General features: G+C 42.6%; 4 protein-coding genes across 7 annotated transcripts; 2 read left to right on the top strand and 2 right to left on the bottom strand.

Moving 5' to 3' along the window:
* The first annotated feature begins 17055 nt into the window (after positions 1 to 17055).
* Positions 17056 to 47287, top strand: LOC142383653 (C-signal-like). Its single transcript, XM_075469279.1, has 7 exons — positions 17056 to 17395; positions 19917 to 19971; positions 22080 to 22276; positions 36811 to 36868; positions 43526 to 43644; positions 44092 to 44202; positions 47051 to 47287. The coding sequence occupies exons 1-7, from the start codon at positions 17249 to 17251 to the stop codon at positions 47162 to 47164; spliced, it is 801 nt and encodes a 266-aa protein (XP_075325394.1). The 5' UTR covers positions 17056 to 17248; the 3' UTR covers positions 47165 to 47287.
* Positions 47288 to 48554: 1267 nt separating this feature from the next.
* bcar1 (BCAR1 scaffold protein, Cas family member) lies at positions 48555 to 136316 on the bottom strand. 3 transcript variants are annotated; one of them, XM_075469274.1, is made up of 9 exons: positions 135796 to 136316; positions 111184 to 111231; positions 80829 to 81554; positions 60213 to 60362; positions 58853 to 58948; positions 54041 to 54430; positions 52761 to 53633; positions 51287 to 51376; positions 48555 to 50125 (listed from the first exon to the last, which is right to left on the bottom strand). In XM_075469274.1, exons 1-9 carry the CDS (start codon positions 135805 to 135807, stop codon positions 49580 to 49582), a joined length of 2931 nt encoding a protein of 976 aa, XP_075325389.1. In that variant the 5' UTR covers positions 135808 to 136316; the 3' UTR covers positions 48555 to 49579. The 3 variants fall into 3 exon arrangements, with proteins under 3 accessions (XP_075325389.1, XP_075325390.1, XP_075325391.1); XM_075469275.1 differs by lacking the exon at positions 111184 to 111231 and having other exon boundaries at positions 135796 to 136315; XM_075469276.1 differs by lacking the exons at positions 111184 to 111231; positions 135796 to 136316 and adding an exon at positions 99417 to 99756.
* Positions 136317 to 139628: 3312 nt separating this feature from the next.
* cfdp1 (craniofacial development protein 1) lies at positions 139629 to 156955 on the bottom strand. Of its 2 annotated transcripts, XM_075469278.1 has the most exons (8): positions 156864 to 156955; positions 156629 to 156711; positions 153661 to 153787; positions 152000 to 152195; positions 151762 to 151871; positions 149562 to 149693; positions 142199 to 142357; positions 139629 to 141250 (listed from the first exon to the last, which is right to left on the bottom strand). In XM_075469278.1, exons 2-8 carry the CDS (start codon positions 156693 to 156695, stop codon positions 141160 to 141162), a joined length of 882 nt encoding a protein of 293 aa, XP_075325393.1. In that variant the 5' UTR covers positions 156696 to 156711; positions 156864 to 156955; the 3' UTR covers positions 139629 to 141159. The 2 variants fall into 2 exon arrangements, with proteins under 2 accessions (XP_075325393.1, XP_075325392.1); XM_075469277.1 differs by having other exon boundaries at positions 156629 to 156945.
* A 2229-nt stretch (positions 156956 to 159184) lies between these two features.
* On the top strand, positions 159185 to 191221 carry LOC142383650 (mixed lineage kinase domain-like protein). Its single transcript, XM_075469273.1, has 11 exons — positions 159185 to 159267; positions 165289 to 165742; positions 167687 to 167764; positions 173066 to 173249; positions 174476 to 174576; positions 174662 to 174797; positions 181185 to 181269; positions 181347 to 181492; positions 181709 to 181758; positions 188383 to 188523; positions 188659 to 191221. Exons 2-11 carry the CDS (start codon positions 165295 to 165297, stop codon positions 188706 to 188708), a joined length of 1419 nt encoding a protein of 472 aa, XP_075325388.1. The 5' UTR covers positions 159185 to 159267; positions 165289 to 165294; the 3' UTR covers positions 188709 to 191221.
* The last annotated feature ends 28195 nt before the right edge of the window (positions 191222 to 219416 follow it).

Here is a 219416-nt window from a genome sequence, read left to right as displayed (position 1 = left end):
TCCGAGCTCCCCAACTCTGCTTCCTCATCGGAAGGCGTGTCGGTAGGATTGAGGAGGCCCTCGAAGTATTCCCCCCACCGACTCACGACGTCCCTAGTTGAAGTCAGCAGAGCCCCGCCCTCACCATACACGGTGTTGACGGTGCATCGCTTCCCCCCTCTGAGCCGCCGGATGGTGGACCAGAATCTCCTCGAGGCCGTCCGGAAGTCGTTCTCCATGGCCTCCCCGAACTCCTCCCAAGCCCGAGTTTTTGCCTCAGCAACCACCGAGGCTGCGTTCCGCTTGGTCTGTCGGTACCCATCAGCTGCTTCCAGAGTCCCACTGGCCAAAAAGGCCCGATAGGACTCTTTCTTCAGCTTGACGGCCTCCCTCACCACTGGGGTCCACCAGCGGGTTCGGGGATTGCCGCCACGACAGGCACCGACCACCTTACGGCCACAGCTCCGGTTGGCCGCCTCAACAATGGAGGCACGGAACATGGCCCATTCGGGCTCAATCTCCCCCACCTTCCCCGGGACATGGTTGAAGCTCTGCCAGAGGTGGGAGTTGAAACTCCTCCTTACAGGGGATTCCGCCAGCCGTTCCCAACAGACCCTCACAATACGTTTGGGCCTGCCAGGTCTGACCGGCTTCCTCCCCCACCAGCGGAGCCAACTCACCACCAGGTGGTGATCAGTTGACAGCTCCGCCCCTCTCTTCACCCGAGTGTCCAGGACATACGGCCGCAAGTCCGACGATACGACTACAAAGTCGATCATCGAGCTGCGGCATAGGGTGTCCTGGTGCCAAGTGCACATATGGACACCCTTATGCCTGAAGATGGTGTTCGTTATGGACAGTCCGTGACGAGCACAGAAGTCCAACAACAAAACACCACTCTGATTCAGATCGGGGGGGCCGTTCCTCCCAATCACGCCCCTCCAGGTCTCACTGTCATTGCCCACGTGAGCATTGAAGTCCCCCAGCAGGACGAGGGAGTCTCCCGGAGGAGCACTCTCCAGTGCCTCCTCCAGGGACTCCAAAAAGGGTGGGTACTCTGAACTGCCGTTCGGTGCATAAGCACAAACAACAGTCAGGACCCGTCCCCCCCCCTAAGGCGGAGGGAGGCTACCCTCTCGTCTACCGGGGTAAACCCCAATGTACAGGCGCACAGCCGGGGGGCAATAAGTATGCCCACACCTGCTCTACGCCTCTCACCGCGGGCAACTCCAGAGTGGAAGAGAGTCCAACCCCTCTCGAGGAGGCTGGTTCCGGAGCCCAAGCCATGCGTCGAGGTGAGTCCGACTATATCTAGCCGGAACCGCTCAGCCTCGCGCATCAGCTCAGGCTCCTTCCCCAGCAGAGAGGTGACGTTCCACGTCCCAAGAGCCAGCTTCAGTAGCCGAGGATCAGACCGCCAAGGTCCCTGCCTTCGGCTGCCGCCCAGCTCACACTGCACCCGACCCCCATGGCCCCTCCCACAGGTGGTGAGCCTGTCGGAAGGGGGACCCGTGTCGTTCCTTCGGGCTGTGCCCGAGCGAGCCCCACGGGCACAGACTCGGCCACCAGGCGCTCGCCGGCGGGCCCCACCCCTGGGCCTGGCTCCAGGGGGAGGCCCCGGTGACCCACGTCCGGACAAGGGAACACGGTGTCCAATTTCTTTGATCATCATAGGGGTCTTGTGAGCTGTTCTTTGTCTGGTCCCTCATCTAGGATCTGTTTGCCGTGGGTGACCCTACCAGGGGCTTAAAGCCCCAGACAACATAGCTCCCAGACTCATTGGGGCACGCAAACCCCCCCACCACGGTAAGGTGACAGCTCAAGGGGGATTGTAATTAATGATCACAAATGTTTCAATAATGATAGTGGGTATAGTTAAATGTTTTAACAATATGTTCTAGGCAGTGGAATAAATATTGGTTTCCATTTGTGGCGACCGCTGACTGAGATAAGGAATGAGATTAAGGCTGCGGCTACACGGAAACGTTTTTCACTGTAAACGATACTTTTTCTTATCGTTTCGCTGTCGCGGCCACACGGAGCCGGCGTTCCCACTACCCCAAAACGATAGTTTTTGAAAACGGGTTCCAGAGTGGGAAAGTTTGAAAACGGCCTCGTTTCGTTTCCATTGTTACAGCTAAAACGTTTTTGCGTCAGTCACACGTTGACGCTGTGAGCCAATTTTAACACTTCTCTATTGTCTCACAGCGTGGCGTGACACTTTTGTGCAACTGGATCACGGATAAGTTGATCCAGGATAGCCAACATATCCCCGCTTAATCCCTTATCCTACTTTTGTGCAACGGGCCCCAGCTCCTTAAACTTTTTGTTTACACTGCACGACACAATGTTTCTCATACGTGATTGAACGAGAGCTTATGCGAGCCGTTAAGCTCCACCAATCATATGCGTATACGTCATCACACGGAATACTCGCGAGACAACCTCCCGTCCTTTTGCTATTTAATGTTGTCTGACCACAGCTGGCAATTTGCACTGTTTTGACACAAAAATGGACTCTGCAAGGACAAAGAAAAGACCTCGGCGATATTGTGACCATTGTGACGCCGAATTAAGCCATACACAATAAAACACTGAGCGCACTACTGCACATTATGTATACAGGCCAGATTTCTATATTTTTATTTCTATATTTCTATTTTATTTAAGAAACCTTTTAGAATATTGTTGTTGCATGCTTATTTTATCTTTATCTTATCTTTATTATTATACATTTGGACATCCAGTGCGGGCAACAAAGAAAAGAATTTCATTGTTCAGGGAAACACGTTTCTAACTGCTCATATGACAATAAACCTTTGAATCCTTGAATCCTTGAATTTTGCCCACAAAAAGCGGTATTACAAAAGAGGTGTTTGGGAGAAAAAAAAACAGATATGCATCACCACCAGACAGCGTGCACCTCTTCTTTTTCAAGACAACACAGCAACAAACTTGGCTGGAGTTGGAGGTGATGGTGAACGTGTAGAAACAGGCCTGCCCACCCCCCACCTCACCTCACCCCACTTGAAAATGACTGTGGCAGCTCCCGACCTGATCACTGGCATTTACATATTAAAGGCTCTCCTAAGTAGGGGAGGGGAGGGGGGCATGGGGGAGCAGTTGCCAGGTCAATTTGCGACAACTTGGGCCAAGTTTTCACTTTTACCACCGCAAATGCAGGGGCTCAACGTATGCGGACATGTAAGGGGCCACATACATCCAGAAATCCCTCTTTTCATGCAGTGCATGCATCAGAAAGTGGAAATTGTGGACACCCAAAAACAAAAACCAAACACTGTTGTTGATTACAACCATTTCAAATGCGGCGTTGATATCATGGACCAGAAATTACGCATCTACTCGGTGCGTGCAGGAACACGGAGATGGCCCATGGCTGTGTTTTACAACCTGCTTGACAGGGCTGTCACAAACGCACATGTCTTGGACACAGCATGTACAGGATCCAAAGATCCAATTGTTCATGCTGGAGTTTGCAGAGGAACTTTAAAACAGGCTTTTGCAGGAAAAGGCACAAGGGGACGAACACAAACAGCAGCGTCGTGAGATGAGAGTTTCTCAGAAGAAAAAGACACAGTGCCAGGTCCGCATACTCTGCAATAATAACAGAAGCACCGAACTTTGTGTACACTGCCGCAAATACACTTGTAGCAAATGTAGGAAAGACTCCCCAGATAGCAAACGGACTCCAGACCGGATCCGTTCCGGATTAAGGGTAGGCTCAGGAACGGATCCGCAAAACAGACTCGGATCGGAGTCCACTTGCACACCGGAACGGATCCGGAACAGATCCACAGACCCTATCCGGATCTACACATTAAGTGCAACATCTGGCCCGGATCCGTTTTGGATCTGTTCATAGAACACATCACCCGGCCTGGAGCCGTTTTGGCAAATCAACATGATGATCACAGATCAACTCATTCACTAACAGAGACTTGGAAAGGAGATATCTGATATTCAGCAAACCACATTTAATGGTTTGATGTTTTTGTTATTATTATTGATTTGTTTAATTTGGGTGATGTGGGAGCAAGCAGTCATTATGGAGTTATGGGGGGTAGCGTCTAATCGCGTCTTTGCATTGACTTTGTATGTAATCGCGTCGCCCGACCGCGTCTGGTGTGAAAGCACCGTTATTCTAACTGTAGTTGCGTAAACGTATCAAGCTAATTTCTGTATTAGCTCGGTGGCTGAAGCGACGGCTCTGCTCCAGCTCCCAGCTCGTAGAGCCCCTCCCTTACCCGAGACACTCGCCAACTCGCTGCTCTGCACGATTCAGGACACGATTCAGGACTCATGATTCATTCCTCACTCGCAGTTCACAGGCAGCTCACTCGCTCCCTCTCCCTCCCGGCTTCATTTTGAAGGAAGCGTGAGTTCATTCATTCTGTACATAATTTTATTCTAATGGTACACTGATGAATGTTAAAATATTATTATTTTTGCACTATTGTTTAGGTTATTTAAATGTTCTATTGGTGGAGTGGTCGGTGGCGTAGTGGGTTAAGCAGCCGCCCCATGTACAGAGGCTACAGTCCTCGCTGCAGCGGGCCCCGGTTCGAGTCCCACACGGTCTTTCCCCTCTCTCTGCCCCCTGCTTCCTGTCTCTCTCAAACTGTCCTATCATTAAAGGCATAAAAAGCCCCAAAAAATACTTAAAAAAAGTTCTATTGGTGCAGTTTCATACATTTTATTATAATTTTGCACTGTTTGGGTTATTAGCTTTTATTTAGAGAAAAAGAAAGAAAAATAAATGTTTTGCCTTGGAGACTTCTTGATTTTTAGCCTTTTTCACAATGATTTGGGGACTGGAGTGGTTTGGAACTTGTTTGTACATTCCATGGAGCACACTCTGGGTGACTGACTCATGTGACTCGAAAACCCGATTCACTTTAGTGAGTGACTCATACAAACTCAAGTCAGTAAAAGGAATCGAGTATCCCATCACTACAATTCTGCATCCTGGTCTTTTCAGTTTAAACCTTTGGCCCCATTCTGGTAGGAGGGGTGGGGCTTTGGATGACATTAGTGTGGAATTAGTGTAGCAGTGGGTATTTTAAAGCATGTATAATTTGTGTGGCATGAACATTTTGTGTGGATATCATATTTCATGATGTGTTTTGGATGTTTTGCATGCATTTGGAATTCTAATGCTGGACTTTCACTGAATAATTAAGACAGCATTGATTTAACCACACCCTCACCTCTTTCCACTGGCTTGTGGAGACGGGTAAAGCAGGGGCCTGACGCCGGCTGCGCGATTCCGAGCCGGGGCTTTATTCCAGGACGGAAGCAAAACCTGTTGGAAGTGGGCAAAGGGAAGTGCTTCCTTTTTGTCTGTCGTTTGAGTGTTCACCATATTTTTTAAAGGCCTACAGAAAGCTGACACTACACCCAATACATAATGATAATACATACACAGAGGAACAATAATGATCATTGGACTCTACACCAAAACATTTCATAAACGCATGAAATTTGCAATTTTGAATTTGCCGCTTGGAAATCCTTCCTGGAATTCCAAACTGGGGGCGGGGCTTCCGTGTGACGTCACAGGTGCCATGGGTTTTCCTGGCTGCCGCTGTTAGTATGATTGTTGAGTGGTGAAGGCAATAAAACGTTGGGTTCAGTGCAGTTTTTATTGCGAGTAGATGTACGAAGTGCTGTGGGTGCGTGTGTTGCCCTCAGCAGCTCACACCACCGGGGACAGAGGAAGCAGAGAGACCCGCGGTCTTGTGTCTGTGTCTCCCTGTTTGCCTGCCTCCTCTCTGGTGAAATCAGCCGGTGCCATCCCGCCGTGTTCAGCTGCCTGCGGTGCGGACACTCAGGGGGAATCCACCTGGCGGAGAGCGGACACACCACGGGATGGTTGCCCTGAAATCAGCCGGCAGAGCGATCGCTCTGCCGAGATTTCCACTCTCCACCTGGCGGAGAGTGTGTCCGCTCTCCGCCAGGTGGATTCCTGTCCGCACCGCAGGGAGCTGAACACGGCGGGATGGCTCCGGCTGATTTCACCAGAGAGGAGGCAGGCGAACAGGGAGACACAGACACAAGACCGCGGGTCTCTCTGCTTCTACTGTCCCCGGTGGTGTGAGCTGCTGCTGCTGAGGGCAACACACGCACTTCGCACATCTACTCGCAATAAAAATTGCACTGAACCCAACGTTTTATATTTCCAAGCGACGTCCCGCGGCACACATCGAAATGTGCCGTGAAGAAGCTGTCCAGGTCTGGCAAACTGCTGGCTTCGCTACTAGAACTACTGGGGGTTGTTCCAGCAGCTGGCACTCGCAACGTCACGCACCTGTCGTTCCAGTTTGCCAAATTCGAGTCAAATGTGGTGATAGTTTATTGGGCCTAATCAGGACTATCCAGGGGCCTAAAATTATTTTAAAATCATAAAAAAATTCCATGGTATATAAGGAATCGATCTGCTATTTCAGTTTTGTGCAAAAAATCACCTTTCTGTAGGCCTTTAAATATTTTAATTGTTCCCTAGAACTGAGAGAACAAGAAGCAGACTTTGTGTTGGGCGCACTAGGTGGGGAGGCCAAACGAGAACTCCTGCTGGTCCAACCACAAGATAAGAACACTTAAAAAAAAAAGTCCTTGACCTCCTCCAAAGACTGTGTGCCAAACCCGCTACCAAGTCACATCCAGTTTTTTAACTGTAAACAGCAGGCCGACGAATCTGTAAGTGCTTTAATTTTAAGACTGAGAGAACTGTTTTTCAGATGGCAAGAACGTGATGAGGAGGGAACAAGGGAAGCAAATCTCTTACTGGACCATCTGATGGTAGGCCTTTGCGCAGGGCCCATCAAACAAGAATTGACTCGACAGAATGAAGACACAACTTTTGAGTCGGCATGCAAAGAAGCTCGCTCATTGGAGCAGGAGCTGTATGAGCACGACAACATTGTTCTGTTGCGAAGGATAAGTGTCCCCCCCATCGAAGCCCAGCGCCAGCGATCTAGACAAGCTGAAGAACCAACTGCGTACTGAACTGCAACAGGAGCTGATGGGAGAAATGAAAGCGGTCCTGGAACAAATGAAGGCCCTCCCCGCAAGCTTGGTGGCAGAGGTGAAATCTCACTTGTCTGTACATGATGCAGTTAATACTCCTAATGCGCTCACAGGTGGGTGGAACACTGCTGTGCGAACCCCTCAGAAGAGACAACAGCCTACCAGACCACCTTTCAAATGGGATGCCGAGGGTCGGCCTATTTGTCGAAACTGCCGCAGGGCATGTCCAAAGGCGATGCCCTCAAAGACCATTTCGGCAACAGGATTTTTGACACCCCCTGCAGTGGGGGTAGCCTGCGGGAACAACGAGCCCACCTCACAACAGAAGTCTGAGTGCCCTGATGTAATGGTTGTGATGAATGGATGTTCTCTTCCTTTTATGATTAATACAGGGTCTCAAGTGACACTGATCAGTCAAAGCCTGTTTAGAAGATACCTGGAGGGGGTGGAGGTAGCAAGTATGAATAGTACACCCTGGCTTACCCTGCACGCTGCCAATGGCCTCAAGATCCCATATATTGGTTATGCCCTTGTTGACTGTAAAGTAGGGAGTGTCTGTGTCAGGAAAAGGGGTCATCATTGTAGAAGACGAGTGTTTGGGTTCTGACGAGGGCATACTTGGCATGATTATTGTTCAGCCACTATGGACTGCTCTCACCCAAGGGAGCCACCCAGGGCTCTCGGCATTCCAAACAACCATGCCATTACATGAAGGAAAGACCTGGGATCAGGCTTTAGCAGAGTGTCAGCGAGTAGCCACAAGAGCCCCCCCCACGTTGCTGAGCCACACCCTGCTTTATCTTTACAGGGAGAGTACTGACTTTCGCACAACAGGAGAAGATGACTGCTCTACTACAGAGGTGGTTGAAGGTGTTTGCCAGTCATGAGGAAGATTTTGGCTGCACAGGTGTGGTCAAACACCAGATACCGACACGAGCAGCGCCTCCAAGCCGAAAAAGGTATTGGCCTGTTTCCCCCCAAACTCTACACAGAGTTGCGCTGTCTCTTGAAGAACATGCTTGAGTCTGGGGTGGAACAATTAAGGGCAAGTCCGTGGGCAGCTCCAATCGTGCTGGTGAAGAAAAAGGATGGCAGTTGGAGATTCTGCATGGATTGTCACTCGCTGAATGCTCTCACCCATAAGGATGCATACCCTTTACCCCGTATTGAGGAGTCCTTAACTGGACTAAAAGCGGCCAAGTGGTATTTCACCCTGGACATGGCTAATGGCTACTGGCAGGTAGAAATGGACTATGCAGACCACGAGAAGACCGAATTTACGACACCCTTTGGCCTGTATGAGTTTGATTGGTTGATGCAACGCTTTCAGGCTGTATGTTGATGCTAGCTTGCATGGGCTGGGTGCTGTACTGACACAGGTACAAGCAGGCAAAGAGTCATTGCCTATGCAAGCCGTAGTCTAGTGAAATGACCAGAACTACAGCTTCTTCAAGTTGGAATTGTTGGGTCTCAAGTGGGCAGTGATTGAAAAATTCAAAGACTACTTGTATAACTCAGAGTTTACTGTCTTTACTGACAACAATCCCTTGGTGCACCTAGAAGGTGGGTCGCTCAGCTTGCAAACTTTAAGTACATCATCAAGTACCAACCTGGGGTGCAGAATAAAAATGCTGATGCCCTGTCCAGGTTGCCTTGGCAAGAACAACCAGCCCTTGCTCAGGCAGAGTAGTTGCGGGACGCATGCCCTGGGAGAAGCGCCAGGACAGCAGTTGGCCCGACCAGCTCTGGGTGAGTTTGATTCTCAGTATTTGAAGCACCTGGCTAGAGAGTGGGACCAACTGGTGTTACGGGATGGGGTGTTGGGGAGGCGGGGTCAAGAGGTATTCCAGGTCATAATCCCAAGTCAAGAAGCTAGAAACATATGGACATCATATTTTTGGGTTCTTTTGGTTGTATTTCTTTTTATTATTAGTCATAGCACCCATGCACTGCAATACAGTCAGACTGAACTATTAAAACTCTATCACGGTGCACAGTACCTGCTTATCGGACATTACTCCATCCCTCCGGAGATCATCAGACCACCAACCGGGACACCCGCAGCAGTGAGCCGGAGGAGGAAGCGCTGTGAGTGGGGGCAAAAGAGAGGCAAGCGGGTGGGCGTCTGGGCAAGGCTAAGAGCTAAAGCCGTTCAGACCACCGCTTCCTACCATCTTCCTCTCCAATGTGCGGTCAATCCGGAATAAGATGGACGAGATTCGACTGCAATTGTCCACGCTGAAAGCTTTGAACAACTGCTGCTGCATGATCTTTTTGGAAACCTGGTTAGACAGCTCCACTCCAGATGCCGCTATCGAGCTAGCGGGCCGTACCGTCTACCGAGCCGACAGGACAGCGGACCCCGGTAAGAAAACTGGCGGGGGCCTGAGCACCTACATTACCAACTCCTGGTGCACCAACATTACGGTAGTGGATAAACTGTGTTGTCCAGACGCAGAACTTTTGCTGCTAAAATGCACCGTACTATCTCCCTCGTGAGTTTACTGCTGTGTGAATCTGTGCTGTTTACATTCCACCGGACGCTAACGCTAAGTACACAGTAGCATCAGCAACTGCCTCATAGCACACCCAGACAGTGTTTTTATTGCAGCTGGGGACTTCAATCATGCAGACATAAAATCTGTCCTGAAAAAATTCCATCGAAATGTCAAGTGTGCTACCAGAGGGAGTAGAACCTTGGACCAGGTGTATACTAATGTAGCAGATGCTTACAGAACCCAGGCTTACCCCCACCTGGGTCTGTCAGACCACCTCTCCCTTCTACTGCATCCTCAGTATACACCCAAGATCAAGAGTGCTGAGACTACTGTCCGAATGGTGAGAATTTGGCCAGTTGTTCCTTTGCTCCAGGACTGTTTCCACCACACAGATTGGGATGTATTCAGAGAGCAGGGCACAGCAACTCGGGAGTTACTGGACAATTACACCAGCTCTGTTTTAGACTACATCTGCTTCTGTGTGGACAATGTCATAACAAGGAGACAAACCCGTGTGTTTCCTAACACTCCACCATGGATGACACACGGGGTACAGCAGCTCATCAGAGCTAGGAACAGTGTTTTTAGGTTTGGTGACCAGGAGGCATACAGCAGGGCCCGGACTGCGCTGAGGAGGGGCATCAACTCTGCCAAGCAACAACACAGGAGGCGTATCGAAGCCAGATTCGCTGACACAGCAAATCCTTGGCAGGTGTGGGAGGGCATCAGGGCCATAACTGACTACAAAAAGAAAATACCATCTACCCCAGCCAATTGTTCCACCCTGGCGGAGGATTTAAATGTCTTTTATGCCCGCTTCGACAGGGAGAACACCGCCCCCTCCCTCTCCTCCACAGCTCCAGCCCCAGTCCTGACCACACATGAGGTGAGGTGCGCTCTCCGCAGCATCAACACAAGGAAAGCACCCGGGCTGGACGGAGTGCCGGGCCGAGTGCTCAAGGACTGCGCTGCAGAGCTCACACACATCTTCACCTCCATCTACAACATCTCACTGTCCACCTCATGGGTCCCAGCCTGCTTCAAAGCCGCCACAATGGTCCCCCTCCCCAAACAGTCCCATGTCACAGGTCTGAACGACTACAGGCCTGTGGCACTGACTCCCATCCCCACCAAGTGCATGGAGAGACTGGTCCTAAAACACATCAAAGCTGCAACCCCACCATCACATGACGCACATCAGTTTGCCTACAGGGAAAACCGCTCCACTGAGGATGCCATCGCCATCGTGCTCCACACATTACTGGAGCATCTGGAGCGCAAAGACACCTACGCTCGTCTCCTCTTTGTGGACTACAGTTCGGCATTCAACACCATCCGGCCCTACAGACTCCGCCACAAACTCCACCAACTGGGACTTAACACCACCCTGTGCAACTGGACTGTGGACTTACTTACCAATCGTACACAGAGGGTCAGAGTGGGAAACAACATCTCCTCCACTCTTTCCATTAACACCGGTGCGCCCCAGGGGTGTGCGTTAAGTCCCCTGCTCTACACCCTGTTCACTCATGACTGCTCTGCCTCTTCCCCCTCCAACCTCATCGTTAAGTTCGCAGACGACACCATCGTCCTCGGCCTCATTACTAACAACGATGAGAGGGACTTGAGGACAGAGGTGCAACATCTGGCCTCATGGTGTGACAGCAACAACCTTGCCCTTAACAACAAAAAGACCAAAGAAATGATAGTGGACTTTCGAAAAAAACAACCTGAAAACCACAGACCCCTCACCATTGGTTCAGAGGCAGTGGAGAGGGTCAGCAGTTTTAAATTCCTAGGGGTGACCATAGCGGAGGACCTGTCCTGGAGCACTCACATTGCCTCAGCAACCGGAAAGGCCCAACAACGCCTTTTCTACCTGAGGAAGCTGAGGAGCTACGACATCCCCAGACCACTGCTGGTGAACTTCTACAACTGTGCCATCAGCAATGTTCTGACTTATGGGTTCCTGGTGTGGTTCTCTAGCTCCTCCAAAGCAGACCAGCATGCACTCCAGCACGTGGTGAAAACAGCGGGGAAAATCACTGGAACGCCTCTCCCAGAGCTCAGTACCATCTACACCACGCGCTGTCTACGTAGAGTGCAGAACATCCTGCGTGACTGCCACCATCCTGCTCATCACCTTTTCCAACTGCTGCCCTCAGGTAGAAGGTACAGGTCCCTACAGACTCGGACTAAAAGACTGGCCAACAGTCTATACCTTCAGGCCATAAGACTTTGGAACCAATCACTCCTGCCTAAACGTTTAACTCTTTATTTATACTGAGGCTGGAAGGTTGTTGTTTATTTATATAGATGTATGGGTGTGTGTGTGTGAGGGGGGCGGGTAGCAAGCACCTAAAACTCAGTTGCACTTTGTTGTAAGCGGGATGGGGGAAGGAGGGAATCAAGCACTGGTGTCACTTTTGTCTTTGATGCACTTTGTCACTTTGGATCTACTACTACTGTGTTTGTACTCCAAACTAAATTTCGTTGGCTTTTTTTGACAATGAAAATAAACTCTTGAATCTTGAATATCACTGTGACATGGGGCACTCAAGCAGTGAAAGAACTTTGGCAATCCTGACAGCAGATGTCAAAGATTGGACCAGTACTTGCCCACAGAACGTCTGCAACAAAGCTGGACCCGAGGTGAGTGTTTTCCTGTGGTTCCAATTAGAGGCCTGCGCGGGACAGAATTTACAGTCCCGCTCCCGCATTGTGCACTCCCGCTCCCGCCCGCTCCCGCAAAAAGATAGGATTTTTTTGTCCCGCTCCCGCCCGCAATTCCCGTATGATTCAGACATTCGCGTTACTTCTCACGGAAGTTCTTGCCATTGGCTTGAGGAAAGAAACATGATCTTAGCTGCGCACACCACTGTCCGATCCTTCACGTGGGGCACATAGTGCAGGAGCGCATTAGATGGCACGAGCAGCTGAGGCTTTACAGCAATAAGCCTACCCAACATACCTACCAAAATCTACTGTGAATATTAAGAATAATACATTGTACATATGTTATATGCCACTCCTCACATTTCCATTCTTGGAAGTAAAAGTATATATTTTTAGTTAATATGATTTTAAACACAGCGTGATGGAGCCCCGCCCCCTACTTTGAGTGGATTTGAGCATACATATCTAAGCCTACAGCTCACGTTACATTGATTTAAATGCAAACAAGTGGAATGAAAACAATATGTGTTATTAATTACCCTACCTTTTCTAAACCCAGAATGTTGAAAATGTAACATGTAATCCAATTATTTAAGTAGGTTGCCCTGCCCCTCGTCGTTGTGCAATGCGCATCTCCTGAATAAAAGGAGAGATGGATCGCGCTTTTGAACTTCTTTTAGTTAGGCTATTTTTCTTCTCAGTTTCTCAGTTTCCTCTCACGTTTTTAGTTAGCGGGACTGCAGCTTATCACCGCTCCCGCCCGCTCCCGCCCGCTCCCGCCCGCTCCCGCACGCTCCCGCACGCTCCCGCACGCTCCCGCACGCTCCCGCACGCTCCCGCACTAGGCACTCCCCCTCCCGCCCGCGCCCTCAATGAGCTTTCAAAATGTGTCCCGCGCCGCAGTGCTTTGCGTTGGGTCCCGCGGGAGTGCAGGGCTCTAGTTCCAATAGAGACTCCCTATCCTTTTGAAAAAGTTGGCATGGATTATTTGTCCCTGGGTCGACCTGCTGATCGCTATCCCTACATATTGGTAATTACTGACCTGTTCTCAAAATATGCTATTGCACTTCCGACCAGAGACCAGACCAACTACCACAGATTGGGCACTGTGTGAGGGTTTCATCCAGATCTTTGGCTGCCCTGAAAGGATTCTGATGGACCGGGTGGGGGTTTTTGAGTCAGTAATGTTTAAAGAATTGTACCAACTGTATTGCTGCCAGAAAAGCCGAACAACAATGGTACATGGAACAAGGTAATGGTGCATGTGAGTGCTTCAATCTGACACTTTCGGGGTTATTAAATTCCGTAGCTGAATCTGACCAAGCCCAGATAGCAGTGGACTCCGGGGCGGATCCGCCCTCAAGCCGGGGAGGTCCGCCGTCCTGATCAACCGCTCGCCACACAGTGTTATATCTCATCAGTGGACCCGTTGCGGACAAAGGTGGATCCGCACATTGTACACGCTGTTTTTAAACCTCGGCTTCAGCTGCATTCGGAGTTGGGCAGCGACACCCCCCGCCACCAAACAATGTACTGTGAAATAGCGGAAGCGCTGCACACTTAGGCGGATCCGCACCATTCTTTGTTACAGCGTCATTCGAAGTTGGAAGTTGGAAAGCAACAGTGAAACAGCGAAACGTGTCCTTCGGCAGATCCTACACTGTAAGTAAACTGTTAATATGTGCTTGTTTATGCAGATGGAAAGCGGGTGAATCCGTCTCTATGATTTAACTTTTAACTTTGTAATATACCATAGCGATATAGCATATCATAGCGTTATACCATATATAGCATAGCGAGCGTGGTTAGCTAGCTCACATAGCATATTGCCGGTAGGTAATGTAGATTTGAGTTAACCCTGGTAGTTTTGGTCACTATATCATTCACTCATTACTCATTCATCTAAGTTGACTACACAGGTTATTTTTGTTAGTCTTAAACTGCATTCCTATTTTTAGAAATTCTATGTCTGAAGTATGTGACAGATTGTCTATTTTGGAGTGCATTACTATGTGTATCCTGTCACATTACAAATTGTGATTATGCTGGCGGATGATGATAACTTAATTGAAAATCTCCTTTTGTGATTACAGATTCTGTCAGAAAAAATCCTGTCGCTCATGCTTCCACTGAACATGATCTCTGCAAGCATGCCATCCGGTGGTTCAACTTGCCAGCAGACGGGAACCTCAAGGAGACGCAGTAAACACGAGGTTCACCCTGCTGACAGTGTCTAAGCACAGCACATCACATGTTATGCCAGTTCTTGTTTATTTTTTTTTATTGTTCATTTAAAAGAGTGTGTGAGTATTAATAAATACATTTAAGAATTTCCATCACATTTTTTCATGTTTTTTTTGTGTCCATTATCTTACTAGCCACTTGTAGTGATGTGTTGGTCAATCTGGTGTTTGTGCCAGCTCTTTTAAGTGAACTCAATTCCACTTAATTGGTTGTATCCAACCAATCATATGATCACAAGGATCATACTCTAATGTCCCATATATCTCCAGGGAGGTTGGTGGAGGTCACTGTCCTGGTATGGAGGATGAGGGAGGCAGGGAGAGCAGTACAGCACAATGGATAGCAGATGAGATGAAGTACCCAGAGAGAACCCATGCATGTACAGGGAGAACATGCAAACCACATACAGAAAGACCCCTGGCTGGATTCCAACACCTGCAACAGTGCTACCAACTGCACCACTGTGCAACCTCAAAACTGTAAATTTACTCGTAATAATAACCCAATTTTAGGTCTTTTGCAGCTTCACAATAAATCATTTTCAGGTGTATAAGGCTAAGCTGGTGCGGTTTTTATGGAGTCATTTCTAGTTGGTAAGCAAGTTTTTATCTGTATCTACTTTTGTTAATAAATTCATAATAAATAAAGGTTCTGGACCAAATGGGTCCACCTCCATTATAAGTATCATACACAGATCCGAAACGGCTCCGGGCCGGATGATGTGTTCTGTGAACGGATCCGGGCCGGATGATGTGTTCTGTGAACGGATCCGAAACGGCTCCGGGGCCGGATGTGGCACTTAATGTGTGGATCCGTGATCTGGATCCGGTCCAGAATCCGTTTGCTATCTGGGAGGCCAGTGGCGCTGCAGGCACTAGTTCAAGCATACAATAACACCATCCATAGCACGACTAGAATGACCCCTCATTATGTTGTGTTCGGCCGGCATGCCAGGTTGCCTGTAGACCTAGAGACTGATTTGAAGCCTGTTGTGGGGTCCCAAATACTGCAAGGCTGGGTGGGAGGGCATCACAAGGCACTGAGTCGAGCTTACCAAGCTGTGAAAAAACAGGCCCAACGTAAGCAGATGATCATATTTGCAGCCACTCTACAGATAGTCATTAAATATTTTAATGTGAAGATCCATGTTTATCAGATATTGGATATGTAAAGCAAACAATTGTGTTAAAAATCTGGCACAAGAAATGTTAACTTACTTCTGTTTCATAGTGTATTGCAGCCACAGAGAGGCTGAAGTCTCTGGCTCGAGGTAAATACGACACGTCTTCACTTAAGAGTTAGAGCAAGGTAGATACACAATATATAAGGAAAATATCTGGCTTTTAAGCTGCTCCGCTCTGTTCACCGGCTGCCCTTGAACTATGTCAGTGAGTAGTTTGTGCTGGACAGGTACAGTGATATTACCAGTTGTGCACTGAGAACAACTGTGTGCTGTTGATGAGATAAGAGCAGACACTGAATCAGCATCACTGTTGTCAACCGTAAACCTCTCAAGAGGCTGGAAATGTCATGTTATGGGGTTGTAGAGTTGGACCCAAATGCAGACAACGTCAGAGGTGGTGAGTAGATTTTGAAGATTTAATGAAAGTAATGATGATTAAAAAAAAACAAGGAACACAGGGAGTCAGAGCACAGGAACAAAACCAAGAGCAGACTAGGGAATGTAAGGAACTAGACGGTGGTGGTAACGGGAAGTAAGACAAGGATCCCGGCAAGGAGTGGTGGAACTAAAATGATATATATACTGGAGAGGTTGATTACTGAACAAGGTGTGAGTGAAGAGGGCAGAGGGCAGAAGACAGACTGAGGAGAGAGAGATGACACAGGGGGCGAGGAAGAGCACACGAACTAGGAAAATGAATCTAAGGCAAAGGGAAAACATACTAGAATCATAACGGAGAAATAATCTAACTAACACAAAGAACACACAAGGAGTAATTAAACATAACTGAATACTAGGAGAAACAGAGCTAAGGTGAAACAAAAACTGATCTAATAAAGAAAGAACTAAGAGCACCGAATAAAAATAATAGAACCAATAACTAAGAAGTCCAAAAACACCACTAAACACACCCAGATCCTAACAGGAAAGCTTTGTAGGTCTAGGTACACAGTGTCATTTGGCTATTCACACAATTTTTTTCTATGTGCTGTGTATAAAAAAAACACTTTTCAAATATATTGCTTTTAAACTACTGTGTCTATTGAGTTTGAATCTGCAACAGCCAAACTTTTGGACTGACACAATGACGCTCTTTCTTCATCAGATGTACATTGTCTTCAGCACTTCTTTAAAGTCTGGTTGCATGTCCACATTCAAAATACCAACCCTGAAAACAAGTTAAGCTTTTCTTCAGTTAATGATAATGTGGAAACTTCCTCATTCTGGAGCTGTGCTTAACCACACACTTTCCACATGTTCTGGACTTTGACTTCATGAGAGACTTACTAATTATCAAACTGCACTCTTTGTTGACCAATGGTGTGTTGTGCACCCTGACTCACCACAGATCAGTAATAATCCTAATTGTGCAGTGTCAATGTAAAAAGAAAAAAAATATTTTTACACAAGAAATGAAGGTGCGGCAAAAGCAGTCTGAAACTTTGACCTGAAATCTTAATTTACCAGGTGAGAAAATATGCCGACACAGAGTGTGAAAAGGCTTGCTCGGGCTTCCTTTACAACATACACCTATATCAAGAGCATGACGCACACTGGACTTTGTGTGCTCTCACATGTGTTCACTCACTGTCAGACAGCAGCCTGAGCTTGAACTGTGAACATGTCAGTGAAACTGGAAGGCAACATTTTAGTGACTGGGACCAACAGAGGTATTGGTTTGGAGCTGGTCAAACAGCTTGCTGAGAAGACAGCGAAAGAGGTTCACATCTACGCCTGCTGCAGAGAGCCTGGAGGAGCCAGAGCTGAGGTAAGGCAGCTCCATAGATTCTTGTCATAGTTTTCAAATCCACAGCTAACACATACCAATACTGCTTCTAAAGGGGAAGCCTGGGGGCTGTTTATGGTTTCTCACTGTGGAATAGAATCTTTACCCTGGTTATTTACACACACTCACTGACATAAGTTATCCACGTGGGGCTGAGGGGAATCATGCTACAATCGTGATTCAAGCTCTGAGAGATCTTTTCATATGCTCCTGTTCAAAGATTCTTCAAATTTATGAGAGAGTCCTAAATCCTATCTCTACACACAATAAATCCTGCGTTTTAAGAAAAGCTGTATTATTAAATTATGGAATGTGATCTACTCTAATGCTCTGAACTACTCTACAACCCTGAATAAAATGTTAATCTTGGTTTAGTATATTTGTGAAACAATGTCTCATGGCTTCAACTTTCATCATCATGATATCTTTGTATACATTTTTTCATTTTTTACATTTCTTGTTTGGCATTAACTAACCTGCCAAAGTGTAATGAAGACCGTAGTTATAGTTAAATTCTTGCTAAAATGATACTGTTGTTATTCATGAAACACAGCATGGTATCAGACCAGAATGACTCTTTTGGAGCTTTGCACATAATCAACAACTTTTTAATAGGATGTATTTTCTATTGGATGTAAGTTGTACCCTACACAGGGGTTAAATTTATATGGAGGGTCAGAATTACCACCACACGTTTGCACGTGTGTACTGAGAACCTTTTGCTCATGACGTGTGCAGTATAACTATCAGTTGAGGGAGTGGGGGTGGTCAACTACCACTGAAGGGGTGGCCATGGTTCAGCTGTTAGACTTGGTCTACTTCTAACCAGAAGGTTAGTGGTTTGATCCCAAATATGCCCACATGCCAAAACATCCTTGGGTAAGACACTGAACCCCACATTGTCCCTGATATGTTCATATGTGATTGTAGAAGAAAAAAGTGCAAATACTGTATATAAATGGTGTATATAACAATACATTATATTATAAAATATATTGACAGTACTAAAATACATTGACAGTACTAAGTAAGTTAGGTCCCATTACAAATGATATGTATTTTCATACCATAACAGGGGTTAATGTGGGTGTGCATGTATATATGTCTGCATTTGTGTGATTGTGTGTATGACCCATGAAAATATTTTTTTCACTCTCACAAAAATGTCTTTTTCAATTGTCACAGTTGAGAAAACTAAAAACTAACAGTAACACAATATAACTATAATTTTATTTATAGTTCTGATGTATAGAAGAACATAATACTACCATGTATATTCTAGATAACCTAACTGATTTGCACTCAAACACATAATTAAGAACTGTCATAGAGAAGAGTGGCCACTTGTCAGACCACATTTCGAACCCCGGGATACTCACTCATTGTGGCTCATTGCCAGTTATCGTAATTGTTCTTGGTCACAAAAATGCTGAAAACCACATCACACATTCATAACAATTTAAGTCCATAGAAAAACCAACTGCAGTGACAATTACTGCTCTACTAATGACTTTGATGAAAAATGTTTGTTTCTATGAGCCTTTGCACTTGCCAGCATGAAACAGTCCATGCTCAAAGCCACCTCCTCTGCTGTTGCTGAAACACATTTCAGGCCAAAAGGAAGGCAGATCAGTCATGTTACATGATGTGCTGACACTTTTGTTCAGAATACCTGTGAGACGCAAATCTTTTTGATTCTATTTAGATCATGGTGGAAGGGTTTCCTGGGGTTGTACACTTAAGTCTGCCAGATATCATTCAATGGCAGTGGTTCAGTTAGACGCCCTTTTATGGCAGAAAAGAGTATTACAAACATAAACTCTAAAAATTTTGACTTCACTTTGTTTTTGTTTATCTTTCATGGCTCCTTGAATCAAAAGAAAAGATTTCAGCAGACTTTCCTGTCCTCTCAACCCCCAGCTGGTCGAGGAGGATGAGCCTGGTTCTGCCAGAGGTTTCTTCCTGTTCAAAGGGAGTCGTTTCTCTCCACAGTCGCCTCAGGCACTCTCAGGACGGGAGATTGGACGGAAGACAAGTTTCGGTGCAATCTGTTGGTTTCCTTACCTGGGAAACTGTTTTTGAATTGGCTCTATATGAATAAATTGGATTATTTTTTAATCTAATTAATTGTATATGATTACAATGAATTGAACTCTAATTGACTCAAATTGGACTGTATCTTTGAAGTGCCTTGAGATGACATTTGTTGTGTTTGGCGCTTTATAAATAAACTGAATTGAACTTAGAAAACAGATCACCAGAAGTTTTTTTTTTTTACTGCCTGCCTCTCATGGCTCTTAAAGTGAGAAAATTAAGCTAACTGAATTGGGTCAGACTTAGAAAATGAATGCAAAGAAATCTTTTTTTTTTTTCGCTTGCCTCCTGGGGCTTCCGTTCAAACCCCTGAATGCTGCAACATTTAGAAGTGCGTTACCTTCTCTGGCTCTTTCTGAACATCCATCTATCTGTCTTTTCATTTATCCTTCGTCTGTGTTCCCCGCAGGCACTGAAGGAGCTCACCTCTCAATATCCTGGAAAGATCATCGTAATCAAACTAGGTAAACACAGAACACCCTCGTACAATATACGGTAACCTCGTGGATACTCGAATACACACTTACACCATTTAAATGAATTAACCAAAAATTCAATATGTTAAATTTTAGGCACATTTTATCACTTTGATTCACCAGAGAAATCCTTTCCAGGCACTTTAATAGGAAAGTATCAAGTTCAGTACAGTCCAATTCAATCAAATTAATTTTAATCAAACAATTTGACTCATGTAGTATTTTAGAATAGCTTCTCAGCTGCATATGGTGTGTTAAGTACATGGCCAAAGTCCCCTTACAGCCAAACACCATCACTGGAGTTCTAAAGCAAATGCAAGAGAATACATGACAACTTGACTCAGGGCAAGGATTAGTGTTCTAGGCTGTGATCAACTGGTTTAACATATCAATACATAGATGCCAGATACGTTTTGTCCACATGGGGATGTCCCAGTCCATTTCTTGGGCAATTTTTAGAGAGTCTGACACGTCAAAACACGTCTTATTGGGTTGAAACATGGATGCTTTGTGCTCCCAAACCTGTCTAGGCTACTATCATTAATGCTACCATTTCATCAATTTACTGAAAGTGTTATGTTTTATTGGCATAATAGTAATATAATTCTATAATAATCTAGATCTTAACTCTAATAATCCCAGGGAAGTTCTGCTGTTAAATGAGGTTGCCACAGCTAGGCAGAGGCACTGAATAGATGGATACACTCAGAGAAAGCTGAGCACCCAAGGGTCCTTAAAAGCAAATTCAATTTGACCCAGTAACACTGCACATGTACAGAACAGTAATGTCAAATTTCGAGCAGTTAACTGCTGTGGTTTCAGTTATGGGCATAAGTGTGATGTAAGATCAAAACCAAGACATGCTCTCTCAGTGGCACAACACTTTTCTCCCTTCCCTTGGGTTTAGGCAATAACATTACTTCGGTACAATTACAAAACAGTCTTTTTACAAAACTGCTGTGGTTGCCATTTTACAGGTTTGACGTCTGGATGTAAACACAACATGTTATGATGAAACTATGTAATTTCCTGATTAACTTTGGGCGTTAACATCACTTGGCTAGGATTAGAAATGGAACATGGTTATGACCAAAAAGCCATAATTTTTTACAGAGTGAAATAGATTAGATGCCATTTTTACTCTTCACATGCAATTACTTTATCAACCACTAGATGTCGCCTGCCTGCCTGGACATAAGCTACATGGGCACGTTTTAAGTTTTGTGGACGAGGACACTCTCTACAAAACAAAAACGGAATAAAACATCAAACCGTATATGGATTGTATTTCTAGTGTGCTCTTCTAGTCAAGCTGAACACTACAAGCCACATCCACACATTCATACACACATAAATTGATGGAAGGCCACTTTCTTCAAAATATTTTATTAAAAAAAGACAAAAGGTAAGGCAGAGATTGGTCTAGACATAATTAACTGGATATGTAGAGTCGTGATTTGTGTCCTTGTGGCAAAGCAGATGTCTTTTTGGAATCTATGAACTTTATTTATGATCAATTGTTTCTTCTTTTACTCTCTACTTTTCTATCTAGACTTGGTCTGTAGCCCTACAGTGTTATATTTAGTGTCAGTTCACATGAGAGTGGGCTCATGGTGTAAAATGAATGAGCCCACATCCTTGTCAGGTCTCACAGCAAAGTTTGAAAACATTCTCAGCAGGCAGTCTGTTCTTTGTATGTACATCTTTATTCCATTTGTATTCTTGCTACATTTTAGATCTCAACCACCACTGACACAGTTGGATTTATATCCCTCTGTTACCCCTGTAGTTTAACGCAGTCTCAGATGTTGAAATCTTTGCTGCAGCTTTCCACAAAATGCGTGTCAGCAATTTGTTGCATGTGATTGTTAATGTGAGCTATGTTAATCAGACTTATTGAATATGCAAAGTGGTGTTTAAGCAATCCTAGAATTCTTTAGACATAATATCAAAGTTGGATAAGGACAAAAGATGCCATATGCCTGAAAATATCAACATGAATATCCAAGAACTCTTATCATCACAATTTATTTAACTTAACTTATTGTTGTACTTTACTGTGTGGTAATGCTAAATATCTGCATGTCCACCTGCAGACGTGGCAGATGAGGACAGTATCTCAGCTGCAGTGCAGGCTGTGAGGCAGCACATCGGGACTGGTGGTTTGAACCTTCTAATCAACAACGCTGCCATCAACAAACCAGCTCCGCCAGCACCATTAATGGCCACTGCAAAAAAGGACATGATGGAGGTGTACGAAACTAATGTCGTTGGACCATTTATTCTTACAAAGGTGTGTTTGTCTTTTTTTCTGTCCAGTTCATTTTTTTATTTACATAGAGGCAATTCACTGCAAAAAGGCATCTCAGGGGACTCTACATAAAGAAACCCAACATATTCTTACCATTGTCCATTTCTTTCTATTTTTCTCAAAGGCATATTGTAATTGTAAAAAAAAATCATAACCTTTCTACTGCTGAAAGGACAGAACCTACAGCTGTTGTATATAACGATCAGGGGTTTATATGACAAATGAGGTACTTTTAATCAAATAATATAACAGAAATGAATGATAGTAAAATATAAAATTTCTAAAGGAATGGAAGACTAAACCAATTAGATGTACAAAATTAGCTTACTCATTGAAGAGTTTCTTCAACATTCTTATACACATAAATAACAGATTTAGGTTTATATCATGAAAAAACATGCAAAAAATCTAAGTGTATCTAGAATTTTTGAAGGAGTTTCCTTTTACAGTAGATTTGTTGTTGGTTGCTTTTCTTTCACTCTGCAGTCCAACTCTCCCAAGCTGTCACAGCTTGCTTTGCTTTTGTTCCATTGTGCCTCTTGGTAAATAGTAGTCTAAGATGTTCTGAAATAATAAACATGATATTGCTTAGATGTGATCTAGGCAAGGCAAGGCAAGGCAATTTTATTTATAGAGCACAATTCATACACAGGGCAATTCAAAGTGCTTCACAGCTACATAAAATCACAAGAAGGCAATAAAATCATTAAAAAGAAATAAAAAATAAAATAAAAATAATATAAATATAATAAAAACCCATTAAAATAATCATTAATTAATTAAAAAGTGAAGAGTGCAGATAAAATACTTTCAGGTGTCATATGCACAGCTAAATAGAACTGTTTTCAGCCTGGATTTAAACATTGTCAGAGTTGAGGCCTGTCTCACATCTTCTGGAAGACTGTTCCAGATTTTAGGAGCACAAAACTGAAACACAGCCTCAGCTTGTTTAGTCCTGACTCTGGGCACCAGCAGGAGACCCCTCCCTGAGGTTCTCAGAGCCCGAGTTGGTTCATATGGCTTTAACATGTCAGAGATGTACTTTGGCGCTTGACCATGAAGAGACTTGTACACAAGCAGAGCTGTTTTAAAGTCTATTCTCTGAGCGACAGGAAGCCAGTGCAGAGACCTGAGCACTGGACTAATATGGTCGTATTTCCTGGTTCTAGTCAGGACTCGACAGGGCCGGGGTGGGCCATTTTCTCAGTCCGGGAATTTAATTAAAATACAGGCCACTCTGATATTTATTTAATTGTGGTTGTGTTAAATGATTTGCATGATTTAGTCTACCACCCTACCACCTCGTGGTATGGAAAACTGGAATGTAAAGCAAGTGTTCGGTTCGTTTACACACAGCAAGCACGGGACATGAACGTGTCTGCATCTGCATTCGTGTTCAGTTCGAAATGGATAGAAATCAACAAGAAAACAGATTCTCCCTTTCACATCAAAGTGTCGTGCCCGCGCGGTGTCCGGATAAGTGCTCATTGCAACTTGAAAATAGAACAGTCTATTCCCTGCACAGGCGTGAGCGGGCTCAGCTCACATTATAATAAATGGGAGGGGAAGGCTTGAACATGAAACATGATGCTGATTCCCGCGGATAGAACGTGCGTGCAGACTCTCCAGTAATTAAAAAAGGCAACTAAACACCCCAACGTGCTCGCGCTGCCCCTGACCTGCCATACTGCCCCTGTCCCTGCGCACGCGAACCATGTACAATATTTGCATACAGCCCTTCTAAATAATTATATTTATTTTAATTGCATGTTTGAGATGCATTTAATAACAAATATCAAACAACAAATGTGATCGCCCCTATTTAATATTGCGTAACCACATGTGCGCGCCTGTGGGAATGCAGGCTACAGTTGATGAGGAGATAAAGCGTTGAGCAATTGTTCATTAGAACTGGAATGTAAAGAAAGTGTTCGGTTCTTCTTCGAATATAGGAATACACTTCTAAATCATATAAATTGTGAGATTTTACATATTTAACAACAAAAGCTGTCAGATGACAGTTGAGTTGACATTGCAAACGTTCGCCACGTTATAGCCTATTTGATCAAATTCACAACCAGGCCTATTATCCATATCTATCAGTAACCTACCAGCTTGTCTTGAGAAGATATCTGTCAATTTGGCACATTTGGCTGCCACCTCCTGTCTTTTTTTTAGCTTAGCCCTCTCTGTTCCACCTGGCCTCTTTCTCGCTCTGTGTCGCGCCATTGTTATTTAAAAGACAAGCCATGGGCCAAACCATCTGAAACATTTGGGAGGAGAGAATTCCCTTACATGGTAGAACCTATTTAATCTGCTGTGATGCAGCAGGCGGCTGCGCTGCAATGGTGAATTTATGCAGACTACAGTTGAATTGATATTAATGCAAGAATAAGATAAGTGACAAAAATTAGTTACAACTATTTTCCCCATGGGCCAAGCAGCCCAGGTTTGGGCCGGGATAGGTCCCGGATAATACCATTGCCAAACCGGCATTGGGACTCGAGCAGCAGCGTTCTGGATGTACTGCAGCTGTCTTACAGCCCGTTTAGAGAGCCCAGTGAGCAGGCCGTTACAGTAGTCTAACCTGCTGGAGACAAACGCATGGATCAGTCTTTCTAAGTCTGGTTTAGACACTATTCCTTTGATTCTAGCAATGTTTTTTAGCTGGTAAAAAGCTGCTGATGTTACAGATTTAATGTGGCTGTTAAAGTTCAGGTCTGAGTCCAATATTAACCCGAGATTTCTAACTTGATAGTTAGGTTTTAGAGAGAGAGTCTCAAGGTGACTGATAACACTTTCTCTTTGTTTCTGTGGGCCACAGACAATGATTTCAGTTTTGTCTGAGTTTAGCTGGAGGAAATTGTTTTGCATCCACACACTGATCTGTTCGATGCAGCGACACAGTGTATCTACAGGCCCGTGTTCTCCTGCCGTCAGTGACACGTAGATCTGAGTGTCATCTGCATAGTTGTGGTAGGACACATTATAGCTGCGTATTAGCTGGCCTAGTGGAAGCATGTACAGATTGAACAATACGGGTCCTAGGATTGACCCCTGGGGAACCCCACAGGTCATTGCCATTTGGTCTGAGACACCAATTTCAACAAAATATTTCCTGTCCTCCAGATAGGACTTGAACCAGTTTAAAGCAGGACCAGAGATTCCCACCCAGTCTTCTAACCTCTGTAATAAGGTCGCATGGTCAACTGTGTCAAAGTCAGCACTCAGGTCCAGCAGAACTAAGACTGAGACTTTGCCTGCGTCTGTGTTCAGGCGGGTATCGTTTGTCACCTTGATCAGAGCTGTCTCAGTGCTGTGGTGGGGCCTAAAGCCTGATTGGAAAGTATCAAAAGCATTGTTAGACAGGAGAAAGTCACTAAGCTGTTGTTATACAACTTTTTCTAGGACTTTCCCTAAGAATGGCAGGTTTGATATGGGCCGGTAGTTGTTCAATACTGTGGCATCAAGATTGCTCTTCTTTAGAAGAGGCTTAATGACAGCAGTTTTTAAGGCCTTTGGAAATGTTCCAGTCTGGAGTGAGATGTTGACTAGATGAGGGAGTTGTGGTAACAAACTGCTCAGCACAGACTTTAGGAATCTAGTGGGCAACTCATCAAGGCAGCACGTTGATGAACTCAGACTGCAGATGGTCTCTTCGACTGTTTTGTCAGTAACAGGTGTGAAATGTGTCAGCTCTAGGTGTCTAGCTGGCTGCAGAGTAGTTATTTGTGTTGTGGAAATTATTGCATTTTTAATGCCTTGAACTTTGTCATTAAAGAATATTGCAAACTCATTACACTTAGATGTAGAAATGAGTTCTAAAGGCAGTGAAACTGGAGGGTTTGTTAATCTGTTTACTGTAGCAAACAGGACACGAGAGTTGTTACTGCAGTTTTTGATGATTTCAGAAAAATAACTCTCCCTTGTTCTACGCAAAGTCTGGTTGAACAGACCTAGCTTTTCTTTGTAAGCCTTATAATGAACCTGGAGCTTTGACTCGGCTCTCCGGCACTCCCTTTTCTGTGCCCTGACCGACTCTTCTTTCCTCCATGGCGCCCTTTGCCTACTTTTAACCATTCTAACCTTGACAGGAGCAATGGTATCCAGAACATTTAAGAGACTTGATGTGTAAGAGTTCAACAGATCATCAACATCAGAACACAGGGTGTTCTCAAACCTAATCATTTCCATAAACTGTGTCCCTGTTCTGTCATTTATGAGTCTTCCCCGAACAACTGCAGACCCAACTGCTGATTTGGGTAAAGTAGATAGGTCGAAGAAAACACAAAAATGATCAGATAAAGCAACATCGACGACATTCACGTTTGAAATAACAACACCCTTGAAATGAGCACATCTAGAGTGTGCCCTCTGTTGTGGGTGGGCTCAGTCACATGCTGAGTTAGACCAAACATTTCAAGGACAGCAGTGAGCTCTTTAGCTTCCTTGTTATGCGCTACGTCCACATGCACATTCAAGTCCCCTGTTATGACTAAACAGTCAAAAGCAGTGCACACAATTGAAAGTAGTTCAGTAAAATCATCAATAAAACAATTCTGTGGTGGTTTATAAATGGTGATATAAAGTATGGAAGATTATTTTATCTCCATTTTGAATGACACATACTCAAATGATGAAAAAAACCCAAATGACAACTTGTGGGTGGGTATATTGTCCCTGAACATGGCACAAACACCCCCACCCCTCTGGTTTTCTCGTGTTTCAGACACAAAATTGAAGTGAGGTGGACTAGACTCAATCAGGACTACATTTGCTGTGTTTTTGTCGAGCCACGTCTCAGTTAAAAACATAAAATCAAGATTGTGAGAGGAAATAAAACTATTAATTAAGAATGATTTGTTACTTAAAGATCTGACATTGAGTACTGTGTGTTTGAGATTAGTTATAGTTGAACTGGACGCTGTGTTCTTGCAAGGGATATGGATAAGATTTCTCTGATTGGACAGTCTGATTGTCCCTCTCTTCACTCCATCCTTGGACCTCTGGTTGAGATGGTGTTTACCAACACAGAGGCCCTTAGCGTCCTAGACAACAGCATTGACGCTGTTGGAAATGACAGCTGTGGGCACCGGTGGTGGGGGCCAAGCTGGGGGGGCTTTGGTCGATGGAGTAGGCTGGGGAGGGAGAGGGGCTCGATGCTTCTTTGAGGAAAGAATTCTTGATCTTGCCATGTTTGGCGTGAGAGGAACCATTTTAATCCCCGATTTCACCAAGCTTTCAAGGTGATCAGGAAATCTCCTGGGTGACGGTGGAGAAGAGAACGATGGTGAAACATCTCTGGAGGGTGTAGATGCAGCAGGTGGGTCCCAGGCCTGTGGTGAGGCCCGTGGTGAAGGCGATGGTGGAGCTGCTGAATCCTGTGTTCGGGATGCTGGAGGTGCTGCTGTGGCTGCTGTGGCTGCTGTGGCTGAATCCTTTGCTGGGTCCTTGGGTGGTGAGGCAGGAGCTCTTCTCTGGCTCGTCTTCTCTCTCGGCGGCAGCACAGGACCCGGTCCTGGTCCTGGTCCTGGCCCTGGCCCCTTCTGATGCCTCAGAGCGTGGAGAAGATTATCCGTCAGTCGTCTCACTCCACCTCTGTTCAGGTGTGGGCCTTTTCTTTGAAACAGATCATCTCTTTGCCAGAAAAGATTAAAGTTCTCGATGAAATGAGGTCCTCTGGACTCACAGACTTTGGACAGCCATGTGTTCAACTGAAGCAGCCGGCTGAATTTGTTGATCCTCCTGTCGATGTTTGGGAGAGGTCCACTTATGAATGTTGGTATTGTCACTTTATCAAGACTCTCAAACAGTTTCTCAAAGTCTTTTTTTAAGATTTCAGACTGATTCTCTCTGATGTCCACTGCACCAACGTGCACAATCAGCTGTTTCACCCCTTGGTGTTTTGCCAGTACCTCTGGTAGTAATCTTGTGATGTCAGAGACAGCGGCACTTGGATAGCTGCATGTAACCATTCTGTTTATGTTTATATTAGATATGGCTCTGTCTCCAAGCACAAGAGTATCTTTGACCTTGACACTCGGCACAGTTTCTCTGTCCATCTGCTGCTTTGTACCGTCTCTCTGTCTGTTACACTCAGTCACATTTGGCTCTGACAGTGGTAAAAATCTGTTTGTTAACTTTATTCCGGGTGATGTTACATATCCTCTGTTGATACCAACAGTTTGACGATTCTTCGGCTTAGCACCAAGTCCGTCATACGTGTCTTGGAAAAGACACAGTATCATTTAATCTAAACAGTTGCTTTTAAACTTTGTTCCCAAAGTACACCACAGGCCAAGTTAAAATGCCATGGCATATATATTGAAATTTGTGTAAAATAAGTACTGATCGAGCTCCTCAAATCAAGACATAGTGCAGCTGTAGCTCAGGAGGAAAAGAGTTGATGGTTTAATCCCTGGCTTCCCTGGACCACATGTTTAAATATCTAGACTAGATTAGAAAAGTGCCACATAAATATATTTATTGTACAATTTATTTACATACATACAGGGCAGTCATGTCCACATTCTGTACAGATTGGACAGCTTCCCACCATTTTAAAATAAAGAGGCATTTCGAGTGAGAGATGAAGCATCTATGTCATTATTTAGAGAACAAAAAGTAAGACTAAATGAAAAACAGTGTGTGAAAAAACAAGTGAACCTTTACTGCTTCCACCATAGTGTGAGTGTGAGCACCTCTATAAAAGCAGAAGTTCTGTCAGCATTCAGGTGTGTGTTAACACGATGCCAAGGAGGAAAGACATCAGCAATGATCAAAGAGAAGCAATTGTTGCTGCCCATCAATCTTGGAAGCGTTATAAGGCCAACTATTTGGAATCCATCATTCTACAGAGAGAAAGATTATTCACAAGTGGAAAACATTCAGGACAGCTGTCAATCTTCCCAGGAGTGGACGTCCCAGCAAGGTCACCCCAAGGTGCCATGTTTGAAAAAAGAGAATTGAGTACAGCACAAGTGTATGCGTCATTATTATGAAATCTTCCTACGTTTACTGTATCAGAGCAGTGATCTCGGCTCTGAGATTTTGACTCCAAAAATTTAGCCTGATGCCGTTCATGTAGAGGAGGTGGCTGATGGTTGCTCCACTTCAGGTTATATGAGCTTGGTTTCCATTCTTGGATGATATGAATGATGATGTATGTCCCCAGACCTGTAGACATGGCTCCCTCTTGTCATAGTATTTTTTAAGCAGCTCATCAATTTAAAATTGTGGTTAATGCATCCTGTGCATATGCTGCATCTGGCTTTAGCTCATGTCTTTCACACATGTAAGAACTGTGGTAGCTGCTGGCTTGTCTGAATTGGTATTTGAACCACTGATCTTCTGTTCCAAATTTGGCAACATCATCGTGCTCTTTCAGTTTCTCATTTGCCCACTGACACTCCCTGCCCTAATGGAGACAAAGCATGTTTCTCAGACATTAATGTGAAGTCCTCGACATCCTGTGCACTAACAGGGTATCCATCACTTATGTTTACAGATATGTGGACTGTAGCAATATCTTTAAGAAAGTCTCAATAAATCCATAAAACTTATTGGTACTTATTGCCGTTGAACTGAAGAAGCCTCTGACTGAAGACAACCTACTGTTTAATCGACAATGATGATGTTGTCCATTATGTTGATTAGCCCAAACAGATGCTGCAAAGCAGATTGCACTCTCCACTACAGACTTTTCAGAATCAGAAACAGTTTTATTGCCAAATAGGTTTACACATAGGGAATTTGTTGTGGTGTGCTGGTGCTTTGTTTTCCAGATAATTAAATAAAAACAACAAATAAGAACAGTAAGTAAAATTGAAAGTGAAAGAATTGAACAAGTATGTACTGGTATAGGTACAGGTATTGTGTAGAGGGGAAGAAACTGTTCTTGTGGAGTGAGGTTTTGGTCCTTATGGACCACAGCCTCCTGCCGGAGGGGAGTGGGTCAAACAGTTAGTGTCCGGGATGGGAGGGGTCAGCTGCCATCTTTCCTGCACGTCTCAGGGTCCTGGAGGAATACAGGTCCTGGAGACTTGGGAGGCTGCAGCCAATCACCTTCTCAGCAAAGTGAATGATACGCTGCAGTCTGGCCTTGTCCCTGGCCGTGGTAGCAGCGTACCAGACGGTGATGGAGAAGGTGAGGATGGATTCGATGATGGCAGAGTAGAAGTGCATCATGGCCTTTGGCAGGTTGAATTTCTAAAGCTGCCTCAGGAAGTACATCCTCTACATTCTCTGCTGGGTTTTTTTGATGAGGGAGCTGTTGTTCAGCTCCCAATTCAGGTCCTGGCTGATGATGGAGCCCAGAAAGTGGAAAGACTGCACAATGTTCACTGGGGATTCACAGAGGGTGATGGGGGCAGGTGGGGTTGCGCTCTTCCTAAAATCCACAACCATCTCCACTGTCTTTAGAGCATTGAGCTCCCGATTGTTCTCCCTGCACCAGGTCTCCAGATCAGTCTCCCACCTGTAAGCGGACTCGTCCCCGCTAGAGACGAGTCCGATGAGGGGTGGGTCATGCGTGAACTTCAGGAGCTTGACAGACTGGTGAGTGGAGGGACAGCTGTTGGTGTACAGGGAGCAGAGTAGAGGAGAAGGAACACAGCCCTGAGGGGAACCAGTGCTGATGAGCTGTGAGTCAGAGACGTGTTTTCCCAGCCTCACGTGCTGCCTCCTGTCAGACAGGAAGTCTGTGATCCACCTGCAGGGGGAGTCAGGCACACTCAGCTGGGAGAGCTGCTCCTGAAGCAGAGCCGGGATGTTTGTGGTAAATGCAGAGCTGAAATCCACAAACAGGATCCAGACGTAGGTACCTGCGGAGTCCAGGTGCTGGAGGACGTAGTGGAGGGCCATGTTGATGGCGTCTACTACAGATCTGTTGGCTCTGTAGGCAAACTGCGGGGGGTCCAGGAGTGGATCTTCTGCAGCGCACAACCTCGCCACAGGGGTCCCCCAAGGTTCAGTACTGGGGCCTCTTCTCTTTGCCATATACACCACCTCACTGGGCCAGATCATCCGATCACACGGCTCATACCAATGTTATGCTGACGATCAGGGTGCGATTTGCCGGGGGGGATGGGGGGGATTATCCCCCCCTCTGGTTTTTATCTCTGCTGGAAAAAAGATCCTGCTAACAACAAAATAAACCAACAAAAATGTTGACATGACAGGCAGTTGTGACAGTTTTCTATAGTCTACATAGGCTACTCACTTTCAAAATGGCCCGACGTGGCTGCAGCTTTGGGTTAGCTTTGATGTTCACGAAGGTCCGCAGCAAATTGTATACAATAACAAAGATCATGTACGCAGTGCGCATACAGTACGCTGTGGCCCGTACCTTCTCCTCATTCTTCTTCCTCCACAGACTCGCGCTTACATTATTGGCCGTTTCAAATGCAGTATCACGTCTCTTTTGGAGAATTTCGAGGCATTTGATGTGTGAATGGCATTTTCCATGCTTGTTAACTTTATCATTCAGCTTTTTAGCTGAGCTGATTTTAATGCCGTTCACAAATGCTGGATCAATGTGAAGACGCTCTTCTGTGTTGGGGCCTAAAGATTTCACTTCAGCGCAAGCTGCACATTTTACTCACCCATCAGTTGAAACGGAGTTCAAGGAGAAAATCTCCTCAACTTGCTTTCTGTCATCTCCACGCTTCCCGTCTCAACAGCAGAGTGTGAACGTGGATTTAGCGCAATATGAATAACATCCTTACTGATGCGCGCAATAGAATGAACGTATCCACACTGAACAGCCTCCTTTTCCTCGCTGTCAATGGCCCAGATGTGCGTTCTTTTCCTGCTGAGAAATTCGCAGAAATGTGGATTAAAGAAGGGCGAAACGCGGCGGATAGCGCACCGACGGGAAAACAGAGAAGGCCACATGAACTGCGCCATCAGAGCAAACTGTTTATTTAGGATTCAGGCATTTTAGTGATTTCCATCCAAAGGGAGAGAAATATCACAAGCAATTGATGCAAACTTTTTGTGTAAGTGTTCATATTTAGTTAGAGAGATAGATGAATTAGGCTACTTTCTCTGTGTTCATTCTCTTGTTAAGCGTTCATTTTCATCATTTGATATCGTCGGATATTATTTAGCTGTTTCATAATTTTAAAAAACAAAACAAAAACACCAAGTGTTATTCATTTGATATCATCCAATATTGAGCTGTTAGCTGTGTTACCTTCATTTTGTGACATGATTAAAAAAAACAAAAACAAAAAAAAACATCCCCCCCTCTGGTTTTTTGACAAATCGCACCCTGCTGACGATCCCCAGCTCTATCTGTCATTCCCACCTGACGACCACACTGTCTCAGCACGAATCTCAGACTGTCTCTCTGACATATCGAAATGAATGAAAGCCCATCACCTCCAACTGAACCTCTCTAAAACCGAATTGCTTGTCTTTCCAGCCAAACCAACCATACACCCCAGCTTCTGCATCCAAACTGAATCCCTGTCTCTTGCTCCATCAAAGGTAGCTAGAAACTTGGGTGTCATGATTGATGACCAACTAACCTTTAAAGATCATGTTGCCTCCATCGCTTGATCGCACCGCTTTGCATTGCTAAACATAAGAAAGATCAGGCCATACCTAACCCAACATGGCACCCAGCTCCTGGTGCAGACTATAGTCATCTCCTGCCTTGACTACTGCAACGCTCTCCTAACTGGTCTCCCAGCCTGTGCTGTTAAACGCGGTGGCGTGTCTGGTCTTTGATCAGCCGAAAAGAGCACACGTCACCCCTCTGTTCATTGAGCTCCACTGGCTACCCTTAGCCGCCCGCATCAAATTCAGGTCACTGATGTTAGCCTACATAGTGCTTAATGTAACTGCTCCCATCTACTTGAATGCTCTCACAAAGGCTTATGTCCCAACTCGGTCACTCCGGTCGTCACAGTATTGTCGCCTAGCAGTGCCTACACCACACTTAAGACAATCCAGACTCTTTTCATGTGTCGGTCCACGATGGCGGAATACCTACCGAGTGCTACAAGAAGTTTTTACTCTTTCTATCTTCAAGAAACTCTTGAAGACCCAGCTCTTCAGAGAGCATCTCCTATCCTAGCACTTACCCTATACTTCACTACCCCTTCTACTGCACTTCTCTTTCTGTACTTCCCTCTATCTCTGCACTGTCACCTCTGTCACCTCTGACAGAGTCTGACTAGTGGTTTTCCTTCTATGTAGCTTATTGTTAGCTTTGACGTAAGCTGTAATATTATTGTCACACCCAGAGAATGGAGGACGCAGATGCAGGAGGTTTAATTCCAAGATTTTTATTGGAGGACAGCAGATCAACCAGTTCCTCGTGAGAGAAGCTAAATGGGCTATGAAATATTAATCTAAGAATATACTTTCCAAAAGTGGAAACGTACATCTGTAAAAATTATCAAACTCAAAATCACTCCACTAGCGGAGGAGAAAACAAAAGACCATGAAACTTTACTTTTAACTAAATGTCACTCCTACTGAGGAGGAAAACCAAAGAGCCTCTCCTAAAAATTGGAGGAAATATACTGTGAAAGATTTACAAACAAAAAGCCACTCCACCTAGGAGGGAAAACAAAAAGGCTATAAACAAAATTAACACTGTATCTCTTACAGGTTCAATAATATCAAACTTACTCTGGGAAAACAAAAATCACTCTTACGAGGATAAATATCACTGGGAACTCGGAAACGGGCTTGGCAAAAACGCTAGGATGATGCACTATACGGAGACAGAAACAACACACTGGCACAAGACAGGGGGAGACACAGACTCTTAAGCACACAGGGGTAATGGGGAACAGGTGGAATCATTCATACCACAATCAGACTGGAGCACAAGAGGAAGAGCAAGTGACCTGGAACGAGAGGGAAGTTAATTTTTCAAAATAAAACAGGAAACGACGAAACAATACATGAAACGACACAAAAACCCAACTTAACCTCACCACGGTGTGACAATTATATCCTCATTTGTAAGTCGCTTTGGATAAAAGCGTCTGCTAAATGCATAAACATAACAACATAAACAGAACAAATAGAATTTGGTTTATTCCTGGTCCTTCTAAAATCCCTAATCATCCCAATGGATTTTGTATGTAAGGCAAGTTTATTTGTATAGCACAATTCAACTACAAGGTGATTCAAAGTGCTTTACAGATACATTAAAACAGTGGAAATAAAAATTTTAAACAAAAAAGAAAGAAATAAGAACAATAGATAAAATAAGTAGTTAAAATGTGATTAAGTTTTGAAACTCAAGCTTCAAATTTGGAGCTTTATTCAAATTTGGAGCTTTATTCAAATGCAGCTAAAAATAGGTGTGTCTTGTTGTGTTTCAACAACGAGGCTTTCTTGGAGTTTGTTCCAGACATGTGGAGCTTAGAAGCTGAATGCAGCTTCTCAATGTCTGGTTCTGACTCTGGGAACTGATACAAGACCGGATCCAGATGACCTGAGGGGTCTGGAAGGTTCATACTGGGGTCAGGAGGTCACTGATGTATTTTGGTCCTAGACCATTCAGAGCTTTATAGACCAGCATCAGAACTTTAAAGTCTATCCTCTGATGGACAGGCAGCCAGTGTAAAGACCTCAGAGCTGGACTGATGTGCTCCACTTTTTTGGTCTTAGTGAGGACTCGAGCAGCAGAGTTCTGAATAAGCTGCAGTTGTCTAACTGACTTTTTAGGTAGACCTGTAAAGATGCTGTTACAATAATCAAGCCTACTGAAGATGAATGCATGGACTAGTTTTTCCAGGTCCTGCTGACACATCAGATCTTTTAACCTTGATAAATTCTTAAGGTGATAGTAGGCTGACTTTGTTATTGCATTAATGTGTTTTTCCAAATTTAGGTCTGAGTCCATCACTACACCCAGATTTCTGGCCTGGTTGGTAGGTGTATAGATTGGAGGTCTGTGGTGACCTGTAATAGTTTCTCCTTGGCTCCAAAGACAATTACCTCCGTTTTGTTTTTGTTGTACTCTCAAAGAAAACACAGGAATGATCAGACAGGCCCCTATCAGACACAGTAACCATTGAAATGCTCAGACCCTCAGAGATCAGTAACTTTAGAGTGTGCCCCTTATTGTGCGTGGCCTCTGTTACACTCTGAGGCTCTGTTTACATTAATTCATTTCACCATTTCTTCGTGTCGGCGTCTTGCAAACTATTTACATTTACACACAAACGGGGATCGGCTGATTCGCTAGTCACATGACTAATCAGCCATCACATCACATGATCGCCCTTGCTTTATTATTTATTCTTCGGCGACAACAACTTGGTCCACGAAATTGTCCCACCATGCGCTGCTTCTTCCCGGTCTAACCCAAAAGCGGCGCTCCATGTACGGCTTGCGTTGCTGCATTGGCTGGGTTCTCATCATAAAAGCTTGTTGAATCTGGCGCCTCCTTGCCACGTATTGTTGTGCACAGCGTACTACCAGCAGCAGGACATGGAGCAGGCTCCCATGCTGATCGTGGTTGTCCATGATTTCCATATTCTTCTCGATGACACGAATAGAAAGGAAGTGTGTAACTGAAGTGAAGCACGCCTGTTTGTTTTTAGTTTCCCAGCACTCAAGTCACATGACCAACGATACCAGCCGAGCGAATCAGGGAGGAGTACGTCCGCAGTAGCTAGAGCTCAGCACTGCGGATCCTCGTTTCTCACCGTTTACATCTGCTAAAATCAGCATCGTATGCGAATGCTTACATGGGCTCCGGCGTCTTTGAATCCTTCCACCTATGAAGTCGTATTCCAGTATTTTAATGTAAATGGACAGTGCATCCGCGATAGAAACGATATAGAAACAGATTAGTATAAATGGCACCTGAGTCAGCCCAAAGTTGTCCAGAGTGTTACTCGGGTCTTTAGTCCCTTTGTCCTGAGGGTTGTCCACATTGATGTTAAAATCACCAACAACAATTACACAGTCAAAATCAACACAGATCATAGACAGCAGTTCACTGAGGTAAGACACTGACTCCTCATTATCACTTCAGACAACCCCACTTTAAAACAAGCAAAATGTCCTTTGAAAAGGTCAGTTGTATCCATCTGAATAGCTTCCAACTTGCAATTAAGGAGGTAAGAAATTCTAGCAGGTAACTGCTGACAAAGCTTACCTATGCTCACGTTTCTTTGATCTTATGACACTCGTTAACATCTAGCCTATACTGTGAATAGCTTACAAATGGGGCTCATTGTATGATCTTAAAATAAGCAACATCATTTTTCAGTCTACAACTATTTGTACACCAGATTATTCAGTTTGTATAATTTCATAGTTTTAATGTCTTCAGTCTAATTTAACATTGTAACATATGATAATAACAAATACATCCATTACTCTACAGATATAGGGTACATTAACATCCTGGATATTTGATGTGTTATTTTGGTGCAATTGGTAAATCCATACATTCACTTCATAAACAGTATCAACTATGTAATAACACACTCGCAGAGTTATGTAAAGTATTACTAATAAACTGTCCAACTTTTCAGATGATTCTTCCACTCCTGCAGAGAGCAGCAGAAAGGTATTCTACTGACAAGGAAAATGGTAAATATCTTTTATATTTGAGTATACCAGAATTTGTATATTAGATAGTCATAAAGGAGGAAATGGAAGGAATAGAGTCAGAGCGTCATACCTAATTATGATCTACTATTCTACATAGGACATTTGGTCAAAATAACATGACTTAATTTTTTATGGTATTTTTGTTGTGCAATAGTTAGCACCATCTGCTCAAATAAGGATGGTTCCTGGTTCAAAACTCAGCTTTCAGAGTTTGTATGTGTGCTTTTAGAAACAAGTGTGCATGGATGTCTCTCTCTGTCTCTCTCTCTCTGTCTCTGGACCAGTGATCTGTCCAGGCTTTACCTCCCCACTTATTTCACTGCAGTGGGCATGGAGGAGAAATCGATGGACTTATATTTAAAATGATAGTTTTTGTATCAACAACATGTAGCACTAACATCTGGGACATGCCCGAAGTGTTGACATTCGGCCGAATGTCAACTCTGTGGATGAAGCCCCTCAGGAACAGTGGGAAGCATCTGAATCTTACAAAATAACACACACAGACAACAGTGTGCTCCCTGGCTTCAGGGTGCACAGGACAGCATGTCAGGAGAAAAATCTTAATTTAGTGAAAGCTCCAAAAGATGGAAACAGAGTGTGCTCTCAGGGACATAATGGCTCACTTAAAGATTATATAACAATATTTGAGAAGTTCACTCAATTTGAATGTGATTCTGCTGAGCTAGAGCTCCAGCATCTAGTGGTTACGTAATTAGTATCGGGTTGTGTCAGGGTAGGGTGGTGATGTAGGACACGGATGCGGACTTATAAAGGAAAACTTGGCTTATTAACAAAAAACAATAACAAAGTTCAAACTAAAAGCGCGGCTGAGCCGGATTCAAAAAACATAACTGAGAAAAACAAACAAAAGACTTTCATGGCATGGAATAAATAAATACTTAACTTTGGTCAGAACAGGTTGTGGCGTGGCATGGCATGAAGGGCAGGTGACAAACATGGCAGGCAGGGAAGACAAGCAAAGAACCAACAAACTGAGAGGGGAGGCGGGAAACTAAATAGGGAGTGAGTGATTGGGGACAAGGTGCAGCTGGTGGGGAATAACACAGGTGAAGTGAGTGAACTAATTAACAGAGTGCAGGGAAACTAAGGCATGACTAAACTTAAAACTAAACATGGACTGAAACTCAAAACCGTGACCTAAAACATGAAACTAAAAACATAAGTCCGTGGGCGTGATCTTTCTGCTTAATCTTTGGATGAAGCAGCCAAAAGCTCCAGAAAATAGAAGTGGATGCCTCCACAACCACCAGGATTATTGACTACCTGACAAACAGAACACAGTTTGTGAGACTACAAACTTAAGAGTTGCGAGTCTGAGAAGGTGGTCAGCTGCACAGGAGCACCACAGGGGACTGTACTCTTCCTGTCTCTCTTCCCTCTGTACACTTCCAGAACAACTCAGAGTCGTGTCATCTCCAGAAATACTCAGACGACTCTGCAGTTGTTGGGTGATGGACAAGAGGCTGAGTACAGGGAACTGGTTGACCACTTTGTGCTATGGTGTGAGATTATCACCTCATCTTGAACACAAACAGTTCATATGATATGATAACTATCTGTTCCGATAAGTGCTGCAACAATCTAATTTCCATTATACGAAAACGTCAACTCACTGTATGCCATTCACTCCAACATAAGAGACGAGATTCTGTGAGTTAATGTGGAAGTCCTCTGTATTTATGCTAACTCATCATTTAGGCTCAGAGCTAATTTGTTTTTAATGATTACAAACATAACTCACAGAAAGAAGGTTCCTGGTTCTAATCTTGACTGGGCTCTATCTGTGTGAAGTTTTCATGTTCTCTTTGTGCATGTGCGGGTTCTTTAGGGCTTCTCCAGCTCCCTCTCACCATCCAAAAACATGCTTGTCAGGTTAATTGATTGATTCTGAATTTTCCCTAGGAGTGAATCTGAGTATGCATGGTTGTGTGTCTGGTTTGTCTCTTTGTGGCCCTGTGATGGACTGGCGTCCTGTCCAGGGTGCACCCTGCCTCTCACCCAATGACCGCTGGGATAGGCTCCAGGCCCCTGCAACCCTGAACTGGTTTCAGTGGGTATAAAAAATAAATATTCTATTCTGACTATTCATCGCTCTTTCATCAGTTTGTCTGGTGAAGAATGGCAATCCTGTTAAAATTTTCTGTGGAAGTAGCAAAAACTAGCTCACAAAAAATGAGTCCAGACTTTAAAGATATGTCATAGACTGCTTTGTGATTTCCCACATACTACTGCAAAAACTAGAAATCAAGAACTTAGAACAAGTGACTGAGAAAAAAACAGGGACTTTTCTTCTTCTGCTGTTTTGTGCTTTACGGAGACGTGGCTGTGTGGATTAAAGGCAGTGGCGGCTCCTGACATTTTTTTTAGGTAGTGTAATTTCCCCCCGTTATGTCCATAAGTACCATAAAAGTCCATAGGACTGAGGTATCTTTGTCTAGGTAGCAAGACCATTTCCCTAACTTGTTTGTGCCTATAAATTCAGATATCAGATGTCAATTTTAGGCAATATCTCTTTTGTCCACCGGATGGCAACACTGAACTAGTTAAAAGTGTCAAACTAGGGAAATTGTGAAACCTTCAAAGCAAAACATTTGCCAGTTAATAATTTGCAAATCAGTTAATATTACACCTTAACCATTATTTATTTATTTTCCTCATATTGTTCCAGGATTCTATGAAATAAGTAAACACATAAGCTCTTAATGATAAGATTCATTCAATTTTCATTCTAAAGAATGTAATTAAAATGACAGCATATAAATCCAAGTCAAGTGTTTATAGAAGTTTTGGAAAATATGACTTAGAAAAGCATAACCAGTTGTCAAACATGGTTAAGTGCAGCTTACTTATGTGAGATTTCTCTCTTTTTTAATATAATACTGCACCATTAACAATGTGTCATTATACATTCTGCTAATATTGTCAACATTATGTAAAAGATTTAAATGACTGAGCACAAAAGGTTAAGTTATTTAGCTACATCAAATACTACCTCGAAAAATACCAGGGTTGGTGGAGCCCTGGGTTTCATCTTTGCCTCGCAAGGCTAGCTCGAAAATCCCGCAAAATTATTCCAAACTTCCTTCTCCGCATTAGTACGACGACTAAAGGGTACTTCTGTCAGAGACAGTACCGTATTGTTACACTCGCCACTCGCCATCTTCTTAGTGGAATGTTCATGGTCCCGCGCAACAGACATATGACGAAAGCCCGTCGTTTATGCGAGCACATAAACCCTCATAGAAAATGTATTGGGAGCATGATTTTTGAAAACTGACATACCATTAATGTCAATGGGAGATTGCTGGTGCAAATTCGACCCTGACAGAAATCGCCCCAAATGGGCGTGGCAACACCAGGCGCGACCTTAATCTGATTGGACAATGACATATACAACCAGTTTGCCTACAGTAGATCAGTCCCGCCTTGGCAACTAGATTAAAAAAAAAAAATGTAATTTTTTTTTTGTTTGTTTAAAACTCCGTGTTTGGTAGTGCGTCGCACAAATCGCCCCTATGAAGGAACCGCCGCTGATTAAAGGAATAGTTCGCCTCTTTTGACATGAAGCTGTATGACATCCCATATTAGCAACATCATTTATGAACATTGACTTACCTCCCGCTGTGTCCTGTGAGCCGAGTTCCAGCCTCGTTTTGGTGTTGACGAAGGTAGTCCGGCTAGTTGGCTGGGGCTAAAAAAATAAAGCGTCTTGCTTCTCAAAACAATATGCGTTCAAAAGAGTAATACATTTGCATCACAAAATCGTTGTTCAGGAAAAAGTCAGACCTCACATCGCTTGCCGCTATTTTTGCCTCCCTTGATATCAATGCGTCCAATGTAAACTGTGCAGACCGAAGAGCAGACCGAGCACTCCCCTGCTTCCGAGCAGTAAACACCGTAACAGGTGCGGCTATCGCTAGGTGGCTGAACGCATTGTCTACATTTGGTGAAAGTTTAATCTCCACTGGCAGTTTGTTGTTCCACTTGTTTGCAGCATAACAGCTAAATGCTGCTTCTCCATGTTTAGTCTGGACTCTGGACTGGACCAGCTGACCTGAGTCCTTGGATCTAAGAGCTCTGCTGGGTTTATATTCTCTGAACAGTCAGTGGGGTCACATGGCACTGAAAGGATCAGATTATTGGCTAAATTACAATAAGAATGAGTTGAGCAAGGGTAATTCTCCTTGGATATATGGTGGTGAATGAATGGGATCAGAGGCACAAAGCATGTCATACCCCGGTATGATAGGTGGCGCTGTACCCATTCCAGCTGTTGCTAATAGAGCCACTTCCTGTTGACCTCTTCACCAACAACAACAACAACAAACTCAGGCATTGGAGAAAGATGGAGAACGCAGAGCAAGATGAAGCTACGTCCCTCTACATTTGGTCTGTGATGAGCTGCTTGTTGCACAAACTCGATGCCCAACGGAGCATTCTCCATCGCGTTGTTTGTTTCTTTCTGACGGCGACAACAACAGGAATATCGTCTCCTTTGACTTCCGGTTCCCGACCCCGGGAAAAAAATCTTGAGCATGAGCAGAACCTCAAAGTCTAATTCACCACGTGCTTCAGCGTCTACAAGCAGGTTTAGTGTGACTTTCAATCCAGTTATCTTGGGGTCTTAATCCGATCACGAGTAACTCGATTCGACCCAATTTCTTGTCAGATTAAGGTGTCTACATGAACTTAATAACTCAGTCTTATTGTAATTTAGCCAATAATCCGATCCTTTCAGTGCCATGTGACCCCACTGAGTGACGACTCTTTCCATCCATGAGAGACATGTAAAAAAACTCTTCAGGAGACAGAACCCCCGGAAAGCTGCTGGACCAGATTCTGTCTCTCCATCCAACTTGAAGCACTGCGCTGATCAGCTGTCTCCAGTGTTCAGACATCTTCAACACCTCACTGGAGACATGTCATGTGCCAGCCCGCTTCAAGACCTCCACTATCATTCCTGTTCCCAAGAAGCCAAGGTCCACAGGACTCAATGACTTACGACCTGTCGCCCTGACCTCTGTGGTGATGAAGTCCTCTGAGTGCCTTGTGCTCTCACACCTGAAAGAGATCACGGACCCCCTCCTGGACCCCCTGCAGTTTGCCTACAGAGCCAACAGGTCTGTAGACGATGCAGTCAACGTGGCCCTCCACTACGTCCTCCAGCACCTGGACTCCGCAGGTACCTACGCCAGGATCCTGTTTGTGGATTTCAGCTCTGCTTTTACCACAATCATCCCGGCTCTGCTTCAGGAGCAGCTCTCCCAGCTGAGTGTGCCTGACTCCCCCTGCAGGTGGATCACAGACTTCCTGTCTGACAGGAAGCAGCACGTGAGGCTGGGAAAACACATCTCCGACTCACAGCTCATCAGCACTGGTTCCCCTCAGGGCTGTGTTCCTTCTCCTCTGCCCTGCTCCCTGTACACCAAAAGCTGTCCCTCCACTCACCAGGAACACCACTCTCATCGGACTCGTCTCTGATGGCGACGAGTCCGCCTTCAAGTGGGAGGCTGACCATCTGGCCACCTGGTGCAGGGAGAACAACCTGGAGCTCAACGCTCTAAAGACAGTGGAGATGGTTGTAGACTTCAGGAGGAACTCAGCCTCACCTACCCCCATCACCCTCTGTGACTCCACAATTGACACTGTGGAGTCTTTCTGCTTCCTGGGAACCATCATCTCCCAGGACCTCAAGGTGGAGCTGAACATCAGCTTGTCTGCAACCTTCCGTCTCTCCAGGACCTGTACGCCTCCAGGACTCTGTGGCAGGGAAGATTGTGGCTGATCCCTCGCACCCCAGTCACAAACTCTTTGAGACACTCCCCTCTGGCAGGAGGCTGCGGTCCATCAGGACCAAAACCTCACGCCACAAGAACACTTTCTTCCCATCCGCTACTAGCCTTATCAACAAGGCCCGGAGCCCCCCCCCCGACTTTCTCCCTCTCCCCTTCCAGACCTACAAGCTACATTAACGTAGCATCTTCAGACCTTCTGCGTTACAGTAACACACAGTCTCTATTTGTATATATATCTAGATTCTGTATTTATATCTATATTGTCTGCACCAACTACACCAAGTCAAAGTCCCTGTAAGTGCAAACCTACTTAGCAATAAACCTGATTCTGATTTGACATGATTCCTACTTTAAAGTCACCGTGGCTTGTTCCTCTTCAACACTTGCTACACAGAGAGCACATGTGTAATCATGTGCTGTAAAGACCGCTCATTTCACATAATGCTTGTCCACCGTCACAGCTCTGACGTGCAACACAATGTAGTTAGTTGTTAAAGTGCCCTGGACAAAAATTCCAATGATATATAGACTTGATAGATAGTAAACTTCATGCTCATATGAGCTTGAGGTCTGTTCTGCTTTAAGAAAACTCCTGAGAGCAAAGGCCTGGTAGATAGTGTGTAACTCATGACTTCACCTGGAAAGATAAATCTGAATCCAGTCATTCACAAGTTGTAATTGTTTAACTTTACACAGCTTTATACAGTGCTAAATGTTGCAAATTCCAACATGTGGTGTTATAGTGCTATAGTCATACGATAGTTTTTTGTAATATCTACCTCTTGATGCAAGTCTCTCTTTGTGTGTTGTGTATCAGGTGATGAAATGTCCTGCAGGAGGTCAGCCATCATCAACATGTCCACTCTCATTTCATCCATAGAGAAGTGTCCAGAAACCTTTTCAGGGGCACAGATGTACCCTTATCGGACCAGTAAGGTACTGCTGACTTAACCAAGATCTGCCTGAGTATTTTGTTTAGGGAGGACTTGCACTTCACTTCAAGTTGTCTGCTTATGGCATGGTTCACAGGTTAATCTTTTAAAGTCTGAAAGATGATCGTTAAATAACAGGTTCTCCAAATAAAAATATAGTTCACGATGAAAGTCTCTGTCGTTACTGAATTAACATGATATTACAGTAAATTCTCCAGCTCTAAACGTTTTCACTTCTTTGGTCTGTTGGTATGTGTCAGTTTAGTTTATTCAAACTGAACTCCAAACATCCTGACTGTCGTCAGCTTTTAGGGTTAGTGAGTTTGGAGTTTGGTATGCAGGTACCATCTTCAGATACTGCTTTTGCAAATGATCTCAGAGTATAGAATCTTACAGAGTATAAAATCCTTCTACATCACAATGAATTAAGCGACATTCCTGTCGTCACCAGGCAGCACTGAACATGCTGACTCGTTGCCAATCTGAGGACTTCAAGATCAACAACATACTGGTGACAGCCATCCACCCAGGCTGGGTCCGCACTGAGATGGGAGGAGAGCAGGTGAGGAAAGGGGGAGTTTAGAGAGCTTTAAATCAGTTCATTCACTGAGAGTTTGACATTCCCTTATATGCTTTTCCAGTTGAACAAATGCAATTTTCCATGCAGTAGCAGCTCAGAACTACCGAGCACAAGTACTAAAATGCAGAAATTAGAGGTATGCACATTTAGATATACATGTTTTGTTTGAGTTATAACTAGTTTATAAAGTGTGATGTATTTGTGTTCAATGCTCCACTTACCTTTTTATGAAGTAGGCGAGGTAGGCTCCAGTGACATTTGAATGTTCCAGCACAGAAATGACAGTCCAACAATATAACATGTTTTACTCACAAGAGACTAATTGGTTTCTCTTTCATTTGTTACATCAACTGTGTTTTTCTACTTTACTTTTGCCACGGTCTCTGGCTTTCTGTGTTCTCTTTGTGTCTCAAGTTCACTTTAGGTTCCTGTTTCAACTGTTGGAACTTTGATTATCACGCTCATCAGGCTCGTTTAAACAAATCAATCATAAAACACATCAAATCTTCAGGGGAACTCTGTGGAACATCACAAACGTAGTTGCTACATATCTATACTCCGTCAGTGTATTGTTATGAGATCTTATGGTATTAAATGTATTTTTATCAATGGTTTCAGTGATTTGATTGAAATGTGTTAGTTAAATGTGTTAGCTCGATTCTTTCAATGGAAGCTCAAGAACAAGCCGGAGGAATCTCAAGTTAAATAAAGTGTTTATTGGTAGTCACACGTCAAGCATATCAGCGCTGGGCTCAGTGGAACAGAGCTCCCGCAGGAAATCCGTCAGACTGAGCCTCGATTTCCGGGTCTCATTTGCATTTATAGCCTCATAGGTTGGACTCACACTCGACCGAGTATGATTGGACATGAGTAGGTTCAACATGCTTGGTCATATTCTCTGGATCAGCCAAACAATGTGTGTGTGTGAATCTTGCACCTGCTTTCCCAGGCTAATTGTTTTGTCTCACTATGCCTGGAACACTTAAGGTCATCGTGGAAAAGTACAGAGACTATTTCATTCATAATGTCTAAGAACAAAGCCAATTTTAACAAATGTGAATATTTAAAATATTGTAGTTTCTTCAGTGAGCACGTGATGTGAGCAGATTGATAGATGTTAGCGTCATGCATGGTTTCACATACTGGGCTTGTTTTCCCATTATGTTCACATCCACTCATGTGTTGTTTTACTTAACTTTATATCAGGTTAGCACAGCTGTGGCACCAGCAGTGCAGCAGGTTGTTTAATAAGCCCTCTTAAAAAGATTTGAAATGAGTCCATTTTGAAATCAAAGAGAAACTGGAGCCACTGTGACAATTACAATCAAAATCAAGTATCTGCTCATCACAACATGCACATAGGATATGGAGAGGCTAAGTTACTTAACACAACATCCATGTCTCAATTTAAACCAGTGGCTCCATCCATACCCTTTAGAATCCATGAAGCTACTTCTATCAACAATCAAATAATGAATATACTGACTGAATAATGTTCAGCCATGACCTTGAGATTAACTCATTGTTTTGTTCTTCCCAATGAAAAATACTTTTGTTGTTTAGTTGTCTAGTTGTAGTTATATATCCCTGTTCTAGTCTGGTTGACCACTCACGCGCTTACACGCGTGCGTACGCACGCACACACACACACACACACGCAAACACACACATGTGCACGCACACACGCACGCACACACACACACACGTGCACGCACACACACACACACACATGCACGCACACACACACACACGCAAACACACACATGTGCACGCACACACACGCACACACACACACACACACATGCACACACACACACGCACACACACACACACACGCACGCACACACACACACACACACACACACACACACACACACACACATGCACGCACACACACACACACACACACACGCACACACACATGATTGTTTGATTGTTCCAAGTTTTGTTTTGTGAGTTTAAATTTTTTGTATTCCGGCTTTGCCATGCTTTTTGTTGTTCCTTTGGAATAAATCAAGTTTTTATTGATATATCTGCACCCGGGTCCTATCTCCTCACCACCACGCCACACCTTGTTGACACTCTACAGTCTGTTAGGCCAAAAATCTCAACTCCTGAATGGGCTATAAAGTTGCTATAAAACTTTGTTCAGGCACCTGTGGTTCCTGGAGGATTAAGCTGAATAACTTTGGTGTTCTTCTGTTTTTCTGAGGCCCCCGTAAAGTTAATATTATATTTTTTTCTTTTCCCAAGTTAAACCCTTCAAATTTAATTGTTCTTTCCCATGGCATATATCCCTGTCTGGGAGTCGTGTTTGTGACTGTCCTGTCATCTCAACCCCAAACCTCCAAGCCAGATTCAGCTGGAGTTCTCCTTCTGTCAGAAGAAAGTCTTCCTCCTCACAGGCTTAGGAATGGGAATTGAATCAAAGTGCAGATTCCATATGATCTGCTGGTTTCCTTAGCTCGGCTACTTTTTCTGACCTGGTATTCTAGAAAAACTGTTGTACTGAATTAGTGTATAGAACTGGACTGAATTAAATAGAATGTATAAGGGCGGTACTGATTTGGACTGGAACTGAACTGTTTACAGTGGCCTGAGATTACCTGTGTTGTAGATTGGCACAATGTAAATAAACTGAATTGGCTCACACATACAGAGGCGTATTTTCCATCTCATTTGAAGTTTCTTGGCCTTCATCATGTTGGTGACCACGATAGTTTGTTCAGCTGGTTTCCAGAATTCTTAACGAAGTAAATAAATAAAAACAATTTTCCTTCCTTTTCATCTCTTCTGAGCATCTTTGTTCTTTGGTGCATTTTCTTCACAGGCTCCTCTGAGCACCCAGGACAGTGTGGGGGCCGTACTCAATGTGATCTCGTCACTGAGCAACAAAGACAGCGGGATGCTTCTGGACTTGCAGGGCAACAGGATCCCCTGGTAGCAGTCACCATGAAAACCACACCAGGCCAAACGGACAAATGATATCAACATAAAAACACAAAGGAGACTTTTTGGAGTCGGCTTCATCTTTCTTGATCATCTGAAATAAAGTGAATGATATCATAACCAGTGGTGCAGCATCATACTGTTAGAAATCTAGCTAAATCAAAAGCTGTTATCATGATTCATTTTCAGAAGTTCCAAGCTTAGCTCTGGAATTCAGGTAGTGAAACAGTGTATTCTTTCACTTCTGTGGTTGTTAGTAGCCCCTGGAGGCAGCTCCTTAGTGTGAAACTAATTGTTGGCCCAACAAAGATGCAACCAGAGCCCCTCAGCTCATTGCTTTGATTACGTCACTGCCTTCAACCTCATTTTCCATCAGCAGCAACAGAGTAAACATGTTGCAGTCAGCGCTGCATCAGGCAAACAAATGCCAGCCAAAAATATCTCTCACAGTCAATAAACATGCATGTTATCTTAACTGGTCACTCTAAGTTGACCCTAGTGGAAGCGAGTGTGTGTGTACACGGTTGTTTGTCTCATTAGTCCCTGTGTTGGCCCGCTTTTCAACTGATGGCATCTGGGATAGGCTCAAGCTCCACCTGCGACCCTGAACTGGATTTTGCATGTATAGAATACGGATGGATAGATTTATTGACAAAGAAAGTGCCTTGTCATTGCAAATGTGGGTGGTGGGTAGCACCAAGTCCCTGACCTACAAGTGACAGATTCCTGGATCAAATCTCATTCTCCACAACGTTTTGCTTCATTCTTTCACTTTTCTACCTCAACTACCGAGCAGGAATGAGAAATAACTGCTAATAGTAGATTAATAGTCTGAACCTCCTTCAGCGTCAGAACATAGAGAGAATAAAAATCCAATAAAAACACTGTTCATTTAAGGTTGATCCTGTGAAGTGAAAACATTCCCACGCCAGTAAGCACAGTGCAAGTTCACTGCTGAAGGAAGAAAATGCCAGAGATTTTTAGTCTTCTGCTTTCATTGTTTTTCTATTTCTATTTATTTGCTGAGGCTGGGCTGTGTGTTGTGCGTGCTTTCCTGTCACCGCAGCACCATGAGCTCCCGTTCTCTAGCATTCAAGACATCCTCGCACACTGTGTCAGATGATGACAGCTGTGGGAATATATTTCTTACGCTTTTCCTTTCTTTTCTCCACAACAGAAAAGTGACTAACCTGTTGGTTGTAAGCACCCTGTCAGATCTTTGAGCACCACTCATCTCTACATTGCACTCCTCTATAAGCAAACAAGCCATTTATATGCACATAAAACAGGAAAATGCCCTGCTCAGCAAATCAAACTGGAAACACAGCAGCAGACTCCTGTGGAGACACAACTTTATCTATAAAGGACAGCACAATGTCATCATGTCAGGGACAAACAGAAACACGGCTTTAATTGCATTTGTTTCTTTAACCTTTTACACTTTTCTGTAATACATGCCTCTTTCAAAACAACATAGATACAGTTTTCCAAAAATGCATCTGAGATGGCACTGTTATCACGTCCGACTGCACCTGCAGGGCTGCAGGTGGACAGATGTGGGGACATTTTTGGCAGTAGTGTTGCCTGCTTGGATGAAGTCACTGTGAGCAACTTGAGGAATATACTGACAGAACACAGTCGTTGTAAAAACGCCAGGTGATCTTTGAAGGTGTTTGTGTGCTCCAGTGTGTTTTTTGGAAAGTGTGCCTTTATCGAGGATGGAGCTCAGACTTACTACAATATAGATTCATACATATCTTACATATCATCTGGAGTTTAGACATCCATAATAATGATACAAGGATCAAGAGTCAGAGCCATAATTATACTCAATAGCAATATTAATAACACTTACTGATATAGTCTAAAAGCTACACTTAATGTTTTTACTTTTCTCTCTTAAAAAAACCATTCTGTTTTATTCATATAGTGTAATTTCTTTAGTCTGTTTTTCTGTTTATTTTATTAAACAGGTAACTTAAATATTTACAGTGATTACTTTACAGCCATCGGCCCAGCCCATCAAAGATATAATGCTCCTTTTAGTTGCTCTGGAGTAACAGAGGAGGGAGGGATGCAACAGGAATGACCCCAGTGAAAGGAGGTGGGAGTAGGATGTAGGTGTGGGGTTGATGCCCCTGGTCCCAGAGAGGGTCTCAGGCTGCCAGCTTTCAGGAGGGTTTCATGCAATATGTCAGGAGTAAAGGGATGGAAACCCTCCCTCTGTTGATGTCTGCAGGTTCTCCGACCTGGAGCCGGGGAAATGTGCATGGATTCCCCTGCCCTGTGCTGCTGGGGCGCACACGCCTGCTGTCCGTCGCATGTTACCGGAGGATATACTGCCCCCCGTTTCTGGGACATTGCATTTGTGTCTGTGTTTGGTTTGCTTCCCTCCTTCCCCCCCTGACCCCTACATAACCATCAGCTGTCCCAGCACCATCCTGAACTGCTGTGTGCACCCAGCCAGCTCCTTCACCCTCTCAGTCATCTCTCTGGCTGCTCCAGGGGAAGGATACTGAAGTGCTGCTGTCTTCGTACTGATTACAATGTCTTTGAGTTTTTCACACAGGTTGTTGCTGTTCTGGGCCACCCGGGCCCTCACATCAGAACACTTGGCCTGGCGTGACAGCGTGTCGCCTATGAACACCAGCTTATGTGCGCTAAGGATGACAAATTTGCTGTGTGCCACAAATATCTTTGGTGGCTGGTTGGAGTTTACAGCAGTGAAGAAGGCATCGATGGCGTTGGTAACCGTGGTGATGTTCTGCTCGCATTGCTCATGGTAGAAAAGAAGGAGTTGTCGGTCACCCTGGCACAGCTTGGAGGAAGCAGGGTCTCCAGCACTGTTCTTGGCCAGCTGGTTGGCCAGAGGGTGGTTTGGAGAAGGGACCCAGCCCGTAATGTCATTGTTGATTGGGCGGCTGACTTCCTGCTCCAGCCGTTCAAACTGTTTAATCTTGACAAGGAAGAGAATTCAGAGGACAATCAATATCAACCAATACATGCAAATCATTAGCCAGTTAGTCCATCATTTTAAAACTAGGTACAAATTTAGACAATCTGTTTTTATTTCCCAAACAAAATGTTCTTCAGTTCCATCTTTTTAGATGCTAACATTTGTAACTTTCTACAACCCTAAACTGAAAGATTTAGTGGCAGACTAAACAGGGGAGTGAGCAGTGGGCTGGGATACTCGCATCTTTCACCGTTATTAACCATTTACGGAGTAAATAATGAAGTAATTCTATAAAAAAGAAGAATTAATTCAAGTAATTGATAATAAACTGCAGCCCCTCGTACTTGTGCTTGAGTTGGTATTTATATAGTTCACAAATCCAACTGAAATTCTGAGACGCATTAATAAATGTCAAACTTTCCCACTCCTGATTGTTTTGGTCAGGCAAGTTCCGACAATATCATTCGTAATGTCTAACAGCTCTTGATAATAGTTACTGAATAAAGGCAAGAGTGTCATTTCTAGAAGAGATGGAAGCATCTGTCCACCCCGCCGTTTGAAAATCTTGGTTTAAGCCTCTGCTATCACTGATGTGTCCTCTGGAAGTTCAGCTTCCAAATTCCAGACTATTAATCAAAGACGAGGCAACAGAGAAAGAAGACTTTCTATTTTTCTTTTTATCTATTAACAGTAATGTCACAGAGGTCTTTTTCAGGTGAACACATGTAACGTACTTATCACAAAGCCGTTTGACAACAGGAGAACCAGAGGAATAAGCTACTGTACTGGCCCGAAGAGAAAAGTATGCATGCAAACACACGGAAGTGAACCTGCATAGCTGTCAAGATTCTCTGGACAGCTACTGGGGTGTAGAATGGGCTCCAATCGGTTTTATCAATGTATTTGAGAAAAACAGTTGAACCTGCAGCAGAACCAGCAGTGAGGATAATTACATAACAACACTGTTGACTTTACAAAGAAGACCAGCAATAACTGGTGTTTATCATCTCTGCTTAATATCTTCTTGTGTATGTATTATTCTTCCTCTAGGCTTAAGAGACCATGTCCTTTTTCTGTCAGTCAAACAAAGAGAAGAACAAATAACAAGCAGAACAAAACAGGAACACACACACACACACACACACACACACACACAGATACCTGTTGCTGTTCCAGTTGTGTCTTGTTGTGTCTGATAATGTTGCCTTTCTCCAGCAGCTGTCTTTGGTTCTTCTCAAACTCTTCCTTTCCCTGACAGATCAACACACAGTAGTTACACTTCTTGCACACACCTTCATAGGAACTCTTCCTCCCACACCTTCCTTGGCTGTGCTGACAGACGGACAGACATACATGCATACAGACTTGAGAGATTTGAAAGCACATGTGCTCAGTTTTCATGAGCAGGACAGGTGTGTGTAAGAAAGAGTGACTGTGTAAGGGCCATCCTCATCCGCAGCTCATATTGTTTTTGAAATACAAACACAGAGACACACACAGACAATATCAACAACGTTTCCTTCATGAACACTCTCTGGAAAAGCTTACCGATTAATAAAATGACTCAATATAATCCCGTCTTTTAACCAACACCAACAGACGTGTGCACATCACTCCTGTTCTTAACTCCCTCCATTGGCTTCCTGTCCTTTATAGAACTGATTTTAAACTTTTAATGTTTGTTTTTAAAGCTCTTAACGGCCTCACCCCATCGCCCTTGCTTCAGCTCCGCTGTCGAAGGGAAAGATACAGGAAATCTTTCCTGTCACTCTGTATAATAATAGTTAATCATTGTTCTGCACTAATTATGGTCATTATTGTCATCTCAATTTCGCACAACTGCATTTGTTGCACATTTTGCTGTACATATATATATATATATATTTTTTTTTTACTTGTCTGTATGCTGCAACTGCAAAGTAATTTCCCAGCAGGGATGAATAAAGTACTTATATTCTATTCCATTCTATCTGAGCTTTTAACAGTCCTGGTAGAGCTCTGAGGTCAACAGATCAGTTTCTGCTGGAAGTGCCCAGGTCAGAATACAAATCCTGGGGTGACCGAGCCTTCTCCCAAAGCTGCCCCCAGGCTCTGGAATAAGCCCCCCGTCCAGCTGCGTCTTATTTCTGACCTGGGCCTCTTCAAATCTAGGCTGAAAACCTACTTATTTAGGCTGGCTTTTAATACCCAGTAGTATGATGACACTTTTATCCTATTTTATCTTATTTGATTTTGTTGTATTTTATTGCTTTCACTGTTCTTTTATTGTTTTTATTTGTTTTTACTTCTTCTTCTCTTTATTTATTACCTGCTGTAAAGCACTTTGGTACACCATAAGGATTGTCTGTAAAGGGCTGCATAAATAAAGTACATTTACATTTACAATATGAGCTCCTATATCAATAATTACTACTTAAGAGTAAATCAAAATCAGTCCAGGTACATATCTCGTTGACACTGATAAGCCCAAACATTAAAAACACAGATCAAAGGAATAACACTGGTCACATGTCAATGACTTTGGCATATGACAGAGAAAGTGAACAGTTCTTCTTCACTGTTCCCCGGCTCCATGTAACACACAGGCATTCGTGTTGCAGTGAGGGGTTTACATGTTGTGGGATTGTGTGTGTACCTGTAAATGTACGTAGTCATAGTCTTCCATCCAGCCTTCCTCTGTGGTCTCATACGGCCTGTCCACACCTTCCTCTTCCTCTGCAGCTGTGAACTTTGGGGGAGAGGGGAGGGGCCGGGACTGAATATGCACTTTTTCCCCTCCCTGGTAGCTTCCACTTCCTGATCCTGTTCCTTGACTGCTGATGTCCCCTGGGATTGCAGGAAGGGGCAGCTGCTGTAGCTGCCGGTTGGTCCTTTTGAAAAGCAGCGAGGCGTTGCCATGGAGAAAAGAGGCAAGTTGCTTGGCATCATCAGGGATGCCTCTCGCAGTCATAATTAGTCGATCCAAGTCATCCCCTCCTGGTGGTGGAGCTGAGAGTGCTGTGTGTGACCACGAAATGCTGTCTAATCCCTGACTGTGTCGAATCAAACTCTGAAAGACTTCCTCCATCTTTCCCACCTGACGGCCCAGTTTGGTCTGCAGCGAGCGGTCTGTGGCCTGCGCAGCATTCGCAACAGCACCCCGAGCAAATTCTAGAAAGTCTCGAACAGTGGCACGCAATCGGTCAGCAGCCTGATGGATGGCAGGCAGATTCCCCTCCAGCTGAGCAGGGCCTCTCCAGTTGCCTGTGATGAATGACATCATAAGGGAAACGCTGGACTCCACAGCTTGCTGGAGGCGAGACAGGCGCTCCATGGCCTGATCGAGGTCCAAGATGAGGGGTTTCCCTGGAATGGAGCCAGGACCAGGAAGTGAGCAGGTGTCACGGACGGGGACCAGGTCCAGCGATGAAGAAGAGTGGTTACTCCGTGTGCTTCCTGTGCTCGAAGCAGACAGCCGCTTGAAAGACATGGTGAGCTCCTCACTTGTGGACTGGGCATCCCGTACAACCTGCAAAACACATTACCACTGAAATAATGCCGAGACTCAGGCAGAGCAAACAGCAAACAGGCAGAAGATGACATCAGGATCATGATGGAGAAACCGTCGGTCAGTAAACTGAGTCAAACTGTAAAGGACAGAAGGTGGAACATTAACATTCCTGCAAAGCCTTCTTCTTTCCCAGCAAACTGCAGATTAATGCTGGAGGAACAAACTTTAGACTCATATATAGTCCCACCGAGAGCAAACCCACCCAGTCATTCAAGACGACGCATATACCTTCATGTTGAGAGCTATATGACATGACAAGGAGTTACGGATTCAAACGGCAGACTTGGTAATGACAGCTGGATCAGCTGAGATGGATCGACCGACTTGTTACTGAAAATGTAAAAGCAGCCCCCAAGCTGTCTTACCTGTGGTGGGACATCGTAGACGTACTGTTCTCCCCTCTCTCCCCCTCTCTCCTCTCTTTCTCGTGGGAAGTCGTAGACATCCTGGGTGGGGTGACCCCCAGGACGCAGGTTGGCTGGGATGTCATAGATCTCCTGCAGGGCCTGGCTGACCGCACCTCCATCTCCTTGATGATGCTTGTCAGTCAGGATAGGGGGCGGGACATCATATACATCCTCTGGAATTGGTGGCTCATCGTCATCATCGCTGACATTGTTGTGCAGGTACTTGCCAGAAGTGACAGGGACTTGGGGTTTCATTTTGGCAAAGTGGGGTGGTACATCATAGGTCTCCTCCCTGACTGGGTAAGCATCAGGAACATCTTTGCTGACAGATGGGGGGAAGTCATAAACCTTAAGAGAGAGAGAGAGAGACATTTGTTCACAAATGGTGAATGTGGGACGGCGGCTTATTTTCAGTTGGCTTTTCAATTACGTTTTAGCTGGGCTCAAGATGGACTCATGGAAAGATTTATTTACTGCGGTACATACATTATACAGATACACTATATTTTGCCAAAAGTATTGACTCACCCATCCAAATAACTAAATTCAGCAGTTCCAATCACTTCCATGGCCACAGGTTTATTAATTAGAGCACCTGGGCATGCAGACTGCTTCTACAAACATCTGTGAAAGAACGGCTCGCTCTCAGGAGCTCAGTGAATTCCAGCATGGTACCATGATAGGATGCCACCTGTGCAACAAGTCCATTCGGGAAAGTTCCTCTCTACTAAATATTCCACAGTCAACTGTCAGTGGTATTATAACAAAGTGGAACTGATTGGGAACGACAGCAGCTCAGCCACGAAGTGGTCGGCCACGTAAAATGACAGAGCGGGGTCAGAGGATGCTGAGGTGCATAGTGCTCAGAGGTCGCCAACTTTCTGCAGTCAGTCGCTACAGACCTCCAAACTTCATGTGGCCTTCAGATTAGCTCAAGAACAGTGCGTAGAGAGCTTCATGGAATGTGTTTCCATGGCCGAGCAGCTGCATCCAAGCCATACATCACCAAGTGCAATGCAAAGCGTCGGATGCAGCGGTGTAAAGCACGCCGCCACTGGACTCAGAGCAGTGGAGACGCCTTCTCTGGAGGGACCAATCACGCTTCTCCATCTGGCATCTGATGGAGGAGTCTGGGTTTGGCGGTTGCCAGGGGAACGGTACTTTTCTGACTGCATTGTGCCAAGTCTAAAGTTTGGTGGAGGGGGGATTATGGTGTGGGGTTGTTCTTCAGGAGCTGGGCTTGGCCCCTTAGTTCCAGTGAAAGGAACTCTGAATGCTTCAGCATACCAAGAGATTTTGGACCATTTCATGCTCCCAACTTTGTGGAAACAGTTTGGGGATGGCCCCTTCCTGTTCCAACATGACTGCGCACCAGTGCACAAAGCAAGGTCCATAAAGACATGGATGAGTGTGGTGTGGAAGTCCTGACCTCAACCCGATAGAACACCTTTGGATGAATTAGAGCGGAGACTGTGAGCCAGGCCTTCTGTGCAACATCAGTGTCTGACCTCACAAATGCACTTCTGGAAGAATGGTCAAAAATTCCCATAAACACTCCTAAACCTTGTGTTATAGCTGCAAAGGGTGGGCCGACGTCATATTAAACCCTCTGGATTAAGAATAGGAGGTCACTTAAGTTCATCTGCGTGTAAAGGCAGATGAGCCAAAACTTTTGGCAGTATAGTGTGTATATATATATGCACAGCAGACAGCCTGTACTTTATGCAGTATCTAAAACCTTTTTTTTTTAGTACTCTGTGCATCAGTAGAAATAAAAATGTGTGACCTTTCTGACTTCTATAGAGAACAGAGTGTTGGGGTATGAATGGACTGGGCCTTCGTAACAAACACTGACAAGAGAACTCGTCTGTCTGCAAGAAGAAAAAAACAGTTCTGGGAAGAATATCTCTGAATGGAGACCACAGAGCGTCCAAATACAAAGAGCCACAGCTACTAAAGTGACTGCACAGTCGAACCAACATCGAGCAACCCAGTTCCCCCCAAAATAGTTTATCAAGAGCTAATAAAAATGCCATACCTCTTCTTTTTAATGTTACTGAACAGTGTAACACACACAAAATGGTGCACAGACCATGAGAGGTGGACAATGGACCAGAGGAAGAATGCAATCTTCTCTGACAAATCATGTTAACGCTTCAAGTAAGGGGGATGCCAAAAGAAGCCTTTAATCTCAGTTGCCTGAATCCAACTATGAAGCACTGGAGGTGCTTCTCTGGTGGGTTCTGAAGCTCTATCACAGAATTCTCTCAGTGCTTTACACTGCATGATGAGGTCACTTTTAAGTATTTGTCAATTTTGGGAGACCAACTGTTTCCCCAGGGTGGTGCCATATTCTACGATGATAATGCTCAGATTCACAGAAGTGGCATGAGGAGCAGAGCAGTCAAACACTTGGACTGGCCCCTCAGTCAGCAGATCTTAAAATAATCTCCAGTGTGTTCTGGAGCAGCAGAAAAAGGAATAGCTTCCGCTCTTCATCTTTTCTGAAGGAGTTGAATCAGATTCCACTTGAAGAATGGATTTAAATTCTACTAACCACCGTCCACAACTTCTTTGACGCTATCCCTTGAAATACCGAAATATGTACTGCTGCCAACCTGTTCAATTCTAACATTGTAAATTAACACAACGTTTCAGTTATTCTGTCCAACCTTTGAATATACATTTTGCACATGTCATTCGAAGTTGTAGAAAAAACTAACAAACGATACTTTGATCAAGAGTGAATATCTGAATAACTACTGGATAAACTGAATTGAATTTTTTTTTAATTAATTAATTTATTTTAAATATTTTTTGGGGCTTTTTATGCCTTTATTATAGGACAGTGAAGAGAGACAGGAAGCAGGGAGCAGAGAGAGGGGGAATAACACGCAGCAAAGGGCCGTCTGATGCGGGATTCGAACTGGGGCCAGCTGCACGAGGACTATAGCCTCTGTACATGGGGCGCCTGCTGTACCCACTACGCCACAAACCGCCCCTGGATTGAATTTTTACATGTGGCAGACATGCTTACCAAATGATGAGTTCTTCCCTCGTGCCACCAGCAAGCAGACGTTTGTCGTGCAGTGAAAGATATCTCACTGAGGAAAGCTTTTCACATTTTGTGAGATTCACAGACATAAACCCTGTGCTGTAGTGGGTGGTTTGCTTATATCAAGAGATCTTTTCTATGGACGGCTGGTTGTGAGTGGAACAACCTGCAGTAAGCACCAGAACAGGAGATCATTCTTGCCCAAAGTTACTGAATAAATTGCAATATTATATCCATTTTGGGGATAAATAAAGTATTCTTTCTATGTCTATCTACAGTATCATTGCTCAATATATGAAAAGTAGCTATGTCACATAAAGGCAACAACATTGCTTAGAATATTTTCTTGGGAGTCTCAAGAAGCAGGGGAAAGCGGGGTAAAATGAGCCAGTGGATAAGTTGACCTGTTCCCTCTGAATTGACAACCATGCACTTTTTCTGTTTACTTTGGAAGCACCCATCATTTCTATCAGACTGTATACACGGGAGGAGTGATAAGCACCAATTTTCATTCAAAACAGACAAAGAAAAAATTTGACGGATCAGATGTAATGACTGCAACATTTCACTGCAGAGCTGTCACTTGCACTGCTCTTAAAACTGTGGCTGTTGTTATGGTTAAGGTGAATAAAAGACATCAATATAAACTATATCATGACAATGTTTGATTTAGTCTTAGACTCATTACCTGACAAACATGTGTATTAGTTTCAGTTATATTGTCTTTTCATTCTACCTAGTATTTATCCAGTTTTCTTCAACAATCTTTCAGTTTTCCGACTATCATCTCTCTACTTTTGTTCAACTATCTGTAAAACTGATGTAATAATTGTTTTTGTTTTACAAAGGGGCAAGTTATCTCAAACATATTTCTCATGGGTTTGATTAAGACTCAGTGAGATGGTCAGTCCCCCGCCGCCATTCAGTGCAACTTATCCACTGGTCAACTTGTTAAAGGAGAACTCCGGTATTTTCAACATTAAGCCTCTTTTATGAGTCGTCTGCAATGTTTTAGAACCCCCCTCACTGCTTTTTTTAATTTTACTGCTGTTGCGAAAAGTTGCTTCTGTTGTGTTTTATTTGGCAGCTCGTTCATGCTCGAACTATTTTCTTAGCGGTGGCGGAGTAATATCAACGAACATCCAGTACAAAATGTCAAATAAAACACGACAGAAGCAACTTTTCCCAACGAAATTTGATATGGATTACCAGTGCACACCAGTAACCACTCCGGTGAGTTGATTATTTTGAAAACGGACGTTTATGGTGCTTTTACGGACCTTTTAAGACATGCACCATGCTTGCCATTCTGAAGCAGGTTGAGATTAATCAAAATTAGGCAAATACCGGAGACAGCAGTAAACATCAAAAAAGCGGTAAGGGGGGTTCTAAAACGTTGCAGACGACTCAGAAAAGAGGCTTAATGTTGAAAATACCGCAGTTATCCTTTAACTACCCTAACCCTTGGACAAATCTTTAGAACTTTAGATCAATTCTGATTATTCAAATTGTTGGCCTTTGTTTTACTTCTACCTAATTTTCTCTTATCTTGAGGACCACATTAAAAAAAAAAATGCTTGTCTTACCCTACTCTACTTATGGATAACCTAGGACATACAATATGTAATGCATTTATTAAATATATACATGAAATATAACTTTCAACTATGAAGCAGTGGCAAAAAAAATGTCTGATAACAAATCCAAAGCCTTACAGTCTGCTGTGGGTTCTTGTCAGAGCTTGCGGGGGTGTCATATATATCTTGACCACCAGAGGGACCCTTCACCACCATGGGAGGAGTGTCGTACACCTGAACGTAGAGGAAGACAGACATGAAAATGTGTTTTTACTCACAACAGACTGAACCTACCCAAAACTGGGGAGAGGACAAAATGAGCTATAAGATGGGCAAAGGAAGGTAACCACAGACAGAAGATAAGAGAAAGCAGAAGAGAGTAAATGAAAGATGGGAGGATGAGGAGGGGCAGGAGGAACTGCAAATACATCTGTTGGTTCTGGGTTTATGATGTCTGTGTTTGAAAGGTGCATCCCGAATGCACCATTACACCTGGACTTTGATCAAAGCTGCAGAGAGAAACACACCGCAGGGTAGAGCGACCGGACCGGAAAAAGTTCTGACAGAGCCCAGAGCATCCCATTCAGTCGCGTCTACACAGGCTCAGTCATCTGAGAGCTGGAAACAACACTACTGGAGCTCTACAAAATGTGCACAAATGGTACTCTACTGTACTCTACAAAAGTGAAAATCAATCACACATATGTAACTGAAAACTGAACTTTTCACATTGTATGATTTCTTTGATTTAAAGGTAGGGTAGGAGATCCTGGATTTTGAGTCCAGCGAAGCTGCATTTTGAAAATACACAGGTAAAAAGTCCCAACCCTTTTCTTCACTTTCCCCCCGAAGGCACGCCTCTAGAGTACATGAACGCGCACGAGCACGACGGTGCACGAGCGCTGCATCGATCGTTGCCGTATTTAGTATTTAGTATTTAGTTTATGCTAACTATACGTTTAATAATGCTAGGTGCTAGCCAAGCTGGCTCTAGTTTAGCTTCCTGCCAAGCTTCGTTCACGGAGCAGGGTACGTGCACAGGGGGAAGGAGGGGGAGGGGGAGGGAGGAGGGGGAGGGGGAGGGGGAGGGAGGAGCAGATTGCAGTTTGATAGACGGCATCAGTATCCAATCATTGTGAACGGTCCGTTCACAATGATTGGATACTGTTTTTCCTAGATTGTACGTTCTAGAGGCCACTAAAAAATGTCATATTTGTGTCAAAACTTTTAATTAATTGGTTGGTGTGAGGGTGTGAAGAGTATTTCAAGCAATATGTAAAAAAATGTTCCAGAAAAAGATCCCCTACCCCGCCTTTAAATGAGCACTGCACATTTAAAACTGAGGCGACATATCATGCATCAGCTTGTCACTGCATCAAAAGATTACATGTGTTGATCAATGAATCTGAATCATCCTGAGAAATGTTAATGAGATAGATAAGGAAATGGCAGGAACCCATCAGTCCAGATGAATCCCACTCCCACGCAGCTGCCTGACCTGTGTGCTGTACTGCTGGCGGGTGGGTGGCACATCGTAGATGTCCTGCTGAGTAGGAGGTTGATGTCTGGGCGGGACGTCATACTCGTCCTGGTCTGCTTTCACCGTGTCGTAGACATAAATCTGTCCAACACGAGTCGGAACGATCACCTTGACAAAGAAGCCCAGAAACAGGAAAGGCAGGTTGGAAACAAGAAAAAGTATCAACAGGATCTATGATTACACTACAAACATCAGTCTGAGGGGCAGAGGATGGACATTAACACAACCAGATACATTTTATATTGATATTAACCTTGTAGCACCCACAGTTGCAGATATGCAACAAGCTTTTTATTTATTTACATTATTTATTTACATTATATTTTTTTTTACATTACATCATTTGATTTTTTGAATTTACATACATTATTTACATTCATGTGTAATATTTTTTGACGTTACATTTTATGTGCCGACAGTTGTCACAGCATCATTTTCTTGGCTCAGTGAATTACACTCTGCTTTGCGGTGGTCTGTTCTAGTTCGTTCTGGTCTCTTTGGTGCTGTCTGCTTTGTCCACCTTTCACAACGGTAATGGGAGGTCAGCTCTCCAAATTGTATTATTATGATTATTTTTTTGCATTTTTTTTATTAGCTTCATGTGCACATTTTTTATTTACATTACATTTTTATTTACATTACATATGTGCTTCACTTTTTCACAACAAAGATCTGTGAAATCTGTTTGATTTGTTGTTGAATGGAAAGTTTATGATGGTTGCGTTCCGCACTTTGTATTAAGAATGTTCAATAAAGGTCTATTATATACATTTTATTGTGGTAGCAGCAGTTACTGGTGAACTTTCACTATACCTTTTTTTGCCAAACGATCTGCAGAGGATGACTTGGTTTTGTGAACAAAATTCAGGAAAGCCCACAGTTGCAAATATGCAACATTGCCTAAAATGATCAAAAATAGCCCAATTCCAAAAAATATTGGTTTATTCCCACCCAAAAAGATGCAAGAAGCGACAAAATGATTTTTTTCAATGATTATTCATATGCTTGGGTGCTACAAGGTTAACAGCTGGAGAAAAGCTTTACATATATATATATGTACAGTAAACCGATCAAAGACCAAACTCCTTATTTCTCATGACACCCAAAGGCTTTTCAGGAATGACAGGTGTGACAGTGGCAGCCTACAGGCTTACGGTGAGAAACGAAGTCACTGCGGTCTCTTTCATCAGACGCAGGGGGAAAGAAAGCTTTTCTCATTTTTGAATGAAAATGTATTGTGTTGACAGTGACTGAACAGAGACTAAAGGTTGCTCATTTTCATTCCGACATGGCGCTGACACAGACACACACAGGGCCAATAAAAACAGAGCAGGGCCCCAGTCGCAGATGTCGTGAGAACTGGGCTGCCCTATTGTGTGCCTGTTTAAACTCTGTGTTATATGGTTTGAGTGCAAAGTCAACTGGTTAGTCTGGGAAACCACAACCCAACAAACCTAACCCACTTAGTGTCCTTACATCGTCCTGTCCTCACCAGACAATACGAAAACAAACATGCAGCCAGATGCTAACCACCACAACTGCAGCCTGAGTTTCTCTCATTTACCATTTTGGCCACTAATTTGCTTCATTACTGACAAAGGTAGGAGTTCTAACTAAAAATATTGAGCCTGCTATGAACACCACATATTAGCTCTTTTAGGGAGAACATTTTTAGGGAATAAATACAAAAGTATTTGTCATGAACTAGTGATTGTAGACTAAATGCATTCAAAAAATAAAATAAAAAAATTACATTTTTTTAAACTGATCTTGTTGCTAAGATATCTTATTAGCATAAAATGACCAGTTGATGATGGTGCTGTTTCATTAACCTTCTTACAGAGGGTTTTCCCAGGAAGCTGTGGCCTCATCTCTCACTGAACTCAGAGAAAGCTGATTTCCTTCTTCTCACCTGAGCAGACATAGTTTCCTCTTACACTGATGCATGTTTAGATAGAGACATCCATTAAGTTAGATCAGCTGCAGTCCTGATTAACGGATACTCCCTGATCTCCCCGGCTGTCAGAGGTGTGTTGTGACACAGGCATACACAGATAATAAAATCATCTATTTGACATCACTGTGTGCACACTCGCCTTCTGCCTGTAACTCAGAATGCTGTCTCTCATTTAATTTTCAAACAAAAACTGATTTTACTTCCTCCAGGAATTATTTCCCCAGGAGTTCTACTGAGAACTAATTCCTAAACAGTGGTAGGTCGTTGCTTTGCATGTGTATTCATTCAATCATGCAATTCTCTGTGTCTCCCCACCACACACGCATGCATACTAGGGCTAACGATATGGACAAAATTTCACATCTCGATATTAATGCCAGATATCTCGATATATAGATACAATATGACTGTGGGTTGAGTGAAAACTAAGCATTTTTCTGAAAAATAAAAACATAAAACAAAAGAAGGACGTCTGCATCCATCGGGTCTTGAGTTATAATAATAATAATACATTTAATTTTAAAAAAAGCGCCTTTCTCAACACTCAAGGACACTTTACAACATATTAAAAACACAATAAATAAAATAACAAGCGTTAAAATGATGTTTGCGACTGCCTGAGCTGCACATGCAGGGAAAATCTATATCGTTGAATTTGCGATATTAATATCTTGAATGTTCATATCTAGATATTGATACGATAACGGTATATCGGTCAGCCCTAATGCATACGCACACACACGCATGCACACACCCACCACACACGCATGCACAGGTAAACAGCCTGTTCCTCATTGTCAAAAGGTTTTCATTAGGATTGACAACACTTGGTTTATAGCCAGATGTCGTCTCTCTCTCTCTCTCTCTCTCTCTCTCTCTCTCTCTCTCTCTCTCCTCTCTCTCTCTCTCTCTCCTCTCTCTCTCTCTCCTCTCTCTCTCTCCTCTCTCTCTCTCTCTCTCTCTCTCTCTCTCTCTCTCTCTCTCTCTCTCTCTCTCTCTCTCTCTCTCTCTCTCTCTCTCTCTCACACACACACACACACGTCTGATAAACAACCGATGTTATTGATCACTTGTCTGTTTGAACCCTAAAGAAGAAAACCCATCTACACACTAATGCTAAGTGGATGTGTGCGTGTGTGTGTGTGTGTGTGTGTGTGTGTGTATGTATGTGTATGTGCGTGTATATGTGTGTGTGTGTGTGTGTGTGTGCGTGTATGTTTGTATGTGTGTGTGTGTGTGTCTGTGTGTGTCTGTGTGTGTGTGTGTGTGTGTATAAGGTCCAGCAGCAGTAATTGCCAGCTGAGCCTTTTAATCCCATTCAGAGATCAAGGCCATAGATCAATTGTCATCCTGACAGAAACATCCTACTCCCTGTGTGTAAAAGCGTGTGTGTGTGTCAATATTATAACATACATTTGTGCTATCTTATTTAGACTAGAAGTGTTGAATCAACTTGAGTCCTCCTCTGGTTTTCCCTGCAGTTCCCAGCTGCTGCACTGAGTGGGTTTTCACCAGGAGCCAAAGGAACCAGAGAAAAGTGCTGAAGCTGCAGCTTCTGCTCTCTGACCACGTACGGGTACTCGTCACTGCTTCCACTCCAGTTATGTTTAACACAGTGCTCTGTGTTGGTTAGGTGAGACCTGGTGTCCTCAGGTGAGAAATCATCACCTTTTCTCAAGTTGATAACAACTGCACAGTTACTGTGGTACAATTAAACCCTTACACTGAGTATTCAATAATGTTCAACATATAGAAGAGTGAGCTCCTCAGCTGACAGATATGTGACCGACTGCCACCATTTTAACAAATTCACAAAGCCATTAGTATCACGTGCTAATGGCTTCATTAAACACTATGTGTGGAAGTGCTTGGATCCAGCAGAAATGACACAGGCTTTTTGTCACTGCAGCCTGGTGGCTTATGTAACTTGGTAAAGATTTAGAGAACTGCAGATGTTTTACCCTACTTTTTGATAGCTGCTTCAAAACATGGTGGTTGTCTTGTTTGTGAAAGGAGCTGTTTGTCCTAACCACAGAGCTATACAAAACTGACACCTCTCTGTGATACTTTCATATAATGAGGTCACAAGTATCTGGTCAATAGCTACAAACTGGTGACCCACATACAGGTAATACAAAGGAGCAGGTTTTTTTGATGAAGTATGATGAAACATTTGAGAATTGAGAAATTTGGGTCAAGGCTGGGTCACAGGATACAGTCAGTGGGGTTACATGGCACTGAAAGGATCGGATTATTGGCTAAATTACAATAAGACTGAGTTATTAAGTTCATGTAGGCACCTTAATCTGACAAGAAATTGGATCGGATCGGATTCAGACCCCGAGATAACTGGGCTGAAAGTCACTCTAAACCTGCTTGTAGACGCTGAAGCTCGTGGTGAATCAGACTTTGCGTTCTGCGCATGCTCCAGATTTTTCCCCGGGGTCGTGACCCGGAAGTGAAAGGAGACGATATTCCTGTTGTTGCCGTCAGAAACAAACAAACAACGCGATGGAGAATGCTCCGTTGGGCATCGCGTTTGTGCAACAAGCAGCTCATCACAGACCAAATGTAGAGGGACGTAGCTTCATCTTCCTCTTCGTTCTCCATCTTTCTCCAACGCCTGAGTTTGTTGTTGTTGTTGTTGTTGGTGAAGAGGTCAACAGGAAGTGGCTCTATTAGCAATAGTTGGAATGGGTACAGCGCCACCTATCATATCGGAGTATGACACGCTTTGTGCCTCTGATCCCGTTCATTCACCGCCATATATCCAGCTGCAGCTAATAATAATAATAATAATACATTTTATTTGTAGTGCCCTTTATATCAGAGATCTCAAAGGGCAGCTGCCATCTTCTGTGTTCCTTTGGCATTTAAGGGCACACTAGAACACTTGTAGGTGTATATGGTGCCCACATTATGTCCGGAGGAATTGCATTCCCGATACCAACGGTACCTAGAAAAACGGGTACAGTGGAAACCGCTTATAGTGATCACGTTGGTCCAGAGCCAATTTGAACACTATAAGCTAAGTATTATTTTTATTTTTTTGCTATTTTATTTTTTACTCCCTTGATTCCTTTCTGGACGTCTGCTTCTGCCCTATGCTTCTGCCTCGCTAGCTAATGTAACGAGTTGACACCGGGCAGCAAGCCGAGATGGTGCGGCAAAGCTTGGCATTCCTCAGCTACCTTGTGTAGTCTAATTAAGCAACGAGAGACAGTCATGAATGCAAACGACGGAGAAAGAAAACGACGGCGCCCGGGAAAAGCACCTGAGGAATGCCAAGCTTCGCCACAGCATCTCGTTGGCTCGTTTTTGGTAATTTGTCATACGCCTCGAGGAGACTACATTTTTCATTCAGAGAAAATGACTTCCTTTTTCCAGCCATGATTCGCGCGTAGGGGTGGGCGATATGGAAAAAATGTTGTATCACGATTTTTTTGCATAAAATCACGATTTCGATTTTTTATCACGATCTTCCATCCAAAAAAAAAAAAAAAGACCAATTACAGTAGAGTTAAGTCGACATGTTGAACCACAGAAGAGCTAAGGAGTAAAAGAAAGAATTTGGCAGTCAACACATTGTAATTCAACTGTAACCCAATTCAAGATGAAAAATAATGATCTAATTAATGACATCTGACACAGTGAGAGTGAAGCAACCGGAAATAGAAAAACGAACCACTGATGACGACTTGACTCCACCTCATGATGCCATTTAGCAACAGATGAGCAACGCTGCATGTTCATTTACTGCAGCCACAGTCACGCACTGCCATCACCAGAGCGCCCTAAAGGAATACTTTTCAACTGTGTAATGTTTGTCACGGTCGCGGTGCATCCCTTTTCTCTTGCACCATAGTTAGCTTAGGAGCTAGCGGTTTCCTCATCCGACCCGAGAGTGCTGCTGCTGGCCGTGAGTTTCTCCCGTGCGCCGCTATGGATGTGCTGTGGATGGTGCCGCTGCTGCTGTTCCCATTCCTGATGTGGACCAGCAGCAGTGGGTTAGGGTAGAAGAAAACCCGAACCAATTCCAAATTACAGAGGTGGATTTCCTCTTCTTCACCAGCTCGTCGGCTGCCGCATCGGCGGGAACCAGCATTAAAAAAATCATTGCGCTGATTGGCAAAGGCGATCTATACGGTTTCTTTAATTTGGTAGATCGCCTGCGATTCTCCACTCTTCCTCGCCAGTCACAATTTTATATCGTCAGATCGCGCACCCCTATTCGCGCGCTTGCTGCCCGGTGTCAACTCGTTACGTTAGCTAGCGAGGCAGAAGCATAGGGCAGAAAGGAATCAAGGGAGTAAAAAATAAAATAGCTACAAGTTTTAAAATTATTTTTGCACATGTTTACATTCATAAAATGGCCAAAAATTAACATTATAAGCGGATTTCTTGATTACTATAAACAAATTATTTAAACAGCATTTGTATAGAAATGATTCTGTCCCAAGCCTTTTGATCTATATAAGCGGTTGATTACTATATCCGTGACCACTATAAGCGGTTTCCACTGTACTATCATGTTTTCAGAATTGTGGCATCGACTTGGTACCGAAGTATTGGTTCTCGTGACATCCCAAGTGATACACAGCCCTTCTTGCAGACTCAGTGTGAGCACTTTGCTTTCTTTCATGTAGCTTCATCATAGTAATTAACTACCTGGAATAAAAAACCTCAAGGGCCAAAGAGAAACTACATTTTCCTACAGACTAAGAGCCTTTGGAGGCACCCAGAGTATCAAGGTATAGATCGGAGATACTCATTGTGCGGCTCGCGAGCCACATGCGGCTCCTCAAGCTTTAATTGGTGGCTCGCACTCGCATAGTAGCTTATAACAATATGGTAACAATAACAATACATTTTTTCAAATAACATACAGTAAATACTGCACATAATTAAGTATTTTTATTGAGTTTGCGTTTTTGTAGTATTAAGTATGTTTATTAAGTATTAATTAAGGTTTAATGGTGTTTCCTAAAGGGGGCTCTGTTAAACCTGGCAACACAGCCCGCTTAAACCACCATCACACTTGACCGCAGTGCATGCTAGCTTCTTTAGCCAGCGCGAGATGCAGGCACAATGGATCGGTTTTTATTGAAAAAAGGGCATAAACCAAACGAAAATCAGCATGAAGACGCCAGAGAGGGGACGAGCAGGCAAACGTCGGGTGTACCGCAAGATGCAGGCGCAATGGATCGGTTTTTAATTAAAAAAGGGCAAAAACCAGCACAAAAACCATGCTCATCTTGAATGTCTCACTATGATTACAACAACAAACTACAAATACAACATGAAGAAAGTCAAGGACATGCCTGCCAGCTTCCACTCATCCCAGTATTAAGGCAAATATGGTCTTAATTGAAAATGTATTGGCTGTGTTGTTTCTTTTTTTGTGGGATGTAGAAATGCATATTTGCAAAAGGGGATGTTGTCATAAAAGTGGCTCTTCCCCTTGATTTTGCTCTGCCAATGTGGCTCTTGTGAAAAAAATAGTGAGTATCACTGGTATAGATGATCTCCCCCCAGACTGTCCCTGCTCAGTCAGTAGTACTTTCTGAAAGTCTTTAAGCACAACATTCAGACTAAGCCTGCTTCAGTGAGGGGGCTGCAACAAAGAGAGAGTGACATATAGAGTAAATGTGAAGAGGGAGCCTTTAACTTCCTGCAAAAAAAGTCATGTTCCAGTTCATTTTAGCCAAACTAGACCTGTGTTAAATAAGTCTGGCCTTCAAATAAATACCTTGATTTTGATTTTCTAACTTTGATAAGCTCAATACTAGGGATGGGAATCGAGAACCAGTTCCAACATGGCGTCGAGGCAGAAGCGCTCCAAAGTTTGGTTATATTTCACCAAAAAGGACAATACTAGGGCCAGTTGCAGAACTCGTGCAGAGCTTTGATCATATCAAAGGGGGGAAATACCTCCAACATGCCGAAACATTTGACCACACAGCATGCAATTACTTTGCACGGATGTAAAGTCTTTGACACGCTGCTAAGCCATGGCGGCGACTCTCGCGGGGGAGCCTGTGGCACAGCGTCTTCCGTCTCAAAGGTCACAGGTAACGCAGGGATCTCAAGTTTCACACATTTAACGTCACGCACTCCCGCCACATATTGTATTTCTCACGCTGAAAAAAAATATATAATATAAATTTCTCTGGCGCGCCGCTATCGCTATGGAAACGGCAGGAAACAAGCACGTCTCCCATGAGTCTGAGCAGAGCAGTTATTAACAACAACACTAATAATAATATTATTAATGAAAGACCCCCATTCCTGCAGCCGATCCAACCAGCCCGCCCAACGGTGTGTATGTGTGTGGGGGGTCACTCTTGCCTGCATTCAAAACTAAACTAACATTTAGTTGAGGAGGACTGCAGTCATCCTGACTGAACGCGAGCGAGCAATGGATAAAAAGTGATTAGAAAGCGTACTTTTCAATCAGCCTGTCCTGACATGCCGCGAGCGATGTCGCTCTGTCCAGCAATGACGCCGTCCCTTTATAAAATCGCCCGCGCTGTCTCTATTTAGACGACATTTCGCGGCGGCGGCCCGCCCCTAAACACTTTTTATTGGTTGAAATGAACACGCTGCTTCCTGTTGACAAGCTAGTTAGCAACAGGTCAGCATCACTCAGGGAATAATGGATGAGGAGAAGCTGATCTGCACCGTGGAACAGCACTCAATGGTTTATGACCCCAAACACCCGTACCACAAAGATCTGAATCGAAGGGAGGCCGCATGGGCGGTAATCGCCAGAGAACTCGGTGTTTCAAGTGAGTACGTTCTGAACCAATAGAATCACTCCCGACAAAGGCTAAAGAGGCAGGCTAAAGAGGCAGCCTCTCCGCAGGCTCAGAAGCAGCCTCTCGGCAGGCCCAGAGGCAGGCTAAAGAGGCAGGCTAGTTAGGTAGCCTCTCCGCAGGCTCAGAGGCAGGCTACAGAGGCAGCCTCTCCGCAGGCTCAGAAGCAGGCTCAGAGGCAGGCTTCAGAGGCAGGCTAAAGAGGCAGGCTTCAGAGGCAAGATCAGAGGCAGGCTAAAGGGGTAGGATCAGAGGCAGGCTACAGAGGCAGGCTCAGAGGCAGCCTCTCGGCAGTCTCAGAGGCAGGCTCAGAGGCAGGCTTCAGAGGCAAGATCAGAGGCAGGCTAAAGGGGTAGGATCAGAGGCAGGTTCAGAGGCAGGCTAAAGGCTGATTCATACTCGGCGCAAACGCGCAACTGTTCTGGCTCGAGAACCATTAATGACGTCATCGAAAGCGCCAGCCCCTTCACAGTTCCTTCAGCTCATAAGCGCAGTTTGCACCGAGTATGCGTCACATTTGCAGTTCTCTCCAGACCAGCGAGCGTCAGAAAGAAAGCATACACAATGCCACCTGTGGTGTCACGTCAGCAGAGGCTGGCACATCTGATGCGGAATGAATTTACTCTGGGTGTAGAACTGTTTTCCCATCCCTACTCAACGCACAAGACAACTCTCGGAACATTTCACAGTTCATGTGCAGCTTTGCTTCTTACGTCTGACACAGAAACTTGGCCTGAGGAAGGCCATATACTTTCACATGATGTGACCTAAATATCCAAAGATAAACTCTGTGTCATGCCCTCATAAAGCAGCAGCTACTCTGACCTGCCAACATTAAAGTGCATTCTCACAGTTGAAGGAGAAATGAATGCAGATATGCACACACACTGTGGGACACTATATGTGGCACGATCTAGGATGTTTGCTTTTGTTTCCTGTTTTTCTAAACCAGAAGACATTGTCAAAAGATGACCTTTGCTCTGAGCAATGTCCCTCCCTCCTTCCCAGCAGCACCCTCCACCCTCTTCTTCTCTTAAATATCATTTTTTTCTTTCTCTGCCTGATACTAATGACAAAATGATGAACAACAAAACAGAGTGTGGGCTATAGTCAGAAACATGAATCTGGATGAAATCTCCTCCACAGTATCTGGTGCATCTCTTAAATGAGGCCCACTCTCAAATATTCAAAAGAACCACTTGAAGCACACGCAGAGAAAAACACACTTACATATGCAACTGCAGTTGAGAATATTCAACTGATGGAGACAAAAAATGGATCCTTACAGCACAGATGTGAAGTTCAAAGAGAAAGGAGGTAAAAATAGAGGGAACATAATTACAGTTGGAGGGTAGGGTGTTTTTTTGATCGGGTGGACATACTGAACTCCTTCAGATCCTGATATAAAGATCTTTCACTCTGCTCTCTACTTTGTTTGTGCCTGCTGTGGAGATAACAATTCAGAGTGGATTAAGCAGGGTGGAGAGACTAACAGTGACTTCCATAGTCACGAAGTCTGCTCATATAGACACCATTTCCACTGCCAACTGACTCCTTCCATTTAAAAATGATGCAGTACTACACACACATTTCCAATACTTTAAATGTATTTGATTGTATAAGAGTCACAGGAAGTGAACTTATTTCTATTTCAATAACAGCATTTTTATTTTATTTATGGAAATGCAGGAAAAAAAGCATTGGTGAAGTCGCACATACACAGCAGTGCAAACAGCTGACTGATGGTTTAAAACAGCAGAGCCCAGACACACTCACCCTACAATGAAAGAAGCAAGAAGATGCAGGCTTCTGAATCCCACATCATGCAGTGCTAAGACACTCTTCATGTACAAACTCAAGTAGAGAGTTGGAACAATGTCAAACTGGCAGCCACAACAAGTTCTCTGGTCATGGCCTACTTAAACTACTGCCCTCTGGCACATGTTAGACAACAACACAATAAGAAACCCTACAGGAAGTTTCAACTTCACTGCTCAATGTTTTTGTAATAGTTGTACCTTCTTGGGTATTGATAGCCGTACAAACGCTCTTCCCTGCAGGTCTTCCTGTTTTTCAATGTGCCACACGCCTAACACATGACAAAAGCATCAAAGGGCACGGTGCCAGCTCTTGTGACATCAGTTTTAGTGTGTTGTGTTGTATGGGACAGTGGGATCGGCAAACATAAACCAAACATGACATGGAAGTCGAACTCTGTTGACCTTTGAGCAATTTTTGCCGCTAAGGCCATTCATATTCTCAATCAAGTAAAATAACTTTAATCTCAAAATAACAACAAAAAAGTCATAATAACCAGGCTGCACAGTGTGTGTGGTGGTTTATGTTGTTCTTTCTCAAAAAAGAGAACTTGAAGGATTAAAAACAGACAAGAGCAGCTATCACAAGAAAGAATGAATGAGAATGTCGGAGCTGTCTAAACCATGCCAGCTATGTAGGGCATGTGGTCATTCACACACAGACACACAGAAACCGAGCAGCGGTGCAGGGTTACAACGGATTAGTGTGGGTGGAGGGTGGGGGCAGTGATAATTCACTCCTGCCATAACACGCCATATTGTTTGCTGTTTTTCGAGACTGTGTGTTCATATGACGTGCAGACAAAGAGACACAAAACTCTGTTTATGTGCACATTATTCAAATATCTTAACTGCAAGGTGCTATGTGACAAAAGACTGCTGAGTGTCTCGTCCCACGCACTCCAACTTCAGCATCAATAGCCGCATTCGCACCGTAGGAACCTTTGGCAGTTCCTATAACCTTTTAAGGAATGGGGCCGTTTTCTCCCGCATTCGCACATACAGGAACTCCGGACCATCTCCCTCAGTTCCTGTAACCATTTCAGCTCCTTCTCCGAGGCTGGGTCTGTTCTGGGTTCTATAGGAATACATCTGACGGAGGTGTTTGGTGGTTGGTAGCTCCGCCCCTTGTCATGTTGTCAGGCTGAAATGTTTCCTCATACGACATGGACACAACCTTGGCGTGTTTAATAAGTTAAACCTCCACGTGGTCTCCTTTGTCTGCGGTGCTCTGCTCTCCTTCCTTCATGAAACCAAGAAGTATGGCCTGCGCTCCATCCTTCGTCTCCTGACTCTCTCTGTGAGCTCTTCCAGCCTCCATGTTAGATGCCCGATGTGATCGTCCATGATTAATATCACCATCATGCAGACCATGGACACGGTGGCCTCCCCGCTCTCCATGTTAGCTTCTTGGTGGTGTTTTCTTCTTCTCTCCTTACTTTTCGCGGGTTTTGTTTTGTTTTGTTTTGTTGTTGAATGTGGCGCTAAAGTAACACGTCGCTGTCGCAGACGGCTGCGCCGCATCAGTCCCGACCTGGTCCCAACTCATGTGCGAATGCAGACTGAAACAGTTCCGGTGGGGAAGGACAGTTATCAGAACGAAATTCGAGGAGGACCGTTCTTAGAACGGCTCTGTCCGAAAGCGGCTTTTGACTCCAGCTTATGGGAGTTGTCTTTCTTTTCTTTGCAGTCCTGGTGAGGGTTAGGGTCATCTGCTGATGATTCTGGTTGGTGACAGTAAAGCCTGATTTATACTCGGAAACCAGGTCGTCTGCGTGTGTGTCGCAGTTAACGCAGACACTACGCAGACACTCTGGTGCACCTCCTCAAAATTGTAACTCACCGCAGACAGTGCCGCAGACGTCGCCGCAGGGAGGAGAGAAAGGAGGCCTCTGATTGGTCAACTCTACATCCGCTCTACACTATGCGTATTTCCGGTTTGCTAACCGGCTGACGCTAACCGTGCTAACCGTGACGATTCTTTCGCCTCTCTGCCAGCTCCAGTAGTAGCAATATTTCTTCTATTTCTAGATCGATCAGCTGCATCTCAATCAAAGTGCGCATTCGTCCAGTAGCCATTGTTGTTGAATGACCTCCGTAACCGTAACACCCACAATCCTAGCTTGTTCGTGATTGTCCCTCTTGCGTTGTGGCGTGGGATTAACATAGCGCAGACAGCGCTTCAAGGCATAAATCAAAAATAACTGCGTCATGTCTGCGACAAGCTCACTGCGACACACTGCTGCGAAGTCCCAATACAGGGTGGTGGAAGAACAGTCCATCCATCAGACCTCCCACATCGCAGAAGTAGTTGAATGACTTCAGGGAAATTCACAGAAAACCGCTTTGGAATTTGATTGATTCAAAACCTTTTGTTGGTACAGTGATCACAGCAGACACAATCAACACCAACAACAGTAAAAATAATAATAACATCCTCCTGTTAATCCACTGATTGATACACTATTTTGCCAAAAGTATTCACTCACCCATCCAAATAACTAAATTAATCTGTTCCAGTCACTTCCATGACCACAAGTGTATAAATTCAAGCACCTGGGCATGCAGACTGCTTCTACAAACATCTGTGAAAGAACGGCTCGCTCTCAGGAGCTCAGTGAATTCCAGCATGGTACCATGATAGGATGCCACCTGTGCAACAAGTCCAGTGGTGAAATTTCCTCTCTACTAAATATTCCACAGTCAGCTGTCAGTGGTGTTATAACAAAGTGGAACTGATTGGGAACGACAGCAGCTCAGCCACGAAGTGGTCGGCCACGTAAAATGACAGAGCGGGGTCAGAGGATGCTGAGGGGCATAGTGCTCAGAGGTCGCCAACTTTCTGCAGTCAGTCGCTACAGACCTCCAAACTTCATGTGGCCTTCGGATTAGCTCAAGAACAGTGCGTAGGGGCGGTTTGTGGCGTAGTGGGTACAGCAGGCGCCCCATGTACAGAGGCTATAGTCCTCGTGCAGCTTGCCCCAGTTCGAATCCCGCATCGGACGGCCCTTTGCTGCGTGTTATTTCCCTCTCTCTGCCCCTTGCTTCCTGTCTCTCTTCACTGTCCTATAATAAAGGCATAAAAAGCCCACCAAAAAAACAAAAAAAAAAACAGTGCGTAGAGAGCTTCATGGAATGGGTTTCCATGGCCGAGCAGCTGCATCCAAGCCATACATCACCAAGTGCAATGCAAAGCGTTGGATGCAGCGGTGTAAAGCACGCCGCCACTGGACTCTAGAGCAGTGGAGACGCCTTCTCTGGAGGGACCAATCACGCTTCTCCATCTGCCAATCTGATGGAGGAGTCTGGGTTTGGTGGTTGCCAGGGGAACGGTACTTGTCTGACTGTAAAGTTAGGTGGAGGGGGGATTATGGTGTGGGGTTGTTCTTCAGGAGCTGGGCTTGGCCCCTTAGTTCCAGTGAAAGGAACTCTGAATGCTTCAGCATACGAAGAGATTTTGGACCATTTCATGCTCCCAACTTTGTGGAAACAGTTTGGGGATGGCCCCTTCCTGTTCCAACATGACTGCGCACCAGTGAACAAAGCAAGGTCCATAAAGACATGGATGAGCCAGTTTGGTGTGGAAGAACTTGATTGGCCTGCACAGAGTCCTGACCTCAACCCGATAGAACACCTTTGGGATGAATTAGAGCGGAGACTGTGAGCCAGGATTAAGAATGGGATGTTACTTACGTTCATATGCGTGTAAAGGCAGATGAGCCAATACTTTTGGCAGTATAGTGTATTTTTCGGACACAAAGGGTCAAATGGACTCAGATTCATTAGCCGCTTTCGGACTGTAGGAACCTTTGGCAGTTCTAATAACCTTTTAATCCGCGGGGCCGTTTTCTCCCGTGTTCGGACATACAAGAACTCGGGGCTTTCTCCCTTAGTTCCTATAACTATTTAGCTCCTTCTCCGAGGCTGGGTCTTTTCATGGTTCTATAGAACGATCTGAGGAGGTGTGTGGTGGTCGGTAGCTACGCCCCATGTCATGCTATCACGGCTGAAATGTTTCCTCATACACAGACACAACCGGTGGGTGTTTAATAAGTTAAACTTACACTGGTCTCATTTGTCTGCAGCGCTGCTCTCCTTTCTTCCTTCATGAAATGAAAAAGTATTGTCTCCTGACTCTCTCTGATGTGATTGTCCATGATTAATATCACCATCATGCAGACCGTAAACACAGTGGCCTCCCCGCTCTCCATATTAGCTTCTTGGTGGTGTTTTTTCTACTCTCATTACTTTTACCGTTTTGTTTTGTGTTTGAATGTAGCGCTAAACGGCTAACAGCTAACACGTCACTGAAGCAGACGTCTGCGCGCGGCGCATCAGTCCCTATCAGGTCCCGACTCATGTGCGAATGCAGACTGAAACAGTTCCGCTGGGGAAGGATAGTTATCAGAACGAAATTCGAGGAGGGTAGTTCTGATAACTACTTTCTTACAACGGTCTGTCCGAAAGCGGCTATTGTCCCTGAATACAATGCAGGTTAGAAATGTGAACATGTGGATGGTGACAATCCGACATAATTTATGGTGAATCAATTAAAACAAAACTAAAGAAATAAAAAAAGAAAAGAACAAATCATGAAAAGCTGCAAAATTTTGGTGCAGTGGGTGTCGCATTACCAATTTAAATACTGTCCTTCCAGAATTTTGCTGCTGAATAGGGAAATTTTCATGAATACATAAGCAACAGTGCCTCATACAAAGGTCACTGTGTCCACACCTTTCAGGTGTAACAATTTGTGTTGTGCCTTTTGGTAAATACTGATCATAAAGATATGATGCCTAAACATATGAGGAGAAAAGAAAGGAGATAGAACGATAAAAAAGAACATCCAGCTGCTGCGTGTGTGTAGGAGAATAAAACACACAACAGCTACGAGCAGGACCATCAGGAGCACCTGCAAAAGGATTAAAGAAGAAAAGCACGAACAAAAAGAAAGAAAGAAACATGGAAACTTAACTATGCTCACTGAATATTATTAAAGCTGCCGTCGGCAGGTTTTCAAAATTCCGAGTCTAAAGTCGGAAAATTCGAACTGATACAACTTTCAGGTCCATCCCCCAAACTCCTCCCCCTCTGTGGACGAGGTTGTGCACGTGAGTTCACACCAGTGTGAGCGCACACAAGCTGGGGGCAGACTCACGCTCAGCATGGAAGACGTAGTTGGTGACTGTTCTGCTCAGATAATAGATAAATAATAAACCTAACGTGATTGGTTAAAAACAGCCGGGAGCGCTCGATTTTTGCAAGCATGATTACAGGCTTCAGAGGGAGCTACAGAATTCGGGATTTTTCCTAAACAGCCTGTTTAATATTCTACTTCCAGAATCCCATGACAGTTCAAGCTAATATGACTAAAAAAAGTTGCCGACGGCAGCTTTAAAGCCACAAACTGATGTGAGCATGTAAGTGAATGAGTGGGTGTGCACGCCTTTATGTGTGTGTATGTGCGTGCAAAATATATGTGTTTTTATAAAGGTTTTACATGAATTGTAGTAAATGATGGGGAAGGGGGCCGCAGCCACCCCCACTCCAGAGATCAGGAGCAGACAGGTAGGGCCCCCAGACCTTGACAACCAGCAGCCCCCATGGAGCAAGGAAGAGAAAAAACAGGCAGCCCATCGCAGGAAAGCCATGCTCTAACCCAGAGGAGCAGAGGAAGGCCCCAGGGCCATGGAGCAAAGGAGCCAGGGAACCAGGAGAGACAGCATGAGTCAAGTGCGGGACCAAGAGCCCCGTGTGCCCGAGGACCACACCTCCGCTCCAGATGAGAGCCCACCCGACCGGGTGTACGCAACACAAAGACACATACTCACACAGATACAAAGACACAGACATCCAGTTGCACACTCCCTCACTCAGAGGCCTCCAGGGGCCACGTGGCCCGATGGACAGTTCCTTCTCCCGGTCCCCCTGTCCCCCTGTTCCAGGCTAAGACCAGGAAACAGGGCTGTCGGAAGACCTCCCTCTCCCCCTCCTGCCATAACCACTGCTTGTAGATAGTCTATACTCAGTGGGGTCACATGGCACTGAAAGGATCAGATAATTGGCTAAATTACAATAAGACTGAGTTATTAAGTGCATGTAGACACCTTAATCTGACAAGAAATTGGATCGGATCAAGGTCCTCGCGATGGGAGATAACTCGGTTGAAAGTCACTCTAAACCTGCTTGTAGACGCTGAAGCACGTGGTGAATCAGACTTTGCGTTCTGCGCATGCTCCAGATTTTTTCCCGGGGTCGGGAACCGGAAGTCAAAGGAGACGATATTCCTGTTGTTGTCGCCGTCAGAAAGAAACAAACAACGCGATGGAGAATGCTCCGTTGGGCATCGAGTTTGTGCAACAAGCAGCTCATCACAGACCAAATTTAGAGGGACGTAGCTTCATCTGGCTCTGCGTTCTCCATCTTTCTCCAACGCCTGAGTTTGTTGTTGTTGTTGGTGGTGAAGAGGTCAACAGGAAGTGGCTCTATTAGCAACAGCTGGAATGGGTACAGCGCCACCTATCATACCGGGGTATGACACGCTTTGTGCCTCTGATCCGATTCATTCACCACCATATATCCAAGGAGAATTACCCTTGCTCGAAGCCTGTATTTTCGAGAAGGGGAACCGAGCCACTGAGTTTCAGATGTGAGGCCAAAGGGGAAGTGTAAAAAACACACTGGTTTGCTCGGGGTTGAGTCCAAAAGTCCAAGAGTCCATTCAGTCCATTCAGAGAGTGACATCTTTTCCACTGAAATACTAAGTCAATAAAGGTTCCACAGGTCATTATGGTGTCACAGCTTGATTCCCTCCTGGTCAGGGTGCCAGTGGTCAGTTTAAAAAAAGAATTCCATTATTAAATAGATAAAATAAATATTTCCAAAATATTTCGGTAAAATTTCAAGTATCACCATCCAGCTCCACCTTCCTCTCCAAATATGGTCACTCCTGGCCCCAAAGAGACCAAGACAGTGATGGCTGAATACTGAAGCTTTAAAACAGCAGTTCACAGACAGGTGAGTGAGGCGTGTTCCTCCAGCTTGACTGCAGCCCGGTTTAGGAAGGGTTAGACCAACACCAAATGATACTGAGCTGTTACATATGAGCTCGTGGCGGTGCTAATGGTTGCTAGTCTGCAAAGAATTCTCTCCACCTGAAAGTACTTTGGACATATGAAGGATATATCCGTACATAAGAGAGGTTAAAATGGTCCATCTTTGGATTTTTAAGGATGGCAGCACATCACCAAATTCTTGAAGATAGATGAAAGGATCACTGCAGTCACTGAAGATCATTTAACTTTTTTGGACATTTTCAGATAAATCCCCTTCAATCCAAGTTTCTGACCCAAACGCTCATGGTCATTACTTGACAAAAAAAAAAGATCTTAAACAAACTCAACATGACATTTGAAGCTGTGCTTCTGTGTGCTGCACTTTTGCAGTTGTATGGATTTGCTATTTGCTTATCTTTACTCTGAAAGATCACCTTTAATGTTTGATGTAAGCAATGAAACCGAATTTATGAAAGACAAAATACAGCACTGCTGCTACATGTCAGCTCCTTCACATCAATGAATTATGAAACAGTTGGAGACAGTCAGATGAACACAGATGAGCTCATATCTTAAGAGGTGGACCAGCACCCCCCCCCCCCCCCCCCCCCTCACACACACACACACACACACACACACACACACACACACACACACACACACACACACACACACACACACACACACACACAAAATCCAACACCTGCTGTCACTGCAGAATGAACAGTCATCCAACCACAAAATGACACTGAATTATTAACAAATGAACAATTTCACCAGACCTACAGACGCAGTCGTGTGGAGGAGGGGGTTGCATTTACTTTGATATTTCTGTGGGCAGTAAAAAGCGCCACTATTCACTGAGGCAATATGTTACAGATGTCCATGTGTCCCGATTTGATGCTATGCCTGTTGGACATTTAGTCATGTGCTCTATAACAACTCGCAGAGTTATGTTGATTCCCAGCAGAGTTTTACTTGGATTTATCCAAAAACTAAAACGATTTACACAGGCATGGCACAAAAAAATGGTAATGAGAAAATAAACGAGGAAATATATCCATTAATGAGCAAATACATATATGTGACAAAAGACAACTGTTAAAATCCATCCATCCATCCATCCATTTTCTATACCCGCTGAATCCATCGGTTTTGTCGCGGGGGGCTGGAGCCTATCCCAGCGGCCATTGGGCGAGAGGCGGGGTACACCCTGAACAGGCTGCCAGTCCATCACAGGGAAGCAGAGACAAACCAGACAAACAACCACACACTCACTCCTAAGGACAATTTTAGAGACACAACTGTCAAAATATGAATGAAAAGTTCAAAGCATTTCAATACATTTTCAGATAACTTTGCTTATTCATTTATTTAAATTACTGTTTTAAATAAATATCTTTATTGACTATATATCTTTATTGCTAAATAAATCTATATTTTTCTCAATTTCTTTCAAATTCTTTGTCAGTTATTCAACTTCATCTCTTTGTTTCTCCTTTTTCTCCTTATTTCTCCTTGAATTGTACAATGTGTTGCACCATAGCAGCAGTAAGTTGCAGCTGCTCCGATCATATTGGGTATACTTTGTATCTTGATGAGAGTTTTCACTGAGGTTTTTTTTGGCATAAATCCATATTTGAAAGATTTGTCAATGCTAGTTTAGAAGCTATGCTACTTGAGCCAAATCTCTTCATACTTATGATACTTTTTAACATCCATGATAACGAGTGAGCAACAAATAAATCGTTTGCAAACAGTGGCAACAGACTGAGCTTTCTAAAGTCCTATTTATCACAGCCCAGATCCGTGCGGTCAGATGTGATGAAGTTGTCTTCTAATTTGCCAGGCGTAGTTCATTAAGTGGAACTCGTGCTGAAACCTGAGAGATATTTGTCTTTGTATTTCATATTGATGAATTCTTGATCTATTTTTCTTTACATTTATTACTTAGTATATTTCCTCATTTATGTTTTTCATTCTTTTAAAGATGTTTTTTTTGCACTTCTACCGTCTCATACTTTTTGGGTATCACATTTAAAATGTATGCAGTTTTTACTTGACTTTTTTACAATGTAATTTTTGCAATGGCAGCTTTAGTCTATCTCCACATTTCTTCTTGGGTTTCAGGTATCATCACTTAATCAAACTATTAAATACCTTTTTTCCAGAGCTACAAAGAGCCAAAAATACAGTCACTTGAAGGTAGGTGAGCATTGTAAACATGTGGGTAAAACCATTGTTTCCATTAAAGAAACAGTATCAGACTGCATCAGGCCCAGAAAAAAAACCAAATTAAGACTGGGACAATCCTGGTGAATGAGCTCACTTTCAGGAAAACTCTCTGATGACTTACACCCAACAATCCATTTTTTGTTCCGACTTTATCGTGCTCAGGGTTATGGGGGAGGCTGGAGCCTACCCCCGCTGTCATGGGGTGAGGCACATCCTGATCAGGTCACCAGTCTGTTACAGGGCAAACACTCATGCACACACTCACACCTAAGATCAATTTAAATCACCCATTAACATCCATGTTTTTGGAAGGTGGGAGGCAGCCGGAGTACCCGGGGAGAAGCCACACATGCACAAGAACATACAAACATCACACAGAAAGTATCCCAGCTGAAATTAAAACCAGGAACCTTAACCAGAGTTAGCCACCACACCATAGCCATTACCAATATACAATAGTCAATCATCAGAAACTTTATCCCACAGCACAAAGACTAAGCTTGAGTTTTGGTTCAACTAAAAGTAAATAAACATTTACCAGCAGGAAGTGTGTGTGTACTTGATATAAGAATATCCAGAATGTTCTGTTGCTTCTCATCTTTCAGTGGAAACAAACTTATTTTCATTTCTGTAAAGTAAACCCACACACAGTAATATCTGTCTATTCTACATCTCCCTCCCCCCTCTTTCCTTACCTTGTTAAGGTGCTTGGTGCTGCTGTCCCAGTTCCTCTTGTCCAATGAGGGGGGTACCTGGTAGACATCCTGACCAGTTGCTGTCCCGCCAGCTTGAGCTGGTCCCTGACCTGGCCCTGGGCCTAAAGAGGGGGGCACCTGGTATATATCCTGCCCAGGCAGTGTGAACTGTCTATGGCTAAGAATTGGTGCCTTGCTGGGTGCTCCTGGCTGGGCTTGTATAGAAGGTCCACTTGGACCAGAGGGAACCTGATACAGACTTTGGGAGCTTGCCTTGGGACCATGGGAGGGGGGCATCATGTAAACAGAGTCAGGATTGGGCTGTGCAGGGTTGGGGGTGGAGTAGGCTGAGTGCATGGAAGTGTACTGAACTGAGGGAAGGGGCTTATTGGCAAACCCCGTTGAGGGCGTAGAGATGGCAGGTGTTGGTTTGGCATAGGCACTCTGAGGGGGGAGGGATCGCTGCAACTGAGAGGTGGGACAGGAAACAGCTGGATCTGAAGAAGATGGTGTGGTCTGTTGCTGTTGTTTACTGTCATACATGCCAACAAGGATCTTGAGACGATTGCCTGGGACGATGCCTTGGCGGCCATGGAGTGAGCAGAGCCACCATCCATCCAATCCCTGTGTGTCACGCTCCAACACTGTCATGATGTCTCCTTTGCGGAAGGACAGCTCGTCTGGAGACTCAGCCACATTGTCATACAATGCCTTGGCCAGGATGTTCTGTAGATGTATAACAAACAGATAGATGTGAATTTACCATACAGTTTCAAAATTAGGGTTACTCTTAAATGGCCAGTCATCAGAATTTTTAGAGAAATACCTCCTATGTAAGTCAGATCCCACTTAATAAACTGAGCTTCCTGATAATGTCAACAGTAAAGCTAGCCACACTGACCATGGATTCAGGATTATTATTCATCAAAGGTAAATGGATCCTGTCATTTTTATCATGAGTGTGTTTAGTGAGCGCACCAAACAGGAATCTGCAGAGAATGCCACAAGGTCTACAAAACACTTTCATTTCAAAGACTAAGAACTTATAAACTATTAGATAATAAAAATACAGTCCAGTTTTAATCCTTACAAAACAACAAATTTTCCTAAAACTTGGTGTGTTGTGCACATTTAGCTTTCATTTGAATTCTGGCATCATACAACTGACTTTATATTTCAATTCAATTCAATTAATTTTTATTTATATAGCGCCAAATACAACAAATGTCATCTCAAGGCACTTAGATAATAAAGTCCAATTCAATCCAATTGGAATTCAATTCATTGTAATCATAATTATTCATAAAATAATCCAATTCGTTCATATAGAGCCAATTCAAAAACAATTTCCTAGCTAAGGAAACCAACAGATTGCACTGAAAACTTTTTCTTTTTCGGTCCAATCTCCCGGCCTGAGCGTGCCTGAGGCGACTGTGGAGAGAAACGACTCCCTTTGACAGCATATATGTTAAGCTTTTAGCTGTTCCAAACATAGGCTGGTGCGTTTAAGAGAGCAATGTGATGCACATGCTGTCAAACAATAAAACCACAGCTGAATATCCTTGATTCCTTCAAATCTCTACATTTAACACTAAACAAATTATGATTAAAATTGTTAGGAAGAGTTAAATTGGTGAATGATGTTGCATAATAAATCAAAGGCTTCAAACAGACAGGTTTATGGGTAATCATCATCAGTATTGGCTGATCGGTTTTCCCAGTTTTGTGGAGCCCTTCCATACTTCTTAGAGGAGGCAGCCCCTCCTCTCTCTCGTGTGCACACTGCAGGAACTGCAGACGATCATAGATCATAGAGAAATTTTAATTTCTCTCTAAACTAATCATTCAGAGAAGCTCTTTCCCAACATGAGTGGAGCCATCTGTACAGTAACAGAATCTGGCTTTACTAAAACATCAGTGAAATACAGCTTTTAACATTAGACTGAGAATATAAACCAAAACACAGACACATGGACTGACTGTACAGTCTGGGTTTTATTTAGCCTAGAAATAACGTCCTCTGCTGGATTCATGGAATCATGAAATTATTTAAACCATCGACCACCAGCTGGCTGTCCTGTGTGGTAGATCAGTCACTTCAACTTCCTTATCTTTAGAAAGTCCTTGAAGGTATCTTGCTGTTGAAGGCAGCGCCCCAGTCCGCCTCACTCCACAGAGACAGTGAGAACTCTTTGGACTGAATGTGCTAAGTCTATATTTCATAACACATTTTTCTTTATGGTAGATGGCATGAATGGCACAATGTGAAAGCATAATTATCATCTAGTATCATTATAAAGTGAAAGAAACTATAAAAATAAACTCGTATACATGACAAATTCTACATGTTTAAAGCACTATCTATGTATAAAAGTCCAGATGACTGGTTTCTAAAATTGGACTCTTTAGTGCTTGATGGCAGACTAATTCATTGGCTGTTCATTACTAACGCAGAGAGAGGCTTAGCTTTAAAGCTGAAAAACAGAAGCACACTAGTCTTACAGATGGCATATGGTAACAGAGTTCACTCTGATGTAAAAATGGGAGTTTATCCTCAGATGTGTATTCATGAACACAATTATTATCTGGTATCATTTTACAGTAGTAAAAGCTCAAAAAATGCTGTATGTGACACATAAAGCTTTAAAGAACGAAGATCAATGTACTGTGCCATTCTGCACATGCACAATGTATAATGGCCAAACTTTGATTTGAAATGGACAAAGAGCCAGAAAGCAACACTGACTAATTACATAACATGGGAAATAAACTGTTATTACTTGTGTCCTTGAGATAAAACTGGTTTTCTGAAGGCTGAAAATCTATTTCCAATGATTTTCCTGGAGGTGCCTCAAAATAATTGAACCATTCTCTTTCATTTCTTAAAGACACAAGAGGCTCCTCTGCTTATTTTGTACAGTCCATTATGGGTCAAGCACATTCAACATATATGACAACGTTTTTGAAACACACTGTTACTTTTGCTCTCTGACCAAAGCAGCTATGGTAGGTGTCAGTGCTGAGCTGTGCTGAGTGTGTCTGTTCTGACAGGAGAGCAAATACAGACAAACAGCTTTAACCATACTATAAATCCAGTTGAAATTGCATGCCATTCTATGAGATGTGCCATGCTGCCAACATGAGGGCAGAGTACAAGGACACTGCTGCAAGCTGACACAAAGTAACTTTGTGGATTGCAGGTTAATAATGGTTCCTGGTTAATCATTCTGCTAGTGTATTTCATATTCAAAGGTGATATAATCTAGCCTGACTACGTCATACTCACGATTCTAGTCAGAATGTGAGTCTGATACTGCTCAATAGAGATTTGAGAATGGGGCGTGTTTCAACCGAACCAGGAGAAAAAATGCCTCTTCGCTCAATTGGATAGACCTACAACCAATCAGAGCAACGTAGTATGTGACGTAGATTAAGCAACACACACTTGTTGTAGGAAGGACGACAAAAACATCTTTTCTATCGATAAAAGCCTTTATCGCGTTCCTCTGTTCGTCTTTGAAAATGAATGCAATGTGGAGATCCTGTAGAACAGACTCGATGGCAGAATCTACACACCCTAGCTCTCCAGCGGCAGCCATGTTCAGCTCTTTAGTGACGTAGTCGATAATGTCCTTGTCCATCTGTCCATCATCGTATAAAGCCCGCCCTGGCTATCTGATTGGGTCGACCGATTCTTGGTCGGGCATAATGATTTCCCAACTGAGCAGAGCCAGACCGAACTTCCCGACCAAAACTTTTAGGGGCGGGGCTAAGTTCGGCTGGCACCCAGGCTAGATATAATCTGTCATTTCTCCAACTGTGAGTTTGAGAAGGGTTTGCACACTTCATCACTGCTCGCCTAGCATAACAAAAGCAAACACAACGATGACACACTAATGTGAGCATGTTATTTGATATTCACCAAAAATAGCAGAAGAAAACATTGCAGTTTCATTAGTGTAATGGTTCAATCCATCAACATACACAGACACCCTCACACGAGACTGTACGAACACACACACACACACACACACACATGCACACACACATATTCTTTGTGCAAACAGAATCACCTTCAGTCTGTGTGGAACTCTTTGAAAGGAAACCAATATTCGTCATCCACGTCTGACCCGAGCCATCTCCCCTCCCACTCTATGTCGGAGTCCCACCCCACTTATCACAGGCTGGTACAGCCTGTACTGGCTGCACGCCAACTCCACACACACACACACACACACACACACACACACACACACACACACACACACACACACACAACCCATCCATCCATTTTCTATACCCGCTGAATCCGTCGGTCAGGTCACGGGGGGGCTGGAGCCTATCCCAGAGGTCATTGGGCGAGAGGCGGGGTACACCCTGGACAGGCCGCCAGTCCATCACAGGGAAGCAGAGACAAACAACCACACACACACACACTCACTCCTAAGGACAAGTTTAAAGTCACCAATGAACCTAACATGCATGTTTTTGGTCAGAGGGAGGAAGTACCCGGAGAGAACCCACGCATACACGGGGAGAACGTGCAGACTCCACACAGAAAGGCCCCAGCCGGGAGTTAAACCTGGAACCTTCTTGCTGTGAGGCCACGGTGCTAACCACCACACCACCGTGCAGCCCCCCCACACAACCCCTGATGCTTAAATTCTGCTGAAGTAAAAAAAAGTCAACAACTTTTTCAAAATTGTAGTTGGACTTTTTAATGCTTAATGGCTGTTAAGAAAAGAAGAAACTGGACTACAGCCTTTACCACCTCATCAGAAGAATGAATTGGTTGTTCAGTACAAACGCATAGAGAGGACTGGCATTAAGGCTCAAATGATTTAAACACACGTCAGCTGGTCTTACAAATGATATAAAATTGGGTGTTTTTTCATACACTAAAGACAGAAATTCTCCTCTTTAGTCCGTTCCAGTGAAACAGGAAGTAAAATGAGAATGAATCACACACCAAGCTGACAGCGTCTGTGACATGACCTTTGTTCCCAGAACGACCTTGAATGGGTTCTCCTGCCCTTTCTTTCGGTCTTCCATGGGTTTGTTGAATCATACATACTGAGCCTGAAACATTTTTTCCCCTTTTTCTTCATCAAAAGTTTGAAATCTTTCTTTCCTAATGACAGTAGCTGCACTTTCATTTCTATTTTTTTTGTGCAAATGGTGTCTCAGAGGCTGAATGGTTCGGTGCCATCCTACTGAGCTGTATTCTGTTAAAGCACTTGATTTAAAAAAATATATATATATCATTTCTACACTGGTTTTGAGGCTTTTCTTTTCAGATTTCCAGTGACATACAGAGAAGGTTCTGTAACCTGCTGCAGTTTTTGGAGAATGTGTAAAAGTTATGCATTATCAGTGTCTTATAATGACCACACTTGAATTGTCAGTTTAAATCAAAGTTGCAAAAATGATATGCAGGCAGAAGAGTGATGGAAATGTTTTAATTCCAAGATGTAAACTATTCTGCATCAACGTAGTGACGGAACATAATCAAGACCTTTGAGCTGACACAGAATCCTACTATCTGATTGATAAATGATTTTCCAGCCTCAGTGGAACAATAAAGTTACACGCATTGTCAAATTATGTTCAACTGGCAGAGGAAGAAGCAGCAGCAGAAGTTATGCCGACATTACTGCAATATTTTGGATGAGGAAAACAGCACAGCTGGGAGTTCAAAAATGTTTCAAAGCTCACATCTGTGTCTAAGATCTGCCACATAAAAATGTGTCATCGAGGTATTGTGGAATGACAAGATGGCCCCCACAGCAGCTCAAGTGTTTGCCTTGTCCTTGCAGTTCTTTTGTCAGTGTTACTCTATATCTTGAATGTTCAGTTTGTACAGTTCGTACATGTGACACCAAGATACAGCAGGGCAGGGAAGAACTTCTGGCCATTGGTAAAGTCCATCACAAGTTTAAACACTACCTTGCTTCAGAATCAGAATATCTTCATTGTAACTGCATCAAAAGACATTCAAATTAGAGTGCTGTTCAAGTAAAATGTTTCATAATAAAACTATCTATTCACGCAGACGCCGAAAAAACAGTAAAAACATATTCACACAGTCTAACTGAATAATAATAAAGTGCTGTTACTATACATTCAACAGAGTTTAGCCTAATTCAAAATGGTGATGGCTTTTGGGAAGAAGCCGTTTCTGAGCCTTTTGGTCCTTGTTTTCAGAAACCTGTAGCATCTCCCTGATGGCAGCAGTTCAAAGAGTGAATGTGGTCAGAAAACACCTGTACATTTTGATTGCTTTTGACAGGAAATTTCAGTTTCTCAATCCTCTTCCTGTAGACCCATTTTGGCCTCCCTGATGCCCCACTTCTGGTTGGCTTTAGCTATACGGTATTGGACACTGTCCCCAGATCTCAATGCATCATCTTGACTTTTGAGTAGTGACTCCGCTGTCTTGTATATTCAGGGTTTCGTGATATGGAAAAACCCTGACATGCATGTCCACAGTGACAGTGTCCACACAGGCAGTGATGGAAGCCAGTACAGTTTGGGAATATTCCTCTAAGTCCTGTTGTGCAACTACACCCCATTCAGTTCATGCGAAGCAGTCCCGCGGCTGTGCTTGAGCCTCCTCTGGCCAAGTTTTGACAGTCATGACATGAGTTCTTGCTCTCTTCCTGAGGGGGATATAGGCTGGAATTAGGAGCAGAGAGAGATGGTCTGATTGCCCCAGATATGGAAGTGGAACTGTTCTGTATACATGCTTGATATTTGAATAGACACGATCCAATAACTTCTGTCCCCTTGTAGCACATTTCAAATGCCGGGGGAATTCAGGGAATACAGTCTTGAAGCATGCCTTTTTAAAATATCCAGCTATGATGTGGACCCCAATAAGATGAGCCTCCAGTTGTTTATGAATGAGTACAGGTGGGTTAGCGGTGCGCTGTGCTAATGTTAGCCTCTGGAGGGGTACTATCATAGACGCCTCATAGACTGACGCTGCCTATTGGAGCTGACGTATCAGCACGGCTGCCATCTTGGATGGGTCTCCAATGCCCCCACATTGCATTTATTTCGACTGAGGACGGTGTATATCCCCAACTACAATAATCATAACTCCCCAAATTTTTACTGGATTTTGCTTTGTTACAAATGGCAGAGATTTAGTTATGATACGGGACGCTGTCGCACATTAAAAATACGTGCTTTCATTCTGAATCACTTTGTATTATGCTCTTTAACAAAGACCTATGGTAGGCTATGGCATATTGATAAATGTATAAATGAATTTAAATAGAAATGTTATAGTTTAATAAATGTGATTAATTAGATTAAACATTTTAATCGTTGCCCAGCCCTAACTGAAATACGTCAAATAATAAAACATCCACTCCTACTGCTAAAGAGCCCAGAAGACAGACAGAAGAAACAGAGAGATGTTCACTGAGGAGAAAGTAATGTGAACAGCTGGTGAAGAGAGTTCACTATCGACAGGTTTTTTTATTTGTGTGTATGCATGTGTGTGTTTGTGTGCTCTTATTTTTCAGTGTGTATGGAGTTCAGGAACTTGGAGCCCACTGTAAGTTTGTGGGGTCCAATAGGTTCTACGGGGGCCCATAGAATGGTGATTTTGGGGTGTGGTTATAAAATCCAGATTTTATTAGAGCAGAGTGACAGTCTGGAAATGCTTTAAGTGACTGGGAGTTGACACATAGTCATAATGGGATGATTTTCAGACCCGGTTTCTGACATATTTAGCTGTCTGACAAAAGAAACAGATAAATATGTGAATCAGTGCAGCTCAAGAAGAACAACACTTTTATAGGAATATTTTTATGATTTCTATGATCGCGTGTGTTTGCCACCGATAGGGATTGTTAGCAATTTTTAAGTATTCGCACAATGACAAAAAAGCATTGTATTCTCTATTTTTTATTGGCATTCAGTTGTACTAAAATACAAAAAGATGCAAAAAGTTGGAACTTTGGAGTATGTGCAGAGCACCAAGGACCATTTTATTCAGGGATGGGCAACTTCCATAATAAAGAGGGCCAACATTTTTTCAGCACTATCATTGGAGGGCCACATGACCACGCACTTCGAATAATTGGATATGAAAGACGGTACAAATGATTCTCAATAAGAACACATTTTATATGAATTTATATCTGTATGTTTATTGCACCAATATACAACTATTTTCTGCATATAAATGCATTTTAACACGTCCTTAATAAGCAACAAAGACAAAAAAAAAAAAAAGGAATTTGAACTCTTTCATGACAAAGAACTAAACTGAAGAGGTACTCTTCTTCCCATTTTGGCTGAAAAATGTGATTTTCTCGGTCAATTCTTTTCTTTTTGCCACTGCTAGCGGCCATGGCTCTTGACTTTCCTATTCGCTGTTGCGGAAAGCGGCCCAGGCCCCGCTACTGTTTGCGTATGGCGCGCCCTCTATCGGTCAAAAGTATAATTACAAGCTTTTTTTTTTTTTTTTTTAATTATTAAATTATTATTGATCTATTTGCGGGCCGTACTGAGTGAGGACGAAGGCCGTGTGCGGCCCCCAGGTCGCTAGTTGCCCATCCCTGATTTAGTTCTAGTTGAGTGTTGACATGCAGGAGTGATTCAGTCCCCAACTACATTATCTTCAGAATCAGAATCAGGAAACTTTATTGTCATGGCACCTTCACAAACAATGAAAAAGCCATAATATAAAGTGACTTGTGACTAATATAAAGTGGCTATGGTATTCAGTCTATAATAACACTGACTTGTTATGATGTCACAGGGGGGATGGGCAGGGGGAGAGTGCAGAGTCCAGAGTGCAGCAGAGTTAACAAGTGGTGAAGAGGATGTGTAGTATCTTTCACAATGTTAGAAGCCCTGCTGCGGCATCTGGACAGGTAAATTTTCTCCATAGGGGGTAGGGGAGGCCAATGATGCCCTGGGAAGTTTTTAATCACCCTTTGGAGAGCTGCTCTGTCGGCTGCTGAACAGTTCCCAAACCAGACAGTTATGCAGTATGTCAAAACACTTTCTACCGAACAGCGGTAGAAAGACTCCAGCATTTTTCCAGAATTATTGGCCTTCTTCGGTGTTCTCAGGAAGTAAAGTCTCTTGTTCGGGGAGGGGTTGTTACGGGCACACTACTTAGTCTGTGCACCTCATCTCTAAAGGCGACCTCGTTCCCATTTGAGATGAGCCCCAAACTCATCCACAAACCTACTGATCGGATTTGTGGGGTGGAGAGGCAAGCAATCGCGAGTATACAGGGCTTAGAGGAGTCCACAGCCCTGTGGTGCACCTGTACTGAGGGTCAAGGTTGTCGAGGTGTGGGGTCCAAGTTTCACAATCTGTGAGCGTTCACTGAGAAACTCCAGTATCCTCCGACACAGATGACTTTTGAGGCCAAGGTCCAGCATCTTTGTGACTTGCTGGGTGTGATGGTGTGAAAAGCTGAACTCTAATCCACAAAAAAACCCATCCTGATATATGACCCCTTCTCTTCTAGGTGTTTTAGTGCAGCATTAAAGCTGTGATTATGGCATCCTCTGTAGCTCTATTAGCCTTATATGCATACTGATGAGGGTCAAGTGAGGGGATGAGAAACGATTTAAGGTGACCTAGGACCAGTATTTCAAAGCACTTTGAGACTATAGATGTAAGAGCAACAGGCCTGTAGTCATTGAGGGAGATGATGTTTGTTCACTTGGGCACTGGGATGATGGTGGTGGTTTTCAGGCAGGCTGACACAATGGAGTGTGCAGGGGAGAGGTAAAAGATGTCTGCAAATAACCCAGCGAGTTGGTGAGTACATTCTCAGAGCACCCTACCTGGGATCTCATCTGGGCCAGCGGCCTTACTAACACCAACAGTTCTTAGGGTCCACTTAACATGACTGGTCAGCAGGATCCAGTTGGAGAGAGGTTCTTTCATCTGGACCTCTCTTGAATTGGCCAAAAAAGTAGTTAACCTCCTCTGCCAGCGCTGTATTAGCAGCTGTCGGTGGGTCCCTGCTGCCTCTGAAGTTTGTTAAATGCTGTATTCCCTTACACATGAGTGCTGTGTCTCTGGACGTAAAATGTTCCACAATCTTCTCCTTGTCAGTCAGTTTGACTACATAATTATTTATGTATTTTAAAAGTCCAGTTTTGTTTATACTAACACAGAAACTTTTTTTTTTAAGGTCTCCCTGCTCTATGTCCAAGTTCTTCATGGAGTCAAACAGGTCTTTCAAGCAATCAGCTCTTCTCGCTTTAATTGAATCTGGGTGCATCATGGATGTTTGGATTTAACCATCTTTCTACTTTAGAAACAAGCCTCGTAGACAACAAACACATATTGTGGGATAGAACCACACACAGCACACAACCAGACTGGTGCTTAAGTTCATTACCAGTACCAGATTAATGGTTGGGTAATGCTTGATCACAACTTATCACATTGGAAATCAAAAGGTGAATAGCTGTTCTGAGTGATCACAATAATGCTGGGATGAAACAGCAACCATCACTAGGTTGCTCACATCTTAACCCAAGATGCAGAGCCTATGTTTAAAAGATAGCTTCTCTCACACCTTTTACCTCCAACCTCACAGAATTGGCATGTCACAGAGCATACCATGAGATAATATGAGATTTTTAAATGAAGAAAATTACAAAATTATCCAACACCCTCAACTCAATACCCTTTGGTATTAGCTGTAATGTTATATATTTTTTCAATTGTAAGTCGCTTTGGATAAAAGCGTCTAAACTAAATGCATAAACATAAACATAAACATAAATAACATTCGATTATTTGGAAACAGTTTGACTGTGTAAATGCATGTTTTGACCAAATGAAATGAATATAAATGTCTGAATGTTTGCAAGAAGGAATCAGATCTGCATGCTGACACACCTGCAGTGATTGTCAATGACAATCCTCAGATAATTATGGAATTGTATGGGCTGATCAGAGTGGGCCTGCAACATGTTTAACAGGAAATATCTTAACTGTGAGATTGAGATCTTGTAAAGTTGAAATTATAAATGTCTCCAATGTGAAGAACATCCTTGGTCAGAATTCTTTGCAAACACTGTCACCGTGTTAGCAAGCTACCTTAGCAAACACTAACAGGAGCTGCTTTGAATGTTGCTCTGAAAAGGAATCCAGTTTTACAGTCCCGCCTGTTAACACATTTAACAAATCATATAAGCTAAGAAAGATGACAAACAAACGATTGACATCAGAAGCATGTTATCCTGTTTGCCCATCTTTCCATGAGCTAACAATCTCAGAGAGCAGACATGTCTGATGTGTACCTCTTTTTCTCCTTTAGTCCATCCTCCCCTCCCCCCCACCAGTCTTTCCTGTCTTGGCACGTCAGTTCTTGAGAAACATTTGTGAGTGCACAGCAGATTTGTACACTTTCAGGAGGAATTCTGCTGAAGCATCTAGCTGGAGGTGGGCTTATTGTAATTCAGAACGCTGGCTTTCACAACTTCTTTACAAGCCAAAAGCACAAGGAGAGGGATCTATATATTAGTCAGCCGTTATTTCCAAGGTAATGAAGTCCAAAAAGTAATACGTGACACAATGTATTAAGTTTTGTTTTTAGTCTGACACAAACACACTACTGTGGCAAACCGTTTACAGGTTCCATCTGAGCGGGAACATTCATTTCCTTCAGTTCATCATTTACTGGGAGAATTCCCTCTTAGTGGTCCCTGAAGGCCATCGAAAGCTTCATTTTAAATTCTTATTTCTTACATATTCATAAGAAATATGTCAAGTTTGACGCAGTAGTTCACTCTTTCTTTCACAAAATACAAACAAAAAGTGGATTCTTCAAACAGCTCCAGCTGCTACATTCTGCTCAATCTTTTGTTTTGGCGAGTGATTATTCAAGCTGAAAAATTCCTGCCTGAGGCTATGACTAACAGCAGAAACAACAGCGGGGATTGTGGAGCCTGGAGCACAGGATAGACTCATGTAGGAGTGGCCTGACATTGCTCAACCTGTTGACAGACAACTCTGGTTGGAACTCATGGATGACTGCCAGAGTCTTCCGAACATATTTGGAGCGGATGGTTGATTGAAAGCAACTCCTCCTTTTACACAACAGGGATGTGCAAAGATTTGACTGATACATTCATATCAGCCATGTTTTTGGCTGTGTGTTATTCTGATTCACGTGTGTAAAAGTTAAACAGTTGCCATGTGATTCTACTCATCTGAGCTGTGTGCCATTGATTTGAAACCAGGTTAGGACGAACAAGCACTGTAAGAAACTCAGTGTAAATGGAACTTTAGTCTGTTTTGTATTCACTCTGACATCTATCAGGTGTTTTTTTTTTTAAACTGCTAATCATTTTGAGAGCCAATAATCTTATAAGTTTCTATTCATAGGATGAAGGTTTAGAAGTGCTGGGTTTCAACACCTTTAGAACTGAGGATGTGCAGTACATGAGAGAGGATCCACAGAGTAGCCTGTGTTTAAGAGCTCTCCTAACCTGCACTTATACAGGCAGATGAAGCCTGAGCTCAAAGCTGTTCACACACCCTCTGATCACTGTGCATGACAGAAACCAGCTATTTCTCTGCTCAAAGCAGTCTCACAGAACATAGAAAAGACTGTCATCCTTACACCCGAGCAAATCCATCAAAAACACAGAAGCTCAAAACAGCTGTGGTTTCAAGCTTTGTGAAAAGCGCCAATGTAAAAATATTTTCTAATGCTACTCTTCCACAGAAATGCTATAAGAAGAACAAACTGAAGGAGTGTGGTTTCAAATGCTTTCACAACCACACAAGCATAAATCTGCACACTGGTGAACAGTGACACTTTGATCACTCCCATGAATCCTTTAAGAAAGCTGCAGCTGAGAGAGTGGTTCAGCACTGAGCAGCAGGGAAAAACATCCAGCGATTCACTTTGTTTGTCAGCCAACTCCACTGCTGTACTGTGACACCACAGGCAAAAACATACAGGTACACACTGCCCATGTGAAGGACAGGCAGAAAGCTCCAGGGTGGAGTAACTCCCACCTGAAAAAGAACATGCTGGATTACAGCAAAACAAATACACCCTCCCTGAGAGCTCCTTTAGGAAATACCACCCAAAAAAAGTGTTTAGTATGTTGAGATTCCAAGATGGCACTTTTAAAACTCATCTTAAGACACATTTTTATTATTTGGCTTTTAACACGTTGAGACTTTTGCTCTTACTTTCTGTTATCGTGTTTTATTGTTTCTGTTGTCTTTTCCATATTTTGCATGATTTTCGTCTGTACAACACGCAGCATCGCAGCTACTGTTGTTTTAAAGTGCTTTATAAATAAAGAAGTAGTAGTAGGAATAGTAGTTGTGTCTTTAGAAGACAGGCTTTTAATCTGGGAGGCTTTTCTTGCTGTGAACTCACCGAGCCAACTAGAGCCACTAAATCCAACAAAAAGTGAACAGCATGATCCATGCAGATTTTGCATGACACAATCCAACATTCTGCAAAAGAAACGTAACCCTTCAAAAATTCTGATCCAGTCCATTCACAATGTGGGAGAGGCTTCTCATGAGGACATTCTGAGAGCAGCATGAGTCATCAGAAGACGGGACAAGGCCTTGTGTTTCAGCCTGGCTCCAAATCTTTGTGCCTCACAGTGCCTGTTCATCTTGCAGATTTCTCACTCAAAGTTTGTTTAAAACCTCTGTTGTGTTTTCCATTCCTCTTTCTCTCATCTGATGTCCCATCACCTCTTAACAATATGTGCAGCAAGAGTGGCTGCTCCAGTTCAGAACAGTAACAAACTGTGTCTGTGCAAGTATACATTCTGAACTGCTTTGTGTTTCATCTTTAAGCTTATTGAACGGTGGCTGTTAGAATACAAAACTACGATTAGCGTCTTATTCCTGAGGGTTAACTGTTTGACAGTAACAGTGTACGGATCACTGCTGTTTGCTAAATGGGAAAACACAGGAAGTCATTCGAGACTTGCAATTTTCTCATAGCAACATGTTTTGACATAAAAATTTATATCAAACTAACAAACACAAAGCACCTGGTGATGGAGGGGAGGAGGTGGATATATTGATCTATACTCAGACAGAGAGCAGAAGCTGCAGCTCAAACACTTTCAACCTGTTTTCTCTTGTTCATTTGGCTCAGATGCTGAGAAGAAGCTGTTCAATGCTGCACCTGATTATACAAGGGAAAGGTATGGAGGAGCAACTTTTGGACAGGCTGTTGATCTGTCATATTCGTAATTCTCTGAACACGACATCACGTGTCAAATGAACTCGCAGCTGCTGTGTGTGTTTGTTTATGTGACTGCAGCAGTGCTCACACAGATGTTACAGAAAAGAGGGCTGCTTTAGATGTGACACCATTATATTCAGTTGCCACTGGTCTAATGGAAACAGGGGGCTCCTTTAGATGTGACACCATCATATTCAGTTGCCACTGGTCTAATGGAAACAGGGGGCTCCTTTAGATGTGACACCATCATATTCAGTTGCCACTGGTCTAATGGAAACAGGGTTGAGAGTCTGGCCATGCTGCTCGTGTCAGGTTGTCTACAGCAATAAGCCTCGCTAAGTTTTGTGGAGAGTTCATCAAAACCTTCATGTTGTTAACGATTATTAAATAAACAAACTACATCATTTAAATTATGCTTGATAACAAATACCATAAGAACAAACCCAGGCATTCTCAGTCGGAACACAGGTGTTCATGTAATGTGACAAAGTCTCATTACAGAGTCTCAGCACAGAGCACTGACACAACTGTCTGTGCCCAACATGTCCAAGACTCAGCGTCGGGGTCAAAGGTGGCCCTGACTACTGAATGAAGCCCAGTGGCATGTATGAGTCACACATGCAGTCTCTGGATTGGGACGTGCTCTCAGCTCTTAATGAGTCAGAACCTTACTGAGGCGGATTCCCTGGCTCACTGACTGTAGGGGTGACACCTGTGTGGGCTTTGATTCAGTGAAAATATCCATGTTCAATGGATCTGTAGGCATGCATCAGGAAATGGGAGTGAGCAGCTAATCATTGGAGTGAGGACACCACGGTGGGCTTGGGAAAAGGAGCATGTGTGTGTGTGTGTGTGTTATGCAAGACAGAGGGGGGAATTCCGGCTGTAAGCCAGCCCTCCATTAGTCAGTCGGTGAGTCAGGACAAAATACATAGACAAGAATGTATGCGCTGACACACTGAGGATCCCTAAGAATGCTTCCTCCAGTGATGATCATTCCGCTGTGTAACAATGGCTTCATGTCAAACAACGTTTAACACGAGCTGTTTTCACACACGGAGGAACCAGTGAACAGTTTGGTCTGCACTTTCTCAGAACTGTCAGCTCACAGTGCTTTGTGTTTACAATAATGGGACATGTGTTTGAACAAATCTACAGTTGTGAAAAGTGAGTGGAAAGCAGCATACAGATCAGCAGAAAAGAGGCTGAAGCAGCAACTCACACTCCCAGTAAAGGTTCACATTCACACACCGCCTCCCTGAAGGATCCTCTGGAGACTTTGCTCGAGCCGGATAGATTCAGACTGGATGTATGATTATATTTAACAACTCAATACTTGTATTTGTTGCTTCTACTAACATTTAAAGACAATCGACTACAACAATGTACTTCCTCAGTGTTCTTGCTTTTAGAAAGTGCAGTTTAGGCATGATGGCAGAGCACTCAGCCAACTGCTGGAGAAGGTGCCATGTCAGTCAGGTTCGTCTCTACTGTACATCTGTCCACATATTTCACTCATTTGAGAAGGCAGGTGAGGTGGGAGAAAGCCATACTGTGCTCAATAATATGTTAAACCCAAATGGACTGTTTCCTTTACCCTTTTACAGTCCAGCTGACCACTCAAAGGGCTTCTCACTCACACATTCATGCAGACATTAGGCTATAGAGAATATAAAGCTGGCATCACAGTTCAGTTTCTTTGGACACCATTCTGTTTTCTCCTTTGCTCTGAGGCTCTCTTTTGTATGCACACACCCTGAATTCTAGCTTCAGGATCATGTTCTCTGCTCAAACTGTAGGATCAGCCTCTCAACTCGTATATCACTCCATTTCCTCAAAACTCATTGTGTAGCACATTTGTTCAATGCAAGTAAAAAATCTGCTGTATTAATAAACACATCTTTATTACTGATACACTGAGACTACACATGATTTCAAAGTAAATGCAGATTTGATGTTTCTTATTGCTAACACTTACTTTTCCAGCCTTTTGTTGGCCCGGCCCAAACCTTTTTGAGACGCGTTGCTGCCATGAAATTCAAGATGAGCCATTTTTCACGAAGTAGTTCAATGTCTCACTTTCAACATTTGATGTGCTTTCTATGTTCAATGGTGAATGGAATATAGGTTTCTGAGATTTCCACATCATCACAATCAGTTTTCCTTCACATTCTACACAGTCTCCACTCTTTCTGTATCCATACCACACGATCCCACCTGCTACAACTGTGTCCTTTCATCCCATCTATTAACATGATTGTTTCATTCATGTAATATTCTCACATGCACTTTTCCAGATATGTTAAAGACGGGCTGCATGTGATGACGTAAATGCTGGGAAACTGGCTCCAGACTTGTTGCAGATAAGCAGCCAGCTACCTGGTGAGAGCTTTAGATCAGTGAATGCACTAGCACACCAGTACGGAGAAGAATCTTTTGGAGAGTTTACAGCAAGTGAGTGTGCATGCTGCCATTTCTATAGTTTTCCACTTACTTAACTATGTGGTGAACATGTGTAAATTTCTGTGTCATCAGGCTGACACAACACAGCGATTTCCCCATTGTTCCATTATGTCCTGCATCCACTGTGGTCCAGCACAAACTGCTCCACTGTACTCCAGCTGTGTGAGTGCACAGATTCTGCTGCTGTGAAGTCTGAGCAACAACTGTGAAGAACACACTGATCTGATTCTCCACCTTTTCTGGAAATTCATATTTCATATGTTCATATTTGAGAAAGGCTATGATGTGTATGTGACCCTGATGTGAACACCTCCAGCTACCTTTAGGTCATGTAATCTACCGGACAGGTCCAAATGCAACATTAGAATAAGTCTTATATAATCAGAATCAGGTGAAATGTAAAGGAAAGCTGATTATCAGGAGGAATGAGAAAACCTGATGTTTCTCTCACACACACTCCTCGGTGGTATGGAGGGAATCCTCTTCATCTGTTTCAAGCCAGCTGTGTTTCCTGGCCCCGTTAACTGGCCTCACTTCTAAAGAAGTGCATGTAGGTGACTGCTCATCTACTCAGAGCAGCCATGACATCTGATGGGCACCGCAGAGTTGCTTTAGGATTCAAACCCTGAACAAATGAAGCTTCAGCTAATTCTGTTGTAAGAACATTTCATTAGTCTGGGAATTAGAGGGCTCTTTGTTTATTGAAGAGCTTACTTTACACTAAGTGTGAAAAATTGACATGATAATAGAAACTAACACCAAGCAGAGACAGTGTGGCAGCTCAAACAGAGTGCCACATCACTGTTCTGCCTTAATTACACACTGATTACTGGGGTGTAATTACTTTTTACACTCAAAGCAATCTGCTCAGTATTTCACTGTCTGCCACATTCCTGACTGTGTCGTTTCCCCAAACACACACACACACACACACACACACACACACACACACACACACACACACACACACACACAAACAGATCCACACAAGCAGGCATGCTGGCAGGATATGAACCATATGAACTCATGCAGCCTCTCAAACAAAAGCAAGAAAGGTCTGTTACTCCCAGTCAAACGCTTCCCTATCTGCTTCTTTAAGTGATGCATTTTTCTCTGTCCTCTGGCCATAAAACCATTATTTCTATCTGCTTTCCTGAGTCAGCACAAGGACATATTTAATGTCCCCTCTCTTTTTCCTTTCTTTCTTTCTTCTCCTTCAAGGCCATAAACCTCCCTAATGCTCCCTCTAAAGTCCACTGAGGCCTATGTTTGAACAGCGGATAACAGCGAGCAGAAAAGAGGACAGACCAAACAACTAAAGTGGGGAAGACGACAGCTGTCTGTTCCTATTCCGAGTGGTAAAAAGAGAATTCAAGCAGTAAAGTGGAACAGAAAACACCAGCATGCTGTTGAATAGTCATAATCAGATGTGTTGATTCAGAGATTTTCCAGCTTTGGAAGTTTCATGCATTTTTGCAGCACATTTTCCATTTTCACTGCATTCAGTGGCCTCGCTGAAGAGTTAGGGTATAGCTTTTGGATCTTTGACTTCACTTTTTCAGAAACTTTGAACTTTTTGTCCCAGTACATTCCCCTACAGCACACAAAGTTTCCTCAACCTGTGTACACACACACACACCCTGCTGAGAGCCAACAAAAGGTAGGAATCCAAGGAAAAAATGTGAACTCCAGTTTCTCTCTCCTCCCCCTTCACATTTTCTTTTTTTCCTCAGCCATCCCCTCCACCCTCAGCCCTGTCTCACTTCACACCAGCAGAGATATAGCCAGTCCTGCTGAAACACTCGAATACTGAACCACTGGAGATGAAGGAGAACTAACATCAGAACAGGCTAAGAAAAAAAAAAGAAGCAGTGGTTTCACGCACAAACTCACTCACTCACCAGATAGTTCATTTTGTCTCTGCAGCAGTGAGTCGGATGTGGGAACTCTGGGACAGGACTTGCACTCAGTCCTGTGAGACACTCCCGTTAAATCCAACAAGCAGACCCCAAAAGATCCCCAAACTCCTAGAGTCTCCTCCTTTGTAGGTCTGTCCCCACTTTGTTTTCTTCTCTGTCTCTCCTTCTGTCTTGTTCAGTCTTGTTTTCAGCACTGAAGCAGATCCTGACACATTCTGCCACTTCCTGATCTCATACAACAGGAATGAGGCTGCTGCTTGGCCCATTTACGTCTACCCTGCTCGCCCCTTCTTTCTCCCTGGATCGCTCTCACCCTCTTGCCTGAGGAAAAGGGGGAGGAGTATGTAACCCAGCACGTCACTTCCTGTTGGATCCTGATATTCCCTCCTGTGGCCAGACTGGGCCATTGGAGCTGTTCTCATGTAAATGAGCTTTGCCCTCCCACTGCTTCTGCTCTCCTCTCTTGCCCCCCCTGGCTGTAGGAGCCTGTCAGTGCTCTGGAGTAAACCATCACAGTGTGCTGCTCTATAAGACCACATCGTCCATTCACAAGGAAAAAACGTCACTCTTACAACACAAGTTGTTTTGAGTGATCAACTTTATCAGATGATGATATATTTGTGTCCGGCCATCACACCCCAGCAGCATGGTGGCTCACTGATCGGGGAAGGATTTGGGCTATTTCACATATGCAGATGGACTTGACAAAAACTGGAACTCTGGGTTGCAAAGGTAAACTTCTGTGTGTAGAGTGGGCCAGATTCATTGGTAGTTTGGGTCAGTGGAGAGGACTTGATGACTAAAATACTACTTTTGCAATACTAAAAATAAATTGGTAGTAATTCTGTAATTCTTAAAATTAGTTGGCACTTTATTCCGTGCACTTTAAAAATAGCACTTTAGGATAAATGCACTTTAATATAGTACCAGATGCACTTTAATAAATGTATACTTGTATAGGAGGGTAAAACATTATTTGCCAATCAGATGCATTTTAATGTCTGAAACTACTGTGTGACAAAATTGTGTTGATATGGTTTTTCGGTATGGTATTCGTACCATAACAGGTCATTTGTTGTATATCTTGTGATGTGGTTAAGAGATATGGAATGTTGTACGCTTTGTTTTCTTGTTTCCTGTTTTTGTCTTTGTCTTGTCTTGATTTTAGTGTGAACAGCAGGACTGCAGATGGAGATTAGCCTTGGAGCTAAATCTGGCATATTTACATTGTATGTTTATTAATATGCAGAGTCCTGTCACAAATAAACAAATAACTAACTATGACTAAATACCCAAACTGGATCGGAGTCTGTCAAACTTATCATAGTTGTAACACTTTGACAATAACCTTCCCAACAAAGGTGGGAGACCAGATAGATGGATTGATAAATACTTTATTAATCCCGAGGGAAATTCAAAGTATTCAGCAGCTACATAGATGCCTGAAGGCAGGTTAGTATCTACAGCAAAGAAAAACTCAGTTAGTAACAACATACACTAGGATACAAGTTAAAAAATAAAAGAAATAAATGTGCTCATGTGCCAACAGATATGCATTTGAATATGGGTTTAATGACGATCCTCCCAGTGAAGAGTCATACAGTCTTATGGCCACTGCATTAGTGGAGACAGACACCAGTGTGACATGCAGAAGCTCACTGCTTGCTCTTTTTGTCATTTTGAAACGAATTATTCAGTAAGATGAATGAAAGGTGAATGAATACAGTCCAACAGTTGGAACTAAAAGTTAGAAAACAAAGCCTGGTTTATGTGTCTGTAGCTTTGCTGTGTTGAATGTTCATGCATGGCCGTATACTCTCCAGCCATCACTGCATCTCTTCCAACATTTAACAATAGTGACACTGTGTCTGATCCATACAGCACTAAAGCCAACCATCCAGTGGAGCATACCAGACACCTACACACTTACACACACTCTCTACCCTCCATGACCTGGGCACTGCCCTCTCTGACAATAACTGCATCTGTCAGACTGACCTACAAATGGCAAATGCCTGCCTGTCACGCACGCACGCACGCACGCACGCACGCACGCACGCACGCACGCACGCACGCACGCACAAAAAAACAAGTCATTGTAGAATCGAATCCGTTAAAAATCTCCGTGTGTTTAGTGGTTTAGTGTGTCCAACATGTTAACTTGAATCAGCTTTTGAAACTCTCATGTTCAGTGGGCCTTGGAAGTCTTAAAATGCTACATCTCCACTACTGAACCACTTTTAAAAAAGCAATGGAGAGGCATGTTGAAATACACTGAGCACTAAAGGGTTTAAAAAAAACGAGATTTTCATCATCATCAGTGCTCAGATCTGAGCCAGGCCTTCCAATAGATCCCAGAGTTTTAAGATGGATTCCTCCTTTGTTTGGTTTGTCTTTTATCCAACAATGAGAAAGTCCATTTATTGCTCATGTAGAAGTGTAATAATGTCAGCATGTAAAACAAATGGCCTGTGTCATGTGGTTTGTCAGAGTGGTGTTTGTGGCGTTACTGTTAATGCACTGACTCAGGACACAGTGATCTTTGGACCTGGCCCTGTTGCTGTATTTATTGGGGTTTCTCTTTCAGAAGCAAAAGTTCAGGGAGGGCATTATTTAAAAGGATCAACGCCACAGCTCACTGCTGTTTGTGCCCTCATTTACCAAATAAAAAAGCAGAAAAAAAGGGGTTGCACAGCAGCAGCAGGAGGAGAAGGTGTGTGAAAGAACAAAACCCTTTGTAAGAATTTACGAGCACTGTCGCCTCAGAGCAGGGAGCCTTTCAGTGTGGACTTTGCATGTTCTCCCTGTATGCGTGGGTTCTCTCCAGAGACTCCAGCTTCCTCCCACCACCCAAAAACATGCATGTCAGGGATTAATTGCTGACTCTAAATTGACCCCAGGAGTGAGTGTTTATGGTTGTTTGTCTCTGTGTGGTCCTGTGATGGACTGGCAACCTGTCCAAGCCGTACCCTGCTTCTCACCCAATGACAACTGGGATAGGCTTCAGCCCCCACATGACCCTGAATTAAGCAGGTATAGAAAATTGATGGGTGGTTGTTTTGTTTTAATAGACACATCATAAATTTTGTAGGAATATCACCATCCATATTTTCACCTGCATTGTAAAATCTACTTATCTATTAGACCAGATGAAACCAAAGAGTTGGTTAGTTACCAATGATCTCCTCTTAGCCTCTGATAGCGGACTTGTGTCTGTGCTTGTCCTGTTGGATCTCAGTGCTGCTTTTGATACGGTCGATCACAGTATCTTATTACAGAGACTTGAACATGTTATTGGGATTAAAGGAACTGCATTAGGCTGGTTTAAGTCATATTTATCTGATAGATTCCAGTTTGTTCTTGTAAATGACGAATCTTCCTCACACACCAGAGTAAGTCATGGAGTTCCTCAGGGTTCTGTGCTTGGACCGATTCTTTTCACTTTATACATGCTTTCATTAGGAAACATTATCAGACAGCATGGCATAAAGTTCCATTGCTATGCTGATGATACTCAGTTGTACTTATCTATAAAACCAGATGAACCCAATAGGTTGGTCAGACTACAAGCATGTCTTAAAGACATAAAGACCTGGAGGACTCAGAACTTTCTGCTTCTAAATTCAGACAAAACGGAAGTTGTTATCTTTGGACCTGAGCGCTTCAGGGAGAAATTGTCTAGGTATATTGGAGTTATTTTTGACCAGATTTATCATTTAACACACATATAAAACAGATTTCTCGGAGTGCCTTCTTTCACCTTCTTAATATTGTTAAAATCAGGAACATCTCGTCTCAGAGTGATGCAGAAAAACTGCTCCATGCATTTGTACTTCAGGATTGGACTACTGTAATTCTTTATTATTGGAGTGTCCCACAGATTCTCTGAAAAGTCTCCAGCTGAACTAGCTGCTAGTAAATGTCTGGGAAGCACCCTCTCTACCTTTAAGATCAGGCTTAAAACTTTCCTTTCTGATAAAGCTTATAGTTAGGGATGGCTCAGGTGATCCTGAAACATCCCATAGTTAAGCTGCTATAGGCCTAGACTGCTGGGGGGCCTCCCATGATGCACCTCTCCTCCCTCTGCTCTCTTTACTCTCCATGTACATGTGATATTATTGTGTCATTAACTTGTGTTTCCCTGTTCCAACAGATATCATTTTAATGGTGTTACAGTGTTTTTTTTCCCCTCTCTCCTTTCCTCTCAAACCCCAGCTGGTGGAGGCGGATGGCCACCCTTCCTGGTTCTGGTTCTGATGGAGGTTTCTTCCTGTTAAAAGGGAGTCATTCCTTTTCCACAGTCACCTCAGGCACGCTCGGGACGGGGACTAAATCAACATTTTATGAATTGGTATTACATACAATTGAGTAGGGCTGGGCAATATGGGAATAAGTCATATCACAATATTTTTTTTTATATTAGTCGATATCAATATATATCGGGTCCGTAACTTTCAGCATCCACTTGAACCCCTTATTTTCCACTGTGCGTATTGGTAGCGTCTTTTGCAATACAATAAGCTTTTGTATTTGTACATCTTTGCTATTTGTATTTTGTAATAATCATTTAATATCAGGGTGTCTCCTAGATCTTTTGTCATACGGCGCTGGATAAAGCAGACTCTGTGGTCTTCTGTTGCTGCAGCACATAAGATGACGTTTCCAACATTAGAAGAGTAAAAAAATTTGACTGATTATTTTTGCGTTGGAAGCGTGACTTCATTAATGCACCAACAAACATCTTTTGGTTTTCTTTTTGTTAGAGATATGAGAACTGTAGGACTTATTCATTCGTTCATTTTCAGAACCCTCTGCAGTCAATCCCAGGACTAACTCTGAGAGACACATAATCACACTGGCTCACACACAGCCAGTCTTTGGATTTCATTTTAGACATAAACCAACAGGTCTCAGTCCTTGCTCCCCTTCTTTTCTTTATTTACATGCTACCTCTTGGCCAGGTTATTCAAGATCATAATGTCCATTACTACTTTCTTGATAAAATACCCACCTACACATGCAGGTAAAAACCCAGAGGCCCCAGCAGCCTTGCAGTTTGTCTTTCTGATTAAACCCTGTGTGGCCCAAAGTGTCCTTACATTAAATGATGAGAAACGGAGGGTCATTCTGTTGTTTCGAATCTTAGCAGTCTTTGCAATAATATCCCCCAGGCTGCAGAAATCAAGGGGTAATATTTGATATTTGTCTTGTTTTCCAGCTTAAAGCAGTCTAAAACCTGGCCTTTTCTTTCACCTGCTGACTAACAAAAGACACGCACACTTTTGTCCCTTCTCTCCTTCACTACTGTAATACACTACACTCAGGTATTAGTCAGGGCTCCTCTGTCGTCTCCAGGTGATTCAAAACAATGCAACTCGACTCATCACAGGGACAAAAAGGCATGAACACATCACTTCCAGCTTGCCTCCCTGTTAGATTTTATCGATTTTAAAATCTTACTGCTCACCTTCAAAGCCTTGAATGGCCTCCTCTTATATCTCAGACTAACTGACCTGGAATGTTCCCTGCCGAGCACTGAGATCTGCAGATACTGTCCTGCTAACTGTTCCCAGGTTACAGTTTGAGAGAAAGGAAGATTCCTTTAGATAACTCTTTGGCCAATGAAGTGAGACATACCTCATCTGTAGCTACTGTCAAATCGCTCCTTAAAACTTTCCTATTTGAGAATATCTTTGGCAATGCCCGATACATTCATCATGCATTTTACAACTGTGTTCCTGTGAACATCCATCTAACCAAACTCACTTCATGCTTTCTTGTAAAGCACTTTACACAATTATACTATTACAATACTTAAGTTAGTGTCGACAGTAAAATGAACAGATAGCATAGTCACTGACATAAAGGCAGTCAAAAGCCTTGTTTCCACTGTCAGTACGGTTCAGGTCACTTCATATCGGTACAGTACGGGTCGGGTTGCTTTGGGGTCAGCTTTGCGTTCCCACTGTACAAAGGGGACCCTCAGGGGTGGGCGGAGTGTGTGCCGAAGCGTCACTACATCGAGCACTCTTAATGCCACACCGGCTCGCAGTCCGGTTGAAACCACTCTCGGCCATTTTTGCGGCAATCAGCTGGAAAACTTTTTCATTTGGGACAGCGCCATCGAGCTCCCGCTGCACAGCCTCCTCACCAACAACGGAGAGCAGAGCCTGGAACCGGTCCTGTGTGCTAGGTACCCCAACCAGAAGGGTTACGAAAATGGTAATGGGTACCATGGAACCGGTACGCTTTCGTGGTAATGGAAACACTGAAATAAGCGAACCGTTCTGAACTGACCTGTACCGGACTGCATAGTGGAAACGGGGCTAAAGTAGCCTTTTTTGTAACCACAACACCGGCCCAAGTGTTAGGTGGCTCACTGGGGGCGCTGCTGAAGCTCCAGATTGTGGCTAAGTGGTTAGAGTGGGTCGTCCAATAACCCAAAGGTTGGCGATTCGATTCCCACTCTCACTGCTCAAAGATTGGTGGAACTGACAGCTGGAGGGGTGGCAGTCCGCCTCCTTGCCTTGGACGAGGTGCCCTCGAGCAAGGCACCGTATCTCCATGCTCCCCGGGCGCTGTGAATGGCTGCCCACCGCTCCAGTGTATGGCATCTGTCTCCATGAGTGTGTGACCCTGTGCATTTGTGTGTTCAACAGGTGCCAACCTGGATGGGTTAAAAGCGGAGGAGTAATAAAAAAAAAAAAGAAGATTGGCCATGGTAGTTATAACTGGAACCGTTAACTCGATGATGGAGAATACTTAATAACTAACAACTGGGTCCAACACTGGCGTCTGCAGATAACCACTTGACAACAGCTGGTTTTACAGACGTTCACCAGAGACAGCTAAGATTAATGGATAAAGCAGTGCCGCTGAACATGGCTGACTGCATCTCTCCCAGCCTTCATACCCCTGACATGTGGTGTTGCATCTTCGGCAGTAATCAATCACAATCAGTTTAAGTTGTCTCGTGTGTTTAGTTTATTATTCAATTCAAGTCACAAAACACAAATCCACAGCAAAAAGCCATCACAGGGGACTCTACATAAAGAAAACCAAAATTTCCATCTGAGCAAGCACTTGGCAGCAAATGGGAGTGAAAAAAAATGGAGAAAAAAAAACTCAGGCAGAACCAGACTCAGGGCGAGGTACTGCCACAATTTGTAGGAGGACATATTATTGGAAAGCAGCACATGGGCAATTTGAATATGATACCACAAATTAGCTTTTGAAATAAAATGATTTCTTTAAAAAAGGAATTTTGAATGGGTTTTTGTTCAAAATTTAAACTACGTCTTGTCAAATGTTCAGATCAAATTTCTGCTGAAAGTTGGGGCTGGAATAGTCCAGAGGAAGAATAATGGGCTTCTACACAAACAGTCCCTCTGAGGTGCCGATATCAGGGTTTGGCAGGGTTCAAAGGTCAGGCACAAGCAAATGATCTGAACACTTGATCAAATAAATCCATGTTCACTGTGATCTCACACAAAGCAGCAGAACTTCTTCACCAACAGGTTAAAAACTAAAATATAATATTAGAAAACATCTTTATTCTGGGTGGCACACGCCAGTGAAAGATGCTCTTTCTGTAAAATGCTTCTGGTGTCATGCCTCAAGCCTCTGTGCAGGAGGTCAACAGTCTTTATCAGCTGTAATCTCTTTCAGTATGGGACGTAAATGCATTCCATTCACGACACAGTTACAGGCATTCAGAGCTATGGGTCCATTATCCCGAAACACAGGAATGAATGGCACCCTGTCAGTGCAACATAAAGACATAACATACTGGACATCTGCTGCAGGGAGATGCATGCTAAACTCATTGGGCCTCATGCAAGAATATTTTTGTATTTATAGTCTAAATTTCTCTCACTTTTTTCGTACGAAGGTTTCGTACGAACACGCCACGTCAGATTCAACAAACGTTCTTAACTTCGGAAAAAGTGTGTAAACGACCTGCGTAAATGATGAATGCCACCCGTGCGTATTTAAGTGCACGTGCACGAGGATAGTAGATTTGCATACTCCACTCCCAAAATAATACCATATAAGGCTGTGCTTCCTCTCTGTTGTGCCAGGAAGTGTTGAGTGTTGAGTCATGAGAATGGCATCAAGGCGCAAAAAGAACAACTTTAGGGGCTCTGAGACTGAAGTTCTGCTTTCAGAGATCCAGAAAGGAAAATCTGTCATTTTTAGCAGTGTCAGCAGTGGAACGGGACCTGCTAAAGCCAAGAAATGGGAAGTTATTACGAGTGCTGTTAATTCCGTGTCACCTGTAGTTCGTAATGTCACCGAAATAAAAAAGAAATGGTTTGATATGAAAATGTGTTTTTTTTAAAAAACGTTTCGCCATGGCCAGGCGCTCGATGACTGCAACTAAAGCCGTGCAATTAGTTGTTGCCTGACATTAGCCGCTTTCGGACTGTAGGAACCTTTGGCAGTTCTAATAACCTTTTAATCCGCGGGGCCGTTTTCTCCCGTGTTCGGACATACAGGAACTCGGGGCTTTCTCCCTTAGTTCCTATAACTATTTAGCTCCTTCTCCGAGGTCGGGTCTTTTCATGGTTCTATAGAACGATCTGAGGAGGTGTGTGGTGGTCGGTAGCTACGCCCCATGTCATGCTATCACGGCTGAAATGTTTACTCATACACGGACACAACCGGCGGGTGTTTAATAAGTTAAACTTACACTGGTCTCATTTGTCTCCAGCGCTCTGCTCTCCTTTCTTCCTTCATGAAATGGAAAAAGTATCTCCTGACTCTCTCTGTGAGCTCTTCCAGCCTCGATATTAGACGCCTGATGTGATTGTCCATGATTAATATCACCATCATGCAGACCGTAAACACAGTGGCCTCCCCACTCTCCATATTAGCTTCTTGGTGGTGTTTTTTCTACTCTCATTACTTTTACCGTTTTGTTTTGTGTTTGAATGTAGCGCTAAACGGCTAACGGCTAACACGTCACTGAAGCAGACGGCTGCGCGCGGAGCATCAGTCCCTATCAGGTCCCGACTCATGTGCGAATGCAGACTGAAACAGTTCCGCTGGGGAAGGATAGTTATCAGAACGAAATTCGAGGAGGGTAGTTCTGATAACTACTTTCTTACAACGGTCTGTCCGAAAGCGGCTATTGATGGCACTTTGATGGGGCGGTCCAATGAGGGGGGTCTCCTGGCACCACACCTTCTGGTCTGCCTGGGCTGGTTCAGGTATTAGGAGACCCTCGTTCATGGCAATATTGTGCAAATCTGGCATGCCTTCTCTGGGCTATAGAGCAGTTTGCCCCCCCGCTGTATGGAGACACCTGGCCTTTAGCTCAGTGTGCCCCACAACAGCACGGGTGCTTTGATGCGTATATGTGTGCAGTCTATTGCTCCCATTATGTTTGGCAGTCCAGCCGAGGCATGAAAGTCCCTCTTAATTTGTACTTGTTGGACAGCGGTGTATGGGAATCTGATGTACCATGAGTGATAAACTGACGAGAGTTTTGATAACCAAGGGGAGCGCACGACTCACAGAGGACTGGGACACCCCCGATCTGTCTCCAATCTCCCTCTGAAAGGTTCCAGTGGCCAAAAATCCAAGGGTGGTGGGGACCTGTACCTGTGGTGGAATTGGGTTTGATCGGCAAGGATATCTACACGGTCTGAGCCTGATGCACTAAGGCACCTAAAATTTGAAAGTCAGCGGCTGGCTACGCTTCCCATTGACCTTGTAATATACAGATTCAAATTAACCTTTAATTAGTGCATAATTTAAGTCAAACAGAATAATGTCAGCATCATTATGGGGTATAATGTATACATTTATTTATGTTTGCTTCAAAGTAATAAATATACAATCCATTAGTCAAGCAAACTTGATTGGAATAACAGCGGACTATTTTAGGAAACTCCTACGACAGGTCTGGATCACTCACAAAGAAAACGTTAAATACGAAAAGATTGGTGAATGCGCAAATTATCTTAAATCCCTCGTACGCACGACTTAAGAACAAATCTGTGCGTACGAACGGTTGGTGCATGAGGCCCAATGTCTTTACATTAATGAGGCAGTTATTAGTCCTTCTTTTAGGGAGTAGGGGGGATACAGGCAAGTAACTGCTGCTTAAAGGATAAGACCGGTTTTTTGACATTGGGCCCTTGATTTCACATTATAACATGATGTTCTACTCACCCCTGCTTGTTGTTGAACATTTGGAGCTGTTCCAAAGATATTCGCGAGGCGTCTGGCTGCTCTCTTGAGATATTCGGCCATGAAACGGTTTCCTATGGGCAAGCTTATACAGGCACAAACTATGCTGTTTATAATTTATTAATTACTCTACACTAGCACTGATAACGTGGAGGTGCGTCGCTTACTTAAAAAAATCCGGGTTACTAATTTTGAATTTTAGCCGAATGAATAAATAGGCAGCAGGTCTGTGGGCTGTCTGTGGCAGTAGCACGACGAGGACGTCAGTAACACCCACTTTACGACAAAAAAAATCAAAATTACAATAACCCGGATTTTTTTAAGTAAGCGACGCACCTCCACGTTATCAGTGCTAGTGTAAAGTAATTAATAAATTATAAACAGCATAGTTTGTGCCTGTATAAGCTTGCCCATAGGAAACCGTTTCATGGCCGAATATCTCAAGAGAGCAGCCAGACTCCTCGCGAATATCTTCGGAACAGCTCCAAATGTTCAACAACAAGCAGGGGTGAGTAGAACATCATGCTATAATGTGAAATCAAGGGCCCAATGTCAAAAAAACGATCTTATCCTTTAACATTTGAACGTAGTATTAAGGATTGAGTAGCAAGCATTTTTTATTGTAGTCTGTATTAATGAGCATCAAAAATGGAATTTACAGTGTTAGAAGTGGCACACACCTGCAGCACTGAGCTTTCCCCAGCAGCTTCACTAGGATCAGAAAGAGCCACAGTAAAGTCAGGTAGTGTTACTGCTGGTATGAATATGTGCAGTATAATTACCAGCAGCTGGAAGCACTGCTGGAAGCATCACTGCTGCTGCAGCCGGATCCTTCCTGCCTCTGCAGCTCAGCCAATGTGTGCTCATGTGATTGCATTCGTAATAATTCATTTATATAATTCACATCATTATTGTTTCTGGTGTTCTGTGACACTCACTGACCATTTTTACATGTTTCCCAATAATGGAGTAGTTAACTGAAAGTTTTTAAGCTTAAAGTAGATTTACATCTATATATATATTTATCTGTGAACAAAGAAGACACCATAATTAAGTTGATAAAGTCCCAGAGACTAATCAAAGGAGGCACATATATTACTACACTTTTAAACAGCAACAATGCGCACATTAAGCTCATGCATTACACATCAGATCAATCAATCAACCAAAATATGCACCAAATGAGGCGATAAGTTATTTAATTACAGCAAAATATTGTTTTACCACAGCTCTGAAGTGGATTAAGTGGGATGGATGGATATTTTTTTTACCATTGTATGTAGTATTAGTCTGTGTACACTTTGTGAAAGAGGATGTTTGATAGTTTTTACATCTATCCAACCTAAAAAAAAAACAGATGCGACTGAAAATGTAAAAATGTGCAAAATCTCTCTAACAGCTCTTATTTCCCCATGAACCTACACTACAGATTTGAAGGGATCCTTCAACACTTAATCCACTTTGCTTCCTCTTGACATTTCTAATCACTTATTAGAAAAGCCTCTCACTGCAGACACAGGAGTCATGTTTACACTCCATGCTTGAGACCTACCTCAGCCTGTGGGGCCCCCTGCAGGCAGTCAAACATTTTACAGAGCACCTGGAGGACAAGGGGGGGACCACAGAAACCACAACACACACATGAGCTTAGGAAACAAGGAAACAGCTTTCACTTCAAATGGAAATGTTTTTATGCCAGAAAATATATGTATTCAGAAATGACCCAAATGAACAAATTCATTCCAGGTAAGATATCTGTCCCTCAAACACACATACAAACCAGCCTGAACTCCTAAGCTGTATATCATAACGTCTTTACTGTGTCCCTTATTGTACAGTTGTTGGCTGCAAGTTTTTATTTGCTTTAAATAGTCAGTCTTCACTGCGTTTTCTTTGCAGCAGGTGGACAGTATTATAGTCCTTTGCAGAGTCAATTACGAGAGGAACCAATGCAGGAACAAACAGTCTTCCATACATTCCCCAAAACACCCTGATCCTAACCATCAAAATAAATGTTCCTCCCACTGTTCATCCATTCATTTTCACATTTTCACACAGAACCAAACATGACAAACAGAACAGCCTCACTGCTCAGTGTTTCCCGCAGGAAATAAATTGCTTAGTCAAGGTGGTGAGTCGTTGGCCGGGGGGGGGGGTTTACTTGGAACGGGGGGGCTGTTAGCGCAATAACGAAGCTGTTTAAGACCTGTAACACTTTTTTATTTACATTATTAACTATTTACATTAACAACCAGTAGGTGTCGCAATTCAATGTTATCAATGCTGTCTGAGCCTGGCAAAGCATTATTACTTCGGTTTAAAAAAAAAATAAAAAAAAATTTTTTTGTTTGTTTTTGCGAACGTTGGCAAGGCGGCAGTGCGAGTGTGCTATGGCGGCCGCCTTGACTATAAAGGCGGTAGCATGGTTGCCGCATCTGTCACGGCGGTGTCGCACCGTGACGTCAAAATGACGTTTCAGGCCTGGCGCTTCCCTTGAAAAGACGGCGCAGCGCGTTGTCCTGCACCAGTCGATTTTTGTAACTTGGCGGCGCCGAGCACAACGAACCGGATGGACCGATGTGAGACCAGGCTCAGTGAGGAGGTGCGTTTGTACAGGCAGCTGTACGAAACTGCAGTGAAACAGCACAGGGAGCAGTGAGCACGTAAACTCCCCAAACTGGTGCACAGAGATGGGCAGAACTTTGGGGAAAGAGGGAGAGTTCTGTAAGAATGTGTGGAAGAAGCTACGGGACAGATACGTGAAGGCAAAGAAGAGGGCAGAGACTCTGTTGATGCCGGGGGCTTCAAACCTTCACCTCTTTTAACTGAATTAAAAAATTAAAATGATCCGAAAACTGCAGCAGTATCATTAATTACAGTATTCCTGCTCTTGACAGCGGCATTGTTTTCTTCTCCACTTTCGTGGTTGTAGAGTAGCGGTAACCTTCACGTAGCAGCGCCACCTCTGTGACGGAGAAAATTGCAACTACTGGCGCGCAACGACTTGCGCCACTATACAGGGTCCTATGGCGGGCACGAACTCTTGACGTCATCAACACCGCTCGCGCGAGCAGACGCGGCAACCATGCTAGAGCCTTAAAGGCTGATTCATACCCGGCGCAACCTCGCTCATACTAGCTGGTCGCAAATGGCGCAAACGGTCACGTGTCCCAAAATTCCGCCACGCCCCCCTTCGCAAGCTAGAAAATCCTCGCGCGGCGCAAAGTCGCGCACACAACATTTTTTCTGACTGCGCGCGCGCTCAAACGGAAACAGCTGACCAAGAAAAAGAAAAAATGAACACTGCAGAGACCGCAGTGACCGAGAGGGTGCGCCTCTACAAACATCTGTACGACACGTCTATGAAGTTACACTGGGACAACGTTTGACAAAGTTCGTCTTGTTGCAAAGGACGAACATTCCACCTTCTCTTCTGTTTTTGCCGCAGCCGCTTAGCTCTGAGATACATATACAGTTCTACACCCAGAGTAAATTCATTCCGCATCAGATGTGCCAGCCTCTGCTGACGTGACACCACAGGTGGCATTGTGTATGCTTTCTTCGTGTGCTTTTCAGCTTGTTTCCTCAACAGTGACGCTCGCTGGTCTGGAGAGAACTGCAAATGTGACGCATTCTCGGCGCAAACTGCGCTTATGAGCTGAAGGAACTGTGAAGGGGCTGGCGCTTTCGATGACGTCATTAATGGTTCTCGAGCCAGAACAGTTGCGCGTTTGCGCCGAGTATGAATCAGCCTTTAATGCGCTGCGGGAAACACTGCTGCTGTGGCTAAGCTGCAAAGCAACATGGCGGCTTTACAAACTTCCAAACTTCCAGTAAACAGCAAGCTGATCTCTGAGAATGAGTTTAGAAGTTTGAAGGAAAAATTCTGACTTCTTCCCCTTTGTGGCTCTGAATGTCAGCTGTGACGTGTGCTCCATTACTCATCTTAGTGTGTGGGACCAAAAAAGACTGTATTAAAGGAGGGACAGGCAGCCAAGCAGTCGATCACAGAGAGGTGAGCAGTTCAGACTGAAGTGGGACAAGGTCTTCCATCTCATGGGCTTCAAAATCTCATAGGAAAAAATATACAATCCCTGGCAAAAAAAAAGTTAATACTGCTCTGAGAGGATGTTCATTTAGCATTATTGTGTCAAATCAATCAGTTACATAAAATAAACAAAACTATTTCATTGAAATGCCGAACATTATCCAACTGCACTGATGAATGAACTAAATTTAAAACTGCAACAACACAAAGTTCTCTTTGTACATGAAATGTACAAGGGGTGGGGGAAATGGGACATTTCTTCTCTAAATGTCTTTAAAAAACAATGACTCATTTGGAAATAACATTAAAACTTAACTGAAAATGATGTATTCCACAAAAGTAGGTTCACTCCGACAGTAGCTTCAACAGGACACTGTCTACGCCTGCCACTCGTTTCAAAGACGCCGCGTTTCTCATTCGCATCGCGCATCTTTCAACGAGACATGCCTGTCAATCAGCTGGAGTGGCACCTGAGGTGTCCAATCAGGTTCCAGAGGTGGCCAGCGCATCTCCCGCCCCACTCTGCCTCTGATTATCCCATCAGTCTTCATGCCTAAAGTTAACCGGTGTAATCAGTGAAGGCACTGGCAGCGAGTATTGGCCGCATCAAGGGAGATTTAGTAGTGGGTATACGCAATGCTGACTGAAAAATAAGTAGGTATACGCCGTATACCCGCGTATACACCACTGGAAAAGTCTCAGATGCATCGCTACTCGGACGTGGACGTTTCTGAATCGATTCACAAACGTCCAAATTATGATTATTTTAATAAAATAATACAGACGGTTCTAAAATGCAGAATTAAGAAGCGCCATCTCCGGGACACTTTGGCAAAGCAAGGCAAGTTTATTTGTAAAGTGCTTCACAGATACATTCAAACTAGAAGACTAGTAGAAATAAAAAGAATGATTTAAATTTTAAACAAAAAAGAAAGAAATAAGAACAATAGATCAAATCAGTAGTTAAAATATGATTAAGTTTTGAAACTCAAGCTTCAGATTTGGAGCTTTATTCAAACGCAGCTGAAAATAGGTTTGTCTTCAACCTGGACTTAAACACACTGAGTGTTTCAGCTGATCTGAGGCTTTCTGGGAGTTTGTTCCAGACATGTGGAGCATACAAGCTGAATGCAGCTTCTCCATGTCTGGTTCTGACTCTGGGAACTGATAGAAGACCGGATCCAGCTGACCTGAGGGGTCTGGGAGGTTCATCCTGGGTCAGGAGGTCACTGATGTATTTTGGTCTATGGGGGGCGCATCAGGAGCGGACGCCGCACGGAGGAAAACAAACATGGCTGACCGCAGCTACCCACCTCGCCGTGAGATCCGAACAGCTCCTTCTCACTGAAAAGCAGACGTGTGGAAACATTTCGGCTTCTACAACGTCGGCGGCCGAAGCGAACTGGACAAGAGCCACATTATGATGACGTTTTCAAGGTGCAGTGCAGGGAAATATGATCCTCCGTGAGCACGTCTTTTATTTTCTATATGTGCTGCGGAGGCTCCGGGGCGCCGCAGCTGTGACGGAGCCGGTGGAAGCACAGTCATTGGTTAGGATTGAAACGGCGGGTGGGGGGTGGTCGGTGGCGTAGTGGGTACAGCAGGCACCCCATGTACAGAGTCCTCGCTGCAGCTGGCCCCGGTTCGAGTCCCGCATCGGACAGCCCTTTGCTGCATGTCATTCCCCCTCTCTCTGCTTCCTGTCTCTCTTCAACTGTCCTGTCCATTAAAGGCATAAAAGCCCCCGAAAAAATATAAGATAAAAAACAAAAAGAATTGAAACGTATCAGCGCTGTGGCATCTGCTGGGATTTAGGGGTTAACTCGATGCCACCCGACGTAACTTTCCAGTTTGTACGCATTTCCATTTGTTTGATAAAATATAAAGGAAATTAATTAAACAACATTACAAGTTATGAATGCTTATTCAGTGAGACAAAAATAAATGTTGTGAAAAAGTGCATCAATCTACATAAATTGCAGACCCATCAATAATCGTTTAATCATCAAATCGGAATGAATCGTGAGGTGCCCAAAGATTCCCACCCCTAAAATGTACAGACTGGGCAGGGCTTTACGAGCATTTTACAGCTTCTGTAAAGGAAGAGCAGCAAAAAATCATCATGATCACCTCCACAGCACAGCACGGAGAGTTCCAGGGCGTTCCAGTCTGAAGACATGTTTTCATTCAGCCTAAACACACTGACCTGCTGTCAGATCAAAGTTTTTACATCTTTTTCTCTTTAGGAAGAGAACGCTTCACATACCAGGAGACATGCCCGAAGTCCCTGCTTAAGGTGCTCCTCAAAGTCACATATACTTCCTTGGTAGGACAGGACCTTCCAAGTCATGTCTTAAGCCAGGAAAGAGTCCCTCCTTGCAATTGGAAGGCAGGGATCCCATTTCCCCTTACAGTTAACACACACTGACATGGCTGATAAATAGCTAGGAGTTGCTTATTTGCAGACATTTATACTGTCAGTTCCTACTTTGATGTCTTTTGATGGATCTCTTTACAATAAAAACAACTTTCCAATGACCAGAAAGACACTGAAAGACACTGAAAACATTTCAGTGAATATTGCACCAACTTGGATCCATCCCGCACCTGCACCAGCTCTGACATGTGCAAAGGATTGTGGGGGCTTTGACAGACATTTTATGAAACAGTGCCCTCAAAACGTTGTTGATAGGATCCTTTCTTGACTTTGAGAAGCATCTTGTAATCTTCTCACTGACCAGGACAAAAATGGAAAACAAACAAATTGGCAGCAGAGGCACTCCTTCCTTGATAGTTATGACTGTCGATTGATTGAATAATGACTATAATGTTTTATAAGACTGGCTTCCCATCTTCACCATGAGTTTAGTACATCCTTCATGGTGCGGCTATTGATTTGATTTGCATCATCTTCCCTGTAACTAATCAAATCTATGCCTTGTTTAGCTTTGGAATACATTACACAGCACATAATGAAAATGGAACGTTTTTCTGGTCCCTGACAACATTCCATGTTTCGATAGATTCTCGGCAGCATAGGATTTCTACTGGAACTTGGTGAAACAGAGAAGTTTGTTATCACTCCTTCAAACCTGTACGAACATTTCAAAGATGAAACAAATTAATTAGGGCTGGGCAAGTTAACTCGTTATTATCGCGTTAACACATTAATTATTTAACGTCGATAAATATTTTATCGCGCGTTAAGGTATGTTTTTTTGTTTGTTTTTGTTTTTAAATTATTTTTTTTTAATTTTAAATTTAAACATTTTGGGGGGCTTTTGTGCCTTTAATGGATAGGAAAGTTCAGAGAGACAGGAAGCAGGGGGCAGAGAGAGGGGGAACGACACGCAGCACAGGGCCGTCCGATGCGGGACTCGAACCGGGGACAGCTGCAGCGAGGACTATAGCCTCTTGTACATGGGGCGCCTGCTCAACCCACTATGCCACAAACCACCACTGTTTTATCATTTGTTTTATTTTGTAAAAGTCTGTTGCTGTCTGCTGGGAGAACATGGAGAAGGGTACGGAACTTTTACTCGGCCATTTTCATTTTAAAGTTCTTCCAGACGGCGGAGTCGACAGAACCAAAGTCATCTGTAAACACTGCCAAGCGTAGTAGTTCCAGTCTAAAATATCACTTAAAGGCAAAACACACAACTGATAGCAGCAAGTCATTCAAGGAAACAGACAGTGGAGCGAGGCTTCTACATAAAATCTACAGAAAGATGCTGATGTTAAAAGTGTTTTGCACAACAAATGTTATGGCACTTTCATTCATATGGCAGCACATTTAAAATAAAACTAAATGCTAAAAGCTGTACACTACTTTTGAATACATTTTTGGATTTTGCGTACAAATGCGATTAATCGTGATTAATCAGGGAAATCATGTGATTAATTAGATTAAACATTTTAATAGTTGCCCAGCCCTACAAATGAATGAAGATGCATCAAATGATGATGAGCTCTCACCTCTCCAGCCTCCTGGTTAAAACCGTCCCACAGCGGGCGCACGAGCTGAAAGGCTGGACTGTCACCAGCTGGCGTCTGTGCACACTGCCACATTCAGAGCAGAGGCTTGACAGGGTCCATCAGAGCTCGTTACACTTATACAGTCCATCAGACCAGATCCGACACAAACTTTTGCCTGTCATTGCTGCAGACGTGCACACGGATGGGTATCCATTGCAAATCTCAGGCTCTGGTGGTGGATATCTATCTCAAAATCAGCAGTTCAATCCTGAAACCACAATCCATCGACTGGACATTTTTTACATTCACTCATTCACTACAGTTTCCTGCAGTCTGTTGAATCCGTATAGCAGTTCTCTTCTTTAACAGTCTGTTTTGCACACTCTCAAACTTTCTTAGTCCCATTTTCTATTAACATAAAGCCAGGTTTATACATCATGGAGAACTGACTTCAGTAAATAGACAGATCCATTTACTTCTGCAAGGCAATAGAAAAAACAGTAGGACAGTTAATTCCCATGAAGTTCTCCAGAGGCCATACTGTCTTTTTATAGAATCTCAAAAGTAGAGTGGGCTAATTAGCCTTCAGTCCCAATATAGTGCAGCCTGACAGTCTGCCACATTCTGACCTCTCTGCAGCATACTGCAGGAATGCCACAAATCTATCAGACACAACAGAAGGCAAAACAACCAAATCTAACGTCTTGACATCAGCTTTAACATCTGTCGGATGTGACTGGTGAGTTTGAAAGCATGAAGCTGGAGAAGCCTGATCAGCAACAGGGAGCGACTGCTCTTTAAATCACACAGTATGCTGGTTGGAAGACAGAAACTCAGGCTCAGCAGCTCTGAACAGTTGGAGGGAAACACTTCAGTCATTTACTCTCATGTTGTCTGAATGTGCATGTAGCACATGTTCATATCGATAGTGTTGTTTTCATCAAGTGAAGGCCACTTCAGAACATTCTGGATCAATACAATCAGTATCCTCTATCGTCTGAAAGATCTACAGCAGTTGTGGCAGCAAACCAGCATTGGTCCAAAGTTAGCAGTTAGCATCTGACCTGAGCTGTGCAAGAGTAAATGTCAGGGTCAGGGAAATCATTAGAATTCCCGCTCTGGAAACAGGAATGTCTGCACTAAATGTCATGATATCTTGGTCCAAGTTAATGAGATTTTTGCTGTCCATCAGAATGACTGCCGTCAGGGATTTCTGCCTCGGTACGAGGTGAAGCACAGTGATCCAAGTGTGCACTAAGTGCACTGCAAGCAGGGACAAAGCACCCATACCGACGCTGCAACAGTTCAAGGAAAGTTGGCTTTGATCACAGAAGTCCTGATGGAGGATGAGCTCAATTCTAAACTGCACTCCTCCAGCAAGGTCAAGAATGTATCTGAGAGAAGTACAGAACCAACTGCGCACACACACACAGGCACACACACACACACAAACATACACACACACGCACAGAGTGCAGTTTGGCTTGGGTCCCACACATCCCCCCTCTGTCTGGCCAGAGGAATGCTCCGCTTCCTGTGTGTTGTGATCAGCGCACAGTGACTGCTTCCCACTGGGCCTCCGAGCAGATCCCGGCAGCTTGATAAGGAAGTTGTTTTCTCTGTTGGTCGATGTAACGGCTACTGAAACCACAACATTCACTTTCAAATCCACGATGCAATTTTAAGACCTTCTCACACAAGCTGTGAACACTTTCCCAATACCCATGAGGTGGAATGCAATGCAACTCTGTAGTGCTGCTTAAAGGTGAAACAAAAATAATGCTGCTTGAGCCACACAAATCAAAGCTTGGTTGACCTCTAACCTCCTCAAACTCAACAGCAGCAACACAGAGCTCATGGTGGTGGCCCCGGCACCCCTGCTGAAGAAGGTTGGTGATCTGGCCCTGGTCATAGATGGCTGTTCCACCTCTCCATCACCAGAGGAACGGAACCTGGGTGTCATCCTGGACTCCACCATTTCATTTCGCTCCCACATCAAGAGCATCACTAAATCTGCCTTTTTTCACCTCAGAAACATTTCAAGACTCCGGCCCTCACTATCTGACTCAGTAACAGAGACCCTCATCCACTCATTTATCTCCTCCCGCCTGGACTACTGCAGCGGTGTCCTGTCTGGGCTGCCCAGTAAGGCCCTTGACAGGTTGCAGTATGTTCAAAACTCAGCTGCCCGGGTGCTAACTCACACCAAGCCCTGGCAGCAAATCACCACCATCCTAAAGCAACTTCACAGGCTCCCAGTCAAAGCACGCGTCACCTATAAAATCCTTCTCTTGACCTACAAATCTCTCCACTCACTTGCACCTAAGCACATCTCTGATCTCCTTCACCCCTACTCCCAGTCACGGCTTCTGCACTCCTCAGACAACCTTGGGTACCCTGAAAGGCGCTATACAAGTCCAAGATATTATTACTTATGACCCCTACCAACTCATGGTTTCACATCAGTTTGAACAGAACCTGGGAGTTATGTAATGCTGAAATTATTCCGGGTTGTATTTCTTCTTGCGAGGCCAGTTTGTTTCTATAGCAACCAAAGATTCTGATGAAAATATCACGAGACAAATCTATTTTTCTTAGAGCGTCCAGGAATGTTTAGGGTATTTCTTCTTCTTGTAGGACTGTTAATGTGCCGGTGGAAATGAGGTAAAATAGTTTTGAGGTCCGTTTGGTTCTAAATGGCCAGCAAGGATAAAATGGCTGTGGTTTGTGATAGGAAGTCTATGTATAGGTGTGAAGATCACACACAATCTGTAGGAATGGAAAGAGCAGCCACACCTGTCAATTTGATGGCAAGGATAACATGGTCAACATGAGCAGACTTCCTCACAGCTTGATGGATGGACTGTGTGTCAGCATCTACGATGCTTGGTTCACTTCACTCAGCCCTTTGAACTTTAGTGTATTTTTCAGAGCGTTCAGTTCTGCAACATTTAATGAGGAAGACATCCTCCTTCCAACATGAAATAGTCACACATTCAGTTTATGCAACCCGACTGTAAAGGATGAGCTGCCATGTGAATATCTGACTCTCAGAAACATCACGTGTGCAGCTTGTTGGAAGAAACACTGATGTGTCAAAAATGTTAACATACATGTCAACACGTTAATATTCTTCCCAAAAAAAACTTCCTCTTAAAAAACACCACACTGTTTTTATTCTAAAGAAAAGTATTCACATCCAGGTTGAAAAAAAAAACTTTTTCTTTAGGATTTTCTTTTCTTGTAAACTTCACCTTTTACTCTCATCTTGTATACAGTCATGTATTTTCAATTAAAAGCAAAATCCAAGACAGTTATTCAATTAATCATCATTTGTTTGCAAAGACATACCACAATCCAAAGTAGTCTCCATGCACAATATCCCACACAGCTCAACAAATCCATGATGATGCATTTATCTTGGTCTACAACAGGAAGTTTAATATAATCAGAAAACAAAACAAACAAAAAAAATGCTGAGTGTGTGCACACATGGAGATAAAAACATTTATGCTGACAGAATGTATCATTCCATCATTATATCAGCAGACGTATACGCCCTCATTTCATTTTCTCTGCTCCTTCATCTACCCACTGCTGCACACATTAACAGCCAGTGTACACACACAGGACTGAATATGGCATGTGAAGCTGATGTGCAGTCAGCAGAAAATCTGTGCACAAACCTTGACTCAGCAGAAGCTCCAGTGGGGTCCTCTCCACTGAGCTCATGCTCTTTGCAGATGTTCAAAACAAAGCTTTTGGTCACAGAGATTTTTCAAATTTATGCAAGATGTGCACAGAAAACCAGAGGACAAAAATCTAAATAATCTGTTATACCTCTGATGTATGACTTTTACGGTTAAAAGAAAACCCAACCAAGACTTCCAAGCAACCCTAAAAAAGGGTGTGAACCTTAAAACTATGCTTTTGACTTATTTTTTTAGGGGACCAAGCTTCAATAAGTCTGTTTGATACCTTAACAGATGAATTTGCTCTCATTTTTTCATTAAAGATGAACAGATGTGCAGTCCTTCAAAAGAAAAAAAAAACCCTGCATACACTCTGGTGATAAAGCTATGTGTTGACTGAATACTGACCGTTTGAATGTTGCAGGATGGTCTGACAACAAGCCATTTCACAACAAAAAAGACAGTATCTAAAATTATAAGGAGAGAGGAAGCCCAGATGAAAAGCTCCAGCTGCACAAGACAAACTTCATTCATCACAGCAGCACCTCCAGCATCCCGAACACAGGATTCAGCAGCTCCACCATCGCCTTCACCACAGGCCTCACCACAGGCCTGGGACCCACCTGCTGCATCTACACCCTCCAGAGATGTTTCACCATCGTTCTCTTCTCCACCGTCACCCAGGAGATTTCCTGATCACCTTGAAAGCTTGGTGAAAACAGGGATTAAAATGGTTCCTCTCACGCCAAACATGGCAAGATGAAGAATTCTATCCTCAAAGAAGCATCGAGCCCCTCTCTCTCCTCAGCCTACTCCATCGACCAAAGCCCCCCCAGCTCGGCCCCCACCACCTTTACCCACGGCTGTTATTTCCAACAGCGTCAATGCTGTTGTCTAGGATGCTAAGGGGTCCAGGAATGGAGTGAAGACAGGGACAATCAGACTGTCCAATCAGAGGAACCTTATCCATATCCCTTGCAAGAACACAGCGTCCAGTTCAACTCTAACTCGAGACAATATACCCACCCACAAATGACATTCAAAATGGAGATAAAACAATCTTCCATACTTTATATCACCATTTACAAACCACCACAGAATTGTTTTATTGATGATTTTACTGAATTACTTTCAATTGTGTGCACTGCTTTTGACTGTTTAGTCATAACAGGGGACTTGAATGTGCACGTAGCCCATAACAAGCAGCTAGAGAACTCACTGCTGTCCTTGAAATGTTTGGTCTAACTCAACATGTGACTGAGCCCACCCACAGCAGAGGGCACACTCTAGATGTGCTCATTTCAAAGGGTGCCATTATCTCAAATGTGGATGTCGTCGATGTTGCTTTATCTGATCATTTTTGTGTTTTCTTCGACCTATCTGTCACACCCAAAGCAGCAGCTGGGTCTGCAGTTGTTCGGGGAAGACTCATAAATGACAGAACAGGGACACGGTTTATGCAAATGATTAAGTTCTTGATGCCACTGTACTGAACAACTACCGGCCCATATCAAACCTGCCATTCTGAGGCAAAGTCCTAGAAAAAGTCGTCCCAGCTGCCCGCATCCCAGCTGCCCGCGTCCCAGCTGCCTGCGCAGCAGCTGCCCGCGTCCCAGCTGCCCGCGTCCCAGCTGCCTGCACAGCAGCTGCTGAGTCCCAGCTGCCCGCGTCCCAGCTGCTGAGTCCCAGCTGCCCGCGTCCCAGCTGCTGAGTCCCAGCTGCCCGCGTCCCAGCTACTGAGTCCCAGCTGCTGAGTCCCAGCTGTCCGCGTCCCAGCGGCCCGCGTCCCAGCTGCCCGCGTCCCAGCTGCCCGCGTCCCAGCTGCTGAGTCCCAGCTGCTGAGTCCCAGCTGCCCGCATCCCAGCTGCCCGCGTCCCAGCTGCCCGCGTCCCAGCTGCTCGAGTCCCAGCTGCTGAGTCCCAGCTGCCCGCATCCCAGCTGCCCGCGTCCCAGCTGCCCGCGTCCCAGCTGCTCGCATCCCAGCTGCCCGCGTCCCAGCTGCTCGAGTCCCAGCTGCTGAGTCCCAGCGGCCCGCGTCCCAGCGGCCCGCGTCCCAGCGGCCCAGCTGCTGAGTCCCAGCGGCCCGCGTCCCAGCGGCCCGTGTCCCAGCGGCCCGTGTCCCAGCTGCCCGCGTCCCAGCTGCCCGCGTCCCAGCTGCCCGCGTCCCAGCTGCCCGAGTCCCAGCTGCCCGCGTCCCAGCTACTGAGTCCCAGCTGCTGAGTCCCAGCGGCCCGTGTCCAAGCTGCTGAGTCCCAGCTGCCCGCGTCCCAGCTACTGAGTCCCAGCTGCTGAGTCCCAGCGGCCCGTGTCCCAGCTGCTGAGTCCCAGCTGCCCACGGCCCAGCGGCCCGCGTCCCAGCTGCCCGCGTCCCAGCTGCTGAGTCCCAGCTGCCCGCGTCCCAGCTGCTGAGTCCCAGCTGCCCGCGTCCCAGCTACTGAGTCCCAGCTACTGAGTCCCAGCTGCTGAGTCCCAGCTGCCCGCGTCCCAGCTGCTGAGTCCCAGCTGCCCGTGTCCCAGCTGCTGAGTCCCAGCTGCTCGCGTCCCAGCTGCTGAGTCCCAGCTGCCCGCGTCCCAGCTGGCTGAGTCCCAGCTGCCCACGTCCCAGCTGCCTGCGTCCCAGCTGCCCGCTTCCCAGCTGCTGAGTCCCAGCTGCTGAGTCCCAGCTGCCTGCGCAGCAGCTGCCCGCGTCCGAGCTGCTGAGTCCCAGCTGCCCGCGTCCCAGCTGCCCGCGTCCCAGCTACTGAGTCCCAGCTGCTGAGTCCCAGCGGCCCGCGTCCCAGCGGCCCGCGTCCCAGCTCCTGAGTCCCAGCTGCTCGCGTCCCAGCTGCTGAGTCCCAGCTGCCCGCGTCCCAGCTGGCTGAGTCCCAGCTGCCCGCGTCCCAGCTGCCTACGTCCCAGCTGCCTGCGCAGCAGCTGCCCGCGTCCCAGCTGGGAAGCGTCCCAGCTGCTGAGTCCCAGCTGCCCGCGTCCCAGCTGCTGAGTCCCAGCTGCCCGCTTCCCAGCTGCCCGCTTCCCAGCTGCCCGCGTCCCAGCTGCTGAGTCCCAGCTGCCCGCTTCCCAGCTGCCTGCGCAGCAGCTGCCCGCGTCCCAGCTGCTGAGTCCCAGCTGCCTGCGCAGCAGCTGCCCGCGTCCCAGCTGCCCGTGTCCCAGCTGCTGAGTCCCAGCTGCTCGCGTCCCAGCTGCTGAGTCCCAGCTGCCCGCGTCCCAGCTGGCTGCGTCCCAGCTGCCCACGTCCCAGCTGCCTGCGTCCCAGCTGCTGAGTCCCAGCTGCTGAGTCCCAGCTGCCTGCGCAGCAGCTGCCCGCGTCCCAGCTGCTGAGTCCCAGCTGCTGAGTCCCAGCGGCCCGCGTCCCAGCGGCCCGCGTCCCAGCTGCTGAGTCCCAGCTGCTCGCGTCCCAGCTGCTGAGTCCCAGCTGCCCGCGTCCCAGCTGGCTGAGTCCCAGCTGCCCGCGTCCCAGCTGCCTGCGTCCCAGCTGCCCGCTTCCCAGCTGCCTGCGCAGCAGCTGCCCGCGTCCCAGCTGCCCGCGTCCCAGCTGGCTGAGTCCCAGCTGCCCGCGTCCCAGCTGCTGAGTCCCAGCTGGGAAGCGTCCCAGCTGCTGAGTCCCAGCTGCCCGCTTCCCAGCTGCCCGCGTCCCAGCTGCTGAGTCCCAGCTGCCCGCTTCCCAGCTGCCCGCGTCCCAGCTGCTGAGTCCCAGCTGCCCGCTTCCCAGCTGCCTGCGCAGCAGCTGCCCGCGTCCCAGCTGCTGAGTCCCAGCTGCCCGCGCAGCAGCTGCCCGCGTCCCAGCTGCCCGCGTCCCAGCTGCTGAGTCCCAGCGGCCCGCGTCCCAGCGGCCCGCGTCCCAGCGGCCCGCGTCCCAGCTGCCTGCGTCCCAGCGTCCCAGCTGCCTGCGCAGCAGCTGCCTGTGTCCCAGCTGCTTTCCCCCAGGTGCTGTTATAGTTCCCAGTAAGTGCATGCAGCTTGTTGGGAAACTTTGTGTTCCAGCTGAGTAGTGCATAAACTAGAGAAATTTGACCATATATATCCATGTACAAATCTATTATGCGGCCCTGCTTCAGATTCATGGTACTTCAGCTCCATAACACATGATTGTAGCTCCAATTTTCTACTAAACTGCAGAACAATCAGCAACCAATTCATTGAGAGAGAGAGCGAGAGGGGAAAATGAACCATTATTGTATACATGATCAGTTAAGCAAAAAAACAACACGTCACGCACCTGTCGTCGGTTTGCCAAATGTCAAATGTGGTGATAGTTTATTGGGCCTAATCAGGACTATCCAGGAGCCTAAAATTATTTTAAAATCATAAAAAAATTCCATGGTATATAAGGAATCGATCTGCTATTTCAGTTTTGTGCAAAAAAAAAAAAAAAAAAATCACCTTTCTGTAGGCCTTTAATAATGTAAAATCAAGACATCTGGGCATAGGAATTGATGTAACACACGCATGAGCGACCGTTTGTTTCAAACATGATATCACATTCACAGTTACTGAGACGAAAGAATCATGAAATAGAATCAGTCATCCAGGGCATGGTAATCCTAAGAGCTTGAATGAAGGCACCTGGACTTCTATTTCCTGGTTCTTGAAGGTGTTCTTTTAGACCTGAAGAACCTTTCAGAGGAGAGGTGAAACATCTTCAAGAGCCAAGAGACAGAAGCTCTTAGGATGAGCTGAAAAAGTTTGAACCGTCACTAACACTTAAAGCCCTTTCACACATACTCTGCTTTTCATCTGTATGAATTATATGAAATACCCATGGGAAAGTTGAACTCCAGGAGGACTTCCTTCTCTTAACAGCAGTGATGTGTGGAGATTCCTCACCTGTGCTGTTAAAGTGGCGCCCCTATGACAGTTGAAAGGTGACATGTTGAGCTGCCTCCATCCACAACCACTGCACACTAATATGAATCGCTGTGGGGACATGACACTTTGCTGAGAGGAGACTGGGACGCTTTCCCAAACTGCAGATGTTGCCTACACACTGTGGCTCTTTCACAGGCACGTCTGAAGGCTGAAGAACATCTAAAGAAACTTGACCAATGTGTGAATGACTGACTGCCAACGGACTGATGGAATCTCTGAAGCTTTTTTAAACAACAGCAGGTCCGGCTTTGGACCTCTCTTCAGTAGGGAAGGACATCCCTGAGGTAAATTTAGAATTGGATAGAAGCAATATTTGTGAAATTTAATGAGATTTTTGCTGTAAAAGAAACCACAAAATGTGGAAAACAGGTTTTAAATGTGTGAGTAATATCTGTTTAGAAATTATTTAGTTTTGCAATGACATTCTGAATTTTAAATCCCAATGTGGTTTAATGTGTTTCAGACCAGAAACCACTGCCAGCCTCGCCATTGAGAAGAGGTCGAGGGTTTGCAAACCAATCTGCTGCATGTGTGTGCATCTATGGAATGTCAGCTGCAGTTCAAGTATATCGTGCTTAAAAGCCTGCATAACAAATTTCATGCACAAATACTTTTTCGTATATCTGCAGTGTAGCATAGTGCTCTTTAGTGCAACCGTGACCTTGCTTTTCCACAAAGGCCAGGAGGAAAATCCCAGTGGGTTTCCTCTATAACAGATTCTTTTTCTCTGCTTTTTCATGAGCTGGCACAGAAGTTTGATCAAGTGACAATAGCTTATCAAAAATATACCCATGTCTGACTGTATGTTGGTAGATAACTAATAACAGCAGCAGTACAGTACAGTCATTTACCAAAGTCTAATTTACTGAAGGGACTCTGAAGAGATAAATGGACAATCAAGTAGACGAGAGAGACTCGTGGAGGTGAGATGAAGAGCTGCAGGGAGGAGGAGGGAGCACCACAGGTCACACACATCGTTTGTTTTGTTCATATCACCTCACTACATATCAGAGATGAAATCAGGATAGAATCTACAAAACAATTACAGATTGTATTTGTTTAATTTTCCACAATTACAGAGCGAGTGATGCATTCATTCCACTGATTACAATGAGCCTCAGTTCATCGCAATCACTGCGGAGGTTTGTCCGCAAGAAGGACCCAGTGGAGACACACACACATGGCGCATTGACGGAACAGTCAATATTAATAAACACAAAATGGCTGTTCTGTGCCTGCAGGGTTTTTCAGTCCTTTTTGGTCGATACCACTTCAATGCAAGTGATCGGACCGTTTAGAACCGTTTCAAACTCCGGTGTTGAGCTGAAGACATCTCTGCAGAGGCACACGTGAGGCTGATCATTCTCTAAACTCCGGTTTTTAATGTTGGAATGATAATGCTGCTGGAACGGCACCAACACAGCATCTCTCAGTCCTTTCAACTCAGATTTACACTGACTTCTCTTTGTGTCAGACTACAGATGCACCGACTGCAGCTTTCTGCAAAGATCCGACCCGCCGATTTTTGCCGATTCCAAATTTCCTTTTAAGAATTGTAACAAACAGCTTTAAAAGCAGGCTTTTTTTTCTTTTTTTACTAAACTTTTAGTCTTAATCACCTTCGCTTTCTTTCACTAAAACCTAAAAACTTAGGTTACTGAGCAGAGTAGTTATGCAAATAAAAATCTACTGAAAGTGATTCTCAGCATATCTCCCGAATACAACGGGCAGCAGTGTTCAAAATAATGAACCCAATTCCAAAAACAGTTTGGAAGCTGCATAAAAGGTTGAAAAGAAATCGCTTACCTTTGAATGTCAAACTATTATTCACAATAGAACATTTCAAACGTTGAAAGTGAGAGTGTTTCATGAAAAATATGATCCCATCTTGAATCTGAGTGTTTGCTTCAGGTCACTGCTTCTAACCAGAACTGCGCACATGGTAAATTAAAACTTGATAATCATATGGTTTTAAACTATGAAACTATAAAATAACAACTGAAGACAGCTGGACTGCTGTTACAATGGCAGCTGGTGCTGATGGAGAAAAGCCACTCTCTTCAGGAGGCTCTTTCGCTTCCTCTGACATTATTTCTGAACACCTTTTAAATATTAAAATTCATAGCTTGGGCTCCGTCACACTCAGTGAAGACAAGCCTGCTGCTCAGCCTCACTGTAAGGATGGAAATCTTTAGCAATAAATCAGACGATAGATGCTTTAATGACCTTCGACCTGAGATGTGTCTAAGCTGTGGTGTGAAAAACTTTCGAGTTGTGTCGGCTGTATTAGCATCCATGAATGCCAGCTTATAGTGCAAATGATTCCACCTAAGGGAATAAAATAAATGTAGGACAAGACATAAGTGGTTTTTCCCCTTGTGCAAACAGAATGGTCCAGAGTGATTACCGACATTTGTGTTCCACATGTCACCACTCAAAATGTGTCGAGAACATGTGTGAAAGTGACTATAGTGAATGAGACGTCGCTTTGGTAATTAGCACCTGTACTGATAAGATAATTAGCAATGTGCTTGATTTTCTACACAATTTGTTCAGCTGTGTGGTTGGTAAGCATGCCAGTCTGGCAAAAGCTGGGAAAAATATTCAACTCTAACCTCCTGGCATTACTAACAACAGATGCGTGTCAGGATGATGTGCAACAATCTCAATCATAGGTTTCATCAGCCCCATTCATGAACCAGCCCACTTTATTCAAGTGGACTATTAGTCAGATTGTTAAACAGCTAAAAAGTCAAACTGATCATCTCTGTTTTAACATAATAAAAGCAGAAATAACACCTATGTTGCACCAAAGCAGAATCATTCTGAGACATGAGCTTATCATATGGGGGGGGGGGCTCTGATGATCTCACTTCATCAAAGTGCATCTAATCCAAGTTTTATCATTTTAGTCATGTCCACCTGTTTGTGCAACACAACACTCACTAAAACACACATGGCTGACACACTATTCAGAGCCTCCCGTTGCCCCTAGCAACCCCCTGCAGAGAATGTAGTGATGTGAGAGAAACTGACATGTAGGGTGCAGTGTGTTTGTGTGTGTTCAGATGGGAGAAGGTGTGGCTTCTATCCAACAGCAGTGATGATTATTAAATGAAGATGGCGACACGTACATGTACACATACATGCACACATACATGTGCACATACGTACGCAGGTAGCACTGCAGCGGCCAATCAGCCAAGCAGTCCCTGTTCAAAGCATCAGGAAAGCCCAACACGTGTGTGTGAGGACAGAGTCAAATGGAATGGACATGGACAGCACAGCCACCATCAGCTGGCATGAGTGAACACAGCAGGTGGGACTCTTCACTGCCCTCCCAGATCGATCACATTAGGATTCACCTGTTATCGATGCGTGGTCATGACTGCAGAAGCAATCAGATCAATCTAAACCAACTGTCTTCGTTGTATAACCGATATGAGTCAGTCACCATGAAAAACCACATGCTAAACTACTTTTACTCACCACAATATTGTGTTTTTATGTGTCAAAAGACATATCGTGAGCAAAATCCATTATCACTGCGAAGACTTCTGATTTAAATCTGCACAGACAGACAGACAGAGGAGGTAAACCACCGCTAACCATGTTAGCTGGCTGAGGGGAGGTTGGTAAAGACTGAGTGGACATCAGCAGCACACGGTGAAAAGCTTGCTTGTTCCCAGTCGAGCAGAGGCCTTCAGTGGAAGCCATGACCTTCAGTGGAAGCCATCAGGAGCGTTTGGGCTTGACAAGTTTATGAAACGAGCAAACCCAGGGGCTGGAAGAGTGAACACAGCAGCGAGAAGTTGGAGCACGCTTTAAGGCAGCGAGAAGGTTGGCTGGGCCCAGACTTCACTTCAAAATCCAGAGAATTCCATACTTCTACGCACAAAATATAAATATGTGTCCATAAATGATGGAATTAGAGGCACAAACTGTGTATTCATAGTGCAGACACGACCACAGAGGAAGCTAAGACAAGACACACACAGAACCACAGCCTCAGAGGATTGCTGATTTAATCAAGAAAAGATTCTTTAAAGGAGTTCAATCTGACAGCAACTTCATGAGAGTCGGAATTTCAGCATGTATGATAACCAGTTAGAGATTCATAAGGCCAACCTGCTAACGTACAGGCTTACGTCAGAGCTTCAGATGCCTCCTACACAACATGTGAGGAAAGAACACACACACACTCTTTTTTCTCCTGTGCGATCTTGTTCAGGTGAACCTGTACCAAACACACACTCACTGTTTCACAGCTGATGTACATCATTCTGGGTGTGTGTGTGTGTGTGTGTGTGTGTGTGTGTGTGAGTGTGTGTGTGTGTGTGTGTGAGAGAGGGGGTGACACTGATTAGGTGAGAGATAACAGCAAATGCTGCTGTGGAAGTTAGGAGCTGATTGGCTGATACAACAAGTGTGATGTCACCAGCAATAAATCCAGAGCACTTGGACAGGACACAGCCTTCTTTCCCTGTGTTGCAGACACATCCAGAGAATGTTCACATGGTTCCACATACAGTCATGTGAATGTGGTGTGTGGAATGAAGGTGATTACTGTGATCTTCTCTTCTGTAATGTACACATTCCAACACTACGGATGATAGCGAGTCGAAATCGAAATATGCTTTACTAACGCCAGTATGTGTTTTTCTCAAAAGATTACCAGCCTGACATGATGAAACCATCGCTATGGAGGTATAAAGGCCTCAGTATGCTTCTCCGTCGCTATCCCTCAAGCCGTCTCCGTAGTCCGTCCTTTCGAAGTTCTCCGTCAGGCTGTCGGATACGCAAGGCAGTTCACCTCCCGATCAGTAGGCGTCGCTACGTTAGACGACCCAATCTCGCAACGTCTATGGTGAAAGTCGTTGACTGATTGTTCACCTTCCGGCTCCGTTCCACTCCTCACAGTGAACGATGGCGACCGAGAGAGAAAAGCCCTATTCGGACGGGACTAGTTTAATGGGGGGACCTGGGGTAAAGTAATAATAACCGGGAAATCTAGTCCCGTCCGAACGCGCCATGTCAGTAAAGATAGCGGAGTATGTCGGTAAACTTTGCCGAGAATTCTACCTCCTGTGAAACGGTCCGGAGTATCTACCATAGGTAATACTAATCCCGTGCGAATGCGACCTTCGGTAATAAGTACGGAATATGTCGTCACATCCTTTTAAAGAGAGAAACAATTAGGTGTGTCTGTTTGCAAACATGGAGGTTCTGGATGAAGCGCTGCTTGCAAGCACCTGCTTCGACCTAGTCGGCACCATGTCTGTTTACAGATGGGGTTTACGGAAGTGAAATGAAGACGTGCATGGCATCCAGGATGTGACGGTTGTGCGTAACCAACAACTCCTCCCATGTTAGATGAATAGTACAGGGATTTCTTGTCCCGTCCGAATTGGTCATTTCTTCTCCCTGGCGTCGTCTGGTTAACCAACATTACCATACGTCCCCCCATTGAACTAGTCCCGTCCGAATAGGGCTAAAGACTGTTGTTGGAGTTGGAGCTTATTGATATTGAAATGCAAATAATTTTGACCAAATGTTGACCGGCACACAGTAAACTCTTTCAAAAATGGCGGTGTTGTTGTTCTGAGAGGAAGGAGCTAAACCGGAAAAGTGATTCCGGAAAGGATGTTGTAAAATTAGCCGACCAATCACAACCCTTGCGGTCTACGTTGCCTCGACGGATAGATAGAAATTTTGGCCGACGCACGCAAGCGACGGAGAGCGTCTCCGGGAGGGTCTCCGTTGACGGAGAGGGCTCTGCGTAGGCGACCATAAATCAGCCTAAACTCTTCCTCGATTGCGATATGAAACATGGTCGATATACTTTGATAGATTACATTCGTCCATCTTTTGACAGACAATACGAATAGCCAATGACAACGAGAGTTGCGCCGCGCTGAACCAATCACGTGGCTGGAATAGAGCCATGCCAGCAGCCAGGGGCGATTTTAGGATCTGGTCTTTAGGGGTGCCCAGCCCCCAGTGCTCACAGAGGCACATTATTTCTCACTAATTGAGGCGAACTAGTACATTTATAAATTTTGGAGCCGTATTAGTTTTGCTTTGAGTAGTGTTTTCCCCTACAACAGGGGTTCTCAACCTTTTGCAAGCGGGGCCCCCCCTAAGATGGTTCATTGCAGTTGGGGCCCCCCCTCCTCCCGACACCACCCCTCCCCCTTCACGGCCCCACCCCCACGACACGTTGCGTTACGTTACGTTACGTTACGTTACGTTACGTGACGTCGCAGGCTCAAAATACTACCCCCTGGTAAATTTGAAATGAAACTAGTCAAACAATAGTCCAACTTCTTGCATTTTCGAGGAGGGAATTTTCGTGATTTTTTTCTTTTTTCGATTTTTTTTTCCCGATTTTTTTTTTTCCCGATTTTTTATTTTATTTTATTTTTTTTCCTCATCCTGTAGTCTACTCGCGCCCCCCCGGGAGAGTGTCCGCGCCCCCCCAGGGGGGCGGGCCCCACCAGTTGAGAACCACTGCCCTACAACATTCAATTTTGACCTCTTCATTTCAAAAGACTGTGGCTTGACAGGGATAACAGAGAGCCTGAGACAAATATTGAAGATAACTCAACATTTATTTTTAAAGAGTTTTAAAGAGTTATTCATTTAGAAAATAAATAAAATGGTCACTAAAATAATGCATCCTTGAGCAAAAAAAAAGTGTTTTTGCATAATATAATATTTTAAAAATGTGCTGAGCCAGGGGGTGCTGAGCTATCTCACGGTGGTGCCTTGGCACCACTAAAAATACCCTAGCCTCGCCCCTGCCAGCAGCTATCCGTGGCGTGTGTTTGTGCTGCTGCAGCCGTATAAGAACAGAAAACGAGTGCTCCCTCGGTAGAAACGGCGGAGGACGCAGCCCAAGGCGTAAGGGATGACATTGTTGATAAGAAGGGCCCGAAAAGTTCGGTGGTGTGGAGGTATTTTGGTTTTTTTAAGTCCGACATGAAACAGAGTAGCGTGTTCACTGTGGTGATGGGATACTCGATTCCTTTTACTGACTTGAGTTTGTATGAGTCACTCACTAAAGTGAATCGGGTTTTCGAGTCACTTGAATCAGTCACCCAGAGTGTGCTCCACAGAATGTACAAACAAGTTTCAAACCACTCCAGTCCCCAAATCATTGTTAAAAAGGATAAAATAAATCAAGAAGTCTCCAAGGCAAAACATTTGACTGAATCGTGAGTCCTGAATCATGAGTTCTGAATCGCAAGTCCTGAATTATGAGTCCTGAATCGCGAGTCCTGAATTGTGAGTCCTGAATCATGAGTCCTGAATTGTGAGTCCTGAAAGGTGAGTCCTGAATCGCAAGTCCTGAATTATGAGTCCTGAATAACGAGTCCTGAATTATGAGTCCTGAATTGTGAGTCCTGAATCGCAAGTCCTGAATCGTGCAGAGCAGCGAGTTGGCGAGTGTCTCGGGTAAGGGAGGGGCTCTACGAGCTGGGAGCTGGAGCAGAGCCGTCGCTTCAGCCACCGAGCTAATACAGAAATTAGCTTGATACGTTTAGCTGGCAGTAGCAGCAGTGAGTCAGTAAACAAGTTAATGGAGACAATGACTCATAACTCCAGAGTCAGTAAAAAGAATCTCAAGTTTTGAACGATTGAGTCATGAATCGCACATCAGTAATGCACTGCAATTATGTTGAGCACATGTTCCGACAAAGACAGGGAATACCACTAGCGAATTTTCCGGAGTATTTAAGTCGCACTTTTTTCAAAATACATTCAATTTAACATGTTTTAAATGTTAATTCATATTGACTGACACCAACCAAGGAGTAAACATTGCTATCTACAGCTTCGAGAGGACACTCTAGGCTTGTGACAACTATATGCTAACAAAGAAAGCTAATGCTAAGGCTGAAAAAAAGATGGCCAGAGCTGGAAGGACGAGTCCACAGGTGGGTGCTTGAACAACGTACTGCCGGGAGAGGCTGGTCCACGGTGCAGTTACGTCTCCATCCCTGGTACTTACAAGGAGATGAATAGAAATGACTTTGCAGGCGGGCCTTCTTGATGTTACAGCTTCATGCAACCCAACCGCCTCTCTATCAGAGCACGGACAGCGGTGTGTCAGAAGCTGCCGGCAGACTTCCTAGCCGAGGTCGACAGTCATACACACGAAATTTGTCCTCCGCTTTTAACCCATCCAGGTATATTATATCGTGACATATATCGATATCGACTGATATAAAAAAATATATCGTGACGTGACTTTTTCCCCATATCTCGCAGCCCTAACTGTAACTACTCTCTGAGCCACTTGTGAATCCCCATTCTTTGAAAGGTCTGAGCTGCCAACCCTCTGCTGGCTGACTGACACTTTGGTTTCTGACAACTACACTTGACGGCACAATCCTTTTGCACTGTTGTGTTTTACTGGAAAATTCAACCACGTGCTAAAATGAATCCCAACTATAAATAACTATAATAAGTTAGACGATTTCTAAAACTGCAGCATGATAGGTCACAGGCTGCAAATCTGACAATAAAGTTACCGGACAGATGGAGGGAGCCTTGAGAAAGTCTGAAACAATGAATGAGCTGAGGGACGAGGCTCTGGAGCACAGATTAGGGTTGGGTTGCAAAATATCTAAACGCAATGTCCTCAGAGCACCGATATATCCGTCATTAGAAAACAGAAAGACATGACACCACATCAAAAGCTGCCAACCAAATACAGAACACCAAAACTCAGGCATTTACTTCTATTTCCACTGAGCTTCACACTATTTGGGACAACTTTAAAGGTGAAGCAGGACCTCCCAAACAGTAATAATGGACCTGCATGTGTGGCATTAATATAATGAATAGTCAGAAGGACAGACGAGCAGAGGGGATATCTGATACTGGGAGTAACACAATAAATGGAGGATGTTTTCCATGAAAAGAGGAGCTGAGTTCAGAGACTGGCAGGGCAGACAAAACAGACATCACATTACTTACACACACACACACACACACACACACACACACACACACAAACAGCAAGCTGGCAGTCACACCCTGCAGGCACAAGATCCTCAGGAATGTGAGCAACAATAACACAACAAGCTCCATCAGTGTCACATTCCAACAGCCCGCACTAAACCTCTGACACCGAGGAGCAGATCTCAAGTCCAGCAGAGGGCCGTCACATGTGCCGACAGGCCGGCTCTGCGGGGGGGGGAGCCGGTGTGTGGCCTTCACCCACAGAGATGGTACAAGTGCTCCTTTAAATAACCCGCAGAGACGCGTTGTGGCCGGCCGGTGGCTGGCTAACCGTTGGACGGATGGACGGCCGCACTGTGACAAAGCACCCACCCCAGCCGTACCTTCCTTCCGTCATTCCTTCCTACAGGACGGATTCAGATTCAGCCGCTTCAGCAACGACAGGCTAACATCAGCTGGAAACTTGCCGTGTGAAGCAGAGCTGTGGCTGGGTGTGTGTGCTGCCTGCTCGGCTTTACTCCCCAGACTCAAACAACTGCCTTCATGAAGTGCTCATAATGACAAAAGAGGGGAAGCAGACAGTATTTCCTGAGCTGGGGGCTGACATACTTACAGGGACAGACATTTTGCTGGTGCTGACACTCTCCTCTCCTTTGGACCGCCGGCTGATTGTTGTTCTCTTTTTCCGTTCGACACAAGGAGGTTTTTCTCCTCAGCTATCCGACTGTCAGTCCTCCTTCATCCATGTCACGACCGAGTCCACAGTAAAGGCCAGCAGGCAGCGGGAGGAGATGAGGCTCGGGTTAGCTTGAGTTCGGGGGGAGTGCAGCAGAGGTTTGCGGCAGCGGCGGCAGCAGCAATGCGGCCGCCTGAATGACCAGCAGAGCCGCTGAGCTCCTCCGGGCCGCTCCCCTCCTGTGTCCCGGGTTTTCTTAGTGGGGTCGTAGAAAATGCTTCGACATAAAAACAGAAAACGACGAAGCGATACCAGTTGAGATGTGAGCTGTTTGCGCTGGGCTTGCCGCTGCCGTCAGTCTGCTCACTCACTGGGATGATCCAGTCCAGCCTTAAAGGGACCGTCCGGTGGTCCACAGTATGCGCTGCCTGCCTGCCTGCCTGCCTGCCTGCCTGCCTGCCTGCCTGCCTGCCTGCCTGCCTGCCTGCCTGCCTGCCTGCCTGCCTGCCTGCCTGCCAGGAGCGGTCCTAGAGGCGGGCCGACCGGGCAGGGGCCCGGGGCGGCATCGCGGGGGGGTAAAAATAAAAAAAAGAACGATCCAAAAAAAAAAAAATTGGTATTTTATTGATATTGGAGGTGTTTCTACGTGCCAGAGGACGACGAACGTGGTATCAATAATAGTACTAATGGGAAAGTGAAGAAGACAGAATGAGCCAGCACAGTATTGCAGGTGGTGATGGACCAAACGGGTGAAAACGGAGAAGGAAATAATGACAGGTCAGTCTGCTAACCTAACACTACACTACACTGATGCTCCCACCACAACGCACAGTGAAGTGGAACATCTCTCTGTGAGCAGTAGGGGGTTTGGGGGCGCCAGTACCGGGTTTCGCCCGGGGCGTAAATCAGTGTCGGACCGCCACTGCTGCCAGCCTGCCTGCCTGCCTGCCTGCCTGCCCCCCCCCCCCCAAAGCAAATGTTGGGAAAAAATATCAAAAACGCTTCGTCAGTTGTTCTTCCTGATATCCTACAGCTAATTCCCACCAGCCCCCGTGTTCTGGAGGTATTTGAAGGGCTGTGTAGTTTTGTTACTTTGTAATATTTGGCTCACTTATTATTTAGTTATCTTTTGGGGGTTTAGTTTTGGAAATACAACATTTTTTTTGGTTGTTTACGATATTTAGTATTGTTTGAGTTAATTTGGGTATTTAATTCTGCTTTTATTTTGAAAGCACTGGTTAGCTGGGGCGCACTGGTAGAGTTTACTTAGATGGCAGCAGGGGCGATTTTAGGATCTGGTCTTTAGGGGTGCCCAGCCCCCAGTGCTCACAGAGGCACAATATTTCTCACTAATTGAGGCGAGTAGTACATTTATAAATTTTGGAGCCGTTTTAGTTTTGCTTTGAGTAGTGTTTTCCCCTACAACATTCAATTTTGACCTCTTCATTTCAAAAGACTGTGGCTTGACAGGGATAACAGAGAGCCTGAGACAAATATTGAAGATAACTCAACATTTATTTTGGGAGTAAAGAGTTAAAACAAAAACAAATGCTAGAAAATAAATAAAATGGTCACTAAAATAATGCATCCTTGAGCAAAAAAAAAAGTGTTTTTGCATAATATAATATTTTAAAAATGTGCTGAGCCAGGGGGTGCCGAGCTATCTCACGGTGGTGCCTTGGCACCACTAAAAATACCCTAGCCTCGCCCCTGGATGGCAGGCAGTCACAGGTGAGCAGGCACCTGGGAGGGCTAATGTTTTTTTTTACCAGGGCAAGAGAGGCAGCAAAGGCGCATTTTTCTTTGTTTCTTTGCTTGGTTTGAGCAATAAACCTAAAGGAACCTAATTTTTTTGCCTGGACAATGGACTCATTTTTCCTGCATAAATTCACTCCCTAGATGTCTCAGTGGCCGTTTGGTTTGATTTAGTTTATTATGGTTTTGACATCTTTTAGTTTTGATTATTTACACTGAGGACGAATAGCCATTACAGGCTGAATGACTTCTACCCTCGTGGGCTCGTCTAAGGTGGTCTGTTCCAGAACAACGATCACATGTTCCACTCTGACAGACTGACCTGATCAGTGTGAAGTGGTGACTTGTTTTCTTTTTTAAAGAGACGAATAAAATCAAAAAAATTGTTGCTGTGATATGAGACCGAACGGTTTCTGAACAGTTTCGGTGTTTCCTGGTCTGTATGGGTCACAGAACCTGTTCTGTTGTGTTCTACTGTCTGTGGTGGCCAGTGCCATCCTCTATGCTGTTGTATGCTGGGGCAGCAGACTGTAGGTGAAGGACGCCAACAGTTTAAACAAACTCATCCGCAAGGCCAGCCACGTTGTCGGAGAGGAGGTGGACTCTCCGACAGCAGTGTCAGACAGAAGGATGCTGTCCAGGATAAGATCCATGCTGGACAGTTCTGCACATCCTCTTCATGATGTGTTGGTCACCTTCAGTCAGAGACTTATTGCACCGTGCTTCACCACAGGAAGTCATTCCTGCCTGTGGCCATCAAACTGTATAATGTCTGTGTCTGACAGTTATTCATCTCATTATTTATTATTTATTTCATTACTTCACCATGTGCAATAACCCGGTCATGTGCAATAATAACAATAATTAGGTACTGAGCAGCATTGTAAATACTGTTTATTGTATATAATGAGATTTTTCCTTATCTTATTCTTATTCATCCTGACTTAATCTTTTATTATTTTATTTTATTTTTTCTGTAAACGAGGGCACTGCAAAAAAGGAATTTCCCGCAAGGGATTAATAAAGTAATTCGGATTCGGATTCATCCCATCAGACACACAGGGCCTGGTTCTGGCTGTTTGCAGGTAGCCCCCACTTTCATCTCATTTCATCCCCTAAAATAAGATGCACAGAACAAACAGCTGCTTCCATGCAGTTAAGATCTGCATTTACTAACAAACTGTAGCCCAAAGCAGGGGATTGTGTTTCTTTCACTACAGAAACTAGGAAGTTCATACAGTTCTGCTCAATATTTACCAGGATGTTTTAGTCTCATTTAGTCCTGCTGCCTCCTGTGTTGGTGTTGGGACTCGGTGCCTGATCCTGGGCCCGTTCTGATCAGGCAGCTGGATGACCATGAACCTCTTTCATTTTAACAGTGATTTATAGACCCTGTGGTGCTTGTCGTGTCTCTCATTTGGATCTGGATGGCCTTAAACGTAAAGGGAAGCCAGATGTGGAAAAAAAGAAAGAAAAAAAAACAACCTGGGAGTGATATTTGACCAATTTTAAATTTGAGAAACTGATAAACTCAAAAATAGTTTCTTTAAAGTAAAGATGTGTTGGATCATTTAGGGACTTTAAAAGGCTCTTTTGCTGTGCGTTAGTTAGCTGCAGGGTCACAGGCTTTCATTCTTATATAAATAAAGTTGAGTTGTGTTATGTTTCCTTAAGTTTGGCACATCTGCTCTCCAGGATTTTTACCAATGTCTCAAGACAGAAGTGTCCCAGGGCCTTTAAGCTTCTTCTCAAACAGCAAAGGATCTGGGATGTGTCTGGGGTTATTACTGAAAGGCCAAGAGAACATGAGAACATATGAACGAGGTTGGAATTCATGGAGAGATGCCCTAACCCAACATTTCACAGTTACACTGAACATGTGTTTATGAGGGGCTTCCACCTACAATCTTAATTCTTGTGTCTAATTTAATTCACTGTGTGCAGATTTTTTGTAGACAGCATCCTTTGAATAACTGGAACATTTTTAAAATGAATGAATCAATGTGACAGTGCTGTAATGTCTGCAACAGTCATGTTTAGAACAGCATAACAAGGAATTTGAAAGATAACCAATGGAGCTCAACATGAACGTAACCAACAGGTTTTTGGAATAATTATCTGGAACATTTCTAAATTTCTGATGGACATGACACTTTAGTTGGTAAAAAATAATTTCACACTGTTCAGCTTTCTTTCAAAACAATAAAAACAAATGTAGACAGAACCAGGGAACACAGACTTACAGACAGATCATCACATTCTGTTACCTTACAACAGTCTCAGTGAACAAATGAAGTCTTTAAGGCAAACGTTGCTTAACTGAATAACTTTAGTCCACATAGTAAAGAGTGCGCCATGATCTTTTCTTTTTTGTCCAGAACAGGCTTTATAATAAGCAGTAACTATGACACAATTCATAAACATGCTGGCTTAAATTGATTTTGGCTTCTGATTGTGGAAATAGATCACCCGACTGCTTAGTCTTGGAATTGTCTTACAGCATCTAGGTTATTAACCTAGTGAGTAATGACATTAGAATTACAAATAGAAATGATTGTTTCAAAGAAAAAAAAAAACTACAAATGTATGACAAAATTGTGATAAACCAGAACTGTTCAACTCCTGGTCCAATATCAGTCCCTCACAGAAGAGGATGGCCAGGATCCGTGCCTAAAGCGGACGCTCACATGCAGAGAAATATTCTGAACGAGACGTTTCTGTGTGAACAGCATCCTGATCAGCCCAACTTGAATAATGATATTCAGAGTGAACAATGATCAAATGAAGCAATGCTGAGTGTTCCAATCTTTGTTGCGTTATGCAGACATCTAATTCAGCCTATTCTCACGTTACATGCCACCAGTTTATAACACGCAAAATTGCTTCATAATGGATGCTCTAAACCAGGGATGTCCACAGTCGGTCCTCGAGGGCCGCTGTCCTGCAGGTTTTAGATGTTTCCCTGCTTCAACACACCGGATTCAGATGAAATGGATCTCTTCAAAAGATTGTTAAGTTCTGCAGCAGCCTGCTAATGATGCACTGGTCTGAATCAGGTGTGTCGAAGCAGGGAAACATCTAAAACCTGCAGGACAGCAGCCCTCCAGGACCGGATGTGGACACCCCTGCTCTAAACAAACTAAACCTTGCATTGGAATAGACATATATTGTGGGCATGAGCCATTAATCAAACTATGCTCTGTAACATAAACAGGAACATAAATCGTACATGTAACTCATGTGAACAACATAACTGGACTCAGTTTTATTTAGAATAAGGTTGAGAATTAGAAAAATTGCTGTGCCTGTAGACACAGCCGGTGGGAAGGTCTAAATCTCTTATCTGTTCTTGCAAGGATGGTGGCACAAGAGCACTCACACCCCACCATTACACAACCTCAACCTATTTATGCACCCACCCTGAAATAAACCCAAGCCACAGCACCAGTCTGAGCTCCTTTTACTGGAGGAACATCAACTCTGTCATTAGAGAGAAAGCAGGATACAGAAAGTCACATTATCTGCTCTACAGTCCATGTGTGTGAGTCATTGTTTAATGTTGCTCTGTCGCACTGCTTTTTCTAACTCAAACTGCCGATGGTCGACACGCTCCAAGAAGTTCTTTCGCTCCACATACCTAAACACACACAGAAATGAGAGCATTAGACCTTCTTAGCTCATCATAAGTGCAATGCACCCCCACCCAGTTCATGACTAACCCACAAGTTACACAACTTCTCTTGCACAGAGTATAAAAGGACATGGGTCCATGTTCCCAGTGTGTTTTTAATTAGTCCCCATCTTAAGACAATGATATAGTTTTGTACAGTGGTATATTGCTATATATTTGAAAGAAATCTTTTGATATGTCTTGACACATAGACATTTTAGAAGAGGTAAACATTTGCTTGCACTCTGGTTTTTTTGCCACATTAGCTGCTCCTAAACAGAGATAAAAAGCCAGTAAACTTTACCAATCACCTAGAAGATGGGTGGAAATGGCTGAGATGAAGAAGATCTCAGCCTGTTGCCAACAGCAGAGGAACACTGTGGGTCCAGTCCAGTAAATTAACAAGTTGAAAAAGTCTCTACAGCCCAACCACACACACAACTCATAGAAAGCATGAATATAAGCAGAAGCATTCACCTGCAGGCAATGCTCAATGATTTTCTCAGTTCCTCACAAATATGACAGCAGCTCACCCTGGGACAGTGGCTGAAACTGATTCCAGTTTGCTTGGACCACACAGTTGGATCAATAAATCCGTCATCAAGGACTGCTTTGAAATTTAGCCTCTTTGAGAACTGCATTTATTTGATTGTATTGTCATTTTCAGTTAACAGGCACATTTAGCAAAGTTTCAAAAATTCTACATCTTGTTTAAAACAAACACATTTTGCTTAATGTTTAACCCAAACATGTCAGAATAACCTTTTGCTTAGAGCTGGAATACCATCAGAATGTCATACCAACCCAGCCTCGGCGGAGCGTAACATGTTCTGAAGTTAACCCTTTGAATCTATCCGGTCTGTTATCTTGGGAAGGAAGGAATTAGTTTTCCACCATGAACTCTGAATCTCTTACCCCTCTTTGCCTCTGTTGTGGATAGCCAGCTCCTCTGTGATGCCCTCCTCCGATTTAAAAGCATCCCAGTCCATCTTGGACTTTTCCAGTGTGCTCATTTTCTGTTTCTTTCCTCCGATACGACTCAAGATGCCCGACATGCCAGCTTGACGTTTAGCACTGCAACAACAGAAAAGTGAGAATATACGTAAGACCAACGAGATACACACAGTTAAAGAGACTTGCTACAACAGCAGAGATCATTTCTGGCATTTACAATAAATGACATTGCTAATTATTCGAAGTACAGGTTGTTCAATCAAAGCTTGGCTCTCTCAGTCATCCATTCAGCCCTCCCTCAGTCCCTGGTGGTTTGCAGCCATCCCTGGTGGTGGTTCGGTGTATATTCGGTGATGGACAGGAGTCAGAGTACGTGGAGCAGGTGGACAGCTTTTTAGCGTAGTCCTGCAGGAATCCATTTGTTCAAAATGTCACCACAGAGATGGTGGTTTGCAAAACCATTGTAGGTGAGGTGGCTGAAGTTGTAGAACAATACAAATACCAAGAAGTACAACTGAAGTCCAAACGGTCTTGGAGGACCAACACTGCTACCGTGTTGGGGGATAAGCAGACTCTACTTTCTGAGGAAGCTCAGATTCTTCACTGTGTACGGTAAATGCAGGAGATCTTCAACCAGTCTGTGGTGAGAGTGCTCTGTACTGTGGTCTGCTGGGGGAGAGTGCTCTGTACTGGGCTGTGGTCTGCTGGGGGAGAGTGCTCTGTATTGGGCTGTGGTCTGCTGGGGGAGAGTGCTCTGTACTGGGCTGTGGTCTGCTGGGGGAGAGTGCTCTGTACTGGGCTGTGGTCTGCTGGGGGAGAGTGCTCTGTACTGGGCTGTGGTCTGCTGGGGGAGAGTGCTCTGTACTGGGCTGTGGTCTGCTGGGGGAGAGTGCTCTGTACTGTGCTGTGGTCTGCTGGGGGAGAGTGCTCTGTACTGTGCTCTGGTCTGCTGGGGGAGCAGCAGTTCCAGTTCCAGAGATGACAGCAGGAGCAATAGTCAGAAAGAACTATTCAGAACATCATTCTTAGCATTCAGCATTTCGGTCTGCCACAGGTGAACACAGCTTTGCGCTTCACATCTGGAACACGATAAATACACCCTCATGCACAGGCATAGGAGTGCTCACAGGTTTACACTGTTGCCAACTACATTTAGCAATTTTCTAAGACCTGTTTCAAGGCTTTTTTTGGCAAGAAAGGTCAAATCTTCCAACAAACATTAACTGCTTCCTATGTAAGACCCTGTATTACCACAGAAACCTTGTATTGGTACATTACTGTTATTAGACATAGACATTAAGTTAATAATGCCTGAAATAACTTCTTAACTGACTTCATATGGCTGTTGAAGATCAGGTCTGGCTTCAGATAGAAATTTGCCAGACAGTGACTTCTGTTTTGTCCAACTCTATCCTGGGAGTAGATGGAGATGGTGGAGGACTACAGATCAGCAGCATCAGAGGCAGAGACTCAAAGAAAACTAAACTGATAAAGAAGGCTGGCTCCGAGCTTGGGACTGCTCCGAGCTGGGGACCGCTCCGAGCTGGGGACTGCAGATAAGGGTCCCAAGTGGGTTTGTCCGCAGTTTCCACGGTGGCCTCACCTGTGTTTGCCCATATGGGTTTCAAAGTACAACTTGAAGGGTTAGGGGTTAGGGTTACCCTAAGCCTTAAATTATTCCAAAGGCAATGCAGATAAACACATCACTCAAAGTAAAAGAGTGTTCACATTCAAATTGGCTGAATGTAAAGTTCAACCAAAGCCACACAGCAACTTGAAACCTATATGGGCAAACACAGGTGAGGGCACCATGGAAACTGCGGACAAACCCACATGGGACCCTTATCTGCAGCCCAAATTTAAACCTTATGGGCCCCACATGGACATGCTGGCTGGGTTGTTACTTCAGGATTGGACTGCTGTAATTCTTTATTATTGGGCTGTCCCACATATTCCCTGAAAAGCCTTCAGTTGATCCAAAATGCTGCAGCCAGAGTTCTGATGAGAACTAACAGCAGAGATCATATTTCTCCAGTTTTAGCTTCTCTTCTTTGGCTCCCTGTTAAATTCAGAATAGAATTTAAGATTCTTCTCCTTACATATAAAGCTCTTAATGACCGAGCTCCATCATATCTTAAAGATCTCAGACTGCAGGTGTACTTGAGGTTCCCAGAGTTTCTAAAAGTAGAATGGGAGGCAGAGCCTTCAGTTATCAGGCTCCTCTCTGTGGAACCAGCTGCCAGTTTGGGAGGCAGAGCCTTCAGTTATCAGGCCCCTCTCTGTGGAACCAGCTGCCAGTTTGGGAGGCAGAGCCTTCAGTTATCACGCTCCTCTCTGTGGAACCAGCTGCCAGTTTGGGAGGCAGAGCCTTCAGTTATCAGGCCCCTCTCTGTGGAACCAGCTGGCAGTTCGGGAGGCAGAGCCTTCAGTTATCAGGCCCCTCTCTGTGGAACCAGCTGCCAGTTTGGGAGGCAGAGCCTTCAGTTATCAGGCCCCTCTCTGTGGAACCAGCTGCCAGTTTGGCTTCAGGAAGCAGACACCCTCTCTACCTTTAAGAGCAGGCTTAAAACTTTCCTTTTTGATAAAGCTTATAGTTAGGCTCAGGTGATCCTGAAACATCCCATAGTTAAGCTGCTATAGGCCCAGACTGCTGGGGGAGCTCCCATAGCCTCGTTTCCACTATGCAGTCCGGTACGGGTCACTTCGTATCGGTACGGTACGGGTCGGGTCTCTTTGGGGTCAGCTTGCGTTCCCACTGTACAAAGGGGACCCTCAGGGGGGTGGGTGGAGTGCGTGCTGAAGCGTAAATAGCAAATAACAGCAAATAACAAATAACATCCATAATTTCGAACCACCTCCAAGCTTCTTCGGCTTAATGCCCCAAGCAGAAGGGTTACGAAAATGGTAACAGGTTCCATGGGATTGGTACGCTTTCGTGGTAATGGAAGCACTGAAATAAGCTAACCGTTCTGAACCGACCCGTACCGGACTGAAACGCGGCTCATGATGTACCTGTCCTCCCTCTGCTCTCTTTCCTCTCCATATACATGTGACATCATTGTTGTCATTAACTTGTGTTTCTCTCTCTCAGCAGGTATCCCTGGCCTGGTGTTATGGTGCTTGTTGTGCTTATTCAAGCTCTCATGATCTTACCTTTTAATAATTCTATTACTGGACTTAAATTAAAATCAATGATGTGGTTTTCTGAAGCCTTTAAAATGAACCAGTCAGTGTCCGACGATCATTTTACAGATGTGAATCTTAACAAAAAGGAATCCACAGCTCAATATTTCCTACCAAATAAAAAGAAAAACATGTTCAGCTCTGCCTCCCAAACGTTGGTTTCCACTGTAAAACATAGCAGACCCCCCCCTACTGTACAATACATTTCAGTACATAACAGCACTATCATCTGAGGCTGCACCCAACAAACAGTAAAATCTAAATCTTTGCCAAGAGTAATGAGGGAGTGGTGCTGAAGGCTCTTTCCTGTTGTGTGTTCCCTCTCTTTATACACACACACACACACTCAGAGATAAATAGGAAATGGGTTGTGGACACACTGTGGTTCCTGTCTGTTGTGAGATGATTTCCTGTCTCCTGTCTGGAGTTTCTTCTCTGGGAAGGAACATCCCCACATAATTTATTGCCATGGAAACAAGAGGCGGGAAAAAGAAAGACACACACACACACACACACAGTCCTATACGTTGAGTTGTTGGTGGATACATATTTTTGTCAGTGTTCCATTTTCCAGAAAGCCAGAGGAGGGAGCAGTCAGAGAGGGGTTGAGAACCACCAGAAATGCACTGATCCACAACTGGAAGGACACCAAAGGCTCTTGGAGACCAATCGAAACAACAAAAGCTGTTCATTTCAGTGGCGTGCAAGAACTTAGTGAACTCGCCTTGAGGGGTAGTCAACGTTCAACCCAGTCATTTTGACAGTGGCACCCAGTCATGATTAATCCTACAGACAATAGACAGCAGTCATCCATCCAGGAAGAGTAAGAACTGATACTGTGTGTAAAATCACACAACTTTGTGGTGACTCCGTCTGTCCCCACAGGACCACCATCTGAGCACAGACTGCCACATTTAGAGCTGACAGGGCCGGAGCAGTGTGTGCAGTGTGTGTGTGTGTGTGTGTGTGCGTGTGCAGTGTGCAGTGTGTGAGCAGTGTGTGTGTGTGTGTGTGTGTGTGTGTGTACTTTGCTGAACTCCTACACTGCAGCTACATATTTACACTCAGACCAGCAGCAAACACCAGTTTGATGTAATCTGAGGTTGATATGACTCGAAAAGTAAAAAGGCATAAAAGTTGTCCAGCTGTAATTTAAGACCATTAAAGCGATACTCCGGAGTAGATTCAACCTGGGGTCATTTGAACCGTGATATCCAGCCAAGTAGCCCACCCGCAGTTTTTTCGATATTGGCTGAACATCAGCTGAGTTACTGAGTTATCCCGAATAGCTTCGTACAAGGGTTAATGGATCCTGGCAGTATCTCCAAAATCACATGCCATGACACCAAACTTCTACAGTAGTACAAATATGGTCTGTACTCACAAAACGATGCATTTGGAAGTTTGAAAATAGTCCAGGAGTTTATTATTATCAACACAAGCCTGATAGCTTCTCTTCTGCTAAAGCTGCGTCGACTTCCTTGATCTGGGAGCTTCAAAGTAAGATGAGGGTTGATCTACTACTGTAGACAACAAAGCAAGGCTGCTCAATTTCTCCATTGATAAAATAATTTCACAACTCTACAACATAAAAATTCATAAAAAAACATGTAGAATATAGCATATACTTTGTTGTCTACAGTAGTAGATCAACCCTCATCTTACTTTGAAGCTCCCAGCTCCCAGAAGTGACGTCGACGCAGCTTTAGCTGCAGAGAAGCTATCAGGCTTGTGTTGATAATAATAAACTCCTGGACTATTTTCAAACTTCCAAATGCATCGTTTTGTGAGTACAGACCATATTTGTACTACTGTAGAAGTTTGGTGTCATGGCATGTGATTTTAGTGTGGTAATTTTGGAGATACTGCCAGGATCCATTAACCCTTGTACGAAGCTATTCGGGATAACTCAGTAACTCGGCTGATGTTCAGCCAATATCGAAAAAACTGCGGGTTGGATATCACGGTTCAAATGACCCCAGGTTGAATCTACTCCGAAGTATCGCTTTAACATCCAACTGCTGAAAATATCTGAAAATGATTCATTACCATCAATCATCATCATAACAGCTAAGCTGTTCAATGCTGTTTATGTCGGACTTGTTGCCCTATACATCGAAACTACAGTGAATGTTGTACTTGCTGATATGAGGTCAATATTATGACCAACAACCATTTTTACTGTGCTTTTGCCCGAGAACTGCTTCCCTGTCGCTTACCTCCCATCTGAAGAAAAGAGATGTGCAGACGCAGCCTGTGTGGAAGCTCTAATCTGTTGGCATGGGAGCCAAAATTAAAATCCTGCTCCACACATGCCACACACACAGTTGTATCCTACATACATCTCACACCACAGGCCACTGTTACTCTGTTTTGTCTCATATTCTCTGTTCAAATTTGCTGCAACTTGAGTTGAATGTGATGTAATCATGTATGAGATCAGGTCCACCATCCTTAATCTGGCATGGTTTGGGTTTCTGAGAGGCAGCCATAAAAAGTGCTTCTGTACATACTAAGGAAAGGAGCTTCACTGCTTCCTTTACCTACTTCAGCATAGAAAACATTGGCTCATCATTCTATGAAAGTAGCCACAACATTTGAAGCAACGCTTCATCATTCTAAACAGTCCTCATTGTAACTACTCTTCTTGACGTATTCTATCAAGGTTAGAAAAAGGTTCTTGCTTTGGACTACTCGGCAGTACGTCAGATAATCTGTGCGATTTTGTTCACCGTTTTGTCTGCATCCATCTCTCCCACCTGCCATCTGGAACCCCCCCCACAGGTGTCATCATCCACATGGTTTGAAAACATTTCGTTCAACCTCATTCTCAGATTCCCCTTCCCGACAAACACATATTCTCCCACACATTGACACCAGTGTATTTGTACCATAATCTTGTTATTGCCGTTTGTGTTAGTTATGTGTAGTTTAGCTCAGTTGATGATTTAGCAGATATTAGTCCTATTTTTCTAACTGACTGTTGATGGACATCTGCTGATAACACTGAATAACTAAATAAGCTCCTTGTGTGCACAACTGGTACTTTAGTTAAGTATTGGAATACTTTGCCCTCCACTGTTTAACTTTCATTCTTATTGATTGATACTGAAAGTAAATAAGATGCATACGGAGTATATATGGGCCAGTCGGTTTAAAAATACAGAAAGGTGCTCGTTGAGGGCAGAAACTGTGGCCAGGGTATGCTGCATGGAATTTCCAACAATTAAAAACCAAAGTAAAAGAAAACAGATGAACCAAAATGCAGACCTAAAAGACATTTCTACAGTCTTCTCAGCAGAAAAACCAGGATCAGGTTTCTTGTTTAGCTTCTCTCAGTGAGGGACATGTGAACCTGGCTGTGTTCTAAACCGCATACTACATACTACATACTTCCATACTGATCGATCAGACAGTATGCAGAGCGTTTACCCACAATGCATTTCGCTCCTGCCCGAGCCAAAATCAGCCGGCCTGAAGCTGATTTCGCTTAAGCTCTAAACTCTGTAAACTTTAGCAACATTTGAAACATTTTTAGGCGAGAAAGTAGTCGTTTAGATCCCCAACGTGTTGAAAATCTGACAAAATACCGACTATTTACAATTTTGTTCCCACGAATTCGGCGCTACTAAAGCTAGCCGCAGTGAGTAACGCACTTCCGGTTATCTTCAAATACCCATTGCCTTTTATCATAGGGAAAGCCATTACGATACAATTGGTGCTTTTGTTTTGAAAACAGGAAGTGAACCTACCCTCGTTGTAGCTAGCTTGAAACTGCCGTTTTGACAGGAAATGACGATCGGCGACGTCAAATTACGTTGCATCTTGGGTAGTTTGAGTATGAATAGTAACCTCATGATGCATACCCAACATTTTGGCGAATCTACTATGCATCCGGGAACTTCTCGCTTACTCAAACTCGCATACTAACTCAAAAAGTTAGTAGGAGTAGTAGGAGAAGTAAGCGGTTTCGAACACAGCCCCTGTCTTTTTTGGCCTTGATGTTTGGATGCTTGGGACTGATGCAGTGGTAATTCCAGTTAGCATTGCCCATGTTTACTGTCATTGGTTTTATTCTGTCGTAGTTGTTCAATAATCTTTCTTGTCAATCTTATTTTAGCGTGGATGTGAATGTGGTTACCTCGGACCAGGAAGAGGTTGTTCGCTGGGTGATGAGTTCTTCTCCTCGTCTCCATTCTCATCCTTTTCAGCAGTTAGGCTCTTCAGATACATTTTAGCTTCTTTGGAGTCTGCCGACACTTCTTTATCGACCCTAACAGAGAGACACATGCACAGTCTGCTGAACTCTGTAAGGGAAAATAAATCACTCAGCAGTGATGCACACTGCTTCAGTGTTCAGGGCCTATGGAGCAGGAATAAGCAGCTCTTATAATAGTAATACATCAGTTCGTATACAAGAAATCAGCAAAGACTGCAAGGTGTGGAAAGATAAATGGAACAAAAATGATCCACATACGAATGTCCTTAATTGTGAGATTCAGAATCAATTCATTTATTTAAAAATAAAAACATGTTTTGTTCCTTTCATAAAGTTGACTTCCTGAGAGCCTCCTCCATCTGCTGTACTTGATTACACAGTGAAGCTGCAAGTCAGTTGCTGCTAAAGTTAGCTTTCAAAGTTGGGAGTTCAATTCTTTTCAGTTGGGTGCACTTTGGATTGTACAGTAATCTAGGGAAGAACAACTAGGCTGTTGCAAAGTTAATATGCATGGTTAGCATCGTGAAAGTCAAGTTCTTCAGGAACACCACAAATGCCACAATCACATCATCCATCATGACTCAGAACTAAGAAGAAGTCAAAGATAAAGGAGCATCTGAACAGGAAGAAAAGGAAAATCTATCTCATTCCATCTCAAAAGATCTAAGAGCAGACAGCACAGCTATTTAGAAGGCTTCAGAAACATTTATCTTACAGAAAAGTGATATGTTAAAGATTTCATGAATCTACTGGTACCCAACAGATTATTATCCATTGTTTTTACGCTGAACCTGTGCACATCTTTCTCTGCTTTCAGGCTCTTTTACTGCCGCTTTGCACATCGTGGATTCAATTCTGAAATTAGCACTTTTGTACAGACTCATTTTGAACTGAGGATCTATTTTAAATTGAAAAAGCACTAAACGGTTTGCAACCTCCAGAGTGCGTTTCCTCAACTCAAAGCCTCAAACTAATGCTGCTCTAAAGGCAAATAGCCAAATCAGATGGACCTTTTCCAGATGGAAACAGCATGAGCATAGAGCGATACAAAGCAGCACACCACAACCTTCCTATGAGAGAAACAGAACCAGATAATCGAGAAAGAAATGTGCAGAATTCAGAATGAGATTTGCAGACTCTGAGACTTACACATTTTTCAGATCATGTTTTGAAGAACTTAAGTGAGTGAATAATGAGGATCAACAAATTCTTTCACAGACAAACATCTCAACTTCAATCGATCGCTTCATGAATTTGTGCTAAAGAAAATGTCTGGTGGACAGAAAAAAGGCTGATCTACGACCGAAGAGCTTTCCGACATCGTAGCATCATGTAGAATGCTTCAGAGTTTTACTTGACTGCAGAGATTAGTTGAAATTTTTACGATTTCAAATGCATGATTTTAGGCCAGGCTGTATGACCAAAAATCGTTCATTTTTTCCATCAATGTTTCTCACAGTCGTCAAGTTGCCATGTTCAGGCCTGTGAAAAACAAATGATGTGTGCCTTTTACAACCAAATATGGCAGGACGAAATGAAAGCTTAATTGTTTCGCTTGAGTTCACGTTTTAGAAAAAAGTCCCGTTTAACCGCTCATTGTCACATTCAAGCCAGGAAAACTGAAAAGGTTTTATTGTCTACTTGAAAAAGGTAACTATAATATACATTATTGGCACTATTTTGCTGGTCTAATAGCAGCTTTGTTTTACCTGCAAAGGGCAGTTTGTATTTGAGTGGGATCGGTATTGCTGAAAGGCCAAATGTGGCCACATTTGACACATCAGGTTCTGTCCATAATGACCGATATAAACAAACGCCTCAACAGGCCTCATGTTAAGCTGTTATGCAACTACTTTCTAATAACAATCAAAATGCAATTCAATCTATATAGATGCAATTGTGCTGTATCCAAAGGTGGCGTGCTCCTCCGGACAACATTTATGTGAGTGGGGCACCATCTAGTGATTGATGGGAAAATAGTTTGACAACTAATCTGAACTCCTCAACACTTGCACGGCTGGTAGGAGCTAAAAACAAGAAGCAGGACGATCAACTCCATCTCCAGCATTATGTTTCCATGCTCCAACTTCACCAGGACTTTTAAAAGAATTCAGAGGTATACCTAACTTCTTCCCCGGCAAAGTCAAACACTTTAGTGATGGTGACTTTAGCAGGTTCTGATGCTTTTGGTTCTGCACTCAAACGAAAATCCTTCAATGTTGAACAATCAGTCTGCAAATAAAAACAAAAACAAATGGTCAGATCAACACAGCTGACTTCATGACTAATGCTGTAATTGGTTTAGAATATACCGCCACACGCTTCCATCTAACAACATTACTGTATCCCCTTGTACTTACCCCCTGGATGGTACCTGACTGAGAGGCTGGTACAGAGTCTTTGGGTCTCGATCCAACATCGGATAGAAAACTTGCCCAAAGATCATCGGACTTTTTCTTTTGACTCGTTTCATCCTCATCAACTTCCTGATGCAGCTGTGCCTCTTCGGTCCCTCGGCCAACCTCGTCTTTCTCTAACGGCTGGCCTCTTTTTTTCCTGTTTCCATAGAATTAAATAGTTCAAATCATTATCGTCATCTCCTTTTTAAAAAAAAAACACACATTCGGTATCTCTGTTACTTTAGATCAAAAATAAGTGTCCTAAATCCGTGAAAACAGCCTTTCCTTTTTAAAAATGATGGATATTTCAGATGAAATATTACTCAATGCATATAAGAGGATGACACAGTCTTGTTCCAGGTCTTTTAATTTCTTATTTTGTGATTTACAATAAAATAGAAAAAGTGTGACTTAATATGCATTCAGCAATCTCAAGTCATACTGGGAAAACGCAGCAGCTGCAGCAGCACCCAAAGCACCCTCCTCTTCCTCAAGGCCTGCCTCTTATCACATCTGTAGTACTTAAAGTTCTGATGCTGCTCTATAAAGCTCTGAATGGTCCAGGACCAGAATACATCAGTGACCTCCTGACCCAGTATGAACCTTCCAGACCCCTCAGGTCAGCTGGATCCGGTCTTTTATCAGTTCCCAGAGTCAGAACCAGACGTGGAGAAGCTGCATTCAGCTTCTATGCTCCACATGTCTGGAACAAACTCCCAGAAAGCCTCAGATCAGCTGAAACACTCAGTGTGTTTAAGTCCAACACACCTATTTTCAGCTGCGTTTGAATAAAGCTCAAAACTTAATCACATTTTAACTACTGATTTTATCTAATGTTCTTATTTCTTTCTTTTTTAAAATTTAAATCATGCTTTTTATTTCTAATGTCTCTGTAAAGCACTTTGAATCGCCTTGTAGTTGAATTGTGCTATACAAATAAACCTGCCTTGCCTTGCCTTGATAACTCTTGGTGTGAAAAGCCAAGTAAATAACCTGAGAGCTCACACCACCCACCAAACTAACTTGAGGGGCAGTTCTATACTCAAATACTTTCATTTCCCTTGTCTGCAGTTGGACCATGAACAGCAGGCTCGGTCTCTTTGCAAGTCATCATATGTTGAACGGCCCAAGTTGTTCAAACAACCAGAGAACCTAGCTTCCGCTGGCCAGTTAATAACACCTCTGAGAACTAACGTCGGAACTCTTCAGCGACATACCAGCTCCGTAAACTCTGGACTTCACTAACATTTAGAACTGTTGCTTATATGACCAATATTTCACTGATTTTGTAATGACTGTTACTGTGCTGAGCTGATGTTGCATTTAATGGCAAAAGGGTGATTTCCAACAATTTCCAACTTTCAGCTGGTAAAAAAAATGAAACGACACCAATTAGAAGCGGGTCCTTTTCAGGGTAAAAAACATTAAACAAAGCGCTGGTAGAACATATTTAGCTTATTTATTTCTTCAGTTAAGTGAACTGTAAGACTAATGATGAGCTGTGATGTTAACAGGACATTCAAAATATTCATTTTCATCATAACATTTTGATTCTAAGAACAAAAACAACAGTCATCACTGTTACCCTACAGTCATGGCAGGCTCCTTTCACACCCTCTCACCTTGAGCTGACGTCCTTTCTCTTCTTCTTTTTCTTGGGGCCATCACCAGGACATGGCACAGCATCATGCTCATCAAGAGGGTCTTCCTTTTCACACTCATTGATGTCATCCTCACTGAGATTATCATCTAGGTTAAAGACACGGGCAGAAGTGTCAGAAAAAGGGATGGAAAGACAGAAAAAAAAAAACTGCTAATAACACCAGACTACATTTTTTATTCCACATCTAATTATGCTACTGTACAGCAACATCCTGTAGTCCAACCTTCTCTCCAGCCTGTAGCCGATTCAAACAGTAATGCAGCTAATTCAACTTTCTCATTTCATGAATGCGGTGGAACACAGCTCAGCAACAAGAGAAGAAATATTGTTTATTGCTAACATGATTTCAGCTACAGAAGAAAGGTTCAGTCTTCTATTACGTTAGCTTGTAAGCATAAACTCAAGATTAACAGACAAAATGAATTCAACAAACAGCCATGTGAGGTCAAGTCAGTGTACAGTGGGGCTGTCAGTTATAGTTCACTGCACCGAACAACTGACTGTTCAATCTGTTCATTTCAGTTCAAGTCCTGCTAAGACAAATGTCATGTCTACAAGAGCTTCAAAGTAACAACGGAGAAAGGAAACGTGCATCATGAAGGGTTGCATGTCGGGACAATGGCTCCAAGATGAGATAATCATCACCGATCTGAAGTGATAAGGTGCCTCTGCTTACATTTTTGCACATTTCAAACTGTGTTCTGAACTGATGCAAACTGAGTTTGTGTGAGTTTCAAAGTTACAAATCTAAAGACACTAATGAACAGTTTAATAGAGGCTGTGATTGTGATCTGCTAATGAGCAGCTCCCTGTGCTGAAACCTGAGAGCCTGCTACAGATGGCCCCTTTTTCTAACACTTTCAGATGCATTCATCTCTGGGTTCTTTTTATGGAGAACAGTCAGGGGGGCCTCATCAGTAGCCATCTTCCTCATAAACTTATGCTTTGCTCTCGGAACTCATTAAAAACTGTTTGTTGAAAAATGTTTTCTGTAGGGGACAGTTTTATTATCACTTTGTTGTACAGAGTAAAAACGGGACAGACTTTGACAGATCTTAGTCAGAAAAACATGATCCTGAAGGTCAGTGTGCAGACAAATGACAGTGTCAGCGCTGGCACATCCTTCCAACATGGTGTGAAAACATACCCGTTTCCCAAACTTCAACAGAACCTTGTGAGATGTACAGGACTGCATTTGCACCAAGCTTGGCTAAGGTAAGGTAAGGTGACTTTATTTATACCCGAAGCTAGATTTGTCCTCCGCTTTTAACCCATCCAGGTTGGCACCTGCTGACACACACATGCACATGCACATGCACATGCACAGGGTCACACACTTAGAGACAGATGTCAACCTGGAGCGGTGGGCAGCCATGAAGCGCCCGGGGAGCATGGGGGTACGGTGCCTTGCTCAAGGGCACCTCAGCTGTGACAAGGAGGTGGACTGACACCCCTCCAGCTATCAGTTCCACCAATCTTTTTTGAGTGGCGAGAGTGGGAATCAAACCGCCACCGCCTTCCGGTTATTGGACGACCGACTCTAACCACTGAGCCACGGCCGCCCCGGCTAGTAGTTAACCACTCAGCATTTTACACACCAAATCACACACGCACACACACACATTCAGAAAAATGAGAAACAAAAGAAGAAGAGGAGCAGAGGGACAACTGAGATGCTTGTTTTGAAGAGACTTTGCAAGAGAGTCGTCGTTAACAACACCTTCACAATCGAACAGACTGATTACATGCTCATACATGGGAAGCTTCAGCCCAACTGGCCCAAAAGGTAGCATGAATAGAACTGCATGGGAGTCCAAGTTTAACACAGATGGCTTCTTTCACTCCCCACTCAAATTATGCATCATCTTTGTCCAAAATGTTGACAATACTGTCCATATTTGAGAGACGCACTAGTAAAGCACATAGAATATTAATGCAGTCCTTCAAGTCAACACAGTTTAAGTGTGGCATTTGGAGACAAAATGTAAGCTGGTCCATGGAAAACACAGAACGCATGCATGGGATATAAGTGAGCTTTCCTCCCCACTGTCACCTATCCCACGCTCAGGATGGGCTTTGATCTGAAAAATGTTTGGATGAGATCAGCTGGTTTCCTTAGCTGGGCAATAAAAATACATTTTAAAAAAACAGTATGAATGAATCGAGTGGTCAATGACAGTTGGTGAAAGTCAGTTTGGAACAGTGCTGGCTACATGGCCGTCTCATAACCAACGAGAACGAGTACAAATCAATGCTGACAAGTCAAATTCAAGCCGAAATGACAAGTCGACGATATATTAGTTGTTGGTCGTCTTTCCTTAAAAATTATTGTATCAAAAATATTTGTTTGTATATTATTTTTATTGCATCTTAAATGATTTTAGTTTCTTTAGAGGTTTACTGGGTATGGAGCGTAGCGGGTGGGCTAACGGTGTTTTTTTTAGTTTTTTTTAAATACAACTTTATTTTGCTTTACAAGATACAAAAACAGTGCAAAAACATGACAAGTATCATTAATAATAAATGAAGAACAAATAAACATACCAAAATAAATACATACATAAGTAGTTTAAATAATAAATGAAGAGAGAGAGAGAGAGAGAGAAAGAGAAAGATAGAGAGACAGAATATACCAGGGGACATGAACAATGAGGATTACACTGAGTTAAAGATTTCAAAGTGGGAGACTAGATTTATAGTTTTGATAGCTTTCTTGTTATTAGAGGAGGAAATTGACTTGAAATACATCTGGAGTTCTATCATGAAAGCACAAAAATTGGGTTTCACTTTGGCAAATTTACATTTGTGGATGTAATACTTAGCAAGAATTAAAATGAGATCAATTAAAAAATATTCTTTTTCAGTGGGAGCATGCTAACGGTGTTCTTTTCTGGGCTAATAGACGCTAACACGACGCGGGGCCTCACCTGAGGGGACGTAGTCTACATCTTCATTCGATGAATATCCGTCAGAATCGTAATCAGAGTAGTTCATTGTGTGGCGGGTAGTTCTTCAGAGAAACAGAAATGGAAAGCAGCTGGTTGACTGATTTACAACACCGCAAAGGTAACCTGCTCTGGTCACACGTGCCTCCTTATTACTAGCATCATGTCGAAATAATTACACTCTCAATTATGTGAAAGATTCTTACAAATTCACTACCTGAAATTTAGTAGCGTTGTTGCACAGAAAAATACAGTAGGACTTCCTGTCCGTTACTTTGGAGTCCGATCAAATTGCGTTCCTTGCTAAGAAAGGTTCCTCCGTGTGTGAAAAGACCCGGAAGTAATTGCTGATTTTCCCGGGTCAGAGAGAAACGCCGTTGTAAATCTATGGTTGTAGCAAACACTATATGATCAAATTTAAAAGAGACATAAATACTAATTGCAGCTTCTGTGAGGATCTTCCAGAAACTTTAATACATCTCTTTTGGCTCTGCTCTTTCACACGTAGGTTCTGGTCAGAGTTTAGCAGGTTTATTAATGACCATATTTTAAAAAAAGTTTCCTTATGCTGGGAAAATGTTTTATTTTGTTTCTATAGATTTCATAAAAAGGATGCTAAATGTTTCTTTATAATAAACCTGCTAATCCTCTTTGCTAAATTTTATATTCATAAATGTAAATTTGCTAATAAAACACCATGTTTTTCTGTTTTCATTAAAGATATGGAAATATATATCAAATCAATAACAGACTCTACAAATGAAAAGGCTCTAAGGACAATTTCAATATGTACGTCTTTGCATGTTCTTATTTAATTATCACCCCTGGTTGTTTGTTTGCATGGTTGTTGTATTGTGTTGTATACTTCAATCTGTTGGTTTGTTGTATACTAATATTGTTTAAATAAAGTTCTTAAAAAAAAAAAAAAAAAAAGTCTATGGTTGTAACAGAGCCTGTCTACGGATCGTATCAGATCGGCTCGGCTAAAATATTGCTAAATCCTTGCTGATGCTCAGCCCACGCCACGTTTGTTCTTATTGTACTTTTTTCCCTTTCTTTTTCACTTCACGTTCGGTTTTGTAAACTGTAACACTGTCGAGAATACTTCCCTGACTTGTTTTGTATACTATTGAAGAGCTCTAATAAAGTTTGTTTAAAAAAAAAAAAGATCGGCTCGTGGTCTGCTGAACACGTCACACAATGTGGCTGTACCTCTGGCTGTACGCTTGAATGGGAGTACATTCACAGATTCTATAATAGTACAGATACGCCACTCACGGTGCATTTCCGGTTTCCAACGAGGCGATTTTGGTTGCAGTTCCACCCTTTTTCCACGTGGGGCGCTCAATTTTGGAGACCAGAATGAATGGAGTCCTATGGAGCTATACGCCCTTTCGTGCCCTTATCTCAAGATATAATTTTTTCTCTAGTAATTCGAATGTTGTTTTCGAAAGAGGATGTTTAGAAAATACCCATGGCTGAGTTTTAGATTTTTAGAGCCACTCATTAGCTTAAAAAAAGGATTTTAAGTGTATATGACGTCATACATAGCTTACGACCGGAGATGCCGCGTTACGGCAACAATCCTGCTTGTTGTTGGTCTCAAAGGCAGCAGCGTTTTCAAGGAAGAGCTGTAGTAAGAGAGAATGTGTGGTAACATCACAGGTTCTTAGGCTGTGGTAACATAAGCGGAAAAAGTCCATCTTAATTCTGTTGTCGCTTGGTATGGAGCCAGCCGTCAAGCGGTGCCTCTGGTCGTAATTCTGGTCGAGCGCTGTCATTAGCACAATGCTAGCGCGTGGTGGACAACAAGAAGCCAACCTGTTAGAAATCAAAGGGATATATGTACTCGTTCAGTAGATTTTTGACTTGAAACCCATGTTGAGCTCTCAGAAACTACATTCAAATCTGAGCGCTCTTGAGGAGACTTAGGTGAAACTGACCATTTGTAGCATCTAGCTCCATAGGGCCCCATTCATTCTGGTCTCCACCGACGCCCCCAGTGGAATTCTGGTGGAACTGCAGCCAAAAAGCCGGTACAATGGGGCTTAATAGAGAGTGGCAAGGCTGTTCGTTATAATGGCTGTGGTACATTGCGATTGGCTTTACGTCGGACAGTTGTGATTAGCTCGTTTTTTTCTATCATTTTATAACCTTATGTGTGCCTTGAACATGTACAACCTTTGTGTCTACATGCCACATGTTTCTGTACATTTTGTTAAAAATCTTTAATAAAAAAATTTAAAAAAAAGTTGAGATTGGCTCAGACAAACTTCGTTGCGTTCGATTTTCACGACAGACAGATAGATAGATAGATGCCATTTTTTTAAGCTAATTTTTCAGTGTGTGTATTTGTCTTATTTGCCTAGACTGTATGTATATATATCTATATATATAGATATATAGATATGTATATAGTGTAGTGTATGTATATACACACATATCCAACAGAACAATTTTTACAAGTTGTATGTACATTTATGTGGGACCTACACCGGGCAGAGGCAGAGGAGCCAGGAACAGGAAGAAAGATGTGGCCCGCCCGCACAGGGAGGAGCTCAGGGCCGGACACACACTTTCATTTTTAACGCTCACACTAAGGACATAGCTTCTTCTTACAGGTAAATTATCTTCATTTTTTTTCTTCATATGCTTTCTTAAAGTAAAGTAGGCTACCCTGCTAAGCTCTGTCTGAAGCTTGTCTTCCCGCCGCTCGCTGACACTGTTATAGGTTACAGATTCAGATTACAGACTTTTATATCAGGAGCTCAATGAGCAATTTCACGGCATTAGTACTTATTTATGATTTTTTTTAACCGTAAATTAGGTTTGTTGTTACAGAATGTGCCATCAAAACTTTGGTCTATTGCTGGTGAAAACTGATAGAGAGACAAAGACGTTGCGATAACTGCCCGTAGGGGGGTGGGGGGTGGGGGTGGGGGTGGGGGGTCTGCCTACTGTACCAGCGAGGCTGTAATAATCCAGTAGACTCCAACCTTGAAGTCAGAGGCGCTGCTTGCCTGCAGGCAGGGAGGGCAAAAGCTTGGGGCTCCGGGTTAGAAGGGGGGGTTCGGGGTCGGGGGCTCACCAAGTCTAAATCAATACAGAGCAATGTGGACACTTTGCAATGACAGTGCTCGGCCGGCGCAGAACTACCCAAAGCTGGCCCCACCTCTACCTCCGGTACGTTTGATGTGAACAAACAAGTGAGGGCATGTCTGTGGAAGTTTTTGTGTGTATATTTTATTCTCTTTTCCATATGTGTAGCACCCAAGCATATGGATAATCATTGAAAAAAAAAAATCATTTTGTCTCTTCTTGCATCTTTTTGGGTGGGAATAAACCAATATTTTTGGATTTTTTGGAATTGGGCTATTTTTGATCATTTTAGGCAATGTTGCATATTTGCAACTGTGGGCTTTCCTGATTAATTTTGTTCACAAAACCAAGTCATCCTCTGCAGATCGTTTGGCAAAAAAAGGTATAGTGAAAGTTCACCAGTAACTGCTGCTACCACAATAAAATGTATATGATAGACCTTTATTGAACATTCTTAATACAAAGTGCGGAACGCAACCATCATAAACTTTCCATTCAACAACAAATCAAACAGATTTCACAGATCTTTGTTGTGAAAAAGTGAAGCACATATGTAATGTAAATAAAAATGTGCACATGAAGCTAATAAAAAAATGCAAAAAAAATAATCATAATAATACAATTTGGAGACCTGACCTCCCATTACTGCTGTGAAAGGTGGACAAAGCAGACAGCACCAAAGAGACCAGAACGAACTAGAACAGACCACCGCAAAGCAGAGTGTAATTCACTGAGCCAAGAAAATGATGCTGTGACAACTGTCGGCACATAAAATGTAATGTCAAAAAATATTACACATGAATGTAAATAATGTATGTCAATTTAAAAAATCAAATAATGTAATGTAAATAAAAATATAATGTAAATAAATAATGTAAATAAATAAAAAGCTTGTTGCATATCTGCAACTGTGGGTGCTACAAGGTTAAGCTTCTGAAAACTGTATTTATGTATTTATGTGCTGCCTTATGCGGTAAATGTACTCCTATAGACTCATAATGCAGGTTGTCAGCACTGTCTAATCTTCTGTATTGGAGCCATGTCCAATCATATTTATAAGGACAATTGTATATAATGAAGAAGAGTAGTGAAAGCTAAGCCAAAGAATATTCGACAGTTGCATTTGAGGAATTCATTATTATGACAACAATGTTTACATTAAATTTATTATATAAGGGTGATGCACACTGGTCCGAGGGACCTGTGAATTTCTGCCCCGGGCACCAAGAGACTCTAGTATTGTCTCACTCCGCCAGTTATGACTAAGAAAGAAGAGAACAAGCCATTTAGTTCCTGATACGTATAATTGACACCAACCGACAAATGAAGAATAACCTCTCCGTGTGTTTTGCTGAGCCTCTGAGTTGCGGATCCATGATTGTAATCATCTGCACAGCCTTTCTGTTGGGATCACAGTGATCCCTGCGTGATCTTTTTTAACACAGGGATGCCTCTGATAATGATCACAAGGTTTTGTATAATTTTATTTGATTCGAAAAGCAAGGACATGAAAGTTCTAGCAGTAACATGGAAGTACAGAAATGCTAATTCTAATGAATGACTTTCAGTTCATAAGTAATCATCATCACAACAGGAAAGCTGTATTTTTCATTTCTCCGACTTGTTGCGTACATATTGAAACTATGGTGAAAGGTGTATACTTGCTGATATGAGGTCATTACAGAGGCAGAATTGACCATTTACAAAGGTTGGCAATTGACTCCGCAAAGCACAGCAACATTACCTTTTCATTTTGGGATTAGCAAATAATTTTTCTCATGATTTCATTCGATGTCATTGAATTGAATTTCATGTTTTCACCAAACAAACAGTCGAAAATGATAAATGGCTCTGAATCCTATTTTTTAATAACCAGATTATTTAAATCTTTCACTTGATAAATGTGTTCTTCAAAACATAAAAGCTAAAGATGCTTCATTGATAAACACAACATGATAATGCAGCTGCTTCATTCACACCCCATTAGAGCGAAAAAGAAAGCTGTTCAATAGTGCAAGATGATCTTTTTAAGTAGATAACAGAATTAAAAAAATAGTGTTTTACATAGTTTTACAAACGTATGCAAATAAAGAATAGGAAAAAAACAGATCCTGTGTATGGACTGAAAGAAAATACTGTGTTAAGTGCTTTTTCTCCTACCTAATTGGAAAAGAGTTCTGAGCTGTGGGCCTGGATTGAGTAACAGGAAAAGCCAGTACGCTTTAGGCAGCATAAAAAGTGTTCTGAACACATTTCTGAAGAACTACTTTCTCCTTTAGAAGTAAAACATTCAGGTCACTTCTGGGGAAACTGCCTCAAAACTCTAAATTAAAAACTGGATGCATCATGTCTCACAGGAATGATCAAAGAAAAGAACAAAACGCAAATTAATGCAAAATGTAAATGTGCAATCAAAGAAACATCAGATCAGTCAGACCACACCTGGAGGTGGTTTGATGAAATGAAGCCATAGATTGTCCAAGTTTCTGTCCAGAAGAACCTCACTAATTACTGAGGATACGGTCTGTTTTCTGCCTTACACGCATGGTTCAACTGGTCATCAGTCTCATCTGTGCTCATCTGCCCCACAGACAAAATACTTCAAAAATGTATTTTAGCGTTTTGGGGTATTTGAGGTCCAAGGCATAAGTTAGTCCAAGCAAGTAGCAGCAGGTGCTTGAGTACAATGGAACCCTCGATGACGATCCCTACATCCCTGACGTGTCCATGTTCATTAGGTACAGAGCCATCGTGTCTGCTGCCAGCTCTTCTTCCACATTGATGACTGAATCACCAACATTCTGTAGACATTGTCAAGGAAACTGGTTATAGCAGGCAGGATGTCACCAAAATAAAATAAATGACCAAACAAACATGAATCAGCTGTACAAACATCATGTCTATTGTTTTAACAAGCATATATGACACATTTGAATGATGTGAACAGACACATGAAAAATAACAACAATAATGATACTGACTTCAACACTAATGAAGGTATCCATGCATATTCTCATTCATCCAGGTCCGAGATATCTGAAAAACGTAGAATTAAGTCAACTGGACTTCGTGATATGTCTGTTGGTGGCTTAATGTAGTGGGGGGCCATAAACTAGGTGGGACATTATGATGGCAAACAGCATCCAGGTAAGACACGGGTGTGTGAGACCGTGGCAGTGTTTTCAAACGATAGAAACTATTAAACTGAAACATTATCTCTGCAGATTACATCTGGTGTTAAGTGGCACTATATAAATAAAATAGATTTGAACTGAATGTCACGCTAATATGGAATTAATTTTAAATTAAATAATATTTGGTGTATTAAGTTTGCAATGGACACTTTCCAATAGACACAAAAAGTCAAAGTGTTATAGCTGACTATGTATTCAGCAGATTGACAGAGAATACTGAAAGTCACTTGTTGCACTCACCTCAAACTCTTAGGCACCCACATCTTCACCCAATGAGACATCACGTCACAACTTCTCTATGCCACTCTGTTAAAAAGAAAATGTATTTAAACAGCTGACAAGATCCAGCAGTCACTCTCCTCAATGCACATTTAGGCCCAATCCCAATTCTATTTTCCTACCCCTACCCCTCACCCCTACCCCTCGCCCCTTCGAACGTAGGGGTAGGCGGAGGGCTTTAAAACATACCCCTTCGAATTGGGACAGCACTTCACACTCACGAACGTAATAAGTTCGCGCCGTCAGTTGTTACGTAACCAAAAGCGACAGCTTTAGCCAGAAGTAAACAAACATGCCTGCTGCAGTGGTGTTCGCGCTGTCCTGGGCTATTCGTATATTTTTAGAAATATCTGCGTCGAATCGACAGAGTGCCATCAGGCGAAGGCGTCTTCGACATGTGGGAGCATTGCTGGATCTTGTTACGGTATGTAGAATGATAAATTAATTTAAATAACGCGTGTGAGTGAGCAGCTGGTAGCTTCCAGAGCCGGCGTGTGAATATGATAATGTATGTGTGTGTGTATATGAAAGTGCTTCTAACCGTACATTTGTGATATCGTGTAATATAGAAACAATTTGCTTGTCTCGTTGGATTTGCTGATTTATTGACTGGAGTAGTATCCTACCTGGCTAACCTAGCTGAAAACATAAGCTAACGTTTAGCCTTTGTTACTCGCCTCGTTCCGTTTGGGATAAACATGCAGCTCATGCGTTTTTGAAGCGGTTTTCTTTGTACCAGGTTCAGATTTGACGACATAAATAAATGCACTGCCTTGTGTGTGCTATCAATGTGTTGGTTTGGGAGGATGAAAGTCTGATCTTTCCATGTTTTTCTTTCCAGCAGACGGGTCATCCTACAAATTATTGCTGATTGGACCACATAATGTACCCCAATTTTTTTGTTATCCCTTGTATAATAAATCTCTTCATACCAATATCCGTTCCAGTCGTTAATATGATGTTGATGTGATAATCATGCTCACAAACCTTTTGTCCTTAATTTCTTTTATTAGGCTCACATTACAGACTGGTAAGGCAGCTTATTTTCAGAAATAACAGCTTAAAGTGTCTGCTGTAAAGTGTGTGGTGCAAATATGGACAATAAACAATATGAATATAAACATTATGAACATAAACGGGCAACAGTGCAATCATCGAGAACGAGATGACCGGAGCAGGAACAGCGAAGGCGCATTACTTTAAATATTCTTACCGATTTTACTACACTGAAAAAATTTAACAAAATTTAGTGAAGCAGTTGGTAAAACAATGCAATTTCTATTATATAAGGCCTATAAAATCTGTTTTATTTTTTTCCTAAATTTTTAATTTTTGAGAATTCAGTTTTTAGCATTTTACGCAAATTTAGCGACAAATTTAGAGACAGTGAATTAAAGGGATAGTTCGCCTCTTTTGATGAACCTGTTCATTAACTATATTGCTAGTATGGGATGTCATACAGCTTCATGTCAAAAGAGGAGAACTATCCCTTTAAGTACTGAAATGTAGATGATATATATTCAGTTAAAACGGAAAACTTTAATGCTTCCACGGGTATAACTATATTTCAGGCAAAAACATATGCTGCATGATAAATACATGGCACTATTTTTTCTTGGTTGTCCCAATAGAACATTTTACATTTTGCAGATTTGTTGGTTTAAATTAAACAAAATACATGATTAAACAAAAAATGCCATTAGTTATTTGTAAGAACAAACTAAATAAGAATAGTCCTGTCAATATCTAGTTCCAAAAGTGCATGAAAAATGCAACAGCCCATGCAGTAAACAATAAAACATAGGTTTTGGAAATTCAACTTAACTTTGGTGGAAATATCAAAAACATTGTAAACTTTCCCTGACACATAATAATCATTGGGAAACTGCTCTGCCCTGTAATTTGGAGTTAGCCGGGAGTTTCTGCTGTGTTGCTGCTGTGATTATCTTTGACAGAACCCTGGAATTATATCACTTTGAATCAGAGTTAATTTATTTAAACTAGTAAATTGTTGATTTTATTTAATTGTTTTTATTCTGTCATAAACTGTATGCGTTTTTGTCTTCTCAGCCAATCATGGAGAGTATAGAAATCGTCCTGTCCATTGCCTCACAGATCTACACCCTTGTTAACAATGTCAAGGCCAATAAGAAGCGCTGCCGCCGTGTTTATGAGCGTGTCAAAGCCTTGGAGACGTTGGTGAAGTCCATCAAGCAGAGGGATGCGGTCAAAACCTCTCCTGAGGTAGAAGAGGGCCTTAAAGGACTTTCCAACACTCTGGAATCAGCTCAGAAGCTCATTGAGATATACACTTCGGAAAACTGGGTAAAGCGCTTCCTGAAGTCCAACAGCCATGGGGACGAGTTCGACAGTGTGAACCATCGGCTCGATGACACATTCCAGATCTTGTCTGGAGCTCTGCAGTTGGAGCAGGGAAATGCACTGTCCAAGGTGTTTCAACAAGCTTCCAGAGAAGCTGAAGACAAAGAGGCCAGGAAGGAGGATGAAGCAGACCTGAAGAGATGTGAGGAAATCTAATTTTGGCATTGCCTTTGTGGAGTAATTTGACCAGAAACAATTTTAGTCATCTAATTCAATGGATCCAATCATTTTTTATTTTATTTGATCCTTGCCCCTTGGAAGGATTTATCCAACCATCATGTTCATAACATTATAAAATGCAAGAGATGTGTGACAAATTGTATACGGATAGGTTCAGGGCGAGCAGAGGAGGCCAAAAAGGTCACCTCCTGAACCAGGAGAGAACCTCAGCTTTCTAACCGTCATGGTTTTAGTTAGGTTTTTTGCCCACATGCAGAACACACTCAGGAGACTGAACAAGGTTTGACAATTTATTAAAGATAATGAATTCTGGAGATGAAGGTCCGGGACTGGAAACTCGGATGCGGATCTCTGACTGTATGAACGGTTAGTTGAGGAGCGAGTTTGAGAAATATTGAATGATCGGAAGGTGCTTACAGAGAGTCGATGGATTACCGCCAGGGAGAGATAAGCAAGGTCTGAGAGGCTGGTGGCTGAAGTGAATGTCTGATCCAGGTAAGGTAATGATGCGAGTAGGGAGCCTCCTGGGTGGCGAGAGGGTGAGCAGGGTTCGATCGGAGGTGGAACCAAGAGGAGTCCGAAGGAGACTGCTAGCATGGAACTCTGAAGATGAGACAACTTGAAGGTAGTGTATGATGAGGACGGCTGTAAAACCTGGGAAGGAAGCACAAGGTCGTGAAATCTTTCTTGGCCGGACCAGGAGTAAGAGCCTAGAGGACATACCACGTAGGTTAACACTCTGGTGGCAAAGTGCTGGCAGCAGGCTCCTCTTAAGCTTCCCCTTGATGAGTCTTGATGAGAAACACCTGCCTGTAATCAGCCACCCAGGTAACAGGCACCACCTACTGGAGAGAATGAGAAGCAGCAGCCAAAAACACAGGAGGAGAAACTCCAGACCCAACACTAAGGCTGTGTTCGAAACCGCATACTTCTCCTACTACTCCTGCTACTCATACTAATTTTTTGAGTTAGTATGCGAGTTTGAGTAAGCGAGAAGTTCCCGGATGCATACTAGATTCGCCGAAATGTTGGGTATGCATCATGAGGTTACTACTCATACTCAAACTACCCAAGATGCAACGTAACGTGACGTCGCCGATCGTCATTTCCTGTCAAAACGGCAGTTTAGAGCTTAAGCGAAATCAGCTTCAGGCCGGCTGTTTCGGCTCGGGCAGGAGCAAAATGTATTGTGGGTAAACACTCTGCATACTGTCTGATCGATGAGTATGCAGTATGCAAGTATGGAAGTATGCAGTTTGCAAGTATGTAGTATGTAGTATGTAGTATGTAGTATGCGGTTTCGAACACAGCCTAAGTCCTTGTGCTTGGTCTATTTTTCATGTGCTCTACTGTTATTTACATGTAGAATAGATGTGCTGTGGGCTGTTAACCAAATCATTTAATCCCTGGTTTAGTCCCTTTGATGTAGTGAAACTCGTGTTTTTCTGTAGACACGATTCTATCTGGACCAATACAACAATGAAAAGTACAAGACACAGCAGCAAAGCAAATACAGGAGCGAGCCTCAGAATGCCATTTTAGAAGTATAATGTATGATCATTGACTGGAAAATGCCCACGTCCACTAGTCGAGTAGTTAAACACAAGTAACTCACTTTACATGGTCAGACTGAACCAACTCAAGGGAATCTCGAGTCTTCAGCTGCAACAAATACAAACATAACTTTGATTAACATTCTTTCTTGTCTAACTCGCTTTACTGTTGAGTTGGAGCAGGAAAAAAAAAATTTAAGTTGAAGAATATTTCCTTTTCCTAGGTCATTTTATTTTTGATTTAAACTCCAGTGATGGAAACCTGACAGCGTTTGTAACACTGACATCCCAGCGTTATAAATCAGTGTTCAGTGCTGCTTCCTGTGCTTCATCTGTGTTTGCTTGTTCCTCAGTACTCTTGGAATACATGGAGGCCATACAGAGGGAGACGGAGGATGTCAAAACCAATGTGCATAAAATCGTGGATATTTGTGAGTATAGCTTAATTTAATATCCTCTATGTTAGCATATAATGCAAGTCAAAGGTTTGGACACAACTAATAATTCAAAGAGTTTTCTATGGTTTTAATGACTATATATAGTGGACATGAAAACTAAATATATCACAACTATGAAATAACATTTTGGGTTAACCCCCAACTGTATATCCTGCTGATGAAGGCTAAAACAGCCATTGCTCTGAAATTGCTCTAGTTCTTTAAGGGTTAAGTATTGATAAAAAGTGTTAAACTAGCAAGATAGATACTTATTATCATGACTTTTAGGAAGTGTTGGACCCAAACCCAGGTCTGATAGGCTGGAGGCAGTCAAATAGAGAACAAAAGTTAACTTTATTTGAACAAAACGTTTAAGTGCTACTGAAGCAGGAAAACCAAAACATAAAAACAAAGAGGGAAATGAAAGACCGTACTGACATCTGAAAGCAAGTGACATCAACAGAGAGTCGGGGGACTGAACAAGTGAAAGAAATGGGAATTGTTATGGAGGGAACTAATGACAAACAAAAGGCAGGTCTAGTACTGAGGAAACTACGGTCTGGTGTGTGGTGGAAGCAGAACATGAGACAGACGACTCAAGTTTAAATTAACAAAGCTTAACAGAGACAACAAGGAATATCAATATAGAGATTTGAACAATAATTCCAAACTCATAGATCATGATAATTGTTTGTTTGTGATATGCGAACCAGCTTATTGTCACCTAGTGTAGTCCTGATGGAGGATCTTGCCCCATCTATCAGACCAACAGCTATGTAGTGTTGGTGTACACCACAAGCAGCCAGATTCAAATGCTGCACAATCCTAATCTTATAAGGCTAGATCTGCTCCAATAAGTAAAGACAAACAAAAGTCCATCAGTACTTCAAAAGTTTATTTAAGTGCAAATAACAACGACAACAAAAAATATATATATTCAGCAGTATAACACTGGCTTTCATAAAGACTGTCCCAAGAAATTAGGCTAAGGGTTTAATACCATCAATCAAGGTTTTAATGTCTTCAGTTCCAACAGTTACTGTTGTGTTTACTCTGCCAGCTAACAAGCCTGTGTAAAGCTTCCCAGCCTTGCATTGTGGAGAGATGGCATATTCACAGATAAGTTGTTAGCCTTATCCATCATTCTTGAGACAAAGCAAAAAAAATGCTGCAATTTTCACAATACAATATGTGTCAAGTCCTGCCTTTCGTGTGCTTTCTGAATATTCATACATAGAATAGTCATTTCAATTCCTTCACCAACAAGTTGACTTATTTTTGAACCACCAGTATGCTTGTCACCACTAAGTCATTTGTATAGTACAGTAGTATAGTATAGTTTATTTATATAGCACCTTTCACAGACAAAGATCCCAAAGTGCTTCACAGAAAGTGACCCCCATAAAATAAACGATACAGGAAAATCCCTAAGAGCAATACAAAATAGTCATAGAAGCCCAAGTCTGACTAAAAGCTTCTTGGAATAAAAATGTCTGTTTTTTTTTTTAAAGAATCCTCAGAGACCAGACTACGTAGGGATACAGGTAGAGCATTCCACAGTCTGGGTGCCACTGCTCGGAAAGATCGGTCCCCACGAGTCCTGAAGCGAGTGCGAGGGCCTGATAAAAGATTCTGATTGGACAACCTCAGGCTGCAACAGGAAGTGTGCGACTGAATCAAATCGGCAGTATAAGAAGGGGCCTGTCACGGAGCGCTCTGAATAAAACCAAACTTTTGAACTTAATTCTAAAAGAGACTGGTGGTGAAGCAACTTTTGAACAGGGGTGATATGAGCCCTTCGGTTTGTATTAAGGCCTTGCTGCAGAGTTCTGGACAGCTGCAGCCTCCCTCTTACTGAGACGAGTGAAAAGACTGTTACAGTAGTCTAATTGTGAGTAAATAAAAGCATGGATTATCATCTCAAATTCACTACAGGACACCATCGATCGAGTTTTGAGATGTTTCTAAGATGAAAAAAGCAGTTTCTTATTAATTGTTGGGAGGGATGTTCCAGGGACAGAGCTTCGTCAAGAAAGCCTAAATCTCCCAGTTGCTTTTTAATTTCAGGTATGGCAGTGTCCAGTGCAACAATTAATGTTTCTGTTTAGGCTGAATTTAGCTGCAGGCTATCCTCCCAGATATGTAAGAAGAAAACCACTTCAGGACCGATCCAGATATTCCAGTCCAGATCCCGCAGTCGGTTTATTAAAATTTTACGATTAACTGTATCAAATGCTGATGAGAGGTCTAACAGGACTAGGACTGTGTTTTTTCCAGAATCTGCTGCCATCATAATGTCCCTGGAGACTTTAAAGCTGCAGTCTGCAACTCTTTTTCAAGCATAATGCCTGGAACTGTCTGGGGATTCTGAAAGTAGTACATTAAATACCCCAATACAAAAAAAAAATGAGTTCTCTAGGTCCCCTATATGTCCCGCTAGGTCCCTCCAAAGCCAGCAGGTTTGTTTACAAAATTGCAGACCGGACCGGTAAAAGGTAACCAATCAGGTTACGAGCTGGGCTCTGTTGCCTGTCAATCACCGATTGTGCACGCGCGATACAAGGTAGGCTGTCCCCACGCTTATTTATCTGGACTATTGAACTTCATTACGGGCTAGTCTACTTACTGTGTCTTCCATGATCGCAAATGACAGGTGAGTTGATGAATGAGGAGTCGTGTAGGCGCATCTGGCGTGCACGTCTACGTGCACGAGTTCTCATGTGTTTTGAAGGGGCGGGACAGGAAGTTGAATAACTTTTTATTTTTCGGTTAAAAAATAAGCATTTCTTGCATTTTGCGACTACGGAGGTCACCGTTTTCAACTTCAAGCGTTCTGATAGATCATGTAGACTCTTAAAATGCCAAAAATTAGGACTTTACGTATGACAACAACAAATCCTGCAGACTGCAGCTTTAAGGAGAGTTTTTTCAGTGGAATGCATTTTACGGAAACCAGACTGGAAACGGTCATAAATATTCTTTTCTTCCAGATAGGATGTGAGTTGGAGAGCTACTGCTTGCTACTGTTTTTTTAAGCTTTGGTTCCAAATCTGCATGTTTAAAAGACCTTGGGACAGTCTTGTACAAAGTACTTGAAAGCGAAACTTGAGTTAAAGTACAAGTATCTTTCCACAAAAATGACTTTGGTAGAAGTTAAAGTCACCTTTTAAAATATTACTTGAGTAAAAGTCTTAAAGTACATGACATTTAGTGTACTTAAGTATCAAAAGTAATTGTCTGATATAAAATGTACTTAAGTATTAAAAGTAAAAGTTAAAAAAAAGTGAGTATTTGTATTTTTAAAAAAGTGAGTGGTTTATTGTGGCTTCCTTACAGTGAAAGCATAATATCCAGACACAGGAGAAAGAGGCTTAAACTTTTACAACGTTAAAAATGAAACTTCTGCCATCATCAATGGTGACGAGCTCTCTCTCTCAACCTCCCTGTGTGTGATATGAACAAACTGCACGTCTTTCAACGAGCATGAAGTTATTAACTGAAACGGAAAAGAACTTGGTTTTCAAAGTTGCTAGAATTCGGTCTCGCTCTTCTTGGACTGAAGACGAGTCCTGCGATGCTGAGGAGCCTTTGACAGGCCGCTGAGGCAGGTAGAGGAAAAGCTTGCACACCGCTGGGAAGGATTTCAGCAAGTCCATGTGATCCGCTGAACAGGCCAAGTATCCATCCAGTGTTCTGGCACCACCTTGTGCTTGGGCAGAAAAGAAGTCACCGTCACCAGACCAACTGGACTGGCTGGCATCTGCTTGCTGAAGGGAGACTTCTTCCATGAGTTCTGATGTAGTCAATTCCTGAAATAGTGACAATGAAAATATAAATTATAGATCTAATGCAACTCTCTAACATGTTATGACTCCAAATTTAAGTTTTAATTTAAGGTTTGTTATTTTAATCTTATTTACTATCCACGCTTCAAAATGATCAACACTTTTCTTTTCACTATCCCCATGATGTCTTACCTGTTTTGATTGTGGATTCATCCTTTGTCCACGTTGTTCGGAATTTTGGAAGTAGAATTGCAGCTGCAATCAACTCATGGTCCATCAGGTAGATCTGATAAAGAGTGTAAATGTCAATGTAAATGTACTTTATTTATACAGCCCTTTACAGACAATCCTTACCGGTGTACCAAAGTGCTTTACAGCAGGTAATAAATAAAGAGAAGAATAAGTTAAAAAAAACAAAACAATAAAAGAACAGTTGAAAGCAATAAAATACAACAAAATCAAATAAGATCAAATAAGATAAAAGTGTCATCATACTACTGGGTATTAAAAGCAATCCTAAATAAGTAGGTTTTCAGCCTAGATCTGAAGAGGCCCATGTCGAAATAAGACGCAGCTGGACGGGGAGCTTATTCCAGAGCCTGGGGGCAGCTTTGGGAGAAGGCTCGGTCACCCCAGGGTTTGTATTCTGACCTGGGCACTTCCAGCAGAAACTGATCTGTTGACCTCAGAGCTCCACCAGGATTGCGGACTGTTAAAAGCTCAGATAAATATGATGGGGCGAGGCCGTTAAGAGCTTTAAAAACAAACATTAAAAGTTTAAAATCAGTTCTATAAAGGACAGGAAGCCAATGGAGAGAGTTAAGAACAGGAGTGATGTGCACACGTCTGTTGGTGTTGGTTAAAAGTCGGGCAGCAGCATTCTGCACCAAGTTGTGGTGGGGAGGACATCATTCTGACTACAAGAGCAGTCATATTATCTACTGTCACAGGTAGTATCATTTGCAGGACAAAATGGCTCTGGTGAGGTATTAGTGTTTATATCACATATCGCGGCCTGTCCAGGGTGTACCCCGCCTCTCGCCAGATGACCGCTGGAATAGGCTCCAGCCCCCCCGCGACCCGACTGACGAATTCAGCGGGTATAGGATGGATGGATGGATTATTTTGTGTCTCTGGGATTTTTCTTGTTTTTAGATGAGTTGAAAGTTGAGAGGAATATTCAGATCTGACATTCTTTATCGTTTTGTTTAAGGAGGACATTTCATCTCTAAGATGGAGTCTGTGAACCTCAAGTTTAGTTGATTTCCATAACCGTTCAATTTTACAACACAACCTTCTTAAATTCCAAAGAGCCTCATTTATCATTTGGCCATGTGCTGGTTCATAAGCAAAGCATGGTCTCTCATTCACCAATTGAATTCACTCACAGTGCAGCAGTCATGTGAGAAAGCAGACATTTCATCAACTTATGTCTACTAAGTGCAAAACGTTTGGAAAATTATATATAAAGCTTTGCTGAACAGGGATTTCTATCTTTGTATTTTTTCAGTGTCTACGCAAAGGAGCACGTATGTGGACATCAGAAAGATTAAACCAGATGAGTTAAAGTATGTCCCAGAATTTCCCAAAAAGCCCTTCATGACAACACCAACCTCAGAGGTCTACAAAGGAGAATATCGAGGATTCCCAGTAGCCATCAAGAAATACACAGACCCCCTGAACACCAAACCGAGGTATGTGCCAGAGCTCAGCACAATGCTCAAATAAAACACAGGGAAAAAAACGTGTTGTATGTGTAAGTATGCTAGTGTTATTTTCAAGTATGATTTATGCCTGTATCATGTTTCAGCTGTAGATTAACGCTTACACTGCAGAGGTTACAGGACGCTCTCAAACACAAATTGATGGAGAGATCTATTATCTATAGAGGTTTCTCCCCTGGTTTGTGGGGGCTATATAAATAAAACTGATTTGACTTACATTGGATTACTTTTTCCAAAATAAACTTTCTATTGTAAGATGCATTAGGGCTTCAGTTTGTCCCTGCAGGTGTAAATGCATCTTAGAAAGTAGTTCAATGTCATTTTCATTGCATCAGGTAGTTTCTACAGGGCTGCATATTTATATAGTTACCATGAAAATGAAAAATTGTAGGATTAGGTCAATTAAATGACAGTAATGCTTAGTTGGACTTCAAAGAAGAAACTGCTAAATTAAAAACACAGTCTTACACCAGAGAGTGAAAAATCTTGGTCCACAGTGCAAAATGTGGCAGTCTCACAATAAAAGCTTACAATTAACTGAATTTTCTGGGCTACAAAATTGTTACATGCCTACCTCTGCCATTCAAAATCTGAACGTAGCAATGTTTTGGATTACTTGAAACTGTCACCCATGCTAAATTACTGTAAAATTGCTACATTTTAAGGCTTCAAAAAACACTTTATGCCTAATTTTTCCTTTGCAAAATTGTAACATGAAACTATTAAAAATGTGTATTCATATAGGACATATGTGGTCATAAACAGCAGCCTTCCACCATTAAGTGTAAGGCAACAAAGACTTTTACTTTTCTACTTGGCTGTCAGTTGCAGTTGGTTAGTGGCTAATCAGAACAAATACATGGCCAGGGTTTGATATGAATAAAGAATATGGTGTTAAAAAAATGATTTGGCTAAAGAAATCGATGCATGGGTTCAGGTTCACGTCACCTGAACACTTCCTTATGCAAAACAACAAGCGATGAGCAACGTCCCACAACTTCTGGGCCTTTATTGTGATGCTATGACATTTTGGACATCTAGATAAACATTCATATTACACGTTTTCTCGTGAGACAGGGATAGAATTAGATTTAAGTTAAAAAAATTTTTTTAATATCATAGTGTATTATTAAGTTTGGGACATACTTTAACTGTCACATGTTCGGTGTCCATGGAAACATTTTTTACACATGTAGGCAGGTGGAGTCTATTTTCAACAAGGAAGTTGATGCCATGAAACGGTTTGAATCACCCAACATACTGCGAATGTATGGCATCTGCATTGAAGATGAGAACAGTAAGTAGACTATTGGATGTGACTCACACAGTGCCTGATATTCCTGAACTATAGAAAAGTGATGTGTCCTTATTACTGCCTATAGCACCAAACCCTGAGTTCTTCATCATCCAAGAATATTGTGAAAAGGGAAGTCTTCGCATTGTTCTGAGCTCTAGCTGCAAACTGCCCTGGACCAGGAAAGCTCGCATGTGTCTGGATGCAGCACAGGGACTCTACCGGTAAGTCTGCAACAACTGATTCTGTTGTGCTTGCACATGTAAATTTTGTGAGGATTAAGATTCATCAGTGCATATCTGTCAAATAACAGAGGGTCATCATGACTATCATTCTATAATCAGTGAGCCATTCAGCGGCGGTTCCTTCATAGGGGCGATTTGTGCGACGCACTACCAAACACGGAGTTTATTTTTTATTATTATTATTTTTTTTATCTAGTTGCTAAGGCGGGACTGATCTACTGTAGGCAAACTGGTTGTATATGTCATTGTCCAATCAGATTAAGGTCGCGCCTGGTGTTGCCACGCCCATTTGGGGCGATTTCTGTCAGGGTCGAATTTGCACCACCAATCTCCCATTGAAATGAATGGTACGTCAGTTTTTTTCAAAAATCATGCTCCCAATACATTTTCTATGAGGGTTTATGTGCTCGCATAAACGACGGGCTTTCGTCATATGTCTGTTGCGCGGGATCATGAACATTCCACAAAGAAGATGGCGAGTGTCGAGTGCAACAATACGGTAGTGTCTCTGAAAGAAGTACCCTTTAGTTGTCGTACTAATGCGGAGAAGGAAGTTTGGAATAATTTTGTGGGATTTTCGAGCTAGCCTTGCGAGGCAAAGAGGAAACCCAGGGCTCCGCCAACCCTGGTATTTTTCGAGGTAGTATTTGATGTAGCTAAATAACTTAACGTAGGTATTATATTTAAAAAAGAGAGAAATCTCACATAAGTAAGCTGCACTTAACCATGTTTGACAACTGGTTATGCTTTTCTAAGTCATATTTTCCAAAACTTCAATAAACACTTGACTTGGATTTATATGCTGTCATTTTAATTACATTCTTTAGAATGAAAATTGAATGAATCTTATCATTAAGAGCTTATGTGTTCATAGAATCCTGGAACAATATGAGGAAAATAAATAAATAATGGTTAAGGTGTAATATTAACTGATTAGCAAATTATTAACTGGCAAACGTTTTGCTTTGAAGGTTTCACAATGTAACTTCCCTAGTTTGACACTTTTAACTAGTTCAGTGTTGCCATCCGGTGGACAAAAGAGATATTGCCTAAAATTGATATCTGATATCTGAATTTATAGGCACAAACAAGTTAGGGAAATGGTCTTGCTACCTAGACAAATATACCTCAGTCTTATGGACTTTTATGATACTTATGGACATAACGGGGGGAAATTGCACTACCTAAAAAAAATGTCCCACTTACTGGGACTGGGTTGCAGGGGGCAGTGGTCAGAGCAGAGATCCCCAGACCTTCATAACCCTAGTTGCCTTCTCCATCTCTTCTTGAAGGACATCAGGGTGTTCACAAGCAAACCGAAAGATACAATCCGTCCACAGACTCTGATGCAGAATCTTTGTCACTATAGATGCCGATTCAGAAAACAGAATTCAGAAAAAGCAAAGATGCTTTATTCACACGATTGAACTAGATAGCCTGTTAAAAAGGGCCCCCATATTCCCACAGGACACCACAATGAACATGATCATAAGCCACCTCTGGCACCCACTGTCCAGGGTGTACCCCGCCTCACGCCCAATGACCGCTGGGATAGGTTCCAGCCCCCCCGCGACCCGACCGACGGATTCAGCGGGTAAAGAAAATGGATGGATGGATGGGTATAGAAAATGGATAGAAGGATGGATGAACAACAGTTGAATTTTAAACAGTTTTTTTTGGCATTTAGACTTGGATGCATGATCCCCATGAAGCAGTGACATAGACAAAGAGAGGGAGTAGGATAGGAACCCCAGTAAGGCCTGAGGAGAGATGGAGTTGTCTGTTAAAGGCTAAATGACAGGAATGAGAAATGGGAAGGAGGAGACCACTGACAGTGGTGTTGTCTGCAAACTGCATCAGCTTCACAGAGGGTTGTGCAGTCATTCGTGTAGAGGGAAAAAAGCAGTGGAGAGAGGACACATCCTTGGGGGGCTCCGGTGTTGATGGTCCCGCTGTCTGAGGTGAACTGTCACAACCTTACCTGCTGGCCTCTGTCAGTAAGGTTGGGACAGTGAAGATGGATTTGGATAAGGAGGAGGCCGAAGAAGGACATTCAGAATGTAAATTTAGAGGAAAAGCCTTCAAGGTCAACAAAGGGCAGATGTAAAAAGGAAGAGATTGAGAAAAGCTCAAAACTATCAGCAGTTATACGCTGACTCACTGCTTCTACTTAAAGGAATGGTTCGGCGTAAAATGATAATTTGAGCATCACATGGTCATGCCACATAATTTATATGGGTGATGAGCCTTTCTCCGAAAAACCGCGGCATTCCGAAGTTGGCTATTTTGAAGTGTTTTGTTAGAAACGCAGCCAAAGCAACTGTACGGGGCCAATTTGGAAAATATAAGAAATCGGTTGTTTTTCCGCAATAAATGAGCTCAAAAGCGCTACATACTTCAGCTGTGTCATAACAAAGGCCTCGTCAAGCAAACCGAGGCACAGAGAAGTTCATCGGACCACACAGTCTTTCACTGGCTTGTGTTTTCACCGGTTGTCGTAGTCTGCTTTTGCCTAGAATAAAAAAACATGGCACACGGCTATGCAATGTAAAACAAAACAAAAAAACTCACCTTTGTCTATTAGCGACACAAAATGTCTTTTAGATGACAAACAGGTGTTTTCATTCGGCATATCTGTGCCTAACAGTTCCCACTCCTGGCAACAGAAGCTCTCCTCCTCCGACGACATCACCTCGCAGCACGCAGCTACACCACCATGTACCTCCAGTACGCGACCGAGCAGAAGCGCCCACTGACGCTTGCTCCGCACATCTCTGTTGTTCCTCCCGTTTCCGCAACTCCTCGTCTGTATATTCGGGCTCAAACAAGTATGGTTGGCCTTCAAACGCAAATGGCTCGTCTTCGAAAAAATTATGGTCGTCTTCTGCCATATTTGCGTCTCAGCCTCCCTTTGATAACTTGAAGCAGTAGGCCTACATCCGGGTCAGACTAGGAGTTGGAACTACCGGTGATGCCTCAAAAAACACTAGCCAGTGAAAGGCTGTGTGGTCCGATGAACTTCTCTGTGCATTGGTTTGCTTGACGAGGCCTTTGTTATGACACAGCTGAAGTATGTAGCGCTTTTGAGCTTGTTTATCGCGGAAAAACAACCGATTTCTTATATTTTCCAAATTGGCCCCGTACAGTTGCATTGGCTGCGTTTCTAACAAAACACTTCAAAATAGCCAACTTCGGAATGCCGCGGTCTTTCGGAGAAAGGCTCATCACCCATATAAATTATGTGGCATGACCATGTGATGCTCAAATTATCATTTTACGCCGAACCATTCCTTTAAGGTCTGAAAGATTTAGGCGTAGAGGATAATGACAGCATCAGGTTGGATGTTAATAGACTGTGCTCCAGCAGATCAGCGCCCTGGGGCGGCTGTGGCTCAGTGGTTAGAGTCGGTCGTCCAATAACTGGAAGGTTGGCGGTTCGATTCCCACTCTCGCTTGGTGGAACTGATAGCTGGAGGGGTGTCAGTCCACCTCCTTGTCACGGCTGAGGTGCCCTTGAGCAAGGCACCGTACCCCCATGCTCCCCGGGCGCTTTCATGGCTGCCCACCGCTCCAGGTTGGCATCTGTCTCTGAGTGTGTGACCCTGTGTGTGTGTGTCAACAGGTGCCAACCTGGAAGGGTTAAAAGTGGAGGACCAAATCTACCTTCAGGTATAAATAAAGTCACTTAACTTAACTAGTTTATAAAATGAGGATGAAATCCCATGTAGGGCTGCTTTCGTCCTGACCTAAATGAATGGCCTGACTTCTGTACCTGATTGTGACAGCATTGCTGTCTTGGTATTCAAGCGTATTATCATGGACACTGACCCACTCTGCAGCTTTTCTTGTGATAACTTGTTCGCTGGTCCAGGAGTGTCCAGATCATGGCACCATGCATGAAATGAAAACTTGGCTGCCAGCTATGACAATAGGGGAGAAGGCCTATCTTCTGGGTTCAAGTCTGGAAGTCCAACAGTAAACCTTAAGCTCCAGGATAAGCCACCCACTTTCTTCTCCAGGCAATGGGCCAGCCCTCGCCGCTTCAAACGGTCTGAGAAGACTCTCAGGCGTTCAGTTCATTTATGGACAAAGACAAAATTGAAAAAAACAATAATCCTCATGGGGGTTACGCAGGGGGAGAAAATCGGTGCATACACCTAATATATTATTAGGTACACCCCTTGTCAAAATTTGATTGATTGCTTGACCATGCAGTCTCGTATGAGTTGGAGCTAGGGTTTAAGAAAAAATCCTTGTTTCGGCAGCTTCGCAGATCCTCTCCCTATAAAGTAAAAAAGATGAGAAAACAATTAGATGTGAGAGGTAATGTATGACTCTTGACTTTGAGAACCAATGAGAGGAATGGTGAGAGAGGGGATTAGACAATCGATAATGGCTATAAAAGTCTTGTGGAGAGGGTTAGGGGGTTGATTTTGGGGGGGGTGTTTACATCTAAGCTAGTTGGTTATTTTTAAAATAGACACGAGGGTAGCCGCCCCTCTAATAAGGATGTTTTCTGTGAGTAGCCACTGTCCTATTTATATGGTGAGGGAGGGGGTTAGACAATCGATAATGGCTATAAAAGTCTCCAAAATCTCGTGGAGAGGGTTGGGGGGGGGGGGGGTTGGGGGGGTTAGGGGGGGTTACATCCAAGTTAGTTGATTAGGAGGGGGTTGCAGCTATGGCAGTTGGGGAAATATATATAACTGATGAGTGTATAGATGAAAGAATGGTTCATTTCAGAATAGAAAAAGGTTTGTTAAGGAAAGAAGTTGCTAACAATTGACAGATTCATAGATTTTCTATCTGTAATGTGACACTGTGTTACTCATCTGGTAAAAAGTCTTAGGAATCCTCTTCTGATGAGATCGAAGGTAGACAAAGCAGTCGATTCATATCATGAGGTTGAGAATAGGGTTTCAAGTCTAGAGAATGCTCCAGTGTTTTACTTCATGAGCACCAAGTGTGAATGGTCTGTAACTAATTTTAGGAGGGCTGGGAGTAAGGCTGGAGAGACAGAAACAATCAATCAGTTGAAAAATTTAATTACTTCCTAAAGCATGTTTCCTTTACACTTCAGCTTTCTTTTCTCTTCATCGTGTGTGTTTATCAGCTTCGACATCCCAGAGCAGCCTCTGCACTGGTGGTTGGTGGTTTGCTCCGCACCAGAAAGCGCTCCATATCCCCTCTCTCTGTTTTAATGTTGTCCTTCAGCCTTTGATGTGTCACGGTCTCATAACTCCCATCTGCGCAACTGTGTTAACAGCGAAATATGGGTTTTCTGAGACTTATTATTTTTTTTAAATAATTGTTTTTAGATATAGAGCTTGAATTTGTATTATGAAATGAGTGCATAAGAAGTACTGATATAGTAAATAAAAAAATGATTATTTTTGTGTAGCTGTATATTGCAATAATAACATATGGTTGTCACAAAATCCCACGGCACACCGTTTGGGAACCACTGGTCTGAGAGACAAGACAACCACAAGTGGGAAAGATTCTCATGCAAACATATCAGACAATATATAAACATTCAGCTGAATAAGACACTGAGAGTGCGCCTACTCTTCTTTTTCTTTTTCTTTTTTTTTAACGTCCAGCTAATTATGAGATATTAGTTCATATGAGATAAGGAACATAATGAAAAAAAAAAAACTCACTGATCTGACAGAACAATGTGATAATTTCACCCTGTTTCTTACAGAAACAAAGTAATTATGTAAAAATGAAGAATCAAGAAAGATTATTCAAGAAAACCCCTGAAACAGGTTCATAAGCACAAGGAGCTGTTAATGTAATCTCACACCAACAACTACATCTGCACCGGACAAGAATAACTCAATAAACCGGCTTTTGTTACCCCTCATACTTTGTTACTTTGCTGCTAAAACATTTATTTACCTTCAGTTGACCAGTGTAAAGAACATTTCAGGAACCTTGTAACTCATCCTTATAACTTACTCAACATTTAATGAGCCATATTCAATGTGATCTGCTGCATTCCTTGCAATTTATTATTAATAAAGGTAATCACACACAGCCAAAGACAAACCACTAAGTTTTCAGGAGTGCTGACAGTTTACTATGTGTTAAATCTCAGGGAAACTTCATCTGAGAGCAAATACTAAACCAGACAGATTTGTCAGGCTACTTCTAAATAGGAGTCTGCACACATATTAACTAGCCCAGAGTGAATAAAAGTTTAAAAAACAACCTTATTCATCCATTGTGCTGCAACAGCAGCGGTAGGAATGTTCCCGAGTGACTATGACCATCTCCTACTGAGCTTTTCCACAGGTATATACATAGGTTTTGTGTATTTATAATGAAATTAACTAATGAATGAACATTCGTGTCTCCTAGACTTCACCAGACAGAAGTAAAAGGTAAAGTTCATGGAAACGTCAACAGCAGCAAGTTCTTAGTGACTGAAGACTACAGAGTGAAGGTAATGGATCCAAAGCATGCTGAGACTGCTTCCAACCCGATGAACTACGGCTCTCATGTTGTTATTGTTACTTTTAGCTGGGAGGGTTTGAGCTGACGAAAACGGAGACATCCCTGAGAAAGACAACGATTAAGGACAAAGAAATCAGCTCCCTGTGCTACTCCTCGCCCCAGCTGCTCGACAGCATCAACTATGCCTACGACAAAAAGTGTGAGATGTACAGGTCAGTGGCCATCAGGGATCCCCCTACAGCTACTCAAAACCAACATTTTAGGTTAAAAGTGGCTAAAAGTTTTTGATTCATTGATTCAATGAGGTCCCTAATTAGTCAGCAGTGGTTCCCAAACTTGACGCACAAAGTGGCACCTTCTCTCTAAGTGTTGCGAGAATAACTGGAAAATCTCATTAAACCATAAAACTATAACTTGTTATCTTTCAGCTTTGGAATCGTCCTGTGGGAAATTGCAACACGTAAGAAACCTTTTGAAGGTGAGTCTGCAATCTGTCACTTTAATAAACTCTGTTAAAACCTGATGTGTCAATTATTTACAAGGAATCTTGGTATTTTGTTGAACAGTTACATTCGGTCAGGATTTGTTATGATTTGGATCTTTCTTGTACATGGTGTCACTTCCTGTCTTATCTTGATCACTTTCCCTGTCTTTCTTTCCTTATCTTCTTGTCTCCATTCCATTCACGTGTGTCTTAAGCCATTTTCACATTCACGCTGGTGTCCTGAATTGTTCTAGAGATGTTCCAGAACGGTGACATGCGAAATCGCAAATGTCCACTGCATTATCTCAGGACTTCTTACGGAGATTTTCCACCCAGCCCCCTAGTGATAATCTCTGGATTATAAGCGGATGAGATGACATGCGAATACAGCAGCAAATAATCCAGAACATTTTCTAATACCTTGTGAGTTGAGCATGCAGGTAAAAGTTGTTGCTTCATATTCCTTTCTCCTGACCTGCTCGCTACTTTCCACTCACTCACTGTACATTAAGATACACGTGGCAACAGAGCAGCCATCAAGGGGCCTCACCTGTTATTTTTGATAAGCTAGAAAGCAAACAGTCTTTTTCTCAGGATAGATTTTGCATCACACTTTACGCTCTGCACAGAAACAGTGGTCAACAGCCTCTTCATTTCATTTCCAACTGTAAGAGCAATTCTTTAGCAGAAAGTTGCCTACCACTCAAGTGCTTTTGTAAACAGCAATTGCAGAAAAAGACTGAACCAACTCACATGTGAAAAGGACTTTATCAGCCAATCAGCTCTCAGTGTTTTAATAGTCTTAATTGTCCTGTTATGTTTGTCTTAGCTTGGTTCACGCTACGAGATAAATCAGTGGTTTGATAAAGTCGTGAATTGTTCTGTGTCAACATTTCAAAGACACGCTCCCCTCCCAACTGTTCGAGAATGTCATGGATGCAAGATATTTAGTGGGAGACTACGATGTGCCTGAGAGCCTCACAGTCCGGGAGGGCCCGAATGGGGGGGGGGTCAAAGACTAGCACTTTGGACAAGAAGTCCTTTTTTTTTTTTTTTTTTTTTTTAAACCTGGACCTTATTTCTGGCATAAAATCCCTTCATCTACTCACCGATAACAGTTTGGTGAAAGTCGGCGTTCTTCGGAAGATATTTGGATCACTGGGAATCTGATCCATATAATGGGAGAGAACAGGGCATAGACAATACAGCCTCTAAATAAGGCATTATCTGTCTTTATTTCACCGATACTTTAAGATGAATGACTGAATGAACGCGTACTATTGCACTGTTAGTTCAGAGCTGCCGTGTTGTTGTTATCGGGGGGCTTATGGGGGCTTTCTACACACGCGTCTAGTGGGATGACTTCATCGCCACGCGCCGCTGCAGCACAGCTCATTCACTCCGTGCTCTGCGACAGTCGGCTTACTTACTAGCAGTTTGCTACTGCTAGTTTTGTGCATCATTTATCAGATGTTTATCGACGTGGACGACGACTTTGAGTACGATGGACGTCCTCACGGGAGTGAATAAGCTGTGCTGCAGCGGCGCGTGGCGATGAAGTCATCCCACTAAACACGTGTGTAGAAAGCCCCCTAATTTAGGGGAAATTAGATTCTTGTTTTGGACAATAATAAATATCCTCTCCACAGCATCCTGCAGTGAGAGGCTGCAGGACTGAGAGGTTCAGGAGGTCCTTTGTTCCCACAGCCAAAAGGCTTTTTAACAGTGACTGCTGACATGTTCTTCTCAAATATATTTTTTTATTTTTTTATTTATTTAGTCATTTATCATTATTATTATTAGTAGAAGTATTTTACTAGTATTATTATTATTGTTAATATACAATCATTGTAAATATTTCAAATTTTTTTGAGCTACTTGACTAATTTGAATTTCCCCCATTGGGGGATGAATAAAGTATTTTTCTATTTCTATTTTCTATTAACATATTTTATGCCAGAAATAAGTTCCAGGTTTAAAAAAAAAAAACGAACTTCCCCTTTAAACATTTTAAAAATGTGAATCAGAAGACTCTCACCACCATCTCCCCTCATTTCCCCCTTGCTGTCCGTGGCACACCTCGGAGTACTCGACTCTCCTCCCTCCTCTAGTGGAAGCATGGAAGATTGTGTTCCATTCAAAGTTTAAAAAAAAAAAAAAAAAAAAAGTCTTAAAATTGAAAAAAAAACTTAATTAACACAGTTCAATATAGACATTAGTTTGGTCATTTGACATGGAAAATAACGCCCCCTTTGAGGACAAAGTGCTGTAATTTTGCACATTGCTATTGAGGAACCCAAAATTACAGCTGGTTACTCACTACAACAGGCTCACACCCAACTAGCAACATGCACAAGTGATCTCCCAAACACTGAAGTTCACATTTCACCAAAGCCAAATATACTTATATTATTGCATAACTTACCAATAAATACTAATGTAAATGTACATAGTGTACAGCTGTGACACTTAAACTCACCTGATTTACATAACCTGCATGCACTAAACAAAACCATCAGTAGCAAACTTCCTTTAAAAGGCTTCTAGCTTGATATACAAGATCTGCTAACCAAAAGCATATACATGTACGTGTAAGCCACTGAAATGTGAAACCAGGTAACAGCATGGGTGACAGAAATACCTTGTTCTTAACATTGCCTACCCTAGGACTATATGAGTCTCACTGGTTTAGCCTATTGTCAACGTTCACTAAACCGTAAAGGGGAAAAATAAAACCTCAAGTTCGGTTGCCACTAAATATATTCATGTAGCACTCAGTGTTTTTGAGAAATGGTGGTCTGACACAAGAAATACTTTCAGCTCATTTGGCATAATGGGAACTTACCTACTTCTTGGAGAAAGGAACACCCTTCTGCACAGTCAAGGAGTACTTGACAGTGATTATTTTCTGCCATCTTGATTGTAAAGCTTTAAGCCTGAGACAGCATGTCTATGTTTATGGGCAGCTTTAGGTGAGGGGCGAAAGTTTCCTGTCACCAAACCATTGGTGCTTTCCTGGGGCTTCACATTGAGATTTGTTACCAATGGACCATATTGAAAGCTCTGACTTTTAAGCTGCTGGTGTTCACCTCAGACAAACAAGCGGGTGAGGTTCAAGAAGTCACAGAAAACTCCAAGTTACTTTGTGGCCATTTTCACACATGAGATACATGAAGTTAATAGCTTCAGCAATCTATTAGGGTGATGATGTTCATCCTTTCAGAATTTGGTCACTTTTCAATCAATTATCCGACAACATCATAGAGACATGCCCGTGAAAGTGACCCAAATATAGCCTAGCAAGCCAGACCCCTACAGCAAGAAGCTGTACAGGGGTCTAGTGAAGCTGGATAGCAGTGTGGGCAGGATAAACAGTTGTCTGTTAAGTTGCCTCTGCACTCAACGCCACGCAATAGGATGGCGCAACAACCAATCAGAGCGATGAAGAAGGATTACGTAGTCAGTGCGACCCATGTGGAGACCCATGCGTCGTCCCACCAACGGAGCAAGCTGGTAAATTAAACTTTTACCGTACCCGGTGGGCAAAACTCCGAAAACGTCCTTTTTTTTTCAAGAAAAACTTAAGTGCAGTTCTCTCTGGAATTACACACTGAAACGTCGCACCTCTGTCATCACTAGGTAGCCCGGCCTCCGACCCCACTCCTCACGATTTGATTGGCCTGATTAAGTTTCCATTTTCAGCCTCGCAAAACAACCACAACTGACTAGACTAGCCCGGGAGCAAATTCAATTTGCGGTCGCTAGGGGCGTCTAGATTTCTAGGCTAACCCAAATAGCCACGGTGCACATGTGATATTTGCCATTTGTGCAAGATTGTTCAGAACATAAAGGGAAGTATAATACAAAACTTTTTATATCAGAGATTGTGTAAAATATAACGTTTTTACATGTTTAAGCTTTATACTGTCATACTTCTGAGGGTTTAATTGGCTTACAGTAACAATATTGTTGTCATCAGTATGATATTTTAGTTCACCTGAGGACAACATTTCTGCCATGGATGCTGTTTGTTTGGATGAGGAGCAGCAGCACAACACAAAACCCAGTCCTAATAGAGTTACAGTTTTCTCATTGAAGTACGATAAATAAACATTCATCTGAAGCAAGCAAACAAACGCACATGAAATGATAGGGTCTGGGTGCAGTCAAAGATAAAACGAGAAATCCCAAATGTTGGAGCGATGGGTAAGTATCAGTTCATGTAAGGTCCCTTTTTAAAAATGACAGATTAGATTTATAATTCCTCACCTAAAATATAGCTGCAAGCAGCGACAAACGGCCTTCATTCCTTGATGCAGCTCCAGTTCTTGCAGTGTTCACCACACTGTCAGTGAGTGTAGGCCTGGTCTTGTCCAGCATGTCTCTTGAAAGAGGTACAGAACACCCAGCAACAGCACGTCATGCTACCCTGATCCAATATTCAACAAAATATGTGAATGTTGTGGAAACGTGCAGGTATTTGTGACATGTTTGTGCTGGACAATCCATGTCTAGCACAGAAGTCCAAAAACAAGGCACCACTCAGGTTCAGATCAGGGAGGACGTTCCTCCCAATCACGCCTCTCCTGGTCACTCCATCATTGTCAACATGGGCATTGAAGTCCCCCAGAAGAACAATGGAATACCCAGGTGACACCCCCTCCAAAGCTGTTCTCACACTGAGATCCGCTACCATGGCGAGTCCAAATTGCCACTTCATCCCGCGTCGAGCAATGTGAAAGCTTGGCGTCTTAGGTGATCCGTGCCGCCTGAAGCCGAGTTCCGGGGGCGTTGCCTAGTGGCAGAGCGTCACACGAAACACATAAAATGCTGGGCGTGTACAATGACGTAGGCACAACCCATGCGTCGGAGGTAGGCCTAAATACACCTGTCAGCATCAAATTTTTCAAACCAACGATGGCGGGACACCTTGAGGACTTGTTTTTGTTGCTGGCTGTTTGTTCGGTCACGCAAGTGTATATGCAGTTCATGGAGATGTTATTTTACGGGGTGTGGATGGTCACAACGTGGGATGCCGCCTAAGAACATATGCGGAGAATACAAGAGCACTATAATGTCCAAGTTGAGGAAATCCATCGACAATTTGAAGCAGAAGAACGCGAACCCAGCCACGCCCACGTCCAACCCGTGTCAATTGCTCTCACATCAAATTCGGCTCGGCAAAAAGACTAGGGTCCGACGTGGGTCGAATGGCGAATCGAGTTGACAGCTTAGCCCGGATCGTCAGTGTGAAAGGAACAGCGGACACACTAAATTCGCGAATTAAACGTGGGTTCTTCCTCAGTATGAAAGGGGCTCATGACGCCACCCAGAGACTCCAAGAAGGCTGGGTAATCTGAACTGCTGTTTGGTGCATATGCACAAACAGTCAGAACCTTCCCTCCTGTGACTTGTAGGCGCAGTGAGGTGACCCTCTCGCTCACCATGGAGAACTCCAACGAGGAGGCGTTCAGCCGGGGGTCTGTGAGTATCCTCACATCTGCCTGACGCCTCTCTCCATGGGCAACTCCAGAGTATGAGAGTCCAGCCCTTCTTGAGGAGTTTGGTTCCAGAGCCAATGCTGTTTATGGAGGTGAACCCAACTATATCTAGTTGGTGCTACTCCACCTCTCACACCAGCTCAGGCTCTTTCCCCGCCAGCCAGATGATATTCCACGTCCCTAGAGCCAGTTTGCATCTCCAGGGATTGGCACACTCAGGGGCCTGCCTTTGTCTGCTGCCCAGCTCACATTACACCCGACCTCGAATTTCCTCCACGTGAGTGGTTGGCCCAGTGGAGGGTGTTTTCTGATTCTTCTTTGGACTAGCCCGACCGAGCTCCAGGAGCCAAGGCTCGGAACATCACATGCTCACTGGCGAGCTCCCTCCCCAGGCATGGCTCCAGGGAGGTGCCCCATTTCCCATTGTCATGGTTCGGAGTAGATGCGAGGAAGGAGGACCCAGGTGCAGACATGGAGCAGGAGCGTAACTTAAACTCAGCTTATTTTAGAATAGAAACGAAAATCTATCGTTTCTATTCGGGGGGGAGTGATTAGTGAATGAGTGCAGCAGAGGATAAGTGAACACAGGTGAAGGGAGTGGAGTTGATGACCAGGCAGGAGGGAACTGAGGAAAAAGGTCAGGGAAATGGCAAAAACTGAAACCAGACAGAAAAACACAAAAAATGCCTAGATTGTGACACCCTTCTCCACACAAGGTTACTAAATTCCTCTGGTGCCACTCCATTGAAGTCTTTGAATAGTCTGACCCCTCCCCTGAGACCACCGAAAACGCAGCTCTCGGGATCATGGGGACACTCAAGCCCCTCCCCCAAAAAGGTGGTGTTTCTATCTACAGAGAGATGATCCATGTGTTTTATGTTTTATTTTTTTGCTATGTTCTGGGTTTTCCTCTTTTGGATTTCTTGTTGGTCTTGATTTTTATTTTGTAGAGTGTTTACTCTGTCGACTTTTAATACCTTTCCTGTGTCACTCTTGGTCTTTGTTGCTGTTTAGCACTCTCCTGTTTTCACTTAACTCTGTTTTTTAGTTGTTCCTTTGTTGGTTCATTGTCATGCTCACATTGATGTCGGTCAAATTTTTCTCGCACTTTGGTCAGGTTGCACAGATAACGAGATACATCAGAAAGTGTGTGAGGAGAAATTTTTAGAGCCTCTTCCGTCTGACTGCCCTGCACCTCTGGCACAGCTGATCAATGCCTGCCGAGCCTACAACAGCTCCCAGAGGCCACCTTCTGGAGGTAAATGCTATAGTAATAATATTTTTTGAGTAGATTGAATAAAATAATACGAAAACTTAATAATAAAAGTCTGTTTTGATAAAAAAGTCATTTTCTCGTGTAATATATCATTGTGTTGATTTTTGTCTTCTACAGTGTTAGTGGATGAACTGCTCAAATTGGTGGTACAGTTAGAGGAGCTGTGAAACTCTTCCAGTGCCAGCATGCTGGTTGTCATCATCTTTAGGGGAAGAATAATAATAGTGAATAATTCTTGTTTGTAACCTGCCAAAAAGATATATTACTCCAAGCAAAACTCTGGGCTTGCAATGGTTTTCTATGTTTTTTACTAGTGCATGGGCAGCGCAATACAGAAAACTTATTAAAAAGAATATGTAACAAAATATTGAATTGCACAACCTTTAAAGCAACAGTCAGTTATTTTTATACAGACTGCATGACTCAGGGATTCAAATATATAAATGTGATGACAGGAGGGCGAGTGTGAGAAATTATTTTTGATAACCAATTAGGGCTGCCCCCTAATAGTTGAACACGCTTTAGCCAACGCAGGAAGCTTTTATTTGGCTAAATTTTCCCTGATGAGTGAATTGGGTGTGGATTATTACTTTTCTCTCACTCATATTAGGATCTTTACCAGCTGCCATTCTACTCCTTGTTCATTCTACCATGCACTAATCTCACTGACATGACACTAAAAAAAACTAATTGTTGTGTTAGTCTAACCAAACCAAGCTTTTGAAATGCATGTCAACATGTTAGCCTATTTGAAACTGTATAAAACTTCAAAAGGCTGGACCAATAAACCCAGGTATAATGTTCAACTAGACTCAAATTGGTCTGCACATGCTCCAAAGTTCCTGAGATATATATATATATAAATGTTTTTTATATATATGTTGTTTAAACAGGAAAGCATAAATTCAAGACTCAAGAAGCTTTTGAGGGAAATTGCTGTGCAACAGTTATGGTAGAAGAGGAAAAGTAATAGAATAAAATGAAAAAAAATAACATAAGTAACTGAATACAATATGTGCAGCGTGCTACACAAATCTATTTATTATATCTGATTTCCAAATAATGCTTCTCTCATTTACTTCTTTGTTTCTTTCGTATCTTTTGTCAGAACATAATACGTAGAATTGAAAATCTTCCGATTCAGACGACGTGGGAGGTTGTGATTGTTTAAAGCATTTAGTCACCCTGCTCTTAAAATGTTCCTGAGTTTATAGCTGCAGCTTCATCTGACAAAATCACCATTCCAGTAGCTTCAAGATAAAGTCTCAGCAGTGATTTCAGCTATACTTGCAGGCATGATGATTTCCCATCCATCTTTTTTTCTAAACAAGACGGGGTGACTTGTCGGAACAACATCATAACTCCAATTTTTTAAACATGAAGAATGGGTTATCTCTATTTTTCAGGAATAGTAAGGACTTTTTCACCCATAGAATGACTTGTTTTCTATTCAATTCAGTTTTATTTAAATAGCGCCAAATCACAACAAAGGGCATCTCAAGGTAATTAAATGATACAGTCCAATTCAAGTCAATTAAACTCCAATTCATTGTAATCATAATCCAATCAAATCCAATTAATTACATTGGAAATTTGTCCAATTTATACATACAGAGTCGATTAAAAAACAATTTCCTAGCTAAGGAAACCAACAGTGTGCACTGAAACTTGTCTTCAGTCCAATCTCCCGTCCTGAGCGTGCCTGAGGCGACTGTGGAGAGAAACAACTCCCTTTTAAAGCTGCCATCTGCAACTTTTTTTTAGTCATATTAGCTTGAACTGTCATGGGATTCTGGAAGTAGAATATTAAATAGGCTGTTTAGGAAAAATCCCGAAATCTGTAGCTCCCTCTGAAGCCTGTAATCATGCTTGCAAAAACCGAGCGCTCCCGGCTGTTTTTAACCAATCAAGTTAGGGTGGAGGAATCCTACCTGTCAATCACAGCTTGTGCACACGCTGCTGAGCATGAGTCTGCCCCAGCTTGTGTGCGCTCACACTGGTGTGAACTCACGTGCACAACCTCGTCCACAGAGGGGGAGGGATCTGGGGGGCGATTCGGAGCTTGTTAGAGGTTGGGGGAGGGACCTGAAAGTTGTATCAGTTCGAATTTTCCGACTTTAGACTCGCAATTTTGAAAACCTGCCGACTGCAGCTTTAACAGGAAGAAACCTCTGGCAGAACCAGAACCAGGAAGGGTGGCCATCTGCCTCGACCTGCTGGGGTTTGATAGGACAGAAAAGAGGGGACAACAAACACCGTAACACCATTCAAAGGATACCTGTTGGAACAGGGAAACAGGAGTTTCTCTTTTTCTAACCGAGACGGGGTGCATGAGACCTTTAAGATATTATGGCGCTTGGTCATTAAGAGCTTTATATGTGATGTTGATGAGTTTTTATGTTTTAAGTAAAATTTGACTTTCCTTAACATTATTATTTTATATTAACTTTATAGATTTTCATTCAGAACTTAACTCTGGCTTCTAAGACTGTTGTATCTAATCAAACTAAAACGAAGGCTTCTACCTTGTGGTTTCTGGTTGCTACAGCGTTCGTATATTTCTAAACAAATGAAAAATGTCCGAATCTCATATCTTGAATAAACTCAGCATTTTTCTATTGCTTTTATTCTTTATGTTTACCGCTGATGATTTCTATGAATAAATGTGGTTATTGTGTGACTCTTTTTTTGTTTGGGTTTTTCTTTGGACAGAGTTTGGACAGACACAAGTGTTTTTGCCCATGTTTTTCAAGCATTTGCTCAGATTTTTTAAATGTTTGGTTTCTTTGTGCTTTGACATTTTTTTGTTGTTGTTGTGAAATGGTATTAATCAATTAAAGTTGATTGGTTTAATCTGTGTGTAATTAAACAATACTTTATCTCACAAAATTGATCAATTTTGCAGCACAAAGAATTGTTCATGATTATTAGTCATTACACTTCAAAAAAAAAAAAAAAAAAAAGGTAATTCTGTGGAGTTATTGCCGTGGGCAGGAATCACCTGCAACACTCTCTGTTCAGTCAGACGCTTCTCTTACTGTGGACGCCTCATTGTTATATGTTATGAGGAGGGGGGGCAGCATTCTCCTTTATAAAATCAGGTCCAGGGACCCCAGATTCAGATTGAGTTTTATTTGTGTCCCCGTAGGGCAATTCGTGTTGCAGCAAGTAAAAAGGACATATAATTAAAAGTCTAAGAGGGAGGGACAATACTAGGGGTGGGACGATATGCTTTGGTCACGATTCGATTTGTATCACGATTCTAAGGTGCCGATTCGATTTGTATCACGATTCTAAGGTGCTGATTCAATTTGTATCACGATTCTTGATAATTGCGATTTTACAAGTATTGTGATTCGATATAATCAGTAATTGCAATTTTCTTCCTCCTTAAAAAAAAACAAACAAGTTGAATCATACACTTCTAGAATGAATGTCGTTCCCATAAGCAATACACATCAGTCTGTGTCAGTCATTCCAGCAGCTGACTTTTATTTCAATTGAGACAAAAAGAGGTACCGCAGTACCTGTAAATGTACAGCATTTTTTTACAGTTACAAAATTAATTGAAATGTCCACACAGCACAAATGTGGGCTAGTTTTAACATAACTTAATGTAATGAATTAATTAAGTTTTTCTGGACACGGATATAGGCTGCACGGTGGTGTGGTGGTTAGCACCGTTGCCTCACAGCAAGAAGGTTCCAGGTTCAACACCCAGCTGGGGCCTTTCTGTGTGGAGTTTGCATGTTCTCCCCGTGTATGCGTGGGTTCTCTCTGGGTACTCCGGCTTCCTCCCACTGTCCAAAAAATCATGCATGTTAGGTTGATTGGCATCTCTAAATTGTCCTTAGGAGTGAGTGTGAGCGTGCATGGTTGTTTGTCTCGTATGTCTCTATGTGGCCCTGCGATGGACTGGCGGCCTGTCCAGGGTGTACCCCGCCTCTCGCCCATTGACTGCTGGGATAGGCTCCAGCCCACCCGCGACCCGATCGACGGATTCAGCGGTATAGATAATGGATGGATGGATGGACACGGATATGACGTAATATAATCGATTATGGGTGGAAAAATCGATTTTTAAAATCATCCCATAAAAAATCGTGATATGTCCATGAATCGATTTTTTTTCCACCCCTAGACAATACAGTGTGCTGAAGCAACATCAGGAGCAGCCCCTACAAAGTAGCAAACAGTGCGTAGCATCAATTTCTCCCAACATCAATAACACCTCATGGAGACGAGAAACAAAACCAATATCAACCAATCAGGTACGACTCCTCCTACCCTGTCCTGAGTTCAAAAGGGAAACAGCCGTAGGGACGAAGGAGTGCTTGTACCTGTTGCTCTTCATACGAGGAAGTCTGAGCCCGGGGCAGGAAGGCAGGAACTGGAACTCAGAATGTAAAGGATGGGAGCTGTCAGACAGAATGGCATCAGCCTTCCTTATTTTCTTAACTCCCAGAATCTCAGTGCATTTTTGGACCTTGTGTTAAGGTTGCCACACCAGCAGAAGAGAGAAAAAGGTCCCCACAGATTCGATATATGAGGTGTAAAATAAGATCATCAGGGACAGAGCAGTCCCCAGCGCAGAGCCATCCTTCGATATCAGTTTCTGCAATTTCTGAGTCTTTGGCTCTGATCAGAGCTATAGAGTAATACAGAGTTGCGACACGCTTTGAAGTCGCCGCTAGGGCTGTCACGTGGTTCATGTGAGCCTCTGGAGTTCCAAACATCACAGCGCTGTCAGTCAGTTTGAACGGGTTTTAGCGGGACGGAGCACAAAAACGATAACTTTAACATTTACGACGCAATTTTCGGTAAATATTGACCCATAATGTGCATTGATCACTACACCGACGATGTATTTTATCAACGTTTTTCTTTTTTGGAGCACAGAGACACATTTATCACCATTTTAAATCGTAGAGGGTACCCCTGCATGCTAGCAGGGGGCAGCTACCTTGTCCTCCTTTATACTGAATCATGCCAGTGGTCCAGCTTACCTTCAGATCTACATCCTTCAACAGAGCCTGATGTTACTGTATGTTCCCAGGATCTACTCCTGTTGTCCCAAACACTCCATCTGTAGAAGATGTCATTCAGTCTGTCTGTTCTCTCTGGTGTCAGATGGACAATGAGCCCCCCACCCCCGCGACCCGACCGACGGATTCAGCGGGTATAATGGATGGATGGATTAAAATATGAATTTAACTTTTTTTTCTGGTTAAAACCATATTAATGACAAAACAAATGTGTCAGTTGTGAAACAAAATAAACAAAACAGATTTAAACCAAACATTTTATTATAAAATGTCATCATGGAAAATGTAAAACAAGCCTTAATAAAGAAGTTATTTTACTGATATTTATACTGTTGGGTAGATTAATCTGCAACAATGAACTGTATTTGATCAAATTCAAGGGTTTGGACATTGTAGAAAAGTTCTGAAGTCCTAATGAGGGTTGATCCATGACAGCAGCGAGCACCACATCTGCTGACCTCCCTGACAACAACAAGAGAAATTAATAAATTCATCATCACAGCTGGAAAGTCATGCTGAAAAAAACTTACTTAATTAAAGACCAGTCAGCTAATTACCTCACGTTAGCCTCCGTTACCAAGCTTTAAGCTAGGTCCCTAAATCCATTCCATTTTTAACATCAACATCGACATTTCATGCTAACCAAATGTAAAAATAACGATGTCTAAGAGTATACTTCTGACAGATAATGCTTTAAAATGTAAAAAACATTTAAAATGCTGTTATCTTATTAACTTACCAGTAATTGTTCTTGACGAGCAATTGAGGTTAACAGAGCTGCGTCCCTTGTTTGGAACTGTGGCGTCTCTGTGACCCACGTGACTTCCGCATTGCTTTCTTTCTATAGAAGTCTATGGGAGTGTCACCACTCTCTTTTTACACCACTCTGGCTCTGATGCTCCAATAGATGGCGGCAAGGCAGATGCTGCATTTCCAGTTCAGTCTGTTGTCCAGGTGAACTCCAAAGTATCTGTAGTCCTCCACCTCTTAGTTTCTGGCTTATTTTTCCTGCACCTCCTAAAATCCACAACCATCTTTTGTTGTGTTCATGTTCAGTATGAGATGATTGTTCCCACTGATGCCACAGAGTGTTTGACCAGTTCCCTGTACTTCCAGTTGTCCATCACTGATACACCGAACAACTGCAGAGTCATCGAAGTATTTCTCAAGGTGACATGACTCTTGAGTCGCACTGGAAGTCTACGGAAGAGTATTAGGGCCAGGCATAAGAAAAAATAATAATATTTTGCCTGTCGAGATTAGAGTCAACATGTCGAGAATAAAGTCGAAATGTCGAGAATAAGTCGAAATGTCGAGAATAAAGTCCACATGTCGAGAATAAAGTCGAAATGTCGAGAATAAAGTCGACATGTCGAGAATAAAGTCGAAATGTCGAGAATAAAGTCGAAATGTCGAGAATAAAGTCGAAATGTCGAGAATAAAGTCGACATGTCGAGAATAAAGTCGAAATGTCGAGAATAAAGTCGACATGTCGAGAATAAAGTCGACATGTCGAGAATAAAGTCGAAATGTCGAGAATAAAGTCGACATGTCGAGAATAAAGTCGAAATGTCGAGAATAAAGTCGACATGTCGAGAATAAAGTCCACATGTCGAGAATAAAGTCGACATGTCGAGAATAAAGTCGAAATGTCGAGAATAAAGTCGAAATGTCGAGAATAAAGTCGACATGTCGAGAATAAAGTCGAAATGTCGAGAATAAAGTCGACATGTCGAGAATAAAGTCGAAATGTCGAGAATAAAGTCGAAATGTCGAGAATAAAGTCGACATGTCGAGAATAAAGTCGACATGTCGAGAATAAAGTCGACATGTCGAGAATAAAGTCGAAATGTCGAGAATAAAGTCGACATGTCGAGAATAAAGTCGAAATGTCGAGAATAAAGTCAACATGTCGAGAATAAAGTCGACATGTCGAGAATAAAGTCGAAATGTCGAGAATAAAGTCCACATTTCGAGAATAAAGTCGACATGTCGAGAATTAAGTCGACATGTCGAGAATAAAGTCGACATGTCGAGAATAAAGTCAACATGTCGAGAATAAAGTCGAAATGTCGAGAATAAAGTCGAAATGTCGAGAATAAAGTCCACATGTCGAGAATAAAGTCGAAATGTCGAGAATAAAGTCCACATGTCGAGAATAAAGTCCACATGTCAAGAATAAAGTCCACATGTCGAGAATAAAGTCGACATGTCGAGAATAAAGTCCACATGTCGAGAATAAAGTCGACATGTCGAGAATAAAGTCGAAATGTCGAGAATAAAGTCGAAATGTCGAGAATAAAGTCGACATGTCGAGAATAAAGTCGAAATGTCGAGAATAAAGTCGACATGTCGAGAATAAAGTCGAAATGTCGAGAATAAAGTCGAAATGTCGAGAATAAAGTCGACATGTCGAGAATAAAGTCGACATGTCGAGAATAAAGTCGACATGTCGAGAATAAAGTCGAAATGTCGAGAATAAAGTCGACATGTCGAGAATAAAGTCGACATGTCGAGAATAAAGTCAACATGTCGAGAATAAAGTCGACATGTCGAGAATAAAGTCGAAATGTCGAGAATAAAGTCCACATTTCGAGAATAAAGTCGACATGTCGAGAATTAAGTCGACATGTCGAGAATAAAGTCGACATGTCGAGAATAAAGTCAACATGTCGAGAATAAAGTCGAAATGTCGAGAATAAAGTCGAAATGTCGAGAATAAAGTCCACATGTCGAGAATAAAGTCGAAATGTCGAGAATAAAGTCCACATGTCGAGAATAAAGTCCACATGTCGAGAATAAAGTCCACATGTCGAGAATAAAGTCGAAATGTCGAGAATAAAGTCGAAATGTCGAAAATAAAGTCGACATGTCGAGAATAAAGTCGAAATGTCGAGAATTAAGTCGACATGTCGAGAATAAAGTCGACATATCGAGAATAAAGTCGACATGTCGAGAATAAAGTCGACATGTCGAGAATAAAGTCGAAATGTCGAGAATAAAGTCGAAATGTCGAAAATAAAGTCGACATGTCGAGAATAAAGTCGAAATGTCGAGAATTAAGTCGACATGTCGAGAATAAAGTCGACATATCGAGAATAAAGTCGACATGTCGAGAATAAAGTCGACATGTCGAGAATAAAGTCGAAATGTCGAGAATAAAGTCGAAATGTCGAAAATAAAGTCGACATGTCGAGAATAAAGTCGAAATGTCGAGAATAAAGTCGACATGTCGAGAATAAAGTCGAAATGTCGAGAATAAAGTCGAAATGTCGAAAATAAAGTCGACATGTCGAGAATAAAGTCGACATGTCGAGAATTAAGTCGACATGTCGAGAATAAAGTCGACATGTCGAGAGTAAAGTCGACATGTCGAGAGTAAAGTCGACATGTCGAGAGTAAAGTCGACATGTCGAGAATAAAGTCGACATGTCGAGAATAAAGTCGAAATGTCGAGAATAAAGTCGACATGTCGAGAATAAAGTCGAAATGTCGAGAATAAAGTCGACATGTCGAGAATAAAGTCGAAATGTCGAGAATAAAGTCGACATGTCGAGAATAAAGTCGACATGTCGAGAATAAAGTCGAAATGTCGAGAATAAAGTCGACATGTCGAGAATAAAGTCGACATGTCGAGAATAAAGTCGAAATGTCGAGAATAAAGTCGACATGTCGAGAATAAAGTCGAAATGTCGAGAATAAAGTCTACATGTCGAGAATAAAGTCCACATGTCGAGAATAAAGTCGACATGTCGAGAATAAAGTCGACATGTCGAGAATAAAGTCGAAATGTCGAGAATATAGTCGACATGTCGAGAATAAAGTCGAAATGTCGAGAATAAAGTCGAAATGTCGAGAATAAAGTCGAAATGTCGAGAATTAAGTCGACATGTCGAGAATAAAGTCGAAATGTCGAGAATAAAGTCGAAATGTCGAGAATAAAGTCGACATTGTCGAGAATAAAGTCGACATGCCGAGAATAAAGTCGACATGCCGAGAATAAAGTCGACATGTCGAGAATAAAGTCGACATGTCGAGAATAAAGTCGAAATGTCGAGAATAAAGTCGAAATTTCGAGAATAAAGTCGACATGTCGAGAATAAAGTCGACATTGTCGAGAATAAAGTCGACATGTCGAGAATAAAGTCGACATGTCGAGAATAAAGTCGACATGTCGAGAATAAAGTCAACATGTCGAGAATAAAGTCGAAATGTCGAGAATAAAGTCGAAATGTCGAGAATAAAGTCGACATTGTCGAGAATAAAGTCGACATGCCGAGAATAAAGTCGACATGCCGAGAATAAAGTCGACATGCCGAGAATAAAGTCGACATGTCGAGAATAAAGTCGACATGTCGAGAATAAAGTCGAAATGTCGAGAATAAAGTCGAAATTTCGAGAATAAAGTCGACATGTCGAGAATAAAGTCGACATTGTCGAGAATAAAGTCGACATGTCGAGAATAAAGTCGACATGTCGAGAATAAAGTCGACATGTCGAGAATAAAGTCAACATGCCGAGAATAAAGTCGAAATGTCGAGAATAAAGTCGACATGTCGAGAATAAAGTCGACATGTCGAGAATAAAGTCCACATGTCGAGAATAAAGTCGACATGTCGAGAATAAAGTCGACATGCCGAGAATAAAGTCGAAATGTCGAGAATAAAGTCGAAATGTCGAGAATAAAGTCGACATGTCGACAATAAAGTCGAAATGTCGAGAATAAAGTCGACATGTCGAGAATAAAGTCGACATGTCGAGAATAAAGTCGAAATGTCGAGAATAAAGTCGAAATGTCGAAAATAAAGTCGACATGTCGAGAATAAAGTCGAAATGTCGAGAATTAAGTCGACATGTCGAGAATAAAGTCGACATATCGAGAATAAAGTCGACATGTCGAGAATAAAGTCGACATGTCGAGAATAAAGTCGAAATGTCGAGAATAAAGTCGACATGTCGAAAATAAAGTCGAAATGTCGAGAATAAAGTCGACATGTCGAGAATAAAGTCAACATGTCGAGAATAAAGTCCACATGTCGAGAATAAAGTCGAAATGTCGAGAATAAAGTCGACATGTCGAAAATAAAGTCGAAATGTCGAGAATAAAGTCGACATGTCGAGAATAAAGTCGACATGTCGAGAATAAAGTCAACATGTCGAGAATAAAGTCGAAATGTCGAGAATAAAGTCGAAATGTCGAGAATAAAGTCGACATGTCGAGAATAAAGTCGAAATGTCGAGAATAAAGTCGAAATGTCGAGAATTAAGTCGACATGTCGAGAATTAAGTCGACATGTCGAGAATAAAGTCGACATGTCGAGAATAAAGTCGAAATGTCGAGAATAAAGTCGACATGCCGAGAATAAAGTCGACATGTCGAGAATAAAGTCGAAATGTCGAGAATAAAGTCGACATGTCGAGAATAAAGTCCACATGTCGAGAATAAAGTCGACATGTCGAGAATAAAGTCGACATGTCGAGAATAAAGTCGACATGTCGAGAATAAAGTCGACATGTCGAGAATAAAGACGAAATGTCGAGAATAAAGTCGAAATGTCGAGAATAAAGTCGACATGTCGAGAATAAAGTCGAAATGTCGAGAATAAAGTCAACATGTTGTAGCGTTACCGGGGCAATTATATATATCAAATATAAGGATTTATAAGACGTTCTCACTGTCTTAATATCCTTAAACCTCGAAATTAGGGCACCACCTCGCTGATGTTTAAACTTGCTTTAAGTTACAGTCCAGGGAGGACGACTGTTAAAATCTTACGATCCTGGTATGTTAAATTAATAATCAATTAATAATCAGTCTCATATCTCGCTACTTTTGTGAAGTTCTCGTTTGGTTGGACAGACATTACGTAAAGAAAGCATACGACACAATCTGTGATTATAACATATATATAGATATATGAACTATTTATTAAAATGATATGACCAAAACATGAACCTTTAAAACAAACAGGAGATGCATTGAATATGGGTGAATATATAAAACACTTAGTGAATGGAAAATAAAATATGGGGAATGGGGAGATACTGGATGTATTCAAATAGTTCAGGTTGGCTGACTATTTGACGCTAAATACTGACATTTCGGATTAATTTATCATTCTGTGAAAGCCTCGAGACATCCATCAAACCCACTTTAAGGTGAAAACAGGTCGGTCTTACTGTGCTGAAGTTCTGCTTAGTCAGCTCGGAACACGGCAGCGGCCACGCGGGGTCTGAGGGGACTTCTCTTCCGTTCTCTGGGCCATGGTTGTGGTGGCTGACTTTTAGCGGACTTCTCAGTTGCTCCTTTCCACCGGGAAACGGGAACGATGGTGTCGAGGGCTTTGCTGTTAGATGATCGAATCTTCTGAGTGTCAGTGGGTCCGTTGCTTCTCTGATGAAGTGAACTTAAGTTCACAGAAGATTAATAAAAGGTTGCTTGGAGTTGGCTTCTTGGTAGAAAAAGGTGATGATGGCGTGAAACAGCGGAGGTTAGGACGTGCGACGTAGAAGGACGTGGATGGCGAGGGACGAACAAAAACACGTAAAACGTGCATCTTCAGAGTATTTCAATCTGTTTCTTTGTTCGGGTCTTCCTCGTCTTTCTTTGGGTCCTGCTCCGTCCTTCTCCTTCCTCCCTTCCGTCGTCTTCTCCACGGCTCATACTCTCATCTTTCCGTGCTCTTCAAATCTCTCTGAGCAACTCATCTGATCAATTCTCCATTGTTCTTCTCTAACCTGTTCTCCCTCGGAAAACAAGAGCGTGCTTCTGGAAAACAACAAGAGCGCAAGAAGCAAGAGACAAGACGCCTGAAGCGAGCCAGCAAACGAGAGAAGTAGAGTGAGCGTGTTTTTCGCGGGCTCAGGGTTTTGACTCTCGGAGGCGGGGCTTACACTACTTTTTCAGCCAATGATATGCTTGAACTGTGTGCATGTCTGCCTGGGTGTCTGTGTAAGGTGATCTGTGCTATGTGGGGATTTCTGGATAGAACAAAGAAAACTCTTATTTCTCCATTACTCCGTCTCATAGAACATTTGTCTCGGTGATTCTGAAAACACCACATCTTGTTAAGATATGCAGATTAAAGATATAACATAGACTTGCAATATAAAGACATCAAAATAACACACATGATAAAGACAATTATGACTTCAAAATTCAGATGGATATCTATAAAATTGTGACATATGAATAGTGGACCACACAATGTTAATTTTCTGTGTTAACAATGGGGATACCAAACAAATACCAAATAGATACCGAAGGGACATCGTTAGAAGTTAATAGTTGCATATATCTTGTCCATTTTACTGAGTCCTCTGGGGTTTAAATGTTCAACTAATCAACACTGCAGACCACTAGGGGGCAATGTGGTTCCATCAGGCAGGTTGGGCATTTCCAACCAAGATCAGTTCTTTGTCAATATTTAAGCCAGAATCATACAAATTGTCTCTATATGCGTGTTGTGATCAAGCTGGAAACCTGAAAGAAATTGTATACGGTTATCAAACACATTTAATATAGTTTTAAGATTCGACTAAAAGTGAGCCTTAGTGAAGTCTTCTCAGTTCGTATGTAGCCATCTGGTCTCTTTCTCTGGGGGAGAGGGTGTTAACATGTCCATTCGATTCATGGTGAAGATAAGATAGTGAGGCCTCCAACATCTCTAACAGAAAGGTTCTTTGTTCGTTAGAGTCTATCCCAATTTTTATTGCAAGCGTCTGTTGCGAGTTCGACTCCCCAAAAACTTCCAAAGGCCGAAGGTTATTGTAAATTAGGCAGTTTTCTGTCTCTCTTTCCTTTGTGGAAAGAAAATGAAGGTCTGTTTTTTATCCACATACGTAAACATCCCCCACAGGAATGTTGGGGTATCTTCAGAGACTGAAGGCCTCTTAATCCACACACTGTGACTGCTACAATGTCGAGAATAAAGTCCACATGTCGAGAATAAAGTCGAAATGTCGAGAATAAAGTCAACATGTCGAGAATAAAGTCAACATGTCGAGAATAAAGTCGAAATGTCGAGAATAAAATCCACATGTCGAGAATAAAGTCCACATGTCGAGAATAAAGTCGAAATGTCGAGAATAAAGTCAACATGTCGAGAATAAAGTCAACATGTCGAGAATAAAGTCGAAATGTCGAGAATAAAATCCACATGTCGAGAATAAAGTCGAAATGTCGAGAATAAAGTCGACATGTCGAGAATAAAGTCGACATGTCGAGAATAAAGTCGACATGTCGAGAATAAAGTCGACATGTCGAGAATTAAGTCGACATGTCGAGAATAAAGTCGAAATGTCGAGAATAAAGTCAACATGTCGAGAATAAAGTCGAAATGTCGAGAATAAAGTCGACATGTCGAGAATAAAGTCGACATGTCGAGAATAAAGTCGAAATGTCGAGAATAAAGTCGACATGTCGAGAATTAAGTCGACATGTCGAGAATAAAGTCGAAATGTCGAGAATAAAGTCGAAATGTCGAGAATAAAGTCGACATGTCGAGAATAAAGTCGACATGTCGAGAATTAAGTCGACATGTCGAGAATAAAGTCGACATGTCGAGAATAAAGTCGACATGTCGAGAATAAAGTCGAAATGTCGAGAATAAAGTCAACATGTCGAGAATAAAGTCGACATGTCGAGAATAAAGTCGAAATGTCGAGAATAAAGTCCACATTTCGAGAATAAAGTCGAAATGTCGAGAATAAAGTCCACATGTCGAGAATAAAGTCGAAATGTCGAGAATAAAGTCGAAATGTCGAGAATAAACTCAACATGTCGAGAATAAAGTCGAAATGTCGAGAATAAAGTCGAAATGTCGAGAATAAAGTCCACATGTCGAGAATAAAGTCGAAATGTCGAGAATAAAGTTGAAATGTCGAGAATAAAGTCAACACGTCGAGAATAAAGTCGAAATGTCGAGAATAAAGTCGAAATGTCGAGAATAAAGTCGAAATGTCGCGAATAAAGTCCACATGTCGAGAATAAAGTCGAAATGTCGAGAATAAAGTCAACATGTCGAGAATAAAGTCGAAATGTCGAGAATAAAGTCCACATGTCGAGAATAAAGTCAACATGTCGAGAATAAAGTCGAAATGTGGAGAATAAAGTTGAAATGTCGAGAATAAAGTCAACACGTCGAGAATAAAGTCGAAATGTCGACAATAAAGTCGAAATGTCGAGAATAAAGTTGAAATGTCGAGAATAAAGTCAACACGTCGAGAATAAAGTCGAAATGTCGAGAATAAAGTCGAAATGTCGAGAATAAAGTTGAAATGTCGAGAATAAAGTCGAAATGTCGAGAATAAAGTCGACATGTTGAGAATAAAGTCGAAATGTCGCGAATAAGGTCGACATGTCGAGATTAAGTCGAAATGTCGAGAATAAAGTCGACATGTTGAGAATAAAGTCGACATGTCGAGAATAAAGTCGAAATGTCGAGAATAAAGTTGAAATGTCGAGAATAAAGTCAACACGTCGAGAATAAAGTCGAAATGTCGAGAATAAAGTCGAAATGTCGAGAATAAAGTCGAAATGTCGCGAATAAAGTCCACATGTCGAGAATAAAGTCGAAATGTCGAGAATAAAGTCAACATGTCGAGAATAAAGTCGAAATGTCGAGAATAAAGTCCACATGTCGAGAATAAAGTCAACATGTCGAGAATAAAGTCGAAATGTGGAGAATAAAGTTGAAATGTCGAGAATAAAGTCAACACGTCGAGAATAAAGTCGAAATGTCGACAATAAAGTCGAAATGTCGAGAATAAAGTTGAAATGTCGAGAATAAAGTCAACACGTCGAGAATAAAGTCGAAATGTCGAGAATAAAGTCGAAATGTCGCGAATAAGGTCGACATGTCGAGAATAAAGTCGAAATGTCGAGAATAAAGTCGACATGTTGAGAATAAAGTCGAAATGTCGAGAATAAAGTCAACATGTCGAGAATAAAGTCGAAATGTCGAGAATAAGGTCAACATGTCGAGAATAAAGTCGAAATGTCGAGAATAAAGTCAACATGTCGAGAATAAAGTCGAAATGTCGAGAATAAAGTCGAAATGTCGAGAATAAAGTCAACATGTCGAGAATAAGGTCAACATGTCGAGAATAAAGTCGAAATGTCGAGAATAAAGTCGAAATGTCGAGAATAAAGTCAACATGTCGAGAATAAAGTCGAAATGTCGAGAATAAAGTCGACATGTCGAGAATAAGGTCAACATGTCGAGAATAAAGTCGAAATGTCGAGAATAAAGTCGAAATGTTGAGAATAAAGTCGAAATGTCGAGAATAAAGTCAAAATGTCGAGAATAAAGTCCACATGTCGAGAATAAAGTCTCCTTCTCCTTCTGAACAGACGTAGTTTTCGGCACAATCTCTTCAAAGTCCGTATACTTATTACTTATTCTATGCTTATGCGCTAAAAGACAAATGATTTCCTTATTATTAAACCCAATTTTGAAGTACAATGTCACCAATTCATCAAGACAAGGCATTTTGTATAGGCAGCATGTGCACTAACGCTTTCTTCTCAAGAGTTTGACTTCAATCTTGAAATGTCATGTTTATTCTCGACTTTACCACTTTATTCTCGACATGTCGACTTTATTCTCGACATGTCGACTTTATTCTCGACATGTCGACTTTATTCTCGACATTTCGACTTTATTCTCGACATGTCGACTTTATTCTCGACATTTCGACTTTATTCTCGACATGTCGACTTTATTCTCGACATGTTGACTTTATTCTCGACATGTTGACTTTATTCTCGACATGTCGACTTTATTCTCGACATTTCGACTTTATTCTCAACATGTCGACTTTATTCTCGACATGTCGACTTTATTCTCGACATTTCGACTTTATTCTCGACATGTCGACTTTATTCTCGACATTTCGACTTTATTCTCGACATGTCGACTTTATTCTCGACATTTCAACTTTATTCTCGACATGTTGACTTTATTCTCGACATATCGACTTTATTCTCGACATTTCGACTTTATTCTCGACATTTCGACTTTATTCTCGACATGTTGACTTTATTCTCGACATTTCGACTTTATTCTCGACATGTCGACTTTATTCTCGACATTTCGACTTTTTCTCGACATTTTGACTTTATTCTCGACATGTTGACTTTATTCTCGACATGTCGACTTTATTCTCGACATTTCGACTTCATTCTCGACATGTTGACTTTATTCTCGACATGTTGACTTTATTCTAGACATTTCGACTTAATTCTCGACATGTTGACTTTATTCTCGACATGTCGACTTTATTCTCGACATGTCGACTTTATTCTCGACATTTCGACTTTATTCTCGACATTTCGACTTTATTCTCGACATGTGGACTTTATTCTTGACATGTTGACTTTATTCTCGACATGTGGACTTTATTCTCGACATGTTGACTTTATTCTCGACATGTTGAATTTATTCTCGACATGTCGACTTTATTCTCGACATGTTGACTTTATTCTCGACATGTCGACTTTATTCTCGACATTTCGACTTTATTCTCGACATGTTGACTTTATTCTCGACATTTTGACTTTATTCTCGACATGTCGACTTTATTCTCGACATTTCAACTTTATTCTCGACATGTTGACTTTATTCTCGACATATCGACTTTATTCTCGACATGTTGACTTTATTCTAGACATTTCGACTTAATTCTCGACATTTCGACTTTATTCTCGACATGTCGACTTTATTCTCGACATGTTGACTTTATTCTCGACATGTTGACTTTATTCTCGACATGTCGACTTTATTCTCGACATTTCGACTTTATTCTCAACATGTCGACTTTATTCTCGACATGTCGACTTTATTCTCGACATTTCGACTTTATTCTCGACATGTCGACTTTATTCTCGACATTTCGACTTTATTCTCGACATGTCGACTTTATTCTCGACATTTCAACTTTATTCTCGACATGTTGACTTTATTCTCGACATATCGACTTTATTCTCGACATTTCGACTTTATTCTCGACATTTCGACTTTATTCTCGACATGTTGACTTTATTCTCGACATTTCGACTTTATTCTCGACATGTCGACTTTATTCTCGACATTTCGACTTTTTCTCGACATTTTGACTTTATTCTCGACATGTTGACTTTATTCTCGACATGTCGACTTTATTCTCGACATTTCGACTTCATTCTCGACATGTTGACTTTATTCTCGACATGTTGACTTTATTCTAGACATTTCGACTTAATTCTCGACATGTTGACTTTATTCTCGACATGTCGACTTTATTCTCGACATGTCGACTTTATTCTCGACATTTCGACTTTATTCTCGACATTTCGACTTTATTCTCGACATGTGGACTTTATTCTTGACATGTTGACTTTATTCTCGACATGTGGACTTTATTCTCGACATGTTGACTTTATTCTCGACATGTTGAATTTATTCTCGACATGTCGACTTTATTCTCGACATGTTGACTTTATTCTCGACATGTCGACTTTATTCTCGACATTTCGACTTTATTCTCGACATGTTGACTTTATTCTCGACATTTTGACTTTATTCTCGACATGTCGACTTTATTCTCGACATTTCAACTTTATTCTCGACATGTTGACTTTATTCTCGACATATCGACTTTATTCTCGACATGTTGACTTTATTCTAGACATTTCGACTTAATTCTCGACATGTTGACTTTATTCTCGACATGTCGACTTTATTCTCGACATGTCGACTTTATTCTCGACATGTTGACTTTATTCTCGACATGTGGACTTTATTCTCGACATGTTGACTTTATTCTCGACATGTTGAATTTATTCTCGACATGTCGACTTTATTCTCGACATGTTGACTTTATTCTCGACATGTCGACTTTATTCTCGACATTTCGACTTTATTCTCGACATGTTGACTTTATTCTCGACATTTTGACTTTATTCTCGACATTTCGACTTTATTCTCGACATGTCGACTTTATTCTCGACATTTCGACTTTATTCTCGACATGTTGACTTTATTCTCGACATTTCGACTTTATTCTCGACATTTCGACTTTATTCTCGACATGTCGACTTTATTCTCGACATGTGGACTTTATTCTCGACATGTTGACTTTATTCTCGACATGTGGACTTTATTCTCGACATTTCGACTTTATTCTCGACATGTTGACTTTATTCTCGACATGACGACTTTATTCTCGACATTTCGACTTTATTCTCGACATGTTGACTTTATTCTCGACATGTGGACTTTATTCTCGACATTTCGACTTTATTCTCGACATGTCGACTTTATTCTCGACATGTTGACTTTATTCTCGACATGTTGACTTTATTCTCGACATTTCGACTTTATTCTCAACATGTTGACTTTATTCTCGACATGTGGACTTTATTCTCGACATGTGGACTTTATTCTCGACATTTCGACTTTATTCTCGACATGTGGACTTTATTCTCGACATGTTGACTTTAGTCTCGACATGTTGACTTTAGTCTCGACACGTTGACTTTATTCTCGACATGTTGACTTTATTCTCGACATTTCCACTTTATTCTCGACATGTTGACTTTATTCTCGACATTTCGACTTTATTCTCGACATGTTGACTTTATTCTCGACATTTCGACTTTATTCTCGACATGTTGACTTTATTCTCGACATGTTGACTTTATTCTCGACATTTCGACTTTATTCTCGACATGTCGACTTTATTCTCGACATGTCGACTTTATTCTCGACATGTCGACTTTATTCTCGACATTTCAACTTTATTCTCGACATGTTGACTTTATTCTCGATATGTCGACTTTATTCTCGACATTTCAACTTTATTCTCGACATGTTGACTTTATTCTCGACATGTCGACTTTATTCTCGACATTTCAACTTTATTCTCGACATGTTGACTTTATTCTCGACATGTCGACTTTATTCTCGACATTTCGACTTTATGCTCGACATGTCGACTTTATTCTCAACATGTTGACTTTATTCTCGACATGTTGACTTTATTCTCGACATGTTGACTTTATTCTCGACATTTCGACTTTATTCTCGACATGTTGACTTTATTCTCGACATTTCGACTTTATTCTCAACATGTTGACTTTATTCTCGACATTTCGACTTTATTCTCGACATGTTGACTTTATTCTCGACATGTGGACTTTATTCTCGACATTTCGACTTTATTCTCGACATGTTGACTTTATTCTCAACATGTCGACTTTTTCTCGACATTTTGACTTTATTCTCGACATGTTGACTTTATTCTCGACATGTGGACTTTATTCTCGACATTTCGACTTTATTCTCGACATGTTGACTTTATTCTCGACATGACGACTTTATTCTCGACATTTCGACTTTATTCTCGACATGTTGACTTTATTCTCGACATGTGGACTTTATTCTCGACATGTCGACTTTATTCTCGACATGTTGACTTTATTCTCGACATGTTGACTTTATTCTCGACATGTTGACTTTATTCTCGACATTTCGACTTTATTCTCGACATGTTGACTTTATTCTCGACATTTCGACTTTATTCTCGACATGTTGACTTTATTCTCGACATTTCGACTTTATTCTCGACATTTCAACTTTATTCTCGACATGTGGACTTTATTCTTGACATGTTGACTTTATTCTCGACATGTGGACTTTATTCTCGACATGTGGACTTTATTCTCGACATGTTGACTTTATTCTCGACATGTTGAATTTATTCTCGACATGTCGACTTTATTCTCGACATGTTGACTTTATTCTCGACTTTACCACTTTATTCTCGACATGTTGACTTTATTCTCGACATGTCGACTTTATTCTCGACATTTCGACTTTATTCTCGACATGTTGACTTTATTCTCGACATTTAGACTTTATTCTCGACATGTGGACTTTATTCTCGACATGTCGACTTTATTCTCGACATTTCGACTTTATTCTCGACATGTTGACTTTATTCTCGACATTTCGACTTTATTCTCGACATTTCGACTTTATTCTCGACATGTTGACCTTATTCTCGACATGTCGACTTTATTCTCGACATGTGGACTTTATTCTCGACATGTTGACTTTATTCTCGACATGTGGACTTTATTCTCGACATTTCGACTTTATTCTCGACATGTTGACTTTATTCTCGACATGACGACTTTATTCTCGACATTTCGACTTTATTCTCGACATGTTGACTTTATTCTCGACATGTGGACTTTATTCTCGACATTTCGACTTTATTCTCGACATGTCGACTTTATTCTCGACATGTTGACTTTATTCTCGACATGTTGACTTTATTCTCGACATTTCGACTTTATTCTCAACATGTTGACTTTATTCTCGACATGTGGACTTTATTCTCGACATGTGGACTTTATTCTCGACATTTCGACTTTATTCTCGACATGTGGACTTTATTCTCGACATGTTGACTTTAGTCTCGACATGTTGACTTTAGTCTCGACACGTTGACTTTATTCTCGACATGTTGACTTTATTCTCGACATTTCCACTTTATTCTCGACATGTTGACTTTATTCTCGACATTTCGACTTTATTCTCGACATGTTGACTTTATTCTCGACATTTCGACTTTATTCTCGACATGTTGACTTTATTCTCGACATTTCGACTTTATTCTCGACATGTTGACTTTATTCTCGACATGTTGACTTTATTCTCGACATTTCGACTTTATTCTCGACATGTCGACTTTATTCTCGACATGTCGACTTTATTCTCGACATGTCGACTTTATTCTCGACATTTCAACTTTATTCTCGACATGTTGACTTTATTCTCGATATGTCGACTTTATTCTCGACATTTCAACTTTATTCTCGACATGTTGACTTTATTCTCGACATGTCGACTTTATTCTCGACATTTCAACTTTATTCTCGACATGTTGACTTTATTCTCGACATGTCGACTTTATTCTCGACATTTCGACTTTATGCTCGACATGTCGACTTTATTCTCAACATGTTGACTTTATTCTCGACATGTTGACTTTATTCTCGACATGTTGACTTTATTCTCGACATTTCGACTTTATTCTCGACATGTTGACTTTATTCTCGACATTTCGACTTTATTCTCGACATGTTGACTTTATTCTCGACATTTCGACTTTATTCTCAACATGTTGACTTTATTCTCGACATTTCGACTTTATTCTCGACATGTTGACTTTATTCTCGACATGTGGACTTTATTCTCGACATTTCGACTTTATTCTCGACATGTTGACTTTATTCTCAACATGTCGACTTTTTCTCGACATTTTGACTTTATTCTCGACATGTTGACTTTATTCTCGACATGTGGACTTTATTCTCGACATTTCGACTTTATTCTCGACATGTTGACTTTATTCTCGACATGACGACTTTATTCTCGACATTTCGACTTTATTCTCGACATGTTGACTTTATTCTCGACATGTGGACTTTATTCTCGACATGTCGACTTTATTCTCGACATGTTGACTTTATTCTCGACATGTTGACTTTATTCTCGACATGTTGACTTTATTCTCGACATTTCGACTTTATTCTCGACATGTTGACTTTATTCTCGACATTTCGACTTTATTCTCGACATGTTGACTTTATTCTCGACATTTCGACTTTATTCTCGACATGTTGACTTTATTCTCGACATTTCGACTTCATTCTCGACATGTTGACTTTATTCTCGACATGTTGACTTTATTCTCGACATTTCGACTTTATTCTCGACATGTCGACTTTATTCTCGACATGTCGACTTTATTCTCGACATGTCGACTTTATTCTCGACATGTTGACTTTATTCTCGACATGTCGACTTTATTCTCGACATGTCGACTTTATTCTCGACATTTCAACTTTATTCTCGACATGCTGACTTTATTCTCGACATGTTGACTTTATTCTCGACATTTCGACTTTATTCTCGACATGTTGACTTTATTCTCGACATGTTGACTTTATTCTCGACATGTCTACTTTACTCTCGACATGTCGACTTTTTCTCGACATTTTGACTTTATTCTCGACATGTTGACTTTATTCTCAACATTTCGACTTTATTCTCGACATTTCGACTTTATTCTCGACATGTGGACTTTATTCTTGACATGTTGACTTTATTCTCGACATTTCGACTTTATTCTCGACATGTGGACTTTATTCTCGACATGTGGACTTTATTCTCGACATGTTGACTTTATTCTCGACATGTTGAATTTATTCTCGACATGTTGAATTTATTCTCGACATGTCGACTTTATTCTCGACATGTCGACTTTATTCTCGACATTTCAACTTTATTCTCGACATGTTGACTTTATTCTCGACATGTCGACTTTATTCTCGACATTTCGACTTTATTCTCGACATTTCGACTTTATTCTCGACATGTTGACTTTATTCTCGACATTTCGACTTTATTCTCGACATTTCGACTTTATTCTCGACATTTCGACTTTATTCTCGACATGTTGACTTTATTCTCGACATGTGGACTTTATTCTCGACATGTTGACTTTATTCTCGACATGTTGACTTTATTCTCGACATTTCGACTTTATTCTCAACATGTTGACTTTATTCTCGACATGTGGACTTTATTCTCGACATGTGGACTTTATTCTCGACATTTCGACTTTATTCTCGACATGTGGACTTTATTCTCGACATGTTGACTTTAGTCTCGACATGTTGACTTTAGTCTCGACACGTTGACTTTATTCTCGACATGTTGACTTTATTCTCGACATTTCCACTTTATTCTCGACATGTTGACTTTATTCTCGACATTTCGACTTTATTCTCGACATGTTGACTTTATTCTCGACATTTCGACTTTATTCTCGACATGTTGACTTTATTCTCGACATTTCGACTTTATTCTCGACATGTTGACTTTATTCTCGACATGTTGACTTTATTCTCGACATTTCGACTTTATTCTCGACATGTCGACTTTATTCTCGACATGTCGACTTTATTCTCGACATGTCGACTTTATTCTCGACATTTCAACTTTATTCTCGACATGTTGACTTTATTCTCGACATTTCGACTTTATTCTCGACATGTTGACTTTATTCTCGACATTTCGACTTTATTCTCGACATGTTGACTTTATTCTCGACATTTCGACTTTATTCTCGACATGTTGACTTTATTCTCGACATGTGGACTTTATTCTCGACATGTTGACTTTATTCTCGACATGTTGACTTTATTCTCGACATTTCGACTTTATTCTCAACATGTTGACTTTATTCTCGACATGTGGACTTTATTCTCGACATGTGGACTTTATTCTCGACATTTCGACTTTATTCTCGACATGTGGACTTTATTCTCGACATGTTGACTTTAGTCTCGACATGTTGACTTTAGTCTCGACACGTTGACTTTATTCTCGACATGTTGACTTTATTCTCGACATTTCCACTTTATTCTCGACATGTTGACTTTATTCTCGACATTTCGACTTTATTCTCGACATGTTGACTTTATTCTCGACATTTCGACTTTATTCTCGACATGTTGACTTTATTCTCGACATTTCGACTTTATTCTCGACATGTTGACTTTATTCTCGACATGTTGACTTTATTCTCGACATTTCGACTTTATTCTCGACATGTCGACTTTATTCTCGACATGTCGACTTTATTCTCGACATGTCGACTTTATTCTCGACATTTCAACTTTATTCTCGACATGTCGACTTTATTCTCGACATGTCGACTTTATTCTCGACATTTCAACTTTATTCTCGACATGTTGACTTTATTCTCGACATGTCGACTTTATTCTCGACATTTCAACTTTATTCTCGACATGTTGACTTTATTCTCGACATGTCGACTTTATTCTCGACATTTCGACTTTATGCTCGACATGTCGACTTTATTCTCAACATGTTGACTTTATTCTCGACATGTTGACTTTATTCTCGACATGTTGACTTTATTCTCGACATTTCGACTTTATTCTCGACATGTTGACTTTATTCTCGACATTTCGACTTTATTCTCAACATGTTGACTTTATTCTCGACATTTCGACTTTATTCTCGACATGTTGACTTTATTCTCGACATGTGGACTTTATTCTCGACATTTCGACTTTATTCTCGACATGTTGACTTTATTCTCAACATGTCGACTTTTTCTCGACATTTTGACTTTATTCTCGACATGTTGACTTTATTCTCGACATGTGGACTTTATTCTCGACATTTCGACTTTATTCTCGACATGTTGACTTTATTCTCGACATGACGACTTTATTCTCGACATTTCGACTTTATTCTCGACATGTTGACTTTATTCTCGACATGTGGACTTTATTCTCGACATGTCGACTTTATTCTCGACATGTTGACTTTATTCTCGACATGTTGACTTTATTCTCGACATGTTGACTTTATTCTCGACATTTCGACTTTATTCTCGACATGTTGACTTTATTCTCGACATTTCGACTTTATTCTCGACATGTTGACTTTATTCTCGACATTTCGACTTTATTCTCGACATGTTGACTTTATTCTCGACATTTCGACTTTATTCTCGACATTTCGACTTTATTCTCGACATGTGGACTTTATTCTTGACATGTTGACTTTATTCTCGACATGTGGACTTTATTCTCGACATGTGGACTTTATTCTCGACATGTTGACTTTATTCTCGACATGTTGAATTTATTCTCGACATGTCGACTTTATTCTCGACATGTTGACTTTATTCTCGACTTTACCACTTTATTCTCGACATGTTGACTTTATTCTCGACATGTCGACTTTATTCTCGACATTTCGACTTTATTCTCGACATGTTGACTTTATTCTCGACATTTTGACTTTATTCTCGACATGTGGACTTTATTCTCGACATGTCGACTTTATTCTCGACATTTCGACTTTATTCTCGACATGTTGACTTTATTCTCGACATTTCGACTTTATTCTCGACATTTCGACTTTATTCTCGACATGTTGACCTTATTCTCGACATGTCGACTTTATTCTCGACATGTGGACTTTATTCTCGACATGTTGACTTTATTCTCGACATGTGGACTTTATTCTCGACATTTCGACTTTATTCTCGACATGTTGACTTTATTCTCGACATGACGACTTTATTCTCGACATTTCGACTTTATTCTCGACATGTTGACTTTATTCTCGACATGTGGACTTTATTCTCGACATTTCGACTTTATTCTCGACATGTCGACTTTATTCTCGACATGTTGACTTTATTCTCGACATGTTGACTTTATTCTCGACATTTCGACTTTATTCTCAACATGTTGACTTTATTCTCGACATGTGGACTTTATTCTCGACATGTGGACTTTATTCTCGACATTTCGACTTTATTCTCGACATGTGGACTTTATTCTCGACATGTTGACTTTAGTCTCGACATGTTGACTTTAGTCTCGACACGTTGACTTTATTCTCGACATGTTGACTTTATTCTCGACATTTCGACTTTATTCTCGACATGTTGACTTTATTCTCGACATTTCGACTTTATTCTCGACATGTTGACTTTATTCTCGACATTTCGACTTTATTCTCGACATGTTGACTTTATTCTCGACATGTTGACTTTATTCTCGACATTTCGACTTTATTCTCGACATGTCGACTTTATTCTCGACATGTCGACTTTATTCTCGACATTTCAACTTTATTCTCGACATGTTGACTTTATTCTCGATATGTCGACTTTATTCTCGACATTTCAACTTTATTCTCGACATGTTGACTTTATTCTCGACATGTCGACTTTATTCTCGACATTTCAACTTTATTCTCGACATGTTGACTTTATTCTCGACATGTCGACTTTATTCTCGACATTTCGACTTTATGCTCGACATGTCGACTTTATTCTCAACATGTTGACTTTATTCTCGACATGTTGACTTTATTCTCGACATGTTGACTTTATTCTCGACATTTCGACTTTATTCTCGACATGTTGACTTTATTCTCGACATTTCGACTTTATTCTCGACATGTTGACTTTATTCTCGACATTTCGACTTTATTCTCAACATGTTGACTTTATTCTCGACATTTCGACTTTATTCTCGACATGTCGACTTTATTCTCGACATGTGGACTTTATTCTCGACATTTCGACTTTATTCTCGACATGTTGACTTTATTCTCAACATGTCGACTTTTTCTCGACATTTTGACTTTATTCTCGACATGTTGACTTTATTCTCGACATGTGGACTTTATTCTCGACATTTCGACTTTATTCTCGACATGTTGACTTTATTCTCGACATGACGACTTTATTCTCGACATTTCGACTTTATTCTCGACATGTTGACTTTATTCTCGACATGTGGACTTTATTCTCGACATGTCGACTTTATTCTCGACATGTTGACTTTATTCTCGACATGTTGACTTTATTCTCGACATGTTGACTTTATTCTCGACATTTCGACTTTATTCTCGACATGTTGACTTTATTCTCGACATTTCGACTTTATTCTCGACATGTTGACTTTATTCTCGACATTTCGACTTTATTCTCGACATGTTGACTTTATTCTCGACATTTCGACTTCATTCTCGACATGTTGACTTTATTCTCGACATGTTGACTTTATTCTCGACATGTTGACTTTATTCTCGACATTTCGACTTTATTCTCGACATGTTGACTTTATTCTCGACATGTTGACTTTATTCTCGACATTTCGACTTTATTCTCGACATGTTGACTTTATTCTCGACATGTTGACTTTATTCTCGACATTTCGACTTTATTCTCGACATGTTGACTTTATTCTCGACATTTCGACTTCATTCTCGACATGTTGACTTTATTCTCGACATGTTGACTTTATTCTCGACATTTCGACTTTATTCTCGACATGTTGACTTTATTCTCGACATGTCGACTTTATTCTCGACATGTCGACTTTTTCTCGACATGTTGACTTTATTCTCGACATTTCGACTTTATTCTCGACATGTTGACTTTATTCTCGACATTTCGACTTTATTCTCGACATTTCGACTTTATTCTCGACATGTTGACTTTATTCTCGACATTTCGACTTTATTCTCGACATGTTGACTTTATTCTCGACATGACGACTTTATTCTCGACATTTCGACTTTATTCTCGACATGTTGACTTTATTCTCGACATGTGGACCTTATTCTCGACATTTCGACTTCATTCTCGACATGTTGACTTTATTCTCGACATGTTGACTTTATTCTCGACATTTCGACTTTATTCTCGACATGTTGACTTTATTCTCGACATGTCGACTTTATTCTCGACATGTCGACTTTTTCTCGACATTTTGACTTTATTCTCGACATGTTGACTTTATTCTCAACATTTCGACTTTATTCTCGACATTTCGACTTTATTCTCGACATGTTGACTTTATTCTCGACATGACGACTTTATTCTCGACATTTCGACTTTATTCTCGACATGTTGACTTTATTCTCGACATGTGGACTTTATTCTCGACATTTCGACTTTATTCTCGACATGTCGACTTTATTCTCGACATGTTGACTTTATTCTCGACATGTTGACTTTATTCTCGACATTTCGACTTTATTCTCAACATGTTGACTTTATTCTCGACATGTGGACTTTATTCTCGACATGTGGACTTTATTCTCGACATTTCGACTTTATTCTCGACATGTGGACTTTATTCTCGACATGTTGACTTTAGTCTCGACATGTTGACTTTAGTCTCGACACGTTGACTTTATTCTCGACATGTTGACTTTATTCTCGACATTTCGACTTTATTCTCGACATGTTGACTTTATTCTCGACATTTCGACTTTATTCTCGACATGTTGACTTTATTCTCGACATTTCGACTTTATTCTCGACATGTTGACTTTATTCTCGACATGTTGACTTTATTCTCGACATTTCGACTTTATTCTCGACATGTCGACTTTATTCTCGACATGTCGACTTTATTCTCGACATTTCAACTTTATTCTCGACATGTTGACTTTATTCTCGATATGTCGACTTTATTCTCGACATTTCAACTTTATTCTCGACATGTTGACTTTATTCTCGACATGTCGACTTTATTCTCGACATTTCAACTTTATTCTCGACATGTTGACTTTATTCTCGACATGTCGACTTTATTCTCGACATTTCGACTTTATGCTCGACATGTCGACTTTATTCTCAACATGTTGACTTTATTCTCGACATGTTGACTTTATTCTCGACATGTTGACTTTATTCTCGACATTTCGACTTTATTCTCGACATGTTGACTTTATTCTCGACATTTCGACTTTATTCTCGACATGTTGACTTTATTCTCGACATTTCGACTTTATTCTCAACATGTTGACTTTATTCTCGACATTTCGACTTTATTCTCGACATGTTGACTTTATTCTCGACATGTGGACTTTATTCTCGACATTTCGACTTTATTCTCGACATGTTGACTTTATTCTCAACATGTCGACTTTTTCTCGACATTTTGACTTTATTCTCGACATGTTGACTTTATTCTCGACATGTGGACTTTATTCTCGACATTTCGACTTTATTCTCGACATGTTGACTTTATTCTCGACATGACGACTTTATTCTCGACATTTCGACTTTATTCTCGACATGTTGACTTTATTCTCGACATGTGGACTTTATTCTCGACATGTCGACTTTATTCTCGACATGTTGACTTTATTCTCGACATGTTGACTTTATTCTCGACATGTTGACTTTATTCTCGACATTTCGACTTTATTCTCGACATGTTGACTTTATTCTCGACATTTCGACTTTATTCTCGACATGTTGACTTTATTCTCGACATTTCGACTTTATTCTCGACATGTTGACTTTATTCTCGACATTTCGACTTCATTCTCGACATGTTGACTTTATTCTCGACATGTTGACTTTATTCTCGACATGTTGACTTTATTCTCGACATTTCGACTTTATTCTCGACATGTTGACTTTATTCTCGACATGTTGACTTTATTCTCGACATTTCGACTTTATTCTCGACATGTTGACTTTATTCTCGACATGTTGACTTTATTCTCGACATTTCGACTTTATTCTCGACATGTTGACTTTATTCTCGACATTTCGACTTCATTCTCGACATGTTGACTTTATTCTCGACATGTTGACTTTATTCTCGACATTTCGACTTTATTCTCGACATGTTGACTTTATTCTCGACATGTCGACTTTATTCTCGACATGTCGACTTTTTCTCGACATGTTGACTTTATTCTCGACATTTCGACTTTATTCTCGACATGTTGACTTTATTCTCGACATTTCGACTTTATTCTCGACATTTCGACTTTATTCTCGACATGTTGACTTTATTCTCGACATTTCGACTTTATTCTCGACATGTTGACTTTATTCTCGACATTTCGACTTCATTCTCGACATGTTGACTTTATTCTCGACATGTTGACTTTATTCTCGACATTTCGACTTTATTCTCGACATGTTGACTTTATTCTCGACATGTCGACTTTATTCTCGACATGTCGACTTTTTCTCGACATTTTGACTTTATTCTCGACATGTTGACTTTATTCTCAACATTTCGACTTTATTCTCGACATTTCGACTTTATTCTCGACATTTCGACTTTATTCTCGACATGTTGACTTTATTCTCGACATTTCGACTTTATTCTCGACATGTGGACTTTATTCTCGACATGTGGACTTTATTCTCGACATTTCGACTTTATTCTCGACATGTGGACTTTATTCTCGACATGTGGACTTTATTCTCGACATGTTGACTTTATTCTCGACATGTTGAATTTATTCTCGACATGTTGACTTTATTCTCGACATTTCGACTTTATTCTCGACATGTTGACTTTATTCTCGACATGTCGACTTTTTCTCGACATTTTGACTTTATTCTCGACATGTTGACTTTATTCTCAACATTTCGACTTTATTCTCGACATTTCGACTTTATTCTCGACATGTGGACTTTATTCTTGACATGTTGAATTTATTCTCGACATGTGGACTTTATTCTCGACATGTTGAATTTATTCTCGACATGTGGACTTTATTCTCGACATTTCGACTTTATTCTCGACATGTGGACTTTATTCTCGACATGTGGACTTTATTCTCGACATGTTGACTTTATTCTCGACATGTTGAATTTATTCTCGACATGTCGACTTTATTCTCGACATTTCGACTTTATTCTCGACATGTTGACTTTATTCTCGACATGTTGACTTTATACTCGACTTTACCACTTTATTCTCGACATGTTGACTTTATACTCGACTTTACCACTTTATTCTCGACATGTTGACTTTATTCTCGACATTTCGACTTTATTCTCGACATGTCGACTTTATTCTCAACAGGCAAAATATAAATATTTTTTCTTATGCCTGGCCCTAATACACTTCCGTAGAAGTCTGAGGTGTACAGAGTGGAGAGAAACCACTCGAGTACAGTCCCCTGTGGTGCTCCGGTGCTGCTGACCACCTTCTCAGACACGCAACCCTTCAGTCTCACAAACTGTGGTCTGTTTATGAGGCTGTCACTCATGTACAAAGCATCTTAGCATGCACCACTATGCTCCACATTTCCAATCCATCTGTTCCCTAATTTTCCATATCCACTTTTTCAGTATTGTTGGGCACTGCAGCATATCCCTGCTACACCATGGAATTACTTAAGATATTATGTAATTAATTGGCAAAAAAGAAAGATCACATGATTTTAAGAT

This window comes from Odontesthes bonariensis, chromosome 7 (genome assembly GCF_027942865.1).
Source record: "Odontesthes bonariensis isolate fOdoBon6 chromosome 7, fOdoBon6.hap1, whole genome shotgun sequence".
Taxonomy (NCBI): Eukaryota; Metazoa; Chordata; class Actinopteri; order Atheriniformes; family Atherinopsidae; genus Odontesthes; species Odontesthes bonariensis.
This window is presented reverse-complemented; position numbering and strand designations above follow the sequence as displayed.

What these genes read in the sequence shown, in the direction of transcription:
- cfdp1 (XM_075469278.1), bottom strand. Translation starts at nt 156,695, where the DNA reads ATGAACTACTCTGATTACGATTCTGACGGATATTCATCGAATGAAGAT. An exon ending in TTTGCCGGGGAAGAAGTTAG is followed by an intron (nt 149,694 to 151,761) that starts GTATACCTCTGA and finishes TCTCTCTGTTAG; the next exon opens with GGTCGATAAAGAAGTGTCGG. An exon ending in CAACCTCTTCCTGGTCCGAG is followed by an intron (nt 142,358 to 149,561) that starts GTAACCACATTC and finishes CTGTTGTTGCAG; the next exon opens with TGCTAAACGTCAAGCTGGCA.
- bcar1 (XM_075469274.1), bottom strand. An exon ending in AGGGGGCCCCACAGGCTGAG is followed by an intron (nt 81,555 to 111,183) that starts GTAGGTCTCAAG and finishes ATACATCTACAG; the next exon opens with AACATCCTGGCCAAGGCATT. An exon ending in TCTACGATGTCCCACCACAG is followed by an intron (nt 53,634 to 54,040) that starts GTAAGACAGCTT and finishes TGTGTTTTGCAG; the next exon opens with GTTGTACGGGATGCCCAGTC.
- LOC142383650 (XM_075469273.1), top strand. Translation starts at nt 165,295, where the DNA reads ATGGAGAGTATAGAAATCGTCCTGTCCATTGCCTCACAGATCTACACC. An exon ending in GCATAAAATCGTGGATATTT is followed by an intron (nt 167,765 to 173,065) that starts GTGAGTATAGCT and finishes GTATTTTTTCAG; the next exon opens with TGTCTACGCAAAGGAGCACG. An exon ending in AAAAAGTGTGAGATGTACAG is followed by an intron (nt 181,493 to 181,708) that starts GTCAGTGGCCAT and finishes GTTATCTTTCAG; the next exon opens with CTTTGGAATCGTCCTGTGGG.
- LOC142383653 (XM_075469279.1), top strand. Translation starts at nt 17,249, where the DNA reads ATGTCAGTGAAACTGGAAGGCAACATTTTAGTGACTGGGACCAACAGA. An exon ending in TTCTACTGACAAGGAAAATG is followed by an intron (nt 36,869 to 43,525) that starts GTAAATATCTTT and finishes GTTGTGTATCAG; the next exon opens with GTGATGAAATGTCCTGCAGG. An exon ending in ACCCTTATCGGACCAGTAAG is followed by an intron (nt 43,645 to 44,091) that starts GTACTGCTGACT and finishes TGTCGTCACCAG; the next exon opens with GCAGCACTGAACATGCTGAC.